This window comes from Thamnophis elegans, chromosome 15 (genome assembly GCF_009769535.1).
Source record: "Thamnophis elegans isolate rThaEle1 chromosome 15, rThaEle1.pri, whole genome shotgun sequence".
Lineage (NCBI taxonomy): Eukaryota > Metazoa > Chordata > Lepidosauria > Squamata > Colubridae > Thamnophis > Thamnophis elegans.
The window spans coordinates 53,406-313,960 of record NC_045555.1 but is presented as its reverse complement, the minus strand read 5'-3'; the positions used below and the strand labels follow the sequence as shown (position 1 = coordinate 313,960).

The following is a 260,555-nucleotide window of genomic DNA, read 5'->3' as shown; positions in this document are numbered from 1 at the left end:
TGGCTGCCCCGTGGGCTTTGGAGGAGTGGGGTGGGGTGGGGTTACAGTCTTCCTCGGGGTTTCCCAAGCCTGCACGCTCACCCAGTGGAACCTGTCTCTTTCCACACAAACCCCACTCACACGCTTCCCCCCCCCCCCCCGCACCTTCGTCCTGCCCAGATGCTGTGCCAAAATGAATCCCCAAACAAGGAGGCCCCCCAGGCGAAGGGGGAGAGGCAGCAGCCGAAAGAAGAAACGGGGGAGGAAATGGAGGACGCTCTCCAGAAAGTCCACAACGCCACCGGATGCTCAGTGAGGGTCTTTGTGCAGGAGGAATTTGGGGGGTTCTGTTTGCCACGACAACGCAGGAGCTTGAAATGTATTCAGGGGTCTCATTTCATTTCCCTTGTCAGGACGTTGATTTAATTGCCCAAGTCCTGGAGGCCGAAGGCTACAGCATTGAGTCCGCCATCTTTGCCGTTTTCCAGATGAAAGAGTTGGAAAAACTCCGTAAGTCCCGTCTTTCGCCTTCCTTCCTTCCTTCCTTCCTTCCTTCCTTCCTTCCTTCCTTCCTTCCTTCCTTCCTTCCTTCCTTCCAGCAGGGATAAGAATCGTAAATACAAAATTATAGAAAAATGTAATACAGGGAGTCCTGGACTTACAACCGTTAGTGACTCTTCAAAGTTACCACTAGGGGAAACTCTGTGGCAAAGACTTCTGCTTATTGCAAAGGATTCTCACGGGGAAGAGGCTCCGGTTACTTGCGTGAAGAGCTTGTGTCCATTTGTGGGTCGGTGCGCAGGGGTGTTTGCAGAGGGGCCTCGGGGAGAAGGAAGGCTTCGCAGCGTCTTCAGTCCACCTTCATTCGGGCGAAGGGGCTTCTTTAACCTTCTGGCCAGCCCTCCCTCCCTCCACAAAACCTCTCGCCAAACTTAACCCAAGAAGAGAGAAACCGAAAGGGGCATAAATTCACCCACAAGGACCGAAAGGGCACCGTCTGTGCCAACGCAGCTCTCTTTTTAGAGAAGTAGGAATTGCCCCAACCTGATGCTGAATCGTTTTCTCCGGGATTCCTGCTCAGAGGCAGTTTAGTGTCCGCACCAGATTCACGGCTTCATTGCCCCGGATTTTAGCAATAGCAATAGCAATAGTTAGACTTATATAGCGCTTCATAGGGCTTTCAGCCCTCTCTAAGCGGTTTACAGAGTCAGCATACCGCCCCCCAACAACAATCCGGGTCCTCATTTCACCCACCTCGGAAGGATGGAAGGCTGAGTCAACCTTGAGATTTGAACAGCTGAACTGCTGAACTGCAGTCAGCTGAAGTAGCCTGCAGTGCTGCATTTAACCACGGCGCCACCTCGGCTCTTTTGAGACTTGCAGATATTTTCTACAAATTGGATCGGCTGGGGGGTCTTCGGCCGTTTGCCAGGCTGCTCCCCACACGAAGGAGGGCCACTTTCCTGGGCTCGGCGTAGGGTAACAGAATGACGGAGTCAGAAGGGACCTCGCAGGTCATCTAGTCCAATCTCCCGCCCAAGCAGGAGATCTGTTTCTGGCCGCCCAGTCTCTCTCTCGAAAGCTCCCCGTGGCCAGGAGTCCCACGGCTGAGCACAGCCCTTCTCTTTGTAGGCGCAGAGGAAGACCAGGCCAACAGGCCGAACCCGCAGCCCAGGCCGGCCCCTTGGGACGCGAAGGGAAGCCGAGGCAGGACTCTGGGCCCCCAGGAAGTGGAAAACAATAATAACCCTCGTGGGAATCTGGTGGAAAGGAACCGCCCCACTCAGAAGGTACCTAAAGGCAGAGAACCGCAGCTTCCCCCTCCCGGCCCTGCTTGCTCTGGGTCACCCCCAGCCCCGGGGGTCGGATTCTGCCATCTCTCGCCCCTTCCTCCTGCTTCGTTCCCCTTCTCATTTCCCCCTCCGCAACCCTCCTGCTGAGGTCTGGCGTTTTCCCCCTTGGGTGGAAGAATCCCAGAGTCGGAAGGGACCTCCGGAGGTCTTCCAGTCCAACCCCTGATCAGCTCCCCTCCTGCCCTCCTCATCCCCGTCTTTGGGCCCCTCGGCAGCCTCTTGGCCTCCCCTCCTCCGTCAGCAGGAATCCGGAGGGCTGCTGTCTCCTTCATCCTTGGCTGCTTCTTATCCCCTTTGCATTGCATCCTGCTCTTCCGTCGGCCGTGACTGGGCCCCCTTGTGTCTTTTGAACACGGACCCTCAGGCCGCAGAGGGCGTCCTCTCTCTCTCTCAACCCACCAACCCGGTCAGAGGGACTCAGGGGCTTCCTGCCAGCCTTCTCCGAGGCGCCTTCCGCATGTCAGGGCAGCCACTCCCAACCACTCCAGACACCTGAACCCCTTTGGGGGGGGGGAGTCTTCTCCCCCCAAAGTCAGCTCTAGAAGGTCCCAGGCGGAGGCTTCCCTGGGTTGGCCCATGCCCGTCCCACCCACCCCTCTCCCCGTCTGCCAGGTCTCCCCCAAGCAGAAGAAGGAGCTTCAGCGGTTGGAGAAGAAGAAGCGCCAGGAGGACAGGCACCGGCAGAGAGTCCTGGCCGGCAAGGGCAGCCCCTCGGACAATAACACGGCCACCAGGAGGGACCCCCAGGCGCAGGTCACTCTGGTCAAGACCTTTGCCACCCTCAGCATCTGACTCGGCCGCGCTGGACGGCCTTCGCTTCTTCCAAAGAGACGGGGAAGCCCCAAGACACACAAACAACACCTCGGTGGGTGCCGATTGGGACAGGGTGGCCGGGGGCTTCTTTGCCCATTTGGGGGGTTCTTCCCCTGCTCAAACCCCCCCCTCACATTCCTGGCAGGCTCCTTTCTTCCATCATCATGGGAAGAATCGCTGGCCAAAAGTTTTGCTCTCGTTTTTTCTTTCATTGCCTTGGGGTTCAGCGCAAGAGGTTTAAGGGGGGCTGGTGAGGAGGGGGAGGGCAGATCTCCCTTGGTGAGTGGAGGGAGGGGGGGTCCGGCTTCACAAGGGGGAAGGCTGTCTTGGCAGGGCAATGCTGGGGCTTCCGAAAGCCATTCGGGGGTAGAAGACAACATTTGCAGGAGTTTCTCCCCCCCCCCCCCCCCCGAAATATCTGTTCCTCAGTTGGTTCAGGCGTCAGATGTTGGGGGGGCGAAAGAGCTCAGAGAGAGAGGCGGGAGGGGAGGGGCTTTTACATGCCCTGAACGCCCCCCCCCCTCCTCCAGTGGTCAGCTCTTCTGCAAAGCCCCCAAGATCTCGCCTTTCGGTTCAATTTGTAATTTTATCAATGTTGATGAAATAGCCGTTTTCCCTTAAAAAAAAACCCCGTTTTTCTCCAAAGACAGTTTCTGCGTTTCTTTCTCTCCTTCCAAAATAGGCACCTTTGTGTGTGGGGTGTGTGTGTGTGTGTGTTTCTATTGATAAGTGGGTCTCCTGCCTGCCATGCAAAATGCCTGGGAGTAGTTTGGGGAAGGGAGAAATTGGTGCTGCTGGGAGGCCAGAGCCAAAAAGAACCCCTGGATTCAAGTCAGTTGCTACGTTTATTGCCCAAGAAGACACAATTCAGAGACTCACAAAGAGAAGGCAGTGTGGGGACAGGGCGGTTGTGTGGGCGTCCTGGGCTCGGAAGGGCCGCCCTCAGCCCCCTTTCCTGGGGGCCCAGTGGTGGCTGAGGCCCTTGCAGGGCGGTGTGGGTCCTTGGCACAAGATGTTTGGGTAGGAGACGTATTCGTCCTGGAAGGCCGAGCGGCGGAAGCAGAGGGCGGCCGCTTTGTCACACTCGCAGGTTTGCTGCCGGCATTCGGTTTCCCCACCTGGGGAGAAGAAAGGGGAGAGGAGGAGAAGGGGGGGGGGTTGCCCGCTTTTCTGTCCCTCCAAAGCCGGGGGCCCATCTCTCCCGCCTGGGCCCCTCCCCGGATTTGGAGAGGCGGTTCTTAATTAGCACCCCTAATTGAGAGAGAGAGAGGCCTCATCGAAAAGAAATTAGGGGAGAAAATGTTCTACTGGTGGTCCTCGCTTAATGACTGATTGCTTAGTGACGGTTTGAAGCTACGCTGGAAAACCTCCTCCCCCCCCCAAAAAAAAGAGACTGACAACCCAGATTCAAGATCCCGATGCCTGCCCTCCCCCTGACATTTTGCCCCCACAGTGAAATGAATGGCAAATAGATTTAAGAAATACATTTTGGCTGCTCAGCAACTAATCTGCGTTTACGGCCCTTTGCCTCATTTTATGACTGTTATCTTTTTTTTTTTTTGCTCAAAATTGTTAATTTTCAGGCAAAAAAAACCCCAGCCCATTGTAGACAATGAATTCACTTAAGGACATTTGCTTAAAATTTAGTTGGTCACGACCCGTCGTAAGTCGAGAGCTGCCTAGACTGCTGTATGTGAAGGCGGTCCCTGTGCTGGCCCCCTTCGGCCCCCTTCAAAGCCCAGCATCCCCAGCCAGTGTGGCTTATAGCCCCCCCCCCCCCCCCCGTGCCCAGGTGGTCTGTGCTCCCACCCACCGCAGGTGACGGCCTCCTTCCTGGCGGAGTAGGAGTACTTCTGCACCTTGGGTTTGCAGCCGCGGAGCGACAGGGCCTGGTAGCAGCAGTCGTGAACGTGGCAACACCTGGGGGGCGAAAGACAGAACCAGCATTGTGCGGCCAAACCCCACAAGACAACAACGCCGGTGTGTCCCTTTCGGCCTGCCATTGGCCATTGGGCGCCTGCCCAGGTCAATATTTGCTCTGCAAACTCTTGAATTGTGAGGAGTTGCCTTGTGGTTTCCACAGGGGACCCTTTGTCCGAGGTCACTCCGGGACCCCCCGGCTCTTCCCCCCCCCCGTCCTTGGTTTTCATCTTCCCTTGGGGGGGATTCTTTCCCTGGGAAACCTTTTGACCGGCAGGAGCCCCAGATCAGACACGAAACCCTCCCCGCTCTTCTTCATCCGTGTCGCTCCCAAGTTCTCTCATTGAGGTATTTTGTTTTCATTGGGGTCCTTTGTCGTCATTCAGGCCACTGTTCCGTTACAGGCCGTCCTCAGCTTACGACCACAATAGCCCAAAATGTATGTCGCTAAGCGAGACAGTTATTAAGTGACCTCCCCCCCACACACACTGGTTAGGTGAATCACTGCAGTTGTGACGTTGGCAAACGCAGTTTTGAGCTGGGTCCACCTTCCCCATCGACTTTCCTTGCGAGAAGGTGGCAAAAGGCGACCTTTACGTGACTCCGGGGCACTGAGGCCGTCATAAATGTGAGTCATTGGCCAGCATCTGAATATTGATCCCATAACTTCCAACAGTCACCCAATGGACTGTCGTAAACCGAGGACTACTTGCAATCCACCTGATGGGGGAGAAATAGCCTGAGCTGTGTGGAGGGGCCGGCACGCTTTGGGTCTTCTGAGAAATGAGAAGTCAGGACCCCTCCTGGGTCTTCACCACCACCCCCCAAGCGCCCCCCCCCCTTACCAGTCAGTAGCGTCCACCGGCTGCCGGGAGCCCCCCCATCCGCAGTAGCAGCCGTAGCCGTTGTAGATGAGGGGGTGTCGTCCGGTCAGGTGTTCAATGATCCGTCCAAACTGGATCAAATTGGCACTGGCAAAGACCAGAACTGGAAGGGAGAGCGAGAGGGTAGCCGTCACCCCAGCCCCCCCCCCCTGGCCCTCGCTCTCCCACCCCACCCTGCCCCCCTCCTCCCCAGGCGATGCTTCTGCAATCAAAGGATTTGGCATTCTTTGTGCCATTCCGACACACACAGACACACACAGACACACACCAAGACTGAATAACAATCACAGAGCTGGAAGGGACCTCAGAGGTCTTCTAGTCTCACCCCCTTCTCAGGCAGGAGTCCCTTTACCCTTCCAGGCAAATGGCTGTCCAGTCTCCTCTTGAAGAGGAGATGGAGAATCCACGGCTTTCTTCCACCGATTGATTGTCCTTATTGTTCTCCAGAAATTCCTCCTCCGTTCTCAGCTGCTTCTTCTGCCTGCCTTTTGGGGAGCCCTTTGCTCTCTCTCCTCCCTCCTGGATAAATATTTCCCTCTCCGCCCCAGGAATCTCTTCTCTTTTACTCCAGAGGGTGAAACGGCACAGTGTGCTTCTCAGAAAATCGGGGGCTTTTTTGGCCCCACCCAAGGAGCCTGGGGTTCACAGAGGGGATATTTCCTCTCCCTCGGTCGGTTCTCACACTGGCAGGAACAAAACTCTGCACCTTTTGGGCCCCCTCGAGCCGCAGGAAGGGTCCTTGCTGGCCTCTGAACTTGGCTGTTTTCTTGCAGGTGTTTCATTACCAAACTAGCCAGCATTACTGATGATGTTACCTAGTTGGGTTATGAAACGTCTGCAAGGAAACCACGAAGCTCAGAGGGCACCCGGGACCCCTCATTTCAACCCTGAGCTAGAAACGTCCCTTTCTTGAGCTGTTAGGGCTCCTGTGGGTCTTGAGAACGCTGCTGCCTTTCCTGCCTCCTCCTCCTTGTCTTCCCCTCCCCTCCTCCCCTCCCCTCCCTCTCTCAGGCAAGGACTCACCACAGAGGAGAAGGACGGGGCTGCTGCCCCAGAGTGGACGGGCCATCCTGGAGACGGTCAGGTGTCCACGCCAGGCAGGAAGCTGTACAATCCTTGGGTTGGGAGGGGCCTCAGAGGTCTTCTAGTCCAGCCCCCTCCGGCTGGTTTAAGTCCACTTCCCGGAATCCCAGAGGAAGCCCAGCTGACGGACGCTTAAAGGGCCGTGGATGTGCAGTCCGCACCAGCTCAGGGTGGCTCTGGAGCGAATGCCAGGAGCCTCACGCCTCAACCCAGGGATGTTTTCTTTGCCGTGACAGCTGGAAAGGCTCAGCCTTCGTCAGAGCAACCCTGGCTCCTCCGTCAGCCTCAACTCAGAGGACGCAACTCGCCCAGCAGCCTCCAGGCAGAGTGTTTTCAGAGAGGGAGTGTGCGGAACTAGGATGGACAGCCAGGCCCATCTCCTCTCCTGGCCTTCGGTGGCTACAAGCCACGCAGGGCCTCCCAGTCACCCCGGAGAAGGAGGCTGACTCGCACTGGGAGAAGCGACACCCTTTTGTAACTCCCGGGTGGGGGGGATCCGATCTCTGGGGGGGGCTTCTGAGCGGGAGATCCATAGGAAGGAACCCCCCCCCCACAAGGGAGCTCAGCTGCTGTCCTGGATCCTGAAGTTGAACCGCCTCCTCCCCATGTGGTGCTTCAGGCATTAGGCATTACGCAAACCCTGGTTCGGAAGGACCACAAAGCCCATCTCTGCCACAAGCGGGAAAACCAACCCGATGGGAGCTGAAGCGTTTTAATGGTGCGGTCTGAGACCGTCATAACTCCAAATTGTCCCTAATCTGAATGATTGTAAGTCGAGGATGTCCCGTATTTAATTCTGCTAATTGCAATTTAGGCCTGATTTTTTTAAAAATCCAGATTTGGAGTAATCCAGATTCAATCCTTGTGGGTGTGGAACGTAACTTCCTGAATATCTTGCTTGTTGGTTTCCTTTCTGGTGTGTAAAAAACCAGCGTCTTCTTCTTCTTCGTCTCTTCTTCTTCTTCTGGACTTCAAAGCTCTCCGTTCCTCCAGTCGGTTCTTCTAAATCCTTTTATCAACTCTGGGAACCGTCTGTTTCCTTCCTCTGAATAGGTGTTAATCTGCCCATATTCTGCCAGAAATGGGGTGCCCAGAACCACATGAGTCTGCCCAGGTCCTCTGCCCTCTGCAGAGGACCCGGGAATAGGCCCCCCCCACCCACCCAGATGTCTGACACGCAACGTTCCTTCTCATCTGGCCCAGAGGTTCATGGGCAGCCACCGCATGCTCCAGAGAAGGCCTTCTGCTGGGGGATCTTCTCCCATCACCCATCCGTAGTTGCGCGTTGGCCCACGGACGGTGGAATAGCAATAGCAATAGCAGTAGACTTATATACCGCTTCATAGGGCTTTCAGCCCTCTCTAAGCGGTTTACAGAGAGTCAGCATATTGCCCCTAACAATCCGGGTCCTCATTTTACCCACCTCGGAAGGATGGAAGGCTGAGTCAACCCTGAGCCGGTGAGATTTGAACCGCTGAACTGCTGATCTAGCAGTAGCCTGCAGTGCTGCATTTAACCACTGCGCCACCTTGGCTCAAGGAAGGACCCCCTAAGACCTCCCAGGTCTCCATTGTGGACATGATCTTCCCTTCTTCTCGGCTGCCATCCCAGCTTCCTAACTCCTTGACCATCAAAAGTTTCCTCCACACGTTGAAGGGCTTGGATGGCGTCCCATGTCCAACCCACAAGGCAGCGGGGAGGGAGGTCGGAGGAAGCCCTCGAAGGAAGAACCGAGAAGATAAGGAGAAGTTTGCTCCCTCCTTATCCTCAAAGGATCTTTGGTGGCTTTTCAACCGCTGGCAAAACTCCAACCTGGTGGAACTGGGGAAACTGGTCCGTGGCTCCCAGTCTGACCCTGGGTGGAGCTGTAGGTGAAGTCATCCCACCAGGCCGTGAAGACGTTGGCAGCTGGAGGCGAATTCACCTGCTCTGACGGCCTCGTCATCTCCCCTCCCGCCTCTCCAGCCTCTCTCTCTGGGCATTCAGAGGCCGCATTATTTGTGTCCCGTAAGTGTGAAAAATGGCCCCCAGTCTCTCTCTCTCAGTGCCATTGCAACTTCTTCAAACGGTCACTAAATGCGTTGTTGAAAGCCTACCTGTATTTGGCTTCCAAGACAGGCAAAGTCAGCCATCAAACTCCCAGCCCTTCTCCCACCCGGAGGGAGCCAGGAGGGAGATCCCGGCGCTCACGTGGGGTTGAGCCCTGTGCCCCGGGAAGCTGTTTTAAGCAGCCCACGGAAAGCAAACACACAGCTCTTCTTCCCCACTGCCTTGGCAATGCCAGCTGTGCCAACAATCCCTTGTGAGGGTGTTTATTTTGGGCAACTCTAATTAAGCGTGGAATCCGCCTGGAACAAAAACACAAGGGGAGTGGGGGGGGGACACAAAATGCCAGGGACGTTTGTAAAAACCGCAATGTAAACAAAGGATTCCTCAGGGGAGGAAGAGGTCTGCTGACGCAGAGATCCACCCCGTGGCCCATTAGCCACTCCTGCCCTCCGGGCAGTGATGTGAAAAGAGATCCAGGCCGCCTCTACACCACTGATTTGTGTGTGTGTGTGTGTGTGTGTGTGTGTAAGCGGAAATGTGTCGCTGCACAAAGGGTTCCCATGAGGACTAGAATCTTAAATGGGTTTTTTTAAGCTGCTCTTGGGGGAGAGCCTCCCCAGAGCCTCTTGTTTCGGCCCCCAGGTTTTAGAACTTGATTCTGTATCCTGGCTTGGTGGAAGGAATCCTCTCTAATTCCTTTATTCAGAACCTTGAGGACTAGAATGTTAATTTGCTGAAGCTCCCAAACTGGCAACCAGGGGCTCAGAAAATCTCGATAGGGCAACAGGCCAGGCCGGTTTCCTCTCCTGCGTGTGCACTTTACACAAAGAAATGCGTAATAAGAGAGGCTGCAAAGCCGCCAACTGTTTTATTAGCCGGTGTTGCCTTCAGAAAAATAGGGCAAGGCGGCTACGGTGGGGTCGTTTGAGGGGGGGCTTCGTCCTGCCCTGCGGAGACGGCGCAGTTCTTGGGACCCTCCTTGCAATTGAAGTCCCCGTAAAACCGGAGTTTGTTGCTGTACGTGTCCAGGTTCTCTCGGAGGCAGATGGCCGCGTCCTTGTCGCACTCACAGATCTGCTTCTTGCACAAGGTGCCTCCTCCTGCAAGGAGAAGGAAGCCCCTGCTTCACCTGGCCTGGCCACCGGAGGGCAGCAGAGGTGCAGGGAATCCCTATTGCGAGCCCCCTATTCGCAGTGTTTCTCAACCTTGGCAACTTGAAGTCCTGTGGACTTCAACTCCCAGAATCCCCCAGCCAGCTATGCTGGCTGGGGGATTCTGGGAGTTGAAGTCCACAGGACTTCAAGTTGTCAAGGTTGAGAAACACTGCCCTAGTGGACAGGCTGGGTTTCGCACCCTGCGGCAGCTTAAGTCAAAGATGGCCCGAAGTTGAGGAAAGGATCTTGGGGTTCTGGCTGGGAAAACACTTGAACCCGGGGTCCGGGCAGCCCACTCACCGCAGTGGATGGTCCCCGTCTCTCGGCTGTATTGGTAGGGGTCCGTTTTGGTGTGGCAGTCGGTCAGATTCTCGTAACAGCAGTCGTGCATCAGGCAGCAGCTGGAGGGAGGGAGGGAGGGAGGGAGGGAGTTTGCCGAAAGAAAGCCCCCCTGTCCAGCAATGGGGGTGATGAGACCCCCGCACCCCAAGATTGGAAAACGTTCCTGGTTCCCTGCAGTTCTTCAGTTAGCAATGCAGTTGTGGGGCCCCTTGATTTGGCTGGTCCAGAGGTTGCAAAAGGGGATCGCGTGACACACACACACACACATGGTGTGACCGTCATATGAATCAGTTGCTGAACATCCGGATTTCTTTCGGCCTCCCCCCCCCCCTTGAAGGGAAGGCGGCTTCCCCTGCAGCCCAAGGGAGAGAAGGACTGTTTGGGGGGGGGGGGTGAGAAGTCATGGAGCCGGGGGGGGGGGGCTTACCGGTCAGTGGCGTCCCGTGGCCGGCCTTTGCCCCCCAGGCCACAGTAGCATCCGTAGAAGGTGTAGGAGGGGAAGGCGGTTTTCCCGGTCTCTTCCCTGATCATCCTCCATAATTCGATCAGGCTCCCCTCGGCTTTAAAAAGACAGAAAAGTCTCAGCCCCTCCCCCTCCGCTTCCCTCTCTCTAATGGCAGATGCGGCTGTTCCTCGCTTAATGACCGTGGCAAAAAAAACCAGATTGTAAGGTCAGGTGGGGTCCCATGATGCCTCGCTTAACGATGTTGGTCCTTAAAGTCAGCCTTTAACCCCCACTTGCCTCCTGCGAAGAAGGCAGAATTTACCTGCACATCCTCCTGTGTTCCCCCCACCCAACGTCTCGGCTTCACTCACCGCTGAGCAGCCACACAGCCACCGTCCACAAGACCTTCATCCCCCTGAATCCGGACCTGGAAGCAAGCAGACTGCATTAACGTCCTTCGTTTTGGTTTACGACTGCGACGCCTCAAATTATTCTGGCCAACATTTAAGGTTCGCAGGGCGTCCGGTTTATGGAGGGGGGGGCCTTGGGGCTCTTTCTGTTGCCCCCCTCCCCCAAAAAATCTGATGCCCCTCGAACATGAAATATCGGCCAGAATAATTTGGAGAAGTGGAAAAATGGACGGCAGAGATAAAGGGCTTAATTTTGGGATCATGGAATCCCTTTTTTCCCCCTTTTTTAATGGCTGTTAAGATGTATTAAAGCAGCCAGGTTCTAATGAACAGCTGTCTCCAGATGAACAGAAATAAACATTCTGTCTACAGCATTCTGTCTAAGGCTGGAAGGGACCTTGGAGGTCATCTAGTCCAACCCGCTGCCCAAGGCAGGAGGACTTACTCCATCCCAGTCCAACGGCTGGCCGCTCTTCCTTTGAAACCTAGTCATGGTATAAAAAAATCCTTTTTAGAAACTTTTTACTAGATTTGTTCTCGCTGGCGTGAAGTTTTGGCAGAGGAACTTCGTTCTGCGTCCGTCTTCCACGGATTTTCACTTGGGTTGAGGTTCCCAAGGAAGGGAGGGAGGCTGTGACCTCGAAGGGGGGATGGAAGGGACCCTCCTTGGGGGCTCTGAAATTCAAACCATGGGGAGTCCTCACCTTACGACCACAAAATTTCTGTTGCTGGGACACGTGATAAGCAAGGTTTATCTACGACGTTGCGACCTTTCTTGCCGCAGTGAATCATTGCCGTCGTTGAGTGAGTCACACGGTTACTTGAGGAGTCTAAAGATGGGTTACCAAAATGAAAACCCCTCGCAGTAGCCAAGGTGACTCGGTTTCCCCCAACAGGCCACGAAGGGCCCCTTCCCCATGGCCGAGAAGAACAAGACGCTCGAAATGCGGAAAAGCAAACTGATTTTGAGCCCAGCTCCACATCCGGTCGTCCCGTTGTCTTCTTTGCTCTCCTTCTGTTTTTAATCCAGATTGTCTCCTCTGCTCCCTGGAGTTTATCCTGCTCACTGTTTTAACCAAGAAGGATGTTTTCTCAGCCACACGGGGTGGACGGGTGCATTGCATTTAATAAACGGAACCTATAAAAAAATTCATTTCTGCTGCTGAGCAGCAACCAGAGGCTGGTTTTGTCCATCTGCTTTCAGGAGACCGGAGAGAATCCCAACAAGGGGGGAGCTGCAAAAGGGGGGGGGGGTGATTTGGCTGCCTGGACAAAGTTTCCTTTCTTCTAGGAACAGCTTATTTCGGATGGGAGTTACCGGAGCCAAATCTAACCAAGGCCGGCCGGGCTACTTGAAAAGTTTTAAGTAGTTTTTAAAAACTGGGTGCGACCAAACACTTGAAACCCATTAAAATGGGGAGGGTTGTTTTTTTTTAAAAAAGGTTTTTATTAGGTAAACATTAAAAACGTTGGAAATAATAGTCATTTCCATAGTTTTTTTTCTTTTTAATCTTACAGCAATAACCGTTTGTATCCGTCAGATAGGCGTGTGTGGTGAAAGTCAAATTACCAGCCCATTAATTCCTTCCATTATATAGTTCCTTTCAGTAGAAGAACAGATCCGATTCCTTCCTATCGTACAAAATACAAACCACATTTTCCAATTCTTAGCTTCTCCGTGTTTTCCTCTCCCGGCCCCCTTTTTCCCCCCCTCTCTCCTCCTGATGGTGCCCAAAGGCCGGGTTGGTTTCATGACCCTTCGGCTCTTTTGCTTCCAGAACTAAATCCCAGAATTCAGGTCCAGCCAGAGGAATCGCTGGCGCTTCTTCGCAACTCTTAGCCGTTGCCAAGAGAGCAGCAGCTGCAGTGATCCACTTAACAACCATGGCAAGGAAGGTGGTTAAAGGGGGCGAAAGACACTTGTCTCGCTTAGCAACGGGAACTTTGGACGCTGCAACAGTCGTAAGAACGCGCCAGTTGCCAAGCCTCCGAATTCTGATCGCGTGGCTGTGAGGGACGCTGCAACGTCCTACGTCCCTTCTTTTGGCTCTGCTGTAACCTTGAATGGTCACTGAACGAACGGCTGTAAGTCGAGGACTCCCTGTGAAAGGATAGCCAGGATCCCAAAGAGATGGGGGGGTTGGGGGGAAAGAGCAAAGGGGGGGAGATACTTACACCTGGCAGCCTTCGGGTCAGCGTTGGGCCCCCCGGAATACCCTCCTCCGCGTCTTCTCCCTCCAAACTCCCTCTGCCTCTCTGCCCCCTGCGGCTGGCAGGTTTTATGGGGAGGGGAGGGGTGGGCGGGAGGGAGGGAGGGGCGGGAGGGAGGGAGGGCACCTGCTTCCCCATTCCTTCAAGCTCTCATCTGGAGGGCCGTCTTCAGAGCCCTCTCCAGCCAACTTCCCTTCCTGTCTCAAGACAAGAAATCTGACCTTTCGTCCACTCGGGTGGCAAAAGCCACCGCCTGCCCCCCCACCCACCCACCCCCGGCATCTTTCATCACCCTCTTTCCTGTTACAGGTTTGGTCCCGGAAATGGGCAAGGAAGAGCGGGGGGGGGGGGGAGGATGGAAAGTGGTTTTGTTTTGCAAAGGGGCGTCTGTTTTGCAAGGCTCTCAGGAGCCAGGTTTCACGCAGGGGGTCTCTGGGGCAAAATGGCAGCCCCCCCCCCCCAGTGGCCCTACAGTGGGAAGCGTCTTTCTCCTACAGGGGGATGCCAGCCAGACCTTTGGGGCATCGTTCGGGGCTCTTCAAGAGGCACAAATGGAGTGGAGGTGGGGTCTCGAAGGTGAGATTAGGGTGGGCCTTTGCACCTCCCGAACAGGATCCGTTAAGGCCAGGCAGTTCTCTGTGGGGTCCACCCAAGCGTGGGGCATTTTCTTAATCTGGGCGTGCCAGAGGTTTGGGATAAGATGAGGTCCCAAGTGAAGTCCTGGGAGCTGAAGGCCTTACAGCAGAAACCGGTCAGTGTCTGCTCCTTCCCGGCCTCTGCGCTTTTATCACGGGGGTGGAAAGTTTTGGAAACCTTGGAAGGGAGTCTGGCCTCAGGTTCCCCCGTGAGAAGGAAACCCTGCAGTTTAATGCAGTGGTCCTCGACGTACGGCCAGAATTCAGCACCAAGGACCCCACAGTCCTCCTCCTCCTCTTTCTCCAACCTCCCTCCCTCCTAGCACTGATGATGTCACCTAGTTGGGTCGTGAAACGTCTGCAAGGACCCCACCAGCCTTCCTCTTGTGTAAGTCCAGACGGATCGGCCCATCGGATGCAAAAATGCCCTCCCAACCGCCACCCCTCCCCCCCAGGGGGGGTTGCCCTCTCAGTCCCAAACTTGGGGCCTTAAGTCTCCTTCCCTTTGCGTGTGACCGTTGTGTGTCTCGGGTGTGTCTGCCCGGAGCCCCCCCAGGAGAGAGAAGGAAGGACGAGAGAGTTTTAAGAGGGGCTTTTATTTCCTGTTTTCCGGTTCGACCCGCTTGGCAGCCTGCCAGGCCAGCCCCTCCGGGCCCTACAAGCAGGGGGCAGAGCGCCCAGTGCACAGGAAGTTCGGGTAGAAGGTGTATTTCTTCTGGTATGAGCCTTTGTTTTGCTTCAGGCACAGCGCCAATTCCCGGTCGCACCTGCAGGCCCCCACTTGGCACCGGTTGGCATCGCCTGCAAGGGAAGAGCCCCGTGAGGGAGGAAGAGGGGGAGGAGGGAGCCCCCTGGAGGAGGGTTTGTGCAAGGCCATGGGGCCTCCCTTCACAGCCCCCCTCAATCCCACCCCTTCGCTTCTGGGGTGCCACAGCCCCATGGGGAGTGAAAGGAAGGTGGGGGGGCTCGGACCAGAGGCTCAGCTGTCCCTTATCATTAGGTTACATTTATTGGAACCCCCCCCCCCATCTCCCCGTAGGCGGCTTTAGGGAGACACGAGAAGGGGTTTCGAACAAAGTGAAAGTCGGATAAAAGAGCAGAACCGTAAATTCATGATAGGTGGTCCTTGAATTGCGATGGTAATGGCCACGGTCGTAACTCATGATGGTCATTAATCAGGTCGCTCACCTGACCAGCCTGATTCTACAATCTTTCTTGCATGGTCAGTGAGGGAAGCCGGATTCATTTAACGGCCTGGTGATTCACTTAGCAACTGCAGTGATTCACTTAGCAACTGCAGTGATTCACTTAGCAACCATGGCAAAAAAATAGACTGTAAAATGAGCCAGAGAAATCCTGGTCCCCATTGTGGCCGTGGGATGGCAGTGCCCAGGGACAGAAGGGCTGCCTGCGTGTGTGTGAGAGTGTGTGTGAGAGTGTGTGTGTATGGCACAAAAGAGCTCCTGGAAGCTCCCAAGGCAACTCACCACACTGGATTTCCCCCCAGCGGAGGCTGTAGCTGTAGCGCGTGAAATGGGGGCAGCACCCCCCTTTCTCCAGCCTTTCGTAGCAGCAGTCGTGCCTCTGACAACACCTGGGGGAGCAGGGAAAGAAGGGGTCTCTCCTGGGAAGCCCCCTGCCCCCCCCTTTCCCACTTGGCCTCCGTGGCGTCTTTCAGAGGGGATTCTGGGATTCGGAGCCTCCAGCACATCTGGAGGCTCACCGGCTTCGCAGAGCAGGGGGGCATGGCGGTGGGTCACTTCCTTACCTGTCGGTGGCATCCTTGGGCGTCCCTCTGCCCCCCAGGCCGCAGTAGCACCCGTAAGAGGAATAATGCGGGACGGCCTTCTTGCCGGTCATGCGGGTGATCATGCTCTGAAGTTGCAGCAAACTTCCTTGGGCTGTGGGCAGCTCTGGAAGACAATGGAGGTTAGGATCCCAGGAAGTGAGTAGCAGCCGAGATTTGTGGGATTCTTGTGGTCTCGTGTGATGCAGGAACAAAGGGGGTCTCTAAATTTCTACATTTTAAGTCTTGTAGACTTCGACTCCCAGAATTCCTCAGTCAGCCACGCTGGAAGTTGAACCCCCCGCATCTTAAAGTGGAGAAATGTCCACCCTTCTGGCGGGTTCTGGGCTGAGCCACCCAATCAGCACACCGTGGAGTTGGAAGGGACCCTAAGGGTCATGTAGTCCACCCCTCTGGACGGTGCAGGAAAGGCCACGCAACCTTCCTTGAGAGGCAGCTGTTCCTCAGAAAGGTTGAGCCCACCACCTCCATGGGGAGAAGACCCTTTGGCCCTTACCAGAAGTCAACAGGAGCAGCAGCAGGAGGAAAGGTCCCATCTTCAGCTACAACGCTTGTAACTCTGAAAAAGGGTCACAAGTCACCTTTTTTTAGTGCCGTTGTAACTTTGGTTGTAAGTTGAGGGCTTACCTATACAGGTGAGGGGCGGCTTTTCTGCATCTGGGGGAAAAGGCTTTGTGTGAAGCGCAGCCATCCCAGGAGGACGGAGGATTAGATAACTCTTCTGCCTGGAGTTATTTGTAAAAATAATAAAGACAGCTTCCCCCCGCCCAACCCCCCCCCCCCCAAAAAAAATTAATCTAATCCACAGACTCCCACAAATTATCCCATAATAAACCTGAGGACCCTGGCTTCTCTTTTCCAGAAAGTGGGAGGCCAGAAGTGGAAAAAGAACTGTATTCTGCACATGAACAGAAACCATTTTGGGATTTACAATTTTGATTTTAATTTGTGACGGAGAAAGAGAATTGGAAGATTGCACTTCTGGGAAGCTGCTGTGGGGTGCAAGGCCTCCCTCCCTCCCTCCATCCCCCCACTCCCCACTTACAGTGCTGCATTTAACCACTGAGCCAAGGTGGCGCAGTGGATAAATGCAGCACTGCAGGCTACTGCTAGATCAGCAGTTCAGCGGTTCAAATCTCACCGGCTCAGGGTTGACTCAGCCTTCCATCCTTCCGAGGTGGGTAAAATGAGGACCCGGATTGTTGGGGGCAATATGCTGACTCTCTGTAAACCGCTTAGAGAGGGCTGAAAGGCCTATGAAGCGGTATATAAGTCTACTGCTATTGCTATTGCTATTACCTCTTCTGGCAGTGCAACAGAGAGGATTCTGAGCTGCAGAAGTCGAATGTGGCTCCTTCGGGGGTTTATAGAGGGCTCCTCCGGAGGAACCTCCCCCTCAGTTTCTCTGTGCTTGGAACACCCCCAACCCCCCAAAAACAGGAAGCCAGAAGAGGGTTTTTGACAATTTGGGAAGCCCCATTTCTCTGCATCAAAGTTCCCACGCAGATGGAGAAGCAAATGTTGATTTAGAAGAAATTGCTCAAGAGTTAAAAAAAAAAAAAGAAGAAACATTTGCTTGGGTCAGGGTTAGAGTGAGGATCCCAGGTGGTCAAGGCGGCTTCCCATTAGTCAGCTTGGCTCTGCTTCACAACGACCCTGAGAGGTAGGACAGCTTTTCCGGAGCAGCTGCGGGCAGGATGGGAAGTAACAGATTCAACTAAGAAAACGTTCCTGGCAGGGAGAACAATTAATCAGTGGATCGGCTTCCCTCTGGGGGTGGTGGGTGATCCATCACGGGAGGTTCTCACTTGCCTGGAATTGTCTGGGGTCTCCTGCTTGAACAGGGTTGGACTAGATGATCTCCAAGGTCCCTTCCAAATTTATTCTGAGGTCCAAACTCAAAATAAGGAGGAATTTCCCGACAAAGTAATTTATCAGTGGAACGACTTGCCACCAGAAGTTGTGGGTGCTCCATCCATGGAGGTTTTTGGGAAGGCTTCCATTTGTGTGAAATAGTATTGGCTCTCCTGCTAGAACAGGGGTCGGCAACCTTAAACACTCAGGGAGCCATTCGGACCCGTTTCCCACACAAAAGAAAACGCCGGGAGCCGCAAAACCTTTCCCGTGCCTGACTATTTCCTGAGCGGCCACAAAATTAGCATGTGGAGTTGAATTAAGAGTTCTGTTTTCTTCCGAAATTTTTCTTTTCTTGGATTTATCCATGGTTGACCCACCGAGGGTCAAAAAGCTGAATAAATTGTGCACTGGTGGGTGTCACACATTGGCTGTTGACCCTTGGATTAGAAGACCCCCCCCCCCCCAAGGTCCTTTCTGACTCTCTTCTTCTGTGTTCTGCTCTGTTCTCTCCATCCGAATCTCCCCTCCTGGAGGAGGAAACTCCCAGGAAGCCCCGTCAGAGAAATGTTGGCTGCCCAGGGCTTCTCCTGCCCTGATTTCCCCCACAGGTGTTCCAGAGTTCCTTGCATCACAGCCACTTCACCTTCCAGAACAAAACTGCAATGGTTCCATCCAGTGGCGGAGAGTCACCCAGCTTCGCTTTTGGAGAAGCCAATCTGTGGGGTTTCAGCTTTCCCAGGGGGTCCCCATGGAGCCCCCCGGAGCAGAGGAAAGAGCTGGGAGGTGACCAGCCGAGAGAGGCTCCCCGTCATACCTGGGACAAGGTATATAACCCAGCTGAGCCTCTGCAGGGCTAAACTTGCAAAATTCCACCTGTTTCACTTCTGCTCCCTGCCTCTCTTGGTGTGGGTTCCCCCTCCAGGCTCTTTCTGGAAGGTGGGGAGGGGGTAAGAAAAGGAGAAACCCCTTACGTGAAAGTCCCCTTCAATCGGCAGCTTCCTCCTGCTGGATTTTGCAGACTGCCGGGGTTTCAATTTAAATGTTTAAATGTTTAATACTAGCCCTTCCTGGTTTCCAAAATGATGGGTGTCTTTGAGAAAGAATTTTCTAAGTCCCCCCCCTTCCCCTGATTTGGGAAACGCAGCTCGGTTGCACTTCAGAAGCAAAATGAAAGGGACAAAAACAGTGGGGAAAATAGTATTTAAACAGACACCCACCCACCCACAAAAAGAGTAAGGAAGATGCTAGGAGACATGAAATTAACCAGGGAGGCTGAGGGGATAAAGATAATCTAATCTAGGAGGGATCCAATCTAAAATTAAGGAGAACTTTCCTGTTAATAAGAGCAATTAATCCGTGGAATGGCTTTCTTTCAGAAGGGGCTCCCATCCCTGGAGGTCTTCGAGAAGAGACTGGATAGCCATTTGTCCAGAATGGTAGATGGTCTCCTGCTTGAGCAGGGGGTTGGACTAGAAGACCTCCGAGGTCCCTTCCGACTCTGTTGTGACTTATTTGTAGGAATGATGAAGGCGTTGGTCTCTTTCTTCTCCTTCTTCAGGCCCTTCCAGAGATGCAGCTGTCTCACGTAGTCATGGTGCTGGGGGTGAGTGGTAAGTGCTGGTAGGTTCTGGGGTCTCCCACCCTCCTCTTCATCATGGACACACACACACACACACACACACACACACAGACTGAAAAGAGGAAGAGGGATCTGCTTTCCCTAAATGTCTAAGGCAGTTCTCAGTCAGGGTGGTCCCAAAAGTATTTTTTCAAGAAGCAGTTGAAGTTTCTTGGAAGAAATTCCACTTGCCTTTTCAAAAAACACCTGGGGGGGGGGGCTCTGCTTTCCCTTTCTTTTGTTCCCCAACTTTCTTCTCTTTCTGTTATTGTTTTTTCTCCTTCTCTTTTTTGGTTCGGGACTTTTGCTCACATTCAGCTCCACCAAGGACGGGCAAATTTCTCCTCTGCCTGCCTTCCCTTTCAAGGCAAAAGCAGAAGCATTTATGCTTTCGGTTTCGTTTGGAAAAGAAATGGGTGAGGTGAGGTCAGACTAACTGGCTGGGGAATTCCAGGAGTTGGAGTCCAGCGACCTCTTGAGGACTAGCCTCTTCCCTCTCGTTGCAGTGTTTGCCATCACCACCAGCAGCATCCTCAACTTCAAGCTAATGATCCAGCGGATCACGCAGAAGAATGCGCTCATCTACTTCAACGGCTACGGCTGCTACTGCGGGAAGGGCGGGCGAGGGAAGCCGAAGGACCCCACAGACACGTGAGTGCGGCCGCTTAAGATGGCGGCTCCCCCTCCCCACTGCCACCAACGCCCGCCCCACCCCCTGCCTCTTTTGAACCCGGCTCCCAGAGGCATGGCCTCCCTTCCTGAAGCACCCAGGCCCCCACCCGCGTGAACCCCTCTGGCTGTGGGACGAGGCGCGAAGGAGAGCAACAGCCTTCTGCAGAAATAGCTGGTCCTCGACTTATGACCAAATTGAGCCTAACATTTCCCTTGCCAAGTAAGACAGCTGTTAAGTGAGTCTTGCCCCCTTGCCAGAGCTGTTAAGTTGCGCAGTTGTTGTACACAAAATCATGCAATGCAATCGCTGCAGTTGTTGAGCTAGTGACACGGTTGTTAAGTGAGTCTAGCTTCCCCACCGAGGAAGGGAAAAGGGACACTGCAACCGTCATAAATGTGAGTCAGTTGCCGAGCGTCTGAATTTTGATCATGTGACAACGGGGATGAAAAAACGGTCACTTTTTTCAGTGCCGTTGTAACTAAACGAATGGTTGTAAGTCGAGAACTATTGGTACTCGGCTCTTTCTGGCCCAGGGAGCTCAGCTGGGCTGCCTGCTTTGATGGCTCTGGGTCTCGAAAGGACGGGCAGAAGAACCACGAAGAAGACACATTTCAGGCTGAAAAGATTCCCGTCCGATTCAGAGCCGGAAGGAAAAGGACTTTGAAATAGTTTCTGTGCAGGAAGGAAACTTTTTGTGTTGTGTCTTTTTTCCCTCCCTCTTCCCCCCTCCCCAAAATCTGACTTTTGCCTCCCTGTCCAGGTGTTGCTATAACCACGAATGCTGCTATGAACATTTGCATCACCAAGGTTGCCACCCCTACATCGACCACTACAGATACCTGATCATCAACAACAGTGTCCTGTGTAGTGAGTTTCTCCCAGGTTTTGTGGTATTCACAATTTTGCAGTGTGTGTGTGGGGGGAGAGAGAGGTTGGGAAGAGTCTGAGATGTCCCCCCACCCCCCCCTTGGCCTGATTTTCTCTTCTCCTCCGACCGGCAGAGCGCAAGGACACCTCCACGTGCGCCACCTCGGCCTGCGAGTGCGACAAACACGCCAGCTTGTGCTTCAAAAGGGAAGCGGCCACCTACAACCACAAACTGCGACATTATCCCGCTGTTATGTGCAAAGAGGTGACCCCCAAGTGTTTCCTCGGCCCCGAGTTTTGAGGGGGGGGGGCGCTCTGATGGCTGCCAGACGGACGGCATTCAGCGGGGCCAGGGTGCCCCCACCCGTTCCCTGAGCCTGGGCCTTTTGGGGGGCTTGCAGACAGAGACTTGTGTTCGGGTTCTCCCAAGCCTCAACCAAGGATCGGAAGCCTTTGCGTGTGCTGTAAGCATGTATAATAAATGTTTATTTTTTCCTTTTAAATCATTCATTTGACGTTTGGGGAAGGAGTCTCCTAAAATGATGAGCATAAGGGAAAACTCGGGCAGAAATTTAGAGGGTGGGAACAAATAGGATGGTGGATCCTGCTGAGTCCCGAAAAAGTGGTTGAATTCGAATTGAATCGTTTAAGAAGCTGCGAGTGAGCAAGGCAGGGGGGGGGGGCTCCTAAATTTAGACAGAGGAGGAGGATTCTGCACAATTCCTCAGGATTAAGCTCAGCTCCAAAGCCTGGAAGAGGTTTGCTCTTTTGCAGGATGTTTGTTTTTGTCTGACATGGAACCCTCAGGTCACCTGGTGGCCTCCCATCCTAATGCTATTGAATTCCTGCCCTTGGGACTTCCCTGCTCAGGGAACCTCCCCAAATCCAGCACCATCCTCCGGAGCTTCAGTTCCCATAGTCCCCTGCCCGAACGGCGTCAGCCGGGGATGGTGGGAATTGGGGTCCCCTACACCATGGAACATTAGGGACTTTTCTCAGGGACTTTGGTGCTCGATGGAGCTCTCTGCTGCTGTTGGAGGTCGTGGGTGCGAAACACACGTGTGGGGCTTCATTTTGCCCCCTCCCACTAGGATTTTAATTTGCATTAAAAAAGGGAGATTTAAGGGCGGGTAGAAGGTGCAAAATCCCGCAGGTGCAACTGTGGGCGAGAGCAAAAAGACAAGGATGATGCCTGCTTTGCAAGGTAGGCCGGGAAAGTTTGCAGTGCGAAGGAGGAGGAGGACAAAGTAGCTGGGGTGAAGCTCTTGCCGGTTAGCTCCAGGCCCCCATGTTCCCATTAAAAACCTTAGAAAAAACGAAAGCCACAACAGCATTGCAAGGTAGGCCAGACAGGCGGTAAAAAACGGGTTTAAAAGAAGCTTCTTTAAAGAAAGTCGCCTCTACACTTATCCTAAGTCTATGGGCCCGTGGAGACCATATCTGACCTCAGAGTTTCACTTCCGGGTTCTTCTAGCCCCTGTATTCACCTTCTCTATGGTAAAAGCCCTAGCGCGCGGCCTTTTGACGCCATCAAGCGACGCTCCGTCCCGGAAGTGACTTGGCGGAGCGCGCGGACGCAGGTAGTAGCCTTCCCCGCCGGTTGCTATGGAAATGGGGGGGGCCCTCCATTAGCGCGGCGTTGGGCCTCTTCTGGGCGCCCCGAAAGCGCCTGGCGGGCGGGGAGGTCGCGGGACCCCTTGGGCGTCCGCCCGCGGAACTCTCTGCCACAGGAGCGGGCCAGTTCCCTTCCGGACACCCCCCAAAAAACCCTTCCTCCTCCTCCTCCTCCTCCTCTTCTCCCCACAACAACAACCGCCCTGTGAGGGGACTGGGCCAAAGACACCCCCGGCTTGCGATAGTTGTGGGGTTGCTTGTGTGCTGTGATTGTACACCTACTGGCTAAGAAAGGTAAAAGAGGAGGGAATAGACAGGTGGTCCTCGACTTACAACCACAGTTGTTAAGCAAGGCAGTTGCTGAGTGAGTTTTGCCCCGTTTAACGACCTTTCTTGCCGCAGTTGTTCACTGAGTCACTGCAGTTTTTGGTTAGTTAAGTGAATCCATCTTCCTCATTGTATTTCCTCGTCAGAAGGTTGCAAAAGGGTGTGACATCCCCCCCCCCAAAAAGACACTGCAACCGTCGTAAATATGAGTCAGTTGCCAAGCATCTAAATTTTGATGAAGTCACCATGGTTATTAAGTGGGGAAACGGTCCTAAGTTTTTCAGTGGCGTCGTAACTTTCAACGGTCACTAAACGGGTGGTCGTAAGTATGTGGACTGAAGGAAAGCAGAATTGATGCTTCTCTCTTTTCCAGGGAAGCCGCCCTCGAGCGATAACCATGGACTCCGCCAGCCACCCTTCCACGGGGGAAATTATCCTCCTGGCCACCAGTTCGGCCGTTACCGCAATCCTCTATGCCGTTTACAGGCACAAGTCAAAAGTTGCAGACAGCCTGAAGGTGAGCAGCTGTTTGGATCCTGGCTTAAAGCGGCTTTTTGAGATCCCTGTGCTGGTTTTTGTAACATCTGCCTTGCTGGCTTGGTTCCAGCTTTTCAGAGCAGCTACAGGAACTGTTTAAAAAGAGATTTATTAGTAGGCTGACACTGTATATATTTGGGAATCTTCAAAATGCCGAGTACAAGGAGTCCATTTGGAGATTTTTAAATACCGGGAGAGAAACTCAGGAAAGGCACTCAGGAAAGCACAATCTATGCTGGCATTCGTTTGTATGTGTGATCATACAAGTGTTGGGTATAAAGGAAGCCCGCATCCACCACTCTGGATATTTTGTTCATACTCAGAATTTGTCTTGCCAAACACAGTGAGGTGGATGTTTCTAAGAAGGGGAGGAGGTTCGAGGTTCATGCGGTTCATTTTATTTATATGCCGCCCTATTCCCAGCGGGACTCAGGGCGGCGCACAAACCCAAGGAGTGGGGAGGGAAAAACACAAAAACTACAACAAAAAGTACAAGGGCATTTAAAACAACCAACAGCCACACGATTCGAGAGGGGAAGGGAACTCATCGACCCCAGGCCTGCCGACACAGCCAGGTTTTAACGGCTTTCCGGAAGGCCTGAGGTCCTCTCAATGGTGGGGATCTATTTTGACATGCCTGCTGATTATAATTTCACTAGCAGTTAGTTTCCTTCCGCTTTGCAATTTTCCAGAAAAGCATATTTGGGGAAGTTTGAAAACTTAAGCAATCTCTTTGCTGTAATTCAGAGGATGCTGTTGCGAAATCTGTTTCTCTCCTTCCTTCCCGCAGGGTGCTAAAAAGGTCACCTTGGACCAGGACTTAAAGAACCTATTAATGGAAGCTCCGGGGAAATGCGTCCCCTACGCGGTGATAGAAGGTATGTCCTCCCTGTGGGGAAATTGTGTAAGTGTAATTGTGTATTTCCACTGTCAGAGTAGGCTCCTAATCTGTACCATCTTCCATGAGGGACACCACTGTAAGCATTCACCAAACGGGCCTACAGGTGCTTGACCATCCAGGAGGTTGCTGGCCATTTGCCTTCCTGGGTACTCTCCTCCAGATGGGCAGGGGGGCTTCAACTTTTGATGACACACACACACACCCCCTTCAAAATCCCTGGAAGCTGCTCCACCCATTTGGAGAGCCTAACGACTGCTCTAAACAATTAGTCATCCATCCATCCACCCAACTCCTTGGTGGCTTCTGCACGGGGGGGGGGGGGGGGGGGGCTCCTTCCAGTCACTGACCACTGCCCGGTCTCTCCTGCCCCGATCAGGTGTGGTGCGCTCCGTCAAGGAAAGCCTCAACAGCCAGTTTGTGGACAGCTGCAAGGGGGTGGTCCAGAGGCTGACCCTTCAGGAGCACAAGATGGTGTGGAACCGGACCACTCACTTCTGGTAAGTCCACGCGTGCCTCATTTTGGAATTAGGAATTTGCTAATGGGCGGATGAGAACTACAACATCGGTGTGATTATTGTAGCCTGAAGTCTTGTAAGCCTACCACATGAAAACACCCAAGATTTTGAGAAAGGCGGTTGTTTTATTTCTGAGATAAAGTTTTGGGGGTTCACAGATGCCATTTCTAGGTGCTGTGGGAACGTTTCATGATTTCTCAGAGGTTAATTTATGGTCATAAGAACTATAAAAATATTCTTCATGTATATGGAAATGATCAAAATGTTCAGCTTCTTGCTTAAATTCCAAGTGCTTTGGCCTAACCTAGGCATTGAAATATCTCAGTGTTTCTCTTTTGAGCAGTTCCCTGTTACGAATTTAATTGACATTTCACTGTTTTTTCCATGTATTGGTGTTTGGGTGCACTGAATTATGGTTACCATTGTCATTATACTTTGCTTGTCTTACTGTAACTAATGAAATAGAACTCAGATCTCGGCCACACTAAATTCTGTCAGTGTTAAAAAGCTGCCTGGCTTTTGGGAGAAGCCACCTCGGCGTTTTCCCTCGCAGAGGGGAGTGTTTAGATCTGAAACTTAGGATCCAGGCTGGGAAAGAGTGCAGCTTCCTTGAGGCCGACTCAGGGCAGATCAGGGGGGGTCTGCCCCACTTTGCATGACGCCCCTACTCTAAGGAATCACTCCAGACGTTCAGAGAAGATGGGAGCAGCAAAGATTTACAGAGGCTTTTGACAAAGAGCCCGGCTTAAAGTCCCTCGGTTTCCCACTGCATGTGCCTAGTGGGATGCCATATAAAAGGAGAGGAGGGAGAGACTCTAACATTGTGCAACGATGGTATTTTTCATTCTGGATGAAATCTCCCCAGGAACAACTACGAAAAGATCATCCACCAGAGGACAAACACGGTCCCTTTCGACCTGGTGGCCCCGGGGGGCGAGGGGCCCCCCGACGTGGCCGTGAGGGTCCTGAAGCCCCTCAGTGCTGCGGAGCTGAGCCTGGAGACCGTCTACGAGAGATTCCACCCCTCGGTGCAGTCCTTGACTGACGCCATCGGCCACTACATCAGCGGGGAGCGGCCCAAGGGCATCAAGGAGACCGAAGAGATGCTGACCGTTGGGGCGGCCCTGACTGGGATCGGCGAGCTGGTCCTGGACAGCAGCACCATCAAGCTGCAGCCCCCCAAGCAGGGCCTGCGCTACTGCCTGAGCAGCCTGCGGTTCGAGACGCTGCTCGAGCGGCAGGAGTCGAGCGCCCGCTTCTGGAAGGTCCTGGCCACGCTCTGCGGTCTGGCCAGCTGCGCCCTCCTCATCTTCGTCCTGCACAAACAGTACCGGTGTCAGCGGGAGAAGCGGCGGCTGCGTCAGATGCTGGAGGGCATGGCCGCCGGAGGGGACGCCGCCAACACCTGCGTGGTCTGCCTGGGCAACAGCCGGGCCTGCGTCTTCCTCGACTGCGGGCACGTGTGCTCCTGCCTCAAGTGTTACGAGGCCCTGCCCAGGCCCCCCCACTGCCCCATCTGCAGGCAGCTGATCGCCCGGGTGGTGCCTCTGTACAACAGCTGAGGGGTGATGCCCCTCCCTCTCTCTCAGGCTTGGACATTGCTGTGTGGAACGGGGGGTTTCGTGGGTGGGGAGGGGGCTTAGTTGTAGCTCTTTGCGCAGATCGACAAAAGCTGAGCGATGTGGCTCTCACACTCAGTCCGGAATTGAACTGCTGGCTGCGGCTTTGGTAAAAATGCCAGAATCTCTTGGTGCGTGTGAATAAATTGTCTTCAGACGTTGCTTCTTTCTTGAACTCCTAGGATGGTGTTTCTGGAGCCGTGTGGAGTTCACACCTTTTCTCATTTGTTATCACTGTGTATCTGGCCCCAAACGTCATTTTTCAGTCCCATTTCCCGGCCTACTCAGGCCCCAGAATAAAACGGGGCCGCCCTGCCCTTGCCTCGGGGGCAACTTTGGCTATTTTGGCCTCCAGAGGATCCTCCGTGTGGGGGGAAAGAGACGGAGGGGGGGGAAAATTGGTATTTAAGGAAGAGAGAGCCATTGTTGCTGTCTTGGAAATTGCTGGATAGCCTAGCAAAGCCTGCATGGAGTTTCAAACCCAGAGTCTCTTTCGAACAGCCTACACAGCTAACCTGGACAGCCCAAACACGCAATCCCACGCTCAGAGGAGTGTGCAGACACAACGGGCATCCCCAGGAAAGAGAGAAAATAAATTTGGTTAAATGCCGTGAATGGTGCCTCCCGCCTGATCAGTATTTAGCCCCTTTGGCGCAGCTGGAAGCTCTTAATTTGGGGGCAGTTTCTGAGCGCTGAGATTCCCCGCTTTTTGGGGGACTCTGTTGATGGGAAGGCCTCTTCTCGCCTCTTCTGGAGACCACTAGGGGGCAGCCTCGTTCTTCTGGTCCCCTCTGCTGCCTTGGGGCGCCTGTCCCCCTTGGGGCAGCCCCCTTGGCCAAGCACAGCAGCCAGGAAGCGGCCCAGCTGGCTCAGATTCTCTGCCCCGCCTCCCCCACTGCATGGCTCCCGTGGCCCAGGAAGCAGAACTCCCTTGGTGCAGGCGGCCAGCGGCGGCCCCAGGGCCTCGGGCACATGAGAATCGGGGCTGCCCCCAGCTCAGAGACTAACTTCACGGAGACTTTGAATGGACATTAAAGTGAAATTTCCTTGCATCCAGCTGATCCGCAAGGATCCACACCCAAGGATCGGGGAGGTCTGGTTTAGTAAAAAGGAGGACCAGAGGGGACAAGATAGCAGATTTCCAGTACTTGAGGGAGGCCAACCTATTCCCCAAAGCCCCTGAAGGCAGGAGAAGAAGAAGCAGCAATGGGTGGAAACTAACCAAGGAGAGAAGCAACCTCCTGGCAGTGAGAACAGTTAGCCGGTGGAACAGCTGGCCACCAGAGGTTGTGGGTGCCGCGGCACTGGAGGCCTTGAAGGACTGGGGAGCTGTTTGTCAGGAGTGGCCGAGGGTCTCCTGCTCCAGCAGGGGTTGGACTAGAAGACCTCCAAGGTCCTGATTTCTCTTAAATCGCGTCAATCTTCCATAATCCCCATGGTCAGGTGATCAAAATTAGGACGCTTGGCATATGACTCATAGTTACGACGGTCGGAATGCCCCGGAGTCATGTGATCCCCTTTTGTGACCTTCTGACAAGCAGAGTCAAGGGGGTTCGCTTAACAACCGTGTGGCTCACTGAACAACCACAGCCATTCGCTTGACCGTCGAAAGGTGGTCGTGAAACGGGGGGGGGGAGGCGGGGGGGGGAGCTCACCCATCAGCTGCCTTGCTTAGGAGAGGGAATGGGGGGGGGGCTCCGTTGTGGTTGTAAGTCGAGGAGCTCCTGGGCTTCGTGGAAAGCCGGGCTCCGAGGGCAGGAGGGGCAGGGAAGGAGAAAGGCGCTTTGGGCAGACCACGCAGGAGCCTCTTCCCCCCTCCCTCTGCGCGTGTCTGTGTCAGTCAATCTGTCTGTGAGTTGTGTGTGTGTGTGTGTTGTGTGCTTGTGCACTTGCAGCCCAGCCCGCTTCCGGCGTCCATCCCACTTTTCTCCTTCCTTTCTTTCTTCCTTTCTTCCTTCCCCGACTCCGATGCGGGGAAGGAGCTGGGAGAGCGGCAGAAGGAGAGGCTGCCCCGCTCGCTGCTCCGCCCGGCCCACGCGTGGGAAGAGCCGCCGGTGGGAGCGGAGGGCGAGGGAGGCTCCCGCGGGGCGCCGCTGAGCCAGGAGCGCTGCTGCGCGGCTGCTGGGCTCGCTCCTTCTGCGGGCGGCGGCGGCGGCGGCATCGGCACCTGCGCTCCGCTCGGGCCGGGCAGCCGCGATGTCGGAGGTGCAGCTGAGCCCCCGCGGGGAAGCGGGCGAGGGGGCGCCGCTGGGCTTCGCCTGCCGCCTGCAGGACACCAGCAGCTTTGGGCCGGGGGGCGCCGGCAAGCGCGCCCCCAAACTGGCCCAGATCGGACGCAGCAAGTGCGGTAAGAGAGGCGGGGAGGGAGGGAGGGGGGAGGAGACGACCCCCCCCCACAACGGCCCCTCTGCAACTTCGCCAGCAGCGCTTGAGACTGCCCCCCTCCTCTCCGCCTGAACCCCCGGTGGGGGTCTTGGGGTGGGCTTCCCCCCTGGTGGGCTGCTCTGCTCACCCGCCCAACCCAGCCCGCGAGAGGCTGCAGAGAGCGCAAAGCCCATCATCCCCTCCTCCTCCTCCTCCTCCTGGCTGGTGATGAAGGCGGTTGGGGTCTGTGCTCAGGTCGAGTTTCGCTTTCCAGGTAGGACGCTGGGCTCCATTGGATCGGGTGGGTGGCAGCACCGTTATCCCCCCTCCCTTGGAGAAGGAGAGAAAAGGGTGGGTGCGGAGGAAGGTCGTGAAAAGGGGTGCTGCCCCATGGGGGCGCATGCATCACTACGCCCCCCCGCCCCCTCAAAAGGTGGGTGCTCACCCTAGGAGAGTTGCCCCTCCTAAGCCCTCTGGAGGAAGGGGTCCAGGGAAGCCCCCAGCCCAGGGAGGGCGCCAGCCCTTCTGCTCAGCTGGGCGGGGTCTGCTCCCCCATATTTGGCTGAGTCAGCAGAATCGTCCAGGTGGGGAGGGGGCTGGTCTCCTACCATCAAGGAGGGGCTCGTGCGGACAGTCTCCAAGGGCAGCCGGATGGATAGAAGTCAGGAGGGAGCAGATCGGTTCCACCCCTCCCAAGAGACGGACAGGAGCCATCACAAACTCTGGGGGAGGGGAGGGAGGGGCACAAGAACACAAGGGTGTTTGGGCTGCTCTTGGTCTCCCTCCATCCCCCGTTTGTATCTGTCTGGTGACGCCGGAGAGGAGCCGACTGGGAGGCTTCTGAGTCAACCCAACCTTGACCAGAAGGACCAAGGCTGACTGGAAAACAGTTGCAGCCTTTGAGACACAACAAAAGTGTGTGCACACTCCCAATTGTGTGTCTCTAGTCTCCTCTCCATGTACACACATCCTGCCTTTAATTAAGGGCTGCACAAACATCCTTTTTGTTGTGGTTTCAGAAAACCCTCCTGCTGCCACTGAGTCGGTCTTGTGATCCTGCTTGTTGTGTGTGTGTGTGTGTGTCTCTCTCTCTGTGTCATTTTTGTTGACTTTGAAAATGCCTGTTTAAGAATCTGAAGGGAATCTTATCAAATTCTTGACTGTGCTATAATCTGCTTCTCAAAATAGCAATCCAACTCACCTGGATTTGTACCCAAACCGATGTTTCCTGAGCAACAGGATAATGTTGTGTACCAGGTGTACCTGTGTGTGTGTGCAAACCTTGTGCAATGCATGCATGTGAAGAACCTCACCTCCTTCTGTGCTACAGAGAAAAAAGAGTGTTTGCCTTATAGAGAAAAAAACCCTTAAACTAGATTCCCACAACTCATTAGACCAGATTTTCCGGGGTGGGTATTTGTGTCTCCCGGTGAGGCAGGACCCAACCCCGTCTTCACAAGTTGTGTAAACCAACCTGTCTCTTTTCTTACTTGGCCTGATCAGTGACCCCTGGATGTAGGTTTAGGTTAGGTTTAGGTTTATTGGGATTTATATGCCGCCCTTTTCCCTGAGGGGACTCAGGGCGGCTTACAACCACAGGGGAGGGGGGTGCAAGGTCAGAAACAGAACAATATGTGCACAAAGAAAAAATAATAAAACACAACTTTCATTCAGCAATCAAACACTCGGGCGGGTAATTGGAAACCTATCCCCAGGCCTGTAGATACAGGTAGCCCTCGAATTACAACCAGACTTAAGCCCGGCGGTTGCAAAGCGAACAACAAAGAAATAAACAAAAAGGCAACAATTGAGGTGTTTATTCATCTTTCTTTCTCCTTTCCTCCCCCCCAACCCCCTGCTTCCAGTTGTCATTGAGGATGATCGAATTGATGATGTACTGAAAAACATTTCAGAAAAGCCACCACCGGGGGTCTAAATATATATATACATATATTTTCATGTCTCGCCCGGAGACACTGAGTTAAACAAATGAGGGGCGCAAAAATAATTCACCTTTCAGCACGAGAACGGGCAGAATCGTTCATTTTAAAAAAAATGAAGAAAGGAAGAACTTTTTTGGATGAAGGAGGCAGAGGGCGATGGTGGGTTTTGGATTTCTTCAGCGCCACGTTGGGATCCAACTGGAGACGCCTTTTAAGGAGCGGCCGGGAAGCTGAATTAAAGCCTTTTATTCCTGCACGCCCTCCAGAAAGTACAGTTTTCAAGTTGGACTTTTAAAAAGTCTTGCAAAAAGAGAAATAATTGGGGCGGTGGGCAGAGAGGGTCTCGGAGTTCTTGTTTACATGATGACACCTTGCAAAAAATATTCCGTCAGCTTGCACGTAACATGTTCTGTACTTTCTATTTTTAAATATATATATATTTATCTTTATTCTTGGATTTTGCAAAGGTAAAAGAGGGACAAAAGGATGGTTTGTAATCACACACACAAACACACAAACCAACACACACTGTATGTGATTCTGGTTACCTTTTGAAGTCTCTGGAATGTAAGGAACTTTTTAAAGAGAAAGTTTGAACCAGGAAGAAGGTTATCCTTTTTTCCCCAAAACTGGATTCTAATTCTAGTATTTGACATTTGGGGCAATGCTCAAGTCACTCAGGTGCAAATAGAGAAATGTAATTTTATATGGAAAATGGAAGACGCGTTTTTTAAAAAGTACTTGCGTGCATTTTTAAAATGTTCCCTAGCAAACGAAAGCTTGTGTCGAACCGGCCTTTGCTTTTTAAAAATACTTTGGTGTAAAGTTGATTCTCTTTGTTACTGTTCAATGAAACAAACAACTGAAAGGTGTGCATACACAAACCGTAATCCTGGAATAAGAGTGCCAAATATCTTCCAAAATGCAAAATATTTATTTCTCTGTTTCCTCTGTAAGAATTTTGTGTGTACTTGAAGTTGCTTTTTTTGTACTTAAGGAATTCTTGCCTCTCCATAAGGACTTTTTTTTACCGAACTGGTTGATCTGTGCATAAAGAATTTTCTCTTGATGCCGCCCTTGGCTTTGGTTCCCTTCTCTTTTGTACCGATTCAAGTCTGACCGTTTTAAAGACAATTGCATGACACACACACAGAGTGAGAAAGGGCTGCCTCGCCTGCAATCTGTTTACCCTTCTCTTTGGCTGCGTTTTGCAATGATGTTCTAAAAGGGTTCTTTGCGTCTTTTCCTACAAGCTTTGTGTATCCTGCACAAGAGTGTTTCTGCGATGGGATAATAAATTATTATGACTTAATCGGTGGCTTCTGATCGTGTTTCTTGTATACCCTGCCTCTGTTCGGCCTCACCTGGACAGCCAGGAGCTCTGCTAGCCCACTGCCCTTTTTTTTGCCGTCGATGTTAAGTGAACCACTGCAATTGTTAAGTGAACCATCCAGCCGTTAGTTCCAGGTGGGTGTTCTGACCTCGGCTTCCCCAAAAAGCAGGAGTCAGAGTCCTGGTCCCGAGAAAACCCCTTTGATTAAAGGAATGTGAGTTCCTCCCATTCCCATCCAGCCAAGGCCTGGCAAACCGTCTTTTAAAGGTGAATTTATGACCACAAACCTTATCTAGCTTGGAAAGCTGCCATGTAAATATTTCCCAAAGGAGGTGCTGTGCAAGGAAAGATTTGGCACAGAGTCTCTCAGATTCACGGACAGATCTTCACACTCCTGGAACAAATCTAATGACCAGACAAACAAACAAATTGTTTCCTGCAAAAGCCCCCTCCCCTTTCCCTCCCCTTTTATTTCCCCTGGAAGGGGCCAATCACCATCCCCCTGTGACTTTACTCCCAAGTCGACCCTGATTTCTCAGCTGTTCTTTTCTTCTGGCAGCTCTGCGCATGGGCACACTGGGAACAGGCTCCAGCTGTTCCTCTGCCTCACTGCTGTCTAGCTCCGAAGGCAGCTGATCACTGCCAGACGGCCTCGGCCCCCTCTCTGCCTCCGACACAGAGCCCTCATCATCAGAGCCTCCCCCAGCCTCCAGGACTGGCCCACCTTCCTCCCCAACCGCCTCACTGTCCGACTCTGCTGTCAACTCCGCTGGCTGCTGGCTGGCCACAACATTTAGTCCTCTCCTCAATTGTTTTCCATCCATTGTTTCCTTCTGGTGCTTTGGAAAACAGTTGACCCCCCCCCTCCCTCCTCTTCTCTGTGGCAGCCCCTCAAATACTGGAAGACTGCTATCATGCCCCCCCCCCCCACAGACACCCTTGTGCTTCTCTTCGGTTAGAAACTAATCAAGTACAGAAGCAACCTAGAAATAGAGAGAGAAATGTGCTAACAGTGAGGACAACGAATCAGTGGAACGGATTCCCTCCAGAAGTTGTGAATGTTTCGACACTGGAAGTTTTTAAGAAGAGATTGGACTGAAGTGGTGTAGGGTTTCCTGCCAGAGCAGAGGGTTGGACTAGAAGACCTCCAGGGTCCCTTCCAGCTCTTGTTATTATTCCGCTATTCTGCCTCCCAGCCAAGCATTCGGCATCCCAAGGAGGCTCGTCCTGAGGACGCCATCATTACTCATTCACGGCTTTTTCAGCCGCTCTGCTCGTAAGACACGGGTCACGGAGCTCCCGATGGCTGCCCTGCCTCCCCTCAACCCGCATCCTGACTCCTCCGGTGGCTTTTGGAAGGGCCTCGAGCTCATTTGCCCGGCCAAGCGCAGAGAAGCTTTCTATTATTCATACGGGGCTGAGAGGGGACAAAGGGCCTCTCAACGCCTCTCTTGCGGATGCCGGGCGGAGGCCGGAGGCGCCTCTGGCTTGTGAGCAGAGCATCGTGGTTCCACCAGGCAGTGGGGGACGAGGCGAAAGGCCAAGGAAAGGGTCCTGCTGGGAGAAGGCTGGGGTGGGTGGGTGGGTGGGTGGGCTTCCCCAAAGAAGAGGGAGGGCAACCTATTCCCCAAAGCCCCCGAAGGCAGTAGAAGAAGCAGCGGATGGAAACCGATCAAGGAGAAAATCAACCTGGGACTAAGGACCTGACAGTGAGGACAATAAGCCAGTGGGACCGTTTCCCTTCAGAAGCTGCAAGTGCCCCATCACTGGAGGCCTTTAACAAGAGAGTGGGCAGCCATTTGGCCGGAATGGTCTAGAGCAGTGTTTCTCAACCTTGTCAACTTGAAGATGTCTGGACTTCAACTCCCAGAATTCCCCAGCCAGCGAATGCTGGCTGGGGGATTCTGGGAGTTGAAGTCCAGACATCTTCAAGTTGACAAGGTTGAGAAACACTGCTCTAGAGCAGTGGTTCCAGGGGTGGGTTCCTGCCAGTTCTAAGCTCTTCTATAGAAGAGGTTCCATAAATCTACAATGCCGTTTAGAACCGGTTCCAGCTCCCTCCCCCCCCCGCCCGTCCGCACATCATCAAGATGAAGAGCGAGAGGAGGAATTCTGGGAGTTGAAGTCCACAAGTCTTAAAGCTCTCAAGTTTGAACACTCCTAGGGGTTTTTTTTCCCTAAAGGGTTAGGGGTGCGAGGGTCTTGTAATTTGACAGCTTTAAGACTTGAGTGCTTCAAATGCCAGAGTTTCTGAGCCAACATTTTGGTTGCTAAGGAAAAACGTTGTTAAGTGAGTTTCACCACATTTTACTAGTTGGCCACGCCCACCCAGTCACCTGACTGCCAAGCCACTCCCACCCAATCACATGGCTGGCAAGACACTCCCACAAAGCAGGCCACACCTACAGAAGAGGTTCTAAAAATTTTTGAAACCCACCACTGAGTGGTTCCCAGCCTTTTTTTTGGGCCCCAGCTAAGCATCTCTGAAACCCTGTGACTCATCACCCTCACTCTACTCACACGGAGGAAGCCTAAAAGGCCATTAACCTCCTCTCAACCAGGTCCAAATTGCCCCCATTAAAAATGAAATTGCCCCCATGTAGGGCATGGGCCCCATGGGGGACTCACTAGTCTGGAGTCTCCTGCTTGAGCAGGAGGGGGTTGGACTAGAAGACCTCCGGGGTCCCTTCCAACTCTGTTATTCTGTTTTCAGACCTTAAGGGCCTGAGTGTTGCCAGGAGAAAGTGGAGCCCTTTGGGGGGGGAGGGCCGGCCTTTGCCCACCCACCGCCTCCACAAAACGCTTGCCAAGGCCCTCCGGGGAGCCCGTCGCAAAGCCAGCTCCGTTGTGAAGTTGCCGCTTCTGCCTTCCGCATGGCCTCCTGCGCGGAAGGTCAGATGAGAGCTGGGACCTCCGTTCCTACGTGCAGAGAAGCCGGCGACGGAGACCGCGGGAGACGTCCCCACTGGGGAAAGAGAAAGGAAGAAGCTCCATTGTGGTCCTGGAGCCGGGCTGGATGCTCCATTGCCATAGCAACCGCATCCCCCTCCCCCCCGGGCTCGCCTGTTCTGATGGGCAGCTGCTAGGCAAAGATTGAATCCCGGGGCTGGAAGGGACCCCAGAGGTCTTCTAGTCCAACCCCCCTGCCCTCGCCGGGAGACTCCCTGCCACCCCAATCCCACGGTTGTCCGGTCCTTTCTACAAAACCTCCCGGGAGGCAGCAGAGACGTCCCTTGAAGACTACGCAGTCTGGTTTCTTCCACTTCCTTTTCACCCTAGCTTGGAGCAATTCGCAATTTAGGGCAGAAAAATCACGATTTCTTTCCTCTGTTGTCTCAGTTCTATCCCGGCCTGCTGCGTCACCCAGCAGCAAGAGACGGGGGTCTCCTCGGGGGGAAGAAGCCCCTAGAATGTGTCCCACGAGGCCAGTTGGTGGACCGAGAGCCTCCTCCGAGGCCTGGCAAGAGGCAACGCCATACGAATGCAGGATTTCAATTGTGAACGTCGGGATGGGTGTCAGCCTCCAGCCAATTTTTAAAAAAAATCCAGTTATTCATTAGGAGCAACAAGTCAGCCCTGTTCCCGAGTGAAGTCAACTCTCCCGCACGTGATTTGCGGTTCAGCTGTGACCCTGCTTTCCCCCCTCCTCCCCCCAGAGTGTCTCATTAATCACATTGTACTATGGCAGTGTTTCTCAACCTTGGCCACTTGAAGATGTCTGGACTTCAACTCCCAGAATTCCCCAGCCAGCATTCGCTGGCTGGGGAATTCTGGGAGTTGAAGTCCAGACATCTTCAAGTAGCCAAGGTTGAGAAACACTGCACTATGCATTCTGTGGGCGTGGCTCGGTGGGCGTGGCTCGGTGGGCATGGCAGGGGAAGGATGCTGCAAAATCTCCACTCCCACACCACCCCTGGGGCCAGCCGGAGGTGACATTTGCCGCTTCTCCAAACTACTCAAACTTTCCGCTACCGGTTCTCTGGATTTCAGCCCTGATCCAACGGTGTGGAAGATATGCACGGGATGTGCTTCTGAACAGCCCCGCCCCCTTCCTGCCCATGGCAACTCGAGAGCAGCCCACGATTGCTTTGCGAGTTGACAGTGAGATCTGGAATTCCTGGGCAGACCTTTGCCCGCCCTGAATGTCTTCCTGCCTTCCTCTCTGCTTGAGACACGGGCTGGGAGTGGAACAGAGGGAGCCGGTCCAGGATTGAAACCAGCACGACCCCCGGAGGCCGTTCCAGGGCCCAAAGGAGCCCTGTTGGGCGTGTGGCTTCTCCAGAGCCTGAGATGCGCAGCAAACTTTCCACGCAGCTCAACAACACCTGCCCCCCGAAACACAGAAATAACTTGGATTAACAGCACCAACTGCACTTGCAGGTTGTCATGGAAACAGGGGCATATCTGTTGTGGGAACGTGGGGAGAGGGGGGGGGAGAGAAAAACGGAAATTTAAGAAATTAGGTGGCATCGTTCCTTGGCCCAACGGTTCTGACCTCGGAGGCCGGGAGTTTCCAACTGTGGTGCATCCATGAGGGACCAATTCCAAAGGATCTGGGGGGTGGGATGGGCTGCAGGAAGCTTTGGGGAGATTCCCAAATAAAGAAGGTTCAAGGGTGATCCTCACCACCTTCTAGATTGGGTGTCAAAGGGGATCGGGATCCCTTCCGGTCCAATCCAACGTTTATTACGGCCACAGGCTAACATGCAACAGTCCGAAGGCCACTCCGAGGGGTCCTTATTTGGAGAGCCTCCCCGAAGTTCTGCCCCCGTCTCTTCTCCCTCTCTCTTGGCCAAGGTTTAACAACTTTACTCATCATCGATTGAGGGCTTATTGGGGTTTGCTTTGGGATTTTATCCCCGTAAGCCCAGAGTTGGGCAGCCCTATAAATTTCATAGATAGATAGATAGATAGATAGATAGATAGATAGATAGATAGATAGATAGATAGATAGATAGATAGATAGATAGATGATAGATAGATAAATATAAACTTTAAAAAGCCACTGCAAAAAAAGGATTTCTTTTTTAAACTGCCTTGAGTGTGTGTGCATATGGGGAGTATTTTACTGACCTGGGGCATTTATATTTCCTATTTATTGGCAAAACCTTCCAGGGAAAGCAATGGTGCTTACAATCTCATCCAAAGGAAAGAATTTTGTTTTGCTTAGTTTTGGCGAGGGGCAAACGGCCAGTTGCCCAGAATGGCACAGGGTCTCCTGCTTGGGCAGAGGGCTGGACTAGAAGACCTCCAAGGTCCCTTCCAGCTCTGTTATTCTGCCGATAGTGAGTTTTTCAGGTGAGCGAAATGTTTTCTCTGTGCACCTGTTCTGAGCTGCTGTTTCTAAGCTCTTGATTCTCTCTCTCTCTCTCTCTCTCTCTTTCTCTCTTTCTCTCTCTCTTTCTCTCCAATTAAAAGGCCTTTGGGGAGATCCAGCCTGTTGCTGTGTCCACTCTTAACCGTAGCTGCTTCTGCTCCAGTTTCAGCCAGTGTGCAACTCTTGAGAAGGCCACAGTAAGGACCAGGAAGTTACTCAGCTGAGTTAAAAACAGGTCAGTGCGTTGTCTTGCAAAGTGGGGTCTCTTAAGCATGTTCCTTGCACAGTTTGAGCTTCAACACGCAGGCACGCACACACACACACAAAACAAAGACAAACAGGTTAATTATTCACAACTGCTCTCTCGCTCTCTCTCTCTCTCCCCCCCCCAGCTGATTTCTCTCACTCGGATGAAGTGAAGCCTGAAATATATACATAAATATTCATATATTTTCATAAGCAATTCCCCTCGCCCCCCTCCTCTGTCCAAGTAGGACACATTAAATCAGGTCAGCATTTTACCGTAAAATAGTTATGAAACTGGTGTGTGTGTGGGGGGGATTGAGGGAGGGGAAGAGAGAGTGGGATTGTGTGCAAAATGTGTGGTTCCCCCCCCCCCCAGCAAACAGCCAAAGCTAAATCAAGATTGGTGCACATAAAGCTGTGATGTGCTTAAGCACAGTTCGCTTAATAAACCGCTATTGAATGGCTTCACACATTCCACCATAAGCCTTGGTTTGTTTGTTTAGCAAATGTTTGTTTATTACATTTATATGGCATTTATCTCGCTGCCAACATCATAAAAGCCATCCATCAGGGGCCTCTGGGGGGGGGGTGCATGGAATTTAAATAAAATAATATAAAATGTAAAAACCCTCCGTCTTAAAAATGCTGGGTTTGTTTAATCGCCCCAGCTGAGCGCAACATTTCCATTGCTGAGACAGTTAAGTGAGTTTTGCCCCATTTTACGACCTTTCTTGCCACAGTTGTTAAGTGAATCACTGCACTGATTAAGTTAGTGGCCCGGTCGCTAAGTGAATCCGGCTTCCCCTTTGACTTTGCTGTTCAGAAGGTCGCAAAAGGGGGAAATCACGCGACCCAGGGACACCGCGGCCGTCATAAATACGAGGCAGTTGCCAAGCGGCTGGATTTTTATCCCGTGACCAGGGGGCGGCTGCAGTGGTCGTAAGTGTGGAAAATGCCCCTAAGTCACATTTTAAAGTGCCGTTGTAACTTTGAGCGGTCGCTAAATGAACTGTTGTAAGTCGAGGACTACTTGTACATTCTAAATGCGTGATGGATCACGTAAAACGGGTCACCTACAGGAATGACCTGATTTTACAACCTCTTTTGCAGTGGCCGTTAAGCGAATCTTCGGAGTTGTTAAAATGCACACGTTACGGTTAAGGAGTGCTTGTAAGTTGAAAGTCCCTGGACCCACAATTGTTGGTGCTTGTGCTGCTGTGCAAAGGTTAATAACACAAGGCTCCACACAGACACACAAACACACATGCCGATCCTCTCCTTACTTCAAGCTTCGGTGTTTCTTCCTCCGCTTCGCTGCTGCTTTTCCAGCGCACGCCCCCTGGTGGCGCACTTGTCCCCCGCCCGTCCCACTCACCATCTGTAGCCTCGCTCTCGCGGCGGCTGCTTCTCCCCCAGACCCCCGTTGAACCCCCCCACCCCCGCCCGTATGCCTGCCCCCAAGCGACCCTCCAATTAAAATAAGGGCAGGCGTGATCTGATCGTCACGGGATTCGATTGCCAGGCGAAGCCCGTGAGTTGGCGTGCACAGAGGAGCGTTGCGCGTTAGATGGCTCGACGTTGGTCAGGAACGCCAATGTGCCCCTTTGGAAGTTTCCAGCTCTCATTGTTGGCAGAAAAAAAGGTTTCCTCTGGGAAGCAGCCGAGGCCTAAATTCTTCCCAGCCTTGTGGGGCTTCTGTCCCGCTGGCTTTGCAGATGGGGAAGAGAGGAGTTCTCCCCCTGTTCCTTCAACTCCTCCCTGCAAATCCCACCACCCCCTTCTACCACTGGTGATGTTCCCTAGCTGGGTCATGAAACGTCTGCAAGGAAGCCACCAAGCCCAGAGGGCACCAAGAACACTGGAGTCTTTTTCTTCCTCCTCCTCCTCCTCCTCCTCCTCCTCCCTTGTAGTTTTCCCAAACATTACATGTGTTTGCAAAAGATTTCCCATCCAGGCTGCGGTGGGATTAATGCTTTTTTTAACTACCGGTTCTGTGGGCGTGGCTCTGTGGGCGTGGCAAGGGAAGGTTACTGCAAAATCCCCAGCCGGTTCTCCAAACTACTCAAACTTTCCGCTGCAGGTTCTCCAGAGCCGCTCAGAACCGGCTGAATGCCACCTCTGCGTCCAGGGATTCACTGGAGGGAAAACATTTCCCTAAGAGAAGTTTTTATGCAGGCAAAATCCAGGGCCCTGGGCAGAACTCCCGGAGGTGGTTCCTTCCGAAAGGCCGCTGGGTTTTCCTTTTTTTTGCTTCTTCAGTTCTGACTGAATGGTGGGCAATGGAACCTGTTGCCTTTTGGGAAAAGCCCCTTTGGGACCATCTCTGGATGATGGAGCATCTCCACAAACATCCCCCACCCAGGTTGCTTGTGCATCCAAGGGGGGGGGGTGTCGGAGAGGGGGAGAGCAGTAAACTGCAGAGCATCATTGGCTCAGCGCAGAGCTGATCTCTTGTTGCCTGAGCAACGGAAAAGAAGCCCCCTCCCCAATTGGAAACCAAACTGGAGCCCAGCAGTGCCTCCCAGTGGCTTTGCCAGCAATGCAGAGAGAGAGAGGAGAGAGAGACAGAGAGAGGAAGGAAGGAAGGAGAGAGAAAGAGAGAGGAAGGAAGGAAAGAGAGAGAGAAAGGAAGGAAGGAAAGAGAGAAAGGAAGGAAAGAAAGAGAGAAGGAAGGAAGGAGAGAGGAGGGAAGGAAGGAAAGAAAGAAAGAGAGGGGAAGAGAGAGAGGAAGGAAGGAAGGAAGGAAGGAAAGAGAGAGAGAGAGAGGAGGGAGAGAGAGAGAATTTTCTTGGGACAGACAGACAAACAGACACTTTTCCAACCTCCGTTTATTAAGTCACTGAAGCAGCCACAGATGATAAAATGGTAACTTAAGAGACCAGCAAAGGAAAACCAGAAACTGGAGAAAATCACCACTGCCAACGTCCTTGGGTTTTCACATGGGATGGGGCTGGGGGCTGGGGGCTGTCTTTCCTTCACAGGATCTGCCCCCTTGAAGGCGAAATTGCAAGATCACGAGGGCTTCTCACACAGCAGGGCCAGGCAAAGCTTTGGAGGCAGCCGAGTGTTTTCTGCCTTCCGGGGCTCTGAATAATGAGGCCGGGGCCCCCAGCAGAGACCCCTGGGGGGAGGGAGGGGCCTCCAGGGAGCAATTAGCAACCCTCGGCTCACGGCAGGATCGTTGCGATGCAGAGGTGGGGGGGATTCGAACACACCGCCGGCAGCAAAGCATGTGGACGAGCAGCTGAGGGACACGGGGCCCTTTCGGGCAACTGGGCTGTGGGGAGGGGCTCCCGGTGGGGGTGGGGGAAATCCACACTGGGTGGGGAAGGCAGCCTGAGAGGGCGGGGCTGGAAGGCCCCGGAGACCGACTGCAGCCAATCCAATCCTCTTGTGTCCTGCCAAGACCCTCCCGGAGGACTGCCCCTCCCCCCAAGGCAAACTCTGCACGGCCCCCCCTGAGCTCCTAGGCCTCCCCCTTGCCCCTCCCTGGGACCTGGGGTGCCTCTTCCCCTCCGCGTCACCCAATGGGGCAGCTCCACAGACTCACCCCCAGGAAAGCCCTTGGGAGAAACGTTTTCCTGGAGCCCTGAAGCCCACCGATCGGCTGATCTCCCCCCTCCCCACAGAGGGAGCAAAGGGCAACTGCGAAACCCCCCCCCCCGGGGGGGAAGACAACGGCTGCCCAGAAGCCCAGGAGGGACGGCTGCCTCCAGAGCTGAACAAGGGGGCCTGGGGAAGAGCGGAGGGCGAGGGCGGCCATCACCCGCCTCCCCCAGGCAACCTGCCCCCCCTTCCCCAACCAGCGCCAGCCCCAGGCAGCCCAAGGCGGGAGCTGCAGTCCACCGTGGTCCAGAGACGTCCCTGGCATCAACCGGATGGCCGACAGCCCTGCTGATGTTGGATGGAGCTGGGGTGGGGCCCAGAGCGGCCTCCCTGCCTCTGCCCGCCCTCTCCCCCCCCAATTCCTAGACATCCTTCGGGTTGTAACACAGCAGGTTGAACTGGAGGTTTTCGTTCCAGTGCCGGAGAAGCACGAACAGCTGCTGAGCCGCCGTCTTGAGGGCCGGCAGGTTCCGCCCTTCCGGGATGTCCTGCTCTCCCAGCCATCGGCTGGCCTTGGCGGCCACCAGCTCCCACTCGATGAAGTAGGAGGCCGAGCTGTGCTCCAGCCACGCCAAGGCCACCGCCGTGGCCCACAGCATCCCCTCCGGCTCGGCTCGCTGCTGGAGCTCAACGTCGGCCAGCCACGCCTGGAGTTCGGAGGTCTCGGTCTCCGAGCCTCGGCCGCTGTCCGGCGGCGATGGGGCGTTCTCTGGGCTGGAGCAGCTCTGGATGGTGATGGAGGGCGGGGACAGGCGGCCCTCGGCCCCGGGGACCCGGGAGGAGGTTTCCGCTGCAGGAGGACGTCCACGCAGGGCGGCCTCGCCCTCCCCTTCAGCCGCGCTCTTGGCTTCTCCCGGAGCGTCCGCGTTCCTGGAGCTGCTGGAAGGACTGAGGCCCAGGCGGTGGCAGGCGAAGGGCGAGGACCACCTGAGCTTCTCCAGGGGGATGCGGATGGCCTCGGAGAAGGCCTTGTTCAAGAGGAAGGAGCCAGAGGCCAGCTGGAGGGACACCTGGGGAGAAAGGCGGAGGAGAGGGCCCCAGTGAGAGAGCTCCACCTCTTCAGATGTTGTGGGCTTCTCCAAAGCCCAGGGCAGAAGAAGCCGAGGTCCCTCAAGGGCCGCTCAACGCTGGTAGCCAGGTTTTCCTCAGCCAGCCCAGCTGGAAGGCCTCACAGCATCCGTCTCTCGCTCTGGTCCCCTCCCCACCTCCAGCAGGAACTCCGGGATCTTCTGACCTGCTCTTGGGACCTGCAGAAGCCCACCTGAGATTCGGAGAAGTGGCATGGATTCTCCTCTGGAGGGACTCACCTGACGGCCGAGGCCGGCCCCAAACAGCAGACGCTTGAAAGCAAATTAAGGTTGCTCAAGCCCCCCCCCCCCAACGGAGACCTGACTGAGAACCAGGTTTCTACAAACCAGGATGGAAGTTTGCCTAAAAACAGACAGCCCAGCATTGGGCATCGGACTCTGGATAAAACAGGGCAGTGAAATGGCAAGGCATTTTTGCCTGCATTGCTAAGGGCAGGGGTCTCCAAACTCCGCCCCTTTAAGACTGCTGGACTTCAACTCCCAGCATGGCCGGCTGAGGAATTCTGGGAGTTGAAGTCCACAAGTCTTAAAGGGGCCGAGTTTGGAGACCCCTGCCCTTAAGGTGTGAACTGCCGTATCCGATTTGAACCTGGTTTGTAGCTTGTTTTGGTTCAGATCCTGGTCCTGGGAATGCAACCGAAATACATTTCCTCCACCTTCCTGCTTAGATGGCGAGAGAGTTTGGAGGAAAGTAAAATCTTTCAACTTCCTCAAAACTTCTTTTTAACTTTTTTTTTAAACTTTTGTAATATGTGTTGTTGTTTTTAAACGTTGTACGCTGCCCTGAGTCCTTGGGAGAAGGGAGGCATATAAATCCAATAAACCAAAACTAAATTTTCCCAGGCAGCCCCAGTCGTCCCCCCCCCCCCCCCATCCAGCGTGCTCACCAGTGGCAGATAATCGACATTTTCATTCTCATTTTCCGAACTGAGCTCACTACTCTTGGCAGGGAACTTCCCCATGAAGCCTCGGGCAGCCTTAGTCAGGAGCCTGGCCTTGTTAAACGTCAGCCTGGAGGAAGGAGAAACCGAGGCAATCACACAACCTATCCCCCCGCCCCCCGGGTCTTTTTAAAAGGAAAACATTTCCCCTTCTAAGAAAACAAAAGTCAAAATTAGTTATTTGTTCTCACTGCTAGGAAATCCCACCCCCCCCACCCCCTGTGTTCTAGGTTGGGTCTTTTCTACATTAGTTTCCATCCATTGCTTGATCTGAGTTCCAATTGTGGCGATCACAGAACGTGCAAATTATTTTAAGTTTAAAATATTAATATTTAAAACATGGGGAATGTAACCTCCAGAAGATTCAGAGGGGGGGGGGATAATAAACCCTGTTTATTGCCGGGGAACCTAGTAACACTTAATGCCAAATTTTAAGAATTCCTGACGGATTTTCTTAAAAGTCTGCATATTTTCTTCTCTTCTCGTGTGAGTAAAACAGCCACTCCTCTTGGGGACAAAGAGCGAATTTTACCTGGCACTGAAGAAGTTTTCGATGGACTTTTGAGAGGAAGCGGGTGGGCTGCGTAGTAACCCTGTAAAGACAAGGGGATGTTAGCAATGGCCTACGGAATAAATTAGAGTAGGGGGGGGCTCCAAATTTGGCAACTTTTAAGACTTGTTGACCACCCCCATAGGAAACCGCTGCCGATGAAAGAGAAGGGCCCTGAGCTGGGCAGACCGAGGGAATAAATAATGCTTTCCCCCCCCCCCCCTCTCTCTCCTACCGTCTGGAAAACTCTGGCGATTCCCCCCGGCGGAAGGAAGGGAGGCAGGAGGAGACGGAATATTCTCTTCTGCGTCTGCAGTGGGAAGAAAGGGGATCAGGAGGACCCTGAAGCAGCCAATCCGTCGGCTCAGCCGTTGGGCGCGTTGGTGCACGGCATCCCTCGGGATGACATTGCTTAGCTGGGGAAGGGGCTGCACTCCTGACCTTTGGCCCCTGGAGCCAGTTTTACGTTCGGGGACCCTTTCTTCAAGCGCTTTGTTGCAGGAGGGAAATTAAAGAGGGGAAGCTCCACGGGTGGGGGGTGGGGGGGTTCCTGGCAGCCGAGTGGAGGAGGAGGGACTGCTGAGCCCCGGGTGGGCTCCTCTCTCGGGGTAAACAAAGAAACAGGGGCGTGGGTGAGTTTTCAAGGCAGGCGGCCTCCGTTTAAGGACGAGGGGAACTGCTTGCTAGGACCTCAAAGTTGTACAGGTAGTCCTTGACTTATGACCGCAGTCGAGCAGGATGGGAAAAGCGGCTCCAGGGAGAATCTTACCCGGGTGAGGCAACCCACTGCCTCCGCCACCGTGAATCCGACCCCAGCTAGCCGAGAGTCCCCGGTGCCACCGCCGGCCCTCGGCCTCTGAGCTCCGTTGGCTGGAGGGCTTCATCAGCAGACCTCAAGAAGAGAGGAGGGGGGAGGGGAGGGGGGTCCGTCTTAAAAGAGGACCTAACCCAAGGAAAATTTTGGAGCGGTGAACAAGGCCCAAGGAAAAAAAGGCCCGGGTCCTTGACTTACGACCAGGGTTTCCAAGCAGTTGCTAAGTGAGTCGCACCCGGCTTTACAACCTTTGATGGGGACCGTGCTGCCTGGGGAATTCTGGGAGTTGAGGTCTGCTCATCTTTAAGTGCCGGGATTGAGAAGCGCTGTCTGGGTTTTGGATGCCAGCGTCTTCCCGAGAGCTCTGAGCCTCACCTGTGTTGGGATATTTCAGGAGGCTTGGCAAATAGTTGTTGCTGCTGAGGTCGACCGGCACAAACGCCGTGAATTTGCTGATCACGTTGCAGGATTTGCTGGTGTGCACAGCGTTGGCCTGGTACCGCCGCCCGGACCCTGCAGACGGAGAGAGCAAAAGCCTCAGGTAAATTGCGTGTGAGCTGGGACTCAGCTGATCTCCGGACGTCTTTTCTCTCCCATCATTTGGGCTGCTCAAAAAGTTCTGCAAACCCCAGGTGGAAAATGCACGTCTTTTTAATCCTTTTCCTGCCCAATCACGGCCGGGGGACTTAGGACCCCAGACCCATTTACAGACGGGAGTTCCCTGCTTTGCATTAAACATCCAGGAGCAGCGTGGGATTCGCCTTGCGGATGTTCAAAGACCAATTTAGTCTTGTTCCAGTTCTGGATGAGAAAGAAATCCACATTTTTCTGGAGAAAACAACCTAACCTGTCAGAAAAATATATATAGATATTTAGGGCCATCCCAAGGCCTCCCTGAGAGAGAGAAAGGGGCGGCTGAGAAGCCAGTGGGAGAAGACCAGGGCTGCCCAAATACCGTGCTCGATCTCAAACTCCCTCTCGGCCAGCTGCTCAAAGTCCTGGACGATGGACTTGGCAGCCAGGTGGTGGAAAGTCTCATTCCAGATGTCTTCTTCCTCCTCCTCCTCCTCCTGCTGGCTCTTGTCTCCTCGGCTTTGGAAGAGGGGTCCGAGGTCGAAGGTTATCTCCCACTTGACCGGCTGCCCGTTCTGGAGCCCCTTCACCAGGGCCACGCAGAGCGACCTCCGAGACCCCCTCCAGCCACCACCGGCCGAGGAGCCTGGTTCCAAATCGGGAAGGTCCCAATCCGAGGTGGACTCTGTTTCAAAGTTGAAGGAAGGATGCTGGGCAGACTCTGCAAGAAACGCCAGAGAGATGATTCCCCCCGTGGTGGTGGGAATCCATGAGCCACGTGGGGCCGTCTGGGCAGGGGGTCCTTGCCCCACTCCGGAGAGCCTTACAAGAGGAAGCAAGGCATCCCCAGGTGGCTCCGGTCCTTCCTGGTCCACACCAACACCCCCCCCCCCCCAAATTCTCATACCTCTGCAAGGAATTTGGAAGGCAAATCTGCAGAATGAGAACTTGGAGAAAAACTGCAGAGTTGTTGCAGGCAACAGGAAGAGTAGCTCAATTTGTGGGACGCTGACTTTGCAAAGGCTTCCCTACCTCTGTGCGTGGGGTGGATGCCTCCACTCAGCCACCCACTCCCACAGCCACCCAACGCGGGTTCTACAAGCCAACCTCCAAAGGTGGGGGGGCCTCCCAGAGTCAGAGCAAGCCCCCCAGCCCCCCCGCAGCTTACCTGGCTCTCCGGGGCTCCGGCTGTCCAAATACGAAAGGGGGCTGGGGTCCTGGGACCCGGATCCTGCCCCTGCCCCCGTCCGCCTGGGGCCCCTGGGCAGCTGGCACAGGTCCTGGAGCAGAGATGGCCGCCGTGGGCCGGCTCCTCCTCGGGCCTTCCTGGGGGCTGCGGTGGGGCCGGCTGTGAGGGGCTGATCAGAGGGAGACACTCGAGGGAGGAGGAGGAGGAGACACACGTGTGACTCGGGATACGGCCACCCAAATCAGTACAAGCAGTCCTGTTTAGTGGCTGCTCAGAGTGACAAAGGAGTTACTGAAAAAAAGGTCGTTAAGTGAGCTTTGCCCCATTTCACGACCGTCCTTGCTACAATTGTTAAGTGAGCTCCTGTTCGGTCAGGAACCCGGTCATTAAGTGAATCTGGCCCTTCTCCGTGGACTTAGTTCGTCAGAAGGTCGCCAAAGGGGACACTCGGTGACCGTCATAAATGTGAGTCAGTTGCCAAACGCACGAACTTTGGTCGCGTAGCCATGGCGATGCTCCGACGTGGCCCTAAGTCGCTTTTTTTCAGTGCCGTGTCGTAACTTCGAACGGTCACTAAACGAATGGACATAATTTGACTCCCTGTATCCTCGACTTCCGACCATTTCTGGGAAGGAGTCCAGTTGGGTCGCAGGTAAGGGGCCAGAGCCCTCTCTTTCCCCTGTGGGGCTGCCTGGGACCCAGGAGGGCAGAGGGCTGGACTAGATGACCTCCAAGGCCCCTTCCTTGGATCGCTCGACAGAGCCGGCTCTGGCAGGAAGGCAACAGTGCTCCAGAGGCTCTCAGGCAGCTCCACCTTCCTTCAGGGTCTCCGGGGGGGATTTAATGAGGGGGTCGCCCTGAAGCCGAGGCGCGGAAGAAAGCCAGCATCGATCTAACCATCATCCCCTCGAAGCCCTTCAGTCTCCTGCCAATCAAGCCAGCATCGATCTGACCATCATCCCTGTCTGCTCTAAGGCCCCTTCACCGGCCCCGCTGGCCAATCCACCTTGGGTTGCTATGGAAACCTTTGCTCTCGCAGACCGGCCCCCCCCTCTCTGGAGCCAGCGGAGGCAGCTGGGTTGCCGGGGGGGGGGGAGGGGGGGGCTGCCACCTGCCTGCCAATCCTAGAGATGGCATCGATCCCCCTCACGCACATCCTTCCCTTGCAGGGGTCTCTTTTGCTGCCTTCTTTTGCCTCCTCCGGCAATTCCCTCAAAGGGGGGGGGGTTGCAATGGGCTGGGAGGGGCTGCTGGGTCTCCGCTGCTCTCTGGTCTCTACTAAATTCCCCCCCCCCCCCCCCGAGGCCGTTTTCCCATTTGGGAAAGACGGTGTGTGTGTGTGTGTGTGTGTGTGTGATTGTCCAATCAAAGACACACAAACACATATGACAGGCACAGGGTCTACACTCCCACCCTGGGAGGCTTCCTCCTGCAGAAGAATTGCCCCACGTAAAGATGAATGGAATGAGTTGAGTTGAGTTGGAAGGGACCTTGGAGGTCTTCTAGTCCCACCCCCTGCTCAGCCAGGAGACCCTCGAGCCTCCTGGGCAGACGCCTGGCCTGTCTCTCCTTCAACACCTCCACTGATGGAGAAGCCGCCACTTCTGCAGGCCAGCTTCATCGTTCTCCCCGCCGAGAAATTCCTCCTTGTTTTGAGTCTCGGAATGCCGAGTTGGAAGGGGCCTGGGAGATCTTCTAGTCCAGCCCCCGGCTGAGTTTGCCCTAAGCAGCCACCTCAAAGCATCCTCACCTGAATCTCCACCTGCCCAGGCTGGGCGTCTGGAGTGATCCGGCTGAGCTCCTGCAGGGGGACCTTCCGGAGAGGGTTTGAGCCCCGGATGGAGCTGGAGTCGCTGGCCGTGGGGAGCTTCTGCGAGGGCTCCCGGTGGGCAACCTGGCTGGAACTGTAGGCCCTTCGCTGGGAGGGGGTCGCGGGGCCAATGCCTGAGGAAACAACCAGCATCAAATAAGCTTTAGGCCCCAGGAGAGCCGTGCTGGGAAACTGGCTGGAAGGGCAGGAGGCCCAGCATGTAAAGATCACAAAAGTTGCGTTCCTGATGTTTATACCAACACGCTTCTCTTTTCCCTAAAAGTTGCACAAATGACCCACATTCTTATATCTTCCCACGGTCCAACCTTCTCCAGTTTACTCAAAAGGAAAAGGAAAATCTGCACAGCAAAGGAATAAATTGGTAAAAATGCGATCAGTGGCTGAATCCGTCCAAACCCACCTGAATCTACATCCGATTCGCTTCCCATCTCCCCACTGCTCCTCTCCGAAGGAAATCCGCTTTCGGGATCCTTGGTAATCTCCCAGTTCTCCGGCCCCCCTCCTCCTCCTCCTCCTCCTCCTTCTTCTTGGGAGTGGAAGAAAACGGAGCCTCCCGACTCTTGCGAATGTAGCATCCTGTACCGGCGTCTCTTGTCCTGGGGAAGAGAAGGTCGGGCTGGCCTGCATTCGTGGCTTCCAGGCCGGTGGCTCAGTGGCAGAGGGCCAGGTCTCTGCTTAACACTGAGCCGCTGGAAACCGGGTAGGACAACTCTTTCCCTTCTAGCTCTAGGGATGCTAGGGATAAACCCTGATGGTCTCCTCTGCCCAGGAGGAAACCCAGCGTTGACCTCTCCTCTCCTCCCAGAAGACCCCTGGTGGGTTTTTATTGGTCCGTGGTCTCATATCAAAGATCTTTGGGTTTTGGCTTCAATACAGGAAGTCCTTGACTTACAACTGTTCATTTACTGTCCAGAGTCACCACAAACGCTGGAAGAAGTGACACGAGTGTTCAGGGGGGCTTCTTCGTGCGTTGGGTGTCCAGGAACCGCGATGGAACTGAAGCTCCATCAGCCCCCAGATGACCGAGCACGGCCATCAGAGGGGCCAGCAGGGGCCAGTCGGATCGCGGCCACTCACCAGCCGGGGTTGGAGACGTAGAGGGACGTGTCACACACAATGCTGTAGGCCACCAGGCGGTCCCCTGGGAACAGGCAGCTGGCGTTGACTGGCGAAATCAGGACTTCTGTCGTTTCGGGAAAGACCCAGTCGACGGAGACGTCGCTCACCACCGGAGCCATGGCTGCCTTCAGAGACCGGATCATCTAAAGCCCGGAGGACGTTTCGGATCAGAACGGGGGTCACCCGGATCGCTTAAACGCCCCCCCCCCCAATCCCAGTAAACCCCAAACAAGACCCATCTCTTTTGACTGGTCTGCAGGGAGGCCACTCCATAAGGCCACGCCTGGAACCCTGCATCCAGTGTTGGTCTCAACTGTGGAAAAAAGACGTGGAGACTCTGGAAAGAGGGCAGAGAAGCAAGAGGACGAGGGGGGGGGCTGCTTGCAGGAGCTGCGGGCGTGAAAAGGAGATCCAGGAGCAACAGGACAGCAGCCTTCCAATATTTGAGGGGCTGCCACAAAGAAGAAGAAGAAGGGGGGGGTCCACCTGTTCTCCAAAGCCCCCGAAGGCAGAGAGGAATTTCCTGCCCCCAGAAATTGCAGGTGCTCCAACACTGGAGGGTTCTAAGAAGAGTCTGGACTGGCCCATCTGCCCAGGATGGCACAAGGCCTCCTGCTTGAGCCCCTCAGAGAGGGTCCACAATTTGGGAGTCCTCCTGGACCCACAGCTGACTCTAGAACACCATCTGTCGGCTGTGACCAGGGGGGCATTTGCCAGGTTCGCCTGGTGCACCAATTGCGGCCCTACCTGGACCGGGAGGTTCTAACAACAGTCACTCACGCCCTTGTGACCTCAAGACTGGACTACTGCAATGCGCTCTACATGGGGCAGCCCTTGAAGAGCATTCGGAGACTTCAGCTTGTCCAGAATGCAGCCGTGCGAGCGATTGTGGGTGCACCTCGGTTCACCCACGTCACACCTATCCTTCGCGAGCTGCACTGGCTGCCTATTGGACTCCGGACGCGTTTCAAGGTGCTAGTCGTCACTTTTAAAGCTCTACATGGTATTTGACCTGGGTACTTGAGAGACCGCCTCCTGCCAATCACCTCCCTACGACCAATTAGATCCCACAGATTAGGCCTCCTCCGGATACCATCAGCTAGCCAGTGTCGACTGTCGACCCCTGGCGGGAGGGCCTTCTCTGTGGCTGCTCCGGCCCTCTGGAACGATCTCCCCATGGAGATCCGGACCCTCACCACCATTCAGGATTTCCGCATAGCCATCAAGACCTGGCTGTTCCGGCAGGCCTGGGGCTGTTGAGTTCCCGGCCCCACTTGAATTGCTGCGTTTGTTGTATTTTTAATCTGTTTTTTGTATTCTGTTTGTCTTGTTCATTTTGTATCTCCCCCTTCCCATGTGTTTGTTCGCCGCCCTGAGTCCCCCCGGGAATAGGGCAGCATACAAGTTTAATAAATACTAAATACTAAAATCCTAGGGGGCTGGACTAGAAGACCTCCAAGGTCCCTCCCAACTCTGCTATTCTGTTGCATTACTTTTACTAGAAGGATACAAGCGCCAGAATCCCACAAGGCTGAGCGCATTCCCCCCTCCCCTCTTCTCTTCCTGGGAAGGTTTTACGCCTGAGACCCTGAGGACAATGAGACGCCTCTAGAGGTTTCAGACATCTGACGGGCTTTGTGGCAGGTCTCTGAACACGAACAGGGCTCTTCTGAAAAAGAGGCGGCTTTCGAACCCCCTCCTCCCTCCCTGCTTTTGTAGCTCTGAGCCCTTTCCCTCCTCCAGCTATAAATCCCCCCCTCCCTTCGCTAATGATGGCTCTGGCAAAACTCATAGAACACCCCCCCCCTGCGAACTGGCATTTTCTGACCTTCAACCACACCAAGAGGTCAATTGATCTCTCCATCTCTCTCTCTCCCTCCCTCTCTCCCTCTCTCCTCTCTCTCTCTCTTCTCTCTCCTCTCTCCCCCTCTCTCTCCCTCCCTCTCTCCTCTCTCTCTCTCCTCTCCCCCTCTCCCTCCTCTCTCTCTCCCTCCCTCTCTCCCTCCCTCTCTCTTCCTCTCTCCCTCTCTCTCCTCTCTCTCTCTCCTCTCCCCCTCTCTCCTTCCTCTCTCTCTCCCTCCCTCTCTCTCTCCCTCTCTCTCCCTCTCTCCTTCTCCCTCCCTCTTTCTCCCTCTCCTGATGCCAGTCTTTTATCTCACAGATTTGGCAGCTGAGAAAGAATCATATACCATTATTGGAGGTGGGGGTGGGGGGGGCTTTCATTCTCCCACCCCCTCCTTTTGCAGAAGGGGAGATGGATTTGTAGCAAGAGAGACTCTGGAAGAGCATCTTTCATAGTCCTCGGGGTGGTTAGGTTTTTATCGGACAAGCATTTCAGTTCTCACTGATTGATCAAAGTAATCTACTGCGGAGGAATCCCAGCCCCCCCCCCCCCGCTGGCTCCCTTCCCTCTCTTAGCCCAGGACGCTTTACGGGGTCCTTGTGGTGGGATGAGAAGGAGGGGGAAATCCTTTCCTTTCCTTTGTGAAACGGAGGAATAAAGAGAATTCAGTCTGCCTTCTGTTGCTTTGGAGGATCCGATCACCGCCTCTTCTCTGGGGCAGCCCCTCCAATGTGGGAAGGTCCCATCATGCCCGCCCTGGTCCTTCTCTCCATCAGGCTAACCCTCCTCCATTCCTGCAAGTCTTCTTCACCCGTTTTATGAAGCCCTCTAATCATCTCTTTCTTTCTTTCTTTCCTTCTTTCTTTCTTTCTTTCTTTCTCTCTTTCTTTCTTTCTTTCTCTTTACTTTCTCTCCCTCCCTTTCCTTTCCTTTCCTCTCTTATCCCCTCCTCCCCTCTGCTTCCCTTCCTCTTCCTCCTCCTCCTGGTCTTGTTTGATAGCAACTGCATCAGACTAACCTTCATCCTTGGGGTTAAAAGAGGAAGCTGTTCCTTTAAAAACGGGGTGGAAGGGGAATGGTCTTTTTAAAAAGGGACGGTGGGACTTTCCCCCCTGTGCGGCCCCAACTGCAGCAGCACCCACCTTCGGCTGCACCCGCTCCCCTTCGGCCAGGAATTCGGCGCTTCCTTTGGTTACGGCCGCCAGGCCCTTCAGCAGCCTCTGGCAGGCGTTCTTCCCCAGGCCGAAGGTGTAGCATCTGCAGCAGGAAGGGGAGAGGAGGAGGGGCAGGTGGGCAAGGAGGGGCAGGATTAAGGGGGGCCGGAGGGAGGGAAACTCTGGCTGGTTCCTCTGCAAACGTCACCCACAGATTCAACAGGAGGATCTTTGCTGGAAGAAACGAAGCTCGGCCAGAGGGCGACTTTCCCAAAGGCTCCAGGGCTCCGTTGCCTTTATGGGCCCTGAGGCCAACCCTCTTCCCTTCCCTCAGCCCCGTTTTCGGAAGCGCCCTCCTCCAGCACCTGTCTGAGCCCCTCCTGTGGCCCGGACTCCCCTGGCCTACCTGGTGGAGGAGGCGTGGCTGCGCAGGAGCTCCAGGGCTTTGCCGGTGTTGGCCCCCGCCCCGTCCGTCAGCAGGAAGAGCAGGCGGGGGTGGCCGCGGTGGATCGGCTGCCGGATGACCCACTTCAGGGGGGGCAGGACGTTGGTGCTGCCCATGTCCGCCCGGATCTTCCTGACGCTCTCGCAGGCCCCCGCCAGGTTCTCCTGCAGGAGAGGCAGAGAAGGGGCTCTGGGCACACGGCGGAAGGGGCCCCCGAGGGCGGAGGGAGGGAAGGAGACGACTGGGACAGAGGAAGGATGCAGGTGGCCTCAAATTACAACAGCTGGTCTAGCGACCCTTTGAAAGGCCCTGAGAAAAGGGGCTCCGGACCCTCTTCCTCCCGGTGACCCTTGCAGCATCCGACGGTCACAGGATCAACATTCAGAGGCTTGGCAGGTGGCTCATATTTATGACGGTTGCCATGTCACCCCATCCCCTTCTGCGACCTTCTGAAAAGCCCAGTCCACGAGGAAGCCAGATTCACTTAACAGCCATGTGACTCACTTAAGAACTGCAGTGACTGACTTAACGACTGTGGCAAGAAAGGTCATAAAATGGATCAAAACTCACTGAAGAGCTGTGTCCTGACCGAGGTGTCCCAAGAGCCTGAAGGAAACTCCTGGTCCTGACAAAAACCCCTTTTATTAATTCCCTGTGAATTCTGCTCCTTCACCTCCAGCAAAGTCTTTCCAGGGAGGATTTACAGTCACAGACCTCATCTGGCTTGGAGAGCTGCCAGGCTGAGATCTGCAGAACTTGGCCAGGAGCCTTGGAGAGAACCAATGAAGAGAACTAAAGGTCTCCTGCAAACTCCACTCCCCTTTCGCTCCTCTTTTATTCCTTCTGGAAGGTGCCATTTATTGCCCACCTGTGGCCTTCCTCCCAAGTCCACCCCTGTTCTTTAGCTCTTCCCTTTGTCTGGCCACTCTGCGCATGCACACACTGGGAACAGGCTCCAGCTGTTCTTCTGCCTCACTGATGTCTGACTCCGAAGGAAAGCTGACAGCTCCCCTGGTCGCTGGTGGGTCACAACAAACTCTCTTGCTACGGGCTTGATTGGGGTCATAAGCCAAGGACTTCCTGCATTTCAAAAAGGGAGCAGAGTCTTCCCCCAAATCAGCTGCCACGAAGGGGCCGAGGCTCTGGTGACCCCCCAAATCAACCCATTCTGAGGCCTTCCCACTGCGCTGAAGCCTCAGCTGACCCAGGAAACGCCCTGCCCATCCTCAGTTAACCAGCAGAGGCTAAAGCGGCCCTTGCATCAGCCCGGCTGCCGGAAGAGAGGACTGCGAAAATGCCTCCCTTTACCTCCGAGTAGGCCTGGCTGGCAGGGAAGACGGCCTTGAAGGTGGATCCGAAGCCAATGATGTTGAAGAGGCAGCCCGGCACGAGGCTCTTCAGGACGACCACCAGGGCCTCCTGCCAAGGCAAGAGAGAGGCATGGTCAGGGCTCCTCATGGCCGGTCCCAGGAGGGCCGAGAGGCGCCCAGCCCCAGCAGCAGGGAGTCCTCGGGGGAAGGGGAGAGAGAACGGGCTGTTCACGGGGGGGGGCACCGATGGCGTTCCCTAGTCTGCAAAAAACCCAGCCAGGCTCAGAGAGCCCCCAGCTCTCCTCCTCTCCACAAACCCCACCCTCTTCTCACACTGATGATGTTCCCTATTTGGGCCACGAAACGTCTGCAAGGAAGCCACCAAGCTCAGAGAGCACCCAGCCCCCACCCCCACCCCGGAGTCCTTTTCCTCCTCTCCCCCCCCCCCCTGCAGCCTTTGGCATCGGTGACTTTCAAAGCCGGATTAATGAATGGTGAGTCATCTCTTGATAAGCGCCGCAAGGTTTTGGCGCAGGCAGCTTCCGAGCTCCGGGAAGGCAGGCCCGGCAGGGAAGGGGCGCCACGCAACCTGCCCATTTCCCCCTGCCCATGCCATTGGGCGCTTTGCATTCCAGGCATGCCATGAAATCGTGTCGTTTCGAGGGTTTGTAGCTGCTGATTCTTTCTTTCTTTCTTTCCTATCCCCGTTGTGCAGACAGCACACCGCAAAGGTTGTGTGTGTGCCTGACGCTCCTTCTGGCTGCAGTGCCTGAAGATGGGTGGAATTCAGCTCATACAATTCCGCAGCCACGATCCCTTTCTCTCCAACGTCTCCACTCTGGGGAGCGGATGGCAGAGGGGGAAAAAACCACCGAGCCTGGCTGGGGAATTCTGGGAGTTGAAATCCACCCAGCATTGCTTCTAAAGCCTAAAGGGTGTTTCGTACCACACGTTGTGTTGCAGGAGGCTTTCTCACCCCACGAATTTAATAAAATGGGACCCAAACCCTGACTCCCCCCCCCCTCTCTCTCCCTCCAAGCCCTCCTCCACAGCACTCCCTTCCATCCAGCCCCCCCACCCCACCCCCGCGCAGCCTAAGCATCCCACCTTCACCCGGGCGATGTTGGTGCCAGCCATACTCCGGCTTCGGTCCACCAGGAATATGAATTCTCCATGGGTGATCCGGAGGTTCGGCTGCACCGTTTTCAGATCCGGGCAGAAGTTCAACATGATCACCGGGTGGTGAGGGATGTCCTTGTGAAGCCTCTTCCGGATAATTTCGGTCTGAAAGGACCAAGGAGGGGAAATTAAAAGGAACTTTTAAAACTCTTCTGGCCGCCCGCCCATCGGGGGGGGGGGGAATTCATGGAGGGAGAAATTCCCTGGGGCTGGTTGGAGGGAGGGAGAAAGACAGACGGACAGATGGACAGGAGAGACAAGAGAGCCGGAGGGCAGGAGGGGGGGAGGGGGGGCTGGGCAGAATCGGACGATTGCAAACAGGTGGGATGCAGAGAGGTTCCCAGGTTGAAGCAAAGTCCCAAAGGAGATTTTTTGGAAGAGGCAACTGGACTTTCTTGTTTATCTCTGAAGACATTTCGCTTCTCATCCAAGAAGCTTCTTCAGCTCCATAGACTTTCAGGCCTCATTGGGGGTGTAGCTCAAGGATCGTCTGTAAAGCTGGCTGCCCCCCCACTGATTGTCCGAGACACAGGTCTGAATGGATGGTCCCGCTTTAAGTAGGGGAGGAAGAGCTGTGGACTTCTGGAATCCCCCCTTAAAGGAACAGAAAGGGGGTCTTTCCCCCCCCCATGTCCCTCCTTTGCCAAAACCCCAGACCCCTCCCCGTGCCCACCTTTTTCTCGGGGCTGGGGTCCTTCTTGGTGCCTCTGATGAAATCGCTGCGCCCACTCAGGTGCTGCTCGTACTGGGCGGGGGCCATGTCCCCCTCCTCCATCAGGACATGGGGCATGTGGGGCTCTGGGGAACAAGGGGGGAGGGGAAACAATGGGACGGTCAAAGGAGGGAGGGGCCCACAGAACTCTCCGGAACTCTGCAGCTTTTGACCCACCGATTCCTTTCGAAGGCCAAAGCTCCGCCCCTTTTAAAACTTTGGCTCTGCTGTGGACATTGGTGCCATTTGCAACAAGCCCAACAATCACAAAACACACACACAGACACACACAGACACACACACACAGAGAGAGAGATCAAATGTAAACAGGGATTGGCAGGGACGGTTCTCAGAAAACAGAAAACCTGCTTATAACCTGGAATCCTAGGGTTGGAAGGGACCCCTGGAGGTCTTCTAGTCCAACCGAAGCGGAAGACCTAATAGTACCATCCGGTCAAAGGGCTGTCCGGTCTCTTCTTGAAAACCTCCAGCGATGGAAGTGTGCCCTGCTTCTCTTCTTCCCTCGTCCACCCGCCCATCCACGCACCCCCCACCCTGCGGGCGAAGGAGCCGAAGAGGCTTCCCACCTACCGCTTGGGTGGATCAGGACCTCCACCGGGCGGTCGAAGGTGTGCTTGTTGGCCAGGGTGATGGTGATGCTCCTGGCTGACCTGGCCGAAGGGTCGGCGTCCGCTCGGATCTCGTGGGTGGGGCTCTCCACTCCTGTTTTGGGAGGGGGGGCGTAGAGGAGGGGTCTCAGAGGTCATCTAGATCTGTGAGAAAATAGCTCAAGGCGGCCACCCAGCCTCCTCTTCAACCGGCTCATATTTATGACGGTCGCAATGTCCCGGGGCCACGCGATCACCTTTGCCACCTTCTGGCAAACAAAATCAATGGGGAAGCCAGATTCACTTAATGACGGTGTTCCTAACTTAACAGCTGCAGTGATTCACTTAACTCTAGCAAGAAAGGGCACAAAATGGGGCAAAACTCACTTAACGGCCGTCTCGCTTCGCCATGGAAATGTTGGACTCAGTTGTGGTCGTAAGTCAAGGTCCACCCATATATTTTTATTCCCTCGTTAAACGGCCGTGTCAAAAGGTCATTTTTGTGACCGAGAGGCAGCCTATAGGATTCCGACTCGATCTCGGGATGGATCCGTCTCCATTAAATGCGTTTAGCAAAACTGCGTCCCTCCGCGCGATGGAGGGCAGATCCGATTAGCATCTCCCTCCCGCCTCTAATGTGCAAATTAACGGCGGCCTCTCCTTTGCGCCCTCTGAAAACGTCCCCCGAGGATTGGCTGTAAATACCATATTGCCTCTCTTCGGGAGGCTTCGGCGGTGTTTTTAATTGTATTTATCCCTTTGATTCCTGTGGCTGCCTGGGCTCCCAGCCTGGCCCTGCCCTCATTTCCTCGCCGTTGTGACTCAGCAATGGGGGGCAGGCTGCCTCTTCACGTGTTTGGTCCCATGGCTCCCACAGATTCCCTTCGTTCTTCAATTGAGCTTATATTTACGGCTAGTCCTCGGCTTAGGGCCAAAACTGAGCCCCAAAATCCATGTTGCCGAGTGAGACATTTCTTAAGTGGGGTTTGCTCTGTGTTATGACCTTTTTGCTACAAACACCACAATTGTTAAAACAGTCGCATGGTTGTGAACCTGGCTTCCTCTCAAGAGGGAATCGCGTGACTCATAAATATGAGTCCATTGCCAGGCTTCCGAATTGTGATCATGTGACCGTGGGGTTGCTGCCCTGGTCGTTAAGTGTGGAAAATGGTCATTAAGTCCCTTTTTTCAGTGCCGTCATCACTAAGTGAAGTGTTGTAATTCACGGGCTCCTGTATGAGGTCTGGCCATTTCAGCACCTTGGAGAGCTCTCCAGAGCCTCCCGAGAGGACGGGGAGATCTTAACTTTGAGGGCAGTGGGTCATCTTCTGGGACACTAGTCGGCTGACCACAGGGTGGACAGGCTGCTGGACAAGAGGGGCCAGGGCTCCCGTCCACCAGGCATGGCTTAGCTCCAGTTGGCTTTTCCCTGGCCAACTGAGCAGCCCAGATAATGTGGCTTTAACCGGTACCAGAGATTCTGGGTGCCCAGAAGAGGCTTTTCCTGCCTCTTAGCTCCACCTTTGATATCCCGGCTGACCTGCCAATAAACACGGCCCTCGGATCTCCAGGGAGAAGCTGAAGTCGTACTCCGCAGGGTTGGTGGTCTCGGCTTCCAGGTGATGCGCCAGGCAGAATTTCCCTGCTTGTTCTGGAGAAAGCGTCCCCCCACTGCTGTGCCTCTCCCTGCTGGGGAGAAGACGGTTTGCCAGGATACATCTATACATGGCGGAGGAGGAGGAGGAGGAGGAGGAGGAGGAGGAGGAGGAGGAGGGAGGGAGGGAGGACTTTGGGGTCCCTGGTGCTCTCTGAGCTGGGTGGTTTCCTTGCAGACGTTTCATGACCCAACTAGGGAACATCATCAGTGCTAGCAAAGAGCGGGGACTTGTATATAAACAAAGAGCAAACCTCAGTAACCTCCTAGCACGGATAACATTCCCCAGTTGGGTCACGAAACGTCTGCAAGGAAGCCACCCAGCTCAGAGAGAGCCAAGGGCCCCAGAGTCAAAGGGAGCTTTTGAGCCGGGCATATAAACTTAGCTGAAACACGACGTTCAAAGCTGAACCCACCCATTTTCCAGCCCTTCCAAGGTGCCCTTCTTAAAAGGTCGGTTTCTTCATAACTTGACATTTTTTTTCCCTATTCTGCTGCTAAGCGCATTAAGAATGTTCCCCGTGTTGTTTTATTTCCACAAAGAAAAGCCCAGCGTTTGGGGTTTCCCCGTCCCGGGCCTTTTTTTTAATTTAACAGGCACTACTTTCCCCCCCCATCATGAAAGCCTCCCGCAAGAGGGTTTGGTGAACCGCTGCTTACCCAAGATTATTTCCCTGCTCAGGGCGTTATTAGGTTTTTCTAGGAAAAGGTCGACTGCAGTCTGGCTCAAGAAGGGAGGTTTTCCTTGGGTCTTTCCCTGCCTCAACCCAGGAGACTAAAATCGGGGAGGGTCTCGGCTCAAACTCCGGCGGAAGAGACTTACAAGGGGAGGTGGTGCCCAGAGAGGCTGCTGGTCAGGTGGGAGGCTTTCTGGGGCACTCTGGGGGTACAGACGGCTGGAAGGAGGACCCTGATGGCCCCCGTGGGGAGGGTCTGGAGCTCCGAGGACGTGCTGATGCAGATGGAGACGTCCACTTGAGGGGGAACGATGCCCACGCTGGCCACAAAGATGACCCTCTCCAGGTCTTCGTCCAGAACGACGTGGCCTACAGGAAAGGAAACTCAGGCGGCTGACCTCTGCTTAGCAGGCCTCGTCTACGTTTCATTGAAGGCTTCCGAGGAGGTGCCAGGACCTTCCTCTCTAAGGCAGACGTGTGGACTTCAACTCCCAGAATTCCCCAGCCAGCATGGAATTCTGGGAGTTGAAGTCCAGAAGTCTTGAAAGTGGCCGTGTTTGAAGGCCCCTGTTCTAAGGGAGCAGCTTTAGTGTCGCCCCCTCCTGGAGCCTTGAGTATCGGAGCCTGGATATTACCTGCGATGAGCCCTTTGCCCCCTCCCCTCCCCTCTCACCCTCCTCATCCGGGGGTCCCCCGTCGCTGAAGCCGCTCTCCTCGATCCTCGCCTTGTCTTTGATCTGCACCGTCACCACCCGCTCAGCGATCACGGCTTCGAAGCCCACGACGGTTGTGTATTCGTCCAGGGGGTAGATAAACATGCCTGGGGAGGGAAGGGGGGGTTTTTTTTCAGCAGGGGAAACCTCCCTGCGGCTGGAATGAAACCTCCCCGAGAGAGAGAGAGAAAACCCGCGGAAGAAACAGCCCCCCTCGGGACGATCCCTCGGCCCACCTGCTTTGGCAGCCCCAAACGTGAAATGTGGAAGCCCGAGGGGCGTCTCGGTTGGCACCCTCCAAAGACAGGCAGTCCTCGAGTTAGGACCACCCTTGAGGCTAGCATTTCCGTTGCTAAGCAAGGCGGGTGTTTTTGTGCCTGAATTATGAGCGTTTTTGACCTGATGAAGTAATGGAGGCCATGACTTTGCTTGTTGGAAGCCGGCTGGGGGGGACACGTGTGGCGATTACATGACCGTCGTAAGTACAAGTCAGTTGCCAAGCACCCGAATTCTGATCACGTGATTGTGAGGATGCTGCCACGGTTGAAAGTGTGAGGACCAGTCATAAGTCACTTTTTGAACTCCCCGTAACTCCTCGGGGGCCTGGGCTGCCCCTTCTCACCCCCTCGTAATTCAGGAACCGCACGGAAGGAAGGGACTCGGGGGGAGGCAGCCGTACTGACCTTCAAAAGGATGGTCCTCCGAGTTGCGGTAGGACAGGCAGGCGGTCATTCCGAAGGCGTAGCCACTGACGCAGGAGGTGACCTCCGAGGCAGCCAGAGGGAGGACGGTGCTGGTCGTCCGGTTGACCAAGCCCGGCATCCTGGCGGCCCTCTTAGGATCCCAGCAGAAAAGGACCAGGGCTCCGTCCCTCTCCTCTGAAATACAAAGATCCCGCCCGTCCGCCAGCCAGGCCACTGCAGGTGGACGTAGGAAAAGTCCCGGGTGGAAATTCAGAGGCCCTTTGGGTGATTCCCAGACCAAACAGCTGTCCAGCCCCCCCCCATGAATCTGCTCTGCGGTTCTCCCATTTTTTCCCAAGAGTTTGAAGATCCGTTTCGGAGATCTCCCGGGGGCCTTTTGACCAGTGAGCTGGGACTGGCTTCTCTAGGGATCGAACATCTGGCTATTGTGAATGTTTCCCCTCATCCTCCTTGAGGGCCTCGTGGCAGGAACCTCCCACTGTCTGTGGGGCCTTTTCTGATGCTGAAACTTTGCAACACAACTCTTGGGGGGGGCTGCAACAAGGGGGGGGCGACTGAGACAGACGCAGATGCTCCATGGACAGAAAGCAGAGCTGGGCTCTGGCCGTGGTGGGCTGGATTATTGCACCCCCTGCCTCAAATTCTCTGCCCCTGGCTGCCTTTACACTCCAGAGCACCAATAAACAGCCAAGGGGGAGGCGTGGAGATCCAGGCAGATCCCACAAGCGACCATCGGCCCTGTGGCCGCTCTAGACAGATGCGCCAAGGGATCCGTCCCACTCTCTGCATCTTCCATCTCCTTTTGGTGAGGACGAGTGATTCATTGCCCAACAGTCTCGCTTCCTCGCAGGGTAATAAATCAAGTCTTCCCAGGTGGAAGGAAGGGGGGGGGGGGTCGCAGACAGGCTCAGGTTCAGCAGGAAGGGAGGCAGAGAGAAAGGGAAGGGGTGGGGGGTGGGGGGCATTTGCACACATCCCCAGGGTGGGCCAAAGTGAACCCACCTCCAAGGGCTTTCTCACTTCCTTGGGTTCTAGGATCTCTGAATGGCCCCCTTACCAAATGCACTGAAGTTTCCTTCAAACCCTCTCTCTGGGGGTGACCCTCAGCACTGACCTCCATGTTTGGGGTAGAGAAACAGGTGAGGGTTGGGCTTCTTCCCTTTCCTTCCTTCCTTCCTTCCTTCCTTCCTTCCTTCCTTCCTTCCTTCCTTCCTTCCTTCCTTCCTTCCTTCCTTTTTGTCCCTGCCTGGGAAAGTGGACCAGTGGATCATTTAATTTGGAAGAGTTTAAGAAAACTGAAGCAATGGAGGGAGGAGCTAAATGGAGCTTCCCCTTTCAGGGACTGTCTACCACCAAAAGCTTAGATTGAATGAAGAGCAGTTCTCTCTCTCTCTCCCTCCCTCCCTCCCTCCCTCCCTCTCTCTCTCTCTCTCTCTCAAAACGAGGGGCTTTTCTGGGGAACGGCTTAGTACAGGTAGTCCTCGACTTACAACAGTTCATTTAATGACCGTTCAAAGTTACAACACCACTGCAAAAAAGTGACTGATGGCCAGTTTTCATACTTACGACCAGGGTTGCATCCCCACCGTCATATGATCATAATTCTTAGCAATTGACTCGTATTTATGACGGTCGCAGTGTCCCGGGGTCAGGTGATCCCCTTTTGCGACCGCCTGACCATCCACGGGGGAAGCCGGGTTCACGTCACAACCGTGTGACTAACTTAACAACGGCAGCGATTCGCTTAACAGCCGTGGCCAGAATGGCTGTGAAAGGGGCTGATTTAACAAAACCGATCTGGTGAATGTCTCACTTAGGAGCAGAACGTTTGGGCTCCGCTGGTCGTAAGTCGAGGACTACCTGCCTTCCAACCGAAGTGGCGTTTTGCAGAAGATGCCGTGGTGGTGTGCTAATTGTGCCTGGTGTGTCCGTGCGCTCTGCCTGGCAAAATAAGGACTAGGAATCCGCGATTCCCCTTCCGATGCGGAAGAAGAGGCAATCGTATTTATTTCTCAAGTGGATCCACCTTTACAGGCCATTCGACTGGCAATCGGAGGTGAGACATTGTGAGCCCACAAAGAGGATCAATTGTGACGTGTGGCTTTCCCTGGGATAAAGACGCATTGGCTCCCTTCTGCAAAGCTTTCCTGGGCTGCATAGAGCCCACCCCGAACAGAGGAGCCCCCCACAGGGGAGAGGAGGGGCCTTAGCAGGGACCCAATTCCGGCAGCAGAAGGCTGCTTTCCAAAGAGGCTCCTGAAGGAAGGGGGGAGGGGGGGACACCTGGCACGTCCAGGCCGGCCACCATCCTGCAGGGCCCCACCTGGCAGCAGAAGCCCCCCCCTCCACAAAGGGGTCAGGTGGGGGGGATAAAAGGGATCTTGAACAAGCCAGGGCAGGCAACAGGTTATACGATGCCGGTGAAAACGTGTGAAGGTAGGACCCCCACAACTGTGGGGGGCTTCGGGTGAAAACGGGACTCGGGTGCAAAAGACAAGGAGGAAGCTGCTCTCTTGGGGAGCGTAGACCCCCCCTCTTTTCCCCCCTACCCAAAGAGGAGTTCACGGGAGAAGAGGCGGCTGCTCCTAGGTTCAGCAGAAGGCCCCCCCCCCACTTCTTCTCTCTGGAGATGAGGAGGTGGGCGATCTTCAGGTCCCTCCCAGCCCCCTCCCCGTGCAGCCCTTGTCCCCCACCCCCGCCCTTCCCACGGGACAGCAGCCGTCCAAAGGACGAGGCATTCGGTCTCTTCGCTCCGTTGTTTGCAAACACCCTTTACACACGCAGAGCCACAGCTGCAGCTGTGGGGAAGGGGGGGGGATGTTGTGTCTGAAAGCAGCAGGAGACCTGGAGCTAAACAGGTTGGGGAGGGGGACGGAGGTGGCTCTTTCCCTTTCTATCTATCTCTCTTTCCTCCCTCTTTCTCCCCCCTCTTTTTTCTCTTTCTCCCTTTCTCTCTTTCTCTCCCTTTTAAATCAAGGCGGGGAGTCCCACGCAGGGTGGCATTTCCTTCCCCTCGCCCCCCCCCCCCATATTGTCCCAGGCTCAGCGCGGGGCGTCAGAAAAAAACCGGAGACTTTTGGGGGCCAGGAGAAAGTCCCCGCGCAGAGGCGGGACGGAAAAAGCTACCCGGGAGCGAAAGTCGCGACGGCTTTTCTTTTGGGGCGGGGGGCTGCTCCTACCTGGGCGGTCGGGGGTCCCGGGACGGCTGCCCGCGGGGAGCACGGCCGTCTCCGACGGTTCTCCCGAAGGCAGCGGGCGGAGGCAACAGGTGGGCCGGCGGGATCCGGCGTGGGGCTGGCCGGGGGGGGGGGGGGCTCCGTCTCCGCTTGCCTGCAGCGCCTCTTCCTTTCGAGCGAGCGGGAGAGCGCGGGGGCTCGGCTGGCCGTCGGAAAGGACAGGCGCGCACGCACACGCAGGCGGGCGGGCAGGCAGGACAGGCGGCGGGCGCAAAGCGGGTCGCAGCCGCGCGAGGAGGACTCCCCCGCACCCACCTCCGCCTGGCTCGGCCAGCGTCACCTGCCCGCCGCTCTCCTCCGTTTGGGGGCCAACAGACCCCTGCCTGCCCGTCCGCATTTGAGGGGAGCCAAGTCCCCCGTCCAAGTCCTCTCTAGTTTGGGTCCCTCCCTGCCTCCCTGGGGCGGCTGCCTGGCGGGGAGGCCTCCTGAGACAGGAAGGGTCAGCCTTGCGATTGAAGGACGACAAAGGAAAGACGGAGACGTTGGACAGGACACGGACGTCCTTGGCGCTCAGCCCGGCTCCTGCTCATTCAGGGAAATCACGCTTGGACATGACAGCAAAGTGGATTTGGGGGGGGGACCCAGCTCTCCAACTTTGGTGTCAGGCTCCTTCCCGTCACCTTCAAGGCTGGATCCCTGTTCCCATCATCCCCAACCCTGCTTACAATTTGCCACTGTGGTGGGAGAGGATGGAACCTGGGGTCTCCTCTCAGGGTGGGTGAACTGTTGAATTCTACCCTTGAACGAACATTCATTTAACAGAGTCTAAACTTTCCTTTAGTTCTTCCAGCAGTCTAGAAATGATGGGTTTTAGGACAAAAGTTTCAACTCTGTAAATCACAGTTTGGTTTCTGATTCTTTTTTCTTTGTAAGGGGCTTTTTCTCAACCTTGAGCACGATGGGTGGACTTCAATTCCCAGAATTCCCCAGCCAGCTGTTAGCTAGAAGAGACCCCGTTTGAGGCCTCCCTGGCTTCTCAGCTCAACTGAGGTCCTGACAGTAATTCCACCTTCAGTCCTTCTTCTGATAAGAGAGGAGCGCAAAGCTTAGCTCATCAATGACCGGGCATAATGAAGCATTCGCAGTTTGAGTGGTGGGAGGTAGGTACATAGCCCAGCTTAGCAAAAAAGCTGCTTAAACTACCATCGGCAGGGTCCCCGCATTGTCGGCTTAGCTGCAGTTTGCCAGAGAACTGTGGCTTTCTCCTTTTGACGGGAGAGCCTGCCCTCTGCGTTGACCGAAGCATAAACAACCTCATAAATCAGGCGGAGGGTGCTTGGGAGACAGTCACCCTCTTCGTTCTTTAAGTGGAAACATAATGAGGTTCTCATTATTATCCCGATCTATTTCTCCAGCCATCTGGCCGTCCTCCTCCAGGGCGAACGCCAGGGAAGGAAGACACCTCCGAGATTTAAATGCCAGGAAAGAAGGTTATCTGAAGTGTTTTTCAGCCTTGGCAACTTTAAGGATGGGTGGGCTCCCAACCCTTGGGGTGCTGAGCCCTGCCCAGAGTGAGGACCCTTGGGGGCCCCGGGTGTGCTCTGAGCTTGGCGGTTTCCTTGCAGACTTTTCAAGGCCCAACTTAGGTAACGTCATCAGTGCTAGCGATCACGTCACCTGGTTTGGGTAAGGAAACACCTGCAGGGAAACTGCCAAGCTCAGAGAGCACCTGGGACCCCTCAGGCCAGCCCTGAGCTGCAAATGTCCCTTCTCCTTTATGGGAACCTAGTCGGTTCAGTGTTGGAGCCCCCGGGGTTAGTTTTTCAGCGGCTGGGCTGGCCAACTCCCAGGGCCAAATCCTGATCAAGGGTATCCCATCCGCATGAGGCCCAGTGTGCCTAAATGTCTAAATTCAAGGGGTCTCAACGTTCGGCCAGAGGAATTGAGCAAGCACAGGGAAGGGTGTGAATGAAGACGGATCCAGATGGTGGTTAGAAACAAGCAAGCAGGTTTCCCGGCCATTGAGCCAGGATTGCACCCCGTTGAAGGTGCATCTCAGCAGGCACCCCGGTTCCCCTTCGCCCGCTCAGATTCGGCTTGCTGCAGCTGCTTCCCCGGCGCCTGTGCGTGGCTCAGCACCCACACCGACTCGGCTGCCCGTTGCCATGGCAAAGGCCGTGATGTCACCCCGGGAAATCAAGACGATGATGAGAAGGCAGGACCCCGAAGCTGACCCCGGCCCGAAGCGGTCAGCATGGGAGAAGAGTGGGCAGATGAGAGGGAAGGGGGGACGTGGCTGAGCCCTGGCGGAAGGGGCAGGGAGGCACAGCAGCCCTGCCATGCCACCCTTGCCAACAGCGTCATCCAGGCTGGAAGGGGGGGACAGAGGGGTTGTGACCAGGAGAAAAATGCCTTTTGCATGACGATGCCACGGAAGGGGGGAAACCCAGAGGATTGGCTGAGTACCCTCACCCAGCCGTGGGTCACCCAGTAGCCCATCACCTCATCCGTGCAAAAAGTTCTTTGAAGAAAAGACCTTTAGGGATTTTCCGGTTTGCGGTTCATATGTTCTGATGCAAATGTGTTGGTTTATTTATGTATTGATATGCTGCCCAGCTCGTTGCCTGTTGAGTGACCGGTAGTCCTTGACTTACAACCATTCGGTTCGTGACCATTAGAAGTTGCAACAGCACTGAAAAATGTGACTTACGACCATTTCAGCATCCCTGTGGCCACACAATCAAAATTTGGGTACTTGGCAACCGACTCATATTTATGACGGCCGTAGTCCCCTTCTGTGACCGTCTGACAGGCAAAGTCAAGGGGGAATCAGGATTCACTCCACAACCAGGTTGCTAACCGGACAGCTGCAGGGATTCACTTAACGTAGGAAGCAAGCAAGGTGGTAGAACGGGGCAAAACCAAAATGTCTCGCTTAGCGACAGAAATGTTGGCCTCAATTGCGACTGTAACTCGAGGACCACCCAAACTGCCAATAGTTGGCCACACAGGGGAATTCCAGCCTGCCCACCAGGGGTGAAATTCTGTGGGCGTGGCATGGCTTGATACTGCCAAATTCCCATTCCCTCCCCACTCGGGGGTCCAGCCAGGGGCGGCATTTGCAGGTTCTCCCACCTACTCAAAATGTTGGCCACGGGCTCTCCAGAACCTGCTGGATTTCAGCCCTGCTGCCCTTCCCACCCACCGCCGCCCCTGAGATGTCCGGAGTTCAAGTCTTCCCAGAGGGTGGCTTGCAAGAGGCAGCCCTGGTCAAGGGTGGGAGGGGGGGGGCTCTTTATGCGCCCCCATAACTGCAGAGCCGACATTGGGGGGGGGGGGAGATTCAGCCGCAGCCGGCAGGGGCTCTGGGTCTTCCTTGTAAAGGAGCCTTGCAGGCGGACGGAGGAGAAGACCCCCACCGACCCCCGACTGGCCATTGCAACGGCGGCCAGAGGAGCCCCGCCCGGGGAAAAATCGGAGGAGCCGCACGGAGAAGAGCATTAGAATTTGCGGGGACCGCGCATGCGCCCTCGCCCCGCCAGCGGAACGTTGGAAACGAAAGGGGAGGGGGAGGGAAAAAGGAGGCGGGGCGGGGCGGATCTAAAGGTTTCCGGAACGTCCGACGCGCCTTCACGGCGTCCCGCCCGGAACCCTTTCTGCGGTGCACGCGGAGCTCCCGCCCCTTCCCGCGGCGCCTGCGCAGAGCCGTCGGCCTCCCGGGGGCTGCAGCGTGAGGCCGAGCGGGCTCTCCGTTTCCGGGGAGAGGATGGCGACCGACTCGTGGGCGCTGGCGGTGGACGAGCAGGAGGCGGCCGCCGCGGCCTCGGTGAGGAAAGCCCAGCGGAAGGGCCGGGACACGCGTGTGTGCACGTGGGAACGGGTGGATGGCCGCTCAGACGGGCGCCCCCTCAGCAGGAAGCCCCTCCCCTCCCCCACCATCGCCCTGAAGCGCCCCCCCCCCGAGCCCCTCCCTCCCCCGGAAGCCCCTCCCTCCCCCGGAAGCCCCCAAGCGCAGCTGGGCCGCTGTGGGGGGGGGGTTGCGAGTGGGGGAGGGCCACCTGGCGCCACTGAGCGAGTTGGACACTAAGCGGCTTTTGCGGGGGGATTTTGAAGGGCGCCTATAAATTCTCCCTCTCTCTCTCCCTCCCTCTCCTGCTGCTGCTGCTGCTTGTGTGGAGTATATGCATGCAATACGCGCGGGTGTGTGTGTGTGTATTTGTATATATGTGTGTATTCTAGTATACATATTTGCTGATAAATAAATGGAGACTAATATAGTCTATACTAGTCTCCCTTCATTTATCAGCAAAAATGCAACATATATATATATACGTGTGTGTGTGTGTGTATATATATATATAATGTATACACACACACATACATACATACATGCATACACATACATACATATACTTATACGCACACACACTGTGCATGTATTCTACATATATTCTTCATAATATATGTGTAAATATAATTCTAATGCAAGGTTCAAGAATACGTTTTGACCCATAGAAGTTTGAGAATACATCCAAGTCACAATGAGCCAAAAATGAGACTTAAACTTGAGTAACAATAAGCGTTTAATCTTTGCTCAAAGTTTAAAGACAGGATGGTCTCAGTTGTTCCCAACAGACCCCAAGGATATGCAGGGAAGGCCTCCCCTTCAGAGAAGGTGGGGCTCCTTTTTATACTGTTAGAAATGTTACAAACATCTGCAAAATCCCCCAATGCTGGCCCTCTTTGATTTCTTTTTTATCCTCTATCCTCTGGACAGGATAGAGTATTTTAATTATCCCCTTCAGCTGCCTCCTTATCTCTCTCAATCGATCACTTAGCTTCTCTGGGAGGGCACAAGGTGTCAGCTTTACAGCTCCTTTCCGGGTTCATGGGTTCTATGCCCATAGATTTCAGGAGATGGATAAGAGTTCAAATGGCTCACACATTTTGACATTTGCCAGATATTTTACAGAGCCTAATAACAGCACCACAGGAAATCAGCTGCGGGAAACAAAAGGCGCTTATAGCATGCAAACATATACATTACAAATACAAGGCATAATAATATATGTGTGTTACAGAAAACAAATGTTTCTACTAAAACCAACAAGTTTGTATCCTTATTACTATTCCCCTTCATTAAGTATTTCTATGTATATAAGCCTAAACAGCAGAATGATAGATACACGCAATATAAACAGTTTCTGTGTGTTCTGTCTTTTGGACTTAAGGTGTGTTTTTCTCCCCTTGGTAATGGACCTCCATCAAGCTCACCTTCCATACTCTCCGCAGTTGGTATTAGTGCTTAAATGACCTTCGGAAGGTCATTTAAAAGAACTCTCCAGGCCATCGAGTGGCTTCCACCGCAGCTGAAGAGTTGGGGCTGTTTGTGCCTCGGATCAGGCAGTCCCAAAGGGCTGCCATGACCAGCAGAGCTGTGCCGCTGTCTCCTTTTCAAGAAAGGGAAGCTTTTAAAAGTGCTTCTCGACCGTGGCAGCTTGAAGATGGGTGGACTTCAACTCCCAGAATCCCCCCAGCCAGCCGGGCAACCTCCCAAGTGTGGCGAAAGAGCGACGGCTCATCCTTTCCTTTCAGGAGAATCGATGCGGGAAGGAAGCTGTAATTTCTCATGTGTCCTTTTCTCCCTTTCAGCTGAGCAGCTTACAACTGAAGGAGGACAACCTCAAGCCAGATGCCAACGGTGGGTGCAGCCATGGTTTCCCAGGGGGACCCGTTTCCCATAACTGTCACACACACACACACACACACACACACACACACGCCTCTGAGTCTTTTTCCTGCTCTTTGTTCTTGCCAGTTGCGCCCACATGCAAAGGCAGTTTCCTTCCTGCAGAATTACTTCCTCATTCCTAGGAGGCCAACCTGCTGGAATGGAGCCTTAGAGGCTCTCGTGGCGTCTCAGCACCAAGGAAAATATTCTAGGCTTAAGGTTGAGTCAATCAGAGCTTTGCTCAGCGGTAATAAATCTGCAAGCTTCACTGGAGGTCCTTGACTTACAACTGTTCATTTACTGACCGTTCAGAGTTACAACGGCACTAAAAAATGTGACTTAGGACTGTTTTTCACAGGACCCTTACAGCATTCTGGAGGCCACGTGCTCAAAATTCGGACACTTGACCACGGGCTCACATTTATGACGGCTGCGGTGTCCCAGGGTCACGTGATCCCCCTTTTGTGACTTTCCAACAAGCAGAGTCACTTCGTAATCGTGTTACTAGCTCAATAACTGCAGTGATTCACTTAAGAGAGGTCATAAAACGGAAGCAGAATTTCATTAACAGCCGTCTCGTTTAGCAACAGAAATTTTGGGCTCAGTTGTAGTCGTAAGTCGAGGACTACCTGTATAGGAATTGTGGCTCTGTCCGCAGTGGGGAGTTCTAACTGGGTGATTCGGCTGCTGGTGGTTTACTGGGCATGAAGGTAACACTGGACGGAGGAGTTAGAAGGGGGGGCTGTTATCTAGGCCGGAAGGTTGGGGGTTTCTCCAACGTGGCAACTTTAAGACGGATGGACTTCAACTCCCAGCTCTGCCGGCTGGGGAATTCTGGGAATTGAAGTCCATTCATCCTAAAGCTGCCAAGGTTGAGAAACCCCCCAACTTCCTACTCTGTGCAGGAGAAACTGCCAGGCCGTCCGCGAGAGGCGCTTCTCCCTTCTGGGGTCACAGAACAGAAAACAACCTTCTGGCCATCCGATCTTGATGTCGCTACAAAGGATGGTTTGTCTCAACAGGTGCCGTTGTCAAGACAAGCAGCAATGCTGAGAAGACGGAGGAGGAGGAAAAAGGTGCGTTCAAAGCCTGGCATTGGGGGGTGGGGGGGAACCCCAGGCCTTGGCCTAGCCTGCCTTTCCAAGAAGGGCTCTGTAGGGTGGGGTGGGGGGGCAGTTAAGACCCTCCTTTTCTTGGCAGAGCTGGGCAGATCGAGTGCCCAGCTCTGTAATGTCCGGAGGCAAAGCCAAGCCCACTCAGCGTTCTGTCTTCGGTGCCAGCTGTTTGCCGTCTGCTGGTTCTATCCTCAAGCGCTGGGACACCCGGTCTTCAACCAGAGACCCTCGGGGGGGGTGTGATGGGTTTGGCATGTGGGGCAGGGAGGGTGGAGAGGCCGTAGGTTTAGGAAGGGGAGCGCCAGCAACGGAGAACAGTCGCCTGCCTTGTGGGATCTTGGCGGTCTGCCAAAAATCTCCCAAATCTCCAGAGCCCCGAGGGCGCAGCTAACTCTGCCCACTGCCACCAGTTCGATCCTGGCCGGCTCAAGGTTGACTCAGCCATCCGTCCTTCCGAGGTCGGTAAAAGGAGGAGGCAGATTGTTGGTGGCGAGAGGCTGACATTTGTAAACCGCGGAGCCCTGTGAAGCGGCACAGAAGTCTCCGTTCTCCTCATGCTTCGCTCTCCCCCATTTGGCCGCAGAGGATCGGGCCGCCCAGTCCCTGCTGAACAAGCTCATCCGGAGCAATTTGGTGGACAACACGAACCAGGTGGAGGTGCTGCAGAGGGACCCCAACTCGCCCCTCTACTCGGTCAAGTCTTTCGAAGAGCTGCGCCTGTAAGTGCCGCCCGATTGTCCCTTGGGGAGCTGGTGGCCCCTAGTGGGGAGGGGCATCACTCAGAGTAGGGGGCATTGGTCCCCTGGGTGGGAGGGGCCAGGCCGGAGCTGCCTCAGTGTCTTGCAGGCGTCTTCTTGGGCTTCCCAGCTCCCAGGCCAGCACGGTCCCTCCCTCCCTCCCTCTGCCTGGGCTCTCGAGCAAGGGGAAATTCAGCACGGCCTCAGCCTGTGGTCAGTGCCGTTGTAACTTGGAACGATTGCTAAATGAAGGGTTGTAAGTCAAGGATCACCTGTGTAGAAATACAGCAACACAGTAATAGCAATTGCGACGTAAATTCACAGTAACAAGTAGGAAGAAATGGCAAGTTTTCCAAACTCCCCTTTGTCCTTAAAATCAACTCTTTGAGGCCCTGACCTCCTTCAGAAACCCTGCTGTATGTACACTGCTCCCCCCGCTTCTTCCCTCCCAGGAAGCCCCAGCTGCTCCAGGGGGTCTACGCCTTGGGGTTCAACAGGCCCTCCAAGATCCAGGAGAATGCCCTGCCTATGATGCTCGCGGAGCCGTAAGTTCCTGGCCCTTGTGGGATGGCTGGAGCCGGGGAGGCCGGAAGATGTGACGGGGCCCCCAAGACAGCAAAGGGGGGGGGGGTCCCCTAACAAACCTTTGTGGGAGGGGGGTGTCCACCGAGGGGGGCCGCTCAGGGCCCTCCCCTCCTGCTCACGGGGTCAACCTGCCTGCAGCCCACAGAACCTGATTGCCCAGTCCCAGTCCGGCACCGGGAAGACGGCAGCCTTCGTCCTGGCCATGCTCAGCCGGGTGGAGCCGGACCACAGATATCCCCAGGTAGCCACTGTGGCCTGATGATGGGCAGGGGCTGGAGCGGTGCGTGGTCAGAGGGTGGCTGAGGGGGATTTCGGCAGCCAGGGGTGGGCAGCCCTCGGCCTTCTTCCCTGGGGACTCTCTCCCCAACGCCGGTTCTGACCGGGCGGGGGATGTGCCAGTGGCCGAGCCTGGCACTGCTAAGGGGGAGCAGCGGGCAGGCTCTTTCTTCCATTCTCCTGGCTTCCTGTCCCCTCCTCCTCCAGTGCCTCTGCCTTTCCCCCACGTACGAGTTGGCCCTCCAGACCGGGAAGGTCATCGAGCAGATGGGCCGGTTCTACCCTGCGCTGAAGCTGGCCTACGCTGTCCGGGGCAACAAGCGTGAGTGCCCAGCCTGGTTCTCTCCCTTCCCTGGCATCTAGCAAGGCCAGAGCCCGGCCGGGTGACCTGCCACCCGTGGGGGTCCCTCCGGGGCGAGAGTCGGGTGGGGCCCGCAGGTCGGGTGGGCCGGGCTTTCCCAGTGGGGAGCTTCCCAAGGGGTCACTTTGGCCCCCTCCCCACCAACAGTGGAGCGTGGCCAGAAGATCGCCGAACAGATCGTCATCGGCACGCCGGGCACCGTCCTGGACTGGTGTTCGAAGCTCAAATTCATCGACCCCAAGAAGATCCGGGTGTTTGTCCTGGACGAGGCCGACGTCATGATCGCCACCCAGGGGCACCAGGACCAGAGCATCCGCATCCAGAGGTGAGGGCGCAAGGGGCTGCCCGTTAAGCGGGCACGGTTTTTGTGAAAAGGAGAAGGGCTTTTTCACTTTGAACTCTCCGTCCCCGTCCCTCCCCCATCTGCCTCCAGGATGCTTCCCCGGGATTGCCAGATGCTGCTCTTCTCGGCCACCTTCGAGGACTCGGTGTGGAAGTTTGCCCAGAAGGTGGTTCCCGACCCCAACATCATCAAGCTGAAGAGGGAGGAGGAGACGCTGGACACCATCAAGCAGTACTACGTCCTCTGCAGCAGCCGGGAGGAGAAGTTCCACGCCCTCTGCAACATCTACGGGGCCATCACCATCGCCCAGGCCATGATCTTCTGCCACGTGAGTGCCGGGCTGGGCGGCCCCCTCCCCTTCCCTCCAGCCCCGCCCCTTCCGCAGACCCCTCCCTCGCTGACCCTTCCCCTCCGCAGACCCGCAAGACGGCCGGGTGGCTGGCGGGGGAGCTGTCCAAAGAAGGCCACCAGGTGGCCCTCCTGAGCGGGGAGATGATGGTGGAGCAGCGGGCGGCCGTCATCGAGCGCTTCAGGGAGGGCAAGGAGAAGGTCCTGGTCACCACCAACGTCTGCGCTCGAGGTGAGTCCAGAAGGCCATCTAGCCCAACCCCCTGCTCCAGCAGACCAATGGCGCTCCAGTGTTGGTGCTCCCCTCGGAGGTTCCCCCCTTCCTTCCTGACGGTCGGAGGGACAGGCCCCGCCTCGTTCTGGACTTCGGCCCTGGACGGTTACAGGCAGTCCTTGCTTAAGGGAGATTTGTTTAGCGATCGTCCAGAGTTCCCTGAAAAAAGTAGCTTAGGACTGGTGCTGGCCGTTAACGCCCCTCCAGCGTCCTCGCGATTGGGATGGGGGTGCTTGGCCACTGTCCTGTAGTTACGACGCTTGCAGCGTCCCACGGTCATCTGGCTGCAATTTGCAACGTCAACGTCAATAGGGAACCTTGCCACGTTGTGGTTATCGCAAGGTCTTTGTGTGGGGAGCCCCCCCCCCCCGCCCGGAGCACTGTTGAGCATCAGTTTGACTCTATTAGATAAAGTTTTTTAGTTCCCCCGTTTGACACTAAGCTTCCTCTCTAGGCATAGACGTGGAGCAAGTCTCCGTGGTCATCAACTTCGACCTCCCGGTGGACAAAGACGGGAACCCGGACAACGAGACCTACCTGCACCGCATCGGCCGCACGGGGCGCTTCGGCAAGCGAGGCCTGGCCGTCAACATGGTGGACAGCAAGCACAGCATGAACATCCTCAGCCGCATCCAGGAGCATTTCAGTGAGTCCCTCCCCACAGCCGCCTCGGGCGGGCGGGGGGCTTTCGGGCTCAGCTTCGCCCTCCTGCCTTGGCGCCGAGTGCCCCGCAGCCTCTCTTTGGTGTAGGGCTGTGCTTGGCCTTCCGGTGGGGCCCAGGAAACCCTTTCTTAGACCCCCAAGCCCAGCTGGAGGACGTGGGCCGGTCCCTCTCTCCCCCACTCCAGCCAAGGAGGAGGCCGGGGATGAGGATTAATTCCCAGGCACCCCTTCCCAAAACACAACCCCCTCCCCCACCAAGTATTATGGCTCAGAGGTCTCCAAACTTGGCCCCTTTAAGACTTCAACTCCTGGAATTCCCCCAGCCAGCAGGAATCCTGGGAGTTGAAGTCCACGAGCCTTAAAATGTGGCCACGTTTGGAGTCCCCCCCCCCCCATCCCTGACACAATTCGGGGGCTTTTTAAGGGCCATCAGCAACTCCGGGCTCTCCGTCTGGACGTTTGTGAGTTTTCCTAACGTAAATGTCTTTTTTGGGCCACACATCCCTGGAGAACCAAACCGGCTCCCGGTTTCCCCAGATTTCGGAATCTTTTCTGACAAGGCTGCTTCCTTTTGCTTCCTTCTGTGCAGACAAGAAGATCCATAAATTGGATACAGATGATTTGGATGAGATTGAGAAAATTGCTAACTGAAGGGGTGGCCGAGGGGATTTGGGGTGCCCGCCTTCCGCCCCGTGGCTGCCCACCCGAAATGGACAGGCCATCCTGACAGGCAAATCTCCTCACCAGCCAAACGAGAATTGGGGCGTTCCCTCCCCCCCCCCACCGGAAATCACAGGAGTTACCTCATCCTCTCAAACCAACCATGAATGCGGCTGGACTTTTAAATTTCCAAATTAGCGCAAACTGGAGAACAGAAGACACGTTTCGCGAAGAAATGTTTACAGTAACTTTTTACTTTTTTTTCCCTTTTAGTTTAGCCTTAATGAGTGGGGGAACCTCTTCAATTATGAAAGTGATGCCAAAAAGAAAACAAACATAGCCAATAATTAGAAGGGATTTTAATGCCTGCTTTATGGAGAGAGACGGCACTAAGATTGAACAGACAAATATCTATAGCTTGTGACATTTTTTCTTTTACACGTCAGAGAGGAAATATCCCAGGGCTGGTTTCATGCTGGGTTATGCGTGAAGTGGGCAAAGATTTGCCATTTTTACTGGAGGAAAATCGCCCTGCTGCTCCTCCCGATATTTTTTTCCCCTCCTAGTTGATGGCCTTTTCATTTTTTATCCTTTTTCCCCTCCCCAAGAAACACTGGGGAGCTGCAATCCCAGGTGGGGAATCTGGAGACCTTGGCTGGCTGTTCAGGGGAAGGGAAGCCAAAGCCTTGGCAGGTGCCCAGGGCCCCACCTGTGGCAGGTAAAAGAGGAATTAAAAGGCCTTTGAACAGAGGGACAGCTCAGCAGGGGACGTCTTTGTGGGAGCTTCAGTGCTGAGCTGAATCTAAAGCCAGAGGAAGGGATGGGCAGGCAGGCAGGCAGGCAGGAGGAGGGGCTTTCAGCCTCACCTCCGGGCAGGTGTGTGTGTGTGTGTGTGTGTGTGTGGAAGAGCCCCCCCCCCCCCATTTCAATGGAGCCATGCTGAGAATTGCAGCTTTCTTCCCCTCCCCGTCCTCCTCCGTTGATGGGGCATCAGGCCAGTGATTTGCAGTGTGTGTGTGTGTGGTTGATTGCTACCAATTTGATTTGGCCCCAAATTGGGGTGTGGTTTTTTTGGGGTGGGTGGGGGGTGGGGAAGAGATCATGCCTACAATTGTAGTGACTCCAAATGGCAGGAAGGGGTGTCTGTGGCCGAGGAGGCTCAGCGGATGCAGCTTTTGCCTGCAGGGAGGTTTGGATCCGGTTGCTTTCTCTCTCTCTCTCTCTGGCACGGTGGAATGGAAAGTGTTTTTATTCATGCTTGGGGGGGGCTGTTGGGGGGGGGGGCAGAAGAGCTGCTGCTTGATAGGGGGACCCTTTTCTAAGCCGACTGAGGTTTCATCCCTGCGTCTTAAAGGGAGGCTGGGAGGGAGGTGGGGATTCTTGTCGTGCAGAATACGATGTACCTGCCCTGCCCGTCTTAGAAATGGACCTAAATTTTCAGGATGTTTGTGCACAGCCTCCTCTTCTCCTTCGGTTTCTGTCCAGGGCTTTAGGGGTCTGTGGGGTGGGGGGTGGGGGGGTGTCAAAGGAGGTTTAAAAAACCCTGGCTGTCCAGAGATTTAGTGCGCTGGGGCATACTTTATTTTTATTCCGCAGGAGACGTGTGGGCTGTAGGTGGGAGGGAGCCGCCCGCCCGCACTGGCCACACCAAGTGACCATGCCAGCCGGGCACACAGGGGCAGCGGGGGCTGCTGCGTTCCCATGTAACCTCTCCGTTAGAATAAAGACCGCACCAGATCCGACACCCGGCCTCGGCTGCCTTCCATGCAGTGGGTAGCAAGGGATCTTCTGGGGGCTGAAGGTGCCCTTCCCCTCCTCCTGCCACGCCTGGGGGGGGGATTTCTAAATCGAGGAGGGTCTCGCCTGGCCTTTTCAGGTGGGAGCTTGGCCCTCCTGAGAGACTCAGTTTGTTGTCATTTTAATTGAAATAGAAGGGAGACGGCTGAGGCAATAATAACAAGCATCCGATTTCAACTGCTTCTATCTCTGTTCTTCCTTCTATGCGGCCGCCATTGCTAAGGTCCTAACCAAAAGGTAGGATATTTCGTCCGTTTAGGGGGTTTCTCCTATCCGCAGGGGGATTTGCCTTATCACCCCAGCGCCTACAGAGTATCCCCTTTGATCTGCTGATCTCTTCGGGATCAACAGTGCTCCAGAAAAGAGCCCAAACAAAGGTTAGAGTTAGGGGTTACCCCCAACTCCCTTACCCCGCTCTTAGCCCAATGACGTCACCATCGGAAGCCCTTCAATTCGTTTTCTTTATCTCCCCCCCCCCAAAATCTTCCCATGCTTGCTCCACCGACTGGAAGGGGGACTGAAATGGGCATCAAAGCTGAAGCCCAAATATTTAGGGTTAAATTCACCTGCCAGTGTTTTTAAAGCGTGTATATATTCTTCCTCAGAATACCTTCCCTGGGGTTCCCTAACCGAGTGCAAAAAAAGGGCCATTATTTCCCCTTCCCTTAATCGGTCCACACATAACACCCCTTTTCCCGAGGAGATCCATGGGGGTAGTTTTCCCATTGCTCCAACCGGTCTGTGCCAGGGGGCAGAAGGCATAAAAACCAGCACCCAGTCATGTTGTGGGGATGTTCTCTGCCCCCCCCCCCCCCGGTCCTATGGTTGTTTCTACCACCTTCCCCCAACTAGGTGGCCTCCAGGTGACTACATTTCCCAGCTGCCCACTTGGACTGGGCAATGCACGACGCCAGGTTGCCTCGCCAGTCTCCTTCCCCCAAAAGCTGAAGCAGGCAGGCCAAGGCAGCCTGGCCCCTCCCCAGTACTGACCTTCCATGTTGGGTGTCCCACCCTCTCCGTGTCCCCTAGGGAGAGAAAGGAGGCCCTCGCCACAGCTGAATTGAGCCCCAGGGCCAGCTGGACGGCGGCTGGACAGCAGCGCAGCTCAAGGCTCCCAGGCCCTGGGAAATCCCCTGCCTGCCTGCCAGCGACCTTTGGCCTGTCGGGGCTAAGAAATCAACACTCGGAAGACGGACTGTTTTTGGCAAGCTCTCCACTCTTTTAGCATTTAGTCTCGTGGTGCAGAATACCGAGAGTTCAAACTCTACCTGCTGACAGAGAAGCTTTTTTCTTTAAAACCTTCAAATACAGTTAAGGAGAAAAAAAAATGGCATTTTTGATAACACCAACAGGCCACTCTTAATCAAAGCAAGTTGATTTCTTGGTTCAAAACGCAGCAGCAGCACAGCAGCCCTTTGGGAAAAGCCCTCCCCCCTCCCCAGGCAGAACGCAAGGCGGCAATGCGAAGCGCAGGCCCACTCCCACGACTGTCTTTGGCTGCCTGGGCACCCGAGCGGCCGAGGGCTCCGAACCTCTTGCCAGAAACAACACTGAATTTCAAATTTACACTGGAGAAGGAGCCCGTTCGGGGAGGGTCCTTCCAGACTTAATTTGTGCCATAATCTTGTAAAAGAAATTTGATTAAAAATGCAGAGAGAGACCTGGAGAAGGCTGAGCAAGGAGTCTTTATCTAGGGCCACCCCCTCACCAGAACGCAGCAGGAGCCTTGAGAGGGGAACATCAGGGGGGGGGGCGCTTCCCTCAGCCAAGGGCCCGTCTTCCCATCTTGTGCAAAAGCTTTCACTCTTCCCCCCCACCCCAAAAAAGGATCTCCTGCACCTTCCTTCAACCAAAGCTGCACAAGGGGGGTTTGGAGCACAGTCGTGGGAGCTCCTGCTGGCCCTGCACTGGTTGGGAACGGTTTCCTTGGCACCCTTCTAGATCCAAATCACGTTGAATCGGGAGGGAAGGCCCAGCAAGGGAGAAGGAAGGGAAGGTTGGCCTGAGGGACGGGGAAGAAGCCATAACGGCCCCCTGCCTACCTGGTGGAATGCAGATGGGGGGGGGGGAGAGATGGGCCCTCCCAGGGACAGAGGGCGCCTGAAAGCAAAGGCCCGGCCCTCCTCTTGGCTGAGCAGGGAGACCTGGGCGAGTGAGGGTCCCAGGAGGGGCAGAGCGGCTGGGCCCAAAGGAGCAGCGGAGGGAGGCTGGGAAGGGGCTGGGTTTCCTTCGGGGGGGGGGGGCTGCTCAGAGCTCCCCCTGCTGCTCGTCCAGCAGGATGCACAGCACGGATTTGTGGTGGATGGCGCAGTCCTGCAGAGACCGGCTGAGGTCCGAGAAGGTCCTGCGGGGCACTTCCACCGTCCCGATCCTGCAGCGCCGGTAGGTGGCCGTGTTCTTCTGCTCGGCCACGGCGACCACCGTCCCCAGGTTGTCTGTGGGCCGGAAGTAGCGTTCGAACCTCTCCCCCGAAGGCGAGCGGATGGCCAGCAGCAGCCGGGGCTCCTCGCGGGGCTCCTCCAGGTTGAGGGCCAGCGTGGGGGCAGAGCGTCCTTCCCTCTCTTTAGCCGGCGGAGGCCTCTCCAGGGGAGTGAAGGGGGGCTGGGGGTACTCCCCGCCTCCCCCCTTGTGTTCCAGCAGGAGAGGGGGGGGGGCCTTCGGCACCTCTTCCTCCTCGGAGGCGCCGGCTGGGAGCTGACCCGCCTGCTCGAACATCACTTCGGCGGTGCCCATCCTCCGTTCCCTCCTGCTGATGGACGGCAGCACCCGGTACTTGTTGAGGGAAGACGAGGTCCTGGTGGGCACTTGCTGGAGGAGGTCCGGCACTTCGGCCGGGAGCGCCTGGATGAGCTGGGAGGAGGCTGCCCTCCGGCTGCTGACCGCTTCCTCCCCGGGGGTGGCGACTGGCTGCGGGGATGATGGCACTTGGTAGGAGTAGGCCCCCAGGCTCTGGGAATAGCTCAGGCTGGACCGGGTGCGCCCCTTGGCGGACTTTGGCCGGGTGACATGCATAGCAACGCTGGGGAGTGGCGGCCAGCGGGGGGACTTTGCAATGCCGAAGGGGACCTTCCGTTCAGAGGGTGAGATGGTCAGGGGTGAGGCAGCTGCCATTGCTTTTCAGGAGGCCTGGGAAGGAAGGAAGGGAGGGAGGGAGGAAGGTTAAGAGGAGGGACAGGTCAGCCTCTCCAGCACAGCATTTGGCAGCTGACACTGCCGGGAATCAAACCGTGGTTTCCAAAAGCTGCTTCGGAGCCCACAGCAGCCACCCCTCCCCCTCCGGGCTTGGCACTTGCCTGAATTTTACCCTCCCGCCGGGTTTAAAAGCCCAGAACTACGGCTCCCCTCCGAGGCTCCCTCCTATCGGCCGCAAAGCCTCCCCTTGCCTAAGAGGGAGGAAGGCAGCCGGGAGGGCAGCCCACCTGCCGAAGATGCTCCATGGGTTCCGGGCGACTGGCGGCTCCAGGAAGGCCGTCAGTCCAGGAGGGTCTCCAGGCAGTTGCTGGTTCTGCAGCCTGGAAAAGGAGGAAGAGCGTTGACCTGGGGGGAGGGTTTTTGGGGAGGAGACGGGGGGGGTGTTTGGGGGGGATGGAGAGTCTTTGGGGGGTGTTTGGGGAAGGATCTGGGGGGGGGGGAGGTTGAGGGGTCTTTGGGGGGAAGCTTAGGGGTGTTGGGGGGAGGGCTTTTGGGGAGGAGGCCGGGGGTGTTTGGGGGGGATGGAGAGTCTTTGGGGGGTCTTTGGGGGGAGGGTCTTTGGGAGGGGATCAGGAAACGCCCACCAGGGGAAACGCCCCTCCCCAGGAGGTCAGAGAGCCGGCCACTCCTGCCTCCCCCAATTTCCTCTCCCAACAGTAGGCCAACCCAGGAGGGTGGGACCCCCCCTGTCCCCCCCCCGGCCCCCCCAGAGCCTGTCCAGTGACTCCAGGACCCATTGTTCCCAGCCTGGCGCGCCCATCACGACCCCCCCGGCCAGCCTATTTCCCCAACCGCCGTCCCCATCGCCCCCAGCTTTCCTCCTATGGTCTTGGCCGTCCGGGAAACCACCGTCCTCATCATCCCCAGCCCGGCGGCGCCGGCTGTGCCGGACTTTCAATGTCCGTCGTCACAGCCAGCTCGGTTCGATCGGGTGTCCGCGGTTCTCAGCCGTGGTTGGGGGGGACGGGGGTTATAGTCCGGCGGAGGGGGGGAGACGAGCCGCGGGGGAGGCCCGGTTCCCGCCTCCGCCTCACCTGGCCGCGGCTCCATCCAGCAGCCCTGCGCGCAGGAGGCCCGTTCTCGGTGGTAAACAGCGCCGCGTTCCCACGGCAACGGCCGCCGCCAGACGACTTCCGGTCTTGACCGGAACAAGATGCGAGGGAGAGAGAGAGCCTCCGCCTCGCCATAGAGGACAACCGGGTTTCGTTCCTGCGCGCATGCGGGAGCCTGGGCCGCTCTGGCCCTCGCCCTGAGGGAACTTGGAGGGCAGAGAGAAGAAAAGAGGCGGCGTCGGTCTACGAGACTAAATTGGGGGGGGGGGGGCGGAGTGGAAGTCCCCCCCCCGTGGAAAACACCCCCCCTCGCTTCCCAACAGCCCTGCTGGGTAGGCCAGGCTGGGGGGGGGGGAGGGCCTTTCCCGCCCAAGGTGCCCATTGGCCTCTATCTCAGCTTGAGTGGGAGGGGGGGTTACTTCATGAACTATAAATTATTATAAGTGTATCTATATATCTAGTTATATATTTATCTCTATATCTATCTAAATATATTATATATCTATCTAAATTATCTATATCTATCTATCTATCTATATCTATCTAAATCTATCTATCTATATATCTATATATCTAAATTATCTATCTAAATTATCTATGTATCTAAAATCTATCTAAATTATCTATCTATCTAAATTATCTATCTATATATCTATATATCTATCTATATATCTATATATCTAAATTATCTATCTATCTATATCTATTTAAATTATCTATCTAAATTATCTATCCATCTAAATTATCTATCTATCTATCTATCTATCTAAATTATCTATCTATCCATCCCCCTACCCGTCCATCTGTCTGTCCCTCCCACCTTTGTTATGAGGAGTAGCCCAAGGTGGCGAACAGCATCCAATCCTCCTCCCTCCCTCCTCTTTTCCCCACCACAACCATCAGGTTGTGGGAAGTGGGACCCTCCCCGCATCTCTTGCCCCACGGTGGTGTTTCAAGCACAGGGAGAGTTCGAGGGTCCCTCAGGGGTCTCCGCAGCTTCCTGGAGTGGAGAGGTTGGAGGGCTGAGCTCTTTGGGAGGAGGGGGAGAGGGAGGGGGGGCTGTGCACAAGGGCCCCCCACGTAGCTTAGAGACTCTAAGGGGAGGGAGGGAGAAGGCTTCCACTTTCCCTTCCAGGTCCAAAGCAAGGAAGAGTCGGCCCCTTCCCTTGCCTGGCCTTGGGGAGCCAGTCCCATTGGGGGACCCTGACTGACCCCTAGGGGCACCCGGACCCAGTAGTCCAAACCCAGCCCCCTCCACCTAATGCTGCAGGAGCGGGGGGGGGGGGTCTACTGGCTTCTACGCGGTGTTTGCATCCCTCCAAAGCCCTTTGGTGGACCTTCTGGAAAGGGGGCAAGCCCCAAACTGCAGAGTTATGTCCTCAGCAAGCTGTGAAAGGAAAGGCTTTTAGGTTTGCATGATGTAGTTACCCCAATAAAAGAGAGTGTTTGTGGCTCAGGGTTCAAATGAGGGAATCTCTGGGCTTGGTGGTTTTCTTGCAGACGTTTCATGATCCAACTAGGTGGTGACAGAGAGCAAACCCTTCCGGCACTGATGGTGTTATCTAATTGGGCAATGAAACATCTGGAAGAAAAGAACCAGGCTCAGGGAGCACCAAGGACCCCCACAGTCCTCTCCCCCCTCTCCCCCTCCTCTAGCACTGTCGATGTCACCTATTTTGGGTAACGAAACATCTGGAAGAAAAGAACCGAGCTCAGAGAGCACCAAGGACCCCCTGTAGCCCTCCTGGCCTCTCAGCATCTGGAAAGGCCAGCAGCACCCCCATCCAGTTAACCGGGGGGGGGGGGGCTTGTTTTAGTTGAAGCTTTGCTAACTGTGTTAGCTGGGCTGATTATGACCGTCTCCCGATTACTGCATTGGATCTGTCCAGAGGTTCTGCAGCGATCAAACCAATGTGGCACCAAGAGCTGCTCCAGAATCCACTGGCAACTTGGGAGGTTTTCTTTGGAGCTGGGGGGGGGGGGGGGAGGAACGGATAAAATTCATCCCCAAAAGACAAAACAGTCCCATAATGCAAGAAATGGCACTTTAGCACAATAGTAGCACCAAGATCGGCTCTTCCGTCCACATTTTGCCAGGGTGCCAGGAAGTATTTGGCAGCCCAGGGAGAGAAGAAGAACAGAACTGGCAGATGTGTAGAAGAAGTTGAACCGAAGAGGGAGGATGGGAGGAATGGAGTCACTTGAGCCATTGAGAGGAAGATTCCTACCCCCCCCCCCTCAACCTCCCTCCAAATAAACCCTTTGGGAAGAAAAAAATTTTTTTTTTCTTTTGGAAAAAAGGCCGCTTGGCTAAAATCCTTGCATTTCAAAGTCAGCGGAGGATGATGAACAGGAAGGGAGGCAAAATCTGATTTTTGGCAGAAGGCTGAGAGAACGGTGCAGCGCCAAGGAATCGGCTGGCCCGGTTTTAAAAAAAATTAAAATCAAAGTGAGCCGGTTGCCATGGCCACCCTCTCTCGCCTCTCTCCCCCCCACTCCACCTGCTTCATCTGTCAAGATTTTTCTAGAAATGAATTGCCATGGCAGTGGAGAGAAGATCTAAAAATAATGCCACCCTTTCATCTACCAAAGCATCTCTCTCTCTCTCCCTCTATGCACGTCTGACTTTATATAACAGCAGAATTAAAAGGACGATACGTGAGCACAGGCGGATATGTTTTCGTTGCATAGAAATATTCAGCCTGTCCTCCCAAGTTGCTAGTCCTGGCTGTGTGCTCCCCAAAGGCCCCGTGTCCTGGGAGTGGAAATCCACCCTCCACTTCCACCCCAGTGCCCCCCCCCCCAGGCCAGCTCCCATTTCTGCAAGCCCCAGGGAGGCAGATCTTAGTGGCATTTGAAGCAGGGGCTCCTTTGGGGCCAAGCCCCAGCCATCCCAAGCACAGAGCGGGGGGGGGGGGAGGCTTGAAATGTGAGTCTTACATCCCTCCCCCTCCCCCATTTCACTCTTTCCCAAGCCCCAGACTCATTTTCCTTCCCTGGCGCTGGGAATAAATGGGGCCCTGGCCCTGGCTTCTGCAATACCCTGGCTTCCCATTTAATTTTTTTAAGGTTACATCTTTACGCGAAGGAAAGGGAAGGCCGAGCCCGGGTGAGCAGGCAGTGACTGGCGGTGCCACTCTGTGGTTGGGCTCAGGCACGGTTGAGACGCTGTGATTTTTCTCAGAAGGGGGGCAGCCTTTGCGAGACACAGAAGCCGATTTCCGTCCTGCAAGCAAAGGCTCTGTCCTAATTAATCCCGGAAGCAAAACGAGGGACTTTTTCATCCTTCTCTTCCATCATCGTTAAATGCAACCCTTCCCCCCCCCTGGTCTCTTCCAGCACGGCTGGGGATGATGGGACTTTTATGCACCCCCAAACAGAGCAAAATAGAACAAATGAAGGGACCTTGGAGGTCCTCTAGTCCAGTGTTTCTCAACCTTAGCAACTTGAAGATGTCCGGACTTCAACTCCCAGAATTCCCCAGCCAGCGAATGCTGGCTGGGGAATTCTGGGAGTTGAAGTCCGGACATCTTCAAGTGGCCAAGGTTGAGAAACACTGCTCTAGTCCACCCCCACCCCCCACGTATGCATCTCTTTCTGGCCATTGTTTGGGGGTACTTTGATTTATTTCTGTTGTATCAGAAATTGTCACAGGTGGCCCAACAAGCTTTGGGTTCTTTTCCCGAGTTTCAATCGCCCCACGCAAGCCTGTGTTCGAATTCTACGCTTAAGGCTAAGATTCTTGACTCAACAAACTCAGATCCCCCTGAAATGGAACTTTCTCAAGAAAACCGTTTACCTTCACATGGGGAGTGGAGGCATCATCCCTCTATTTAACTGAAACTCGGGATGGGCAATTTTTCTGAGTGGGACTGTCCCATTTGGCCTTTCTGGGCTTCGGGAAACTTCCTCTACCTCACTCAGCTGATCACTTATTTGTTTTTTAAAATTTTAATTTTTTCAAATCCCATTTTTATTTTTTTATAAATAACTCACCACTTTCAGAATTCAGGGTTAAAGGCAAGCTGGTTTCCTCCCCAGTTTCTTTCATTTACCCTCTTTCCCCAAAAAATAAGCCCTCCCCGAAAATATTGCAACACAGCAGCAGCAGCAGCAGCCATGAGGTGACCACCCTCACTGCCTCCCACACCTCAAAAATAGTAAGACCTCCCCGAACATAAGGCCAAGCGCTTATTTCAGGGGCCAAAAGAAAATAAGACCCTGTCTTATTTTGGGGGGGAACGGTATAATTTGGTGCTATGTAGCAGAGGGGTCTCCGTGGCTGCCTGGGGAATTCTGGGAGTTGAGGTTCACACGTCTTCAAGTGGCCAAATTTGGAGACCCCTCTGCTATATAACTACCAATATTCTCCCAAAATTAACCAAAGCGACAGCTGACGTCTCAGGATAGCTGATTCTGGTGTTTAACTTCTCTTTTGTTGTTGTTGTTATTGTTGTTAAAAATAGGTAACAAGGTTCTGCCTGTCCCTGGCGTAGTGGAAAGAAGGAAAGATGTGGCGTTTTGACCTTCCTCCCAAAAGAACATCGGAAATCAAAGGTACTGAAAACTCTCATTGTTTTATATGCAAAATTCCTGCTAAAATCCAGGTTCTGGTCGCAGCAGGGAAAGAGCCTCTGGCAGCCTCAGAATTCCTTTCGGTCTTGAAAGAGGTTTGAGGAAGAAGAGCCCAGTTGTGTAACCAGCTGTGGGTCAAATGACAGCACCCCCAGCATTCTCCCCCGATTCAGTGCTCCTTAAAATGGGGGTTCGGGTTGTCTGAGGGTCCAGTCCTGCGTTTACACCCCCCCTCCCTCTCGCCCCATCCTTTGTCAGGGTCTGCAGTTAGGCAGCGCAACTGTGGCAAAACTATCTTGGTGATGCCAAGCCCAGGGGGGGGCTCCGTGCCAGGCTACAGCAGATCCAGGGAGACCCTTACCAAGCGAGGCAGCAACCTGCCCTGTGCTTTGGGCAGAAGGAAGGGGGCAGAAGGGCCTCGGCCAACGTCCTGGACCCCCCTATTGTCTGAAATGGATTCCTGCTTGAGCAGGGGTTGGACTAGAAGACCTCCAAGGTCCCTTCCAACTTTGTCATTCTGTTACACAGAATAATGGGTGGGGAAGCTGGCAGGAGAGCTTCTGTGCCAGGAGAGAACCAGCTGCCGACTGGCTCGTCCCTTGCCGCCTTTATCCCTGGTTTTCGTCAAGTGCCTACGTGGTTTTGAAAGCATGAGGACTAGGAACTTAGTCACACATTCAGTCATCCTGTGTCCCTCGCAGCTTCTTGTCCAAGGATGTGCCTACCCTTTGCTGCCCCAGGGAATGGATCCGTGCCAGGGGGGAATTGGCAGCACAGGCACAGCCAGACTTCCAGCCATAATTCAGTTTACAGGCTGAACACGCAGATGAGCTCTTGGTTGACCCCTTTTTTTCCTCCACTGAGAGAAGCAAATATTTTGCATCCAGAACCTTTGCCAAGCGAAACGCCCCCCGTCCTGTTCCAGCCCACCCTCTGTTCTGCCCCATACCTCTGGGAGACCAAGCCATGCCCGTTACTGACCTACAGAAATCAGTGGGGCCTGACCAGATCCATCGATTTGGGGGGGGGGGCTATTCCTGAGTTGGGAACCAATTTTCTTGGTTTGGGGGCAAGAGAGGAAGCCCCCTGCCGTCTCTATTTAACCCTCCTCCCCACCTGCACAATTTTGACCTCCAAACTGGTGGGAACCAAGATAAAAGAAATGCAAAATGTGGTTTCCGTACTAACCAACCTCTGCAGATACCCAGAGAGAGTTTATTTAAAGGCGTTTCTCCCTCCCTCCCCCCCCCCCACATTTTTTGTAGTTCAGCAAGTACAAACACCATCCTCTCTCCCTCCTCAAGGCCACCAAATATGCAAAAACTGCCCCCCTCCCCCCAATGTACCAAGAGTCCCATCCTGCTGAGCACCAGCTCACAGGGGCTTCCTTCTTCTGCCACTCTCCAAAATCCACAGAAAAGGACGCAAAGCTTTTGGTTGTTTCTCACCAAGCCAGAAAAAGCTGCGATAATGTGAGGCTGGACAGACGGTGGAACACAGTGGACAAGCATTGGGGGAGGAGGGTTGGGTCTCGATTGTCAAACTCTGGATCTGTTGCCAGGAGGGAACAGCATGGAAGCCCCCCCCCCCCCCAAACTGGTCTCTCCTGCCCAAATCTCCAGGAATTTAAAACTTTAAAAACTATGGCTTGGGCCCTCCTAGCGGGAGAGGCAAGGGAGCTGCCGGCTAGGTGTCCAGGAGGCCGCCTCCCCCACCGGCAGCGCACCTCGCAAGCTGCAGAACTGGAATTCCCGCACCAAAGTCTGAATCTCCGGCCGCTCCAGGCCCCTGGTCATCTTGGCGTCGGGAAGAAGGGGGCCGCAGGGGTGGCCGGCCGGGCTGGTCGGGCCGAGGCTGCCGATGGCACAGAGGACGGTGGTGCGGGTGGCCAGCCAGTCGTGGGTGGCCCGGGTGGGCGTGCAGAAGGCGGGCCGCTCGTTCTTCCTCTTCTCCTTCTCCCCTTCCTCCTCCTCCTCCTCCTCCTGGATGGAGCTGAGCCGGGGGGCGTTGCGGCCTCGCTCCGGGGGCGGCCGGTAGGGGCACTTGGCGTTGAGCAGCCGGCGGAGGGGCGCCAGCGGGACCACCGCCTCCCCCAGCAGCTGCCGCTGGAGCCGCCGCGAGTCGCTCCGCCGCTGCAGCCGCTTGAACTCGTTGAAGGCGGCGGCCGAGGTCTGGAAGAGGAGCCGGGCGGCCGCCTGCGCCTTCTCGGCCCGGGAGAGCAGCACGGCGTGGCAGCGCAGCGCCACCGCCTTGTTCTTCACCTGGTGCCGGTAGACCCAGGCCAGGACGCGCGGGTGGCGCCGGTCGGCCCCGCAGAAGGTGATGCGGTGCAGCAGGTAGGCGTGGCCGGGCCGGCGGCTTTCCTTGGCGGCGCTGGCCGGGCGCAGGTGGAGCCCCTGCGGGCCCAGGCTGAGCTGCATGCGGGCGCCGCGCTGGCCGGCCTGGCTGCGCGCCCAGAGCTTCTCCACCGCCGCCTCGGCGCAGCCCTCGCCCTTGGCCTGCAGGGTGGCCGCGTTGCCCAGGTAGCAGACGCGGAAGGTGGGCTCCTCGGCGTTCAGCTGCGCCGTCCGGCGCCGGCCGCGGAACAGCCCGCCCAGCGCCCCCGCCGCCCACAGCTCCGGCCACCAGCCCAGCAGCGAGGCCAGCAGCGAGGCGCAGCTCAGCCGCGGCGCCCAGCCCTTCCCCGGCCGCTTCCGCTCCTCCGGCCCCACCAGCACCCACTTGTCCCGCCGCCAGGGCAGCAGCGCCGCCGCCATGGCCGACCACCACCGGCGCCCCGGCCCCGGCTCAGCTGGGCTCCTCCGCCGCCGCGATCGCCCGAGCAGCAGCAGCAGCCGCGGCCGAAGGAGGAGAAGCGGCAGGCACGGCGATGATCCTGCTCCGCCTCCCAGCCCGCCCCGGGCGCGCGCCGGCCCTGCGCGGCTCCCCCTCCTTCGCCCCCCCCTCCGCCCCCGTGTCCGCGCGCACGAGGGGGGGGGTCCGGGTTGCGCAAAGGGGCCGCCGGGCAGCTCCGGAATGGGAGGGGGGGCGATGAAAGAGCCGGCGGCGGGTCGGGGGTCCCCTAAAAGCGTCCGCGGTCGCATCGCCTGGCGGCCTTTTCCATCCATAGAGCCCGGAAGACGGAGGGGCCAATCCCTCCCTTTTGATGGAGAGAGGCTGCTGAGGGAGCCCCCCCCCCCGCCCCGCTTCCCCTTCGGTTCTGATCGTCCTTGGCCTCTAAAGTGGCCCCGCCAGAATTTAATCTGGTGCCCCGTCTCGGCCTTAATCTGGAGATGGAAGCCTCGCTGGCCATTAGCTTCAAATTGCCCAGCCCCGTATCTACTCTGCTCCTGTCCTTTCATCTGGGCAGATGGGAAGACGAACTTTGGACCCCCAGAAAATAGGGGCCTTAGATGCCCACAAGCTTAGCAGCTGTATATGGCAACCCCTCCCCCCAACCTTTCCTTCTTACTTATTTTGTGGGTAGGTGGGTTACAACTCCCCCCCCCAAAACCAGCTAATTCTTCCAGGTGGATTTTAAAGCTGAAAATAGTGGTGGGCTGGTTCCCCCCCCCCTTTCAATTCTTTGTGAATTCAGTTAGAAAGGGGAAGATGGCATGAACTCCTTGGGGGGTGTCCAATGAAGATTTTCACTAAAAAAAGGAAGAGAGGGAGGGAAAGAAAGAAGGAGAAAGAAGGAAGGAAAGAGAAAGAAGGAAGGGAAGGAAAAAAAGAAAAAGAAGGAAGGAAAGAAAGGAAGGAAGAAAGAAGCAAGGAAAAACAAATTTGATATTTTCTCAAAAGCAAGAAAATGAAAGAGGCTGAATCTGACAGATTTGATATGTCTGTATGGATGGTTGCCATGACGTTGCTTCCTCCTCCTCCTCCTCCTCCTCCTCCTCCTCCTCCTCTTCCTCAGGAGGAAGGAGCTGGTGGCTTGTGTGGATCCTGGAAGCGGAAAAGGAGAGATCCAGGGAGGGGCGCATCTGGAGGATGAATGGATCTGTTTATCAGATTGGAGGATCTGAACGCACCCAAAGCCTCTGGGGGTGGGGGGAGCTGTGGGGGGGGGGGAAGTACAGACAGTGAGCAGCTCAGCAGAGGGGACCCTGACCACAAGCTCCCTTTGGGAGGCAAGGGTGGTCTGCCCCCATAACCAGGATAAGCAGGGGAGCATGGGGGGGGGGGGGTTTGCCCCAGAGGAAGACTCATCCCAGCCTTCCAGAGGAGATGTTTCCCATCTGAATCGTGCCTCATCTTTCCAAATTTCAGGTTCAGATTTTTCCCCCCTTTTTGGTAAATTGCGGCATAAGGGATTCTGGCGCCTGTCCATCCTTTGGAAACCCTCAAATGTGGTTCCTTTGAAGAGATCGATGCAAATAGCATGCAGTGGGCATAACATGGAGACATAAAGCAGAGGCTCTTTGTAATCCAGACCCATCTCTGGTGGGGTGTGTGGATCTTCTGGGGTTCTCAGGCGTGTGGAAATTGGGGGGCTTCAGGAATGGGGGAGGGAGGGAGGGGGTATTTAAGTCGTCAGTTCCCTGCAAGGGGGTGGGGCTATTGGGGGTCGCCTGCCTGGCTCCTTAAGGGGGCAGTGGGTGGGTGGGTGGGTGGCAGGAAGGGAGGGAGGTGCTGAAGGAACAGCTCCCCACAGTAGCTGTCCAGGCTGCTGGTGCTCCAATTCTCCTCCCTTTCGGCCAGAGCACAAATGACCTTTGAGGCTTCCTCCGCGTGAGCAGAGTTCCCTTTTTGAGTAAAGTAAGAATTATATGTTGGGGGGGAGGGGCGTCAGGATTTTAGAGATGCTTCATGGCCCAAAAAAGGCTGGGAACTCCAGGGCTAGAGCCAGCTTCTTCGAGGCCCTCGTTAGGGCGTCCCAGATATTTGGGACATGCAGCCCCTTATTTCTGATCCTCAGAGGGTCCCCTAAGGGCTGCACCCCACCCACGAGGAGAACAGGGAACAGCCAAAGCCTGGAACTATGATTGGGGGAGGCCGCTGCTTAATGAAATGAGGCTGACTCGACTTATGCTAAGCCCAGAGGAGGCTGCAGGGAAACCTCAGCATAGAGATTGGGCAGGTTTTTATCTGAAACGGTAAATGGGGTTTCCTGCCTGAAGCGGGGGGGGGGAGTTGGACTAGAAGACCTCCAGGGTCCCTTTTTAGCTCTGTCATTCTGTTATGTGGAGGCTGGTGATGGAAGGAGTGGGAGTTCAGCTTGGATTCTCTGCCTTTATCTTCATCTAACAGGAAGGCAATTTGGCTATGAGAGAAGGGGGGACTTCAGATTTTGGGGTGATGTTTGGGTGGCTGGGTTAGGTCACCTGTGGGGCTAACCATCTGACAGGCTCTCTCACTTCCGGAAATGTGTGTGAGTCCAGCCAGTTGTGGTTCACTTAGAAAGCCATTGCTCAACAAATGATGTTTCGGTGTGACGTTTTGATCAGCCCTCCCTTGTGTACATGCGCACATACACACACACACACCCGCAGCCCCCATCCCTTGCGTGGCAGGAGGATTCGGGCCTCTTGTGCCCCCAGATGAGCTGGGCTCCGTCTCTTAGCAACCCGGCTCTCCAGGCTGCCATCAATGAGTGGGTTTTCGTAATGCCTGCATCACCGTCACATGTGGATTGTGTTAAACGGAAGGCAGCCAGGCCCTCCTCCTCCCTTGGGGGCCGCGGAGCCTGAGACTCCCACCCTCCCGCTCTCTGCAGGAGGAGCCGGCTGCAAAAATCAAGAACAGCTCCTGGTCTGCGTCATTGCTGGCACCCCGAATAAAAAAGAAATGCAGGAAAACAGAGGGAGGGAAAGGGGAGGGAGGGAGGTCAGGAGGGAAGAAGGAATATGGAGGAGGGAGGGAAGGAAGGAAGGAAGGAAGGAAGTGGGGAGTGGAGGAAAGGGAAGGGAAACAAAAACACCTCTGGAGCTCAGAATACAGATTCAGAGCAGTGTGTGTGTGTGTCTGTGTGGCAAGCCTTTTCGTTCCAGCTTGACAAATGCCATCCCTGTTAGGTGTTCAGCTTCAAAAAAGCTGAGAGAAGCTTCCAGTAACATCAGGATTTATCCCTGTGGCACCTCCCCCCTCTCTCTCTCTCTCTCTCTCTCTCTCTCTCTTTGGCAGATGTGTTTTATTTTGGGGTCTGTACAGCTTCCGGTTGTGCTGAATACATACAACCTACAACAGTTTTCTTAAAGTTGTTGCCCGTCATTGCAGAACTGCGACTGAGAGGAGGCCGGGGGTCTAGGGGGTGGGGGGGCTCAGCCCCAGGTCTTCTCTGGGCTTCTTCAGAAGAGAACACGGAGAGGGCCGGGGAGGGGATGATGGGCACTTGGCAGGGGAGGGCAAACGGGATCTCTGGCAGGGAGCTTCCAGCCCCCCGTGGGCCAGTTTCCCCTTGAGAGTCACGGGACTGGAGCCCGAGAGATCCAAGGCAGAAGGAGAACACGGCCCTTCCTGCCCCCCCCTCATAGGGAAAAACCCACAGCCACTGCCAGGCTCTCCAGCCCTCCCCCCCCCAAAGGAGCGTGAGCGGCATCCCCCCCCCCCCCCGAAGGCAGCCCTTATTTCTGGAGAATGGTCTTGTAGATCCACTTCTGGAAGTTGGCCACGGCTGTGTAGACCCCAGGGTAGCCAGGGCTGGCGCAGCTGTGGCCCCAGGAAACGATGCCAAACACACGCCCGTCACACACCAGGGGACCCCCGGAGTCACCCTGGGGAGGAGGAGGGGAGAGAGGAGTCAGGAGATTCATCAACAACCCACAGACTCTCCAAGGAATCCTCCTCTCCCCCCCCTGAAAAAAGGGACAGTCCGGCCACTTTCTGGAACCAGGTTGGGGGCCACCACCACCCCCCCGCAAGATCTCCTGTACCTGGCAGGCGTCTTTTCCTCCCTGCCCAAATCCGGCACAGATCATGTTCTTGGTGATGTAGCCGGCGTACGAAGCGGAGCTGTTGCACTTGCAGGGGGAGACGAGGGGCAGCCGGACGCCGCGCAGGGTGTCCGATGCCCTGCCCCCGACAGGCGTGGTGTAGCCCCAGCCGGAGACCTGGCAGAAGCGGCCGGCCCGAACCTTTGCCCCTTGGCGAGGGACCGGCACGATGGAGATGAAGGGGCTGTAGGCCACCGGCCGGCTCAGCTGGTGGGGGAGAGCAGAGACCCTGAGTGGGGGGCTGGGGTCAGGGGGCAAGGAAGCGCCCCCACTTGTTCCCCCAAGGGGCCCTGCCAGCTTTGGGGGCACTGCAGGGTCTGCCAGGCTGAACTCCCATGAAACGCCCCCCCTCCTCCCCCCCAAGAATTCCCCACTGGAGCATCGGCTCCCTCTCTCCCCCCCCCCCAAATGGCTCTCCTCCCCCTGAGAGCCGAGCCCCCCAACCAAGGGGTTGGGCCCACCTTGATCAGCATGATGTCCGCGTTCTTCGAAGAGGCGCTGTATTCCGGATGGACCACCAGGCGGGCCGGCCGGAAGACCTGCTCGGTACCCTCCAAAGTGGACAATGAATATTCCCCGGCCACAATCAGCATCTGGTTCCCTCTGCAAGAAAGGCGGGTGGTCTGGGGCAGGGGGCCAGAGGAGGGCAGGGGCCGAGGGGAAGGGAGGAGGGGGCCGATAGCCACGCCAACTAGAGGCTTCTTTAAGACTTCATAGCCAGCCAAACTCGCTTAACAACTGTCTCACTGAGCAAGCAAAATGCTGGGCTGAATTGTGGTCGTAAGTCAAGGACCACCTGCACAAGGGCCGGGGGGCCTCCTCCTTACCCGCTCTTGCAGTGGGCAGCGGTCAAGACCCAGCGGCGGCTGACCAGCGCCCCCCCGCAGAAATGGAAGCCGCTCTTCCTCTTCAGAGACACCAAGTACTTGGAGGAGTGGGGGGCCATAACGTAGCCCCCGATGATGCGGGGGGAGTCCATCTCTCGGTCTGCGGGGAAGGGGAGACGGTCAGCAGTCCAGAACCGACCATCTCTAAGGGGACGCTGCTGGCCCCATCATTCCCAGCCCCAGAGCAGTTGACAAGCCCTCCCTAGTCCCTACGGCCCCCTCCCCAGTTAATGCCATTCCTTCAATGGGGATTATTCCCCTGATCCGGCCCATTTCTGGCGCTCTGGGGCTCCATTCGGCAGATTTGAATCTTGCGCACCAATTCACCATCTTCCATGAACAGAAATGCAATAAAAATTATTTTCTATCTACTCTGGAAGGAAGTTCAGCTGGCGGGTTTTGTTTTACAGGCAACGTCTACACGTTTTTATGTGCCGGGCAGTTTATTGTGGAAATCTTCCTGCTGTGATGTCTGCAACCGTCTCCTTTTCAGGTTGAAATGGGGAATGCGCTTTTACTTTTGGGCTGTTTTAAGGCACTGGTCACTTCTGCTGCTCTCTGGCCCTTTCCAAAAGGATGCTGTGGTGTGGTTGACCCCAATGGCAAACCCCCACATTAGCTGCATCTATACAAACCAGTTGGTGGCTGCATTAAATCCATGGGATTCACACAGAAGGTGTATTACATTAAACCTTTTCTTCTACTAAAGCCTTTCTATTTTTTTTTCTCTCTCTCTCTCTCCCTCCTTCCTTCCTTCCTTTTCTCTTTCTCTCCTCCCTTCCTTCTCTCGCCCCTCCCCACAGAGCAACCTTTTTTTTGGCTACTCCTGATATTTCTTGCCCAGGAGATACACGCGCATCCATTTATGCATCCAGAGCTGCTCCCCCCCAATGTTTCTAGCCCTTCTGACAACTTTGCAACCTGGAGCTGCCTGGGCCCTTTAATTGCCAGCCACCTTCCTCCCAGCACTTCCTGAGCTTCTTGACAGTCTCCTCACAAACAATTAAGCAATTGTCTGTAGTGTTACAGTCGTGCTCCCCAGCAGGATGTTGCTTTTATTATTAGTTTCCTCTTGATCTTTCCTAGGAGGGGGGGGGGGAAGGGAGGCTCCATTCTCAAGCTTCTTTCCTGGGTCTGGTGGTGAGTGGGAGGCCCAGAAGTTAACTAAAAGCCCCCCCCCCCCCCCCGAGGGCTATTTGTCATTAAACAATTCATCATTTATCTGTACGACATTAATGATCCCATTTTTATTAAAGCTGGGATTGAAGTAGGAACACATTTCTGAGCGAGTGCCATCTACGGAAGGATTTCGGGTAGCAAATGAAGATGGGAAGATTTTTCTTCTTCTTTTTCTCTCCCACCCAAGATTTACACGCCCCCCCCCCCCCCCAACTTCAAACAACTCAGCAGAAAGCCAGCATTAAATCTAAAGTGGGCTTCCCCATTGATTCCACTTGGCGGGAGTCCTGTCTGATGGGGGCCCAAGGGAAAACTGAAGGAAAATGGCCTTTTCCTTAATTTAGGTGGGCAGACGGCTTCCTTTTTCTTCGACAACATTTGTGGTCAAAATGAGGAAATGTTCCCCCTTTTTCGTAATTCACCATACAGACCAGTCCACTCCGTTGGCTGGAGTCTCCAGATGCCACTGGATTCATACCTGGCCATTCCTGTCCGCCTCCATCACTGGCAGAAGGGGGTCCCGTGTGGGGGTCCCGCACTGAATCCTGTTTGGCTGCCCCGGTTTCTGACCCACTCCATGGAGCTGCTGTAGGAAAAGGTACGGCTGAAGCCCCTGGTTGACCTACGGATGGATGGAATTCACCGTTTCCCTTGGTCCCTTCCACCTGGCACCGTCTCTCCGGAGCTCCCAAAAGGAAATCCAGAAGGAAGATTTGCAGATTTTTTTAATTCTTTGTATCTCCCCATGGAAAGAAAGAAGGAAGGAAGGAAGGAAGGAAGGAAGGAAGGAAGGAAGGAGGCATATTCTTAACACGTGATATAAACAGTCCTTTAAAAAGGTTTTTAAATACAGAGAGATAATAACCTCAGTAAAGACCACATTTAACCGCCTGGAATTACCCATTAAACTTCTGTTTATCTTGATGTACGAATATGGGGAAGATGGATCACAGCCTATTTTCTCCCCCTGGCTGTAGTTAAGGGGTGAATTTCCAATTGTTTAACAAGAGAAAAAAAGGACAGGTTAGAGGAGAGAAAGACTTGGACTAATCACCCAGTGATTACACCTCATTTATAAAATAAACCTAATTAGCTATACAAAAAAAAAGGGGGGGGGGAGAAATTCCTAAGCCCCAAAGGAAAAGCCCTTTCCTTTTGCCGGACCAAAGCAAGCCCCCCAAAAGGCCAAGAGGCTTCCTGGTGGGTGCCCTAGGAGGGTCTTGTGAAGGGGGAACAAGGGTGTAAGCCCCTCTGGGAGGAAGGACTCACCGCTCAAGGAGAAGAGGAGCGAAAGCAGAAGCCCTGGACGCATCCCACCTTCCTTCTGGAAGCATCTGCTGAAGGAGAGGGGGATGCCCAAACCGTCCCTCTCTTCTCCGTCCCGGCTCTTCTTTCCGTTGCCATAACGACCCCCATCCCAGGAGCCCCGTCAATGGTCCACTGTCCTCGAGGTCCTTCAGGGCACCAGCACCTGCCTGGCATCTTCCCCCTGGCCGTCTCAGCTTCCTTCCTGGGCTGTGCCCTCCACTCGGGCCAAGCTCAGGTTTCTCGGCAGGCTCGATGGCATCCCGGAGGCCCCGGCATCCCTGCTTGGCATGGAGAAGGGAGCATCTGCCGGCAGGCAGCAGAACCAATGGTGCACAGCCTGAAAAGGGATGGCCCCCTTGTCAAGACCAGACCTGCTCCGAGTTCGGAGAAAGCCTCCAACGGTCCTTTTTGCCCTGGAGATGAGAAGAAAGGCTCACGGTGGGACTTTCTGGACCACCCCCACCAAGGTGGTTCTCTGGCGGAGCCAACGGGCACGCATAACTCATAGGACTATTGATTGACATCTGCCATCTTAAATTGACGACTGGCGTCCTTCTTTGCTGGTAAGAGCTGGGCTTTTCAGCAGGAGCGGAAGGCAGCCTTCGCATCCTTCCCTCGGCTCTTTTTTCCATCCTACAACAAGGACCCTGCGAGGGAGGCCGGGGCTACTCAGGGCCTTTCCCCACACCGCCCCTCTGGCAACTGGGGGGAGGGGTTTGAAGTGGTCTGGGCCAACCGGAGGTCCCCGGGTTTAACCCCCACTTTAAAAGGTTCACTTGGAAGCCACCCTTCAGCTCTCATGACTGGCAGCAGCTTTGGAGTCCTCCCAGCAGGGGGTTGGGCTAGAAGACCTCCAGGGTCCCTTCCAAAGACTCTCTTCCTCTGCTCTGTGGAAAGCTGGAGGCAGGGAAGGACCCAGGGAAGCCCAGAATGAGGTGGGGCCTCCTCAGTTTCTGGATGGGCATGGGAGCCATTTGAAAGCAGCCCCCTCCCCAAAGGACCAGCGTCCCGCGTGGTGTTTCCGAAGTCTTTGGCCAGAGAAAGAGAAAAAGCCTGGAAACCCCCCCCCCCCACAGCAGCCGAGGTTCCTCTTTTGGTTTGATTTTGAAAGAGGCTCAGCGCCTGGAGACAATAAATCTTGGCTAAAGAAACACGCTCTGGGCTTGACCTCTCTTGGTTTAGGCCAAGGATCCCCAGAGCGGAAGGGAGGGAGGGAGGGAGGGAGGGAGGGAGGGAGGGGAGGGGAGCCCTCTGAAGGGGCCCTTGGGGTTTTGGGGCGGGATAAGGAAGGAGAGGGATCTGTTTCTGGCTTGCCTTCTTTTGCAGAGGACAACAATTGGGTCACAGCTAATCCCACTGGCCTTTCATGGGGGCAGAAAGCCAACTCCTCTCCCTCCAATCTCCTTTTTCTCTGAGTTGCTTTCATCTGCCCCCCCCCCATTGCCTCAGACCCCTCCGGCGCCCTCTGGTGGCCCCTCTGGTGGCCCCTGGGCATCCCGGAGCTCCTCTGTCACTTGTCACTCCCAGGACGGGCAAAACCAAGTCCCTGCTTGCTGACCGCAACATTTAAAACCAAGCCAGAAGTGCCGGCTAACTTCAGCAGCAGGTTGGAGCCGGTTTATCATGTGTTGATCAACAGAAACAGCCTTTTCCTCCTCCCCTCCCTGCTTTCTGACCCTCCTTAATTTGGGTCCCCCTGAATCCCACAGCCAGGGACCCCCCCAAAGCACCCAACAGGAGCCCCCGTGGGGTGGGTGAGAGGAGGGGAGAAGGGCCACCTTCCAGAGAGACCCACCCGATGCCTCTGCCCTGCTTCCCCCCTCCTCAGCCAGCGTTTGATGCCCCCCCACCCAGAAGAGCCCTGGGGGCCTCAAGACCAGTCAGGCAGAGACGACCTCCTCCAGGGTGGCTTCCAATCCCCTCAGTGGCTGCCCACCTGCCTTGCTCTTCTGTCCAGGGAGTTTCACAGGGAGGGCGCATTCTGCCTCTCCGCACACACACCCCATCTGTGTGTGTGTGTACCTGGAGCCTCTCTCCCGCGCAGGTAGTGCTTGACTGAAGGCCCCCCCTTCCCTCCCCCATCAGAATTCCTCCTGCTGAGGCAGGAGGCGCCTGGGAGGGCCCCCCCTCATTGTGCAGCCTTTTCCCTCCGTGGTTGTTAGGGGAACCTCTGGAGTCCTTAAGTGGACCTGGCTTCCCACATGAACGTGGCTTGTCACAAGGCCACAAGTGGCCACCACTCCCAAGCGCCTCCGAGGTTGGCAGCCCCTCCTCCTCCTGTTGCCCGGGGCATTTGTTGGCATGAAGCAAGGCGGGAGGGGAAGGAAGTCCCAGCCTCCTTGCTCAGAGGGGACGGCAGGCAGGCGGAGGGTGGACGGGGGGGGGGGGGAACCGCAGCCTCCTCTCAGAAGGGAGCAGCATCGGAGGCCACGGGGGGCACGGAAGAAGCTCTCGGCCCTGCAGCCAAGGAGAAGCCCCCCTCTCCCCCTCTCCTGGATCTCAGCCTGGGAAAGCAGGTGTGTGTGTTGTGGGGGTTGGGGGGTGGATAAAGGCTCCCCAAGGCCTTCAGAGCAGGAGGAGGGTTGAGGAAGGGTCTGGGTTCAATCCTCGGGGATTCAAATGAGGGTATTTCTTGCCCTGCTGGGCACGATGGGCTTGGGAACCCAGGCCTTTGGAAGCGCCACTCGCTTCGTTACTCCCGTCTGAAATCGGGGGAAGGAAAGGGGCTGAGATTCTCAGGTGTGACAGAATTGGGATATCTCACCGTTCTAGTCCTCAGTAAGGTCTGTGCCCGGGCCATTGGCCGCTGCCGGCTGGGAGAAGAGAACCATAGCAGAAGGCCGAAACTGTTGGTAGATGAAAGCAAAGTTGGAGAAGGGGAGCAGGGGAAGATAGAGGTCAGCATGGCCAAATGAAATTTTCCTTCGTTTTTGGCCAAGCATCTTCCGTGCAGGCCTTCCCCCCCCCGTCTCCCTTTCACTTTATGGGAAGTTTTACAGGGACATTTTTTCCTTGTAGGGAAGGAGAGAGTCGTGTCAGGAGCAGTTAAACAGTCACTCGTTCCAGTTCTGGAATCCCTTGAACATTAACTAGGAAAGAGGGGACGGGATCGCCCTTCAGCCTGACTCGGCCTGAGCCCGCGGGAAAGAGAGAGGTGAGCCGAATGGGGCCCCTCCGATGGCCCTCAGCCAGGCCAGCTGGGACTCTGGACTCCACCGCCCTGGGCCCCTTCTAGCCGGAGTCCCCTCAGCAAACCTGTCCTGCATAAACCCAGGAGAAATCGGGGGGGGGAGGGAGGGAGGGAGGGAGGGGTGTTTGGTTTTCCAATGGAGGGATACAGGGCGGCCTTCCAATTCCTGCAGGTCCAGCAAAGAGCGAATTCGGAATATCGAATGTAGAGAAATGCATTTCTATCCAGGGGTGGCAGAGAGCCAGGAAGAAGCCCTGAGGCAGAGAGAGGAGAATGGGGGGGGGTGTCTCCCCGTGTGGGGAGGGTTACCTGGAACGTTGCATTGGTGACTCTATCGGCTAACAGGCTAATCCCACCTTTCTTCAAAGGCTAATGAGGAAGCCTGGGGATGGCTACTTTTACATGTATTAACCGAGGGAAGAGCAAACGGCCCTGGGAATATTGCCGGCTCTTACAGCCTCCACCAGAACCTCCGAAGCAGAGCCGGGTTGGTCCTGCCCAGCCGGCCCTTCCCAGCAAGGAGGATGCGGTGCCCTTCCTCTCCTCCCCGGAAGTCGCCTGGGCAGAGAGATCAGGGCACCTGGGCGGGTGCAGTGTCTCTCTCTCTCCCTGCGCACTGCGGCCACGGCCGGCTACCCTCACCGGCTCCTCTTGGCCGGAGCTGCTTGGAAGCGGCAAAGACTGGTCCTTCCCCTCCCTCCCCTCCCTTTCCACGCCCCACTGCTTCGCTTCCCCCACCGGCCCCTTGCAGGGAATCCCTGGAGGGATTTGCCAGCTCAGCCCTCCCACCAGCTCTCCTTGGCATCCGGAGAAGGATGGCAGCTCTGGCACGGCTGCTGCTGGTCTTTCGCTACGGCTGAGTTGGCAAAGCCTGGCGGCTACCTGAGCCCCAGAAGCCGGGGGAGAAATCCCACCCTGCTTTTGTCGTCCTCCAGCAGCCAGAATTGAGGCTGGGGGCTGAGGAGGGCCGGGAGGCTGGCAGCAGGGGTGGGGAGTGGTGAGAAGGCGGCCAGGGACGATGCCCACCCACCGCCTTGGCGAGGCGAACGAGAGGTGACTTTCCTTCCAGTGAAGGGGGGCGCAGAGAGCGGGCGACCCTCCCTCCAGAAAGATTCCCAACCGAAGCTGGAAACCTTTGGGGGGGCACCGAAGGGCTCCTGTGCCGAAGCTCCCCGCTGACAGGCCAGGGGGGGCCCCTTTCCACAGGAGGCCCCGTCACCTCCGATGCTGCTGGGGCCCCGACGCTGGGAGAGGGAAATCTCACGCCCCCTTGTCTCCTTCCCTTCCCCCGGTGCCATCGAGGGTAGGGGGAGCTCCAGGCCATGGCGCAGGAGCAGCGGGGCAGCCCCAGGGACGGCCTCCATCCGGAGGGGCTTCAGCGCCTTTTGGCCGCCTGCCAAGAAGCCAAGAGGTTCGCCTACTGCCCCTACAGCAAGTACCCCGTGGGAGCAGCCCTCCTGACCGCCGAGGGGAAGATCTTCACAGGTGAGGAGGCCGAGAGCCCCATGGCCCGCCTTGTGGGGGTGGCAAGCAAAACAGGGGCAGCCCCCCCTCCCCCCGCAAAGCCTAGTGTTCACCGTCCTTTTGCCCTGAGGGCAGAGGCTGGGTGAGTCAGCTGCACCCGCCCTGCTCTTCATGCCCAAGATGCCACGGTGGCATCAGGGAAAGCTGCAGCAGGAGCTCTGGCTGGCAAGAGATGCTTAGCTGTGTCTGGAGGGCTCCAGGCCAAGCGTTGCTCTCCCTGGGGGGATCCTGGATTCCCCAGCCAGCATAGCTGCTGCCTGAGCCCAGGAGGACCCGGCTTAGCGACTGTTTCCGCAGCCTGTTCTAAAACGCCCTCGATGGCGCTTTCGCCCCTTCCAGGTTGCAACGTTGAGAACGCCTCTTTCCCGCTGGGCGTCTGTGCCGAGCGAACGGCCATCCAGAAGGCCGTGTCCGAAGGCCACACCAAATTCCAAGCCATGGCCATCAGTTGGTAGGTGGGCCGCGTCCTCCTCCTTCTTTTCCCGCTGAGCAGGGTGGAGTCCCAGGAAGGCCCGGAGCATCTCTTGGAGTGGGGGGGTGGGGGGCCTCAGAGGGTCCTGCAAACCCCAGTCATTTGGTTTGCTGCAGATTTGGTTCATTTTCCAAGCCAAAACCTGGGTTAGTTGAGCGAAGAGGGTAAAGGTGCCAAGGCAAGCCTGACCTTAACAGAGTTTTGGATGTCTTCCCTTCCAAGATTCAGCCAGATAATTTTATATTCCCTTCTTCTTTTAACAGCAACAGCCGAGAGTCCTACGCCCTTCCGTGTGGAGCCTGCAGGCAGGTCCTCCGAGAGGTAAAAACGCTTTAACCCGCCTTCCTCCTAAAAAAACAAAGAAACTGCTTTTTTTTTAACTGTTTTCCTTTCATCCAGAAGTGCTTTTTTATGTCCCTGTTAAGTCCCCCCCCCCTTGTGTCCTGTTCATCCCACCTGGCACCTCCTCTTGCAACCGTTGGCTTAGTTCGGCCTTTCCAGAGGGATCTGCTTGGCTTCTGCAGCAACTGAGAAATGCTGATCTTTGCTTAAACTGAGCAGGTTTTGGGGGTTTTATTTGCAAAGGGTAAAATTCTTCAAAGGTTTGTTAGGTTTACCGCTTTCAAACTATGGCCAAAAGGCTGCTGGCAAGTGCCCCCGGGGTCACGGAGTTTGCATTTTATTTCCAAATTTTTCTACCCTTCCCTCTTGAGCAACAGATGACCCATTTCTGAGCCAGCAGACGCTCAGAGGGGCGGGAATTCTCCTAAACGCGTCCCTCTGTCATCATCTCCCCAGTGTGTAACGTTGTGGTTGTGGGGTTTTGTGCAGAGGAGCCAGTGTTGCCAATGGGGGGGGGAAGGGAGGGGAGGGGGCCCTTTGGGGAAGCCCCTGCTCTTTCACCACTGGGACTTCCTCTCTAGGATTTGGGCTTGGGAAAGGCCACTAAAGCCCTTCGTAACCGAGCACAAACCACAGGCGGTCCTTGAGTTACAGGCATTTGTTTAGTGAACGTTCAAAGTCAGAACAGCAGCAGCGGAAAAAGCGAGTTTTTCACGCTTACGCCACCATTGCAGCATCCCCCTGGCCCTGGGGATCATATTTATGACGGTTGGAGCATCCGGGGGTCCGTGGGGTCCCTTTGTGGCAAGCGCTGGATGCCGGCGGGGAAGGCAGCTGCGTCACTCACTTAACGACTGTGGCAAGGAAGATCATAAAATGGGGCAAAACTCACTTAAAAGCTGTCCTGCTTAGCAATGGAAATTTTAACCTCAATCCTGGTCGTAAGTCGAGGACCGTCTTGAGATTCATGAGCCCTGTGGATTTCGTTTTCCCAGTTCGGCCAAGAGTGGGCGATCTACTTGACCCGGATGGACGGCACCTACATCCAGAAGACGCTGGAGGAGCTGCTGCCTTTGTCTTTCGGGCCGGAGCACCTGAGCTGCTAGGTGGGAAGGAGGACGGCAGGGCGGCTGCTCGGCTTCTCCCCACCTCCAAGGGCCCGAGATCCCCTGAACGCCTGGTGGGCCCCCCCAGCCTCCGGAGCCCACGGAGGCCTAAACCTCCCCTCAAAAGGGAGGCGGCTGCACCCTTTGGAGGCTGGCATTCCCAGCAGCTGCTCCCTGAGCAACCGGGATTGTTAGCGTCAGTTCGAAGGTCTCCAGAACTCTTTTAAAAATATATATATATACATTTTATTCATAAAAGTCCCTGCTTGGTTCTAGGCAGTTTTCCCAGAAAGGTCTGCCTGAATCTCAGGTGGGGGTGGGGGTGGGGGAGCTGCCTTGAGACAAAACCCTTGGCTCTTTTATTCTGCCCTGCAAGAGGAAGGGAGGGGCTGTACATTCGTAGCGAGGCAGAAGTTGCCACCTTACCTCTTAGAAAACCACTAGCCAGGATATTAGGAACCAGAATAGCTGGTTTATAAGAAAAAACCCACAAACCACACGGCTGGCACACTTTGCAAGATACCCGTGTCATGGGGTGAAAAACAATAACAAGCGTAAAGGTTTAGGGAGCTGAAATCCAAATAGCCAATCAATATTACCTGTTAGGAACGCTTTATTAAGGGGAAGGGCAGAGGGTTGAAGGCGACCATCCCTTGACTATGAAAACGGCTGTAAGGTTTTAATCTTGGCCCTGGGCTGCCTTTCCCAACCTGGGTCCCTGGTACCAAAATAAAAGCATAATTCTGCATCACACCCTGAGTCTGGGGACTTATTGGCTTTGACACCAAGCAAGACGCCAGTTTTGGGGACGTGTGTGTGTGCACACACAGCCTTCACCCCGCAGCAAACGAAGCACTCTTGGTGACAGGGAATGGGAAGTGTGTGTTTGTGTGTGATTTGCCCCGGGAGCAACACTTTCACAGCCTCTGCCACCCATGAGGCAGCCCCCGGGGGGGGGGGGGTCTCTTCCAATGATCAAATGCATCTCAACCTGAGGGTGGGGGGAGGTTTTTTTTCCAGTTATGAAAATACTTCTGAGTTGCTGGGCTGTTCCGACTGTCATGAGCATCAAAGAGGGGGAGGTTTTAAAAGGGGGCTCTCCGGACTTGGCCACTTTAAGCCTCACGGACTTCAACTCCCAGAATCCCCCAGCCAGCAGCAAAGGTGTTTGGAGACGCCCCTTTTAAAAGTTCCCATCAAACTTTTACCAGGTGACTTGGGGGATTCTGGGAGTTGAACTCCGCCCTTCCTAAACTCACCGAGGTTGAGAAAAACCGACTGACGCGGCCTTTCCAAACCCAAATCCGCCCCCCTGGAGAAACCGGGGACTCCCCCTCCCCCGAGGGCAAACGGCTGGACCGGCGCACACCCGAGGACTCCAACTCCCAGCGCCCCTCTGCGCCCACGCATGCGCAACGCGGTTCAGGCCTGCTTGGCCCCGCCCCCTTGCGTGCCTGCGGCCTAGTGTTGGCGATGGGGCTTCGGCGGGCGCTGGGCCTCGGGGCTCGGCTCGGCCGGGCCCTCCTGCGGGGCTGGCTCGGGGGGCCTCCTCCCCGCCCCGCCGCGCCCCCACCCGCCCCCTGCTTCTCCGCCGCCCCGCCTGCGCGGCCCCCGGGGCTGCTGCTCCTGCGCCTGGCCGCGGCCCGCCTGGGCCTCCGCAGCGTCCCTCTCGGGCGCCTCCCGCCGGCCCCGCGGCGCCTGGGTCTGGCCCTGGGTCTGGGGCTGGCGCTGCTGGAGCCCGCGGCGGCCGAGGAGAGGCGCGCGGCCGCAGCCTGCAGGGACATCCAGGTGCGGCCCCCTCGGCTGGGGCGACGGGGTTGCCTTGGCAACGGGCCAGCCCCTCCCCTGAAGGAGGGGGCGGGGCCAGCCCTGCGTCACGTGGGAAAGGGGGAAGCCCCCCCCCAGCCCCCCTCTTCTCTCCAGAGACCCCCCCTCTTTTCACCTGGAACCCCCCCCCCCCAATTCTCCTCCTAGGGAATATATTTCACTTGTGTTTTTCCAGCTGTTTCCACCCGATGGGCCCCCAGAGAGATGCAGGGCAGGAGGAGGGGAGGGGGCTGCACACCTCTGACAGCAACCCCCCCCCCCTCACTCCGTAGCCCTGGTGGTGTTCCCTAGTTGGGTCATGAAACGTCTGCAAGGAAACCGCCAAGCCCAGAGAGCACCAAGGAAACCCCCCCCCCCCCATAGACAGAGGCGGCTGAAAGGCCAAAGGTGGAGCAGGGGGTCTCGGCTGTAGCCTTGAGGGCCTCGGAGGGAGAAGGGAGCCAGGGCCAGCTGATGGGTCCACCCAGGATCCCCTGCTTCCCCACCCCCCTCTCCCGTCTGCCCAGAAGCCCTTGGGATGCTCAGAGGCCTCTGTGGTGGCTGCTCTTCTTTCCAGACCATCTTCCTCCCGAGGAACAAGCCCCCGAAGGACCCCCTGGGATTGTTAGCCCGGCGAGGCTTCAGCCTGGAGGACTATTTCATCGGCCAGTCGATCGGCAAAGGCTGCAGTGGGGCCGTCTATGAAGCGGCCGCTCCTGCCAAGCCCCCCGGGGACGGAGGCCGGGGGCCCAAGCGGAAGGAGGGCGCTGGGGGCGCCTCGGAGGCCCAGGGGGCGGCAGAGGCTGAGGGCTGGAAGGAAGGATTTCCGCTGGCTATCAAAATGATGTGGAATATTTCGGTAAAGAACCCGGTTTTGGTGACTTCCCTGGCTGTTGGTTTGAAAGGAACCCTCTGCCCTTAGGGAGTCAAGGGGCTGCAACGGCATCGGGCTGGAAACCAGGAGACGGGGGAGCGCTCGTCCGGCCTCAGCTCTGAAAGCCGGCTGGGTGACTTTGCCCAGGAGACGGGGAATTCTAGTCCTGCCTTAGGCACGAAAGCTACCTGGAGGACTTTGGGCCAATGCCTCTCCCTCGGCCAGCCCACCTCGCAGGGCTGTTGTTGGGGGGGGGGAATATAAATGATGTAAAAAATAAACATCTCTCTAACCGGGGTCTTGATTTGCTTCTGGGTTTTCCAGGCTGGTTCCACGAGCGAAGGCATCCTGACCACCATGTCTCAGGAACTGGTCCCAGCCAGCGGACGGGCCCTTTCCGGAGAGTTTGGGGCCGTTGCCAGACCCAGGTAGGACGTGGCCAATCCTGGTGGACTCAGCAGGTGGAGGGGAGTTTATGGGCAGCAGAGGGGACAGAAAAGAGACGGTGGTTCTGCAGTCCGACCGGAGAAGAAAGGGAGCATCTCTCGGCCACGGCCTGACTCTCGCCTCCCAACAGGGGAGGCCTCTGTGGGAAGAAGTGGCTGAAACCCCACCCCAACATCATCCAGGTGATCCGGGCCTTCACCTCCCAGGTGCCACTGCTGCCGGGCGCCACGGTGGACTATCCGGACGTCCTGCCTTCCTCCCTGAGCCCCTCCGGCATTGGGCACAGCCGCACCCTCTTCCTGGTGATGAAGAAGTAAGCGGACAGAGACCACCACCACCACCACTTGGGCAGGGAGAGGGGTGGCGGGTGGGGACGGGCTGAGCGGCTGGGGGGACGCGAGGGGAGCCTCCCCGCAGCCACCGGGGCCCAGGGCGAGGGGGGCCTGCAGCACGGGGGCCAATTAGGGCAGGTGGCCTTGTGGCCCCCTTTGAAAGGCAACGTTGGGACATCCAGGTGGGTTTTGCACCTGGAGGCTCCGGTGGGCTTCTTCCCTCGGGAGCCCCTGGGCGGAAAAGCAGGAAGGCAAAGGGGAAATAACGAGTTTCTCAGCAGGTAAATGAGGATCTTTGTCCTCAAGGATCAGCTCCACAGGCGGCCGGGGGGGGGGGGGGGGACGAAGGGTTGGGGAAGTTGCCAGCATGGAGTTCAGCATCCTGGACAGAGCCCAGGAAACGGCTCTCTCTGGGCTGGACATTGAAACAGGGCCCGGTTGCCTGATTTCTGAAGGGCCCCCACGTGCATTGGGGGGGGGGGCTTGTAGGGAGGCCTGCAGGGAGCTTTGGGCTGAAGCCTCCCCCCCCCCTTCAGAATCCCTGAGCTGAGCCCCTCAAAGAAGGTTTGGCCTCCTGGAGAAGCCCGAAGCGGGAGGTCCAAAGGGGGGGGGGGTGTCTCTCAGCCTTTGAAATGCCTTCCTGGGGGTCAGGAGCGAGATTGGCCCAGCGTTTCCTCCTCTGGGTCCCATTCGGGGGGGGGGGGGCTGATTTCCCAACGGGAATCCTGTCCGTCTGAGGCCGCCTTCCTCCCCCTTGCTCTGCCCAGCTACCCCTGCACCTTGCGTCAGTTCCTTTCCAAGGGGCGCCCGGACCCCTGCGTGGGGGCCCTGATGATCCTGCAGCTGCTGGAAGGGGTGGATCACCTCGTCCGGCAGGGAGTCGCTCACCGGGATCTCAAGTCAGACAACATCCTGGTGGAGTTCGACCCGGGTGCGTTGGGCTTTTGAGCCGATGGAGGTGGGATACCCCCCCGGGGGGAGGGGGCTTCTACTCCCTGTTTACCCCACGGAGGTTGGAGTGTGTCTCCCCCAGGGGCCCCTTGGGTTGGGTGGGAAGGAAGGGCATTCACTCAGCAGCCGCCCTCCCCCCTCTCGGCCCTCACAGCAGGCTGCCCAGGGCTGGTCATCACCGACTTTGGCTGCTGCTTGGCTGACCAGCGGCTGGGCCTGAAGCTGCCCTTCCCCAGCTGGTATGTGGATCGCGGGGGCAACACCTGCCTGATGGCGCCTGAGGTAACTGGGGGGGCAGAGAAGGCCGTCGCTTTAAGGAACGAAAAGGGAAACCAACGCCTGGGAGCAATTTTAGGGCCTGGGAAGGTGGAAGCTGCGTATTCCGTATTTCCACCCCAAGAGACGTTTGGATGGAGGCAGCCGAGGGCTGGATGAACTCCCTTCGTCCCAGAGGACCTGGGCTCCGTCTTCTGAGAGGCCTGAAGGGGGTTGGGGGGGGGGCTGCCTCCAGTCGCTCTCTCTTAGGGGCTCCCCCACCCACCACCTCCAGGGCAAATGCAGGCGGAGGCTGCTGTGCTTCAGCCCGGGGGGGGGGGGGGGCTCCGATCTGGGCCGCTTTGAGACCAGTGGACTTCAGCTCGGTGCCTTAGACGGCAGCCCAGGGGGAGGGAGAGGGAATTGGCCCCACTTCTCCCCTCTGGGGACGCTTCTGCCGTCCCCCTCAGCTCCTGGCCAGGAAGTCCCTTCAGGGAGCCTGCTGGGCTGGGGGCCTGCGCATCCCCCAAAGCCACAAGCCCCACAGAGGAGGGGCAGCCGGAGGCTCTGCCCTGCAGGCAGCCTGGGTCTGGGTCTGCATGGCTCTTCGCCCCCTGCCCAACAAGGGGGGCTGGGAAAGCAAGTGGCGATGCCGCCAATTAAAGTCACACACACACCCAGATCCCCTGGGTCTCTTTTTCCTGAGCCTCCCCCACTACTACTCCTCTCCCAGGTGGCCACGGCCGTGCCAGGCCCAGGCGTGGTGATCGACTACAGCAAGGCGGACGTCTGGGCCGTGGGGGCCCTGGCCTACGAGATCCTGGGGCCCGGGAACCCCTTCTACGGCCAGGGGGGCCCTGCCCTGGACAGCCGCAGCTACCGGGAGGAGGAGCTGCCCCCCTTGCCTGCCCCGGCAGCCCCGGAAGTGAAGGAGCTGGTGGGGAGGCTCCTGAGGCGGAACCCGGCCAAGGTGGGAAGGGCGCCTCTGTCGCGGGGGCATGGCGGGGGGCATGAGAGCCAGGAACCTGAATCCGGTTTTTAAAAGCCTCCTACGGTCCCTGGGGGGTGGGAGCTCCCCAGAGGGCTTCCCTGGGGCTGCCCCAGGTGGCCCCGAGATCCAGCCGGCCTGGGACTGACCTCTCCTCCGCTGCTTCCTTTCCAGAGGCCATCGGCCCGAGTGGCGGCCAACGTCCTCCACCTGAGCCTCTGGGGCGAAGCGGCTGTGGGCCGGCCGGGCCTCCCCCTCCCGCAGCTGGTGGCCTGGCTGCTCCGGCAGTCGGCCGCGGCTTTAATGACCGAGCGGCTGGGTGGCGGCCGAGGGGTGGTGTCCGGCTTGAAGAGGGGCTTCCTGGCCGGCCTGGACTACGAGGAGCTGTGCGAGGCGGCGGCCCTGCTCTGCTGCTGGAGGGGGGCGGCCTGTCCTGCCCCCCAGTAGAAGCGCCCCTCCCCGTGTGGGTGGAGGGGGGGGAGTGGCGTTTTCTGCCCAGGGTTTCATCCAGCTGGGAGGAGGCGGCTGGCAGTGGCCCCTTCGGAGGTCAACCGCAGCCTGGCTCCCCTCCTGGCCTCCCGCTTGGCCCAAGTAGCACCCGTGTTCCCGTGTGGTTTTGGGTTGCGTGTTATTTGAGCTCCTTTGCTTTCCTGTTTGAGCACCTAGGAAAAAGCCCAAAGGCCCAGAGCCCCCTCCCTCCCCTCCCTCGCCCAGGACCCCAAAGGGGAGGGTGGGGATAAACACCGGCTCACTTGTGGCTCTCGTGGGGCTGAAAAAAAGGCCGCCCTCCTTAGCGCCGTAGGTCTTTAGGGGAGGGGCTGCTTGTTGGGTCATGCAAATAAATCACCTTCACACTTGCAGAGTTGTGTGCCTGGTGCTTGGTGGGGGGAGGGTCTGCCAGTGATTGAAAGGCAGGTTTATTTTTATTTTGATTTATTTTGTTGGAAATCCATGAGAAATTCTTCCTCCCCTCTCTCTCCCTCCCTCCCTCCCTCCTTTTCCTCCCTTCCTTCCCTCCCTCCCTTTTTTTGGTGATGTGTCTAATGGTGAAGGCAGAAGGCCAAATGAGGGGATCAAGTTCCTAGCCCTGAATGTTTTCAGGTGGGCTGGCAGAGGGCCCTCAAGTGAGAAACGAAAGAGGCCACCTGAGATTTCTGTAACCAGGGGAGGGAACCCAGCACTCTTCTCCCCCCCCCCCCCCGTTGAAGAAAAGGGGCCCATTATGGAGGCTGCCAGGTGAGGGCTGTGCTGGGGGGCTGTGCCAGGGGGAGGGTCCCGAATTGCCCCCTTCTCTCTCTCTCAAAGCCTCTGACCCGTCCTGAGGGGTTGTTTTTGGGGAGGGGGCTCTCTCTTCTCCTGGGAAACTTCATTGGGCCTTTTCCTGCAAGGAAGAGCCAAGCCCCCCCCCCTTGTCAGGCAGGTCTCTTCTGTGGAGGGGGCACCCACCCTGGTGGGGGGGGGGAGAGCGCCTGGGTGCGCCTGGGGAGTGGCAGCGCCTTTTCCAGGCAGAGCAGAAGGGACGTTTGTTTGAACCAGCTCAAATCCACATTCGGTTCCTCTCCAGGCCCTGAATCTGCCTCGTCTTCTGCCCTCAGAGGGCCACTTTTTTGTGGGGGGGGGGAAGGGGGGGGGGACAAACCAGGGGCTGTTTCTGGGAGAGCTCCCTGCGGGTGAGGAAGTGACCCTGGGTGACCCTCTCAAATTAGACCTCGGAGGGCCATGAGCTCCGGATGCGTCGCTTCTCTTTAAACCGGTTCTTTAAACCGGCTTTTCAAAATGCCCGGTGGCCGAAGGAGGAGGAGGACTTGATGGGCATCCAAAGGGCCCCCTGGTTGGCCCCGTGCCAGGCCTGGGCGGCTATATTTCCCTGCCCGGTGGCTGGAAGGAGGCACGACTCCTGCCCTTTGGCTGCTGAGGGAGGGAGGGAGGGAGGGACCGGTTGGCACTTCTCCCAGGCAGCTGCCGAGGCTCTTATCAGCCGCACCGGCCGAGTGGCGACATGGCTGGTCTCTTGGCTGGCGGGGGCCAAGGCGTCCTCCGGGCCTGGCTCCTGGGCGTCCCACGCAGGGCACCAGCCGTGCGCTCCTTCTGCTGCAGCCAGGGCCCCCCGGCCCTCCCCCGGCCCATCGGCTGCAGCCCTCCCGGGGGTCCTTTCCTGCAGGGTCCCCTGGCCAGGAAGCTGCCCTGCCCTCGCCGGGCCTCAGGCTCTGCGCCCAGCCTGCCCCCCAGCGCTGAAGAGGTAGCCCGGCCGGTGGGCGTCCGCTCCATGTTCAAGCTGCCCATGCGGGATTCGGCCGAAGGGCTGGATGCGGCCTTTGTAGGCGTCCCTCTGGACATCGGCACCACCCACCGTCCCGGGGCCAGGTAAGGGGGCTGTTCCTGCGGGGGGAGGGGGGAGACCCATCCGGCAGTCCCAGGACTGGGGGGGGGGGGGGGGCCTTCCGGCAGGAAAAAACCTACATCAAATGGAAATGTGTTGGGCTGAGTTCAGCAGCCTCGCTTCTTCGATCGTTTTGCTGGCCCCCTTTCCTGTGGGTCAAGTGCCCCCCCCCGATCCCTGCTCAACCTCCCCCCCCCCCAGTGGTATATTAGACTAAGCAGCTGCTCAGGGCGCCAGGCCCAAAGGGGCCCCCACGGAGTTGAGGAAGGAGGAGAAAAACCATGGAGGTTCGTACAGGGGCACCAGGATTTCTCAATCCCCAAATGATCTCCGGCCAGGATGACCCCTGGGGCCATAGGCCGGCTGGCTCAGAGGGGCCCCGTGGAGGGAGGGCTGGCCCAGCACTGCTGTCTTGGCCACAGAGGTGGGTTCCATTTGGGGGATGGCCGAGGTTGCCCCCCCCTCTCTCTGACTTGAGCCCCTGAGTCCAGCCAGCTCCCCTCTGAGCCTCCCGCCCTGCCTTGTCCCAGGGGGCTCCATCCAGGCGCTTCGGAGGGGCAGCAGAATTGGCACCCCGGATCTCTCGGACTGGGGCAGAGGCCACCCCGGGGGGCCCACGGAGGCCCTTGCAAGTGTCCCACTATAACAGCCAGGAGGGGCATCTATAGGGCCGCCTTTCTCCCTGGGTCGTGGTGGGCAAAGCCCGGAGGCCCAGCAGCCTCCCCATCCTTCCTGCAAAGGCTGCTGGAGCAGGGGGGGCCGGAGGGCCTGATCCCCCCAAGGCCCAAAGCTCCTCTGCTCTTGAGCGCAGGTGGGCAGCCTGGCCCTGTTCCTGGGGTCCTTGGAGGCCGAGGGGGGGGGCGATTCTTGGCTTTTGGGGGGTCGCCAAGCAAGCCGCTCCCCCTCCAGGTTCGGCCCAAGCCACCTGCGGGCAGAGTCCATCTTGGTTCGCCATTACAACCCGTCCACGGGGGCCGCCCCCTACCACTCGCTCCAGGTGGCCGACCTGGGGGACGTCAACGTCAACCTCTTCGACCTGAAGGACAGCTGCAGGAGGATCCGGGAAGCCTTCCGGGGGATCGTGGCCGGGGGCTGCATCCCCCTCACGCTGGGTGAGCAGAGGGCTCCGTTCGTTCCCCCCTCCGTGCAGTGGTGGGCAGTTCCAGAGGTTCCTGCCCTGGGGAAAGGGGAGGGAGGGAGGGAGGGAAGGGGCTGCCGGTCACGGGCTCCATTCTTGGTTCTTGCAGGCGGAGACCACACCATCACCTACCCCATCCTGCAGGCCGTGGCAGAAAAGTGAGTCCGGAGCAGAACCGGGTGGGGTGGGGGGGAGGTCAGGGCTAGCAGCCAGAATCCCCCCCCCCGGGCCGTCTCCCTCGCTTGGCAGGTTCCCTGACCGGCCCTCCTGCTCCCCCCGCAGGCACGGCCCCGTGGCCCTCATCCACGTGGACGCCCACACCGACACCTCTGAGCAAGCGCTGGGGGAGCGCATCTACCACGGAAGCCCTTTCAGGCGCTCCGTGGAGGAGGGGCTGCTGGACTGCCAGAGGGTCTTTCAGATCGGGATCCGGGGCTCCTCCTTCTCTCCGGATCCCTATAGGTTTTCCTGGGATCAGGTGAGCCTTCCCCTGGGGGATCCCTTCCAGCTGACCCAGATTCCTGCAGCAGCAGAAGCTGGTGGAGGGGAGGGGGTGACCTATAGGGGAAGGGTCCCTGAAGGCAGCCCCCGTCCAGCTGCAAAGCTCCCTTTAAATTGACTGGGACTTTTGGGGAGCAGATGATCCCTGGGGCTGGGAGGAGCTCCCCTTTTTTAGCGGACACCCCCGTGCCCTCCCGGCCAATAGATGCCCCCCCCTCCCCCCCCTCCCCAGGGCTTCCGGGTGGTGCTGGCCGAGGACTGCTGGATGAAGTCGCTGGCCCCCCTGATGGCCGAGGTGAGGGAGCAAGTGGGCGACCGGCCCCTCTACATCAGCTTCGACATCGACGCGCTGGACCCGGCCTTCGCTCCCGGCACGGGGACCCCCGAGACGGCGGGTCTCACCCCGGCCCAGGTGAGCCGGACGCTCTAGTGTGGGTCCCCGCCCCAAGACCCCTCCCCTGTTGTCCCGAGCTGTGCGGGTGGCCTGCCCCCCTCCTCATTCCGGCTTCCCCGCAGGCCCTGGAGATCCTCCGAGGCTGCCAAGGACTGCGCATCGTAGGGGGGGACCTGGTGGAAGTGGCCCCCGTGTACGATCAGTCCGGTAAGGAGGCTGGGGGGGGAGGGTCCCGCTTCCCCTCCTCGGACGTCCAGAGCTGCCCCTCCCGAGCCCTGGCAGCCTTCCGGAGGGCCCTGCTGCTCCCACCCATTCCACAGAGCGGGAGGCTGAGGCTGGGCAGAGGAAACTTGGTTGTGGGAGGGGGAGGGCCGAGAGGTGCGCAGCCCCCCCCCCCCCAGATGAACGAAGCGCCTTCTGCTCTTTGCCCGACAGGCAACACGGGACTCCTTGGTGCCAACCTGCTCTTCGAAATGCTCTGCGCCCTCCCTGGGGTGAAGAGGGACCCCCACAAGGCCCCCTCCACGCCACGTGAATAGAAGGGAGGGGGCCCCCTCTCTCTGGACCCCCGGCTTTGCCATGTCTCCCTTCCTGTTTTTGGAACGGAAAGCAGCTAGTCCTCATGGCTGCAGGGGGGAGTGGCAGGAGAAGAGACTGAAGACTCATCCGGCAGCATCAGCAGAATCCCCCCCCACCTCACCCTCCCCACCTCTCACGAAGCATTGCGAGGAAGATTGGAACCCAGATCTCTGGAAGAGAACCAGCTGCCCCTTAGCAGAGCCCATCTGAGCACGCAGGGGCCAAGGAAGCTGAGCTGGGGCCCACTTTCCACCCACCAGCCCTCCCTCCCAGCCGCCCCCCCCCCACATCTTGGGGGAAGCAGCCCCCTCCATGAAGCCCCCCCCACCAGTGCAAAGCTTGCTTGGTGATGCCATTTCCCTGGAGAATCAGGCAGCCCCCTCCCCTCCCCCCGGGTGCCTCTGCTTCCGGTCTCATGGTGGGGCCCAGGGGAAACCCCCCCCCCACGCTCACCTCCCCCCCCCAAGTGAGGCTGCACCGTCTTGTGGCCAGACATTAAAATAAGTTTATTTCAGCTTCAAACTGATTTTGAGTCTTCAAGCCAAGCAACACCCCCCCCCCCCGTTGAAGGTGGGGCTTGTTCACAGGTACCCGGAAAGGGGGGAGGGGCAAGGGGGGGAGGAAAGAGGAGCAATAAATTATTACCTGACATCCCCCCTTCCCTCCCCCCCCCTATCAAAAGTGCAAAACTCATGGCCATCCCTCCAAGCGACTCCCCTGCCCGGATGGCAGCGTCTCTTTTGGGGGGGGGGGTCCTCCCCTTCAGCAGACGGGAGGCAACGCAGGGGGGGGGGCAACTGAAGGCTGCAGGCCACTTGGGGGGAGGGAGGGGGGAGGGGGCCCCCGCTACATCAGAGTCACATTCGCCATCGCTTGGCAAGGGAGATGCTTTGGCACCATCCGTCTGAGTGCCCAGGTCAGCCCTCTTGCCCACTAAAGGCCCCCCCTCCACCCCTCCCGTCCTAAAGGCACCTGTTCCCACCTGCTGCTTTCCACGCAAAGACCCCCCCCCTTAAATCAGTCCCTCCCTTCACGGGGGGGGGGGAATAGGGGACTCCCCCCCCCCCCAAAGCCAGCTCTGTGCCCGCTTCCCCTCCAGCCGGTCCCTTTGGGGCAGCCTAAGGCAGAGGATGGTGGCAGCTGGGAGGCCACAGACAAGGCATGCAAGGGTGCCCCCCCCTTTCCCTCAGTTTCCCCACCATAAAGGACCCCCCCCCCCGCAGCCGCTTGTGTGTGTGTGTGTGGGGGGGGATTGTGAAAGGCCCCCCTGCCTGGAGAAAGCACCTGAAGGAAGGGCGGAGCTCCCATCGGCTCCTCCCCCCACCCCACCCCCATCTGATCCAGGCAATCTATCTAGACACAGAGACGTCAACTCAAAGGACAGAGAGGAGCCCCCTCCCCAAGAGAGACACGGGCTCTGCCCCCTCCCCAGAAGGAAGGGGGGGCCAAGGAGGAAAGAGGCAGCTGCACAACATTGTAAACAAAAGCAACCGAAGGAAGGGGGGGCGGCTGGAGCCACGAGGAGCCTGGCGGACAAGAGAGACCCCCGAACCCCCCCTCTCCCTGGGCCACTGCCCAACTGGCACAAGATCCAGGACCCTCCAGCCTCTCCCCGTGGAGGGGGGGGGGCACAAAGGGGCAGAGCAGCCGGCTAATGGCTCTGGACTAGACGGCCATGGAGGAGGCGGAAGGAAGGAGGAGGAGAAGGGCCCCTGGGTCTCCTTGGGGGACCCGGCTGGGGTCATTCTGCAGCTCCCCCCCCCCCCGACTGGAGAGCGGGGTGGGGCTTGCAAGCACCCCCTTCCCACCCCCCAATTAGGTGGCCGGTCCTGTCATCCAATCAAGGGGAGCCCCCCCTGCCAGGGAAGAGCCGACCAGGCAGAAGCGGCTAGAGGGAGGGCAGAGGGGGGGGGGGGACAGGCCCGGGGCATGCAGGGGGAGGCCGGGCCTGGAGGAGCCACCAGTGGAGGGTCTGCAGAGACCACAAAGCCCATCTTCGGAGGAGCAGCAGCCGTAAGAATCCGTGGGCCAAGGGTCCGGACAGCAGCAGCGGCTCCTGCAGGCCCTCCGAAGGCTGGGGAAGGGGGAGGGGGAGGCAGAGGCAGACCCTCCCCCCAGGCTCCCCTGAGAGAGTCCGGGCTCTTTGGGGCCAGGTAGCCCCTTCCTTCCTGGTCAGGCGGCCCCGAGTGCAAGGAGGCGGTTTCTAACTCACCGGGCCTAGAAGAGGTCATCTAAACGCTACAGAGTCTATGGGGCCCCCCAGAGGCTCCGGGGGGTGGGTGGGGCCCTCCTTCCGAGTAACCCAGCCGCCTCTGGGCCGTCCTGGGGGGACTTTGATGGGGGTCTCAGTCCAGGGCCGGCCAGGAGGGGAGGTAGAATCTCTGCAGGGAGCCCTCCAGCAGCCGCTCCATCCAGAAGGACAGCCGCTGCAGCTTGCCCTTCACGCTCCGCGGGCCGCCCGAGGCAGAGGGCCTGCCCCACGCCTCCGCCGGGTCGGCCGCCTCGTCCTCGCAGTGTCCCTCCTCGGGCTGCGGCGGCCGGAAGAGGCAGAAGTACTTCTTGTGGCCGTTGAGGGCCAGGACGTAGCCGGCGTAGTCGCGCTCCAGGAAGTGCTTGTCGTACTGGTTGGGGATGGGGGCGGCGTCCTGCGCAAACTCCAGCACGTCCTCCAGCCACTCCCGGTGCTTCTCCAGGCACAGGAAGGAGAAGTGCAGGCAGCTGCTCCTGGGGGGGGGGGGGAGAGGAGAAGGGGGTCAGGGGAGGTCATCAAGAAGATCCGGCAAGCCCTCTGCCTGCCTGCCTGCCTGCCTGCCAGGGCCCGGAATGAGGCAGTGCCCCCTCCCCTGCCCGTCCTGTGGGGGCTCACCCGGTGAAGGTGAAGACCTCCTGGGCGAACCTCTGCAGCAGGGGGGTCTTGGTGGCGCTGGAGAGGACGAGGACCACGTTGATGTGGCCGGGCCTCAGGCGCACCAGGTTGCTGGTGTAGGTGATGTCCGTCAGCTCCGTCACTTTCACCGAGAACTTTTTGGGAATCCTGCAAGGAGACGCGGCGGGCGGTCATCACACCGGGGGGGGGGGGGAAATCAGAGGGGAAGGAGCCTCCACAGATGTTGGGGGAGGGGCAGCAGGGGGCCCCGACCCACAGACACACCTGTCCTCTTTGGGGAAGCTCATGTCGTTCCTCTCGCTGCTCTTGGCGGGAGGCTCCTCCTTTTTGGCGGGAGGCAAATCCCTCTCCTCACTCGAATCGCTGGAAGAGGAGAGAAAGCGGGGATCGTGGCGCAGGGGCTCCGGAATCCTCTGACAGCCCCCCCAACCTCCCTCCCCCCCCTAAAAATGGACCCAGGCGACTGGGGGGGGTCTCACCTGAAGGCCTGCACGATCACTGTCCCGAAGAGGATGAAGAGCGCGGAGAAGATGAGGGACAGCAAAGGCATCATCTCCCGCCTGGAGGAGAGAGACGGGCGCACGGATGAAAAAGAGCCCCACCCCCCCAGGGCCAGACAAGGTGGCTGGCATGATTTTAAGGGTGGGAGACCCGAGGGGCCTGTCTGGGTCACACGGGGGCTTCTACCTGTTGGGGGGGGTACCCCAGTCTACTGCTAAGTGAGTTCCCAGCCCCCAGATGGTGAGCGGGCGCAGGGGGGCCTGGGACTTTCCCTTTTCTTGGGACAGCAGGACTGAATTGGGGGGGGGGGGGGCTTTCTATTTTCTATCAAAATTCACCAACTGAGGGCAGCAGGGACTTATGGGCTTTGGAAGCCCAGATGACGTGGGGGGGGGCCCTCTGGAACACGCACCAGTTGCTGCGGAAGAGGCTCTCCCAGCAGTCCACGGCGTAGTCCACGGCCGAGTAGGCCCACCGGAGGAAGAAAATCTGCCACAGAGAGGAGCCACGGAGGGTCAACCGAGAGGGCTGGAGGACGGGCAGGGGGGCAGCCCCCAGAGGGGCCGGGTCAGTCCCTGGCGGCCGGACCATCAGCCAGACAGGCAGCCTAGCCCAGGGGCCTCCCCCACCCGAAATGAAAGCCCCTCAGCCTTTGGACTGGGGAGGATTCTCCAGGGGAGAGACCCACATTCCTCCCCCTGCTGACCCCTGGGGTGCCCCCCTTTGCCCCCGAGGGCTTACAGGCGCCAGCTCGTCCGTCAGGTCCGCCAGGACAGCTTGGGCAGAGAGGAAGGTGGCGTCCATCCTCAGCTGGTCCAGGAAGTCCAGCAGGGTGAAGGCGGCCTCCTCCGTGCCCGTCCAGGGCTCCTCCAGGGCCCTGTAGACCACCTGCCCACTGTTGGTACGTCTCTCCAGGATCAGCACCTGCGGAAGGGGAGTCCGAGGGGGGGGTCAGGGCACCCCCTCCAGTGGGCATCGGAGCTCCTGCCCCTCCGGCATCTCCAACGGGGAAGAGTAGCTCCAGGGCCCTCAAAGGCTTCCTTCAGGCTGGCTGGGAGGCCTCACGGATGTCTCCCAAGAATGGGGAGACCCACTGCCGCCCCCCCCAGCAATGCAGAGACGCCCCCCCACCTCAGACACACGCCCCTTCCCCAACGCCATGCAAGCGGGGGCCACCTGGGTGCTGCTTTTGCTCCCCCAGGGGGAGTGCAGAGGGGGGAAGGGACACTCACAGCCGACTTGGCCTGGAGCCAGGCGTCCCCCTGGAGCAGAGTGCGGACAAAGTCCGGCTGGTTGTCGCCGTAGATGTGGACGAAGCGCAGGGTCTCCTTGGTGTTGGCCACCGCGAAGGCCAGGAAGGCCTCGTAGCCCTCCGCGTACTTCTCCCCCTCGCCCGTGGCCAGCACCACGCAGTACCTGCACCGGCACAAGGGGAGGGAAGGGGGCAGCATCCCAGGGAAGCATGAGGACTGGCCCCTTGGCAGAAGACCACCCAGGCCCTGTCTGAGCCCCCCCACCCAGGACTCCGGGCTCTGCTGTGCCCGCCACCAAGGCTGATCCATAGTCGGTGGCCCTCCACGAGGGCCTGGACTCCAGAGCCCATCTGCCTGGGACCAGCCCTCTCGGGGGTGGGGGGCGTGGTCACCTGCTTGGCCACCGCTGGGGATGCTGGGAGTCCGAGTCCCCCTTCAGGGGCTGGATGGAGGGGGGGAGGGACACTCACTTGTGCTGCCGGTGGGACTTCTTCACGGGACACAACTCCTGGAAGAGCCGCTGGCTGGTCAGGCGGGAGGCCTGGAGGAATTTGTTCTGGGACAGGAAGTCGTCCATCAGCTGCTTCCTCATCTGGCGGGCCTGCGGGAGTGGGGAGGGGAGGGAGTCCTCCGCTTACAACTGCTCACTTAGCGACCACTCAAATTTACAACGTTGCTGAAGAAAGGGACCCAGAGGGTCCTTTTTTCACACTTACGGCCATCACGGAATCCCCCCGTGGTCAGAATCCGGACGCTTGGCAACCGACTCACATTTATGATGGTCGCCGTGTCCCAGAGTCTCACGATCCCCTTTTGGGACCTTCCGGCCGGCAGAGCCAGTGGGGGATTCCCTTCCCGTGTCCGTGTGACTAACTTAACAACTGCGATGATTCACTTAACAACCGTGGCAAGAGAGGACGGAGGACGGGGCAAAACTCACTCGGCCACTTCCTGGCTTCGCAACGGGAATGATGGGCGCAACCTTCTGAGAAGGGAAAGGCCAAGACTGACCCCCCCCCCCTTTGAAAGCCTCGCCTTCCCCCTGGGTTTTCTCCATCACTGCCTGCCCCACAGGGGGCCTCCTGCCCCGAGGCCTCTTTCTCCACCTTCTCTCCCCCACCACACAAATAACCAGAGGCTGCTGGTTTCCGAAACATCCGGACTTCCCCCCTTTGGAGAGAGGCCGGGGCCCCCGGAGGCCCCCAGGGAGAGGGGCCCCAAAGGGGCTGGGCCTGTGCTGGGGGTCCCGTGGGGCCCACCTGGATGACGTCGGCCGGCTTCTCGATCTGCTCCTTGAAGACCATCATGGTGGGCGTGTAGACGTTGATGTTGTATTGCCGGGAAAGCTGCTCGGTGCCCTGGAGCCCCACGTAGACGTAGCCGAAGGAGAGGTAGTCTCTGTACGCGAAGGCCGCCAGCTGGAAGGGGAGGGCAGTCAGGGCAGAGCCCCCCGGACACCCCCCACATGCCCCAGCCAGCGGAGGGGGGAGGATCAGCTGCTCAGGACCACCACCAATGAAGGCCCCCCCCCCATGCTCCCCCCCCACGACTTCTCCATGGCCCTTTGGTGGCTCAAGAAGAGACGCCCTCCTGAACTCGGCTGGGGACTGCCAGGCCTGGGAGGATGGGCTCCTCCTCCCCCCCCCGGCCCCAAAAGGGGCTCCCCCCCCAAAAGGGCCGGCGTTTGGGAGACCGACCTTGTAGAGGAGGGGCGTCAGGGGCAGGTGGTCGAAGAGCAGGATGTGCGGCTTGTTCTCCTTCTTCCCGTTGGACAGGAACCGGACGTAGTTCTTGTCTGTTATCTGCAGGGGGGAGGGGGAGGGGGCAGTCAGAACCCCCCACTGCCAGCTGAAAGGGGGCCACGGAGCCCTGGATACTGATGGGTGGGAGCGGGGGGGGGGCATTTTCCAAAGGTGTTTCTCAGCTCCCTTGGGTTTGACAAGGGGCCCTTGAGCCTCTGAGCAGGGAGGACCCTTGGCAGCCCCCCTCCCACCCCGTCCCCTCAGCCCCTTACTCCTCTCCCTCCCCCACCCCTCAGCAGAAAGCAAAGAGCAAACGTTTAAGCCAACGAGTTTTTCTTCACCACCACAGAGCCCCCTTGAAATACCGTTTTTCACTCTGGACCCCCCCAGACCTACTGTGACCCCCTAGATCCACTGTGAGTCGTCCCCCCCCCAGGGACCACAGGCTGAGAACCACCGGTCTTTGGGCCCCTCCCCGTCCATCGGGCTCCTTCCTGGGAACCGAGGGGGGGGGTCTGTGGAGAGGGGGGGTCCGAAAGCACCCGAGAGCCGCTGCCCACCTTCTCCACCAGCGCCCCAGGGAGCAGGCTCTCCACAAACTGCCGGAGGTTCTCCCGGACGACCGCGTTGTGGAAGAAGGTGACCTTCCCGTTGATCAGGCCCAGGATGGACGGGGTGCTGTGCGCTCCAAGGTGCTGGGCCAGGCGCCGTTCGTAGCCCGCATGGATGACACCGATCCCCACACCTGGCGGGGGGGGGAGGACAAAGCCCTCAATGGGGAAGCAGCACAGGGTCCCGGGAGAGCTCTAGGCCCCCCCTGCTCAGGAGGCCTCCCCCCCCAATCCCCCAGACCAGCCTTTTCGGAGGCCGAGGGGGATCTCCGTCCCCCAAAGCAACACCCGGCCTCTGACTCTCAGCTTCACCTGCTGCCCCTCCCCTCCCTCCGCCCCCAGGCTCACCCAGCGCCTCCAGCTCCTGCACCACCTCCTTCCAGACGGGCTCGATGTGGATGCAGCTGAAGCACCAGTCGGAGGTGACCTTGATGAGGTAAGGCTTCCGGAAGCTCTCGGGGACGACCTCGTTGACGTAGTGGGAGAAGTGGAGCAGGTACTTCTCGTCCAGGGAGTCCTGGTGGCGCTCGGAGTTGAAGGGGAAGTGGAAGAAGGACTCGTCGAAGTAGAAGCTCTCGTGGAAGGGATGTGCGTGGCGGTGCGACGCCTGCTGCTGCTGCTGCTGGTGCGGGAAGCCCTGGTTCTCGCCCACGTCGCCGTAACGGTCAAAATTCAACCGCTTCTCCTCGTTGGACAGGATCTGCGCGGGAAGAGCCGGTCTCTCGTCCCCCCTTTTCCTCCCGACCGGCCTTCCCCATCCCCCAGCCCCCTGCAGCTGTCCCTCTCGTGCTGCACATCTGCACCCACAGTGTGTGGCCTCCGTACCTCGTAGGCTTTGCTGATTTGTATAAACCTGTCTTCCGCTCCTGGGTCTTTGTTCTTGTCCGGATGCCTGGAAGGCCGAGGGAAGGAGGAAATCAGCCGCAGCACCTCAAGGACTGACAGCTTCACAGGGTTATGCACGGGGGGGGGGGGCGCGTGGGGGAGGGCTCTGCTTTAAATCTGGCCATCTTTAGTTGACTGTTATTTATAGTTAGGCAACTTTGAGCCCTCGTGGTGCAATGGTTAGAGTGTGGTATTGCAGGATGACTCTGCACACAGCCAGGAGTTCGATCCTGACCGGCTCCAGGTTGACTCAGTCTTCTGTCCTTCTGAGGTCGGTAAAGTGAGGAACCAGATTGGTGTTTTTTTTTGGGGGGGGGGGAATATGCAAGTACTGCTGACATTGTAAACCTCTTAGAGAGGGCTGTAAAAGTACCACAAAGCAGTATATGAGGCTAAGTGCTGTTGCTAATTTACTGCTGGTATATCATTTCAAGAGGAAGACACAGCTAGCAATCTAAAAATGTCTCTAGCAAAGCAAATGAACAATCAAAGAAACAACAAAAAAGAGCTACAGGAACTCATTGGCGTTTTAATGAGCCATTAAGCATCCGAAGGTGCTTTTAATGGCTCGCCTATTTTCCTGTGACTAGGAATTGGTCGGAGCAGAAGCACCGAAAACCCCAATTTGTCAGGCGAGTAGTTTGGCTACAAATCACTTTAATCCTCATCAGAATCGGGTTACTCTGAACTGGATCTACTAACCACTCCCGGGCGAGTTTCTTGTAGGCTTTTTTAATGTCCGCCTGGCTCGCAGTCCTGCTGACGCCCAGGATCCGATACGGGTCAAAATCGATGGCTGACAAGATCTGCAAGGCCAGGACGAGGAAGAGGACGAGCACCAGGGAGAGGCTGAGCCGTTTCATCTCCATCGCCTTTCCTGCAGGGAATCTGGCCGGGAGCCTTCCTGGGGACGAGGAGAGACGTCAGGGGCTGCAGTGGGACCCCCCCAGATCAAGCAGGCGCCCCGTCACAACCCGGGAAGGCAAACCGCATTTCTCTCCCTCTTGTTTATGTGGACAGGATTTAATTCCTGCCGCTGTCGCTCGAGTTCTTTCTAACAACCCCAAAGGAAGGCTGATATTTTGCAGCACAGCAGACGGTGCCATCCGGGGGAGCAGCGCCAGAGGGACGGGCAGGAGCTATTATTTAGAAAGAGGCTCCTGGACGGAAACGTTCAGCCCGGGTTCAGCTGGGGAAATTCGCCCTCGCAGCCCCTGGGGCCGTTTTGTAGGGAGGAGGCCAAAGAGACGAGGCGCTTTGACCCAGACGCCCAGCGGCCCTTCTGGCTTCCCTGGCTCAGCAGCAGCTGGAGGGGCCGGATGCCGGAGGAGGCCGAAGGAGGCTTCTCGGGCGTCTCACCCGCCAGGCCTGGGCCCCCCTGCTGCCCCCCCTGCCAACCCTTCCGAGGGCTCTGCTTGGAGGGTCTCCGTGCCGCCTTCCTTGCCCAGCTGGCAGGGGCATCGCGTCCTCCGCAGGCTGAGGCCTCCCGGGCCTTTCTTCTGCCTCCACCCAGGGAGGGTCTTCCGGGGCTGCTTCTGCTTCCAGGAGCCCCTTTTGGAGGAGGGGGGGGGGCGCTCAGGTTGCTTTGTGGCCTCCATCAGGTGGGGGGGGGGGCAACGAGGGACCCTCAACTCTCCTCCTCCCTCTTGGGGGGGGGGGTAGGATGCCCTGGGGGCCCTTGACGCGCACGCGCAGTTTGCCTCCCCCCCCCCCATCCATCGGCCCCTTCCCAGCAGGGCCCGATCCTGGGCGGCTCCTTCCACAGCCTGGCGCTGGGCGAGGGGCTACCGCTTCCCCCTCCTCCATTCCCCCCCCCCGGGCTAGGCGACAAGGCGATGTTGCGCCCCCCCCCCACCCGGGGGAAAGGAGGGGGGGGGCGAAGGGCGCCCGCAATACTCACCCCGGGCTCCTCCTGTCTGCCCGGTCCCCACTTCCGGCTCGGCGGCCTCGTCACCATAGAGACGGCGCAGGCGGCGCTGACTTCCGGCGTGGGGTCAGCCTCGCCTCCACGCAAGGACGCCGGGAGGGAGGGAGGGAGGGAGGACAGAGTGGCGCGCATGCGCAGCGGCGGCGCTTCCGCCTTCTCCTCGGCGGGCGGCCATGGAGGAGGCGGACCGGCGGCGCTTAAGTCGCTCCCGGGTGCAACTGGTGAGGAAGCTGCAGCTGGAGCCGCTCTGGGCGCCGCTGCTGCGCCGGGGCATCTTCACCGCCAACATGATCGAGGAGATCCAGGTACCGCGCGGCCCATCATGGCTGCTGTGGGGGGGCACCCCGTGCGGCCATCTAGTCGTGCCCCCAACCTACCCCCCCCCTCTTTCTCTGCGCCTGCGCAGTCGGCGGGCCCGCGGCCGGACCAGGCGAGGAAGCTGGTGGTCGACCTGGCCACGCGGGGCCGGAGGGCGCTGGCGGAGTTCGTGCTGTGCCTGCGGGAGAGCGGGCAGGAGGCGCTGGCGGAGCTGCTGAGCGATGGACGAAGCCCCGAGGGAGCCCCGGACCAGCCCCCAGGAGACCCCCGGGCCCATCCTCCCCGACCCACCCGGGAGGGCCCCTCCCACCAGCCCCGCCAGCCAGGTGAGTGGGACAGGTGGGCCCCGCCCCCCTCCCCCCCGCAGCCCCCCCCCAGCCCCTAACCCCCCCCCCCCAGCCCCACTGCCGGCTCTGGTTGTTTGCTGGGCAGCCTCCCCTTTGCAGGTAGTCCCGGTTCCATTGTCTCCACACAGCACAACACGCCACACACGCCACACACACACACACACACACACACACACACACGGGAGCCCTCAGCCTTTCTGGGCTCTGGGGAGGGAGGGGGGGGGGAGGAAGCGGAGCTTTTCCTGCCTCTGGGCCGGGGAGACGTCCAGAGTCCTGCTGGGCTGGGCTCAAAGAGCCTTTTCCTCTCTCCTCCCTCTCTCCCTCTCTCCGGCCCCCTAGGCCCCCTGGAGGAGACGCCCCAAAGGGATTCTGAGATGGTGAGTTTGCTCCCTCCCTCCTTCCCTCCCTCCCTCCGCAGCTTCTCCCAGGCAGGGGCTCAGTTCGGCCCTGGTGCCCACGTAGCCCACCCCTCCCAGCAGTGGGGGCTGCCAGTGGGGGGAAGTCAGCCAAAGGGATGGACAACTCCAGCGCTTGGCTTCTGTCCGGAGGGGCGTTGGGACGTTTGCTCCCTGGCCAAGGAGATTTTGGGTTTTCTCACAGGGCCAAAGTTCTGGATTTTCATTTTTTTACTTTTCTCGATCGTTGAAATCAGGAGTCTCTCCTGTTCCATCTCCCTCCTGGCTGCCTTGACTTTCCCGTATGAAAAACGGGAATTCCTCGTCTCCTCCTGAGACAACAGAAGTTCGGCTGCGTAAAATCTCGAGTTAAAAGTTTATCCGACATCTTCCGTGTTCCCTTCCGAGGCCTCCCTGGGCTCGAGGCCCCTTCACAATGGTGCCAGACTGGCGTCACTCCCTGATGTGTCCCTGACAGGTTTACTCCCTGAATTCTGAGCCCTGCGGCTACTGCCTCATCATCAACAACGTCCATTTTGGCAAAGGCACGGGCTTGAAACTTCGCCAGGGCTCCGACGTTGATCGCCAGAGGCTGGAGAAGAGGTTCCGGGCGCTGCATTTCGAGGTCTTGACCAAGGAAGACCTCACAGCTCAGGTGGGCATCTCACGCTGGGGCTTGGAGGGTCCCCGACCTTCCCCCAGCTGGAGAGAGTGGAAAAAGCTTTAAGGCTCGTTCCCCGAAATGTTGACCCAGCCCCTCAAGTGCAGAGCTTGCCTGAGAGCAACGCCCGTCCTTCGGCTGAACCTGCCCTCTCTGGGATCGCCCGCAGGGAATCGCTCAGGAGCTGCAGAGTCTGGCCGGGCGCAATCACAGCGGCCTGGACTGCTGCCTGGTAGTCATCCTCTCCCACGGCTGCGAGGTAGGTGGATGCCCAGAGCGGCTTCGTGCAGGGTGTGCTTTCCCCAGTGGGACCAGCAATGAAAGGCTGTGACTCTCCCGTCCGAGCGACCTGCCCCTTGAGAGCTTCCCTTCCCTGGGGCCGCTCCCGGGGGTCTCCGGGCCTCTTCCAGAGCTACCACATCCAGATTCCGGGCGCCATCTTTGGGACGGACGGGCAGCGCATTCCGGTGCAGAAGGTGGTCAGCTATTTCAACGGCTCCCACTGCCCGAGCCTGAGGGGGAAGCCGAAACTCTTCTTCATCCAGGCCTGCGGAGGAGGTGAGGGGGGGGAGGTTTCTCCCGCAGAGACGGAGGGGCCACAGGGCCCAGACCGTCCCCTGAGGAAACGAACCTCTTGGCCTCCCCAGAGGAAAAAGACCCAGGCTTCGAAGTGGAGACTGACGCACCGCCAGGCCAGCGTGGAGGGGAGGCCGTGGAGTCAGACGCCACCCCCACGCCGGGCCCGGGAGGAGACGGCGATGAGCTCGATGCCACGGCCAGTCTGCCCACGGACAGCGACATCTTGGTTTGCTATCCCACCTTCCCAGGTAAGGGGCAGAAGTCCCTCCTCCTCCTCCGCCCTTCGCCTTTCAGCCGTGATGAGGTCAGGCCTGTTGTGACATGTGGCGCTTGTGTCCCAAAGGCCACGTCTCCTGGCGTGACACCCAGAGCGGATCCTGGTTCATCGAGGCTCTGGATCAGGTCTTGGCCGAAAAGGCCCACCTGGAGGACCTGCCCAGCATGCTCACGAAGGTACCTTCGCCCCCCCTTTGCCAGCCCTCCAGGCAGTGGGACCCAGGAGACACAGCGGCTCCTTCGGCTTTTAGTCTCCCCCCACACCCCCGCCCCCAAACCTTCCTCATCCTCAAGCCATCAATTCCGGCCTTCTGGGTGGGGGGGCTAAAGCAGCCCCCCCCCCCCCGTGGCCTCTGCAGGAACCTCTTTCTCACCTCCCCCCCCCCCTCCTTCCAGGTGGGGAACATTGTGGCTGACAAAGTTGCGGGGCCTTACAAGCAGATGCCGGGTTACTTCAACTTTCTCCGGAAAAAGTTTTTCTTCAAAGCATGACAACATTTTGGCTGCTGCTTCCTCGTTCCTGGGACTTGAGACATATTTCTGCGGATGTATTGAGGGGTGGGGGGTGTTTGAGATGCTAAAGCCCCATTTCGCCACCTGGTACTAAGGATCTGGTGTCTTCCCAGTCCTGCGTTCGATGGGGAAGCCCCCAGCAACGGGCAGAGACCCCAGACTCCAAATGATCCCCCCTCCCCTATCGGCCAGCCTTTGTAGTCCCACGGGAACCTCCTCTTAATCTTTTGGCTTCCAGAGTCCTAAAGGAACAAATCGATGTGAATCAGTTTTCTACTGTTTACATTTCTGTTCTTTCTCTTTTTCAAGAAATCAAGATGATTACAATGTGAAGGAGCTCATATAAATCGTTTTTGAGCCACAAGCGTTAATATTATTTTTTAAAAAACCCTTTAAGGGATAAACACCAGCCCCGCTTCCTCTGGGGGGGTCTCTGGGGAGGGGGGGGGAGGCAGCCAGGAGAGAGACCCAGCGCCTTGCTGCAAACCCCCTTTTCCCAGGAAAGGGCTTCTCCATATCCACTGAATGAGTAAAAAAATCCCCCCCCCCATTTATTTCCTGCAGAAGGCAGCTAACGGAGACCAGAAAAGGGGGAAACAGACACCCCTTTTTCAGCCCGATTGGCTCAATTCCAAACAGCTGAGAATAAATTTATGCTCTGGAAAGAGGCTTCCCCCACTCCCCTTCCAGTCCCACCTGATCAGGGGCTCTTGCCCAAATCTGGGGCGAGATGGGAACTCAGGAGCCCCCCAGCCCAGAAGGAGCAGGAACTGGCAGGAGCCCCTTCGGCAGCAGTACCGAACCCAGCCACTGGGGGGAGCGGGGGAGCACCCAATGATAAAGCAAGGCTTACCCTGTTTTCTTTGGGACGTTAGTACCTCATTTAGCCACCAGGGGCAGCAGTCTGCTCATATGTGCCCCAAACTTCTACTTTATGGGCCCACTACTCAATTCAGCCACGGGGGGGGGGGGGGAGGAGGGAGGGAGAGAAGAACGACACCATCCACAGTTCTTCACTGAGTTACATTCTCCTCTTATGGCTTCCAATCTCAGTGGTCGTAAATTGAGGACTGGCTGTATTCCCAGACGTAACGGAGAGGAGTTTGAGGAAGTCCCAGGATTTGGGGGGGGGGGGGGAAGGGGCAGGAAAAGCCACAAACACCGGAGCCTTTTGCATAACAAAGCATTTATTATTCTGCTTCTTTCATCTCTGTTCACAAGGCGCCTCAGTTCTGCTTCATTTTCTGTGGGGGGAGAAGAACGCAGAGAGTTTGGGGAGGGGGAGTTTCCAGTCAGCCCCTTCTTCAAAGCCCACTGCAGTTGAGAAAGCCCCCCCCCCTCTCCTGGGAACCTGGGCCATCAGAGAGGGGCGCCTGCCGCAGCCCCCTCACCTGGGTGATCCAGGGGATGTAGGCGGAGACCCGGGCGAAGACGGTGGGCTGCTTGGCCACGTTGCACTTGGTGGAGCCGAAGCTGACGATGCCATGGACTTGCCACGTGTGGCCGATGCGGCAGTTCAGGGGCCCTCCGGAGTCGCTCTGCAGATAGAGAAGCCGAGGGAGGGAGGGACGGGGCGGCCCCTTCCCAGGCTGGCCTTTGGGCTGCTGCTGCCAATACTAAAGGCCCCCCCCCGCCCCCCAACTTGTGCCCTTGGCTGGGCGGGGGGGGGGTCCCCTCGCTGAAGGGGGCCCGGTGGGATTTCAGCCACAGTCCCCGGGGCAGAGGAGGTAGAGGCCGGCTGTCTTTCGGGGGCTGACTGGGAGATCCTGTTCTTGAAATGGGTCGGCTGGGGTTGCTGCTGTGCCAGCCTCCTCACCTGGGCTGCTGGGGGCCGTCTCGGGGCTGGGGGTCACGGGGGCTTCCTCTGCTGTCCCTGCACCCCCCCCAGGCCACCCATGGGCAGAGGGGGGCAACCTGATCCGAGGGGAGCTGGATGGACCCAGCCGGGATCCAGAGGCAGCCGGAGCTGCTGTGCTGAGGGCCCGGACAGAGAGTGGCGCCTGTGCGGCCTCTCTGGTCCCATCGTGCCCGGCCCTCCCCACGGCCGAGGGAGTAGCAGGAAAGGGCCAAGAGAGGAAGGTGAACCTGATCGATGGGGGCTTAGAGCTGCTTCCAGTCCTGCCTCATGGCGGAAAGCCAGCCTTTCTCCACCCCTGTGGTGCCCACAGCCTTTTTAAGGCCCCGGGGGAGAATGGGGGGGTCTGAAATATACCCCTGAGGGAAAATGGGTGACTTCAGGGTCGGGCAGAGGAATTTAACCAAATCCCTGGTCATTAGCCAAATGGTCATTAAGTGAGCCGGTGGTTCTCTCTGGGTGAGGTTTTGTTAAGAAACAGAAGTAAATTAACCTGGGCTGTTGTGGCTGATCATATCTAACCACGGTTCGGCCTTTGGGGGCCCCATCGGTCTCTGTGCTTAAGGGCCCCCCAGGCCGTGCAGGAGGAGCAAACTTACACTGCACCCCGAAATGACGCCGTCTCCCCCCGCGCAGACCATGCTGGCCTTCACCATGGAGCCCCACCAGTCCTTCTGGGTGCAGGTGGCGTGGTCCACCACGGGCAGGAAGCCCTGCTGGAGGGTGTCCGCGATGGGCCCGTTGGCTGTGAGGGAGGGAGGGAGTTAGGACCCCAGGATGGCTGCCTTTGGGGGGGGGGAAACAATGACTTACCCCAGAGACGGCCCCACCCGGTGACGTAGCAGGGGAAGCCCTGGGGCAGCAGGGAGTCCGGGGTGGGCAGACAGGAGGGCTGGATGGTGTCGCTGAACTCGACCGGCTCTGCCAGCTTCAACAGGGCGATGTCGTTGCTGCAAGAGGAACAGCGGCGTTGAGGGGGGGGGCAGGGATGACAGGTGTGGACCCTGGGAAGGAGAGGGTGAAGCCCACCATCTTATCTGGGCCTCCCCCTCCTCCCCCAGCCCTCCAGAGAGACTCACAGGATGTGCGCGTTGTCCCACTCCTCGTGGATGATGACCTTCTCCACCGCCACGGCCACCTCACCGGCCTCGGCCACTTTCAGGTTCTGCTTGCCCAGCCACACCCGGTAGGTCTGCGTGGGGCTGGGGGGGGGGAGAAAAGGGGGGAAATGAGGTTGGGTGAGGGAGGGTCTCTTCACCTTTGCCCCTCTTCATATTTGTCCTTCCTAAGTTTTGCCTTCTGGGGAGGGGGGGGTCTCCGGCCCCTTCCCTGCTTCTCCCCTTGGATGTCTCCAGAGTCGAGTCTCTTCCGCAGCAGAAAAAGCCTTTCTCTCCAAAGTCCCTTCGCTTGGCAGGGGGTCTCCCTTCCTCCTCCCCCCCCAGAAATCCCCCCCCTTCACGCTCTTGTCAGCCGCTGAGGAAACGTTGGCCGCCTCCTGGGTGGAGCTTCCTAGGTGCTTCCAGAGGTGCCTCAGGTGTGAAGAGTGACGCCTTGACTTGCCTGCAACCCAGCTTGGTTCATAAAGGGGGGGGGAGCCCTTCTCCAAACTCTCCCTCCCTTCCAGCCCCCCAGAGCAGGAACTGGCTTTACCTGAGGCAGTGAGCAGCCGTCAACACCCAGTTCGCGTCAAGGAGGGTCCCGCCACACGAGTGCAACCAGCCCCCGTTCACTTCCACTTGGAGGGAGACCTGAAATGGACCCCCCCCCCCCCAAGAGCTCACTTGCAGGACCCCGTTAGGCCCAACGGCTCCCTTCAAAGCCTCCAAAGTCCCACTTCCCTCCGGCCTGGATGTGGCTCTGCCTCTCAAACCGCTGATACCGCAGATGAGAACCCCCCCTTTATGGATCCCCCCCCCCTGAGCCTCACAAAGAGCTCCTGTCCCCCTTCCAGTGGCAAGGAATCCCACGGGCGTGAAGCCAGCCATGCTTCTGCCCTTCCAGACTGCGGCAAGCAAGCACTCCCAGACTCCCTTACCTGCCAGGGCCAGCTGTGGGGCCGGGCATCTTTGCCCCCAACCACACGGGAAATGTTGGGCACGTAGGTGGGACGGCCACAGCCGTAGGCTGAGAAAAGCACAGAGGAGGAGAGGGAAGGAAGGAAAGGAGGCCACTCAGCAATCGATGTCAATAACACAAGAGCCCTCTCGACGGCTTTCTTCTAAAGCTCTAAACAGGGGAAACCGAGGCACTTCCAAGGGGGAGAAATCACCTTTCCTTTTGAAGGTGCATCAGTGCAGGGAGGATGGACCAGCTTCTCTTTGCATCAAACAGCCAGAGAAACTGACTGGTGCCTGCACTGAGCAGCCCCAGGCAGAGCCGAGCCGTTCCCAGAGGGGGGCAGGGGGCAAGGCAGGGCTCCCCCCCCCACAGCCACTTACCCTGAGCCACGAGCAGGAGGGCACAGAGCAGCTTGAACATGATGGCAGCCACTGAAGTGGCCTCTGGGGAGCCTCGCCCGTATTTATAGCCGGCTGCAGCCGAGCATCCTTGGAGCCCCGACCAGGTGCCGTCGCCAGGCGCCCCTGACCTTGCCAGGTTATCTGTCGCTGGGCCGATAAAGGAGGGAGGCGGCCCCTTGGCAGAGGGCGTCAGCTGCATCGTCCCTCACTGGGCCAGGCTCTCCAAGGGCCCCAGGGCAGCCCACTGGCTCTGGCCGGAGGGGCAGGGGGCTCCCAGGTGTGGGAGCAGCAGCAGCTGGATCATCCAGGCTGGCACGGTTGTTGGAAACCTCCGTATTTCCCGTCCTTCCTCAGCTGCCGGCTGCCCTAACCCCTGGCGTATGTCTGGTATGAGGAAGTGGGGGGGGGAAGAGCCCCCCAGCCCCTGCTGTAAAACCCGGGACAGCTGCCAAAAGGCTGCTTGGGACCCTCAACCGGGACTCCTCCCATCTTGGCCCCCTTGCAGGTGTGGGGGGGTGGAGGGACTCCGTTTTCCAGGCAGGGGAAATTCCCCAGTTGGTCTGGGGCCATCAATTCCCCCCCCCCCAAAAAAGGGGCTGGGAGGCGCCAAGGGAGCCCAAGGGAGAGAAACCCCGTTCTGCCTCCTGTGACTCAGGGCTGCCCCCCATTCAGGCTCCGGTTGCCTCCCTGGCCCCAATTCTGAGCCATTCCGCCCATCTCTTCCTGGGCAGCCCCTCCTCCACTTCCCCCCCCAAGGGCTCCTCTTGAGTGTCTCCCCCTCCCCGGTTAATCCTCTGGGTGGGGGGGTCTCTCCTGTGGACGTGTCCCTCTCTGTCCATGCCAGGGCTGGAGGCCAAGGTTGAGGCCTGGCTTGGAGGCGGGAAGACAGACAGCGGGTGGCATTGGCTCTTTCTGCCGCAGCAGCCCACGGGGGGGGGGGGGGGGGGGGCTGAAGACCCCCGGCCCCCTCTGTGACTAGGGCCCTTTGGATGAGTGGGGGTCTCAGGTCTGGAGGGGAATCTGGCTGGTTTCTGCCCTGGCTCCAGCTTGCCAAGGTCCGCCCCCCCCCCTCGACAGACAAGACGTTGCCCCCCTGGGCTCTCCCCTGCCCGGGTGCCAATGCCCGGCTCCCCCAGGGAAAGAGGGCGGGGAGGCCCTCGGGGAAGCTCCTCCTCCTGCCAGTCATTACGCCTCCCACCCCGACATCTTGCTCGGAGGAAACCCCCCCCCATCTGTTTGGGGCCAAACTGGCTCAGGTAGCAGAAGCGACTGAAGTTCCCGGGGGTCCTCCTTCCCACTTCAGGGGGGCCTCGTCTTGCCAGGAAACGTGGGGCCGCCCTGGGGGCCCCCTGGAGCTCAGAATCGAGGAGGGAGGCAACCTCAGCCGTCATTTCTCCCAAATTATCACCTGGACAATCCCATCATCCTCACACACCTGAGCTGTGAAAGCAGGGGACGGGGGGGGGGGACTCGCAGGAGTTCGCTTAGTGACCATTAGTGAAAGAAGGGGCTTAGCATTTTTCACACGGCTGAGGCAGCCCCCCCCCCTTGTGGGCACATGATCCGAATTCGGACGCTTGGCGACTGACTCATACTTATGACACAATCCCCCTTTGCATCTTTCTGACCAGCAAAGTCAATGGGGGGAGCTGGGTTCACATCACAACCATTGTGACTAACTTAACGACGGCAGGGCTTCGCTTGACAAAAGTGGTGAGGAAGGTTGTAAAACTCTCTTAACGGAGGTCTCTGGGCAACATGTCTTTGGGGCACCAGTGGTCATAAATCGAGGACTCCCTGTGTCTGTTAGAGCTTGCCCCTTTCCTCCCCCCCCCCCCCCCCGTGGGCTGTGTGTCTTCCGTCTGCCTGAGAGAGGGGGGGGGGATTCCTTGAGGTCTAAAGAGGTGCAGGTGTGGTTGTGCTTCAGGCCAGGTAAAGAGAGACCCTCAGAGGGTCTGAAGAAGTCCCAGGGATTTGGAGGGGGGCACACACACACACACACACACACGCAGAGCCTTTTGGGATGATAAAAGCCTTTATTGAGCGTTTTCCAACGTGGGTTGGCCGGGGGGGGGCCGCAGCTGCCTCCTCAGTTCTGGCTCATTTTCTAGAGGGGGGAAAGGCGAAGGGATCCGAGTTCAGGGTGGGGAAGGAGGGAAAATCCCCTCTGCAGCTCAGCAGCTCCTCCGCCCCGCCTGAGGCGCTTCCAGCCTCAACCAGGCACGGTTCCCCCCTTGCAGGAGGAAGCCGCCCCACGTGGCTTCTTCCCATGGGGTGAGCCACCTGAGAGGCAGCCGCAGCCCAGAAGGCGGGGGAGATCTTCGGGCTCTGCACTCTGCACATGCTCCAGCCACAGAACCTCCAGTGGGCCGGAGCCTTTGACTGTGGAGGCTTCCTGACCTCGTGGCGAGATAATCAAACCGATTATCAGGAAGGACGTCCGTCCATCGCTCCAGAGAGTGGGGGCCTCGGAGTCCCTGGGGAAAGGATCCTGGGGGGGGGGCACGGGATGGGGTCCCTGCCAGCCCCCACTCACCTCGGCGATCCAGGAGTTGTAGTTGGAGACGCGGGTGAAGACGGTGGGCTTCTTGGCCGTGTTGCAGCCGAGGGCGGAGCCAAAGCTAACGATGCCATGGACTTGCCAGGAGTCGCCACTGCGGCAGTTCAGGGGACCCCCGGAGTCTCCCTGAGGGCAGAGGAGGGAGGGTGGGTGGGCGGGCGAGTGGCTTTGCCCTCGTCCTTTTAACCACCGATTGTGAGAAATCCCGGCTGCCTGCCAGTCCAGCCATGGAGCTCTGTGGGTTCATGCAGGACTAGAACCCAGGCCCTTGTGGCTGACCATGAGTTCAGTTCACCGTGGTTCGGCCTTTGGGGACCCCCATCGGTCTCTGTGCTTAAGGCCCCCCCAGGTCGTGCAGGAGAAGCAAACCTACATTGCACCCCGAAATGACGCCGTCTCCCCCTGCGCAGACCATGCTGGCCTTGACCATGGAGCCCCACCAGTCCTTCTGGGTGCAGGTGGCGTGGTCCACCACGGGCAGGAAGCCCTGCTGGAGGGTGTCCGCGATGGGCCCGTTGGCTGCGAGGGAGGCAGGGAGGCAGGGAGTTAGAATGGCTGCCTGTGGGGCTGCTCCTCCCTGCTTTGGGGGGGGGGGGAGCCACTGACTTACTCCAGAGACGGCCCCACCCGGTGACGTAGCAGGGGAAGCCCTGGGGCAGCAGGGAGTCCGGGGTGGGCAGGCAGGAGGGCTGGATGGTGTCGCTGAACTCCACCGGCTCCGCCAGCTTCAACAGGGCGATGTCGTTGCTGCAAGAGGAACAGCGGTGTTGAAGGGGGGGGGGAAGGTGGGCAAGCCCCCTCCCTGGTCATCCCTAACCCCAGCCCTCCCGAGAGAGAGAGAGAGACTCACATGATGAAGAGGGAGTTCCACTTCTCGTGCACAATGGCCTTCTCCACCGCCACGGCCACCTCCCCGGCCTCGGCCGCTTTCAGGTTCTGCTTGCCCAGCAGCACCCGGTAGGTCCGCGTGGAGCTGGGGGGGGGGGGTTGGGGGGGGGAGGCAAGAGTCCCTTGAGAAAGCTGGCTGGGGGGGGGCAGTCCCTCTCCTCCCCCCCCACAGAAAACACACTGGGGGTGGGGGTTTCTTCAGTGCCCTTCGGAAGACTCCCCAGGGGCCTTTGGGAGAGAAGAGACGGGGACTTCGCTCCCTTCACCCCGGGAGGAGGAAAGAAATTTCCCCCCAGATTCGGCCTCCTGGGGGGGGGACACGGGGGGTACCTGATGCAGTGAGCGGCCGTCAGCACCCAGTTGGCGTCAATGAGGGTCCCGCCGCAAGTGTGAGCCCAGACTCCTTTCTTGTCGTACTGGAGGGAGACCTGGAAGCAGAATACCAAACCCTCAAGCCCCCCCCCACTTCCCCCCCCCGCCTGGATTTTGCCCTGCGCCTTAACACCCCCCTCCCCGAGCCTCACGAAGATCTCCTCTCCCCCTTCCAGTGGCAAGGAGTCCCCCAGGGCAACGCCTGCAGGCAGCCAAGCTTCTGCCCTTCCAGACTGCGGCAAGCAAGCACGGCCCCCGAGGCCCCCTTACCTGCCAGGGCCAGCTGTGGGGCCAGACATCTTCGCCCCCAACCACACGGGAAATGTTGGGCACGTAGGTGGGACGGCCACAGCCGTAGGCTGAGAAAAGCACAGAGGAGGAGAGGGAAGGAAGGAAAGGAGGCCACTCAGCAATCGATGTCAATAACACAAGAGCCCTCTCGACGGCTTTCTTCTTCTAAAGTCTGCCCCCCCCCACACAGACAGACAAACAGGGGAAACGGAGGCACTTCCAAGGGGGAGGAGTCACCTTCCGACTCATCGGTGCAGGGAGGACGGAGCAGCTTCTCTTTGCTTTAAACAGCCAGAGACACTGACTGGTGCCTGCACTGAGCAGCTCCAGGCAGAGCCGAGCCGTTCCCAGAGGGGGGCAGGGGGCAAGGCAGGGCTCCCCCCCCCACAGCCACTTACCCTGAGCCACGAGCAGGAGGGCGCAGAGCAGCTTGAACATGATGGCAGCCACTGAAGTGGCCTCTGGGGAGCCGCGCCCGTATTTATAGCCGGCTGCAGCCGAGCATCCTTGGAGCCCCGACCAGGTGCCGTCGCCAGGCGCCCCTGACCTTGCCAGGTTATCTGTCGCTGGGCCGATAAAGGAGGGAGGCGGCCCCTTGGCAGAGGGCCCCGTCCTCGTCTGCTCACCAGGTGGGGGTCCAGGCGGCCTTTGGGGTGCCTGCGAGAGGCAGAGCAGCTCTTCCTGCGTCCCCCAAAATCACCCTTGGCCGTCAGAGGCCCCCTCCCACACCCCCATCGGGCACCTGGTGTGGCTGTGGGTGCCCAGAGAGGGCCCACATGGCCTTTGCCTGCAGCCCCTGGAACTGGGAGGCAGACGGGGGCCAGCAATGCCAGGTCCTCTGTGTGCGTGTGTGTGTGTGTGTGTCCCAAGGGCAGCTGCTGGCCTCTCTGGGTACGGCTGGAGGCCCTCTGGGGCTTGGTGGGGGCCCTCGGCCGTGGGAGAACCAGCAGCTGGCTCACCCAGCCTGGCACGGCCAGTGGAAACCTCCCGCCCCTCCTCACCTGCCCGCTTCCCACGGGGGAACCGGAGGCCTTTGGGAAAGGGAGTCAGGGAGGCCCCCCCAATGGCTGGTGGGATAAACCACAATCGGAGCCCCACTCCAGGCCCACAGCCACCGAGGTCCATGTCTTTGCAGGCCCCTGGGCTCTGCCAGTCTCCAACCACATAAATAGGATGGGGGGGTTGATTCAGGCCACCTCAGCAAGACCTGCCCTCCATCCTGGGGAGGCTAAGCGATGCCAGCTGGCCTTCTTGGGGGGGGGACGACCTGCTGCCTCCACTTGGTGTGGGGTCTGAATCCGACGGCCCGTCCCACCCTCCACCTCTGGAGCAGACTGGGGAGGTTGCTCAAGTCAGTCAGCCCAGCCGCAGGAAGGGCACAGAGGCATCACCCGCACTTCCTGATTGAATCCCCCCCCCCCCCCCGGCCACAAGAGAGAGAGAGAGAATCCGGATACCACAATCAGCTTATGAAATATAGTTTTGCTTTAATTATATTTGGGTAAAAAAAATAAAACCATACCAGTGAAATGGAGCAGCTTCTGGAGTCCCAGGGCAGGCCGAGCGCAAAGCCCTCAGGGGCCCCCCGGAGGTCCCTGAGCCCCCAAAGCACAAATTCAGCCCAGAAGCAAGCAAGCACGGGGGGGGGGAAGCAAAGCCAGGGGGCCCAGGGGGGCCTTGACTGTGGCTTGTTGAAGAAGCCAACGTCCGAGTGGCCCAGGCCTCCCACCCACTTCACGCTCCGGCTCAGAGGCTGCCCGCAAGGCCCCTTCCGGTGGGCTTTGGGGCTGCTGGTCTTTTGCCATCCACGCCTGAGCTCCCACAGCTGGCTAAGGGGCCCACCTAGGAAGGAGACCCCCTTGTGGGCAAGTAGCCCCCGTCTGGGGCAGTGGAAAAGGAGCTGCCCCAATGGGAATGTCTTCCTCGGCTGGGGGTTGGATTAGATGACCTCTAGGAGCCCATCGCCCTGGGGGATTTTGACACAGTCCCAGCCCTCCCAACCCCCCCGACCGGTGGAGCTCCCGTTGACTGCTTCAAACGGCTGCCCCCCACACCCAGGACTCCTCCTGCCCCAAATCTCCCCCCTTCTCCTGTTCCTGCCACCAGAACACTTCTACACAACAACACAACGCCAGAACTTGGGGCTCATTGTCTGGACATAAACACACACACACAGACACACACAGAAACAGACACACTATAAACAGACCCTGTCCTGCAGACGTGCCAGACTCCAGCTCCCATCGTCCCCTGCCTGCCAGAGAACGTTCTGCCGAGTCTCCGAAGCCAGGGTGGGAAGGAGACACCCCCCCCCAGCGCTCCCACCTGCCGGGCCCACCGCCTGGCCACTTGTCCGGAGCCCCCCCCGGCCCCTGTGGGGGCCCACTCTGGGGAAAGCAGAGCCCGAGCACATCTATACAGCCGAGGCCACACACACAAAGACGGCATTTCTGCACAAGCAGCAGGGGTGGGTGGGTGAGTGAGGAGACCCCCACCCCGCCTCTAACAGCAAGCCACATCCATGCATCGCCTCCCCAGGGGGGGGGAACGGGACGATTCACACATGGAGTCCGTAAACCTGAGACCGGGAGACACCGAGAAGCACGAGACCGACGGACGGAGACGGAAACGCCGCAAAGGGAACACCGAACGGCTGGCTGGAGGGGGGGGGGGTGCAGAGCAGGCCCAAGTGAGTCTGGGGGCTCCGAGGTCGGCCTTCTTCCCCCGGCGGTTCGCCCACCAACCACGCTGGGTCGCCAGGTGACCGGGACCGGCTCCCGCGCCTCCAGCCGTCACCTGACCCGCAAACAATGGCCGGGGGGGGGGCTTGTGGCGAGGGGGGGCGGAGGGGCGTGGAGGTGGGGGGGCCGGCGGGGGGTGGGGTGGGGGTGCCGGCTACTGCCTGAAGGTGGACTGCAGCTCCTTGAAGGCCTCCTTGCGCTGCTTCAGCTCCTCCGCCTGGCGCCGCTTCTCCTCCTGCTCCGCCTTGATCTCCTCCTCGAAGCGGCTGCCCACGTTCATCGCCTGCACCTGTGGGGAGGGGGGGGGGGCTGGGGTTATTTATGTTTAGCCCCCCCCCTTTCATTGTTCTTATCAATAACTCAAGGGAGGGATCCTCTGCCCCCCCCTTCCTCCTCTGCCCCACAACAACAACGTCCCCATGAGGCGGGCTGAGGAAGTGGGGCCCAAAGGCTCGACTGTGCAAGTGAACCTGCCCCCCCCCCAGCCTTTAGGTCGTCCCCTGGCCGGGGGTCCCCGAGGCTGCCCTTCTCCCTGCTTACTTTGGCCTCGAAGAAGCTCTTGGCCCCCTTGACCCCCTGGGTGGAGACGTCGATCTCGGAGAGGCAGGCCAGGGCATGGAGGCCGCTGTCCTCCTCCAGCTCCCCAGCAGCCGCTTTGCGGAAGATGAGAAGGAACTGGGGGGGGGGGAGAAAGGGTTGGAAACAGACCGGAGCCTCCGCCAGATCCTGCCCCGGCCCTTGTTTAAGGGGAGGCGGGGGGGAGAAGGGGAGGGCTCTGACCTCCCGAAAGCTGAGCTTGCTGTCCACGTCTTCGTCCACCTCCCTGATCATCTCCTTCAGGCCCAGGTGGGTCTGGGGAGCCCCCAGCTTCTCCATCATCTGCTTCAGCTCCATCAGGTCAATGAAGCCGTCTTTGCCCGCGTCGTACCTGGGGGGGTGGGGGATCCGGAGCAGAGAGGCCGTTAGCCCGCTCCCCCCCCATCCTGAACAGATTCCTCGCCCAGCTTATCCCCCAGGGAGACCCGGATCCTTCCCGCAGGGGCTCTGGACGGATCCACCGCGGAGGACGGCACAGTTTGGCCCCAGGGCCACCCTCCGGCCTGAGGCTGCCAGTTGCCCCCACACAGACACACACAGACAGACACAGACGGACACGCGTGCCCTGGAGAATGGCCTGATTCCGCCAAGAGCCTGGAGTCTCCAGCACGGGAGGCCTAAAACCACCGGAAGCCTCCAGCTTCCGGGGGCTCCCAACGTCTCCAAGGCTTTTGGGGGAACGTGGCCTTTGTGTGGGTTCCTTCCGCCCCACCACTGTTTCTGGGTAAAGGATGGGGGCTCCGTCCATCTCTGGGCTCACAGAGGGCAGGGAAAGGATGGCTGCTGGTTGTGGGGCTTTTTCTCTCCGAGAGCTGCCCGGGGGTCTCCCAGCTGGTTCAGGAGGCCGCAGCTGGCAGGAGATGTTCCTGCATGCTCCCCTCCTTCTGGCAGGGGGAATCCCCACAGCAGAATTCCCTTCAGGAAGGACAGTGCTGCGAGCGGAGACGGGGGTCCAGGTGGAGCAGAGGAGGGGGCCAGCATCTTGCTTCCTGCCTGCCCCAAAGGAAGAGGGAGGCCCACGGGGGCAGCCGAAAGGACTGGACAGAAGCAGCTGCCTGCTAGAGAGGAGGCAATCCCAGAGGCTCAGAGGGTTCCTTGCAGACGTCACGTGGGACAAAGTAGGTAACGCTGCCACTGGTGTTACGAAGGGTGCTACGAAACATCTGCAAGGAAGCCACCAAGCTCAGAGAGCACCAAGGAGAAGGAAGAGGAGGGAGGGAGGGGGAGAGAGGAGGCTTAAAGCTAGCCTTGAGGGGCCTGGGTCTCACACGGGGACCAGGGTTAGAGCTATAAGGGGCTTAGCCTAATAATCTACAGATTCTTGTAAGAGCTTAGTAACGTTGGCTGGGCTTCCCTTTGGCCCCTCCATCACCCACAGCCCTTCCAAAGCCTTTCCATTGAGTGCAGATCCAGGGGGGCAGGAACAGGGTCTGCAGGTGGGCCAGGAAGATGCCTACCAAGAGCCGGGGGGGAGGGGCTTCAGGGTCGCCAGGTGATCTGGGAGGGAGGGGGGTGGGGGTCTGCTAGCCAGCCGCAGCTCTGCTCTTGGGGGTCCTTTCAGGAGACGCGGTGGGACCAAGTCATTCCCGGAGCAAAGCCGGGGCTGCCCTGCGCCAGGAGTTGGCTAAGCAGCTTCTGTGCCAGCTTCCTGCTGGCTCCTTCCACCCCCAGCCCTCCCAGTGGCAGAGGAGTTGGGCTGAGTGGTGAAGGACCCTGCCTTCCTCCCAGTCATGCCCCCTGCCCCTCCCTCAGGCAGCCACTCCCAGGCTGCTAAGCAGGAACTGAGTCTTGCAGCAGCCTGGTTTGCAAGATTAACCCATGGAACTCCCTGCCACAAGGGAGCACCATCTTTCAAAGGCCTCTCTCAAACCCAGGACTCCCTGCAGAGAGAAGGAGGCAGGCAGGAGAGGAGCTGCCCACTTTCCTCCCTGCCCTCCTCACACACACACAGCCGAAACCGCAGAGGGAACAAGCACTGGAGGGGGGGGGGACTAAGCTGATACCCACAGGAATCGTCATCATCACCACCACCGATGAAGCCCAGTCTCCACAACATCTGTTCAAGTCCTGGGATGGGAGGCCACCAGGCGATTGGGGGCAGCAGCCTGTCGGTGATTTTGGCTGCTATTTTAGAATGTATTTCTTCTATTTCTACGACTGTTCAGGCTGCCCCCCCCTTTCTCTGCCCAACGAGTCAGAAACTGCAGCATCCCCTTCGTTCCCTGCCCCCCCCCCCACTCGGGGAGCTGATGCAACGCTTGATGAGTGTGAGACTCTGCACAACAAGGAGCCCGTCCCGAATGCAAGGCACGTCCACTCTGGCGGAAATGGAGAGGGTCAGTCCCAGCCCCTTCTGCCCCCAGCCCAGAAGGACCCTCCAGAGCGGAACCATCCCCAAAGTCCCAGTGTTCAGGAAGACTGTCCCTGGACAGGGAGGCTCTGCTAAGCCTCAGCCTCATTAGCCTAAATTTCTGGGCAAATCAGCCCCTAAAGCAAGAGCGACCGCCGGCACAAGCCCAACTCCGCGGCAGCCTTGGCTGAAACAGAGGCTGCTGCATTTCCACCTGGCGCAACCTGCCCTCCTCGGCCTGCCTGGCCGGCCCCACAAGCGGAGGGCGGGGAGCCGCGGAACCCCCGGAAGGGACTCGCACCAAAGCCCCTCCCGTCAGAGGCAGAGCCCAGGTGAGGTACCAGCCCCCCCCCCGCCCATTCCCCCAAACGATGCCCTGCCGAAACCTGCGGGGGGAAACCCGGGTTCTCTCTCTGGGGCCGCGCAAGGGGGACTTGGCCCTGGCAGACCCCCGCCCAGGCTCCGGACGGGGCACCTTGGCCTTCTCCGCTCCTTTAGACCCAAAGTCCCGTCGCCTCCGCCGAGGCGTCCTCTGCACGTGCCCAGAGGGCGCCTTCCCCGGGATGTCAGCCAGGAGGCCTCTGCCCCCTCCCCCCCTCTGGGTCGCTCCGCTTTTCAAGAACGTCCCCCCCCCCCCGTCGAGCAGAGCATCCCCCGGCCCGCTTTCCGGCAGGAGGAGAAGCGGGGGGGGATCTTCCTCTGCACCCCCCCCCCCAACTCACTGGCGGAAGAGCCGCTCCATGTCCTTGATCTGCCGGCGGGAGAACTCGCGGAACTCGCTGTAGGGGCTGAAGACGCGGTGGGCGCCGCCCGGGGAGAGCTGCCCTGGCTTGGGGGCTCGGGGGCCCGGCGACCCCTCCGCCTCGCCCCCTTCCTCCTCCTCCTCGGGGGCGCCCTCCACGCGCAGGCGGCGGCTCAGCTTGCCCGCCAGCTCCTCCGTGGCCATCCTGGCGGCGGCGGCAGCAGCGCGGGCAGCCGGCGCGCCTTGCCTCCCCTCCGCCGGCCAGCCCGGCTCCGCCCCGACGGACACGGGAAAGGGAGGGGGGATGGTCGGGCGGCGGCGGCCCTGAGGCGCAGAACCACAGCTCCCATCATCCCGCGCCCCGGCCGGGGCTGCTGGGAGTCGTAGTTCGCGCCCGCCCCCTCCCCAGGCTTGCGCGGACCGCGGCTCCGGCGCTCCCCCGCCCGTCCGCCCTGCTCGCAAGCGGCACCTGCGAGCCAAGTCCTCCGTCTGCCCTCATCCTGGCCCCGGAGAGGAGGCGAGCGCAGGCCCTGGAGATGCCCCCTCGCCCCCGTCCAAAGCCCCGCATAGACCCCACGGGCACCAATCCCGCTTCTCCCGGCAAGAGCCCCCAACCGCCCTCCCCCTCCCCCTCCAGGGGACCCCGCGGGTTGCCCTCGCCACAAAGGCTGCCATCGCCCCCCCCGAAGACCCCCAAGACTGCTGAGGCTGTTGTGCAAAGGGCCCGGTGGTGGGTGGCGGGAGTGTCTTTCACTGATGCCCAGGGAGCCCAGCCGAGGGGGCTCTCGGGAGGGAGAGGAGGAGGCTCCGTGGGGTGAGTGGAGGGCAGGGACCCCAAGTAACACCTGCCAGCCGCTGCTCACCTGGAGGGAAGGGCCAAAGGGGCTGAGAGCGCCCAAAGCAGATGAGGCAGAAGAACGGAAGCCTCTCGGAGCATCTCTGCCCCTCTGGGCCAACCTTTGGGGGTGGGGGATTGTGGTTCCCCCTTTGCGGGGGGGGGGGTGAGGGCCTGGGCTGCAGAGACCCTCTGGGCTGCAAGGAGAACCTCAGTGGAGCTCCAGAACCAACCCCTGCAGGAGGAGGAGGGGGGGAGAGGGAGGGGGGCACGGAGGGACCTGCTTTCCTGCCAGCCTCCATGTGTCCCATCACCTCACCAGAGCCACATGGCAGGCAGCACCTTCAACCAGAGCACAAGGAAAAGGGGTGTGCGTGTGTGTGTGTGAAAGGAAACCCTTGGGCAGAAATGCAAAACTGGCCCCCACCCATCTCTCTCCAGAGTCCGGGAGCCCCCCCACCCTCCTCTTCCTCTGGGGACCCCCGTGATGGTTTCTGCCTCCCCCCAGAGGGCTGAGTGGGGCTGGGGTGGATGGGGATGGGGGCTGCCGCCCTTGCCTCTGGGTACCTCCCAGGCGCTTGGGGACGGGGTCCTCTCTCTCACGATGCCCCCCTGCCTCCCCACCTCTGCTGGCATCCCAAGGGAAGGCCTGGGGGGGGGATTCGTAGAGGAGCACCTGCCCCTTGGCTGCCTTCATGGCAAATGGCTTTGACCTCGGCCCCCACGGTCCTGGGGGTGGGGAGAAAGATTGGAGCCCTGACCCACCCCAGGCCTGGCCTTGCCAGGGGCAGAAGTCTTGGGGAGGAAATAAGGCTTTGAGTAGCCGGAGGAGGGGGGGCAGGAGGGGGGGCTTCCCACAGACATCAGCGCCTGATTCCCCAGCAATCGCGTCAAGCTTAGATCTGCACCCACACAGATCCCGAGACAGATGGAGGCGACAGGCAGGACAGCCGTGACTGCAAAGCTTTCGGGGAAGAGTCAGAATCGGCCCCCCCGCCCTCCCCCTTCCCCTGCGTTGGGCCGGTAGCCGCGTCCACAGCCTTTCCACGGGGCCTTTCAGGAAAGAGAATCCCCTGGTCTGGGCTCTGGGGGAGAGCCCCAAACGGGCCCCTCCCTTTGGGCAGGGAGAGAGGGCAGAGCGGAACCAGCAGCCCTGCCCTCCATGGCACGGGGGGGGGGGGGGAGGGCAGGCAGGGAAGGCACCTCCCGTCCATCAATGGGGGCGGCATGGGGGGGGCAGTGGGAGAAAGGGGCAGAGATGCTCCTGGGGAAGATCAGCCTCCTGCCAGCCTAGAGCGGGTGAAGAGGGGGCAGGGCTATTTCGGGAGGGGAGGGGGCGAGAGCAGAGCCGGCTGCCGCTGCAGAGGATGCCCTGTCCTCGAATGACCCCCCCCCCCCCCGTGGATGCTGCAGAAGAAGCCTGCAGGGAGGCCAGGGAGAGAGGCTGGTGGGGCCATTTCCTCCTCCCAAGGGGGACCTGGGCTGTCCTGAAGGGCTTTCCATGCCAGGCAGGGGTCCGATGGCTCCTCCTGTGGGGGGAAAGGGGCCCAGAGGGCTATGATGGATCCATGGGGCTGCCCCAAAGGAGGAGGGGGTGGAGGGGGGTGAAGCCCCAGAAGGCAGGGGAGAAGCCACGGAGGAGGGAAACTCATCTGGGAGAGAAGCAGCTGCAGAACTGCAGAGCCGGTGGAGGAGGAAGGGGTTTGCCTCCAGGGGTGGGAAATGCTCCATCACTGGAGGGCTTCAAAGAGGGATTGGAGGGAGGTTTCTCCAGATGGGTTGGGGTCTCCTGCTTAAGCAGAGGGTTGGACTAGAAGGCCTCCCAGGGCCCTTCCAACCCTCTCACGCTTTTCATTGGCTGCTTGCCTTTTTTTGAAAAAAACATAACACTTTTTAAACTTTTAACCATTTCTTTGCAACCTCACATGTTTTGGAGGGGGGGGGGGAAACCTTATAAATACTTGAAATTATCCTCATCAGAGGCCAGAGTCAGAGAAATGCATTTGTGTAATTTTGCTAGGAGAAGCCTGAGGGGGGGGGTGTTAGAAGAGTCCCCCCCCCCCCTGCTTTGGGAGAGAGAGAAAAACCCCCCATGCCAGATGAAGGTAAACTTTCCTTCCTCTTTTGGAAGCTTTCTTTGTGCCCGGGAGCCCAGGTCCTTTGGGGAGCTCCTCATCCCACCCATGACGTGAGGAGTCCAGAAGAAGAAGAGGCCATCCGAGACCCAGAGCCGAACACACGAAGGAGTAAAGGGTGGCCACGTAGCCCCCACCCTGAGAGAGAGAGAGAGAGAGAGAGAGAGCAGGCTTTCTCTAAGCAGCCTGGGAAGGATTGGGGGGTGGGGGCAGTCCTGGCCATTGGGGCCGCCTGGAGCAACTCTGAGGCCTAAGGAGCCCTCGCCCTCCGAGACCCCAAAACGCCGCCCTCTCGAAGACCCCGTCTCCCAAGCGTCTCCCATGGAAAACGCCCTTTTCCCCTGGCTCAACTAGCATCCTCTGCACAGAGCATCCCCCGGCAGCCTTATGGGAACACAGCCTCCCCGTCTTCAAGCAGCGGATAGTAAGTAGACAGTTGTTCATTATAGGCAGCTACCCAGAGTGCAGGGTGAGAGAGGCCCACTGAGAGTTTCTCCAAAATTAAAACTCAAACTCAGGCATAAAAGTGGTGAAAACCCTGAGGAAACCCGAAGCTTCTTTACAATAAATCCACGCGGATTCTTCTTCCTGGCTCCTTTCCCTAATAGTTAAGGAGTAGTTTCACTATTTGGCCTAAACGGCCCCTGAGCACATCTGTTCGCTCTCAGTGAACCTGATAAACAAGCGGGGGGGGGGGGGGGGAGCCCCACTTCTCTTACCTTTGGAAGCCGGCTGCCCCACTCGGGAGGGGGGAAAGGGCTGACGTGCCCAGGCCAAGGAGGGCCCTTTTAGCTACGGATCCCTCGGAGACCCTCCTGTGCAGCCGTGGGGAAACCTCCTGGAAAGGGAAAGCTAAGGAAAGCAGTGCCTGGCCCAGATGTTTTCAGGCTGAAGGTAGAAGCGGGGACAGAGGAAGCGGGGGGGGGGGGGATCCATTCTGTGACAAATTCCGCAAAAGGGGCCCGTTTCCCTTTTCCACTCAAAAGAAAGATACTTGGGGGTGTGTGTGGGGGGGGGGTGTTGCCGTTTTGCCCTGGACGAACGCCTGGGGTCTTGAACGGAGGCCGCTGCTGCTCCCTCTTTCTCAGCCCCCGAGGGAGGCCCCCGCGGACGAGCCTCTCCGTGTGGGGAGTGCAGGGGCCACGAGGCCACGTGAGGGGTGAAATGCTGCCCCCCCTCTCCAGCCTCCTTCGGTGGGGGGCAGAGCAGCTCTGCCGTCAGGGCCGGCTTCCCAGGAAGGAGGCAGCGCTGAGGGCGAAGGTGCCAGGGAGGCCCTTCCGTCTCCTGGGGGAGCTTCCGCAGAGGCTCCTCCTCTGCCTCCTGAGGGCTGGCTGGGGGGCTGGAGACGCGGGAGAACTGGACGGCTGACCGGCCTTTTGGCCCAGACCAGGTTTGCCTTGGGCCGAGAGGCCTGAGGAGGGGGGGGGGGGCTGCTGTGGGCTCTGGCCAGCCTCCTTCCCAGCCTCAGGCCTTTCCGGAGGGACCGGAGGGGACGCTGGGAGGGGCTGCAGCAGCCAGAGCCCCCTCCTCCTCCTCCTCCCTTGCTTGGCCTGGGTTGCCCTCCAACCCGCACTGCCCTCTTCTTGGCAGCAGGCACAATCCCCCTGGATCCCCTCCTGCCGTCGGCTGCGCTGGCTGGGCCTGCTTTGCTTGGGAATCCACGTCTGAACCGAGCTGGGGAATCCTGGCGCTCCCAGATGCTTTCACCCCATTTTAGAAACGGAGGCAGCCTCTCCCCCACCCCCCACCCTCCTCCCAAGTGTCCAGGGGGGCCTTTAGGAAACCCTGGTTCATCCTGAGAAGCCAACCGTTGGCCTGGAAGTCCAGAAGTGTTCTAGGAGGAGCAAGGTCTCTGCTTCCAACCAGAAAAACCTCTCAGGGGTCTCTGTGAAATCCCATCACCCGCCCCCAACTGGCTATCGTGCCACCCCCATAGTCCCCATAAAACAGCCCCCCGAGCCCCACTTGCTCATGGTGAATTAGGGTCCCCCCCTCTCCCCCCTCCAGTGGCCATGAGCCCTCTCCCCCCCCAAAGACACCAGCCGAGACACTCGGGTAGCAGGGCAAGAGAGCCTTTTATCCTCCAGCCGTGGCACCTCTGGTGCCTTTCTCACATTCGAGGCCCGGTGTACCCGGGGTGGGGCTTGGGGGGTCCTGGATGCCCGTAGTTACAAAATAGATCCTCATTGTTTCTCCTATTTACAGTGGCGGCAGGAGCGTTCCTGCCCCGCAGGGCTCCAGAGAAGAGGCCGCCTAGGCCCAGCCGCCGCAAGGCACTCGGGGTCTGCCGGCCTCCCTCGTCCCCTCGGCTGCCTTCGGACTCTCGCAGGGCGGCTTCCTGGGGGTCTGCAAAAGGCAGGGAGGGGGGGGGGCGCCTGAGGAAAGGCAGGGCGGCCCGGGCATCCTGACCGCCACAACCGTTGGTTCCCCCGTCCTGCCTGAGGGTTGGAGGGGGCCATGCTGGCTACGGGGGTGTTGTCTCCCCAAGCCTGAGCCAGGGGGGGTCCTTATTTTTTTGGGGGGGGGGTGTTAATGCCGCCAGAGCTTTTGGAGGCAGCAGGGCAACCGCAGGGTTCCAGAAGCCGCTTCAGGCACCAACCGTCTCGCCTCCTTCGAGGGGGACGGGGGCTCTTCTCCTGCCTCCAATTGGGGAGGGGTTGCTGCCCACCCAGCCTCCCCACCTGGCATCTCAGACCCCGAGAGTCATCCCGCAATGGCTGCCAGCCTTCAGGTTTGATGCCCACCTCGCCCCCTCTGCCCAGCCCTTCCCGGGGAGGGGGGGGAGACGGACACGTGGCCCCAGTCGGGTGGCACACAGGCCTGGTTTATTGTCGCTTCCGCCGGTCCCGGGTGGCCCCCGCTACCTTGGGCCTCTTGAGGGCCTTGTTCAGCCTCTTCTCCTTGCTCAGCTGCAGCCGCATCCTCTCCAGCGCCTCCTTCAGCAGCGCCTTCTCCTCCGCGTCCCGGTGCACCTGGTCGGACAGCCTGGCCACCTCCGACTGGCAGGCCTGCAGGCTGTGCCTCTTGCCCCTGCGTGCAGCCAGAGGGAGGGGCTGAGCTCCCCCCCAGAGAAACCTGCCCCCCACCCGCCTTCCCCCAAGCCCCGGGGCCCCTCCCGGCTGAGCATCCCGCCTCCTCCTCCCCCCCCCCGCTCCTCCTTCCAGGGCCGGTACCTGAAGGGCCCGGAGCCCCCCTGCTCCTGCTCCTCCTCCTCGTACTCCTTCAGCAGGGACTCCTTCCTCTCCAGGCGGCTCTTCAGCTTCCCGATCCTGTCCAGCAGCAGCTCCAGGTCCTTGTGGCGCAGCAGGCCCAGCTTCTGCCGCTCGGCCTGGGGCAGGTGCTTGAGCGTCCGCAAGCCCATCAGCTGCTCCACGTCCATCAGGCTGGAGAGGCCCCGCACGAGGCTGAGGTACTGGGGGAGGGAGGAGGGGAGGGAGGAGGGGTGAGTCCCCAGAAGGGCCTGCCTGGCGCACGGAGCCTGCGAGGCCCGCAGACGCTGGGGGGGCCCACACCGGCAGCCCCCCCCCCCGCTTTCTTCCTTACCAGGTTCTCGCTGAGGTCCAGCGCCTCCGCCATCTCCAGCCTGGCATTCCTCTCAGTGGCCTCGTTGGGGTCGAAGCTGGAGGGCCCGGCTGGAGGCTCCGAGGGAGGAAAGAGAGCGAGAGCTGCTGAAGCACGGCCCACGGGCACTCCCGCCTGCAGCCCTGCCCGTCTGGTGAAGGAGCCCAGCCCCAGGACGCCCCCCCCGGGCGCTCAGATTACCTGGTGGGCACCCATGGCCACCGTCAGCACCGCCACCGGGTCCTTCTCCCTCGCCTGCTCTGGCTTCTCTGCCGGCCCTCTCTGCACGACCAGGAGTGGCTCCGAGCTTCTGGCCTCTGCAGGAGGGAAGAGGTGGCCACGGTGGAGGCGAGGAAGGCTGTGGCTGAAGGGGAGAGCCGGGCCGAGGCCTTCCCGCCATCTTCCTCACGGTCCCACCGCCGTGTCCGAATGGGAGGGCCCTTCGGGGCTCAGGGCTGGCGTTGGCCGAGCTCTCCAACTCTGAGCCTTTGGGAAAGACCGGTCCGTTCAGACCGGAAGAACCCAAGGAAGGGCCAAGCGGGACCCTGGAGGCCAAGCAGCCAGGGGTCTCCACTGAGGGAGAGGGGGGCCTGCACCCTTGTATTGCTCTGAAAGCACTCGGAATGAGGATGGAGCCCCCCTCCCCAAAAGTAGACTCCGTACTGCAGTAGCCGAGGTGAGCGGGGAGAAAAGTCACTGAAAAGTCGGTTTTCCCCACGTGGCCCCTTGGAGACTCAGCCGGCTGAGGAATTCTGGGAGTTGAAGTCCTCAAGTGGGGCCTAAGGGCAGCTCCTGCCTGCCTGTTTCCTAGCGCGCCATCCTGGGCAGCCCCCCACCCAAAAGAAAGCCTCGGCTGCATCTCAGCACCAGCCAAGCCCCCGACTCACCCTTCTCCAGTTTCCGGAGCTTCTTGCGCAGTTCGGCCAGGGTTTCCTTCTGCCGATGGATGACCTCCTCGTGGCGGGAGCCTTTGCACCGGGCCCCCAGGTCGGCCAGGGACAAGAGGGGGGGCTCCTGGAAGCACAGAGACACCCCCACCGACCCTCAGCACGCCCTGCTCGAGCCAGGAGGCACAAGGTGGGGGGGGGGGGAGTGGGCGCTCCTTCGGGCAAGCTGGCTGCAGGGCTCCTGCAGCTCCCCCAGGCCACCAGAGGCTCCCCGGCCAGAGGGCCCGTTGGATGCTTCCTGGGGCTGAGAAAGGGCCTCTGTGAGAAGCCCCTCCCCCAACCACCTTGTGAAGGGAGAAGAGGGGTGCCTGGGGGGGGGGGAGGTAGAGCAGCCACATGTTGCTCTCTTCCCTCCCACAAGCTGCCTTGGGGGCCCCTCCTTAGCCATTAGAGCCACAATCAGCCAGGAGAAAACTTGAGGCTGGCATAAAGGCGAGAGGGAAACATTGGCTGGGCAGGGAGAACCCCTGTCAGCCCCTCCCCCCCCCACTTGCCTTGGCAGCCGGGTGGGGCTGGTCCTGCAGGGCCCCCGCAGTCTGCACGCCCTTGTGCTGCAGAAGCCTGGCCCTCTGGGCGGCCTTCGCCTCCTCCAGCAGCTCCTTCGCCTTCTCCCGGGCCCTCCTGCGGCAGAGGAGGCAGCGGTGACGGAGGGAAGCGCAGGAGACCCTCCCGGAGGCCCCTCCCCCTGCCCCTCCCCGTTTTGCTCAGGCGACCGCGGGGAAGCTGCAGCGGCCCTAAGGGCGGAGGTCCCCCTTTTTCCAGTCAAAGGGCCGCTAAACGAACCGTTGTTAAGTGGAGGACTGCCAGTGTAGGAGAGAAGCCGCCTGCAGCCCCAAAGCCTCGGAGGCAGTGGGGGGGGGGGGGGGCGCGGGACAGGGTGGCTAGGATCTCTGGGAGGCCCCTCACTTCAGCTCCTGGGTGGTGGCTTGGAGGTGGTTCTCCCTCTGGCCCAGCATCCTGGAGGACTCCGACAGCTTCTCCCGCAGGAGGCCGAGTTCTCGGGCCTGGCTCTGCACGAGGCCCCTCTTCTCCTCCAGCTCCGCCTTCTGCTTCTCACTCAGCTCCCCTGGGGAGAGGGAATGGGGGGGGGAGTGGGGGGGGGGCTCCCTTAGTCCCCGGACCCTGGCCCCACACCTCCTGGGCTCTGAGGCAGCCTGAGGGTGGCCCCCGGGGTCCCATCGGCCGGCTTTTCTCCCTGGGCTCTTCTGGACTTGGATTTCCAGCCCCCCCCCCCAAAAAGACGGTGGGGAGGGCAAACCCTTTTGGGGCGAGAGAGAGGAATTTCTCTACTTGGAGTCTGGACTCTCTGCTGGACGCTGTATGAGATGGGAAGCCTTGATCTGGGGGCTGAGTCTGGTTTTGTTCTCAAGAGAGACGGCTTGGAAAGCCGAGAGACCCAAAGGGGAAGTTTTGAGGTTTTATCCTCCTTTTTGTGCTCTGCTGCTCTGGGAAAAGCCAGAGGCCACCAGGGGTCTTTCTCTCTCCCTCTCTCTCTCTCTCTCTTTCCGCCCTTCCCTCGCCTTTCTAACTCTCCCGTTCTCTCTGTTTTTGCCTCGTCATAAACTTTAATAAAAACTCGAGCACAAGAAGGCAGCGGCTGGGCGGGAGACGTTAAGAATCTGTGTCCCAAGCTACACGCGTGTCACAAACCGATCACGTCGGACATCGTGGCTCTGGCCTGGCAAAGCTCCTTCTTGAGCTCCGCGATGACCGCCTGGTTGGCCTGGATCTCCTGCTTGGCATCCGCCAGCTCCTCCCTGAAGGGCCCCCCCGGGGGGGGGAGAACAAAGGCGGGAGAGGGGAGGGAGAAGGGCAGGCTCCGTTTTAGTGGCGGGGTTGGGGAGGCCCAGGCGCCCTCCGTTAAGTGAAGCCTCCCCCACCTCCTCCCTCCCGAGGTCGAGCGGGTTGGGAACCCCCGGAGGTCCTTTCCCCACTTCGGCTGCCCAAAGTGAGAGCAGGCCTGGAGCAGAAACACCCCGGGGGGGGGGTCTGGATACCCCTCCCCCCCATGGAAATCCTTTCCCCGGTTTCCTCCCCTTCCGGCTCTGCTGTGCGACCAGCAAACAAGGAAGGGAGCGAAGGCCTGACTTACTTCAGGAACGCGTGGAAGCCGTCCATGGGGCAGAGCCCCAGTGGGGAAGGCAAGGGGGGCTTGCAAGGCTCCTTCTGCGTTTCTGGAGGGAGGGAAAAAAGAAGTTGCGGAAGGATGCAGGAAACGTTTCCGAGAAAAGCCACTTCGAGTTTAGCAGTAGCAGTTAGACTTATATACCGCTTCATAGGGCTTTCAGCCCTCTCTAAGCGGTTTACAGAGTCAGCATAATTGCCCCAACAATCCGGGTCCTCATTTCACCCACCTCGGAAGGATGGAAGGCTGAGTCAACCTTGAGCCGGTGAGATTAGAACCGCTGAACTGCAGATAACAGTCAGCTGAAGTGGCCTGCAGTACTGCACCCTAACCACTGCGCCACCTCGGCTTTTCCCATCGGGACGAGCTCAAAGCTCTGGGGAGGGTCTTCCTTTAAGCCCCGGCTGTTAACTTGAGTCAGCCCGAGAGAAGCCCCTTCCCAAACATTCATGAGTCCCAAATTCCCTGGAGGGCTCTTTCTTTCAGAGAGGCCAACTCTGAGCCAGGGCGGCTGGGGAGAGGTGGGTGCGAGGGGGGCTCAGCCCCTGGAGCATGGGCAGTGCAAGGGGAGGGGTGGCTAGAGAGTCCCAGGGAGGCTTCCTCAGAACAGAGGACTGAGGCCAAAATGAACTGAGCAACTTTGGGGAAAAGGGGGGACTGCGCAGGAGTCCCTTCAAAAACAGCGCAGGCTTTCTGTTTGTGGCCCCCCTTGGAAGCTCCGAGGGGAACCTCCACGCCTCCCCAGTCAGGTTCAAGACCAGCCTGGAGCGAAGCAACCGCCATGCAAGCTGTGAAAGGCAGATGTGGGGTTTCAAAAGCCCCTTCCTGCCCCTCCTAGGCCAAGGGCTTCACCTCCTGGAGGCTTTGGCTCCCCTCATTCCCCTTGGGGTTTCGGTGCAAAACAGCCCGAGGGAAAAGGGAAAACAAGGGAGACCCCCCACCCTCTTGCCAAGGGGGCACCGGGGTGGCCTGGGGAGCCTCCGCACGGACTGACCTCTCGGCCGGGGCCCACGTTCCTCCTCCGGCGGCTGGGCGGCAGCGCTGGGCAGCCTCTTCTCCAGCTGCACGATGGTCCTGGCGTGCTGCTTGACCTGCTCCTGGTACTCCGAGATCTCCCGCTGGTGCTTCTGCCTCAGCGACTCGGCCTCGGCCTCCAGGCCCTGCAGCCGCCTCTCCCAGGCCGAGAGCTTCTCTTCCGCCGTGGCCTGGCCAAGGGAAGAGGCAGGGGGGCACCACTGGGCGGGGCCTGCCCTCCCCCCAACGCTGCCCCGAAAGAGCCCGGGCTCCCCCCAGTTACCTTCCCCCTCTTGGCATCTTCCAGAGAGCCCAGGCTCTCTTTCACCCGGGCGTCCAGCGTCCTCTCCAGGGCCCTCTGCCCTTCCATCGCCTGCAAGGCAGGGAGGGGAAAGGAAGGTGGGTGGGGAAGGGCCAGGCGGCCAGCCAGGGTCTGAAAAACGGCCGCAGGACGTCCAGCACAGGCAGCCGGCTTCCCCCCCCCACTCCCCCTGCAACAAGGGGAAGGCAATGCAGGCCGTCCTCAACCTACAACAGTTGGTCGGACGTTGAACTCACACGGTTGAAGTAAGAACAGGGACTGTTCAAAGTCACAAGGACACCGGGAAAAGTGCTTTTTTCCACAGTCACAACCGTTGCATGGCGGTGTTATTAATTTAACAACTGCAGTGATCCACTTAACAAACGTGGCAAGAAAGGTCGTAAAATGGGACAAAGCCCACTTGACCAATTTCTCGCTTAGCCACATGAAGTCTGGGCTCAATCGTGGTCCTAAGTGGAGGACCACCTGTGTTCTTCCCTACCAGTGCTGCCCTGGATAGCCTCTATTTACACCCCACACACACACACCCCGTGTGGGTCACTTCTGGCCCTGGGTGGGAAGGCCCAGGAAGGTCTCACACACACACACACACACACACACACACACACTCAGGGCCTGCAGAAGGGCCCCCACTGCCCATCCTGCTTGCACGGGATGCCCATTTCTTCCGGCTGCTCTGGAGCACAAACCAGGCTCAGAGGCTGCCCCCCCCCCCGAGGAGCTTCCTCCTCCTCCTCCTCTGCCTCTGTGCCGCCCTCCTTCCAGCGATGGGAGGGGCACAAATGCCCTGGCACCCACCTGGGAGAGTTCCTTCACTTCTGCTTCCAAGAGGCGGCCCCTTTTCCTCTCCTCCTCCAGGGCTTCTTTCAGCTCGGCTGCTTCCAGGGCGGCCCTCCTGGCCAAGGCCTGGGGGCAAAGGGAGCCTCTCCTGTGGGTCTGCCTCAGAAGCCCCCCCACCCCTGTCCTAACAGGGGGACCCCCCCTCCCTTTCAGCTCACCTCCCTCTGCTGTTTCCCTTCCTCCTGGATCTCCCTCTCCCTGGCCTGGGACTCCCCCTCCAGCTGCTCCTTCAGCTCCTTCAGCTTCTCCCGCAGGGTGGCGTGCTGGGACTCCTCCGCCCTCCGCAGCTGACCCTGCAGGGGGAAAGCCGCACCCTCAGAGGGGCTGAAGGACCAGCCACACAGCGGCAGCTGCCCTGCTCCCAAGGGCCTGGCTCGTACCTGCAAGGCCTGGAGCTGCCCCGTCACGCCGTGGTGCTGGTCCAGCAGCTGCTTCATGTAGGCGGCCATTCCTGGCAGGAGGGAGGGCAGCGCTGAGGCCTGGCGTCCAGGTATGGGGGGCGGGGGGTGGGGTGGAGTCCTGAGACCAGGCCTGTGTGAAGTTCGGTTCCTACAAGGCCTGGGCGAGCAGGGCCCGTGCTGCCCACCCTTCCTGCTTCCTCCCCTTGGAGGCCCAGCTCCAACCCAGCCTGCCTGCTGCTTGGGTTTCTGGGAGGGGGGGGGGGTCCTTCATGCTTAGCCCTGCCTGCCCCCCACAAAGGGACTCCTCCCTGGCCAACTCTGGGGGCCCTGGCCCTCCACATCCCCCCTTGCCTTCTTCTGCGGCCCGGGTGGCCTTTCGGCCGGAAGGGAGGGGGGGACGGACCTGCGTCGCCAGGCGGGGCATCAATGCCCATGTTCCAGAGCAGAGACTCCAGTGCTTCCACCCAGCCCAGGACGCTGTAGAAGATGCGGGCCAGGGAGACTTGGATTCCTGCCGCCAGGGGAGCCAGAGGGGGAAGGCTCTGCAGCTGGCTGATGGCCCCCTTTAGGCTCTTGGCCGAGAAAGAGGTCTTCAGGAACTCCTGGGGCAGGGAAAGAGGGAGGGGGAGGGGGTGGAGACCCTCTGAATGGGCACGGCAGGGGCATCGGGAACTTCCCCCCCCCCCCCAGGCCAAGGGACGGTTTCCACGCTGCAGCCAGCGAGGGCCACCCCTGCCCCAGAGGGAGGAGGCTCAAATCCTGAGAGTCCCGTTTGTCCCACGGGCAGCTGGGCAAAATAAAGTCCCCCCCCAGCTCTTTAGGGCAGGGACTGGGGGGGAGACCTGGAATCCGTCGAGCGAGTTCTTCAGCAGGGTCAGGTTGGAGGAGAGCTTCTCCATCTCCAGGCCCCTCGTCTGCACTTCCTTCTGCAGCCCTGCCTCCCTCTGCTCGGACCCCCGCTGGCTCTCCTGCATCTGGTGGAGCCCCTCAACAATCTGGTGGGGGAGGGGGTGCAGAAGGGGGGGGGGGTGGAGAAAGTTGGAGGGGCCTCTGATCTTCCTGATGGGCAGGGTTGGGTTCTGCTAAACAGGGACCTGGCGCCCCCCTTCCCCCCCCCCCATCCAAGGCGAGGCTGTTACCTGCTCATCAGTCAGAGGCTTCCTGGGAGGGTCGGGAAAGAGGGCCTTCAGCACCTGGTCCCGGAAACGCTGCGCCTGGGAGCACCAGAGTTAAATGGCAGGAGGAAGATGCCCCCCCCTTCACCCCCAGCCCTGCTTGCAGGGTCAGCCTGGCTGGGGGCGTCGTTCCCCCCCCCACACACACACCTCAGGTCAGCCCAGAGCAAGATGAAGGCCCGAGTGGGGAGGGGGAATCCCCCAAATTCGAGGCAGGCAGCCGGGCGAGGGGACCCCCGTGGGTGGGGGAGGGACGGGAGGGGCCCCTGGCGTACCTGAGCCTCCGCCTGTTCCATCTCCGAGCGCAGGAGACGCTCCCGGCGGCCCAACTCCTGCACCTGCTGGGCCCGCCTCTCCGCCTCCTGCTTCAGCTCCCCTTCGGCCTGAGAGAAGGTGGGGGGGGGGAAGCAGGAAGAGTGAGGCCGTGCAGGGCAGGGGCTCCTCCCTTCCCAGGGCCCGAGCCCCTCTCCCTCCTCACTTTGGTGGTTTCGGCCAGCCTCCGGCTCAGGGCCTCCTGCTCTGCGCAGTGTCTCTTCGCCTCCTCCTTGGCCTGGCCGGCCTGCAGCTCCAGCTCTGCGATCCGCTGCAATGGCACAGGAGGGTATGTGGGTGTCAGGGGCCAGGGACCCCGCTCGCTTTGGCAACCGAGGGGCCCGGTTAGTGCGTAAGGAGGGTAGGGGGAGCCTTCCTAGGCGAGGCAAAATTAGGAGGTTACAGCAGCCCAAAGTCAGCGGTTTCCACCTTTGCACCAATAAAGGTAAATAAAGGTAACGGAGGTTAGTTGTGGTTGAGATGCCTGCTCTTCCCGTGATCAAGGCCAGGGGGCCCAGGACAAGAAGAGGAAGACTCAGCGTGCGAGGAGGGGGGAGCCCCCCCCAGGGCAGGGGCCCTTCTAAGCCGAGGAAGGAGCCTGGGAGAAACAGCCGGAAGTCTGAGTGAGCCCAGCTACCCTTGGCCGAAGAAAAGGAACCAGGAAGCGGCATGGACTAGGTGGAAGGGTGGGGTGGAAGGGTCTCCTCTAAAGGGAGGGGCTTCGGAAGAGCTGCGCCAGGCGCAGGTGAAAAGACGGGAGGGCTGACTCACACTCTGACGGGCACTTAGGTCTCTGTCCCTGAGTTCCCGCTTGGCCTCCGCTTTAACTCTAGAGCACTGCAAAGGACAGCAAGGGAGGGGGGGAGGGAGGGGGGGAGAGGCGGTCAGCCGGCAGAGGGGGAGGCCTGGCGCAGGATATGGAAGACCCCAACAGGAAACCCAGGGAGGAGGCTTTCTCCCACCCCTCCCCCAATCCTCCCAATCACGCTGGCACTTTCAGCCGCCTCTGGACATCTCCGGACCAAGGCAGGAGGGGCGGGAAGGGGGCCAGTGACTGACCGAGCCAGAAGCATTAGGGAACCCCCAGCCCCATGCCTTGAAGACCTGCAGGGTTATGGGGGGGGGGGTCTTATTGCAAGGGCCCCTTTCCAAAGTCTACTAGATGGCCAGCCTTTGCTCCTTCCGGCTTCCTCTCTAACAGACACACAGACACACACACACCGTCCTTTTCGTTCCCCAAAGCTTCCAGAATTGGTTTGGTGCCCCTGTGGGATGCTAAGCCCTCGCTTTCAAGAGGAGAGGTTCTCCCCTTTGACCTGTAAAAGACTCCTTCCACAGGAGACAAAAAGGCTCCAGCCAAGAGGCTCCTTTACCTGCCCAGGTGTGAAAGGGGCGGAGCTGTGGCTTTCCTTTTTCCAGGAAGGGGCCCTTGAACAGCCCCGTGGATCAAGCTAGCAGGTCCCCAGTCGGTTTTCTAGCTCTGCGTACACAATCGGTGCAATTGGGCCCCTCCCATGGCAAACAGTAGCAAAGGCAACTGATAATGGCCGACACACCCGTTCTAAAAAAATGTGGAGCATAGGAGCATTTCCCTGGCCGGTTCCCCGAGGGCTCCGGGGGTCCCAGCCTGCAGTCCCAGCCATCCGCAACGGCATCTCCAGAGCCAGGAAAACAGTTTGTGCCCTCAAAAGACACCTCGGAAGATTCAGGCAAATGTGGTCTTTAGGAATAATTTTGGATCATTAAATAAATGCCACGGAACCCCGATTCAAACAGAACCGAAGGCGGCATAAATCAATTCATAACGTTACGAACGCCTAGTTTTCTACAAATAAAGTTTATCTCCAAACTTTCAGATTATTATTAATTTGCTAATCCGAGGCTGAAGTTAAAATTAGTTGTTTCCCTAGTAAAGATTTAGTTATCTCCATATCCTTACTAAATTGGCTTCCTACAAATCGCTTGGCCCGTTTTATGAGGCCTCCGTCTCTGGCCTGCATTTTTGTCCTGGAGGCTGGGCAGGGAAACAATGCCTTCCAGAACTTCAACAGCTGGAAAAGGAACTTGCCGGTGGCACTTAAAATTTTACTTCTTGGAAAAGAAGAAACTGCAGGCAAATCCGGTGAAGAAAGAGGGAGAACTAGGAGGCAGGAAGGGAAGGCCTCAGCAGGGCAAGAGGACAGACCCCCTGCCCCCAAAGGCAGACTGGACCTGCCTGCAGCACCTGACTGGCCCCCAAGGGCCCCTGGGCGAGGGGGGGGGGCGCCTGCAGAGAAGGGGAGCCGTTCCAGAAGGGGACCCAACCATCAGCCGTCACATTCCCATTCTCAGCACAGGGGGGGGGGGGGTGTGTGAAACCCGCAGGGCCGACAGAGTCCACGCCAGGGAGGGAGGGAGGCACTGGAGGAGGGAGAGGGCTGACCTGGGCGGAGACATAGGCCAGCTGGCTGTCCTTCTCCCGGCTCTCCTGCCGCAGCTTCTCCATCTCCGTCTTCAGCTGCTGGAGGCGCTGCTCCTTCGAGACGGCCTCCTTCTGCAAACTGGTCACCAGCCCTGCAGGGGGCAGCAAAGGGGACCATCAGCTCAGCTGCCTCCAGCTGTGGGGAGTTGAGGGGTGGGTTGGGGGGGGGTTAGCTCTGGAGGAGGAAGCGGAGTGTGTGTGTGTGTGTGAAGGAAATGGGTTGTCAAAGACAGCGGGAAGGAGAAAGGCGGCCTCTGTCAGGGATCTCTTTCTTTCACTGGTTTCCATTCTGAGGAGGAATCCTCTGGGAAGCCAGGATGCTCTTATTCGGGGGGTGGGGTGGGGGGGGGCTCTTTCCTTCTTCCCTTCAGTCACCTCCCAGGCGGCCAGCAGAGGTTTCCTTGGCCAGGCTCTGCAGAGGTGATTCGCCATTGCCTCCTTCCTGGGGCCGAGAGGGAGGGACTGGCCCAAGGCCCCCCAGGTGGCTTTGTGGATAGGGCGGGACTAGAGCTCACCGCCTCCCGATGTCTGACCCCCCTCGTTCCCCACTGCTTCTCCCTCCCCTGCTTTAGCCCAGCACTGATCTGGGACGGTAAGCCTTCATCACGCGCGGGGGGGGAGGGGGGGGCCTCAAAGTTTAGGCCACATCACTGTCCCCTGACATCCCCACTGTGGGACCCACCACGTGCCCACAGCGGAAGGAGCAGATCCCCTCTGCGAAGGAGTGCAACATCCAAGAGGCCCTCTGGGTCCTTTCATTCTGGCCCCCTTCCTGATGCCTGCTCTCTCCCCATGGCCTTCCACTCTGCGAGGGGGACGGCTGCCTCCATGCCAGGAAGGGAGGTTTTCCTCCTGTTGCTCGCTGGCTGCGGCCCAGAGGAGGGAGCGGAAGGGAGCGGGCACCTGTGGTGAGCGCATAGCTCTTCTTCAGGGCTTCGTTCTCCTGCTTCCAGTGGGCGATTTGCAGGTCGCGGTCCGAGAGGGAGTGGTACAAGACTTCGCTGGTGTTTCTCTGCAGGCCGGTCACCTGGGAAGGAGGACACGGGAGCAGGAAGAGGGAGGTCAGCGGCTCCCGTCCCTTGGAAGGAGGCACTTGCATTGCCCGCACGCCACCAAGGCACGTTTCGCACGCGGATGTGCAAAGAAGACACACGCGCACACGCAGAGTAGCGCCAGCCCACCTGCTCCTTCAGCCTCCTGATCTCTTCGGCCTTGGCTTCGGACTCTTTGTCCAGGCTGGCCAGCTTCTGATGGAACTCGGTGTCCTTCTTGGCCAGGGTTGCCACCACCTTCTCGTTCATGGCCGAAATCTCACGCTGGAGCTCCGCGATCAGCGTGTCCTTGTGGCTGCACTCGCTTTCAAAGGCGGACAAGCGGTTGATCTCCTCCCCCAGTTTCAAAATGGTCTCTTCCTGCACAAGGAACCACGTGAGTCAACCGGCAAGAGAGGAAAAGGGCCGCTTGGAAGGTTCTTCCCTCTCCTCCCATGGGAACTTTCCGGCTAAACCCCTCTGCCCATCTAACAGCGGTCAAGGCTGCTCTTCCCTTATGGCAGCGGGAGCCTGAGGGGAAGAAACGCCTGTGCGGCACCAATGTCTGCGGGGGCCCTGAGAGATCATCCAGCCTGATCGCTCCATCTTTGGTGCGGAGAGCCTTCCCCAAAGGCCCGGCCTGAGCAGGGAGGAAAGGCTGTTCCTGGCCACACACACACACACCCCCGGAAGGTTCTGCCCAGGCCCCTTTTTGCTGAGCCCCTGCTCTTCCTCCTCCCTCGCCTGCTCTCCTCCCTCCTGAAGGACGTATGCTGCTTTCCCCTCCCACTGACGCTCTTCCTTGCGGTGGGTCCCCACAAACAGCTTTGCGAAGCCGTCCCTTTCTCGCTCTCTGACCTCAAGTTCTTGCCTGGGCTAAAACTTCCCTTTTCAAGCCCATCAATCTTTTCTGTGGTCTGGATTCCTGGGCAAGATTTTTATTTTCTTTTAATGGAAATATTTGAGGCTGATGGGTCTCCAACGGCTTCCCACAACTCAGCTCTGATGCTGAGAGTTGGGGCCTTGCCTGGGGTGGGGCTTCCGGGCTCTCTGGCAGTCCTGGCCCTGGGGAAGGGCGTAGAAGGGCCTCCCTCACCTTCTCTTTGAGCAGCACATCCCCCGGGTGGCTGCTGGCGAGAGGGCCAGGGAGGGCTCCGTTGCCTGGAAGAGAACAGAAGTGGGCAGCCCATTGATAGAGTCACAGGGCCTCTCTCCCCACCCCCTCCTCTCCCCACACTCATCGTGAACAACTGGAGGGAAGGGAAGCTCCAAACTCCAGGCCGGTGACCGCTTTCTGGACAGGCTGCCCTGCTCAGTCCCACCATACCTGTGAGGGTGGCTGGAGACCAGCTGGAAAGCTCGGGAGAGAAGGCAGAGGAAGAGACGGTCCTGCCCCAGGCGCTTCCAGGAGGCCTTTTTCGGAGGGGGGGACGTGGTGAGGCCCCGCTTGCTGAATAGGGCCAGCTGGGGCTGGCGGGTGAGGACTGCTGAGTGGGCAGCCACGGAAACTGAGGAGCAGCAGCTGCCGAAGGAGGGGAGGCTGCCTCTGTAACTACCTGGATTTGGCCCGGCCAGGCAATGCGCCGATTCACTGGAGGATAAGGCACCTGCTAGACGACACGGGAAGAATCTTGTCTGCTGCCAGAGCCTTTCCCCCCGGGGGGGGGGGGGGGGGGGGAGACACCGTGAACCTCAGCTGGCTCACCTCTTGCTCTGTGGGGATTTGAGCCGATTACATACAACGCCCACAACCCCCCTCCAAGGGAGATGGTCAGTTAAAAAGTATGGAATATAACGAATAGATGGCCTTCATCCCATTGGACGAGTGGGGAGGTCACGGGGGGGAGGTGACCCCATGGGGAGGGGAGGGCAGTGGCTATCATAGCAGGGCAAGAGTGCCGAGGCTGCCAATGGGGCCCAGGGACCTTATCCACGCAAGGGCCCCCAGGTGTGATTGACCCCCTCCTCTCTGCCTTCACAAACCCTGGACCACAAGAGGCCAGAGGCCAACGGTTGGAAGAAGCCTGGGAGCACCGAAGGAACATTTCAAGGGCAGAAGCAGGGCCTTCTTCCACCCAACTGGGCTCAGGAACAGGGACTTCAGCTCCCATAAGCCCCGGAAATCGCCATGCCAGCCGTGGTGTGCATGATCGTGATCCCTTGCGTGGGCCAAGCAGTTTCCTTTTGGCGGAAACTTCGGCACCTTCTTTACCTGTGGCAGGTGGTCCAGCACCAGCTCGAAGGTGGGCCCAGCGGAGCCAAAGCGCAGGAGGTCTCCCTGGCCCACCTTCACGGCCACGTTCTGGATCTGGCAGTCGTTCACAAAGGAGCCACTGCCGGTGTTGAAGTCCCGAAGAACGAAGCTGTGCTCGGCGTCGCTGAATTCGAGGGCGGCGTGATGGTCTTCCAGCCCTGGAGACTGAAGTGGGGAGGGGGCCTTTTAATCTAACTGCATCCGAAGCGCAAACGAAAGGCAAGACCACCCCGAGGAAGGCGGGGAACTTTTTCCCTTTCATCACTAAGAAGATTTGGGCTGCTTCTCACACACATCCAAGTCAGCGGATGCCACATTCCGATGCCCGAAACCAAAAATCTGACTGGTTTAAAATCTCCCTTCCACCACGAGGCAGCAGAGAGGCAAAATTTAGTATACCAGCACTGGCTTTGGAAGGGGTGGGGGAGGGGGCTCTGGATGGTTTGGCAGATTTGACGTCTGTCGTTGGCTTCCACTTTCTTAGGCGGGTTGGAGAACTCACTGGAGCCAGCAGGCGCCTGCAAAGGGACCTTGGACCAAGACTGGGCTTCTACGTTCAGAGCCCTTCCCTTGCTCAACACGAAGCATCTCCTTGGAGATTAGACGTTTGAACAGATTCGAGGGAGGGGGAGAGATGGGATGGGAGGGGGCGGCAGGAAGCCTCCGTGACCCCACCCAAGGGACGAAGGCCCCCCAGGGAACCTTTCCGCTGTCGCCTTTACCTTAAGAACGATGTCTGACTCATCATGCCTTCCTATCGTCGTTATCTTTGGCCTGAGGGCCAAGATGCCATCCGAGCTCCTTAGGAAGGCCTTCATGCTCTCTGCCGGACGGGCAGACGGGGTGAGAAAGCACAGGGGGGGGGGTGTTGGAGAGACGACGCAAGTGTGAGGAAACTGCACAAGAGGTTGCGGGGCTGCCAACAGCCAAGCAGGCAGCTCCTCTGACGGGGCCTCTCAAAGGAGGAACCAGGAGGGGCCCTTCTCACTCCTTCTGCGCCCCACAGCTTCACTTACCTGGGGAAAGGCCCATCAGGCCCCCTCGTCGCCCCCCCTTCCCCCAGGGGTCTTTGGCCCCCTCTGCAATTCTCGGGCTGGGAGGGAGGGAGGCCCTGCCAGCGTTACCCGGGGGGGGGGGACGACAGAGGGCCGGGGCCCCTTGGCTGCAAAAGGGGCGAAAAAGGGGGCGGTGGCTTGGGGGGGGGGGCGGTTTCCCTGAAACAACCAACTTTTTATTCCTAGCCTTTAAATCGGTTCTTCAGGGGCTTCAGCGCCCCCCCCCCCAAACCCTCCGCGCTGACCGGGGAGTCTCAGCCCTTGGGGGGTGGGGGGGGGTTGGGGGGGGGCTCCAGGATGCCATATGGGGCCACATGGAAATATTGGGGGGGGGGGCCGAAATCCCCCCCACCGCAGTTGCCCCAGTGCGGGGGGAGGGGGCTTCTTGGGGGACCCAGAGGCGGAGCTCGCCCATCCCTGCGCCCCGAGTGACCCGGCTCTGCCCCCTTCCCTCCTTGGGGCGTCCAGAGCCGCTTTCAAAAGCAGCCCTCCCCTCCCGCCCCCCCCCCCATCCCGGGTGTGCGGCCGAGGGCGCTCTGCACACGCTCAGAGGCACGAGGCGAAACTCACCGGGGGCTCCTCGAGCGAAGCCGGCGCGGCCCCGCTGAGGCGCCGACCCGACTCCCGCCAAGCGGAGCCGTGGCCATGGCAACCGGACCCTAGGCCACGCCCTTCCGCCGGAACGAGCGTCTCCGCGGCAACTGGTTTCGGGCGGCGCCGTTCCCATGGAAACCGAGGGGACCCGCATGGCACACGCGCAAATGCCGCGCCTATAGGGAAGCGGACTCCGACTCCCAGAATTCCCCCAGCCGCCAGGCCTCCGCCGTGAACGCTGGGAGTCGGAGTCCGTCCGTTTTAAAGGGCTCGGATTAAGAAACCCTGCGTGAAACTGCATAAGGCGGGTTTCCACGGTCTGCCACCCACGCTTTTCCCAGCGATGATGCCCTGTTTCCCAGCAGTCCCAGCTCTGCCCTGGGGCCCCCTTTGCCCAGGGATGACTCCCCCCCACCAGGGTCTTGGGCCCCATCCTTTCCCCAGTGGGGGGCGATGGATTTCACCCCCCCAAGCAGCGTGACCCTTTCGGGGAGGCCCCCTTGGAACACAGCCAGCAATCCCAGGGGGGGTGCAAACCCCAGAACCCCCCACGCCAGTGAACAAAAGGTATAAGCAGCCTCCTGGATAAAAGCCCGTTTATTCTCATTTTAAAAGGGGTCCCCCCCACACTTTCCAGTTAAAAAAAAAAGGTTTCACCCTTTTGGAAAAAAGAAGTTTTGCATTTCCAGTTCAGCCACTGCAAACCCCCCCCCCCCCCCGAGGGAGCGGCAGGAGAGGCCCAGAGAGAGCCCACTCCCCAAAGGAAGGCCTCTCTGGGGCCTGCAGCAGATCCCAGTGGGCTTCAGCAGTTCTCTTTGGCCTTCGCGATGTTTGGTTTCAAGGCACCAGAGCTTGCTTCCTGCCCCTGGAAATCCCCGCTTGGTGGGAAAGGGGGCCGGATCTGAAACTCGCGTGGCTGGAAAAATTTAAGGACTAGCCTGGCAGGCAAGCTGGAGTGCTAGTTTGGAGGGGTGTGCATTATTACCAGAGATATATAAAAATGACATAATTTAGAAAAAACACACACACACACAGAGACACTATAACCCCAAGAGTTCGTATTGCTAAGACGGCATCAAAACCTCCCCCCGCCTTGAGCCGGGTTTCCAGAGGGGATCTGGCAGCCTTCCCAAACTGTCCATCCACGCAGGTCGGAGGAAAGAGACGGAGGAAGGGTCTGAGTCTGATGGGGGGGGGGGGGTTGGGAGTCCCTTGGAGGGGGGAAAAGGGGGGCGTTTCCTAAATCCCGGGTGGGCCAGGAAGGCTCACGAGGACGAAGGCCGTCTGAAAGGCTGTGTCATCGAATCTTCTCCTGACCCCGTTGTCCAGTTGGGCAAGCAAGTCCAGCTGAGCCATGGGGGGGGGGGTTCTGAGGAGGGGGTCTTCTGGCTTGCACACAACCCCCACCCCTCTTGGTTCTGAAGAAGCCTCTCCGGGGCTTCCTGCCCCTTAGGGGTCCCTCGGGAGCGTTTTCAGGGCTCCCCCTCCTGGGGATCTGGCAGCTTAGGAGGAGCCTCGTCGTACTGGGGAGGGGGAGTGAGCGGCTCGATGGTGACCCGGGCGGGAGGGGTGCCGCCGCCCAGCTGGAGGCTCTTCAGGTGCAGCTTCTCCGACTTGATCCGGCGCACTTTCAGCGGCTTCAGGCGTTTGCTGAGGCGGGAGCTCTGCCGGGCGGGCGGGCGCTGCCCCCCGGGGGCCTCCCCCGTTGCTGTCCCTGCTGCCGTGGGGCTGGGCCTGGTGGGGAGGCTCTCATCCAGCCCCGTCAGGGACTCGTAGGAAGGGAGGGAGATGCTGATGCGGGCGCCACCCTCGGCCTCCAGCCGGGGCTGCTGCGGGTAGAGGCCGTTGACCACCTCCTCATAGCTGGGCACGTAGTACCGGGAGAGGCTCTCGTTGTCCTCTTCTTGGCTGCAGGCGGGTGGGAACGTTGGGAGAGGTGAGTGCTCCTCCCTCCCTTTCACACCTCCCCTCCTCCCCCCCCCCTTAAAATGCCCTGGAAATGCCTGGAAGAAGGGTTGGGCAACAGACCAGCAGTCAGTGGGGAGACTGTTGCCCTCCAATGCCCCTTGCTACTTGGGGGGGAGGGGGCGGCTTTCTCCCCCCCTCCCAGCAAAGAGCAGGCAGCCAAGGGGAAACCATTCGCTTGCCTGCACCCGGCTGCCCTGGCCTCCCTCATCCCCTCCAGGCAGTAAAAGCAGGACATGCCCCCACGTGGATGGAGGCCTAATGCGGGTTTCTTCCCTTGGGCCTGGCGCAGGATGGGAGGACGGCCGGAGGAGCCTGCGAGGCCTTGAAACCATGGCGATGCGGGGGGAATTCTCTGCCTGCACCCTCAGAGGTTAGGGGGAGGCTTGCTGGCTGGGTCACTGAGATTCGGGCCAGAGGCCGGGGCCTGGTGTGTCTCCTGCTCTTTGGCTGCAACCCCCGGGACCCCTCACCCCCAGCGGCCTCTGGAGAAAGCGCCTCAGGTGGAGGGAGTGTGGCCCAGCCAGAAGGCCAGCACAGCTTTCTGAAGGAACCCGCCAGTACCTTCCACGCCAGTCAGAGCGGAGGCTCGGCTGAGCCCCATCCTGCATTGATCTGGGTCCCAGAGCTGGCCGGGGTCCCTGGGAGGAGGGAGGCTGCTACACGCCGGACGCTAAGCTTCGGCCACTCACAGAGAGGAAATGCTGCCTTTGTCGGGGTCTTTGGTGGCCAAAGGGGATTCAGCTTCACGGCGCCCTGCTTGTGGCCGAGACCGTGACGTGGACATGCCGGGGGTTGGGGTTCAAAAGAGACTCCGCGATGCAGACGGGCGGTGACTCTTTCCAGGTGACTCTGGGTGGGGAAGGGGCCCTCCCTGCTCACCTGTCCTCCGGGGGAGGCCGCTCGACCGAGGGCTGCGGACGTATCCGGACGTCGTCGTCCTCGTGGTGCCTGGGCTTCCTTCTGTCCCGGATGGTCAAGCAGATGGAGAAGAGGAGCAGCAGGACGCCGGCCCCCACCAGCACGTAGGCCACCGAGAAGGTCTTGTTCCTGTGCAGCGGCCCCTTGCTGACCTCGGTCTCGTTATGGTGGCCGCCGGCCGGGTGAGGCTTGGCGCTGAGGCCGAAGCCCGGGACCAAGTTCCAGACGGCCATGATGACTCCGAGGACCAGCATCCCCAGCCCAATGGCTGTCAGGGCGTAGTGGGAGCCACTGCTGGACCTGGACTGGGCCATCCTCAGCGTCTCTCAGGGGGGCTCAGTGGCTCCCTTCCTCCTCCTCCTCCGCTGACGAAGGCCCCAGGCTGGGCTTGCTCACGAGGCCCAAGTGGGAAAAGGGGATCTGGAGAAAGACAAGGGATCGGAGATGAAGAGTATTCCTGGCAAGGCAGCAGGTGCAGAAGGAGGGGGGACGTTAAAATCTGGCCTGTTGTCTTTCCAACATTTGGGGAAATTAAAATTATCGGAGCCATTTCTGCTCAGAAGCGCCCCCCCCCCCCCCAAAACCTCTTTGGAATGAAAAGAAAAAAATCCCTCCGATTTTCCTGGGAATCATCGCAACCCCCAACAACTCTGCCCCTGGGAAGCTTCCTTCCTTTTTGCAGGTTTATTCCATTCGTGCCTTAAGAAGCGGCACCAGCTGGATGTCTGGAAAAAGACAGGGGGGGGTTCCTGCTTAGCAGCTGGACAGGAGACCACTGTGAAATCCCACACCGGGGGGGGGGGGGCGGAACAGCCTGGAAACAGGCAAACTATGTGTCTCTGTGTGTGCCTGAAGTCCCAAGTACTCCAACTGCTGCACCACCTTTTTCCCAGTCTCTGCCTCTGGGCATCTTCTAGCGTTATGGTTCCCTTCGCTGTGGAGAATGGGAGCGGCAGTCCAACACAGCTGGAGAAGGATGGCTTGGGGTAACCTGAGGACAGCTACAGCTTTGAAAACTGTTGGAGTGAACTACCAGGACTAACTTTCCCAACCGATTTAATATGATTTTTAAATTGCTTTTAAAATAACAGAAAAAGGGGAAAAAAACTTAACAAAACCTAAACACACACACACACACACACACACAGACGCACACACACACTGGCTCCGGTTCCATGGGAAAAGCCTCTTGCAAGGGTTCAGTTGAACCACCAGATATTGCTTCGCAAACTCTGTTTTGGATGACTTCTGCTGTGGAATAGCTGCCTTCCAGAAATGAAGCCAAGACTAAAATGGAACCCCAGACACAATTTTAACAAATCCTAATTAGACAAAGAACCACACGCGCTAGGAAAGGTTTAGCATGCACTAAAAAGTTTTGTTTTTTTTAAATCAGAATAATCGCCCGACGGAAGCCCAGAACAGGAGCGAAAGCAAAGACCAGAGTTGCCCAAAGGACTGAATGTCGTCCTCCTCCTCCTTTTCCGTGGCAGGAACCACCAAAGAGTGTTTCCTCATTTAAAGTTAATCATTGTTAGCACCAGCCGCTTTCTCTTTCCAAATGGATGCCCCGGAGTTCCTGCAAATGCTCCCAGCTGGGCAGCTGGAGAAACGGGGAGAGATTCTAGGCTAGGGAAAACAAAAGCTTTCTGGCTGCATCCAGAGAGTCCTCGGGGGCGTATCAGTTTGCCTTTCTCTCAGGGCCTGGTGGTCTCCCACCCAGCCTGCTTTCCAGGTCAGCCAGGGGAGGCTGCTGCTGCTGCTGCTGCTGCCCCTGGTGGGCAAAAGCCACCCCCCCCCACCTCTCCACCTCAGCTAGGATTCTGGCAGTGGCACCATCCAAGCACAGGCTCCCTGCCCAGCTGGCATTCTCTGGGGGCTTCTGAGGTTGAACAAGGCCCAGCTGGGATCAGGCAGCGTGGCTCCCACTGAGCCAGAAGCGGGTTCCCCCCGCCTCCCTCATCTCAGTCCCCCCCTCCAAGAACCATTACGCAGCACAGAGGTCTCACCAGCCCCCCAAAGCTGAAGCTCCCAGCTTTCCCTCTGCGCCGTTTCTTGGAGACGCAGCCTGCAGCCTTGCCCACTGGATGAGAAGCCCCGGAGGGAGAGCTGCCTCTGCCAAGAGGGGCTTTCTGGGGAGGCACGGCCCCGGGTGCCACCTGGCACAACGGGAGTGACCGGGAACGGCCAGCCTCACAGCCACACCTTCGACACTATCAAAATTCAAAGGTGGGGTAGGCAACAGGATAACGGCAAATCCCGTGGGATTTGCAAGAAGTGCAGAGAGGAAAAGGTGGCACTGCCAAAGGAGGATGCCGAAAGGCATTGGCACAAAACAGATGGCACTGGCTGCTGTCAGGTGGTTGCCAGGGATTGTTTTAATGAAGGGGACCGAAAAGGAAGGGTGTCCTTTTTCTGCCTCTCTCGGATCGCGTTTCCTTCGCCCAGGAATAAAACAAAACGTTGCCTCTCTGCTTGCAAAGTGCCCGAAGCCGCACTGAAGACTTTGGATTCCCGTCAATTATACAATTAGCGTGTGGAAGGAAAATGAGGGCGTGGGGAGAAGGAAACGAAAGCCGGGCCTTCCAAACGCAGAATCAGCAGCAGAAAGAAAAAAGGAGGAGGGGGGAAAAGGTGAGCAGAGAAGGGTTGGAAGAGAGGATGTGAAACTGCACATCCATGTATGGCCTCCACTTGCCAATCTGGCCTGACTGACACCCCCCCCCCCTCCTAAAGTCCCTGTAAACATCAGTTGCAGGTTTTCAGCATTTTGAGGCAGAAAATGCAGGGAAACTGACCCTCCCCCTCAAAATAGTTTAATATAATTTGAACACCTAGCAGATTTAAAATTGAGATGATCACTTCAGAGAAAGGACGCAAACATAATTCGACAAGAGCGGCCTCTCTTCCCTGGAGAACTGCAATGGTGGAGCAGGTATTTGCACACTCAGCCTTGGTGCTCCGTCTGTGGAGGGACTGTTGGCATTTACTTCTTCCACCCAAGGGTGTGTACCTGCAAAGAAGGGCCCGATGCAATCCCCGTACTTGAGAACTAAAATCCTTTAAACTCAACACCAGATTTGCCGTTTAGCACCAGCTGAACTTCACCGACACCATTTGTGGGCGGGCAAAAGCCCCCTGCTCCACGTTGTTAGTTCTTGTCTTACAAACCGGACCGAAAAGGGGCTTCTGCAAAAGTCGCCCTGTGCTCAGGAATGGCCCAGTGGCCAAGATGCCCACAAGGGACACGAGAGCAACCGTGCGCCCGTCTTGCCCAGAAAGGTCCGATGGGGCAGGACATCCTGATCAGGCCCCTGCCGAAGCCGAGAACCAGCCAGACCACAATGAGGAATGGACAAAAGAGGAAATGACAAATCTTTGCCAAGTTGTATCCAAACAGACTTACTCCGAGATGTTGCAACAAAGGAACCTCAGTCTGACAAATTGTTTACCTGACTAATACTTAGCTAGCTAGCTAACTAACCTACTGCCCAATTCCCTCTGTTGGGAATTATGTGCAATGAAGGAAAAAGGATGAGCTGTGGGGAAATCCTGTTTTTCCTGGTCCCTCTTCTCTCCCCATCCGTCTCCAGCCTGTTTGCAGCCCAGGCTCTCCGAGGCTCCAGAGCGATGGAAGCAGGATCTGTCCGGGAAGGCTTAAGAGCACAATGGATGCTCAGGCTGAGGCCATTTGGGGAACAAAGCCTGGGAAATTGAAGGCGGCAGCTACAGCTCCTGCAGGCCAAACCTTCCCATGGACTCTGAATCGCCTTTTCCCTTTCGGATCTTGGACTGTGCAAGGCCTACCATGAAATCGGCTCACAGTTACTTGGAGGAGAAATTCCCCAGGTCTCTTTGCTAGAGAGAAAATTATTTCGCCAGAATATGAGCTGAAACGTTCTCCCGGCCCCTTCAGATGCGTCCGGCTTCCCTTGCTAACGTTTCGTTCTGACGCAGAAGGAACTGTTTTCTGTGAGCATAAACTGTTCCCTGCCAAGGTTGTTCCAGGGGGCAAAGAATGTGTGGACACAGATATTATCTCGGTCTGCAAGATAAGCCACAATTATGTATTCCAAAGCTGTTTGCCCAAACGCTGCTGTCCCAGGGCCGAAGGGGGACTTTTTCAACACCCGCCCGTTATAAAAAAGAGTTAAAAAAAAAGATAGTCACAGAAGGAAAAAATAAAACAGGAAAACAGAAAAGGTAGGAAAATCAATATCAAATTATTTTCCTTGGCTTTATCATTTTGAAGAGAGAGTCTAGCATGGATAGACAATACCAGCCCTTTCCATTTCTCTGTGGTTCCCTTGTTTTGTTTTTAAAGCTTGCAAAGACCAGGCTGCAGGCTCTCCTGGAGAAAATCCATCCAGGAGGCCAGTAGAAGCACAAAAAGGACTCGATAGCACGTAATCAATCAATCGTTCACCTATTTTGAGTCCATCTAGTGAAATCAATAGGATGCCTTACGCTGATTTTGATGGAGTGCAAGCTGAACCAGGCAGGAGCCATTAAACCTCCCCGTCTCCTCTGCGTTTCTTCTCTGCTTGAAATCCAGAGCCTGCCTTGTAACCACAAGTCCTACAATTCCTCAGTGTTTACAGGAACACACACACACAGAGCTTTCACAATCCTGGGCTTTGCAGTCCCAGCCTGTAAGTAAGGAGTCTGCCTGCCTCCACTTTTCCAAAAGGCCACCAGTCACTGAACCGCAGCCTCTCATCACCTGGGTTTTCTGGGCAAGCTCACCTTATCCTGACAATACCGTAATACCCTGTCATTATCATAATTATTATTTTGTAAACACTGCATCCCTATCAAAGCTGCCACACAGCGCTCATTAACTCTCCCTGCTGCTGCCCAGAAATTAAAATGAGAAAGGGGGTAGAATTATCCAGGGTTGTTGGAATTCATTCTCACTTATTGGGGAAGGGGAAAGGAGAGATATTAAAAGAAGGGGAGGAAAGCCAGAGTGCTGCAGAGAGATCAGCCATGCGAGATAATTGAGGCCACCGTGCATATTGCTTAAAATACGTAATTGTAGATAATTAGAATTTAACACCCGGCGAAATGGCCAAATCCACTAATCTACAAATGTGGAGGCCCCAAGGTAGAAAGCCAGAGAAACATCACTTTCTTCTGGTTTACATGTACTTAACCATGGGGGTTTATTCCCTAAACCACAGGCAAGGACGTCAAGGGCGAAATCCATGCAGGTGACTCCTAAAAGGCCCCAAGGCTTCATGCTTTGAGTTTAAGGCACTTGTAGCAAACCACCTGCCATCCATTCAACAGACGGAGCTTCAACAGGTTGTTTCTTAGATCGCCACTTAAACCGGAACTGCCAGGTCAGGTGACTCTTTTTTGCTCAAAGTCCGAGTTATTCCCCTCCGGGGCCCAGGGAGAAAGGCTTCCCTGCACCCAACACGCAGCAAGGCTTACTTGCTCGAGTCAGCTCCCTTTTGCAGTTGGAGGACAGGTTCAGTGAAACAGCAATGGAAAAAATAAATTGGGACTATTTTTCACACTTACGGCCACCGTAGCATCCCCCTGGTCTTCCCTGATCAAACTATGACAGTCATTGTGTGGCTGGGCCATGTGATCCGCTTGTGCGACCTTCTGACAAGGCAACGGGGAGCCAGATTTACTTAACAACCGTGTGACTAACAACTGCAATGATTCACTTAACAACGGTGGCAAGACAGGAGGTGAAAAAGCTCACTTTAAAATGTCTCGCTTAACAACATACATTTTAGGCTCCTCTGTGGTGGGAGGCCTCCCTGGACAGGCCAGGCTCCCCACCTCTTCTGCTTCTAAACGCCCAGCGGAGCTCAGCTTCCCTCGGCGGGGTGTGTGGAAGGGAGCGGCTGACGATCCGGCACCCACCTTCCCTTCCCAGGCCGCCCACGGAGCTCATCCCAGGCGAAACGCGGCTGGCGGGGAGGGATCCCCGGGGTGGCGGAGGAGGCGGCCCTGGGAGGCTCCCCGACTTCCCTTTTTCTTCTCTTCGGGCTTCCTTCCCGTTCGAGCTGCAGCAGCTGCCACAACGTCACGCTTCCCTGGCTTCCTGGCGGAAGGAGAGCCTGGAGCCGCCGCCGCCGCCGCCGCTGCTGCACTCGGGTTAAAGTCTAACCTGGCGAGCGGGAGAGGCAAACCGGTTGGTCCGCTCCAGGCGCCCTCCGCCCTTCAAAGGCAAGCGCCGCCCGGGCAGCTCCGCCCGGCCTTCCCGGGGGCGATCCGCAGGGGCTTCCCCAGGCCGCTCGGGGCCCGCTCGCCCCACAACCCGCCGGCCCTCCGCCGACCCCGCCCGGAGGAAGCCGCGGCTGAGGAGGGGGAAAGAGGGAAGCCCCTCCGCGGGGGCAAAGCGACTCCCCCAAACTGGCCCGGGGGGGGAGAGGAGGAATCGGGCCCCGCAGGCGCCCCCTCCCCGCCCAGACCTCCCGGGTGGGGGGGGGAGAGATCGTGCGGGACGCCCCGGACGGCGGCCAGAGCCTGCCTGGAGGGAGCGGGGCGAGGCCATATCCACCCCGAGGGCCTCCCCCGCCCGCCGGACCCAGGGGCCCCTGGCCGCCTCCCCCGAGAAGGGCCCGGGACGGCCGAGGTCCCGCGTTCCCCGCGCGGCGTCTGCCTGGCCGAGGCGGGAGAGGCGCCTCACCTGGCTGGCCAGCTGCGTGGTGGGGTCGGGCCGAGGGGAGGCCGGGCCGCCGGCTGGCTCACCTCCGCGCTGCGCTCTCCTCCGGCGGCGCATGGCTTCGCCTCTCCCGCCGCTGCCTGACCCCGACTCCGGCTGCGCCGCCGCCCCCGGCCCTCCCCGCGCCCGCTGGGCCGCTCCTCCAGGCCCCGCCCCGCCCGAGGCTTCCCGGCAGGCAGGAGGGAGCGAGCCTCCCCGGACAGGAGGGCTCTACCTGCGAGCGCTGGCTGGGGAAGGGGCGGCGGAGGCTCCGTCCCGGCCCTGCGGGAGAAGAGGGCGGCGGGAGGGGCCCCTCGCTCAGCCCCCTCCCTCCCTCCCCCTCGGGGGGCGCCTTTCCCGCCCGAGCTCCCCGCTCAGCTCCCGAGGCCCCGGAGTGGGGGGGAGGCTCCCGAGGCCCCAAAGGCGCCGCTTCCCCCGAGGCCGGCCGGCTGTGGAAGAGCGGGCGATGGCCCGGCAGACGCCCCTCTTGGCCGCCCCAAGGCAGGCGAGGCGCGGACCTCCGCCCCGCCAAAGCCCCTCGCCGTGGCCGCCCCGTGCCGAGGCTCGGAAGGCGCGGCTGCCCGAAGGACCGAAGCTGGGCGGAGGGGGGGTCGCTTTTCGGGCCGCCGGTCCCGGCTCCTCAGGCCAAGCCCGCCCGGGGCCTTGGAGCCTTTGGGGGCCGGAGGGCTCCGTGCAGCGGCTGCCTTCCTACCGCTGCTCCTGGCATGTGCGGAGATCCCTGCGGCAGTTGCGCCCGAAAGCCTCGCTCCGAATCCCCTCCGTTATTTCTGGAGCCAGAGACCCCTCCCCACTTGGGCGAAGCAGGGACCCCGGGGTGGCTCCTCGGCCCCCAAGGCCGCCGGGGGGGCTTCAGCCGGGGCCTTCAAGTCCTTGAAACATCCCCCCCCGCACACACACGCACGCACACACGCGCTGCTGAGAGTGTGGAAGTTGCTGGATTTCGGGGGTCGCCTGGAGGCGGCCTTCATTCGCAAAGAAACCGCCTGATTTCCGTGCCGTTTCTGTGTCCGATGAGAGACAAACGTTTCTTTTCTCAAAGACCCTCTGTTAAGCTCAGAGTCCTGGAGTCCCCACGAAGTCCCACCTACCTGCCGATGGGAAGGGCCAGTGGCTGTGCGGCATGGCAGGCTGTGGCTGAAGCCCTCCGGGGGCCACGGGAGCCCCAGGGCCCTTCAGCTGCTTTCTTCCCCCGGACGCTCAGCTGGGCCTCTCCCAACTGAACTGAAACGCAAGCTCAGGCACGCACACAACACACACACACAACACACACACTCTGTAGAAAACCCAAACAACAGAGCCGTTTTGGTTCTCTCGTCCCCTCATTCTCCTCCTCCTCTTTGGGGGCCTGGAAGAAACTCAGTGGGACGGAGGGCGTCCTCCCTCAGCCCCTTTGGAGCAGGGGCTGCTGCTTTCCTCGCCTCTTCTTCTACACCTCCTTTTGAGGCGGAGATCTCCTCCTTACGCCTCGCTGGCCTCCTTCTCCTCTTTTTCTGCCTTCATCTTTTCCCACGCTCCTTTTGCAAGAACTTGCTCTCCTCTTTGGCTCCTTTTCCCATCAACTGTTGGCCAAGGGCTGCCTCTTCACGGTCTGTGGCCCTGAAAACTCAGAGCTTGCAGTACAAAGTTCATCTAGTCTGACCCCCCCCACTCCATTTTCTTTTGAGGAAGTTACCGGAGACCCCGATTCTAGGTCCTGAGCTCAGACGCAGCACTGGCTTCAGCTGCCTTCTGGGGCATTTATTTACGCCTTCCCTTACTCAGCATGTTTGTATGGCTGCCAATTCCACAGACCTGGCCATAGTACTTATGACCTCTTACTGAACTTCCAACAGAACTGCCTGAGGGGGGGGGGGGGAATGTCTGACTCGGATTTGAACTTTCCACCATCACCTCCCCCTCCCCCCATGCGGTCTTGTAGCGTTGTGTGCTGGGCAGCTGGACCACAATTACAGCTATTTGCACTCTCCTGCGGTTAAGTGACCCCACTGGCATCTTCCTTCCGGTTTCAGTAAGACCAATCCATAGTGCCATCTCACGCCCTTGCTTAACTGTGGCATTTCCTTTCCGACTGCCACAAGTTACGTCCGTGATGGTCATATCTGGAAGGCAACCTGTATCCATAAAGGGAGGAGTGTAGAACAATCACTACCTAAAACCGCCAATTAATTTAAAAAACTTTCAAAAGCAAAACTAAACCAGAGGGAGGTGTGTCGATAATGACAGAGGCCCCTGCACGTGGCTGACCACAACCCGGTCTCCAGGCTCCTGGAAGGCTGGGGAGGGCAGGGGCGCCCCAGGGTGAAGCTCTGGGCTGGCCTTCCATCGGTCTGGGGAGGAAAGGGCTGCGGCCGGCCTTTCTCACAAGCCGCGTGGATCCAGGCAGGCAGTCTGCTCCTGGTTCCTCGCTTGCAGTAACTCCCATCGACCGGGGATCCCTTGGCTACAGGCTGGCATGGGGCTCCGGCACAGCTATTAAGCCGGCAAACGGGAGCCCCATCTCCCCAACTGGAGCCATCTGCTCCCCCCCCACCATCATTTCTAGCTTCCAGCAGGCAGTTTTTAGGGCAGCCTAAAAGGGAAGCAGCTCAGGCAGCGTCTGCTGGAGGGACCGGCCTCATTTGGGTGCCCCCCCACCCAAATGGCGATGGGGCTTCAGCCCAGCTTTCCCTAACATTGTGCCAAATCTGCTTCCTATTTTCCTCCCCTGCAAAAAAGATTTCTATTGAAAGAAAAAATGCCCAGCAATTTAAGGTGCTTCTTACATATTTTTCCCCTGGCTTCTCAGAATTTCTGAGCTAGGAATAGAAGCAATACATTATTATTTTCACCCTTTGTTGCCCAGCACTAAAGGTGGAGTACATAATGCCTATCTTCCCCTTGAGAACAACTCTGCGAGGAGGACCGGGCTGGGAGGGGGGGAGGGAGGGGGGGAGGGAGGGGGGGAGGGAGGGGGGGAGGGAGGGGGGGAGGGAGGGAGGGGCCCCAGACCCTCAACCTTTCCTTGCAGTTTTTCCGGCCTGCTCTTTGGCCCAATACTTCTTCGAACCACTAGAGGTCGCCACGAGATTCTCCCAATGTCTATGCAGATCCCAAAGGTGTTTTTTTCAAAAGGAAACTAAACTTCAGTTTTTCCTTGAAGGCGTTTTGCTACTCATTCAAGAAGCCTCTTCAGGTCTAAAGAACTGAACCAAACTGAAGAAGCTTCTTGGATGAGAAGCAAAACGTCTTCAGCGAAAAACGGACCGGTTGCCTTTTGAAAAAGCATCTTGGGGACTAGAACCTCCAAGTTGAAGTTCAACCATCTTCAACTTTTCATGCTAAAAAGACCCTCTGGAAATGGGGCTGGCGAAGAGGAAAAATAGGCATCATGGAACACTGACAGAGCCTCAATTGTGTGTGTGGGGGGGGTTCCGGGACTGTCGGATCTGCACAGAATCTGCCCTCTGAGAAGCCCAGGAGGCAGATGGGGTTGGGGGTCCCAGCCGCTGTGGTTGAGATTGCTGCTTCTGTGCAGAAGCCCCTCTTGAGCGAGACCCCCACCCCATCTGAGCACTCTGCACTCCCCTGCAGGGGTAGGTAGGCAACTCTCCCCAAACTCCCCTCTGCTCCCACCGAAGGCCAGAGTGGCATCCCTGCCCCCCCTCCCCCCCCGGGTCCCCCCACAAACAGGAAGATCCATTTCCTTCCTGCCTTTAGCCGGTGGGTCCTTCTTGGCTCCCCCATTTGAGCAAACAGCAAAGGCATACTTTAAAATAAGCTTTATTTAGTTGTGTATTCTTTTTTTTTAATATTTTTATATTTGCATCCATGCCTTGAAGGAATTGTTTCTCCCCTGACACACGAGTGGAGAGGCGGGGAGGAAGGAGACAAAAGTTAAATCTAATGTTACCCATAAATTTGTAAGCTATTTGTTTTAAAATGGTAGTTCTTTTAAATAAATCACCTTCTTAGTTTTGTTTCCTTTATTTTAAAATAATTATTTTCTAGTTTACCAAAAGAAGGAAGAAGGAAAGAAAGAAGGAAAGAAAGAAAGATGGAAAACTGAAGAGAGAATGACTTAGAAATGCATTCCTGGAGCTTTAGATGCCTCCAATTTTATTTCCAATTAAAAGGGAGGGGAGGGGAGGGGGGAGGGAGTGGCCCAGCCCTTTGGTGCAAGTGCTCCTTGGGTGAAATCCTGCCCACCCGCTTTAAAGGGTTCAGGTCTCCTTGGGGGATGCTCAACCTTGCCCTTTCAGGTGGTGCAACCCACCTGGGCCAGGCCTTCCTCTCACCTAAGGTTGCCAATCATCCGATTTACCCGGCCCACACGGGACCCCCTCCTCCTTTCCCAAACAGCCTGCCCAGAGGGAGGGAGGGAGGGAGGGAGGGAGGGCTACCAGATCCTCAAAGGAAGCCTTCAAGGGCCAGGAAAGCACAGCTAAGGGCCTGGCTTCCAAAAACGGTGCAGAAAAGGGGGGGGGAGGGGAAGCATGGCCAAAAGAAAAAAAAGGGGGGGGGCTAAAATTGGCCCCTGCTGGTTTGCTTATTTAACAAGAAGCCAGAATGGCTGAAGTGCCACTGAAGAGCCAGGGAAGGGGAGGCATGATGGAAAGAGCAGAGTGCAAAGTCCTTTTCAAGGAGGGAGGGAGGGAGGGTGTGTGTCTGTGTGTGTGTTGCTTCCTGCTCTAATTTCAAGGGAAAAACCACCACCAGGAGATCCCAAGGCCTTTCCCTGAAAACGGCTCCGGACAGCAGAACCCAGGCGGCTGAGGGTCGTGGCCACCTGCTCAGCTCGAAGGCACCACCAAGGCAGGGATCAGCCTCACCCCACCACTCTCGCCATGGGATCCGGGTTCAAGAGGCCTTTGCCCCCATTTCCTCCGGTTTGAACTCCTCCTCGGCTCAAACAAGGAGAGGAGAAGAGCCACCTGGCAGCCCCTCCACAATCCAGCCTCCGACTCCCCACCCGATGTGGGCCGACCTGTTCGGGGCCCTTTCCCAGTCCGGGAACGCTGCTTTGTGAGTGGAGCCCAGCCAAGGTCTGGATTGGGGCGCCTGGGGACTCAGGAGCAGCAGGGAGGCCCCAGGCCCCGATCCTTCCGCCTGGGGAGACTCCAAATTGCAGGACCCCCCGTGTATTGGCCCGTGATTGGCCCTCAAGCAGCTTTGGGCTCCTGGCGACCACCAAGGGTCCCCCGTGTTAACTCTCTCCGAAGACCCCCTCCTGGCCTGCCTTCCTTCTTTGCCTTCCTCGGGGCCAGGGACCCCCCCCCCCCGCAAGCTCTGATCCCCAAGGAGAACGCCAGTCCTTGCATCGCCTGGGGGGGGGGGGCAAAGTTTGGTCTCCTCAAGGAACCTGAAAACAGCTCACACACACACCGGAGGCTGGGACGGGAGAGAGCCAGGATGGATGCTTGTGCCAGGTTGGGCGGGGGGGGGGGGGAGAGCTGCCCCCCAACCAGCATCCCTGCTGGGCAGCCCGAGCCCCTCCAGCCCACCAGTCCTGTTTCTGCCAGCAGCAAACTCGGGGAGCCTCTGGGCCCTCCGACCTGCAGTGGCAGCCCCAGGGCAGGCCAGCAGGAAGCCTGGCGGGAGAAGCTGCCTTTCCTGGGCGACCTGAGGGATGGGAGGGGGCAAGGGGGTTGCCAGGGGAGCTGCGGGAGAGAGGCCACCGGCCTGGGATGGGCACCAAGGTGGCCCTCCCGTGCGCCAGAAGGCAGGCCTCCCATCACTCAGGTGCCCATCGGCTGCCAATTCGGTCGATGCTTCTCTCCAGAATGAGGGGGTCCCATCTCCCCCATGGAGGAGAGCAAATGGGCTTCACTGTGGACTGACCAGGCTGGACCTTCGACCTTTGACCCCCCCCTTCCATCTTTGCCTGTGACACAGGCTGGCTCTGAAGCCCAGCTTGCAAGAAACAGCAAAGCTCCTCTGTGTCTGTGCGTGTGCGTGTGCGTGTGTGCGTGTTCGGAGCTGCGACCTGCCCTCCGTACTGGGACTTTTGAGTCGTGGGCAGGAGTGGAGGCTCTCGCAGGCACCAGCAGACCCGTGGCAGCTGGGCTCTCCTTAGCCTGGGCCAAGGGGTGGGTTGATGGCTGGTGGTCTCAGGCCAGGTTAGAGGTGAGAGACGGAGGGCAGCCAAGGCCAGGGGGTCCCGAAACCCCCTACTTTGCCCAGGCCAGTGCCTGCCTCCCTGCCAGGGCTGGCGTTTGGAGTTTGCCAAAGCTCCGCTGGGTCCCCATGGCAGCATTGCCAGCTCCCTCCGTCTCTGGAAGGGGGGGGGGTTTGCTTAGCAAATCCGGAGGCACCTTTTTCTCAGGGTGGGGGGGGAGGGAGATGGGGGGGGAACCGATGAAATGGGATATTTTGTTCTCTTGAGCCCCCCCCCGGATTCCCTCTGTGGAGCCCCCCATGTGCACAACAGAGCAAAAATAAAAAAAGCACCCCAAACTAAAAAATAAAAGACCCCCCACCCAATCACAAAATCCCCACCCGATGTGGAAAAATATAAATTCCAATATTTATGCAATAATTTAGTTAGAATACATCTTCTGTATTGTGCAAATAAATTAAAATTAAACAATGGGGAAGAGAGGAAAATGAAAAAAAAAGGATGGAGGAATGAAGATGAGTTAAAAACAAAGGAGAAAGAGAGAGAGAGAGGGAGACAGAGAGAAAAAGAGAGAAAGAGAGACCAGGAAGAGAGGCAGCCACAGCAGCCACCCCACATTTTGGCCTGAGGGGTCCAGCCACTTTCCAAGGACAAAGGTTGGTGGCCACCCTGGGCGGGGGGGGGGGGGAGGTTGTGGGTGTTTGCACAGCCTGGGAGAGTTGTGTCCTTGCACACCGTTGATCCCTTCTTCCCTTTCCACGCACCTGCCTGAAAAGCCTGCTCCACTTTCACATTCTTCCTGCAAGGAGCTGGGCGAGTCAAGCCGGTTTTTCCGTCCCTTCCGGGGGGAGGGACAGGGGGGGGCTTTAAACCAGCTCAGTCCCTCCTGCTCCACCAAGCCCTCCGTGTTTGTTTCTGAAGTTTTTAGTTTTGAAGTTTTAATAACATTTGTATGCCGCCCAATCCCGTGGGACTCCGGGCGGCTAACAATACAGTAAATCAAAAAAAGAAGAAGAGGAAAGAAAATAGATTAAAAAAACACATCATGCACTCCATTCTACGTGGGGCTGGACCATATTTTGGGGTTTTAATGGCTTTACGGAAGGCCGGCAGAGTGGGAAGGGTCCGGATCTCTGCGGGAAGATCGTTCCACAGGGCCGGAGCAGCTACAGAGAAAGACCTCCCTCGGGTAGTCGCCAACCGGCATTGCCCGGTCGACGGTACCCTAAGGAGGCCCAACCTGTGCCATCTTATAGGTCGTTGGGAGGTGTGTGGCAGGAGGCGGTCCCGTAGGTAGCCAGGTCCCAACCTGTGAACCTGTGAACCTGCTGGTCTCCCATCCACAGGTGGGATTTTTGCCCCTTCCCCATCCAAAAAGGCCATGGAGGCTTCCCTGGGGCGTTTTCGGGACGGGAAGCTGCCACGGCTGCTCCGAAGGAGGTGCAGAGCCCCCCCCCCCCCACAAGCTGTGAATGGATGCAGGAGGAGCAACTCCCCCCCCCACGGAGGCTTCCCTCCCCCTCTGAGAAAAAGCCCTGGGTTTGCCAGGAGCCTAAGGATTAGAAAATACATTCAGACTTCAAAGGACCCTCTGATCACTCTCTACACACACACACACACACACACACACAAACACACAGACAGACAGAGGGAATTTGGCACTGAGACATTTAGGAGGCCCTGCAAAGCAGCCAGGCCCAAATGGGAACATCTTGCCCCCCCCCCCCCCCGACACAGACATGTCTGTTCAGGCTCTGTGTTGACCCCAGGAGCTTCACTACTAAGAGGACAGCAGAGTTGGAAGGGACCTTGGAGGTCATCTAGTCCAACCCCTCCTGGTCAAGCAGGAGACGCTCAGCCATTTCAGACAAAGGACTGCCCAATCTCTCCTTAAAAGCCTCCCACTGGTTCTTTGTTCTCACGGTCAGGAAATCTCTCCTGAGCTCCAGGTGGCTTCTTCCCCAGGAGTGTGCCAGAGCTGCACCTGGACTGGCACAAGGGGGCAGTTTGCATGGCACAGAGAGCCCAGAAGTGACTGCCAAGAGCCCAACCGGCTCTGCCCTCCGGCCACGGAGGGAGCCCCAAGAGCTGAAAGAGGGAAAGGATGTCTGAATGATGGAGAAGAGAAGCCAGGGAGGGGGAGGAAAGCGGGCAGGTATTCAGAAGGAGTTTTTTTTGCGGGGGGGGGGAATGAAAGGCAGACCCCGAGGACCCAGGCAGCCCCACGGATGCCCCAAGGCCCCCCTCAGCAGGGAGAAGGAAGAAGCGGGAAGGACACAGCTCTCCCTAGGCGGCGGGTGCAAATCACGGTTGGGGGCCCTTCCCTCTTGGGCTCTGCCAAGGGGGCACCGGAGGTGAGAGAGCCGGACGGAGGGGCCCCAGAGCCACGGGGGGGGGGGGCTAGTGCCCTCCAGATGCTCGCTGGGCAAAGGGGTCTTTTCTGAACCGGAGCTGGCGTGGAATTTGGGAGGCTGCCAAAGGCGCCCCCTCCCATCCCCCAATTGAGGGCAATGTGTCCACAGCTGCCCCCCCCAAAAAGAATAGAGAGGTTCCTGGGGAACGGGGGAGGGGAGGTGCAGGGGGGGAGGGGATATTTACAAAGCACAAAGTGCACCTTGGTGGTGGCGGCTATTTACAAATGCGCATCAGTCCTTCAAGTTTTTCAAGTTTTGTAGAAAGGAAAGTGGGGAGGGGGACAAGAAAGGGCAGAGAATAGAAAGCAAAGGCTGTTGGGGGGAGGAGGAGGAGGAGGAGGAGGAGGAGGAAGAACAAAATCAACCAGACCCCCCCCAGGAGGACCAGGGGGGGGCTACACAACACGGGCAGCATCGCTCAACAGACGACAGTTAAGGGCTTCGTACACGGGAGTGTGGGGAGGGGGGGCTATGTACAGGGGGGGGGTCACAGGAGGGCCACGCGGGAGCAGCCGGGTTCGGGGCCTTGGCGCAACTGGAGGCTCACCCCCCCGACACGCACTCACACGCGCACCGGGAGCGGGAGGGGGGGGCGGCCCGTCACCAGTCTGCGTCTTCCTCTATGTAGTAGTCGGGGGCCGCCCCGTCGAAGACCCCGGGGTCCAGGGACTTGCGCTGCTTCCCTCGGGCGAAGACCCGCGAGATGGAGCCGAAGCCCATCTTCTCCTTCTTCTTCTTGCGCTTCTGGTCCTCCAGGTCCTCTAGAGACTGTGCCGGGGGGGGGGGAGGAGAGTGGACGGTTCACTCACGCGCCCCTCCCCCCTGCCCCCCTCCCTCCGGTCCCCTGCTGGGTTTCAGCCACCCAGAGCAGCCCCCCTCCGCCCCCCCCAGGACCTACCTGGACAATTGGGTTGTGCAGATTTTTCTGTACCGGTCCAGGACTATCTCCCTGCCAGGAAGGAGTGGCACACGTCAGGTGGCATTTTGGTGCGACATATGGCAACACACACACGCGCACACACACACACGGGAGTCCTTGCATGCAGACCACGCGCAGCCCCAGGAGAGCGGCTCCCGCCTGCGCACGCTCGGGTCCCCGTCCCCCTACGGACGGCTGGACTTTGGGGAAGAGGCGGATGAGGGGGGACCAGGACCTCCATGCCCTCCTCGCCTTAGGACCGGTCGCCGCAAAAGAGGCTGTAAAATCTGGTTGGTCACATGACGATCTGCTTTACAGCCAACTTAGGACTTGGCTCCGTTACGGCCTTAAGCCGAGGACTCCCGGGACAGTTGGCAGCCCTCCCTTTCCCTTTGATCTCAGCTCCTCCCTCTCTCTGGGCACCTCCAGGGAGGGAGATACCACAGAAGCCACGAAGTGTCTCTTCTCTTCCGTGGCAAACCAGCGAGAGGCGCAGTGCCTCTCCACCTGTGGGGGCTGGCAAGGGGGGGGTTGGGCTCCACCGTCCCTGGCACACCGTTCAGCCAGGAACCGAGGGAATTTCCCCTCTCCTTTGTGGAGTCAGAATCCCACCGAGGCTCCTGGGAGACCCAGGATGGGCTGCACAGCTGAGAGGGCAGCGGTCAGTCCTCCAGCAGAGAGGCGGCCTCCCCCAGCCCCTCCCCTGGGCTCTTTGGCCTGGAGGACTACCTGGGCATGACCTGCTCGCCGATAGGGGCCGACGTTCCCACCCACCACTGGGCAGGAGGGCTTCGCATGCCCCCTCAGACGGACTAAGACAGTCACCGCGAACCTTTCCAGTGCTCAAACGCAGCCATGCGCGGGCATCACAGCACCCAAATACCAGCGGTTGGCGCATGCATGCATGCCTGCTTTTGGGGCATTTTGGGGCAGTTTTCAGGTTGTTTTTTGGGCCATTTTCAGGCCATTTTTCGGTCTGGTAGCCTGAAAAAGGCTTGGAAAAAGTCCCCCAAACGGCCCGGTTTTTGGCTGTTTTCCGTCCGTTTCCCGGTGCCTGCAAAGACCATCTGGCCGGGGCACATGCCCACAGAGAGGGCTCTACGTGCCACAGGTTCTCCACCACGGGACTAAGAGAAAAGCCCCCCCCCCCCCCCCCGCAGGCTCACTGGAAGCCCCGTCCGCTCAGCCGAAAGGAAGGTTGGCAGACGCCCCTCTCCTGCTGCCTGGCCTGAAGTGAGGGAGAGGGAGATTTGGGCTCCTCCTTTTAGCTCTGTGTCCCTTTAAAGCAGCCACCTCCCACCCACCCCCAGCCCTCCAAGGGCAGCGGAGAGCCTCCCCCCCCAGGGCTGGAGAGAAAAGAGTGAGGAACAGCCAATGACCTGCAGACGCGTCTTACATTGCAGAGGGAATGTGTTCTGTGCCGAGGAGAGTTGATGTCGCTCGGCGTGGAGGACCGGTCCCCTTCGGCCGCCGAAGCGTCGGAGATGATGGAAGGCTGCCGGGAGTGGCACGGGCTGACTCGGACCCCTGGAAGGCAAGGGAGGAAAGGGGGAGGGGAGGGAGGGGGAACGTGAGAGGACGCAGGCGGCCTGGCTTGTGGCTGGCCAAGGACCGGAATTCCCACGGGGGGGGGGGGATTTATTCTGGTTCTTTCCTTATAAAAAGAAGGGACTTTCCTTGGCATGTTATGGACTGCGTAACTTCCGGAACTTTTCTGAAAACGTCTCTTTGCCTTCAATAAGCCGGTTGGGAAAAGGGAGCCTTCCTCCTCCTCCTCCTCCTCCTCACGGGGGGGGGGAGGGGCTGGCTGGGGCTGGGGCTTCAGCAGGACAGGGGGCTCCAATTTCCTGCACCCAAACGGCCCCTCGGTCTGCAGGGTACGGTCTACAGCTAGTCCCACTTAACAACCGCCCTGCTTAGCAACTCTTCCGAGGGTGGTGAAAATGGACAAGTAGCGCGGGTGGCTATGAAGGCTCCCAGGCGGCCCCAATCACAAGGTGTAACGGCGCGATGCCTCGCTTAGCGATGGAGCCGCCGGTCCCACCTGTGGCTAAGCGAGGGCTGTCTCTACTTGTGGGTGACGCCTGGGAGCAGCGGCTCTTCCTCCCCGGGCACGGAGGCCGAAGGGGGCAGCCGCTGGCCCCTTCCTCTGTCCGGCTGGAGAGCCCTGGCTACCGTCCCCTCCCTCCTCTCACCTGTTTTGGGACTGGCCCGGCGTGGGGCGGCCTCTCACCTTGCCGGTCCACCGTGTGCTGGGGGTGGCCGTGGTAGAGCGTCTGCTGGCTCTGCCGGATGGCGGCCGTGAGGGGCAGGTCGGCCTGCATCACCCACTCCTGGTTCCCGTTCAGCACCGTCTCGCCAGGCATGGCCAGCGAGTGCCGCTTGGGGACGTCCTTGGTCAGGGTGGCTAAGGATTGCTTGGCCTGCGCGGGAGGAGAGGGCAGCAGGACAGCCTCACTGCCTGGCACAGCCCCAGGGTTGCAGGGACCCCCCCCCCCCCGCCCAGAACAGGCCTGCAGCCCACCAGCCTCTCCCAAGGCGGCTCTGGCAAATCCATGTCACTTTAACCTGGTTGGTTTAATCCCAGTTTGGCTCATCCCCCCTCCCCTCCCCCCACGGCCGGCACCCTCGGAGTCCTAGAGAAAAGCCCTGGGGGGGGGGGGTTTGGAAGCAGAGCCCTGGGGCTCCCGAGAGGAAGGGCTGGACTAAATGGCCTCAAGGAGCCCTTCCAAGAACCCCTGCGGGTGGGGGCCACCTCCAGAGAGGCTCAGCAGGGGAAGGGGCCTGGGGGGGGCAGGGAAGCTCACCATGGCCAGCTCGGCCTCCAGCTCCTTCATGCGGTTGTCCTTCAGGTCCAGCTGCGAGCGGAGGGCGCTGGCGTGGTCGGTGGCCTCCTTGGCCTGCCGCCTCAGCTCCCACTTCTCCCGCTCCAGCAGGTCTTTCTCTTTGGCCAGGGCCTTCACTGCGTCCTCACTCTCCTTGGGGGGGGGCAAGGAGGGGGGAGGCTTAGGACATTTGAATGCACCACTGGGGGTGGGGGGGCTCAAACACTGAGCGCTTCTCCGTGGGCCTTGGGGTGCCCCTCTGAGGCACAGTGCAGGACTCTCCCCAGAGAGCTTCCCATCAGGCAGACCCCCCCCCCTCAACCAACGCCCCACTTTAGCCCCTCCTCCATCCCAGGGATATGGGGGGGGGGCTGAGAGAGGCCCCCATGAGGCGCAGGGGTGGGATTTTATGGGGAGACCCCATAAGGCTCTGGGTGGCAGAGCAGCTCCAGCCCCCCCTCCTGCCCCCCCTCCCCTGGCCCCCCCTGACCTTCCGGTGCTGCTCGTAGTTGCGGATAAAGTCCCTCAGCTGCTCCTCGCGGCTCTCCAGGGTGCTGTAGAGCTGCTGCATCTGGCTGGCCAGGTCGCTCTTCTCCCCCTTCAGGCGCTTCCGGTCGGCCTTCATGGCTGCAAAAAACCACCCAGAGACCTCCAGGCACCAGAGAGCAACACGCGGGCTCAGCTGCACCCACGAGGGTCTCTCCCACCCACCCACCCACCCACCCCCCCGGGCACCCTTTCCTCCTCTCCACCGGGGGCTCCACTACCACCAGGCGACCCAGCGCAAGGCTTGGAGAAGGCTCAGCACGCAGGACGGGCCCCGGCTGGGGCTGCCAGGGGGGCAGGCGGTGGAAGGTAGGGGGGAAGGGGGAGGGGCCTAAGCGGGAAGGGGGCAGGCCGTGCCCAGCAGGGGCTCCTCGCGGGGGCTGACCCTTTCTGGAGGGAGTGTCTGGTGGGTGCATGAAGGGCCCTGGGCTCCACACCGTGGCCCCTAGACAGTCGGGGAGGCAGACGGAGCCCTGGATTCCTCCGCCCGGAGCCAGGCCTCGCATGCCCCATCCTGCCCCCAGGGCTGCTGCCCATCCACACCTCCCTGGCTTCCCTTCCAGGAGCCCCCACATGCCTGGGAGATGTGGGCACCGCCCAGCCCCTCGACCGACCCCCTCCGAGCTGTGTGGGCATTCACCAGTGGCTTCACGCCAGCATCCAAGAAGACTCTGCCTCTCTGGCCGCTTCCCAAGGAGACCCCCCTGCCCTCCGTCCGCAGGGCCTTGGGTCAGCCTGGGAGGGGGATGAGGGGGTGACCAAGCAGGGACAGAGCTTTAGCTTCAGTGCCCCCCACATCTCCATGGGGAGGGGCCTTTCCTGCTTATCTTCCCTGCAGAGACTGCTTTATGAGGAAGGGCAGCCAAGGGGGGGGAGGAGGAGGACGGGGGGGGGCATTTGGGAGAAGCCTGGGGCAAAGCTTGGGGGCAAAGGAGGGAGGGGCCTCCTGTCAATCCACCGCCTGGAAGGAGTTGGGCTCCCAAGGGGAGGGGGGATGTGGTTGCCATGGAAATGGGAGGAGGGAGCCAAGCACCACGGCCTCAGTGAAGGGGATGGGGAGGAACCAGCTTGGCTGGCCTGGGGGGGGGGCACAGGGGGGGCAGCATTTCATCCCTGGGGGTGGGGGGAGAGGAATGTGCTCCAGCCATCGTGGGGGGGTGGGGAGCCTTCGCTTTCTTTTTCCTTTTCTTTCCCAGGAGAAAAACTTCCCAAAGGCCCTGAGCAAAATCTCCTTTGCATGCAGGTCCCAGACTCTGCCCCAGACCCCCCCCCATTCCCCCCCCTGGGCCATTGGCAAAGCATCAGAGGGCGCCTGTGCCAACCCTCCCCCCCTTCCGCTCTGCAAAGAAGGCACATCGGCCGATGCCAACACCCAAGGAGAAACAGGGGGAGGGGCTGGGGGGAGGGGGCTTGCATCAGGGAGTCCCAAGAGGGGGGGGAATGGGGCAGCTTCAGCAAGGAAACTTCCCCCCCCCCACCCAAAGCTAATGGCTTAATACTTTTAGCTCTGGGCTTCTAAAATCTGAAGGATGAAAAAGGGGAGCCGAACTCTTACAAGTGGGGCTGCGAGGAGCCCCCCCCCAAAGGCTGTGAAATGCCCCCCCCCCCAAAGCAGGTAAAACAGAAAAGCCTTTGAGGGCATTTAGGATTTCTTCCCAATTCTTGGGGGACCAAGGGGGCCCAGGCCCACTCCTAATGGAAACATTCGCCCCAAGAACTTCCCACCCCAGCAGGACAATATGTGTGTGTGTGGGGGGGGGGGAGTGGCAACGCTGGAGGCCTGTAACTGCTTTTCTGGACCGAGAGAGGGGCTTCCTTAGTTTAACTGATGGGGGCCTTTGACAGCTGGAAGTGATGGGCAGCCTTTATGGGGGGGGGAGTTTTCAGAATACCTTAATCTAAACAAAGTACTAATTACAGGAATTGAGGGGGGGTCTTCTCCCTCAGTTGGAAGAAGCACAACTGCTTCTCATGTTTCATTCGGGGGGGGGGAGGAAGCCCCCTCCCCCAGCAGGGATTTTCCTCTTGGATTAGAACAGCAAGGAAACGAAGAGCAAAACACCACACAGCCCCCCCCCCCCCTGGGAGAGTCCACAGAGGGTCTCTGCTTGGTCTCAACTCCATCGGTCCCAGGCAGGGATTGACCAAGGGCCTCATAGGGACTTTTGCCTAAATTCCCCCTTTAAGCCCCCTGAGTGGGTGTGGGGAGGGGGGCCCATTGGCCTCAAGCGGCCCCCGAGTCCTCTGGGATTGAGCGGCCTATAAATCTAATAAATTGAATTGAATTTAAATTGAAATCTGACTTTCCCAAAGGCTTCCTCCTCTTACAGTCCTCGCCTTACAGCCACTTGTTTAGTGACCGTTTGAAGTTAGAGGGGAGGGGTACCTGGGGTCAGAAGGTGGGTAGCTGTCTGATAGCCGCAGTATGCTGGGGTGGGAGGGGGGCTAGGGGCCCCGGGCTGCCCTTTCGGCCCCCTTCTTCCCTGAGCCCACCTGAATGGCACTGGGGCAACCCCCCCCCCCCGCTGGCTCCCCTGAAGGCTCCCAGGGGGGGGTGGGGTTGGCCGATCCCGGCTGTCCCCGGGGGGGCTCTGAGGGGCCTGGGAAGGGTCTCTTACCCTGCAGGGCTTCCTTGGCCCTGGCCAGCTCCTGCTCCTTCTGGGCCAGCTGGACCTTGAGCTCGGTGGCCGGGAGGATCTCGGAGGCCTTGTCCCCCCCGTGCGTCTCCTCCAGGTCCTTGGTCAGCATGTCCTTCATTTGGCGCAGCAAGTGGATCTCCTCCTGCAGCTGGCTGACCTCTTCCCGCAGGAGGACTGGCGGGGGGAGAGAATGGGGGCCAGTGGTGAGAGCGGGCCTCCCCCTCCCTTTCCTCCTCCTCCCCTCCCCTCCATCCCCCAGGCAGACCCAAGGGGAGGAAGACCGGCTGCCCCCTTCCTTCACTGGGAAGCCCCCTGGCACGTTGGGGGCCTCCATTGGTCCCCATCTGCCAAGCGACCCTGAGGGCACATGAATGGACTTCAACCCCCAGAATCCCCTTGGCCCCTTGGGCTGGATTTTGTAAGAGGGATTCAAAAACGGAACAGCCTCCTCACTCTGGAGCCCCCTTTGCTCCCTGAGCTGAGAGGGGTGGGCACCAGCCTCCCTTACACCCCATAGCCATTGTACACCACCACGGGCCCATTGAGGGCGACTTGGTTTTGCACAACACTAGTCCATATTGTTTACGAGTCTCTCTCTCTCTCTTTCTCTCTGTGTATAAAACAGGTGTCAAATAAAGTACCACTTATCCGAATGTCACAGCAAATTCATTTGATGACAACTTCCAGATTTTATTTAAATGGCATTTTTTTTAAAAAAAACTCTCTCCCTCAGCCTGCCCAGAGTCCCAATTGGTGACTTAAATAACGGACTTTTTTCCCTGCTTCTGTTACTCTCTGTGGACTAGAAACCCCCAATGGCCAATTCTTCCAAAACTCTCTTCTGCATTAACTATCCAGAGAGAGAGACACACACAGACGGGCAAAGACCCCGCAAAGTCCTGGCTCCACATCTTTCTCACGGATGGCGTCTTGGGGGGAAATGGCTTCCTGCCCCCCCCCTGAAAAGATGCCCAGGCTGGGGAGAACGAGACGCCCCTCAGCTAGAAGGGACTTTGAAGGGGGCTTAGAGGCTGCGGGGGACGGGAGAAGCCTGGCTCTAGAATCAGAACCTCCCCTGCCCCCCCCCCCAGGTGAAAGCCCCCCCCCTCTGCCTGGGGGCTGGCAGCGCAGCAGGAAGCCAGGGCTTGGCAGAAACTTCAGAAACTTCCTGCCAGGAGATCTGCCATCACCGGCTGCTTTAGCTACCCGCCACCATCATCTACCAAAAACCCGGCAAGAGGATCCGACCCAGAGCCCCTTCTTTGGGGGCAAGCCCCACCGCACTCAAGGGGGCCACTCTCAGGCTCAGCAGGCAGCTGCCTCCTCCACCCCGGGCCCTCGGAACGGCTGGGAGCCCAGCGACCTCCTGTCTTCCCCAGCCTGCCTGCAGCTGGGCACCGGGGCTTGTGGGGACATGCCTGTGCTTTTAATCCCTGCTCTCTGGTACCCAGCAGCCATGCCACCCGGGTTGAAAACCAGCCCAAGTCTCATCTGCCCCCCCCCCGAACGCTGGGGGATTGGGCGCTGCCCCCCCCCCCCGTTGCCCAGCTGCCACCCACCCCCCCCCCCCGTGCCATCTCCTGGCCCTTCCTCTTCAGGGGGAGAGAGGAAGGTTTGGTCCCAGGAGACACAGAGGATCAGGCAGTTGGAGAGGCTGCCTTGGCCCAGCTGGGGTGGGGAGAGGCAATCCTGGGACCCCCTTCTCCACACCCCCACTTGGGCCCCCCCTCCTCCCCCGGATCTTTCCCTGGAAGCAGGAAGAGCCGCCCTCGTCTTCCCTTTTCAAACCCTTGGAGGTTTTTCCTCCACAAAAAAGAAAGTCACTCTGGATTCCTCCCCTCTCCCCCCTCCCCAAATCCAGGGACTGAATCCGCCAGTGGAATTTCCTTGGCCTGAGCAGGACAGGAAGGGGGGGGGAGCTTGCGTGCCTCTCCTGGCTGATCTCCCATCAACAACAGCGCCAAGAAACAATAAACTCCCCCTCGCATTTTTGAGATGCTTCCCTGATGAAGAACGCCTGGGTCCCCCCTTGCCCCCCCCCCCGATGGGGAACATCTGAGATCTGGGCAGGGGAGGGTTCAGGAGGGCTTTCCAAGGAGGGCAGGCCGCTCTAGGTGCGTGGAGTGGGGGCTTCAGCAAGGCACCAGGGAAGAGATCGGCTCCCCAGGGACCCCCGTGATGCTCCCCCAAGGCCCAGACTCTCCCCTGGAAGCCCATCCCTGGCCGAGTGCCAGATCAGAGGGAGGGGGCGCTGTCCCACATTTTCCCACGCTGCCTGGGATGCAGGAGAATTCCCAAGCAGGGGGAGGCTTCTTCCTCCCTTCTCCCCCCCTGCCCCCCAGGAAAGGCAGGCAGGCGTGGGGTGGAGGGCAGGATCCGGTGGAGGAAGCGTGGCCTGTGGGAGGGACCTCCGAGGGGGTGCCCCATGGCAGCCTCCCTTCCCAGCCGTCCAGATGACCTTCTCCTGCAGAGGCCCCCCCCCCCATTTCCCTGCACTTTGGGGCCTTGTGGACTGCTGCGGGTCCTGGGTTCAAGGCTGCCCAGAGCCTGCTCTCCCTCAGCCTAGTGCTCAAGCCCCCTCTGGCCCCCTGGCAGAAGCCGGACCCAGGCTGGGAGACCCCTCCCGAGGGGGCCAGGCAGATGGAGATGGACCCACGGGCATCCAGGGCCACCAGGGGTCTCCTCTGGGGGTGGGCAGAGGGCCGGCTGTACCCTCAGCCCAGAGCAGCCTCCGCCCGACGGAGATCCTGCAGGGGCCTCTGTGCCCAGAGAGGGGGGTCAGGCCAGCGCAGGGAGCCAAAAGCCGCTGGGTGGAGGCCAAGGGAGGAGTGGCTGAGAGAGACCGAGGCAGGGCCATGCTCGGAGGAGGTCGGAGCCCGGAGGAGAAGAAGCCCAGGTTGCCCTCCCAGGCATCCCTCTGTGGGGTCAGGAGGACCAGCCGCCTTTGCCCAGGTTCCACCCGTGTAAGCCCCGTTTCTGTGGGTTTCCTGGAGCTCTGGCCGCCCTCTCAGCCTCTCACGGCCCCAGAGCCCCTGAAGTCCAGGGAGGAAGGCCGGGTCTCTGGAGAGCCAAACAACCGGCCGTCCCTTCGGCCCCCTTCCCCGCTCTTGGGGGGCTTCCTAGGAGCCCCCTTTGCTCTTCGGTCCATCCAAGGGTCAGGACTTTCATGCCCGTCTCTCGAAGGCCACGCCTGCTTCGTGCATGGAGGGAGCAACAGACCCACATCGGACGGCTGCCCAGGACGTGGTGGGGCATCCGGGGAGCCCTTCCTGGGGAGGGGAGGGAAACCAAGCCGGTCGGCTGGCCAGGGAAGCCAAGGAGGGAGCCGAGGAGGCTTTTCCTCTCCCCAGGAGGGCGGAGGGTTTGTGGGTCACCCTGGAGACCGTTCAGGGAAGTAGCTGCGGGCACCTGCCTGGGCCGGTCCCCTGCCTTCTCTGCTAAGAGGCTCGGCCGCCGCCAGGCAAGGCCAACTTCTTCCCCTGCCTCTGGGCTCCTGTGGTGGACGGAAGGGCCCCCCCCCCCTCAGCAGCAGGGATGTCTCTCCCGTCCCCATTGGGGGTGCAAGCCGAACACAGGAAGGAGTGGGGGGGGCCTCAATTCCGGCATTCCCATTCGGCAACAATGAATCCGCTTTTCATGGCACCCACTTCAAAAGTCCAGCTCCCGTTTGTCCAGACCCCACATTTAGCCCCTGGGCCCCCCGAGAACCTAACTCCCCCACCCTATGTATTTCCCAGGGGAACACCCCCCCCCCCATTTCTCCCCACAAGGGAAAAGGAAACCACTCCGGGTGAAGCACACAAGGCCCTGCCCCCCCCCCCCGGTCTTTGGCCAGGCAATCCGCATCGGCTCCACTGGGGAGTGGGCTGGGTTCCAGGGGAGCCAGTTGGCCTCCCTGAGTGGGGGAAGCCCCCCGTCTGGGGTCCTGGGCCAAGCCAGCCCATTGCCCCGGGTGGAAGGTCCAAAGAGAGCAGGGCGGCCTGCGTGCCTGGGACGGTTATCTGGGCGTGGCACAAAGAGACACGAAGGCCGGCCAGGTGCAAAGGCCGAATAACGCAACCTCCCCCAGCGACACGGGGGAAGCAGGTAGGCGCCCTGCCCCCAAAGTCCCCAGCGGAGCTCGGACAGGCTGGCCAGCCGGCCAAAGGGGCACCCACCACCCGGCTCCTGACCCGACGAGGCCGGCTCTTGGGTGGGGCAGGTGGCCGGGGTGGCCGGAACCCTGGCTCTGGGGGGCAGAGGGCCTTTGGGGAGGAGGCCAATGGAGGCTCCCGGAGGGGCTGACATTCCCCTACTTGGACGCAGCTGCAATCTTCCCTGGAGCCGATTCCCGGGAATTTTAAGTGCCATCAAGACGCCACCAAAGTTTTCACCCCTTCCGACTCCAGCAAATGACGATGGATTCTGGGTTTCATGGGTTTAACCGCCCGGAGGAGTCCCTGCCGCTCTGAGGAGCTTCCCTGGTTGGGTCAGGACGACAGCCCAGCTGGGAGGGCGCCCAGGACAGCCCAGCTCAGCCGGGACCAGCAGAGATTCCCCTCTGCCGTTAATACATCAGCCCAGGACCCGAGTGCGAAAGCCGCCTGGCCAAGCCACTCCCCCCTCCCCCCTCCCCTCGGCTTCAGAAGGTGCTTGCGAGTGTAAAGGCCGGGAGGGACTGAAGGTCAAGAGTGGACTGGCAGCTTCCAGACCGTTCCCAGCCCCTCCTGAAGGTGGGTGGGTGGGGGGAGTAGACCAAGATAAGCCCTCAGGTCAAAAGGGAGGCTGGCAGCAGGTGCCTTCCCAGGCCAGGAAGAGAGCCCACCCACCCAGGGAAGGCAGGGGGGGCACCCAGCGACTGAACCCCAGACCGCAACCCCCCCCGCCCCCAGCCCCTAACTGCACAGCAACACCTAAGCAATGCAGCTCCTGGCCCTCCCCTCCAGGCCCCCTTCCCACCAGGGAGTGATAACTCGGGGGGGGGGGGAATACGGGCCTTTTCCCAGGGGGGCCTGGAGAAACCCTCGCTTGAGGGGCCTTCCTATTCCCCCCCCCCATTCCGCGCCTCCAATTCCAGAAAGGCTTTTTTGCTTCCCTGAGTCGCCCTTGGGCCAAAGTCCAGCCTTTCCCCATTAAACTATAACTTTCCTGGAGGTGGGGGGGGGGGGGTGCAAGCGGGGGGGGGGGATATGATTGCAGGGTTTTTTAAGAGACAGAGGCCTTCCAGAAGAGAAGGAACCCCTCCCCCAGTGTAGAACAGCCCCCCCTCTCTCTCGTGTTGTGTGTGTGTGTGTGTGTGTGTGTGTGTGTGTGCGTGTGTGCTTCTCACAAAGGAAAGGAATAATGGTTTGCAAGCAGAGGAGGCTGGTTTCCAATGAGAACTGGACCAGTTTCCTCACACAAAGCAAACAAGCGCTCTTTGTCTCCCCTCCTCAGAGGCAGCGGCTCTTCCGGCCTCCTTCTAAGCACCTAGTCCTCATGGACCCCTTGGCAGAGGCCGTGGGTGGCCGTGTGCCATGCAGGGAGCCTGGGCTGGAGGACGTGGGGCAGCCTGGATCCTCCCTGCTTCTTTGGCTTCTGCTTAGGAAGGCCTCACGGGTCTTTTACTACTGGAGTAACTTATCCTCAGGCATTTCTGCAGCCCCCCTTGGTGGGCAGGGAGACCCACAGCTTCCGCCCCATTTCTCCGGGAGAAGAGCAGAGGGCCTCCAAGCAATTTCTCCGGTTCCCCTGGAAAGGCACGGGCCAGGGCGGCCTCAAGTGGCAGAGAGTTCCCCGGGCAGCACGAATGGGCCTCCCGAAAGAGACGCCCAATTCTGTGGAACAAACCCTACAGCCACCTGGGGCCCGTTGGGGGCCTCCTGGGGGCCACGTCCCAGGTTGGGTCCTGGCGTAAGGCAGCAGACTTGGCAGCCTGCAGCCCAAAGATTCAGCTAGGGCCCTCCGTGCCAAAGCTCCCGCGCAAAAGCCCTGCCGGCTACACCAGACTCCTGCCGCCTCCGCAAAGGATCTGCCAGAGGGGCCCCTGCCCTGCCGACCGGCACAGGAGGCAGCCCAGGCCTTGCGAAGGCTGCCCAGCCTCCGGAGGGCACTCCTGGCCTTCCTCCGCCCTGAGGCCAAGGGAGGCCAGTGGGGGAGCCGCCTCGGGGTGGGGGTGGGGGCTTCTGTCCCATGCAGAGTCCCTGGCCGGCCACCCAGGGGGCTCCGGGCGAAAGCAAAGGAGGCAGCCGAGGGTTGATCTGCCTCTCCCGGACATCAAAGGCAGGCACCCTCCCACCAACCCATCAGGCTTGGCCCTCACCGCAGGAGCCCTGCCGCAAACCACACCTCCCCCTCGGCTACTGATTTGGAAACTCCTCCTTGGAAACGCCCACCAGGTGCCCAGAAGACCCCCCCCCCACCTGCCCCACAGCTCTCCAGGGGGGGGGCTTCCCTGGCCCTCCGAGGCCTGAGAGACAGGGTCCACGGGGAAGGGTCCAGGGCCAGCTCCCCCTCCCCCAGGACCTGCTGCCCCTCCCTCCCTCCCTCCCTCCCCAAGGCTCCCCCACCCCTCTTTCCCTACCCTAAGCCCCCTCTGGCTGCCAGCAGAGCCCCAGCAAGAGCCCACCAGGCACGGGGAGAACCAGAGGCTGAGGCAGCCCAGAGAGCAGTCCAGCCCCCCGGCCCCCCACCTACCCGGCCTGCTCTCCTCACTCTCCGATTTCATGCTGGGGGGGGGCAGGGGGGCTGCTCTGACGGCCCGGTCGGTCCTTCCCCGCCTGCCTGCCGCGGTGGCTGTTGCTCTCCCCTCTCTTCCGCCCGACTCCTCCCCGAGACAGCCAGCCGGAAGGAAGGGAGGGAGGGAGGGAGGACCGGTTGTGCTACCTGGAGCCCCGGCCTGCCTGTGCTCAACAGGTGTTGCTGCCGCCGCTCGGCCGGTGCCAGCCGGAAGCTCCCCTCCCTGCCCCTGCCCGGCTGGGCCACGGGGCCGGCAGATTCCGCCCGATCTGCTCTCCTCTCCCCGAGGGAGGCTGGGGGGCACCGGGAGGTCTGCCCCCTTCCCTTTGGCTTTCTTTGGGGGGAGCTGTCTCACTCCAGAAGGGCCAGAGGAAGGGGGAGGGTCTCGCTCTGATCCGAAGGGCCACTTGGGTCCTTCTCAGGCTGCAGGGGGGGAGGGGGAAAAGCCCCCTCTGGCCTGGCCCCAAATCCCTCCGTCTGAGAGAGAGGCTGGAGGGGGGTTGGGGGGGGAGGTTGGGTTCCCGGATAACTGCGCTGAGAGGCAAGGATCGTCCCAGTTGGGCTACAACATCCTAATCGGTCCTTTCACTAACCCCATGAGGACTAGGGCCTTGCTCTCTGTGCAGACAGGTGGCAAGGCTCTGCTTTGCCAACCGAAGTTTCTGGGTGTGACTCCAGGTGGACCAGGGATGGCACCAGCCCTCTGGGCAAGGAAAGCAACGCTCGGATGGAGCCCTGCTTAGCCCTTGAGAGGGGCACCTCGCACTTATGACTGCTGCAGCCCCCACCCCCACCCCCTTCGGGAGTGGCGTGGATGTACCTTCCCAGACCAGACAAGCTGCAGTGGGGGCTGCTTAACGACCGCCTGGTTCATTTAACAACTCAACTGCAATGTTCCACTTAACAACCGGGGCGAAAAAGGTTGTAAAATCAGGCACATGACTCACTTAACAACTGCCTGGGCTTAGCAACAGAAATTCTGGGCCCGCTTGCAGCCATAAGCCAAAGGTGCCCTGCCCTGCTTGGCTCTCTGTGTGCCAAGCGTCTCCGGCTGAGCTGGGCAGGAAGAGGCAAAGGGGCAGGTGGGAGCCGCTCCCCCCACCCCCACTGCAGGTTGCAGACCCTGCCCCAAAACCTCCCCCTGAGCTCCTCCCCCTTTTCCTTCCCTTTGGCAGGGAGCCACCTGGCCGGATGGGGGGGGGACCCTCTACAGGCAGAGAAGAAAGCAGGGACTCTGCAGAGCCAGAAAAGTTTTAGGCTGTGGGCTCCTCCCGCCCCTTGCAGGCAAAGGGAGGATCATGGCAGGGCTGTGGCGTGGGAAAGCCCCCCCCCCCATTGAGCCTTGCTGCAAAGCCCCCCCCATGTGGAGGAGGAGCCCCCAGGGTCTCTCTCTCTCTCTCTCTCTCTCTCTCTCTCTCTCTCTCTCTCTCTCTCTCTCAAACACGCCTGAAAAACCTTCCTCTTTTTTAAAGCAGCTTTTGACTGGTGGAAAAAGCCCTAAGTGGGGAGGGGGAGAGGGGGGGAATTCCAGCCTGGAAGAGCCCAGTTGAGGGAGTCAGAGGCACGAGGGGCAAGAAGGGGGAGCCGCAGGGCCCGTCCGGGGCTCCGTGAGGAAATCCCTTTCATGCCTGGCTCTTCAGTTGGAAACTGCTTAGGCAGAGACACGGAGGGGCTGAAGGAGGCCGAAAGGCTCCCTCCTTCCGCTGAGGGTCTCTTATTTTTCTTCCTCTGAAACAAACCCGGATTCTCCTGGCTGTTCCTAACATCCAATCTATCTGTTGGCCTAACCCCCACTCCTCTCTCTTCCCACCCGCCGTCTCCTGCTGGAGCAGAGGGCTGGACTAGACGGCCTCAGAGGCCCCTTCCCACTCTGTTCGGTCTGTCTGGAGTTCATCCACTGTTTCCCTTCCCTCCGTGCTGTTTCCCTGCTGATGTTTCTCTCTGTGTGTGTCACACCTTCTGCAGTCTGGTGGGTGGCAGTGAGGAAACGTCTCTGGTGCTAAACCACTAAAACCTGGATTATTTCCTCCCCTCCCCGGGGTCCCAGTGAGCCCTTCTCTCGCTCAGCGTAATTCAGGCGCTTTGCTGGGCAGTTTTGAGGCTGCTGGGTGGTCCTCGCCTTCTTTCTACCATCCTCACTGGAGGCGTCCAAGATTTGGTTCCAGAGGCCCCTTTTCCCATTGATCCGGACTATCCGAGTCCTCCGCTTGAATCAGGCCCACTTTCCCAGCTGATTTGGACCATCAAATCAGATCAAACTCCCGTTTAATTCTCTGGCTATTTTTGCAGTTTCCTCAGAGATACCCTCTCCCCACTTGGGAGGAAGGGGCTCCTTCAGGGGGAGGGGCTGCTGCTGTCTGCAGGGGCGTCGGTACCAACTGGTGGGGAGGGGAGGGGGGCTCTGCAAGGGGTGGGATCCTTCAGAAGCTCCCAGAGGCTGGTGGGAAGAGGGTCCTCCGTGGGCCCGTTTTGTCCTGGGGCCAGAGAGGAACATTATCCTGCACTGGGCTCCCTCAGCATCCTGTTCTCGTCCCTTTCGCACCATGGGGAGATTTCATTCCTGACTCAACGGCCTCCTGCTTTTCTGGGGGTCGCCTAGCAAAGGTGGGGGGGCGCAGCAAGAAAACGTAAACAAACCAGAGGTCAAGGAAGATGAAAATAGGGGGTGGGGGGGAGGTCAGGGCTGGGCTGCTGAGGCCAATTCCCTCTTCTGCACTGAATTCTACTTTCCTGGCTGGTTTTCAAGAAGAAACCACAGTCTTAAATTTAACGCAAGGACATTTCTACACAAGCATCAGGAAAACAACAACAACAACAGGACCACACAACAACACAACCTCCCGCAGCTACAGGTAAAGCTTCCCAGGGGAAGTGGGGTTACTCAGGGGGCATATAAGCCCCTTTTCAGCAGCCACACCGCAGACTTGCTGCTTTCTCCCAGGGCTCCGTCTTTGTGTATGTGGGTCTGTGTGTGTGTGTGGTTGTGGCTTCTCGGCCTAGCCCACAGCTGGTCTCATCAGAGCCAGCCGCCTCCACACCGGCACCTGGGCCATTCACGCTTTCAATTCCCCCCCCCCCCCCAAGGGCTCCCTACCCGCTCTGGAACATCTCTGACAAGGACATGACTCTCGTGGGAGGGGAGGTGGAGGATGGGACCACGCACTCTTTTGCCCAGAAACAACTGGTGGGGGGGGGGGTTATACTTGCACCCCCATCTGGAGCAAAAAGGCCAGGAGGGCCAGGCTCCACCCGATGACTCCACCTCCCCCGGGGGTGACAGTCCCTCCATTGACCAACGGTCCCAGAATCCACCTTGATCGGGGGACACTTGGGGGTGGAGAGAGATGCCACCCAATGCTTGTATTATGACCGTTTCCATTTTGATCAGCCATGCACGTCGCAATGGTCGTAACCTGTTTGTTGTTCTGAGCCACCAACACTCCAAGATGTGACAATAGACAAACATAGAAACAAGCCCCGTTTGCCATCAAAGAAGCAGAAACTCTCTACACGCTTCATATAATTAAAGGGAAAACATGCATCGCCGGGTGGAACAATGAATGTACAATAAGTACCACTCTTTGGCGGTGTCTCGTAGCCTGCGAGGTTAACCCAAGGTGGAGCGATGGCTAATTAAAGGACGAGGGGGCAGGGAAGGTGCTGGTCTGGGGAAGCCACAGGCCTGACAGGTGACCCCAGGGCCACTCCTGGGGTCCCCCTTGGCCCAGCCAACCTCACAGGAAGAAACAGAAGGAAGGACTCCAGGGCTCACCACTGCAGCTCCAGAAGGACAGGAGCCACAGGGACCAGACAAACAGATCACCACATTTACATCCTGTGGAGGAGGAGAAGATACGTCGTTTCTGGCAACAGGAAGGAAGGAAGGAAGGAAGGAAGGAAGGAAGGAAGGAAGGAAGGAAACCTAGCTTCCAAAGGTGCTTTTTCAAAAGGCAACTGAACTGTGCTTTTTTTTCTCTTGAAGGCGTTTCGCTTCTCATCTTAGAAGCATCTTCAGTTCTGCCTCAGCCATGACTTGGAAGATCCTCCATAGACATAAATCTGGCGTCCATTTACTGGACCCCTGAAGAAGAGTCGTAATATGCCTATTTTGGAGCAGATGGCTTCATCTCCGAGGGCAAATCCTTGCCCACAAGCCAGGAGGGGTCGTTATTATGATTGCCAAATCCCAACGAAGGGGCCAAAGGAGCTCTGGGTCAGGGGAGGGCTGCTTCAGCACCATGGAGAGCTGCCCGCCTGTCCTGGCTCCCACCGGGGCCAAAGGTCAGCTGAGACCCGGCACTCCAGAGGTGGCTGCACTACAGCTCCCAGCAGCCCCAGCCAGCGACTCGTGGTAAAAGACACTGCAGATGTGTTCAGCCATACCTGGTGGGCCACACAGGGACCGAAAAGGCAACATGGCGTTCACCCGGCTCCCTGCTCATTTCCCCAAAGACCACCCTCTGCCTCCAAGGAAGCCCCTTAAATCCTCTTCGCCCTCCAAAGCAGCCTCGCTGTGACCAAACTGGAGGGGAGCCGATGGGGAAAGGCGCAGGAGACATTTTGTGCAAGGGTCTCCCAAAACCCCCGGCGAAGGATTGGGTCTTGGGAATCAGGGGGCCGTAGGTGTTTTGCAAGGCTGCCCTGGGCTTGTTCATCGGACAAGAGAGCAGCCAAGGCCGAGTTCTTGCAGAGCTCCAGGCGCTCAGCTGGCGATGGAAGGAAATGGGCCCAGAATTTTGCACCTCTTTGTTCACCTCGTTGAAAAATCCTCTGGGCTCCCTGAATGAAAGCGGAGAGGTTTCGCTCATTCCTTTGACGTTCTCCGATGTCAGATGCAGCTGCAGGAACAATCCTTCATTCAAACACTGGCCTCCTTTTCTTAAAAGTGGGGATTTTTCAGGTCAAGTTCCTTTCAAGCTCCCTCAACACAGAGACGGATTTCAGCCTCTCATAAAGGGTTCCTGTCTTCCCTCCGAAGGGGCGGAAAGCCACACGGCTGAGGAGCATCCAGCACGCAACGTCAATCACAGCCCCGGGAAGCTTCACGGCTGATTTATGGCCTTGCGTTTCAGGAGGATTTGCTGGACAGGCCTTGCGGAGAAAACCAATTTCCCAAACTCTTCCACCGAGGGAAACGCCAGTCCTGGCACTGCTCTGAAGCTGGGGGGGAGGGGGGTGGGGGTCCTCTCCCATCTTGCTGGAGGGGGCCACAGGGCCAAAGAAAGCAGAGCCAGAATTGCCACTGAGCAGCGGGAGAAACTGTGCCCAGAGAAGATGCAAAGCTCCTTTTTTCACTTTTTAAAATCACAAAGTGGCAAAATGACCTAAAGAGCGAAAAGGCAGAAATGAACCCGAGAAAGCTCCAGATGTGTCCCTCAGAAACAGCTGGAGGAGGGAATCAGACCTCGGGGCCCCACTTATGAAGTCCTGGTCGAAGGACGTGGGGCCATGATGGAGGGATATTCTGCCCCCTGCTTCCATCTCCCCAAATTTCTCTTCCGGGGGGGGGGGGGGTAGAAATGATCAGTCATCCACAATAGCAATAGCAATAGCAGTAGACTTATATACCGCTTCATAGGGCTTTCAGCCCTCTCTAAGCGGTTTACAGAAAGTCAGCATATTGCCCCCAACAATCCGGGTCCTCATTTTACCCACCTCGGAAGGATGGAAGGCTGAGTCAACCCTGAGCCGGTGAGATTTGAACCGCTGAACTGCTGATCTAGCAGTAGCCTGCAGTGCTGCATTTAACCACTGCACCACCTTGGCTCCTTGGCTCTCTCCACAAGAGAACCCAACCCGGAGGAATTGGCCATTAATGGGATTTTTAAATGTTTTCCTATATTTTATAGATCAGCATAACTTTGCCAAAAGGGGGGAGAGGGGGAGGCGTCCTGGTGGTGAAATCCCAAGGTTGGGAGAAGAGAGCTGGGGGATCTCCTGGTCCAGCCCTCTGCCCAGGGCAAGATTCCTTCCATCCTTCTGGACAAATGAGGGAACCGCTTGGGAGCCTCCAGGGAGAGGACTGAGGAAGAAGGCGTAGTAGCTGAGGAGGAAGAGGGAGTAGAAAGAGAAAGGAGGAGGAGAGTTTGTCATTGTTCCCAGCAGGGGGCAGCACACAGCAGGTGACCTTGAAAAGGGAAGCCAGGTCAGACCTGATTAGCAGGGGGTGGGGGGTGGGGGTGGGGGGGAAGAGGCTACCAGGGAAGGGGAGGGGCTCAGCTCACCCTGGGCGTTAAAGGACCTTCTTCCACTCAGATGGCGAAGATGGCAAAGCGCCTCTGCTGCACTCTTGCTGGCAGGGAGGCAGCCAAGAAGGCCCTCGCCTCCTTCCGGGAAATCCAAGGATGTGGGGCTTGGAAATGGAGTCGGGGGATGGGGGGGAGAAGCTGCTTCTTGCACTGTGGCTGGAGTTGAGCCCAGCTTGAGAAGTTCTCGACCAGGCGTCCCCGGGGTGCGAGAGATGGCTGGAGGGGCCAAAAACCTCCTCTCCAGATTTAACCTCTCTTGCTTTAGCGCTGGGAAACTGGCGCAGGGCGAATTCTGACCGCTCAGCCGCAGATCAAGAGCCCCAGTGAACCTCGGGTGGACTCGGCTGCTTCCCTGGGGGAGGGAAGAGGCAGGAATAAGGTTGTATCAGGAAATCTCTTTTGACACCCAGGAGCAGGAAAAATTAATCAGAGGGCTAATTCTCCGTGAGGCTTAATCAAGGCAACCAATCCGGCACCCCCTTCCTGCCTCGACTGCTAATTTAATCCCCACGCGTGTTTCCTTCATTAAAACTACGGCCGGCGTCAAAGGGGAGACGACTGTTTTGATTAATCCAGTTTGCTGGGTTTCAATCACTGCGTGAAACCCCCCCACCCCAATAAAAATGGGGATCCGGGACTGAAGCCAACAGATGCTCCCGGATAAAGACAGGGGTGTCCTTTTAGGATCTGGGTGCTACACTTCCCATCGGTCAGGCAAGGAGGATGGGCTACGAAGTCCCCAGCCAGTCCAACCGGGGGAACTTCGCCCTCCCAGGGCAGCTGGAGAGACGCCTGGCAGAAGTCCTGCCTGCCTGGGCCTTCCGGTTTCTGGGTGAACGCTGAGAGGGTATTGTGGGGGGGGGTCAGGAAGGGCGATGGAGCTTTAAAAAGGGCAGGAGGGAAGAGAAAGGGACCCCTCTCCCTTCTGTGGGAGCAAGGAAGGGAAGGGAAGGGAAGGAAGGAAGGAAGGAAGGAAGGGCCTCTCGCCCACTCCCACCCAGCCTGGCCTCTGGGAACACTGAGCAAGGAGACAGCCATCCTAGGAGACACTTCTTGACAGAACAATTAACCAGGAGGAAAGGCTCCCCTCCAGAAGTGGTGGGTGCTCCATCCTTGTCTGTCTGGACAGAGACTGGACAGCCATTTCTCTGGAAAGGGGCAGGGTCTCCGGCTTCAGCAGGGGGCTGGACTAGAAGACCTCCAAGGTCCCTTCCAACTCTGTGATTCTGCCACTGAAACCAGCGCCTATTTCCACCTCTGGTGGTTGCCAAAAAGGGCAAAATGCAACTTTGCCTTGGGGCTTGAAGGCCTCCTGGAGCTGGGCAAGAAGTTGCCTCTCGCCCAGTTTGGTCCTCAGGGGGGGACACGTTCTCTCCCCCAGTTGTTCCGAGCTCCCTGGGCTTCCTCCTGTCGTGCTTAGAAAGCATCCGGGCACAGCTTAGTGGCCGGTGGGGCTTTTCAGACGAAGACTTCGGCTGGATTGGCCTTCCGGGCAAAATGTTCTCTCTGCAGGGGCCTTTGGGGGCTGGTGGGGATGGCCAGGTTTTGCTCCTGAAATGGGGAAAAAAGAGGAGGAGGAGGAGGAGGCAGGAGCCCCGGCCACGCTTCCCAGCTGAGCCCGGATCTGAAGGCACTCAAGCCAGCTCAGCTGCAGAGAGGGAAGGCTTCCTCCCTCACCGGCTCCTGTGTGGTCCAGGGGGCGACTGCTGAGTGAGGCCCCCAGCCGCAGCCCCAGACCCATTCGCACCAGGGGCCTTTTGGGGCCACGGAGAAAGAGGGATGAAAAGCAACTGAGCAGAGCTGAAAGGGAGGCCAAGAGTGATGGCAGCCCAGGCGCCAGGATAGGAAGTAGGGAGACGGGGAGTTCCAGTGCCGCCTTTGCCATGAAAGCCGCCCGGCTGACCTTGGGACAGTCACACATTCTCTCTGCCCAGCCCACCTCGCGGGGCTGTTGTGAGAAGAGGAGGAGGAGGAGGAAGGAATATTGCTTTTGTTCCCTGCCAGACGCACCCAGGACGAGCAAACGCCTGCAAGCCGTGGAGTTATTATCCTGCCCACGATGAAGTCAGGCCTCAAAGGAAGAGCATGCACACACCCCCACGGGGGACACACACACACACACACACACACACACTCTATGCCGGTTCAAAACAGTGCCCAGAGCTGTTGGGGGTGGGGCGGCCTATACATCAATAAAAAGAAGGTGGAGGGATTTCCTGGTCCCACTGGCCTAGGAACCAGATGTCTTCAAAAAAAGACCCTTCCCCCAAAGCCCCACTTATTTCGCCCCCTGGGACTTTTGCCCCGGGAGCCCCAGGCAGAGAGAGAAATGGGGCCCATAAAAGTCTTTAATTGCTCCCTCCCCCACCGCCCCAATCCTTGGCTGTTCTCCGGTGTGGGTGGGGGCACTGCCAGAGGTGGTTTATCAGGGCTAAAGACAGGATCCTCCTGGGGGCCGTTCAGGCGACAAGGACTGCCAGGGAAATGGGCAAGAAATTAATTTATCCGACAGCAGCACCGCTCTCACCCCCCTCCCCATTAATAAGTAAAAAGAGGAGGGGAGAAGCGAGGGGGGAGAACAAAGCCTTGGTCCAGCCACAGCCAGGATGCTTGGATCTAGCGGGGGGGGGGGGGGTTTGCAAAGGGCTCATTATCTGCCATTTGGGGGGGGGCAGTGGACAAACACAGCTTATTAGGAAGCCCCCAGAGGCTAAATCATGCAGAGGAGGAAGACAGAGTTTCTGGGGAAATGACAGCCACATTTGCGGGTGATGCAGAGTCAGGGCGACCACGGGGCCACCTTCAGAGCAGCCGGCCGGAGGCAGCCAGGAGGGGGCGGGGAGGCCCCATTCCAGGGGGAGCTGAGCCCCATCCCTAGGCTGCCCCTAAAGAGCCCGCCCTCCACCCTGGCAGGGAGCGCTGGGGGGTCCCAGAATCAGCCAACGCGGCCTGAGGAGGGCCCGGGGAAACGGCGCTGGCCGGTCACAGGTCTCACAAGCGCTCGTCCTTCCTTCCCCTCCTCACCTTGCCTGGCTTGCTGGCAGGGACCCAAATCTAGGCTGACGGCCGCCGGGCGGGGCCTGCTCAGTGGGCACAAAGAGCCCTCAGGGGCCGAGAAGCCCCGGGGCCTCCCAGAGGAAGAACCTTCGTGGGGGAGAAGTCGTTCTCCGCAGTTGTAGAAGCAGGTGCAGGAATGGAAGGAGGTGAAAACTTCTCTGCACGGATAAACTCAAAGCCGTCAGGTGCACCTGGTGCACCACAAACCTCCCCGCAAGGCATTTCGCCAGTGGAAAGAAGGGGAAACCGGAACCAGCGCATTGCAGGGTCCCCGTTTCCCATCCTGCAACTATAAAATGGGGAGCCAGATGCCGGCTGCCCCCCCGAGTGGGAGTAGAATTGGAGAAGCGGATTATTTGGGGAGGAAAAGGTGAAGGCCAAGCAACGAAGAGGCGGAGGGGGGTGAGAAGGGAAGGCCAGGAGGGACCAGAGCTGCCCCACGGATACCATCCACTCTGCCAAAGTCACTGATTCCCGGCTGACTTTGGGCGGCACACAGAATTTAAGAAAACAATCATCTGCTCAAACCCCGGAAACAGCCAAGAAACTTTGAGAAACTTTTGAGAAAGACGGCAGGTGGGGGAGAGGGCTGTGGATGTGCAGGGGGTGCTGTTCCAGAGGGCAGGCCCCAAGCCTCAAATGGCACCCAGGAGCCAGGCTGGGTCCCAGCTGGGGCAGACACCCCCTCCCCAAAGGGCTTGGTCTGACACGCTTCGGACCCGCTTACAAAATTACAGAATAAGATAATTGGAAGGGGAGGCCCTGGAGGTCGTCTAGTCTGACCCCACCGCCTCTCAAGCAGGAGACCCTCTACCATTCTGGAGAAACAGCCGTCCAATCTCTTCTGGAAGGCCTCCAGTGACGGAGCACCCACAACCTCTGGTGGCAAGTTGTTCCACTGACTAACTGTTCTTGAACAATCTGAACAATTTTGTCCCTTTGAATGTACACTAATCGGCATGCATCAAAAGGAGATTTCATTGCATGCAGCGCTCACAAGGGTCTCCGCCCCTACTTGTTCTGGCAACTGTCGGCTGAAGCATCCATGCAGCTTTCAAGGTCAGAGACCCTCCCCCCCCCAATGCCCCCTGCGATTCCTCCTCCAGCACAGCCAGGGATGAGCCACTGCAGGAACAATAGTCTTCGTCCCCTGGTGGGGGGGGGGGTCCTTCCCTTTTCACCTGCTGCTCCTGGGTGGCCCCACCCACTTTCCCTCCACAACCCCCTTAAAAGCTGCGTCTGGGGGGGGGGCACGTGGCAGCTGAAGGGACCGTCCCTGGGTGGGAGCATCGCCGGCCAGCTCTGGGCATGGGAGGTGAAGTGCTGCAGGGGGCAGGAAAGAGACCCAGTTCAGCTGCCGCTCCAGAGGGGGACCCCACCCTCCCACCCACCCAAATTCAGTTCTGGCCCCGCAGAGCTGCTGCTGGTCAGAACTGGGAACAGGCAAATGGACTCTCTTGGATGACCTGCCTCATTTTGGGGCTGCTTGGAGGAAGCCACTCATGAGGACTAGAGCCTTCCTTGCCTTTCAAGGAGGGCCAGAGCTTCGTGGCTTGACGGTAAGAACGGACTGCCAGTGTGGCAATTCACGGCAGCTCTCCCTTTGCCAGAATAAGGCTCGACAGAGGCCCCTCCAATTCCTGACCGTGGACGGGGCGAAGGGCTCCAGGGTGCCAGGCCTGACCCAGGAGCTCAAGGGGGCAAGAGGAAGGGGCCGCTTTCTGCACCGAGCAAGTAGGGACAGACAGCCAAGGCCTTTGCGGATCAGCCCGGCAAGGCTAAGGACTCAAGCAGAGCCCCAAAGCATCGGAGGTGACTGGCCCTGGGCGGGGGGGGGGGGAGGCTGCCCATCACCCACAGCCAGAGCAACAACTCCGCCCCCGCCCTTCCCCCCCCCCCCGGAGGCTCTTAGGAGGCTCAGCCAACCTTGCTCCAATTCATCCCTGCCTCTCTCTGTGCTCCCCCTGGCCCCGCTCCCTGCTGGCGGCTTCCACCGGCTCTGAGGGCAGCCAGACCCCAACCCACGAGAGAGGCTGGGATGGCAGAATTCACCCGGATGGAAAAGCAGCAGAAATTCACTGCAGTGGAAGGACTGAGGAGGCGTGTGGGGGGGGGGGGTGCAAGGTCAGGAAAGGGTCGCCCTCTGACCCCCCTGGAGCACACCGACGATGGGGAGATTGATGGGGGAGGGAAGGGGGCACCTGGAGAGCCGAGGGCACAAGGCCACGAAGCCTCAGGGTAAGCGTGTGCCACACTTACGCCACGAGGGGCGGCTTCCCTTGAAGGCCCGGCTGGGATACCCGGAAGAGGGCAGGGATTTCCTGCTGAGCTCTGAAAGGGAAGGCAGAGGAGGAGGAGATTTCTCCCTGGGAACCAGGAGGAGGAAGGAAGGCCCGGCTGGGAAACATCTGTCAGGAAAAGCATCTGGAAGAGGCCCCCGGGGAGAAGCAGGGGCCGAGCCCTCCCCCCCCCCCCCGGCCCAGGATTAGAGATTAGGCGGTTTCACTGGGGACACCCCGGGGGCTCCTCTCGGCAGCGGAGGGAGAGGGAGGGAGAGGAGTTGTGGCGGCCCTGAGCAGCAGCCCACGCCCGTCCTCCATGCCAAGGCTGAGCGCCCGGCCTCGTGCTTGAAGTGAGGCTCTCCACGGAGGAGGAGGCTGAGCAGGGGAGGCCTGTGCCCGGCCCTCGCCCATCGCCCTGCTGCCCAAGCAAAGGTGGGAAGGAGGCCCAGGGGAGCCAGACAAGGCTGCACAGGCTGCAGGGCACACCTGGGTCGCGGCTGCAGGTGCAAAAGATGCCGAGGGCCCTGCTGGCTGCCTGGATTCTTAGGGAGAATCGCTCCCAGGGACTTGTTTTTCTAATTCAGGCCGCAAAATGCAGCATGCCTGAATCTAGCGGAGGTGCCAGGGAGAAGAAGGCAGGGGGGGAGACCAGAGGCAAAGAGAGCTCAAAAGGCCCCTCCCCCCAGGAATGCCTCCGTTGGCTCTCGGGGAGAGGACGGGCGCAGAAGCCCCCCTCACCCATCGATCCAGAAGACAGGGGCACATTTTCTCCCAGAGCGCCAAACGTGGGCACCGTGCAGCTGGTATTTACTGCCACTCTGCTGAACCACGAGGCCCTTCCATAATTACCCTGGTTGAGCCTTCTTCAGCGCACTAACTGGTACCAGGGGAGGAGCGGCAGGGGTGGCACTGAAGGCAGCACGGACGGCCAGAGAAATGGAGGCCGGAGGGCCCTGGACATCCCCAGCAGGACAGCAAACTGGGTGCCCTGCACCCCTGGGAGGGGGGGGGGAGGAGAAGGGTTCTGTGTGGGTCCCAGGCATTGAAACCTGCCACCTCCAGGGGCCCCTCTGGGGCAGGGTCAGGTGGGCCCTGGTTGGGGCAGCCCCTCTCTCGGAGGGAGGGCCGGAGTGGCCGTGGGCCCCTGGGGGGAAACCTGACTCGAGGCTTCCAGCTTTCCTTTTGCTGCCCTCCGCCTGTTCCTGAGCTGCCCACAGCTGCTCTGCAGTCGGACAGCCTGGCAAACGTGGCCAAGAAGCAAGGGAATAAACGAATAAACGTCTAGAAAGGAACTCTGCAATCTGTTCAGAGGACTCAGACTTTGTGGGGGGGGGGAGCTAAAAGTAAAAGCAGGCGGCCTCGGGGCTCCTCGGGCTCCTCTCATCGCGCAACAGGCCGGAGTGTGGGGTTCCCCCACAGAGACACAGAATGGGACCTTCAGAGGGGAGGACCCTCCTCCTTCCGGCTCTTGGGCCCGGAGAAGGCTGCAGGCACCACCACCACAGCAAAGACCTCCGGAGAATGTGAAGAGTCATCAGAAAGGAGAAATAAAAAATGTAAGCTGTGGGCCTTTTCACACAAGGCAAGCCGAGCTGACAACACCTGGCAAACCGGGGCCTCCTGTTCTCAACCTGCGGGGCGGGAGCCCTTTGGGGGTCGAACGGCCCTTTCACAGGGGTCGCCTAAGACCATCGGAAAACACGTATTTCAGAAAAAATACGGGAAGCATAAAACAATTTTATGGTTGGGGGGGGGGGTCACCACAACATGAGGAGCTGCATCCAAGGGTGATGGGCGTTGGGAAGGTTGAGACCCTTCACTGGTCCAAGTGTGTTTCTCCATCCCAGCCGGAGGCTGCCTAACCTCAGCCAGACGAGGTTAGAGACAGACGAGGCTGCCGTCCAGGCATGCCCAAAGGCGGCTGGGCAGGGCACAGAGGGAGCCTGGGTCACCACCACCAGCCCTCTAAGGCCCCTGCAACCGCTGGCCAGAGCCGCTGCGGCTGCGACAGGAAGCCCTCCGTGGCCGCTGTGGGTCAGCCACGTCCTCAGGCCGGAACGGGGGTGGCTCAGCTCCCGGCTTTTGGCCACGGATCCAGGACGTCCACCTCCTCCTTGCAGGTTTCTATGAGCCGCTGGACACCTCCTTCCCTCACGGGCTGCTTGAGCCTGGCTGGGAAAACCACAGGGAGCTGCCCCGAAAGGCCCCCTTGCCAGCCCCCCATGCCCTGGCACTTGTGGCCGCCCCGGCAGGAGACTCGGTTCCTGGGCAACAAGAGGTGGGCCAGAAAGGGGAGGGGGGCTTCCTTGACTCCACAGCCAAACATCTGGACGGTTTTGGACCTCAGGTCTCCCAACCGCTCTGGCTGCTCCTCCTCCTCCTCCTCCTCCTTGGACTGAACAGGCGATCGGGGGCAGGGGGGGAGACAGGAATCTCACCCCCTCTGCCCACCCCACAGCCTAGCCCCAGCTTCCTTATAGGGGAGCCACTTCCCCATCTGCCATTCACAGCCCCTGCCCGAAGAAAATGGACCCCCCCCCACAAAAAGGAACCCTCTGTTGCTGAGCAGGATATTCACTAGAATCCCCCCATCATCGTTATTCTTCAGGATGAGAAGCCCCCTCCTCAGGTGGCGGTGGAGGATTATTATTTTTATGAGAAAAAGAGGAGAGTAGATCCAGGTCAGCCCAAAGGAATGATGTTCTTTATTTCTTTTTTTTCATAATCATGTTGGTGATTTTAGTCCGGCCTCCTCACAGGAAATCAATCACCGGGTGGTGTCTTTTCCTCACGCCCTTCCCTTTTAGTGGGCCATCTCCTCAGAAGTCCCAAACGCTTCCTTCCCTCGGAGCCCTTCCTCTCAGAGAGGGGGGGGGGAGGGAGAGAGAACACACAAAGACACACACACACACACCCGTTTAATTGCAGGCTGGCGTGCCAGGTTCCTATTTCACTTGAAAAAAGGGGTTCAAAGAGGAGCAGTTTTAGATTGGAACAAAAAATGCTCTTGGCTTTTTTCACGTTTTGATGCCCAGATGTGTGCTTCCCTGGGAACAGGACCCTGCCGGGTGGGTTTTCAAGGCAACAGGAAATGCAGGCTGGCCTCTAAATTGAGCCAATGGCAGCAACTATGAGCCCGAGTGGGGGCTCTGTCCTAGGAGAAGAGCCCTGTATCAATGCACCACCTGCTGCCCTCCAAAACACCTCAGGAAGACCACAGATCCCATCGTCCCCCAGTGAGCAGCTGCTCTCCGCCCTGATTCCCACTGGGGCAAAAGAGGAGAATTTGCAGGATCAACCCCAACCAGTCTCCCTCCCTGCCCCCACAGACGCCTGAACTTCCCCTCCCCATATTTGCAACTGCTTCCAATTTAATCAGGGCCTGCAGATTTAATTAACGGGCTGTGTTCACCCCTTCAGAGCACCTTGTTAGCGAGTGGTTGCGCCAGAGTGCCAGGCTCTCTCAGCGACACGAGATGCCAATGCCAAGGTGCCCCCCTCCCCCTCCAAAAAAGCCAACGGTGGCCACGTTTTCTCCTGGGGCAGCTACCTCAAAGCAGCCCCCACAGGAAGAGTGGCCGTAAGAGAGGAAGGGCAGCTGACACGAGAACACAAACAGCACGGGAACCACATTGGGCCCACTGGAATGAATTCCCCCGTTCTTCTCCTTCCCACTTTTGACTTCTCTGCAGAGGGCGAGGGGGGCTGAGGGACTCTTCTGGGCTGCTAAAGGCCGCAACCCAGCCGGGAGCAGAGGCTTTGCACCCACGTGGGCCTGTGAGGAGGGCAGGGCCTCTCTTCAAAGCAGCCGCATCTTTCTTCAGGCCCGGCTCCTGGCACTCCCCAGCCCCCTCCAGACCGTCTCAGCCTTAGGCACCCAGGGGGAAAGGAAGGCGAAGCAGTGGGGACTCAAAGGCAATTGCCCACTCCAGCTGTGCCGGATCGGGGTGGGGGGGGTGGGGGAGGAGGAGTGGGTCGAGGGCAGCCACTTGGGGCTGGCACAGGTGCACCTCTCAGGCCAGGAGTGGTCAAGAGCTCAGCTGTGCCACCCGCAATTGGCCTTGAAAGAGCCTCTGTGCAGCTCCCAGAGACCCCCGACCGATGGTGCCCAGCTGCAGTCTAATGCCCAGATTGGCCCAAAGACAAAGAGCCCCCAGACTCAAATTCTATTGGGGGGGGAAACCCTTTTCTTACACACGGCAGGGGCTTCCATGCAGGGCCTGGCAGAAGCCCTGGTGTCCAGGCTACGTCCACTCCTCACAAATCAAAGGGCAGCTTGACCGGAAATCAGATGACCTCAGGCTGCCTGTGCCAGCTGCCAACCAGGGAAGCCGGGCTCACCAAGGAAGGGCCGGAAGGTGCAGAGGGCAGCCCCCACCACGGAAGGAGTGTCCCTGGGCCCCAGGAAGGGGGGGGGGGCAGGAGACCCCTGCCCCCTGCCAGCCCCCAACCCTTTCTCCCTCCTTCTCTTCCCAGGCAGGAGGCTTCCTCCCCATAACTGGGGCTGGGACGGAGGGAGACGCTTCTGAGCGGGCAGAGAGCAGCTTCCCTTCAGATAGCCAGCGGAAGGGAAGGGTGGAAGTCCGGGCGGATGGGCCGAGTGGCAGGATATTCTTCTGTCATTCTGGAGAGCCCTGCCCCCACAATGCCCTTCTCCCTGGAAAGGGGCTGGCAGGATCACCCTTCTCTGTTTTCCTCACACCGAATGGAAACGTGCAGGAAAGAAGCAGAGTTGGGAGAGCAGGATAATGGAGCCTTTCCTTCCTTGCAGGGCTGGGGCTTCTAGAGTCTCCTCCTCGTGGCCAGCTCTGGCCCCCAAACGTCACAGCAGGGACTTGAAGAGCCACCAATTGGCAACTAAGATTTGGCGATACGATTCCCGAGGGCCCCCCAACCCCTTTCCAGGCTCAACCTTCAACCAGGGGTCTCTGCTTGGTGGGGGTGAGAGGGTGCATACGATGCCCTTCCCGACTCTCTTGGCCCTTTAAAGAAGCAGTGGGGAAAGAGGAGCCCCCCCCCCCTTGGGAGGCAGCCTGTCCACTTTTGAACAGGCAAGAAAAGACCAGAGGGCATCATCAGAGGGCATCGGGACTAACATGCCGGACCTCCCCTCCCACCAACCGTGCCCCACAGGCTCAGTGGAGGGACTGGAGCCCCTGAAGGCCACGCCTGGCCTGCCCCACCACCCACCCTCCAACACATCCCCACTGCAGTTTAATGGGTGCTGATGGGCCCTGGCACCGAGCAGACCTTGGAAAGGGCCGGGGGGGGGGGGATGCCAGACTGCAGGGCACCCGGACCCTCCTAACCCCTCCAGCCGCAGCAGAGGGCCCCTTCTCCTGAGGCTGCTCCGGCTGATTTCTGAGGGGGCTGGGGGCGGATGCCCACCTTGTGCCAGGGGCCTCAGCCACTTAGCTCCACGACCATTTCCTGGCTTTGCTTGGGGGGTGGGGGCAGCGATCCCCCTCCCACACACATTTCTTGCAACTGCTGCGGCTGCCGCATGTTCCACGAGAAGCCCCAGCCGAGACGCCTTCGGGGCTCCATCTGCCAAGTCCTCCCCTCCGCCCTCCCCCCCCCGAAAATCCCAGGAAGAGGCGATTTCCTAGGCAGATCCAGACTTGTTACTAGAAAGAGGAAGAGAAAGAGGGGCAGAGCCTTCCCTTCGCTTCCAAGCGGGATAGACACCCAATTCAGGCCCTCCCGGGTCTTGGGCGGGGAGGGGCCTCCCGTCGCCTCCCAACCGCTTCCCCAGCGGCTCCTCTGGACGTCGCTCACTTGCCCCCCACGGGCACTTTGGGGGGGGGGCAGAAGCCAGATGTTGCTGCCGCCGCCACCGAGGACCTGAGCCCCATGACGTCATCGCTCCAACCCTCCTCTGCACAATCCCCGCCCCCCGGGGGGGCTCTTGGCTCTCCCTCCGAAGAGCCCCCCCAGCTCTGAAGGCCCCTCCGACGCCGCCCGCCCCGAGCCCCGGCCGCTCAGCCGGCCCAGCCCAGCTCCAGGAGCGGCACCGGCGGGCTCTCTCCCACCAACCAACCCTCTCGGCCAAGGGCCAGGTCCGCGGGAAGGAGGAGGGAGGCAGGCAGCCCTTCCCCGGCTCCGCCCGGGAGACAGGCCGAGCAGCGAACCCGCGGCCGGCCGGAAAATCGCCCGGCCGAGCCGGCCGCGAGCGGAACTCCCACCCGGTTGCAGGTCGGCCCGCGAGCGGCTGGTCCCGCGCAGCTCCCCTCGAGAGCGCGGCGCAGAGACGGGCGCCCGCTGGGCAGGCGCAGAGCAGCCCCCGTGCCCGCCCGCCTCCCCCCGTCGCCTCTGGAGGGCCGAGCGGGGCGCTTACCTTGCAGGCTGGGCTGCGCGGGGTCCGGGCCGGCTCCGGCCATCTCGGCGGCGCAGGGGGGCCCGTCGGCGCTGAGCTCGGCCAGTCTGCGGCTGGCGGCGCCCAGCTCGGCTCGCAGGGCGCTGACCTCCTGCCCGGCCGCCTGGAGCGCTCCGTCGATGCGCAGCGCCAGCTGCTGGTTCCCCTCCATCATGCCGGCGATCTTGGCCTGCGGGGGGGACAAGGCGGCAGGCTCAGCCTCTGCAGCAGCCGCCGCATGGCGCGCCCGGCCCCGCCGTCTCCGCCCGACGTTCCCGGGGCAGCGACGCCCGCCCGCCCGCCGGCTGGGGCTGCTCCCGAGGCCGGCGGCGCGGCTGGCAGAAGCGCGGCCGGGGCGGGAGGCGGCGGGAGAGGGAGCGAGCGGGAGGAAGAGGGGGGGGGCACCGCAAGCTCCGCCCCCGGCTCCGCCCCGCCGCCCGGGCCCCCCGCCCCTTCTCCGGCCTGGCCAGAGCAGCCGCCGCCGCCGCCGCCGCCGCTCCCCGCGCCCGGGCTCTCTGCGCGGCTCCACCTCAGCGGCCAGGCGCGGCGAGCGGCCGCCGGAGGACTCCGCGGGGAGGGCGGCCGGCGGAGCAGCGGCCGCTCTGGGTCGGGTGGGCGCCCGGAACAGACGCGCGGCGTTCCCAGAGCCGCGGAGGGGAGCGAGAGCGCGGCTGGCCAGTTCGGACTCGGAGCTCCTCGGCTTCTCCGGAGGCCGGTCGGGAGCGGCCATTCCCGGCGATGGCGCAGCAGAGACCCCGCCCACCCCGTTTGCCCCGAGCGAAGCCCCCGCGGCCCCGCCACGCCGCTGGCAGCCCCGGGAATTCGCGGACTGCCTGTTCGGGCAGGGCCTCCCTGAGCCCATCGCGCCGGTGCGCCTCGGTTGGCTGAGTTCCCACAACACGCTAAAGCCAGCCCTCCGTTGCCAGAATCCCCGAAGAGAACCGGCCGTGATTGAGTCAAAGGGGGGGTCCGATTCCCCTGCTGAGCCTCCCCCGGGGTGGTTGGGTTCCCACAGCACAAGGGTTGGGTCTGCCCGCTGGGGTCCTGAAATTAAGACACTGGAGACCCCACCCCAGGGTCTCTGGCTGCAGAGGCGGGGCAGGACGCGTCTACCGCGACCCCAGTTGTGAGCTGAATTTCCACGGCTAAGGAAGGTGGCGGTGAAGGGAGCCAGGCCCGATTTTAGGACCTTTTTCCCATAGTTGTTAAGTGAATCACACAATCACTGACTGAACCCCCAGGCTTTGCTTGCGGGAAGCTGTCTGGGAAGGCCACAAATGGTGATCATGTGACCCAGAACCTGCCCACCCAGACCCCTGGAATTCCTCCCCTTGGAGCAGAACCCATTCAGAAGGGGATCCTTCAGAAGAGGCTGCCCTGAACTCCCGAGGAGGTTGCTCCGAGGGCAGATAAGATGAGAGTGAAATGCAGCAACACGGACACCACTCGGACAAGGACTTCGCTGCCATAAAAATGCAAACAGGCCACAAACCACAATTCCTCCCCTTTTGAGGCTTGGTTCACGCATCACACGCAGTCACAGCAACATTCGAGGGTTGCAAGCGGGTTCAGTTCACTGAATGACGGTTTCCGAGCGTTGCACAAATTGGTCCAGACCTAAGTTAAGGAATGCCACCACAACCAGCCCCTGGGACACCTGTGCCTCCCTCTCTGGCTCAGCACAAGAGGCGCCTCGGCCCCCTCCACTGACCCACCCCCCCAGGCCGCGTGACGAAAACCTGCCTTTGAACTCCAATCCTCTGAACCCCAATATCGTTCATCATTCATGTCATAAATGCTTGGCGTTTGTAGCGGCCAGCTAGTGTTGGGCAAGTCAACGGTTGGCAGCCAAATAGCCACGCCAGGTAGCTGGCAGCGGGGTCCCTGGCCGGCAGAGGGAGAGCCATCCCTGGCCCTGGAAGGGGCCCGGCCTCAAGGAGGAGCTGCTGCTGCAAAGAGCCCTCCCAGCCTTTTGGGGGGTCTTTCTGTACGGGTAGAACCCCCTTCCCCCGCTTAGGAGGCCTCCCACGGAAATTCGCTACCAGCCAGCACCAGGTGAGGCCCCTTCAATGTAACCCTGACCTGCATTTTCTGAGACCCTCCAGCACGGTCCCACGATCTCAGCCACAGTTGGGATAAACCTGGCTTGGTTCAAGCTGGGACGATCAGTTACGCCCGAGAAAGCGTTTCTCTGCATCTGGGTTCACACGGTGACCCTGAGCTCCAGTCAGGGAAGCATTCACACAACAGGCTGAACCCTCTCACAAGAGACCTGCTGGCTGCATTTGGATAACGTGCAGAGGCTGGGGGCTTGTGTAAGTGACGATCCCTTGTGCCAATGCAGCCTTGCACCAACACCAAAGGTTCTGCAAGGAAAGCCTTGCACCTGCCATGTGCCCGAACGAACCACCTGTCGCAGCCGATGGAAATGGCCAACATCACACAATTGACCATAACACAATTGGCCCCCAACCTTTGGGGCACCAGGTTCGATGGGAGGAGGCTTTTCCATGGACGGGAGGGGCCGTGGCTTCACATGCTGCCTGCATTCTGCTGATGGGGCTGCGCTTGTGTGTGCAGCCTGGTTCCTAGAATAAGCCGTGGCCCAGTGCCAATCCACGGACGAGGGAATGGGGACCCTGAGCTACAAAGAGGGCTGCGTTTTCTCTCAGCCTTCCAGCATGTTGGGTGCTGTGATCCCTCCCGCCCCTTTGCTCACTGGCTGGAGGTGCCCCTAGCCTGCCCCCCCCCCCCGGCCCCGAGTGCGTAGAACCCCTGCAAGGGTGCCTCCAACGGCAGCCCTTAATGGGATACAAGAGTGAAAATTATGGAATGCACAGGGGAGTAATCACATCAACCTCCTAATTCCTTTTTAATTAAGCTTACATTGAGATTAAATGAAAATACATCAAGTTCAGGTTTCGTCCAGGCCCATTGAAGGATACCAAGGACGGGCGAGACAAGGTGGGCGTGACTGGCACGAGGCCGGATGGGCTTTTCTCCCAACCTGCGCATTTCCCCCTCCGTGGGCACCAGGCAGAAGGTGCGTTTAGATGTGTTTTATCACTCAACCAACTGCTTAAAATGCCAATGCTAAATCAGGTGGGCATTCCTGGCAGGCAGTTGGCAGGGGGCTGCCCTCTCCCCACAGCTGGTAGACGGACAGGGAAGCCACCTTGTGCGCTGAAGCCCCAGAGATGCCAGCCCTGCCCTCCTGCCCAAGAGTTTGGCACCCGGTTTGCTCCCATAGTGCTGCTTGGCTCACTTATGCTTGAATGTAGCGGGAAAAGTGTGGCAAGGGGGGGGGTGAGGTCTGCTGCACCCCAGTCAGAGGAGGAGGCCCCCACCCAGCCCACCCCAACCCACAAGGACCCCCAGCCTCTCACAGCAGCCTTCAGCCAAGGCGGGTCCCACCTGATGCCCCACCTGCAGCCAGGCTCCAGCATTTGGCCAGATGAGGCTCGCTTGGGGCGCCCCCCCCCCTTCTGCTGCTCCTTTCTGGCCAGCATCTCATGGCCAAGACTTGGGGGAGCCAATGACCAGCCCCCCCCCCCACTAAACTCTGCCTGGATCACCTGCAGGTCCCCTTCAGGTGGTCCTCCGGAGGAGATGGAGCCCCAGGCGCATCCGGGTGTCTGTTAGCCCCTCCTCTCCTGCCCAAGGTGCTGCCCCTCCCCCTCCCCCTCCCCCTCCTCTGTGGTGACTCAGAGCTTCACTGTCTTCCTGCTGAGCGGGGGCAGAAGAGATACCTGCGGTTACCCTGACAACGGCCATCTTCCCATCTCTTGAGGAGCACTAGAAAGGGGGACCATCTCCCCCCTCCCATGCAGGAGCGGTCCCTGTCCTGCCAGGACTCCTGCCCCACAACTGGGGAGAAGGGGCTTCCGCTGCTCCCTTCAGTGGCCCTGGGAGTCGGGCCCTGGGCTTTCGCACCCCACCACAGTGCAATTGACTTCCAGAGGGGGACCCCCTTCTTCCCACCCCTCCGCCCTCTCATCTCTAAATCAAGGCAAGACCCCCCCCCCCGTCTCTTTCCTGAAAGCCTGGCAAAGCAAATTCTCCTTCCTTGATCAGGGGATCAGGGCAGGGGGGTGGGAAATGCTGTTTATCCAGCAGGGGGGAGGGGGCTCCCTGGCTCCTTTGCCTGACTGGCTTTGTTTCTGCACTGCAACCCTGCTCTGAGCAGAGGGCCAAGGACTCCTCCTCCTCCTCCTCCTCCTCCTCGGAGCAGAGTTAATGGATTCCCCCCTCCCTTCTGGGAGCCTCCCCTCCCCTCCCAATGCTAACAATGCTCCCCTTGGGGGGGGGGGAGGGTTCTATGCATGCAAAACATTTGCTGGGGATCCAGTGGCAGCGGCCCAGGGCAGCTTCTGCTGGCAGGCAGCTCAACCGCCACGCTGGCCGGAGGGAGGGAGGGAGGGGGGAAAGGGGGGTGCTGGGCTCCCTTCCCCTGACCTTCAATCCAGCTGGAATGCTTTTAGGAGCCCACCCCCCCCCCCCGCTTGGCCAGAGCCCCCCCCGTCTCCTAATGACATGAAGGATGGACTGCCGCTGTGCAGTATTTCTGGGGCTGGCCTGGCAGGCTATCCTAAAACAGCAAGAACTCCTTCCAAAATACAGGCTGGATGTTTGTCCGTTGGGCCCTTGACCAGGCCCGGCCCCTTAAGACAAAGCCACTGCCCCATTCCCATGGCTGAGATGGCCAGGAGCGACAACCCCCTTCCCCCCATGAAGCTAACGGAAGAAGCTAAGAGGAGGCCGAACCGGGGAGCCCAGCGCCCAGCTCCATTCTGGTCCATCAGCTCCCCTTGCCAAGAGGGCTTCCCCCACCCCCAGGGCCCCTGGACAGGGCTGTGACCCCAAAACTCCTCCTGGCTCCTGTCCTGCCTCCCCCACGCCTGGCCTGCTCTCCCCACCCCTCTGCGGGTGCAATCCAACAAGCCCTGTGTGGGGTTCAGCCATCCGGTGGCACCTGCAGCTGACCTTCCACATGAGCCAACCTCCCCTCTGTCTGCAGCTCCTGCCCCCCCCCCCCACCCACCACATCCCAGGCCAGCTTGGGAGCTATTCTGTGCACGCGCGCGCGCACACACACACACACACACACACAGAGCCTAAAAGGCCCAACAGCCTCCCCGGATGCTGCAGCAGAGCTAGCAAAGCCCCCCCCCACCCCGTCCTCTGCTCTCTGGCGTTTCCATAGAAATAAATGTTTGTTTCCATCTGTTTCTGCTGGAGCTGGCCCCCACTTTGCCAAACAGCTGCCGGCTGCCTCCCAGCAGCCTCAGGCAGCCTGCAGAGGGGCCCAAGGCCCCAGAAGGGCCAGATTCTGGTTCCCACTGGCCCGAGGGGTGGGTGGGGCGCAGGAAATGGGGCTGCAGCCATTGGGGGGGGGGGGCATTCGGCCTGATGGCAGGAGGCATCGGGGCCACTTCCTGGGCTCGGACCCGGGGAAGGAAGGCGGGCCTCTTCCATTATTTATCAAGATAGCAAAGCTGGAAAAAGAGGCCCCTCCCTCTGAAAAGCCCTCCCCCCCTGAAGACCTGACCAAACTGATGGGAGGGAGGGAGGGAGGGGGGCAATTCAAGCCTTCCCCCCCCCCCCGGGCAGTGCAGTGGGAGACTTTCAGGGCACACAGAGGCCTTGGCAAAAGAGGCCCCCTTTCAGCCTTGAGCATCCGCAGGGCTCACCAGAAGGCCGGAGAAGAAGGAAGTGCCCACCCCCATGTTCCTACCAGCCTGGCCAAGATGCCCCCGGGAACCCAGCCCAGCTTCAAGTTGCCTGGCATGTGCCCAGAGCCCTCCACCCGAGACCCCATCTTGCTCCTCCTTTGCAAGCCACCTCCCTCCCCTTTCACATTGGGGTCCGATTCCCGGAGGCAGACAGCTCATTGGGGGGGGGGGGCTTTCTCTCCCTCCCTGAAGAAATTTTGGCTGCAGCCCACGGTTCTCCCACGAAAACATCGCCAAGGTTGCCACAGGAAGCGCTGTGCTCCCATGTGGCGTTCTTCACACAACACACACACACCGCTGGGGGCCCCCCTGTCCCTTATGGTGGGGCGAGCAGCGGGTGGATGTCTATGGTGCCTCGGGGCAAAATGATGTGGGGAAGAAAAGGGGGAATTTGTCTGTAAGAGTTTTCACTGCTGTCAACGAGGCCCCGTCTTCAGCCAGCCCATAATACCGCTGGCTCACCCAGGAGACACGCTTCCCTCCGAGAGTGGGACTGTGGGGTGGTATCCTGCCTGGTTACCCTCAAGGCGGGGAGCTCAGAACTCAGACTGAGGGTCCGATGATGCCCACCCACTGCCCGGATCGGCTGCCTCAGATCTTGCAGAGGGGGGGGGCATTGGAAGGAGACCCACAAGCGGCTCTATCCTCCAGAGTGCCCTGGGGCATGTGGGGCCGCAGCACCTCTCCAGGGCGGAGGGAGGTGGTCTTTCCAGCAGCCCCCTCCCCAACATCTTGGGGACCGAACCTGGGCACTGCTGAGGGGGTCTGTGCTGCACCGTGGGGGCCTCTGAAACAAGCCCCCCCCCCAAGTCCCCCGTGGGTCTGCCTGACTGGATTAACACATGGCATTGATCATCATTCACGGTCTGATTTTACCTACTCTGCTCAAACCTGAACCTTGCTCCTCCTAGTCCACCCCCCAAGCGGGGAGCCCTTTGGACCCAATTTCCTGGTGCCTGCCTGCCTGCCTGCCTGACGGGCGCTGGTGGCTGAGTGATCTGGAAGCCGCCCCAGGTGGAACCGTGGCCTGAAAGTCTGCCCCTCCCTCTTGCTTCATCCTGCAAACCGGGCAGGTTTTTGGGGGGGGGGGCGGGGAGGGGCAAACCTTCATTGTGTTGTGTTTCTGCGCAGAGTTTTGCCAACAAGGAGATGGATCCGTGCAAGGGGGGGGGGGGATGGGGAGAAACAGAAGTGGGATCTGATCTCAGACTCTTCATGGCCAGTTTTTGTTTTTCTCACAGACCAAAGGTGGAGTGAGATTGTGGGGGGGGGGGGGGGGAAGTGCTGTACCAGAACGGGAAGAAACACAAAAAGGTTGGAAAAAGAGCAAGACTGTTTCCATGGTGGAATCATGGTGGCCTTCAGCACCTGTGAAACATGAACGTAGGAACACTGGAAGCCGGGAAGGAGCCAAACGCCTGGAATAGCCGTAGGGCCTCACGGACGGAGGGGCCAAGGGGGAGATTTCGATCATGCAGATGAACAGATCAAAGGGTCCCCCCCCCCCCCCCCGGTGACGTCCGCCTTTTCTCCCCCTTCAATTCTGACAGGCAAGAAAAAAAAAATCCGCTAAGGGTACCAAGGAGCCCAGCTGGTTCCCTTCTGCCCTCCCTCCTCCTACCGGCACCTTTATAATTAAAAGCCTCAAAAACAGAGAACAAAACCGTTTTTGTTCCTGGTCTCCAGCAACAGAGAAGCAGCAGCAAAAAGGATATAAACCACGATGCAAATAAACTTAAGCCCCACCGCAGGTTTTGCAGCCTGCTTGCTTAGAATAAAACTCTTTTAATCAATTTATTTATTGATGGGATTAAATGGGGACTTATTTATTGGGATTAAATTAATCAGGATTAAAACAGGCTCTTGAGCCCCCAATGATTTAGACCACGTGGATTGCAAATATTTGTATGTCTCTGTAATGCAAATGTGATACTTTGTGCCAGGATATGATCACTAATAGGTCGCATTTGCTTAATAAAGCCCCCACCCTCACCAAAGAGCTGGCATGCGTCTCTGGCCTTCTGCCCGAGGGGCTTCGGTGGGCAAACTCCCCCTTTCGATTCTGGAGTCCTGGCTTGCCTGGACCTCCAGCCTGAGAGGGCTTCGCGGAAGACCCGATTGGGATTCAGACGATAGAATAAGACGGAGACCCCCGGTTAACGAATAGCAGGGGCACCCAGCACAGGGGGGGTGTGGGGGCACCCCGAGATCTGAGGAGGACCAGGCATTGGCACTCTCTCACACCCAGAGGTGCCCCAGGCTGGTAACCAGGAGAGCCCCCAAATCCCGACTGCACTGAGCCGCAAGGGCAAAAGAGAAGACCGGCCGATTGCACCTGCCGCTGCCCCCTCCTTTCCGGAGCCCTTTCCCATCCGCAGCTTCCTCCAGGGCGGAAGGTCTGCGGGTGGAGGAGAGCGAACTCTGGGCCAAGAGGGAGATCTTAAGAGCTGCGCACACATTTACCCAATGACTTCCCTGAGGCGTTCTGTGTCTGTTTTTCTTCACCTAAAATGTTTTCCCTGCTATTGTCTGGACGGCCAGCCAGACACGGCCTGGAAGAGACACAAGGAAATAGAGGGAGGGGAGGGAGGGGGAAGAATGAAGGACTCTGCAGAGACGGCCTTCCGTGGGAACCAACAGATTCGGTGCCAGTTCAGTATTTATCCCAGGGGGAGCGCAGTAAATTGAGGACTGCGGCAGGAAATTTGCTTAACTGCAAAAAGAAAAAAAGACTAATTATTTCCAAAGCAAAGGGCCACAACGTGCATGTCAAGCAGGCAGTGAGTTCCCTGCTTCCTTCTGGGTGGTGTGGAACCTGCACCCCTCTCAGCCCAAGATTGGGGTCTCAGTCCTGGACCCAGAAAAAGCAAAGCAGGCGGATGCTCCCCTGATGGACTAGCCCCCCCCCCCCCAGGGGGGGAATCATCCCCTGCCTCCTCTTTTCCTGCCCCCACCCTCAATTCTGGCAGACGCACACACCAATCTCTGCCATATTCTCTCTCATCAGCTGGCTGGGAGAAAGACTGGTGGTAGTTTCAGTACCGTTTTACAAAGCCTTAGAAAGGCCACAATCGGGATGTTTCACTCCGTCCTCTAGAAAGAGTGCAGAGAAGAGCAACTAAGACGTGATTAGGGGGCTGGGGGCTGAAACGTATGAAGAAAAGTTGCAGAAACTGGGGGTGTCTATAGTCTAACGGAAAGGAGGACTATGGGAACATGATAGCCGTCTCCCAGTATTTGAAGGGCTCCTGCAAAGATGTGGGGGGGGGTCAGTTTTCCAAAGCCCCTGAAGGCAGGACAAGAAACAATGGTTGGAAACTAACCAAGGCGAGAAGTGACCTGGAACTAAGCTAAGCCGTGAGAGCAGTTAACCACTGGAACTGCTGGCCTTCGGGAGTTGTGGGCTTTGAGACTGGACAAGCGTTTTTCCAGGGTGGCATAAGATCTCTTGCTTGAGCAGGAGGGGTTGACTAGAGGACCTCCAAGATCCCTTCCAACTCTGTTATCCTACGTTCTTGTAGGAAAACTGGAGGAAATGTCAGCATTCATCCGGAAGCATTCCTATCATCATCATCATCATCATCATCATCATCATCGTCATGGCTTGTCACAGTCACCCAGATGTTCAGACTGGATTTGGCATTTTTGTCTACCTGGTATCCAAGACCCTGGGATGGGTAGATGCAGATAGGCGACAGATATCATCGCAGGATGATGATGATGATGATGATTTGTTAAATTTATCTGCCGCCTATCTCATGGCTCTTCCTATACTCTCTGCCAGGGCCTGGATGCTGGCACAACCCCGACTAAGGGCATGTTCAGCAGCAAGAAAGACTTGGCAGAAGCGGGGAGAAGCGGAGGACCCAGAAAGCTCCGACTCCCACTTTCAAACCAGAGGATATTTTTGCTCCCAAGAATGGTCCAGAAACAGGGCAGAGAAGTCGGCTGACCAGCCTGGGGAGACTTCCTCACAAATGGCACAAGACAAAGAAATATTTGTCTCCCGTCAGGAATGACATCCAATAAATAATCAGGGAGGGAGGGGGGAAGCTGGGGAGGGAGAAGCGCCCTGTGAAAATAACTGAAGAGCTTCAAGGGTAATCAGTGTTAGGAAAGGGGCAGGAGAGACCCATAAACCCGCCAGATAAAAGCTCTCTGTTTGGAGGCCAGCGAAGGGAAGGAAAACTCAAGGCAGAGATAAGCAGGAAGACTGCAGTTTCAAAACCACACACAGAGAGAGACAGAGAGGCACAGAGACAGAGGCACAGAGACAGAGAGGCACAGAGACAGAGAGGCACAGAGACAGAGAGGCACAGAGACAGAGGCACAGAGACAGAGGCACAGAGACAGAGAGGCACAGAGACAGAGAGGCACAGAGACAGAGAGGCACAGAGACAGAGGCACAGAGACAGAGAGGCACAGAGACAGAGGCACAGAGACAGAGGCACAGAGACAGAGGCACAGAGACAGAGAGGCACAGAGACAGAGGCACAGAGACAGAGAGGCACAGAGACAGAGGCACAGAGACAGAGGCACAGAGACAGAGAGGCACAGAGACAGAGGCACAGAGACAGAGGCACAGAGACAGAGAGGCACAGAGACAGAGAGGCACAGAGACAGAGGCACAGAGACAGAGAGGCACAGAGACAGAGGCACAGAGACAGAGGCACAGAGACAGAGAGGCACAGAGACAGAGGCACAGAGACAGAGGCACAGAGACAGAGAGGCACAGAGACAGAGGCACAGAGACAGAGAGGCACAGAGACAGAGGCACAGAGACAGAGAGGCACAGAGACAGAGGCACAGAGACAGAGAGGCACAGAGACAGAGGCACAGAGACAGAGGCACAGAGACAGAGAGGCACAGAGACAGAGGCACAGAGACAGAGGCACAGAGACAGAGGCACAGAGACAGAGAGGCACAGAGACAGAGGCACAGAGACAGAGAGGCACAGAGACAGAGGCACAGAGACAGAGGCACAGAGACAGAGAGGCACAGAGACAGAGGCACAGAGACAGAGGCACAGAGACAGAGAGGCACAGAGACAGAGGCACAGAGACAGAGGCACAGAGACAGAGAGGCACAGAGACAGAGAGGCACAGAGACAGAGGCACAGAGACAGAGGCACAGAGACAGAGAGGCACAGAGACAGAGAGGCACAGAGACAGAGGGGCCAGCTGGGTGGGCAGCCAAGCACCAGAAGGACCAGGGAGAGGACAGGGGCCATTTCGCAGCCCCTGCTCCAAGGGCCGGTGGTTGGGCAGCAGGGATGCCGGTCTCTGCTGGGCTGCCTGGATCTTGAGCAGCCAAGGCTTGGCCTTCTGGTGATGGACTCTGCGGCCACAACCGCTGCAGCCCAGGCTCAGCCGGCTGGTGACTGCACACCCGTCCCTGAGTGAGACAGACGGAGCATTTTCTGAGCCCCCCTTGAAGGCAGGACCTGGGCGAGCAGGCGCTTCCCTTTGGCCTCTGCCAAGGTGCCACAGAAGCCGAAATGGAAAGCATGGGATGGTCCTCCACTTGCCAGCAAGCCTAGGCAGGGAAGAAGCCCCAGAGGGAGAAGGGCCCCCAAAGCGTTGCTCTGAAGGAGGCATTTCTGCTGCCCCATCGCTGCAACCCCCAGGTGGGACACTTGACTGGGCCATAATGCATTGCTCCTTTGCTGAACGGGCTGGGTGGCAGCGTTGGGTGACGGTACGCTATTCAACAGGGCGAGTCCTCCTCCTCCTCACGACAACCAGCCGTTATGGCTCCACCTGAGGGGGCCAGGCTGCTCAGGGCTCCCATGGGGTTTTGGGCAGCCCTACAATGCGCAGGAGCCTCTTACTAAACAGTCCCCTTGAATGCAACACAGGGATGGCTGTGTGTTTGGTTGCATATTTTTGGACGTGTGTGTGTGTGAGAGAGAGAGAGAGAGAGCGCACCTAAGTAGAAACACTGCACAACCGAGTCAGCCGCTGTCCTTCCACACACGCTCCTTCTGCTCCCACGCGGCTTGCTCCAGCCAAAGCTGCTTGCTCTGAGGTGAACCAACCCGCGGTAACACCTTCCCTGCTGTCCCAGGGCCACAGCAACATGGAGAGTCAAGTCAAAGCTCTTCACCAACTCTCGGCCTTCTTAGCTGGGCAGCCGACATGGAGGCTCCTCCCAAGGAGCACCGAAGGGGGAAAAGGGAAGCTGCCTCTTCAGGAAGCTCCTTCTGGAGCCCAATGCCAGGGACCTGCTCAGGCCTGGGGGGGACGAAGGAGGGGCAGCTCTGAGGGGCAATTCGGCCACCGGCCTCTGAGCTTCCCCTGCTGGTTCCAGGACCATGGAGAGCAGGCCCAGAGGATCTCTCGGAGCCCTTCATGGCTTCTGACAAGGAATCAGAGATCCACCCTCGGGGCAGGTGGCAACATGGGATCCGGTGCTGGGAGGTCCTCGCTAGAGGTTTGGGTGTCCTCCCTCCTTGACCCTCGTCCGCAAGTGTACCAAGAAACGGCTAAAGGTCTGCTAAGAGGAGAAACCAGAAGCCTTCTCCAGCCTCCCTGCCTCTTTTCTCAGGCCTCTGCTAAACAGTTCTCTCCCCCCTTTTCTTTCTCTCTTTTACTGATCTGCCATATCGGAAACCCAGCCTGAAGAGGATGAATTTGCATTTCAAATCATTATTTGTTGTTATGACAACACAGGATAGATCACACACACACACACACACACACACACACACACACACACACACTTCCTCTTTCTGGGCTTTTGAACAAATCAATCAGTCAATCATCATCATCATCATCATCATCATCCACCTTATGATGTTCAAGTAAAATTTTAAGCTCTGACCTTGCCCAGAGATCGCCTTTCTCCCCCCCCCCCCTGCTCCGAGTGTGGGAAGCAGGGGAAAGGAAACCAAAGGAGGGAGACACACACGGGTGGGCAGGGGGCTTGAGGTGGGAAATGCGGCTGTCCCAGGAAGAAAAAGCCGGAGCCCCCCTCCCCTCTTGCCGGAGAAGGACAGGCTCCTTTCTGGGGAGCCCAACCACAGCAAAGGCCTCTCTTCCTGAAGGGAGGGAGGGAGGGAGGCAGGGGCTGTGGGCCCTGGGGGCAGGTGGGTTCTCACTCTGCCCCCCCCCCCGTAAAGCCCTGGTCTCTTGTGGATTGAGTAAGGGCCGAGCCTCCTTCCGTCCGCAGCCCCAATGATGGCTCCAGCTCCACTTCTCCAGAAGCTCTGGCAGAGACTTGCAAGGAATGGAGAAGGAGCAAGACACCCAAAGGCTTCTTCCATGAGGCTAGTTCTCAGTGAGGCCTGAAGAACAGCTGCCTCCCTGACCCAGTAGCAGGGTGGCTGCCCATCCGCTTACCCTTAGCCTCTAGGTCAAAGGAATGGGTGCCACGCTGGCACAGACAATCCGAGCTCCTGCTTACCAGGCACCTGGCTTTTTCAGGTGAAAGAAAGCAGAACTGGAGGGCACTGAGGCCTCAACGTGTAATCCCAGCTCCCCTGCTTCCATCTCACCCTGGGCACTTTTATTTGAACTACTGCCATCTGGCAGACGGCACAGGATAATAAAAACAAGGACAAAGAGGCTGGAAAAGAGCTTCTATCCCAGGGCAGAAACCATATTGAATTCTACAGTGTAGGGCAATATTGGGTTTTCAATTCCCATTATATGGAATGCAAAGGATGCGTGTTTGTGTTTTTATTTTTATAATTGCAGTGTGCACTGAAGACGGCATTTAATTTTGTGGTACCATGTGCAATGACAATAAACTAACCTAACCTAAACTTGCTATGGATGCCTCTCCTCCCTCTGGAAATGCTCCCCATCCTAGGAGCATTCTCCAAAGAGCTGGGGAAACGGTGCCACTCTGCTCGGCAGGAAGGAGGGCAGGTGCTGGAGAAAGACTGGCAGGGCCTGGGCCGAAGCTCCCCCCACCTGTAGTAACTATTGGGGCGACTCTCCCTCCCACCTCGTGCTGTGGCTGTCCACACATTGTATGTGGCTGTTTGTGTGTGCGGGGGGGGGGGAGATAAGAGACAGTCGGAGTTCATGTGTCTATTTGGTGTTCCAATTTTTTGACAAGGCAAGCCCAGTTATGCAAATATATCTTCCTAATGTATAGTGTTAACACATTTATGTACATGACTTTTATAAATATTTGCATTGCTGTGCAGATATTTTTCACACACACACACAGACACAAAAACACACAATATACTGTACACACACATTGTACATGTGTAATTTCCAGAATGTTCTACTAGCTGAAGTTGGGCCTTTTAAACTCATCTCTGGAGATTTGATTGAAATTTCAGCTTCTGTTCCAATTTCTTTTGCATTAAACTAAATGATTAAAAACACAGAAGTATCTTTCGGCACAATATTAGCCTAATCATCTTCCATGAATCTACGCAGGAAGCCGCCCTGCCCTCAAGGCATCCGAGCCCCGGATTCCCCTCCAGGGCAGCCGCAGAAAGAGCCAATGGGAAGGGAAGGCCGTTCTGCTCCGTGCACCCCATGAAAGCTGTGGGGCAGTGCAGCTTGGCCGGCCGGGCTTTCACCGCAAGCACCTCCCCCCAGAATTCACAGGTAAACCGCCCCCTTTGATGGCGCAATTTGCTTTGCTTCCTTCGTTAGAAAGAAACCGAAGAGTCAGAAAGTCTCAGTGAAACTAAACACACCGCTATCCCCTATTGAGCCTTTCCTATCTGACAAATTACAGGAGTTGATACTCCCTCTTTTTTTCCATTAAGGTGGCAAATGTCTCTGACAAATTAATCAAGGTAATCGCTCTCCAAATACCGTGATTTATTCTAGTGGCCTTAATTAGATCTTGATGGCCAACTGTGAAAATTAGGGCCTGTAATTCACAAGTTGTGGCAAGGCGCTGATGTTTATTAACCTCGTGGCTTCAAACCCAGAACATTTCCGGTTTTCAAGCACCTTCAGAAAAATCTGCCCATGATAACAAATTCCCAATTATATTTCCAGATGAAAACTAGCCAGGCGTAGAACAAGCCAAAGGGACGATTGCTATGCAGGTGGGGCCCACCTTGAAAAGGTCCCCAAATCCCAGAAGAGAAATATTTGGAAACATCTCAGCCGGCACAGAGGGATACGGAGGGGGGAGGGGAGGGGGGGTGTTCCTTTCAGCTGAGGAAGAGGGAAGGGGAGGAGACCTCCACCCCAGGAAATTGCCCCCCTCCTGCCCTCAGGTACCACCTGGCCAGGAAGGTGAACAGGAAATGCACCTCACTGGTGCTGGCAGGTGAGAACACGGCCCTTCCCCTCTGAAGCTAACGGTTAGTGCTCGTAACACCCCATGCGCGTTAGCCAAGAGCGCAGGTGGCTCTTCTCCTCCTTCCCAGAAACAGACAGGCGAACCAGAGCTGAGCAAAACTTCAACCTGGGCCAAAGTTAACAGCAACGATCAGAGGGTTTCCGTGGGGTCAACCTTGCTTCCCACACCAGCATTCCCAGCCAGGGACCCAGCTCGGCTGCCTGTGCACAGAAGGGCCTGCAACCTGTACTTGCTGCACCGCCAACGTGTCCCGGCTCAGGACATGCAACGGATGCCAGTGAAGCCTCCAGAGCAGGGCAGGCTCCCCTGGTCCCACCGGAGCACCTGCTAAAACCAAGGGAGGGGAAGAAGAGCTGGCTGCCTTCAGCCATGAGGGGCTGGCTGGGGGGGCTGGAGCTCCATGGGAACACCTGTGCCGTGCGTGCGTGTGTGTGTGTGTGTGTGTGTGTGTGTGTTCTGGAGAGCTGCTGGCCCAACTCCTCCTGCCATTTAGGCTTTTCCTGGGCTTGGGGTAGGAGGGGATGGGGGGCTTTTCTGGCCCTCCAGAGGAGCAGAGGCAGCGTCTCCGGCAGAATTCATACGCCCAGGTGTGTCTCTGCTGCAAGCGGGACTCTCGGCCGGCTTCCCCAGGGGAGACCCACAGGCACCTAGGGGAGATGCCCACGGAGGGCAGAGGCCACAGAACATCTGGAGTCCCCCCTGTCAGGATTTCCCAAACGCAAGGAAAGGGGCCCCGGGCTGTGCTCCTTCAGGCTAGGCCACCGGGGGAGGCTTCAGCTCAGCCCTGGGTGAACCCAGCCAGCCCGGTTTCAAAGCCATGGTTTAGCGTGTTGCGAGAAGCGAGCCGAGCTGCACTTGGCAGGGCGAGTGGATCCCCCTCAGGAGGCCCGCTGGCTGGTCGTCCTGGGGAGGAGGGAGGGGGCTTACCTGGGCGTCCATCAGCAGCTGGGTCATGAGGGACATGGACCTCCTGAGGGTGCCGCTCTCGGCGGGCAGGAAGGCCTGCAGGGAGCCGTCGTCCTCCTCCAGCGCCTGGGCCTTGTGGACGATGAAGTCGGAGATCTGGTCGTTCAAGGTGCGGAGCGACTGGACGGCTGAGGAGAAGGAGGGCAGGACACGGGGCTCACCTCCAGGTAGCGGCAGCTGGGAGAGGCCACCTCCCACCAGGGAGGCAGAGAACCGGGGAGGAAAGGCGGCAGAGCCCTCCGTCCCACAACCCGAGAGAAGCAGCGGCGGCAGCTGCAGGAACGGGGCAGCGGGGCGGGAGCCAAAGGGTGGCCATGCCCCTCTCCGTCGCTGAACCCCGCTTGGCAAAGCTAGCCGGGATGCGAGGGGCCCCCGCCCGCCCACTCAGTTCCCTCCCCAAACCCACCAACGCCTTCAGGCCAGGCCCAGCCCGAGCAGCGGCTGAAGGTGCCTTCCTTGCGGGAGGGAAGAGCAGCCGAGGTCTTCCGAAGGGCCGGGGAAAGGGCTCCCCTCAGATGCCCTCGCCCAGAAGGCCTCCACCCCCGGCCTCTCCCACAGCGTCACAGGGGACTTTGGTGGGGGAGGGCGTCCGAAGGGCCAGGCACGGCTCCCGGCGGAGGGTTCGGTCAGGCCGGCCCGCTTCATGCCTGGCCGAGCGCGGTCCCCCCGGACAACCCCCGCAGACGGTGCTTTCCTTTGGACGGGAGCCAGGCTGACTCGGCTCGGGCTGCCCTCAGGCGCACCACGCTGACCCCCCCAGCCAAGGCCAAGAGGGAAGCGGGCAGGCGGCTCCCTCAGCCTTTTCCCGCCCGGCCTCTGGCTTCCCACCAGGAGGGAGTGGGGAAGGGGCTCTAGCCAGAAAGCCGCCCCAAAGCCACCCAAGATCGCGGGATTCTCCCGCCGGAGCTGGCCGAGAGCGCGTGGCTTTCTGGAGGGGGGCGTCTCGGGTGGGGGGGACGGGACGCCTGTTGAGTTTGGTGACCTTGCAAGATCCTGCGGGAGCCTCCACCCACCCACCCACCCCGCTCTGGCCCAGCGATCTTGAGGGAGGGAAAGGCCGTTGGGCGTCGGGGAGGGGCTAGCCAATGTCCAGGGAGACTCTGGGCAGCCCTTGAGGGAGGCAGTGCTCCATGTGGGGCCACAAAGGGCCCAGAGCTGCTCCTGAGGGAGAATTTCCCATGAATGCTTTCTGGCATCTTCTGGAAGACCTGGGGGGAATGTGGATCTGCAGGAGGGTCCGCCATGAAGGCCTTGAGCCCAAGACCCCCAGAATGGCACTGGCGGAGGCTGGCTTCTCTTGCTGCCTCCTCGCCCCCCGCTCCCCTGATGGGCTGGGAAGGGAAGGAGCCTCCTTGGCCCAAAGGCAGGAGGGAGAGTCTGCAGGGGCCTAGCAACCAGACAAAGCCACCCACTTGTCCCCTCCGGCTGCATCTCCTGCCCAGGGCGTAAGGGCATAAGGCACCCTCTCCAATGCTGACCCACAAGGGAAGGGGGCAGGAGAGCTGCACGGTCCTTGCGGGGGAATGGGAGTCAAGGAGTCAGAAGCTGAGGCTCCATAAAGGTCCCCCACACCTCCCAGCCACCCACCTCAGGAAATGGGAGATTAACCGCCATGGGGATATTGGGTCTTCTCCCCCCCCCCCCACAAGAGGCAGTGTGTGTGTGTGTGGGGGGGTGTTTGTGTGTGTATCAGAAGGTCCAATGGTCCAAGGGGAAGAGCAGGGAAGCCGGGTGACAGCTTCAGAGCTCAGCTTTCATCCTTCTGAGGAGTCCTTTCAGGGAGAACTTTCCTCCTCACAAGAGGAAGGAGCCCTTGGCGAAGGATCTTGCCGCGTCCCCTGTGCATGGCGCTCAGCCTTCCTGGAGCTTGGACCCCTGGAGCAAAGGGCCAACTTTAAAAAAGCTGCCTTGCTGTAGCCTGAGAGCCTCCAGCAGAGAAGGAGGGAATTTCAGGCTGCCACCTGAATTCAGAGAAAACCCTGGCAGGCGGGCCGATTCGTCCTTCAAGCCAGAAACGCTTCTCCTCTTTAAGGTCAGAAGCGACGGGGGCTTCTTCCAAGCAGACTCTGTCTCCCTCTCCTGGTGCTCCCTGGCCCTCACGGGCCCCACTGGGGAGAAAACCCCCTTCCAGACCTTATCGAAATCCAGGAGATCATCTCGCACAAGAGCCGGACGTGGCTCTGATCGGCCCCGTTGGTCAGTTCCTGAAGGGGGCACCTGGAGTCTCTTGGGAAAGTTGTTTGACCCACGGCAAGCCTCTGCTTTTCCCTCAGGAGGGTCTTTTCCCTCTGGCCCTGTCTGCTTCTTTTGACTGCAAGGACACCCAGTCCTTTTATTCCACCTTCTAAATATATCCTACCCAAAGCTCCCTGCAAGATGGCAGAGCAGGAGGCCTCGATCCTTACGGGCAAAGGCCAAAGAATTCTCGGCTGCAGCGGCTGGGAAGTTACAGAGAGCCCAGCTCCCCTGGGCCTGTTCGGCAGGGATAGACTCAAAGCTGCCAAGCTGGGAGGCTTGGGGGGCCTCCTGCCGAAACATTCACCTGTCACAGGAACAGGAAGGAAGGCAGAGGACTTTCCCCAAAGCTTCTCTTAGCAGAAGAAACCCTCCTTCATCTCGGAATCTATGCTGGTTAAAAACAATTTCATTGTCAAGTACCTTTCTTTGCTGATTGGATGTGTGTCGTGACTTTGCCCAAAGATAAAACTGTTTTAAAACAAAGCAGGGGGGAAGTGAGATTTTTGTCTAAAGTCCTGAAATAAATCTGCTAGTTCTGTTTTTTGTTTTTTTCAAATAACGGCAGAGGGTCCCGGAAAGCCCTTTTTCTGCCACCGTCCGTATCTTCTGCCTGAAGGACCAGGGGCAGCAAAGGGCCCTTCCGACCACTGCAACCCCTCTGAGCCAACCGGCTTCCCCTTCCAGGCCAGCAACCCTGCCTGGCGCAGTGGCTGAACTGCACGAAGACAGCAACCAGCTCCAAACGGGCCGGTTCTGAGTTGGCACACACCAGGTAGGCGGGCAGCTTTCTCTCCCACCAACTCACGGTCGCCCTCCTGAAAATAAAATGTCCGAAAGAAGCCGGATCCCCTGAGCCCCCCCCCTCAGGGACTCTTTTGCTGCAGCTGGCAAGAGGGAGGGGGGCCCTTGCTGGGCCTTCTCCTGGGGGAGTCTCCCTCTTTGCTCTCCCTGGATTCTCCCGGAGAAAGAGCTTCCTCTGCGGGCTGAGTGGCTGCATGGGCAGCCGAGGAGGAAGGGGCCAAAGCCTGCCGAGGAAAGCTGTGGTGGGCACCAGCCTGGCAGGGGGAATGGCCTGCAGGGACAGGCATGGAGCCCCCTGCCCTCGGGTCGCTCTTATCAACCCCACCAAAGCAGCACCAGAAGCATCCAGCATCGCTTTCCATGTTCAGGAAATGGCCCCTCCAGACAACAGCTGCCTTGCGTCAATTCCTCCCCAGTGGCTGGGGGGGGGGGGACTCCCTTTCGGGCCCACAGGGCCAGCCGCCCGCTTAGCGAGGCAACACGTGGCCGTCTCCGCCTGAGCCAATCCGGCTGCTCTGGAGGGGCTGCATTTGAACAGGAGCTGCGAACTAATAGAAGGCAGGCGAGCGTTTGCCTCTGTCGGGGCCAAAGCGCAGAGGGGCTTCCCGGCCAGATGTGGCGGCTGGCCTCCCCTTTCCCTTCATTCCTCCTCAGCCAAGACGCATCGGCAGCAGGGCTCCCCACTAGGATGATGCCACAGAAATTGAGACAAGACTACTACTAACCTCCACCCCCCCCTTTAATTCATCCCGTTTTTTCTGGCTCTGCCTCCCTTGAGGACTGGAGCCCTGCAGCGTGCAACTGAAAGGCTGACCGCACGGGACTGCCCGTTGCCTCTCCCAGATTGCCCTGGAAAGGTGGGCCCAGCTTAGTCCAGTAGCACCCCAGCACCTGCCGGGACGCCCAGGAAACTCTCCCCATTATCCCCTCAGAGCAACTAGGAGAAGGTGAGCAGGGAGGGACTTGAACCAGCAACGTGCCCGGTCCAGATCCTCTGCATTTCCCTTCAGCCCACACGCCCAGCAGAATGGGAGGGGTGGTCCGTAACGTCCTTCCCACCTGGAAGCACCGAACCCAGAACTCTCCCGGCTGGTTCAGGGCCCTCCCAGCGAGGGCAGCGGAGGAGCTGGGACAACGGCTACATCGGCCGCCTCCACTCCTTCCGGCTCAGGTGCCCCGTCCCCAATAACGCCACCCGGCTTCCTTAAGCAAAGCCCACTTCCGAGGAGCCGCACGGGTGAAGCCTCGCTTCTTCCCTCCAATGACAGCCCCGACTTTGAAGGAGCCTCCGTGGGAAAGGCTGCACAAGGAGGCAGGCGCACAGGAGCATCTGTGGACGGGGCTCTTCTCCTGCCGGTGCATTTGGGGAGGATGTTTGGATTGGCCCACCTCTGCCTCTCATCCCCCAGCGTTCCCTCCCTCTGCCTCCCCGGCTGCCAAACCTGGGGCCTATGGACAGCCGATTCCCCCTCCAGGGGCTTGCAGCAGAGGCCTGTCATCCTCCCCCCTCCATTCACCCCCCCCCTCTTACCTGCCTCCAGAAGTTGACACTGATGGCCGAACACCTGCGAGAAGGTGACCGGACTGGTGGTGTCCACAGATGAGGCCTCCATAGCAGCTTCCGCAGGTCTCCTGCCCCCTCTAGTGAAGCAAACGGGCAGGAAATCAACCTTCTGTGGCCAAACTCCCTCCCCCCCCCCCAATAAACCTTCAAGCCTCTCCAGTCCCCGGGCTCAATTTCAGGAGCTCCTGGACGACCGAATGCTTTCTTTTCCTGCCTGGGGAAATCAGGCGATTCCCCCAGAGTTGAGAGATCAACTCTCCTTTTGGTGAGGGAGCCTGGCAGGACACGTCCCTCCTCCTAGGCTTTGGCAAACCTCCCGGAGCCAGAGCAACCCCCCCCCCCCCCACGGGTCCAGACAGCAACATCCGTGCCTTGTTAAGAATCCGGCCAGCACCCCCCTTGGTTGGGCTCCCAGGAACCGGTCTTAGGACTCCTCGCTGAAACCGTACAATGCTCAGGATGGTGGTGGTGGGTGGCACTTTGGGATGGAGTCCGATACAAGGAGGGGGGGGGGCTCTTCCTCCCCCCCCCCAGGCCCCTGCTTACCTAATGCATCTCTCTGGTCCTCTCGGTCCTGCAGCTGAGCCCCTCGCCCGGCACCAGCATCTCCTCCAGCCGCCTGCCCTCCCTCCCTGGGCTGAGAGCGGGAAGGGGGAGGAGCCAAGGAGCGTCACTGCTGACGTCGCCCTCCTGCAGTCTCTCCTCCCAGGCCGCTCATGCGAAACAGGGGAGGGGGAGGGGGAGGGAGGCCCCCGGCCCCATAGATCCCCATCATGCCCTGTCAATCCCAAGGCAGAGACCGGTCCCTCCTGCCTGTATTGGCCTTCCGTAACCAGCCCCCCCCCCCCTTAAGCTGGAGCCGGGAGAGAGCAGGGAAGGTGTAGGGATAATTAGCTGGTTTGTGGAGAGGAGTCCAGCTTGGAGCTCAGCATCTGGGATGCCAAAGACAAGGGAGTTGACCCCCCCCCTCCGCACAACTCACCAGCAGCCTTCAGGAGCCTCCCCTGGAATCTGCCCCCCCCCCCCCAAAGACTCCTCTGAGAGGACGGAGCACTTCAGTCCCTGCAGGGAGCCAGTGATTCTAGCCCTCCCCGGGGTCCCCCCTTTCCTTGCCTCTGACTGCCTCCTGGGAGGGGAGGGAGGGCTGGGAAACCACCGTTCCCCCCCCCCCATACAGGCACCCAGAGGCTTTTCTGTGGATTCCCAGATCCTCTAGCAGACTGAATCCCCCTGCGCCTTTTTCCAAGCCCCCACGTTCCCTTTGGGATCAGCGCAAGGCCAAGGCCCCCGTGAGGCTCCCCAGGTCAGCTCTGCTGCCTCCCAGGCCAAACTGGCCCTCTCCGACTCCCCCCCCCCCGACTCAGTTTCTGCCATCTTTCACTGGGGTGGGTGGGGGGAAGAGCCTCAGCTGTCTGTCTGCAATGGGGGGCCAGCTCATCCTTCCCACCAAAGAAACCTCCAGCACCACACACACACACACACACACTCCTGGTAGTGTTTTGCTGGCGCCCCCAGATGCCCCCACCAGCAGCAGCAGCCCTGGACGGAGGGCACGGAGGGCGCAGAGGGCGATGGGGGGTCTGTTTCCCTGCTGAATGTGAGGGGCTGCATGGACCCCCCTCCTTTTAAGTGGGCAAGGGCCAGCCCCGGCCCCCTTTCCGCAGGGCTGGCCGAACAGTCACACGGTGCCAAGGGGACATTCGGAAGCAACGACAAAGTGGGTTTTGTATGGCAAATTGGAAATTTTAATGTTTTTCATAGAATAGCCTTTGCGTCCCTCTCCAAGGAGAAGGAGGGGAGGGGGGGGGCGAAACGAAGAACTACAGGAGAGCCATCCTGGGACCAAAGGCCCCCACCCCCCCTCTCTCTCTTCTCCCCCACATAAACAAATGAATGTAAATCACATATATAATACAACCGAAGTGTCAAAAGCAATTTAAATAATTTTAAATATTTTATTTCCCCCCCCGCCCCGCTTTCCAAACTTGCTACGAATGCTTTGTACAACTGTTGGGGGTGGTGGGTGTCCCCCGTGGACCGGAAGAAGAGACGCAACCGAAAGACAGAAGGGAATGATAGCGAGAGGTGGTTCAAGTGGCAGGAAGTCGCCAAACCAGTATCAGAACTTCAGATTTTAAGAGGTAGATCGCTTTCCATTTTTACGTCAAGGACAAAGAACTTTCAGAAGTGGGGGGGTGGGGTGGGGGGGAGCAAACTCAAAGGAAGCAACTGCTCTTCACCCAAAGGGAAAGAAACGCAGGCAAGGGTGGGGGGGGAAACCGCCTCTCCAGAAATAATAATAATAATAATAATAAAGGGGGGGGGGAAGAGATTCAGTTCTGCTTTACAAGGAGGGGAAAGGAAGGGGCTCTTGCCCACTCTGCTGCCATCCCCCCTCCCCCAGATGGACGGCCTCTCCTGGGGGCTGCACCGTCTTCTGCGGGGAGCTGGTCATCCACCACCAAACCCCAAAGTCTCTCATCCAGCCCAAGGGAATCTGGACAGGGAAACGCTTCGCCCACCAGCGTCCCTCCTGCTCCCCCCCCCCCGCCCAAGGAGCGAAAAGCAGCGGCCGGGAGCAGAGCCAGCAGGGAAGAGGCGGTGGGGAGGCTGAGGAGACGGGAGGCCCCGGTGGTCCTTTCCTACCAGCCGGCCTGACACCGAGGCCTTCGCCCACCCGTTTTGGGTGTCATGCGAACCCTTTGCCATCCCTGATACGCTCGCCCCAGGGCCTTCGGACGGGCGTTGCTCCCAGCACGTTTGGCACAAGCCCCCCCCCCTTCCCGGTCTGAGTCTTTCATCGGCTTCCCTCCTTAGTGCGCCAGGTGAAAGCCCAAGTGAGAAGTCCAAAGGTGGCGTTTGCTCCCCAGGAATGTGACCTCGGAGTCCTTTGCAAAAACCCAGGCAGGGCTGCCAGGGCAGGAGAGGGGCAGCCGCCTTCCGAGGGAGGGTCTTGTCCCTGCGGCTAAGAATCGCCCGGCTTAGCTGGGGGGTGGGGGTGGGGCGCAGCCGAAGCCGGCAACTGCCCGCTGCATCCTTGGCTCTGCCTGGTGGGAGGGTGGAGCCTCCGCTGTCCGCCTCCTCCGCCTCCTGCTGCTGCTGTGCCGGACGTCAGGCGGGCCGAGCCCCTGAACGGGAAAATCTCCTGCAGACGCTTGGAGGGTTGGGCTGCGGGGGTCCCCTCAGGGGAGGCTCCTGCGGGGGAGGAAGCAGAGGCCGTGAGGCGGGAGAAGGGGGGGAGGAAGGGGAGACAAACTTTCTTCCACCCGCCTCCCCCCACTGCTGGACGGTTGGATGGTGCCCTCCTTGGATCAGGAGAGCCACGGGCGCCTCGAACCAGGCCTGGTGTTTTCAAGAACGGGAACCCACGCGAGGCGGGCAGCTCCGGGTCTGGGAAAGAAGCCTGATAAGGCTGCCATTTGCCATGGCTGTGTCGGCCGATGCGAGAAGGCGAGGCTTCGGGCACAACAGGACGCAGGAAGGCCAGGGGGAAAGGAGCAGCCGCGGGCGACGTCTGAGAAAGGACCAGGGTGGTGGCACAATGCTTGCCGTGGCCTCTGTCGCACACAATGCTTGGCCAGGTCTGCAGCCGAGCCCATCGCGGGACTCAGGCCCCGGCTCAACGTCACTGTGAACCAATCCACTCCAAGGCAGGCTGGGCTAAGCCCCCACCAACTAGGGGAACCCTGGCTGGGCTGTGTGCGAGAGATACTCGTCCAGGGAGTGGGGTATGCCTCAAGGGCCTGACTGGCCAGAGACTGGCCCCTCCCTGGCTGCGGGGCTATCCGCCTCCCAGTCCCTATGGGCTGGAGCAGGACCGGGGGGGGGGGGGGGCTTGGTCCTCCCCTCCTCCCCCCGTCAAGGGAAGGACCCCCATCTTGCCCTCCGGAGGAGCACCTGGCCTACCTGGAGCCCCGCAGAAGAGCTCACCTGGAGTCCTTCAGCTCCGCCCGGGCGCTGCTCTCCTCCCTTCCGGCCTCTGTGGCCTCCACCGAGCTGGCCTGCTGCTGCTGCAGGCTCCGGGTGACGGGGCCTCCCACCCTCTCCCGTGACTTGGCACTGAACCGGTCGGCGGCCTTCCTCTGGCCGGCCAGGGCTGCCTTGCCCCGCTGGATGCGGATGTGCAGCTTGCGTGAGGCCTTGCCCACCAATCCAGGTGGGCCCCCCCCACTCTTGGCGGCCGCCTTGCTGCGCTTCCCCTCTGGCGGGGCCGCCTTGCCCACTCTCACCGGGCCCACGCTTCTGGAGGCGGGCGGGGGAGGGGGGCCCTTTTTGGGGAACTTGACGCCCTGCTTCAGTTTGAAAGAGGCCGAGGGCAGCTGGGCGGCCGTGGGCCCTGAGGTGCGGGCACGAGTCTTGCCCAGCTGAGTGGCAGAGCCCTGCATTTTGATCTCGGCGTCGGCCGTTCGTCGCCGAGGGTTGACAGCGCTCTTGCCGCTGCCAGGAGAAGACCCCCCCGCCTTCTTCTTGGCCTCCTTCTTCTTCTTCTTCTTGGAGGAGGAGGAGGAGGAAGGGGGCTTCTTGGGGCAGCTGTAGGAGGCGTGCTTGTTCAGGCTGCCGATGTAGGTGAACTCCCGGCTGCAGTACGGGCAGACGTGGGCGCTGGGCTCCGCGCTGCCAGTCCTGAGCTCTGCCCGCTGCTGCTGCTGCTGCTGCTGGGACCTCTTCTTCTGCAGGATGGCCTTCTGCACCAGCTGCCGCTTCTTCTTCAGGGCGCTCAGCTTCAGCTTGTTGGAGGCCGCCCGGCTGGCCTCCACGCCGAACTCCAGCTTCTTCGGCTGGCCTACACGGCGGAAGGCGTTGCCGGCTGGGCCGGGCAGAACCACCCCGTTTTTAGGGCGGACAGCCTGCTTCAGGGGCACGGGGTTCTTTTTTGGCGTGTACCGCTTCTTGTCGCTGGCAGAGGCGCACGCCAAGATGTGCTTGTGCAGCTCGGGCATGTTGTCCACGCTCTTCCCGCACTTGGTGCAGCGGATGGCGGTGGAGAAGGTCTGGGGGATGTTGTGGGTGGTGAAGTTGGTGGCCGTGGCCCCAATGCCGTTGGGGTTCCGGTGGTGGTACTGGAACGGGGGTGGCTTGAAGCTGGGGTAGTGCTGGTTGAGGCCCATGCGGACGTCAGGGTCCTTCTGCTTGACCCCGGAGGCCATGATTTTGATGGTGGTGTAGAGCTCTTCGGAGGAGTCGTTCAGCTCCTCCTCCTCCTCCTCCTTGGAGGGCTGCAGCAGGGGGGCCGCGCTGGGCAGGCTCTGCATCTGCTCCGCGCTGGCTTTGCTGGGGTCGGTGAAGTTCTGCAGGCGCAGAGTCCCGCTCTCAAACTGCTGGTGGCCGCATTCTTTGTCGGGGTGCAGGTCTCGCTGGTGCTGCTGCAGGTTGCACAGAAAAGCAAATTCCTTCTTGCAGACGGAGCAGGCGAAGATGCTGCCCACCCCGTGGAGCAGAAACCGGTGCTCCGACAAGGCCGCCTTCTCCCTGAAGAGCTGGACGCAGAACTCGCACTTGAGGGGCCACTCCGTGGCGTGAACGGACAGGTGCCGGGTGAGGTCCTTGATGGCGAGGAAGGGGGCCTGGCAGACGTTGCACACAAAGCTCTTGCTGAAGGTTTCCTGGAGGGCCTCTGCCGCACTGGACGGGTGGGGGTCCTCCCTCGGCCTCTGACCCTCGGCCTCTCCCTCTTCTTGCTTGAAAGTCACCAGGGGGGCTGAATTCTCCAGCTGGTCGCCAGGAGAGAAGATGGAAGAGGCCACTGAGAGGGGAGGCGGGGAAGGGGAGGAGGACGGTGATGCAGAAGAGGAAGAGAAAGAGGAGGAGGGGGAGGAGGAAGAGGAGGGGGAGGACGAAGAGAGAGTGGGGGGCCCGGGTGAAGCGCAGCCGAGAGGCTCTACAGAATGAAGAGGGGAGGCCGAGACAGTGGGGGAAAGTATGGGCAATGGGGAGTGAGCCGTGGCATTGGACAGGGGAGAGGGGCAGGAGCTCGGGGGGTTACTGCTGCCGGGGTCTTCCGGGAGGGGCGAAGGGATAGTGGGAAGGAGAGGAGGGGGAGGCGTGGGGGCCTGGAGCATGGGAGGACAGGGAGGATGGGAGGGAGAGGCCGATGGGGCCGGGGAAGTCGAGGGGGGCGGCAAAGACACCTCAGTGGTGGTGGGGCCACAGCAGCCCAACTCTGCTCCTGGGGCTGAGGGAGCCGGGCCCTGCTGAGGCTCTGGGGCTTCGACTACTTTGCAGGCATTCGGCCTTGGGCTCGTGCCTGGGGAGAGGGGGGTTTCAGGCCCCAGGCCCGTCCCGTTGTATTCGTTGAGCAGGACCTTCTGCAACATGGAGGTGGTGGGCTTCTTCTTGACGGCGCCCCCTGCTGGCGGAGCCGCCTCCTTGCCCTCTCCATCGCCGCACGGCTTCTTGTGCACGCTGAGATCGAGCACGGACTCCCAGGGCGCCTGGGCCCGGTTCTTCCCGCTCGACCGCTGCTTCACGCTGCTGGAGAGGTCCAAGGGCTGCTGGTTGCAGACGTTGCCAAAGGGGGGGCTTGGCGCCCACTCCCTGGAGGCCTTGTATTCCTCTGGATTCGGCGCCTCCCTCTCCTCCCTCCCGGACAGGCTCCACGCGGGGGAGTTGCTCCGTCTCTCCAGCTTGGGAGGCTTCGCACTCAGGGCCACCTCGGTCCAAGTGGCCTTGCCCTCACCAGCTTTCCCAGGCTCCCGAAGGCCCGGACTGTGCTGCGGGGAGCTGGTACGCCGCTTGAACCTGCTGGAGCTGGCCGGGAGGAGAGGGGAGGAGGCCGCGGGGAGCCCCAGCTTTGGGATCTCCCCCACCGGCAACGGGGGAGAGGGGGCCACCTTACTGTTCTCCTGCGTCTGAAGGAGCTGCTTCAGCTTGGAGGATAAATAGAGGCTTTTCTCTCTGGGGAAGGGCAGGCTCTCCACGGTCGAGATGGTGAGGGGAATGGTCAAAGAACACAGCGAGGTGATGGGCTCCGGATCCGTTTCCGTCTTCACCTTGGCCAGCAGCGGGGGGCTCGCTGTTCTCCTCTTTTTGGCCTCGGGGGTCCCGCCCACAGGGGACTCCTTCGACTCCTCCACCAGATGCACCGGCACCGCCTTGATGTTGGGGGAGATCTCCACCGTCACGGGATTCAGCAGGCAGTTGATGCCGAAGACCTCAGTGGCGCCAGGCTCCATCTCAATCACCTCGCAGTTGCTGGTGCTGCTATTGGACGGGATCTTGCCGTCGATGTAGTAGTTGAGATTCTCCGAGATGTTGCTGGAGACGTCCATGACGTCGTCAGCCTCTCCCTCCTCCTCCTCCTCCTCCTCCTCCAGGTCTGTGCTGGCCAGGTATGTGCTGGGGGCGTGCTGGGCCGGGCCCACAGAAGCCTGGGGCTCCTCCGGTTTTCTCCTGACCCCTTTGGGGATGAGGTGCCGCTCGTGGACCCTCCGCTGGTGCCTACGCATGTTGGTGTGGGTGCCGAAAACCTTCCTGCAGTACTGGCACGGGTGCGATTCCTTGGGCTCCTTGCTCTCCTCCAAAGGCGGTGTTTTGGAAGCGGCTCCCTCGGCCTCCGGGGCAGGGCCCTCCTGCCTGGCCTTGGCTTCATTCGGGACACCCCCTTCGGCAACCAGGGTGCTGGCCCCGGGCAGCTGGGCAGAGGCCAAGGGCGAGAGCAGCTTCCGTTTGGGCCCGGCCTCATGGCGCCGTTCATGACGCCGACGGTTGATCTGCGTGCCGAAGGCCTTGCCACAGTAGCGGCACTTGAAGGCGTGGCTGATGGCTGAAATGTGGATATGTACGTGGCGCTCCAGGCCCTGCTTGGTGGTGAACTTCCTTTCGCAGTGTTGGCAGGGAAACATGGGCGCCCCCCCCTGGGTGCTGGGCTCCCCTCTGGCCTTGGGATATTTCCCTGAGGGCTTCTTCTTGGGGGAGCTTTCGGGGGAGTCCTCGGAGAGGCTGCTCTGCTCCTCCACAGATTCCACCAGCCGGTCCCCACATCCCGATCCCGATTCCACGTCTGGATGGTCTTTCGACAAGCTCTCCTCGTCCTCCTCTTCCTCCTCCTGAGGCTCTTCCTCGTCTTCTTCCTCTCCCGCTTCCTCCAGGGGCTCCTGCTCTTCTTCCTCGTCCCGCTCCTCCCGCCGCTCCGGATCCTCTTCCAAAACCTTTGATCCACACAGGAGGGCTTCCGGCTGGTCCTCATGCGTGGTGGGCAACTCGGAGGCTGCACTGGAGATGAGCAGGCTGGGGAGCACGTCCTGATTCACCATCTCCTGGATGATGGCGGCCTGGTCAAGGGGCAACACCACGGAAACCGTTGGGGCTTCATCCTCCGGCTTCTGGCCTGAGAAATGGAGGAACACAGAGTTATCCTCAGCTCAGATGGGCGGCCAAGAGATCTTACAAATGAATAAAATAGATAAAATGAAGGCAGCATCCGCGAACATTTCCGTCCGGGGGGGGGGGATTTGCTTTGGCAAGCCACGAATATCGTATTTTTTGGACTGGAAGACACACTCCCCCGCCCCCCCCCAAAGTGGGTGGAAATGTCTGTGCGTTTTATAGAGTAAATGTTGCTGAAGACCTGCCCACCTGCCAGCCCCTTCGGCCTCCCAGCAGTTTGCCTCCTTGCGCCAAACAGCAAACAGCCGTCGCCCATTGCTACTGTGTGCCCCTTTCTCGGCCTCTGCACATCCCGTTTTTGGCCTGTTCCAGGTAGTGGGTATAGGCGGCCAAAAATGGCACGCGTGGAGGAGGAAAGCGGGGCGCACAGAGGCAGCAATAGGTGGCAGCGGCACTGGGCGACAGCGATCCCCACAGCCTGGAATTGCTAATAGGCAGTATTCCGGGAGGCAGATCCAACCGCCAATCAGCTGCTCAAGCTAAATCAGGTTGTGCTGAAGCTGACCAGGCTGTTTGCTGTTTGGAGGCAAATTGCTGGGAGGCAGAGGTAGATTTTCCCCTCCAAAGGCTAGGTGCATCTTATAGTCTGAGAAATACGGTACTTTACGTGCAACGCATTGCCCCTTTAAAGCAAAACTCTCACCCAATAAAATTATTACAAAAATACACTTCTAGGTCCAATTCCCATAAGAGCCTGCTCCCCCCACCCATGCAGCACCCAATGGCCCTGACCTCCCCCCTCCCCTCTTCTAAGCGGGTCCTGTTTCCTCCGCAGAGGGGCTCCTCCTTCTAGGGCCAAGCCCCCTCTGGGCTGCTTGGGGTGCACTGCCTTTCCTTTCACACTTCAAAGAACGGGGTGCTTTGCAGACCTCAAGATGACGACCCGGCCCGGTGCTTAGCGGTTCCTCAACCCCACCCATCTCACCTCCCCACCCCCCCAAGGGTCCCTTAAGGAGGGAAGCAGGAGAGAGACGCCCCCCTTCCTTACCTTCCTTGGTCTCCCTCATGTCGAAAGGGCTGAGACCCTCCAGGGGAGGCTTCTGCTTCCTGTCCCTGGCTTTCTTCCCTCTGTTCTTAGCCTCCTGGGCCTTTTTCTTTGCTAGCAAGGAAAGGAAGAACTTGGCGTTTAAATGTAGCACTTCTTTCTAGGCGCCCCCCCCCCCCTTTCCTCCATGTTCGGTTAAGCCAGGAGGATGCCGATGCCGGGCCAGGGGGCGGCTGGCAGGAGCACAGGAGACGCCTCTCAAGGCTCTGCCGGAGCTTCTTCAGCACTTTCCCTCTGGGAGCCCCGTGGACGGGAGCCCCCGCATCTCCCAAACCCCCCCCCCCCCGGGGGGGGCCCCTGTTGCCCTCCTTCCAAGCTCTTTCCAGAGCCACCCCCCACTCCACAGCAGCCGCCCAGCTGGTGAACAAAGCACCAGGAAGGCTTTCTGGGGGTCCCTGGGGCCCCTCCGACTGAACCATCCCCACTTGGGCTCCGCTCTGCCGGGGGCCCAGAGGCCATGCTGAGGGACCACACTGAGCCCATCTGGGGTTGAGTGTGAGGCGCGCAGGCTCAATCTTCCCCAGAGTTCCTAGAGCTCCCCGGGCCCTGCGAGGGAGGACACCCCCCTCCCCGGCCCTTCAAGCAGCCGTCCTGGCATTCAGCGCGGGTGACCTTAAGGCAGGTTTAACCCACACCGCCTCGATTCGGCCAGCAGCTGCTCTGCTTACTAAAAACAGCCAGAATGACAACTTGAGAGCAACTGTAACTTTAGAGCCATTCCATCAGAGTCCAAGGAGCAGGCGGACTCTCCCTCTCTCTCACACACACACACACAACCCTCTCTGGCCGTGCTGCACAAATTGCATAGATGGGATCACAAAGATGCAACCAGAAGCATCTCCTCCTCAGAAGAAGAAGAAGAAAGATGGGATTGCTCTATCAAGCGTGGTTCCTGCCTGCTCCAAAACTGCCCAAGGTAGAAAGAGACACACACACACACACACACCCCGGTCACAAGGGTCACCCCCCCCACACTCTCTGGCTGGGTCAGGTGAAGCTCCACCGGCTTGGATCTCCTGCTCTCCCCCAGAGCAGCCCCTCGGACGCCTCCCAGAAGCAGGAGGGGGGGGGGCTTGGGGTTGCCCGCTTCTCCCTTCCCCTTCAAGTGGGGCTCAGCAATGCACAGCCATCGGCCAAGGAGAAGCCTCGGTCCAGAGCTGTCCAGAGAGCTTTCCTCCCGTTCTCCTGGGCTTTTAAAACATTGGGAGAACAAAGTGGGGGAAAGGATGGGACGATTGAAAAGAAGGCCTCTCATCTGAAAAACTCCACGAGCAATTAAAAAAAAAAAAACACGTGAAAGAATGATCCATCAGTAAACGACTCCTTGATTCTCCTCCATTTTATTTCCTAATTTCTGGGAAATTTCCACATCCTTATTCGGAACCTTTGACTTCAGACTGAAAAGATATGGAAGAGGAGCAGATCAGGGGGCGGTTTTTCTTTTCACTTCTGCCATTCTGGGATTCCAGAGCACTTTTTTTTTTAAAAAAAAATGGGATGATTTCAAAAGAAGAAATTTCTGAGAAGAGCTAAAGGGAGCCACCAGCCCCCCTGTCTTCCCTCCTGGGTTACGCTGCCCAAGAGAGTCCAAACCCCACATGAAAAAGTGAGCGAGAGGCAGGGCTTCCCTCCGCTTGAGCCCGATCCAGCGTGGTCATCTCAAAAATCTCCCGGCAGCCTGGCCTGGGTTTCAATTCACCCACCGAGGTTGGGGGGAGGAGGAGGGGGGACTGAGGGATCTCTTCACGGGACGGGTCAGCCCAATCCTGCCGACTTTTCCCAGCTGAGCAGCGTCTGTTCTCCTCCTCTCTTTCTCCTCCAAAGGACCTTGAAAACCGCCTTAGGAAGAAGGGTGGGCCATTGCTGAGGAAATCCCCCCTGCTTATCTGAAGGCCCAAGGCAGCCTCTCCAGATCCAGCAGGCAGGGGGAAAGGCTGCAGGGGGCCTGGCACAGGCTTAGGCAGGGCGATACCCGTGTGCTGGGCCCCTTGTCAGAACAGGCGGTGAGTGGCCAGCAACGCTGAGGTTTCAGCCCCGGCACAAAACAAAGTTGGAAAATGAAGGAGAACCAGAAGGCTGACTTCTCCGTTTCTCTGCTCTCAGGATTTTAGAAAAGCTCTTACAAAAACAGCACCCAAGGCACTTTCATTCTTCTGGCCTTCCCTGACTTTTTTTTAAAAATAATAATCATCAAACACCATGTCCTCAATATTACCCCCCCTTTTTCCCCCCACTTTGCACTCCCCCCTTAAAGGCTTGCGGTGGCTGCCTCTGGGACAGGCCAGCCTGGCGGCCCCACCGAAGCAGCTGGGGAGAAAGGCAGAAGTGACTTTCTTGGGCCCTGAGAGAGCAGCTCCACCGAGATCACGGGATGGGAGGCTGATGATTCACTGCCCCATTTCAACACCCTCCTGAAATGGGATCCTCGCCACCCAACCTGTGCAAATCCGGCCCTTGGAGTTTGCTGGGCGCTTAAATCTCATTTGCACCCTGAATCTGGGATGCTTAGCAGGGCCCGAGGGAAGGAGGGGAGGGGGGAGGGAGGCCCTTTTGCTCCTGGGGAAAAATGTCAGCCCAGCTTCCCAAAAGCACCCGAAACCCTCTTTCCCCGTGGGGGGGGGGCGTCAAAAGAGCCCCTTCCTTCTGGGCCCCCCTCCTCCTTGTTTCAAGGGTGCCAGGGGTGAAGGGATGGGGGTCCAGGGAGGGGCCGATGGGGCTGGGAAACCAGTGGGAGGGGATGGAGCCCGGCTGGGAAGGCAAACCCAGAGGCAGCCGGCTGGAAAGCTGGCTGAACAAGGAAGCGGCATCGCCTGAGCGACCGGAGCCATTCTTGATCTCGCAAGCAGCAACAGGCAGACAGAAGACGGAGGCACACACACACACACACACACACACACACACACACAATCATTCTGCCGTCTTTTCCTGCTGGCTGACAGGGAGGGAGGGAGGGAGGGAGGGAGGCGGAGAGGGAGGGCTAGCCAGCCGGCCCACCCACCCAGGCAGTGGAGGAGGGCAGCCAGTGGGGGGAGGGGGGGTGAGAGGAGGAGGGCCTTACCTTTCTTGGCCTTGGGGGAGTTCCTCTTGCTGCGGTGGTGGCTGGCCCTCTCTTCCTCCAGGGCAGCAGCTATCTCCGGGTTCTCCTCCCCATTGTACCAGACCAGGAGCTCATCCCCGGGCTCAATTGGCTGCCGGGAGGGAAGAGACAAAAGCGGGACACCAATCACACCGGAGGTTGTTTGCCAGCCGCCCACCCACCACCGGCCGGCCCCCTTAGAGCCGGGGGGGGGGGGAGGCAGGGGGAGGCAGGGGGAGGAAGCAGGCGGGCGGGGGCCGGGAGGACCAGGCACAGCTGCTGCCCTTGCCGCTCTCTGGGCCGCTGGGAAGAGGCTGCCTGCCGAGGAGGGCCTGGCCGGCCAAACAGGAAGGACTCTTTAACCCTGCGGGACTCGGCTTCGTCACAGGCAGGCAGGCAGGCAGGCAAGCGGGCGGGCCTTGCTGCACCAGCGTCAGAGAGGGAGGCCGAGCCAGGCGGGAGGGCTGCACCCAGCCCCTCTGCTGGAAGGAGGACCGCAGCACAAGGCTGCCACTCGCACACCCAGGAAGCCCAAACGTTTCCTGGCTGAATCATCCCAGCAGCAGCAGAAGGAAGAGGAAGAGGAGGAGGAGGAGGGAGGGAGCCTGGGGCTTCTTCTTCCCTTCGCCTGCCCAGCCCAAGGAAGGGGCTGAACTCCTCCCCTGGCAGCCAGGGATGCTGGGCCTGTCCACTCAGCCCCACCAACGGCCCTTGGCCCACCTTCCAACCAACCACCATGGCTTGAGCCCAGCCGGCAGAGGCTCCAGGGGCAACCCCAAGGACAAGCGCTCCCCCTTCCCCAGTGGAGGAACGGCGGCAGGGAAGCCCCTCCCAGGCTCAGAGGCCCTCCTGCCAGTCAGAGCAGGGTCTCTTCTAGCCCCAGCCACAACAAGGCTTGCAGGACCCTCTTAAGGCAAGGCCACCCCCCCCCCCACACACACACCCCGCCTCTCCCCAAGAGGAGACCTGAGCCACAAGTCTCCTCCCAGCAGGTCTCAGAGCCTTCTCTGTGGCTCCCAGAAGTCAGGCTCTGGGACAGAGCTCCCCTTCCGACTGTCTGTCTGGAAGGAAGAGAAGGCGATGGAAGAATCGTGGCTGCCACTCAAGGGCCATTTTTCACCCCAAAGCCTCCACTTTAGTTTCTTTAGTTTTCAAGATGGCCTTAAACCTGCCCATTAAATGTTTGGGAACTTTCCCAGAGCTTGTAACTAACTAGAGAGGTTTTTTTTTACTTGCAAGGCCTAAACAGTCTTGAAACCACACAAAGACGCAGACGTCGCTCTCAACAAGCTTTCCAAAGGAAATATTGATACCAAAGTCACATTTCCCACAAGTCTGATTATCAGCATCCCAACCAAACCTCCTTGTTGGGGACTCTGCATTTGCATGAAGAAATGACATATTTAGAAGACACGACATTGGGGGCACCTGGAGTCACTGAGGGAGGGAGGGAGGGAGGCAGCATCGACCCTCCTGCAAACTGACCCTTATTAAAAGAAGCTGAAGGTCGTCAGGAGGGGAACAAGAGGCCGGACGGTGGCTACGTAGCAGGGGAACCATGAAGCAGACCCCAGACCCTGTGGCCCCACCGGACTCCCCCTGAAAACCACCCTCCACTCTTCTCCCCACGGGGGAAGGAGGGCAGAGGGCAATTCCACCCAGGCTCTGACTTTAGAAGCCACAGGAGAAACGGCAGAACCTGCCCCAGAACTAAAGACGGAGGCACAAAAATGGCACCAAGGGAGTCAACGGTGGAGGGAATGGAAAGCCCTCCTTTTAAAAAGTCCCAGGTAGTCCTTGCTTACCAATTGTCTCATTCAGTGACCATTCAAAGTTATGTCAGAGTCAAAAAAATTAGAGCCAATGAAACTGGATCTCTCAGCCATGGGGTGGCCATCGCTGTCAGAAGAGGCGGCTGTCCTCAGCCTGACTGGTTGAATCCCCTCCCGCCTCCCAGCAGAGCAGAGGGGTTGGAGAGGAAGGGATGACAAAGGAGGAAGCAGGTGACTTCATGGGGAAGAGAGTGGCCGGCCGGCCTAGCATCTTCATGGCTTTTGATGGCCATTCCTCACTGGGCGCCTGCTTAGGCTCATCCCTTCCTCTCCAGGCAAGGTGGGTTAAACCTCCGTCCCTCCCTTGTTAACTATCCCAGGCCAAGTAGCCTTCCGAGGGAGGGAGGGAGGGAGGGAGGGAGGGAGGGGGAAGGGTTAGGAGGCCAGAAAAAGGTGTGAAACTGATGGTCACCTTGTCAGTTTCAAACCTGCTCCCCAGAGTGGAGGGGAGGGAACCAAGGCTTAGCCACGGAGTTGCTGCTAAACGGGGCTGCCAGGCTAAGCCGAAGGCCAGAGAAAAGCCTCTGCAAAGGAAGGTTCCCCCCCCGCCCCCCTAGCCGTGTTGCGACACCTGCAGCAGCAGCCTCTGCCTGGACGCCTGGTGACACCGGAGGCTCTTCCAAAAGGCTGCCATTCTGGGAATCCTGTTCAGGAAAAATCCCTGGCCTTTTTTTGACCCATCCCTCTGGAAAGACACACTGAGTTTTGAAGCAGAACCGGGTTCCCCAGAGCCGAGAGCAGAGAAAGAACCGGTGGCCAAGGGGCCCTTATCCTGCTTCTATCCAAGTTGGGGAAATGAAAGGCGCTGCTCCCCGACAGGGAACCCCTTCCCCCCTCCCTCCCTCCCTCCCGAGGCTGAGGCTGCTGCTGCTGGGAAGGAATATCCTCGGCTGAAGGTACACAAGGGGCACCTTAAAAGCCTGGCAACCCTAGATTCTAAGGGGGAAAACGGGAGCCTGGAAAGTTTTGCACCGTGTTGACCCATTAAAATCCTTTCCAAGAGCCAAAGACATCAAATGCACTTTTAAGGAAAGGTCCCATTCTTTCTGGTGACAACATTCCTGGCTGAGGGCTCCTGCTAGGGAAGAAGGCGGAGAAAGACTGGATCCCACCCTCCTTCAATGGAGCCAGCCCCCTTTCTCACAAGGAATTCAAGACCAGGTAATTTATCACAGAGGGAGGGAGGGAGGGAGGGAGGGAGGGAGGGAACCGCTACCTTTAATGTTTTGTAGTAAATGGTCCGATTGATTTCTAAGGGGAAAAGATTCTGCTCCTTTCCTGAACGCGCCCAGTTCACATAACGCAACCAGTTCCCCTTCGCAGGGTCCGTGGCGTCCACACACATCCACCCCAAGTTTGGGTAGTAGACCTGCAAGTGTTGCAGAGGGGGGGAGAGGGGAAAAAGGGATGGTCAGAGCCTCAGCCTGAGGATTCCCCCCCCGCAATTCCTTCCCCAGGTTCCCTCCTTACTCCCCCGGAGACCCTCCCCCTTCGGGAATGGAGGGGCCGCTTTACCTCCCACATGTACACATTGCTTTTGACTTGGGACCTTTTCTTCTTGTCGCCAACGAAGGGGCCAAACTTCCTGCCTCTGAAAATGGGCTTTGTGGCCCAGACACCTGAAGACCAAAGAGAGAGAAAAGAGTGGTGAGCCTCCCCACGGCCTTGGCCGGCTGCCGTGGTGAAGGGTCCGAGACCCCCGAGCGCTGTGAGGCCTTTCCTCCCTGCCAAAGTCCAGAGCAAGAGAGCAGGCCCCGTCCATGGCCTCCAGCCCACCCTCTGCAGCTCTGTGGGCACGTGGAAGGAGGGAGGAAAATGCCACAAGGCACAACAACTTTGGCCAAAGGGATACAGTCACAGAATGGGCCACAGGGACGAGTGGTCACTGTGGGTCAGAGACCCCCCACGAAGGGCTTCGATTGTGACAGAAACCCCCAACCCCAGGGCTTTCTTGGGGTGGCTGCTGGTCTCCCTGGACATGGCCTTCCCAGGCTGTTCTTCCACTGTTCCACCCCCACCCCACCCCACCCCGGTCTGCCTGAGGTTTGCACCCACCTTCATAAAAGATTGGGCATCCCTTGGTTGCTCTGAGGCAACATCCTCCCGCCAAGGCCCATCAGGCGGACGGGGCTCATGGGTGAAAACTATGTGGATTAAGCCCATTAAGCACAGGCTGAGAATCATCCGTGAGCTCTTAAGGCGTTGCCCAGTCATCTCCCAGGAACAACTGCACCCACTGCCAGCTTTTGAAGCTGGTGCATATCCCGGGGGCCGGACCCTGCTGGGCACCCCGCTGCTTGCAGAAAGAAGCCCCCACTCCTCCCCCTGCTCGAGGCGCTGGTTCTTGGCTCACCCACCAAGCCGGGCCTTGTCCACAGTGGACGGGAGGAGCCTCACTTCCTCCGGGAGCCCTTGGAGGATGTGCTGGGGGACATCGGCCAAAGTCTCAACTGTTCCTGAAGGTCCGGTTGGGTTCTGGAAAGGGAACCGGGACAGAGAAGAAAAGAAGTGGGCCCAGGTGAGCACAGGAGGCAGGAGGCCCCCCCCATGCTGCAGTCGGCCCAGAGCCTCAGCCTCTCCCTCGGGAATCCCTCGAATCCCCCGCAACCCAACCCTGCTGGCTCCGGGCTCCCAAACAGAAAGGACCCCTTCCTCTCCACACGCTCCTCCAGCAGGAGGGGACAGGCACCCCCCTTCCCCCCGAAGTGGGGCTGTTGCAAAGAGGCCGTTACTCTGACGAGGCCCATGTTGGTCCCACGTCTGTGGCCGGGCAGCCGTGTAAGTGGTGGGAAAGAAGAGCAATAGGGGCCTCCGGGTCCTATGGCTGCCCCATCTCTCCTTGAAGGCCTTCAGTGGTGGGAGCCCCCGCAGCTTCTTCCCCCGTTCCACTGATTAACTGTCCTGACTGTCAGGAGTTCTGGGTCTCTCTTGGACGACGATCTTCCTGCCGTTGCTCCTTGTCCTGCCCTCCCTCAGGGGCTCTGGAGGTCGAGCAGGGCTACCTTCTCCTGCCTCTCTTCCTCCAACATCACCTTCCAAACACAAACTCCTTGCCAGCGTCCTAAGGAAGGTCAGCAGGGAGAAAAGGTGGGGACGGAGCCAAGCGGGTCCTCCTGACAGCTGCCCTGCTGGCACGCAGCCTCCTTCCTCCCTCCCTCCCCCAACTTTGGCTCCCAAAGCCACCTGCCGTTCAGGCTCCACACATTCTCCAGGACACCTGAAAGGCCGCAAGCGTTCAATGCCTTCGGATCGAACTCTCCAGGCACGCAGTCTCTAAACAAACTGCACCACCCCTTCAACACCAAAGCAAAATTCCAGGACTGCATTTAAAAACTACTATGAAGTTTACAATGAATGGAAAGCAACCAATCTGCACCGGGGGGTGGGGGTGGGGGTGGCGGCACCCTCGTACTGGACCCCACCTTCTGCTCAGCCGCGACCCAATCGCGCCTTCTGACTCAAATCAGTGTCAGGTAACAAGTGGTCCGTCCTGAGCCTGAGCCAGGGACTGTGGGAAGGACCTTTCTGAGGTGGGGGAGGCCTGCAGTCCCTCACTTCCAGAGAAAGAGGATGGTGGAGGTTGCCAGCTGAAGGGAACACCTGCCTTCCTAGCAGAAGAGCCTCACAGTACGTAAAGAGGAAGATGGGCCGAGATGGGCGTGTTTCGGAGCAGCCGGGGCCACGAGGATCGGCTGCCGGGTCCCCTGCAGAAATACTGGCACCTTGCAGAGGCCGGATGGTTTTGGGAGAATCCAGCCCTTCCGTTTCCATTGTAATTTAATCCGGGGCTCTGAGGGCGCCATTTGGAACTGTCAGGGATGCTACTTTCCCTATTCTCGTCCCAGGCAATTACACGGAAGCATCTTCAGGCGAGTGAAATGCTTTAAATTAATCTAATCAATCAACAACTAAGAATCTTGGAGCCTACTTGTTAATTAAGCTGTTTCCCCAGGCTCATCCAAGAAAGCTGTGGCATAAGAAATTAACGAGCCTCCTTCGAATAAGCCAGGATAACAGCAGAGCTGAATTGCGAGTCAGCACTTGAAAGCAAAGGAAGAAGGAAAGATCGGGCATTCTTTCAGAAGAAGCAGGAGGTTACTGTATACAGACCTGGCATTACAAGTTGTCAACAAAGGGCACTGAAAAAGGAGAAGAGAAGAACACAATGTAGTTGATGCTAAACAACACAACTTATTTACTTTCTAACTCCAGCGGAACGAACATGCACGGAGACCGAAGCTGGGTGTGAATGCAAAGGCAGTTCGGCCTCCTCCCGGACGCCAAGGGGTCTCTATGTGCGGTCAGGGCATTCCTGAGCTGCAGAGAAAGGTCTCTGGGACGGGCTGAAGAGCGGAGACTGGCACAGGGGGCAGAGAGGCGACACCAAGAGAGACGCAGCACAGGCCCCGGGCACGAAGGAGAAAAACGGCAAGGAAGAAGGCGAGAGCGTGGAGGAAGTTGCCAAGAGGGGCCAAGAAGGGCTCCGATGCCTGGGGGTAGTGTGGAAACTGGAGAGCCTTGGGGCACACCAGCCTCGGGGACCCTTCGCAGTTCAAGCCAGCCCCAAGTCACAGCGTGGCCCCCTCAGAGAGCTCATGCAATTACCCAGCAGCAGGCCAAGCAAAGGGGAATCTCGCTGGCTTCTCAACCACCACCGGGGGTCTCAGGCGCTCCTGGTGGTTTTCTTTCACAACTGGCCAAACCTGAAGAACTCTGAGCAGCCACACTTGCTCCTGGGACCAACCTTTCCAAGCAGGGACAGGAGAGCTTTTCTTTCAAGGTGGAGAAGAAGCACACCGCCCTCGGGGGGAGTGGGGGGTGTCACCTGGGGCCGGCCACTTGCGAGGAGGTGCACAGAGGCCTGACAAGCAGCTTCCACTGCTCCTTTGCGGGTGGCCTCTGAGGGGAGGCCGAAGGCGGTCTGAAGTTTTACAGGGTCAAGGAAACGGATGATCCTGTGTAGTTGCTGGTGGAGGCGGCTTCTTCCCTGCAGCATCCCACAGTTCTCCCCCCACCAGGGACAAGCCTCCGACCTCCACCACAGAGGCCAAGCAAAAGCACCAGTTCGGGGACCCTGCTGTCATGTCATTGCTCACCCCTGGAAGTGTCGGCCAATGGCACGTAATCCGGCCATCTTGAATTATTCCAGGGGAAGATTTCTCCCACAAGCAGTTCAAGTAATCCCAAGGGTCCCCAAGACCTGTACAAATGTCACCTGGGAGACCAACACTGCCCAAAATCCCCCCAAAGTCCCCATTCTCTCCACTCCCAAACCGCAGTTTCAATCAATGCACCAGTGAACCCATGTGGGAGGGCAGGAAACACCCCCCCCCCAGCAGTTCAGAAAAGGACAAGGGGGAGAGGGGGGAACCAGATCAGCTGATAGCACAATATACACAAGTTTCCTTTTGAAAAAGAGGGAATGTCATAGAACAGCAGCCTTTCCTTTGGTCCCCCAGACACTTGCTGGGGAGGGAGGGGAGGGGTCCACAGACCAGGATTTCCACCACAAGCAGCCTCACAGCTCATCAGTCCTGGCAAAGGCAGCCACACAAGAGGCAGGCAATCGGGAGACTTAATCAAGGTTGCATTCCTGGGCCGAGTGGCCGGAGGTGGCTTCCTCCGGTGGGAATGGGCGGCTTCCCCAGAAAGAGGGGAAGGGGCTGGATCCTCCTCTCCATCTCCTCCAAGAACCTGTGGCTAAAAAACTGTTTTCACTCCAGAATGGTGTCTGCGCTGAGGCTCACACAGACCTGTTTTTGAAGCATGTGCCTTTGACCTCACGGGGCTGACATTGCAGAAGAGGGGAGTGAGCTGCAGGGCATGCAGGCCGTTCTTATCTCTCCACCATAAAAGAAGCTTCCGTGGTCCTTGGAAAAGGGCCCATTGGAAGGCACTGGATGCAGATTAGTACCGGTCTACATACAACCCAGTGAAAATCAGTAGAAATAATTTTGAGAGTCTTACATTTTAACTCACCTGATTCATTCTGGAATCCTGACGTGCTCCGAGAAGTGAAATAGGAAGCAGCTCTTGTGATTACACAAAACCTGGAACAGAAAACAGATACCGGTCATACCTTAAGCCTCATAATTAGAAGTAATTTTAGCAAGTCATTGTGAAAGCCCCTCACAGCTCCGTTATTTGATATGCACCTCATTCATTTTTCCACCAGGACCATTTGCTTTGAAGGGATGCGACACGGGATGATGATTATGACAGAGCATGATGCACTCTGTAGAGTCTGAGACACAGTCTCTCTTTCTCTCCCTCCCTCCCTCTGCTCTTATTCAGGGTCTGCCCTGCACTAGAGGCACCTGCTGCCTTAGGCCCATCGGCCACCTTCACCACCGCTTGTCCTACCCACCACACGCCCGCCTTGCAAGGGAGGCCTTGAGGAGCTCGCCCATGTCCTGAAGCCGGGGTGGTGGTGGGGGGAGACTGGTTCCCCAGCCACCAAGCGCCGCCCAAGGCAGAGTAGGGCAGCCGGTGGGAGTTATTTGTTCAGCAATTCCACCCCCCAACTCCCAACACACACACACACACACACACACGCAGAGCCTCCCTCCCTCCCTCCCTCCCAGAGGTCGAGAGGCGCCCGGGATGCTCTGGGAGGGGGGGGGGGCTGGAGGCAGGGCAGCGACCCCGCGGCTGGAGCCCCACCCCCACCCCGGCCAGCCTCCTCCAGGGGCTCTCCTTTCCCTGCCTCCCGCCGGAGCCCTCCCTGCCACGGGGCCTCTCCCCCTCTTGGGGGCCCTGGGTGCGAAGGCGATAAGGTCCACAGCCCCCCCCCTCCCCTCCCCCCTCAGGCCTGGGCGGGGCGAAAGGCCGAGAGCTTCTCTCTTTCTCTCAGCGCCCCCCCCGCGGGCCCCGGAGGGAGCAGCTGAGCCTCCCCCCCCCCCGGGCAGAGCCCCTCCTCTCCCACAGAGACCCCCCCCCCGGGGCGCCCCTCCAGGCCGGCGGTGGAAGGGGGCGGTGCGGGGTCCTCACCTGCGCGGTTCTCCCGGCAACGGCCGGCCCCCGCGGTCGCCATCTTGGCCGCCGCGGCCCGGAAGTGACGTCGACGCCGGGGACAGGGTAAGCCCCGCCCTCCTTTCCCGCCTCACGAAGGCCCCGCCTAAATGGAGGCCGCCGGTGAGTCCCCTCCCCCCATGCCCCGTCCCTCGCCCCCCCGCCTCATCCCTCTCGCCCCCCCCTCGCCCCCCCTCCTTTCTCCCCCCCCCTCACAGGACCCCTGTCATCTCCCCCCTCCCCTCCCCCCTCCTTTTAATTTTATTTCATTTCACTAGAAAGAGCCCCCTCCCCTCCCCCCCCCCCTGTGTCGCCTGGGTCAGCATTAAAATTGTGGTTTCCTCTATTCTGGGCTTCCTACCTGAAGCGCCTATAATTCTCTCTTTTATTTATTTATTTTATTAAATATATTTATATGCCGCCCAATCCCGAAGGACTCTCTTTCCCTCCTCTCCTTTGATTCCTCCCCCCCCCACAACGGTCCCCACAGGTGAGCCCTTCCTCCTCAGTGGGCCCTTCTTCCCCCCTCCCTCCCCTCCCTCTCATTTGCATGGGGGCCTTTGATCAGTTTCCACCCCTTTGTGCGGGGCAGGATGGGTTCCTGTTTCTTTATTTCCATCTGCCCTTCTTCCCTTCTTATAGGAAAAGGAAGCCTGGGAACAGACTCACTCTCCCCTCCTCCTCCTCCTCCCCTCCACCACAACAGCCCTGCCAGGCGGGCTCAGAGAGCCCAGAGGCCCCCCAGCCGACTCTCAGGCGGGGGACCCTGCCTATTTGCCCCCTCAATGTACATCTCCTGCCCCTTCTTCCGTTTCCCACCCGAGGCGGCCGAGAAGATCTGGGCTTCCCCTTGTCTCCTTCTCCTTGGTTTCTCTTGGGGGAGGGAGGGTCAGCCAGGGCCCCACAGGGGCTTCCTTGGTTGGGGGAAACCCCGCCCCCCCCCCCTGGTCTTCGTCCAGCATCCTGATCGCTAGGGTGCCCCGGGTCCCAAGGGTGTCGTGGTGGTCCCGAGAGGAGCCGTCGGTGGGTCACTATTCGTCTGTCGCCCGTCTCGGTGTGGCCAGTTGAAGTTCCACAGATTTTCAGCAAGAGAAAGAAATTGCTGAGTTAGGCCAGTCGGCTTCCCAAAGCTGCTTCTTCCATTTGGCAAATTGGGATTTCTAATCCAGCCTCGTACATCCTGCATCCCCACCAACTAGGATGTTGTTCTGCGATGTGTGATATTTGGGAGTAATTGAGAGGAGAGGAGCACAGATCGGACCCAAACTGGGCCGGGATGGAAGGAGGCCCTAGAAGGAAGGGTCCGCCCTCCAGTTGCTGGCAGCTGGGTCCTCGGGGGAGCGGGGAGGGGTCCGTCTCCCTCCGAGACGATGGAATAAAGAGTGAGGGGACCAAAGTGGGGAAAAACATACCACAGAGCCTTTCAAGAATATGTTTTTGAACAGAGTGGGAGATAACAGGAAACATTTCTCCCTGTAATTTGAATCAAAGCCCAGACCGTAGTTCCAGCAGGGCTGCCAGATGGTGACACCCTGTTCCTATTTCCCATTCCCGTGTGCTGCTGCGTTACGTCCAGGCCCCATCTTTCGGCGGGAGCCCCAGTCCTCCCCGTTCTCCCCCCCCCTTTATTGTCTGCCCTTCCTTCCTGGCAGAACCAACCCGGCTGCCTCTGCCAAAGGCGCTTAACCTGCAGGACCTCATCCGTTTTCCTGGCATGACTGGAAAGAGGGGTTCACACGCAGCAGCCGCAGCCTTGTTAAATCCCCCGGGGCTCACTCAGATTCACCCTAACTGATCCTCGGGCATGGCACAGGGGGGACGGCTGCCCACTGGAGGTTCACTCGCATGCCTCAAAGACGAACCGGCTTATCCAGGGATGACAGTCCCTTCCGCTGGATGCCTGGAATCGGCTTCTTTGCCTTTCCCAGGGATATTTCTCGGGGCGAGGAGGCCAGATGGGCGCCCGTGGGAAGCCAAAGGATCGGGACAGCGGGGCGGGGGGTGTCCCTTGGGCGTCCTGCCTGGACCTCTGTCCCTCAAGAAATGCTGCCAGTGGAACTGGATTTAAGGAGAGACTGAGGCAAGGCAGCTGAGCGGAAGAAAAGCCGTGAGAACCTTTGAACGGGGAAAACTTTTCTGTGAATTTTTCTAACCCCCTCAGTTGCTTGTAAGACACTGTCCCGAGTGGACAAGGCCATTTGCCAGGCTTCCCACCTCTTCCGTTGCCTCAGGTGCTTTTTCCGCCTCCCTTCCTCAGCCCCAAAGCAGCTGGAGGGGGGGGGGCTGCCGGGGGTGGGGGGGGGGCTGAGCCCCACCAGGAGGGAAGCGGGAAAGGGGCCGCTGAGGCAGGAGCTGTGGAGGGGATGGGAAGGCGGCAGTCCTCTTCATCCCACCTTCAGCAAACGATCCCACCTCTGTGTAATTCCTAAAGAAGAAGACAACGCTGCCCTTCTACAATTTTGCTACAGGTTTTATTTTTAAAAAACACAATTCCAAATTTGAGCCTTTTGGGGGGGGAGGGGTTATCATAAGAGGTGCCCCCCCCCACCTTCCCCCAGGTGTTCCATACAGTTGGCTGTTTTGGCTTTAGGTGGGAGGGGAAATAAGCCCACCCAACCGTTCCCCCTCCGCCCCACCAGCCGCTGATGCTGGGAGGGAGGCGGTTGGGGCGGTGTTGCCTTTCCCAGCCTTGCTGGACGCTCGCTTCCTTAGTTACGGGGGAGAAAAGTGCCCAGGCAAGGCAAGTGGAAGGTTGCACACAGCAATTCTCCTTTTCGTCTCCCCAGTGACTCGGAGTCTGCTGTCACACACAGAAATTGCTTAAAACGCTCCTTAGGAAAATAGCACCTGGTGTTTGGGACCCAGTTATACCCCCAGGGTTTCCGGAAACTGAATTCGGAAGGGTGTGGCATCCCAGAGCAGGAGGGGCACCAGGAGTGCCCGGAGGCCACCGTCTGCCCCTTGGACAGGCAGGTTGCAATCTGGCTAAATCCATTTGAGGTTTATGCCGGTTGCCACCCGCCGGCTGGCTCATTGCATGGCAACAGCCGCCGCTCGGCCTGACCGGGGGGGGGGGGGCTCCTCTTGGAGCACTTCTACCAAGTGGGAGGAGCCAAGGATGCACCCAGCGCCAATTCGGGGCCTGCAGGACTATCCCCCTTTCTACATGGGGAAAGTCAGAAGCGTTGGAGGCAGAGCGGACGGCTGCACACCGCAGGGAAGGACTTTGCTATTTTCCCCTCCCCCCCGGTCCCCCCCCCCCGAGGTCTTCCAAACGGCCCTGCCCTCTTCTCATTAAGGGTGGGGAAGGTGCTTGGATTGGCCCAGGGCTCCCCAGCCGAAGGGAGACAGGGAAGAGTCCCTGTCGGTGCCTCCCCCCCCCCCACCCCAGGTTTTTTGCCATCTCCAATGCTGGATAAGCAGAATGGCTGCTTCTCGCTTTATGGCAGCCGTAACACCTGGCGCTTGCTAGCTCGCTGCCCAGCCATTGAGGAGGAAGTGGCCTCTTTGGGCAAGAAAGAGAGGCAGCCTGGAGTGGGGGGGGGTGTCTTTTGGGGGTTGCAATTCTCAAAGGGCGGGGTATCCAGGCGGCCGAAGGGCCTCCCAGGTGGGTAGGAGAGGCCCTCCCACCTCTTGCCCAAAGGGCAGCACCCGGGTGGAAGAACCGAGAGGGGAAGAGGGCGCCTGGGGGCCCATCTGGCTCTAGGAGCCCTGCAGTGGCTCCCTGGAGCATTCTCTGGAAACAGGGTCACAAAGATAAAACAGCTGGGCTTTCTTCTTCTTCTGTTGTTGTTGTTAAAAAGGCTTCCCCCCCTTTTCCTTGGGGACGATGCAAAGTCCTCGCTTGTGAGGAAGCCCTGTGGGGTCTCTATATCAGCTAATCAGCCTCCAGCCCCTCTTCCCATGGACCAGCGTCCGGGGCTGAGGCCAGGGGCTTCACAAAGCAAAGGTTTCCCGTCCTCAGGGAGGTTCAGGGCCTGGAAAGAAAAAGAAAAAAAGGGGGGGGGGCTTTGAGGGGTTCAGGATTGCCTATGTGGCCCTTTGTCCTTTCCTTCCTCTTTTTCCTGCGACATCCCTGTGGGGTAGGCCTGGCTGGAAGGAAGGACCGGCCCAAAGTCTGCTCTGAATTTGAAGCCACAATTAAAACCAACCTTTTAAAGGCCGGCTGTTTTTTTCTTTTCTTTCTAGTCTTCAGCTCCTGCCTTTGAGTCTCATGGGGGCCGGATTCCAGTACAAACTTGGCAAACAGTTTTCTGCCGTTCCAGCAGGCGGCCTTTTTCTGGCCGTGGGGGGGTGGTGGTGGTGGAATTCCCAAATCTTGGCTTATAAAACTAATTGCTGCTTGTTTCCCTCCCAGGTGGCTGAGGGAGCTGAGAAGGAAGAAGAGCCAAGGAATGGGGGGGGGGGAGAAGAGGGTCTTCCGTCCCATGGAGATGTTTTATGTTGAAATCTGCAGAGCTGCTTCTCGGACAACACTGCCCCCCCCCCCTGAGTTTGGCAGAGCTGAGCCAGAGGACCCCCGGCCACCCCAGTCCCCTCCTGGCCCAGCACTTACGAGTACCTGCCGGACATTTTCTTTGCGAGGATGATCACGATCCCTGTGGCCACTCCAATAGCTGCAACGGTGCCAAGAATGATGCCAACCAGGGTGACCGTTTCCAGGTGGTCTGAGGGGGAAAGCAGAGAAGGTGGCTACTCTGCAGGCCGAGGCCGGCTCTGCTCGGAAAGAAGGGGCGTGGGTGGAATACGACCCCCCACACACACGCGGAGGAGAGGGCACATCGTCTCCCTCCCAGGTGCCCTCTGGCCATGGCCCACAGCAGCTCTCCTCATCTGAAGCCCGCCAGGTGGAGGGATAGGGGACAATGGCAGTTGGAATTTGGCCGTGGCCGCCTAAGACTCAGGGCATCTTCCAATGGCGGAAGGGCATCCTTGAGGAATGGCTGGGAAGGTCATCATCCGGGGGCCCCCTGGGTCTTCCACTCGGCATCCGGACTCATCCGTCAGACCCAGAGAAAAGGAAGAACCGAGCCGCCCTGAGACTCTCTCTCCACTCGTCCCCATCGCCTGGCAGGTTACCAGGTAGGCTTCTTCTGCTCCTCTTTCTGCGGCTGCTTCTGAAAGGTTCCTGGGGGAATGCTTATGCGGGGGGGGGGGGGTTCTGAAGAAAAAGGGGCCTTTCTGTAGGGGTGGCCCCCCCTAGGGGGGGCTATCAAGGCAAGCAGGAGCTGCGTGGCCTGGCCTGGGGGGCTCCGTCCTGCTGGCTCCTGTGGGGTGACCTGCTTAAGAGCTTCATGCAGTGAACGCTCAGAGGGGGAGCCCTCCGCGCCTGCTCTTGGGCCTGGCAAAGGTTGGGATCCAGGCTTCTGCGGCCTGAAAGGTCAGGCCTCTCCTTTGAACTCAGCAGACCCCCCCTCCACCGTCTCCTTCCATGGTTGCCTCCTCCTCCCCCCGCCCCCCACGTTTGTCTGTGCCTGCCTGTGTTCTGACCTCGGCTTCCCCAAAAAGCACCAAGCAGATTCCTGGTCCTGACAAAACCCCTTTGATTAAAGGATTCTCTCATTCAGCCAAGGCCTGGCACACAGACTTTCAAAGGAATATTTAGGACCACGGACCTTATCTAGCTTTTGAAAGCTGCCATGAAAATATTTTCCAAATGCCGTGCAAGGAAAGACTCAGCAGAGGGCGGGGGTGGAATTCAACAGGATCTGGAGAACCGGTAGCAGAAATTTTGAACCAACAAATACCATCTCTGAAACGGGCGGACGAACGAATTGTTTCCTGCAAAAGCCCCCTCCCCTTTCCCTCCCCTTTTATTTCCCCTGGAAGGGGCCAATCACCATCCCCCTGTGACTTTACTCCCAAGTCGACCCTGATTTCTCAGCTGTTCTTTTCTTCTGGCAGCTCTGCGCATGGGCACACTGGGAACAGGCTCCAGCTGTTCCTCTGCCTCACTGCTGTCTAGCTCCGAAGGCAGCTGATCACTGCCAGACGGCCTCGGCCCCGTCTCTGCCTCCGACACAGAGCCCTCCTCAGAGCCTTCCCCAGCCTCCAGGACTGGCCCACCTTCCTCCCCAACCGCCTCACTGTCCGACTCTGCTCCCAGCTCTGCCGGCCACTGCTGGCAGGCTGCAACGCTGAGTTCCCCAGTGTGAGGCAGGGGCTGGCGAGGGGGGCTTCTGGGTAGTGGCTGCTAGACCTTGAAATATGTTGCCTCCACTCTCTTCACATCCCTTAAGAGCCCGAAAGCCATTCAGCCAGGGCCTTTCCAGAGAGAGGGAGATCTGGGGGAGGGGAAGGGGAGGGGAAGGGTTTTGGCTCTCCTGCTAGATGGACACACCAAAGGGAGGGAGGCATAAATGGGTAGGAAGCCAACGGAAACGACAGACACATTCGGAGCCCAGTCGGGCTGAGTCTGGGTTTGTTCCCACAGTAGCTCCTTAAATCCTCCCAAGGTGAATTTCTCACAACAGCGCTGTGTGTATCCTGGGACGGATGACTAAATCCCCCTGAAGTCCCAAGGCTTTGGGCAACCTTTTCCCCTGTCAATTTCATCAATGTGTGTGTGTGTGTGGGGGGGGAGATTTTCACCTGTTTTTATTTTTAAATGAAGAAAATAAAGTTACTGATATTCTAGATATCACACTTATTCTCCCTTGGAAATGGGAGTTTGGAGAAACTGCCTTCCTTGTTGGCTCCAAATGCCAGTTGACCCTCCTGCCTTTAACACTAGGACTATCCTTTCCTTCTGAACCCCCCCTCCCCTCCCCCCTCCTCCTTTTTGCCCTGGAGAAAAACTCCTGGATGACCGGAGCCTCTTTTCTGCTTTTGACTGCAACTCGAGGGCAATAAAATGTTACACGTTTATCTCTCTTGTGTGAATAGTGCTATGTGATGCCTTCTGAGCTCGCACAACAGCCGGCTTCATGGAAGGAGGCCTGTCAAGCAGGCAATTGCAAATACCAGGTTATTAGTTAGCTAAGGTTCATGAAGTTACTATCCTATTGCTATCTTCTATCTTCCTCAAAGGCAAGAAGTCCTTTGGGAAACCACCAGTGGCGGCAGAGTCCCTACTTAGAAACCCCTCAACGGGACCTGTAGGTTTAGCCCTTCGGGTAAGAGCTGTGCCCCTTCAGGGGAGGGTCCTGAGGTGTCCAAAGAGGGTCCTCTTCAGACTGCCCATCTTGGGGGGGGGGGGGGGGGCTTTGCCTGACCTCTAAAAGAAAACCAACTGTGCCTGGAAAAATCCAGTCGACTTTTTACTAAGGTCCGCACCCTTTCCTCTTGGCTAGGATCTTTTAAAGAATGCAAAAATACAACTTTAATCAATTTAAATAAATAGCCAAAGCTTTTCTCAATTGCCTCTCAAATTCAAACCCAGAGAATCCATCCTAAAGTAACTCAGGGTGCTTCTTTATGAAGTTGGACGGGAGAGGTTGCTTTGACTTCCATGGGGCACTGCCCTAATCTGTGGGCTGCCCCCTCTTTAATCAGGGGCCGCCTTGCTGGCTCATGGCCTTCAAGGAGGGCCGAGGAGGAGGAGGAGGAGGCAGCTGCTTTGTCAGGGAAGCAGAGGCTGCTGGTTTTCTGTTACCCGAGGGGAACAGCGCTGGTTAGGGTGGCCCCAGGTTCACCTGAGGATTTTGGTAATCCAAGAAAGCAGCTGCATCATCTCTCAGCGCAT

At 58.7% G+C, this 260,555-nt stretch overlaps 22 protein-coding genes, 1 long non-coding RNA gene and 1 other non-coding gene across 41 annotated transcripts in view; 9 read left to right on the top strand and 15 right to left on the bottom strand.

Moving 5' to 3' along the window:
* Nucleotides 1-3,290, top strand: part of OTUD3 (OTU deubiquitinase 3) — a 5,389-nt gene extending 2,099 nt beyond the window's left edge. Inside the window, exons 5-8 of the mRNA XM_032232354.1 lie at nucleotides 160-291; nucleotides 393-489; nucleotides 1,612-1,769; nucleotides 2,445-3,290. Coding sequence (XP_032088245.1) covers nucleotides 160-291; nucleotides 393-489; nucleotides 1,612-1,769; nucleotides 2,445-2,624 — 567 coding nt within the window. The 3' untranslated portion in view covers nucleotides 2,625-3,290. The remainder of the gene's footprint in view (nucleotides 1-159; nucleotides 292-392; nucleotides 490-1,611; nucleotides 1,770-2,444) is intronic.
* A 183-nt stretch (nucleotides 3,291-3,473) lies between these two features.
* On the bottom strand, nucleotides 3,474-7,019 carry LOC116518744 (group IIE secretory phospholipase A2-like). The gene is made up of 4 exons (XM_032232261.1): nucleotides 6,473-7,019; nucleotides 5,411-5,552; nucleotides 4,459-4,565; nucleotides 3,474-3,763 (listed from the first exon to the last, which is right to left on the bottom strand). Exons 1-4 carry the CDS (start codon nucleotides 6,516-6,518, stop codon nucleotides 3,588-3,590), a joined length of 471 nt encoding a protein of 156 aa, XP_032088152.1. The 5' UTR covers nucleotides 6,519-7,019; the 3' UTR covers nucleotides 3,474-3,587.
* Nucleotides 7,020-9,444: 2,425 nt separating this feature from the next.
* On the bottom strand, nucleotides 9,445-16,599 carry LOC116518649. Its single transcript, XM_032232165.1, has 9 exons — nucleotides 16,082-16,599; nucleotides 15,547-15,691; nucleotides 15,266-15,372; nucleotides 14,436-14,579; nucleotides 11,642-11,762; nucleotides 10,894-10,949; nucleotides 10,505-10,637; nucleotides 10,036-10,136; nucleotides 9,445-9,681 (listed from the first exon to the last, which is right to left on the bottom strand). The coding sequence occupies exons 1-9, from the start codon at nucleotides 16,119-16,121 to the stop codon at nucleotides 9,491-9,493; spliced, it is 1,038 nt and encodes a 345-aa protein (XP_032088056.1). The 5' UTR covers nucleotides 16,122-16,599; the 3' UTR covers nucleotides 9,445-9,490.
* A 2,434-nt stretch (nucleotides 16,600-19,033) lies between these two features.
* LOC116518648 (basic phospholipase A2-like) lies at nucleotides 19,034-20,901 on the top strand. The gene is made up of 4 exons (XM_032232163.1): nucleotides 19,034-19,052; nucleotides 19,567-19,711; nucleotides 20,494-20,600; nucleotides 20,735-20,901. The coding sequence occupies exons 1-4, from the start codon at nucleotides 19,034-19,036 to the stop codon at nucleotides 20,899-20,901; spliced, it is 438 nt and encodes a 145-aa protein (XP_032088054.1).
* A 1,219-nt stretch (nucleotides 20,902-22,120) lies between these two features.
* MUL1 (mitochondrial E3 ubiquitin protein ligase 1) lies at nucleotides 22,121-26,288 on the top strand. The gene is made up of 5 exons (XM_032232062.1): nucleotides 22,121-22,180; nucleotides 22,915-23,058; nucleotides 23,869-23,956; nucleotides 24,356-24,476; nucleotides 25,360-26,288. The coding sequence occupies exons 2-5, from the start codon at nucleotides 22,939-22,941 to the stop codon at nucleotides 26,054-26,056; spliced, it is 1,026 nt and encodes a 341-aa protein (XP_032087953.1). The 5' UTR covers nucleotides 22,121-22,180; nucleotides 22,915-22,938; the 3' UTR covers nucleotides 26,057-26,288.
* Nucleotides 26,289-41,267: 14,979 nt separating this feature from the next.
* On the bottom strand, nucleotides 41,268-60,144 carry VWA5B1 (von Willebrand factor A domain containing 5B1). The gene is given in 20 exon segments (XM_032232162.1): nucleotides 41,268-41,932; nucleotides 42,898-43,021; nucleotides 43,484-43,544; nucleotides 43,737-44,011; nucleotides 44,564-44,828; nucleotides 45,271-45,609; nucleotides 46,057-46,168; nucleotides 47,828-48,021; nucleotides 48,309-48,504; nucleotides 48,982-49,170; nucleotides 52,013-52,127; nucleotides 52,431-52,633; nucleotides 53,778-53,888; nucleotides 54,887-55,063; nucleotides 55,632-55,756; nucleotides 56,262-56,393; nucleotides 57,819-57,967; nucleotides 58,756-58,978; nucleotides 59,283-59,429; nucleotides 60,006-60,144. Coding segments are annotated over 20 exon segments (3,924 nt in total). The 3' UTR covers nucleotides 41,268-41,284.
* A 6,724-nt stretch (nucleotides 60,145-66,868) lies between these two features.
* LOC116518306 (ATP-dependent RNA helicase DDX19B) lies at nucleotides 66,869-74,709 on the top strand. Its single transcript, XM_032231625.1, has 12 exons — nucleotides 66,869-67,028; nucleotides 68,855-68,903; nucleotides 69,956-70,009; nucleotides 70,632-70,767; nucleotides 71,238-71,330; nucleotides 71,509-71,611; nucleotides 71,854-71,968; nucleotides 72,155-72,332; nucleotides 72,441-72,678; nucleotides 72,768-72,930; nucleotides 73,427-73,618; nucleotides 74,225-74,709. Exons 1-12 carry the CDS (start codon nucleotides 66,969-66,971, stop codon nucleotides 74,284-74,286), a joined length of 1,443 nt encoding a protein of 480 aa, XP_032087516.1. The 5' UTR covers nucleotides 66,869-66,968; the 3' UTR covers nucleotides 74,287-74,709.
* Nucleotides 70,117-70,257, top strand: LOC116518837. The gene has a single exon (XR_004256590.1). It is a non-coding gene; the product is annotated as a small nucleolar RNA SNORA57 (small nucleolar RNA).
* A 168-nt stretch (nucleotides 74,710-74,877) lies between the features above and the next one.
* UBXN10 (UBX domain protein 10) lies at nucleotides 74,878-80,423 on the bottom strand. The gene is made up of 3 exons (XM_032231631.1): nucleotides 80,319-80,423; nucleotides 79,512-79,604; nucleotides 74,878-79,218 (listed from the first exon to the last, which is right to left on the bottom strand). Exon 3 carries the CDS (start codon nucleotides 79,201-79,203, stop codon nucleotides 78,340-78,342), a length of 864 nt encoding a protein of 287 aa, XP_032087522.1. The 5' UTR covers nucleotides 79,204-79,218; nucleotides 79,512-79,604; nucleotides 80,319-80,423; the 3' UTR covers nucleotides 74,878-78,339.
* Nucleotides 80,424-80,500: 77 nt separating this feature from the next.
* Nucleotides 80,501-102,586, top strand: CDA (cytidine deaminase). Of its 4 annotated transcripts, none has more exons than XM_032231635.1 (7): nucleotides 80,501-80,668; nucleotides 84,803-84,893; nucleotides 98,218-98,353; nucleotides 99,697-99,874; nucleotides 100,253-100,364; nucleotides 100,649-100,706; nucleotides 101,723-102,586. In XM_032231635.1, exons 4-7 carry the CDS (start codon nucleotides 99,712-99,714, stop codon nucleotides 101,831-101,833), a joined length of 444 nt encoding a protein of 147 aa, XP_032087526.1. In that variant the 5' UTR covers nucleotides 80,501-80,668; nucleotides 84,803-84,893; nucleotides 98,218-98,353; nucleotides 99,697-99,711; the 3' UTR covers nucleotides 101,834-102,586. The 4 variants fall into 4 exon arrangements, with proteins under 4 accessions (XP_032087526.1, XP_032087524.1, XP_032087523.1 ...); XM_032231633.1 differs by lacking the exons at nucleotides 80,501-80,668; nucleotides 84,803-84,893 and adding exons at nucleotides 97,257-97,715; nucleotides 97,979-98,096; XM_032231632.1 differs by lacking the exons at nucleotides 80,501-80,668; nucleotides 84,803-84,893 and adding exons at nucleotides 97,257-97,715; nucleotides 97,972-98,096.
* On the bottom strand, nucleotides 86,090-87,815 carry FAM43B (family with sequence similarity 43 member B). Its single transcript, XM_032231629.1, has one exon. The coding sequence runs from the start codon at nucleotides 87,665-87,667 to the stop codon at nucleotides 86,570-86,572; it is 1,098 nt and encodes a 365-aa protein (XP_032087520.1). The 5' UTR covers nucleotides 87,668-87,815; the 3' UTR covers nucleotides 86,090-86,569.
* On the bottom strand, nucleotides 91,444-99,589 carry LOC116518310 (trypsin-like). Its single transcript, XM_032231630.1, has 7 exons — nucleotides 98,699-99,589; nucleotides 95,161-95,612; nucleotides 94,370-94,477; nucleotides 92,653-92,812; nucleotides 92,287-92,428; nucleotides 91,766-92,032; nucleotides 91,444-91,606 (listed from the first exon to the last, which is right to left on the bottom strand). The coding sequence occupies exons 2-7, from the start codon at nucleotides 95,201-95,203 to the stop codon at nucleotides 91,457-91,459; spliced, it is 870 nt and encodes a 289-aa protein (XP_032087521.1). The 5' UTR covers nucleotides 95,204-95,612; nucleotides 98,699-99,589; the 3' UTR covers nucleotides 91,444-91,456.
* A 705-nt stretch (nucleotides 102,587-103,291) lies between the features above and the next one.
* Nucleotides 103,292-108,346, top strand: PINK1 (PTEN induced kinase 1). Of its 2 annotated transcripts, none has more exons than XM_032231624.1 (8): nucleotides 103,292-103,621; nucleotides 104,217-104,498; nucleotides 104,838-104,941; nucleotides 105,091-105,273; nucleotides 106,060-106,223; nucleotides 106,401-106,525; nucleotides 107,232-107,468; nucleotides 107,661-108,346. In XM_032231624.1, exons 1-8 carry the CDS (start codon nucleotides 103,307-103,309, stop codon nucleotides 107,931-107,933), a joined length of 1,683 nt encoding a protein of 560 aa, XP_032087515.1. In that variant the 5' UTR covers nucleotides 103,292-103,306; the 3' UTR covers nucleotides 107,934-108,346. The 2 variants fall into 2 exon arrangements, with proteins under 2 accessions (XP_032087515.1, XP_032087514.1); XM_032231623.1 differs by having other exon boundaries at nucleotides 106,398-106,525.
* Nucleotides 108,347-109,400: 1,054 nt separating this feature from the next.
* Nucleotides 109,401-112,992, top strand: AGMAT (agmatinase). Its single transcript, XM_032231628.1, has 7 exons — nucleotides 109,401-109,850; nucleotides 110,776-110,978; nucleotides 111,114-111,162; nucleotides 111,287-111,482; nucleotides 111,738-111,917; nucleotides 112,022-112,106; nucleotides 112,335-112,992. The coding sequence occupies exons 1-7, from the start codon at nucleotides 109,486-109,488 to the stop codon at nucleotides 112,436-112,438; spliced, it is 1,182 nt and encodes a 393-aa protein (XP_032087519.1). The 5' UTR covers nucleotides 109,401-109,485; the 3' UTR covers nucleotides 112,439-112,992.
* Nucleotides 112,961-122,355, bottom strand: DNAJC16 (DnaJ heat shock protein family (Hsp40) member C16). Of its 2 annotated transcripts, none has more exons than XM_032231621.1 (15): nucleotides 122,258-122,355; nucleotides 121,060-121,261; nucleotides 120,298-120,364; nucleotides 119,821-120,172; nucleotides 119,422-119,606; nucleotides 118,817-118,921; nucleotides 118,379-118,537; nucleotides 117,590-117,720; nucleotides 117,099-117,282; nucleotides 116,608-116,790; nucleotides 116,279-116,355; nucleotides 115,845-115,925; nucleotides 115,630-115,728; nucleotides 115,345-115,512; nucleotides 112,961-115,202 (listed from the first exon to the last, which is right to left on the bottom strand). In XM_032231621.1, the coding sequence occupies exons 2-15, from the start codon at nucleotides 121,224-121,226 to the stop codon at nucleotides 114,824-114,826; spliced, it is 2,337 nt and encodes a 778-aa protein (XP_032087512.1). In that variant the 5' UTR covers nucleotides 121,227-121,261; nucleotides 122,258-122,355; the 3' UTR covers nucleotides 112,961-114,823. The 2 variants fall into 2 exon arrangements, with proteins under 2 accessions (XP_032087512.1, XP_032087513.1); XM_032231622.1 differs by having other exon boundaries at nucleotides 121,060-121,257; nucleotides 122,258-122,344.
* A 59-nt stretch (nucleotides 122,356-122,414) lies between these two features.
* On the top strand, nucleotides 122,415-125,737 carry CASP9 (caspase 9). Its single transcript, XM_032231626.1, has 9 exons — nucleotides 122,415-122,589; nucleotides 122,691-122,928; nucleotides 123,289-123,326; nucleotides 123,823-123,999; nucleotides 124,175-124,264; nucleotides 124,416-124,563; nucleotides 124,653-124,832; nucleotides 124,928-125,037; nucleotides 125,257-125,737. Exons 1-9 carry the CDS (start codon nucleotides 122,458-122,460, stop codon nucleotides 125,350-125,352), a joined length of 1,209 nt encoding a protein of 402 aa, XP_032087517.1. The 5' UTR covers nucleotides 122,415-122,457; the 3' UTR covers nucleotides 125,353-125,737.
* On the bottom strand, nucleotides 125,689-135,603 carry LOC116518646 (transmembrane protease serine 9-like). The gene is made up of 13 exons (XM_032232161.1): nucleotides 135,532-135,603; nucleotides 133,778-133,963; nucleotides 133,466-133,563; nucleotides 133,098-133,220; nucleotides 132,858-132,994; nucleotides 132,621-132,766; nucleotides 132,088-132,373; nucleotides 129,264-129,352; nucleotides 128,308-128,420; nucleotides 128,042-128,178; nucleotides 127,828-127,973; nucleotides 126,765-126,911; nucleotides 125,689-126,617 (listed from the first exon to the last, which is right to left on the bottom strand). Exons 1-13 carry the CDS (start codon nucleotides 135,601-135,603, stop codon nucleotides 126,600-126,602), a joined length of 1,698 nt encoding a protein of 565 aa, XP_032088052.1. The 3' UTR covers nucleotides 125,689-126,599.
* LOC116518315 lies at nucleotides 128,904-129,853 on the bottom strand. The gene is made up of 3 exons (XR_004256543.1): nucleotides 129,667-129,853; nucleotides 129,264-129,352; nucleotides 128,904-128,976 (listed from the first exon to the last, which is right to left on the bottom strand). It is a non-coding gene; the product is annotated as an uncharacterized LOC116518315 (long non-coding RNA).
* Nucleotides 134,215-144,276, bottom strand: EFHD2 (EF-hand domain family member D2). 2 transcript variants are annotated; one of them, XM_032231637.1, is made up of 5 exons: nucleotides 144,193-144,276; nucleotides 143,918-144,036; nucleotides 137,320-137,467; nucleotides 137,080-137,214; nucleotides 134,215-136,828 (listed from the first exon to the last, which is right to left on the bottom strand). In XM_032231637.1, the coding sequence occupies exons 3-5, from the start codon at nucleotides 137,431-137,433 to the stop codon at nucleotides 136,694-136,696; spliced, it is 384 nt and encodes a 127-aa protein (XP_032087528.1). In that variant the 5' UTR covers nucleotides 137,434-137,467; nucleotides 143,918-144,036; nucleotides 144,193-144,276; the 3' UTR covers nucleotides 134,215-136,693. The 2 variants fall into 2 exon arrangements, with proteins under 2 accessions (XP_032087528.1, XP_032087529.1); XM_032231638.1 differs by lacking the exons at nucleotides 143,918-144,036; nucleotides 144,193-144,276 and adding an exon at nucleotides 140,209-140,801.
* A 978-nt stretch (nucleotides 144,277-145,254) lies between these two features.
* Nucleotides 145,255-161,370, bottom strand: FHAD1 (forkhead associated phosphopeptide binding domain 1). The gene is made up of 28 exons (XM_032232335.1): nucleotides 161,267-161,370; nucleotides 160,364-160,464; nucleotides 159,600-159,806; nucleotides 158,715-158,994; nucleotides 158,484-158,548; nucleotides 157,538-157,768; nucleotides 157,260-157,383; nucleotides 156,318-156,448; nucleotides 154,062-154,166; nucleotides 153,859-153,966; nucleotides 153,548-153,622; nucleotides 153,251-153,403; nucleotides 152,812-153,010; nucleotides 152,388-152,458; nucleotides 152,166-152,300; nucleotides 151,966-152,073; nucleotides 151,129-151,218; nucleotides 150,826-151,036; nucleotides 149,799-149,880; nucleotides 149,357-149,463; nucleotides 148,613-148,772; nucleotides 148,201-148,327; nucleotides 147,647-147,773; nucleotides 146,961-147,076; nucleotides 146,742-146,837; nucleotides 146,372-146,610; nucleotides 146,063-146,228; nucleotides 145,255-145,544 (listed from the first exon to the last, which is right to left on the bottom strand). The coding sequence occupies exons 2-28, from the start codon at nucleotides 160,457-160,459 to the stop codon at nucleotides 145,452-145,454; spliced, it is 3,702 nt and encodes a 1,233-aa protein (XP_032088226.1). The 5' UTR covers nucleotides 160,460-160,464; nucleotides 161,267-161,370; the 3' UTR covers nucleotides 145,255-145,451.
* Nucleotides 161,371-161,871: 501 nt separating this feature from the next.
* Nucleotides 161,872-172,040, bottom strand: TMEM51 (transmembrane protein 51). Of its 7 annotated transcripts, none has more exons than XM_032232016.1 (4): nucleotides 170,829-170,982; nucleotides 169,923-170,306; nucleotides 164,138-164,596; nucleotides 161,872-163,198 (listed from the first exon to the last, which is right to left on the bottom strand). In XM_032232016.1, exons 3-4 carry the CDS (start codon nucleotides 164,488-164,490, stop codon nucleotides 162,763-162,765), a joined length of 789 nt encoding a protein of 262 aa, XP_032087907.1. In that variant the 5' UTR covers nucleotides 164,491-164,596; nucleotides 169,923-170,306; nucleotides 170,829-170,982; the 3' UTR covers nucleotides 161,872-162,762. The 7 variants fall into 7 exon arrangements, with proteins under 7 accessions (XP_032087907.1, XP_032087908.1, XP_032087910.1 ...); XM_032232017.1 differs by having other exon boundaries at nucleotides 170,060-170,306; XM_032232019.1 differs by having other exon boundaries at nucleotides 170,891-170,978.
* A 6,784-nt stretch (nucleotides 172,041-178,824) lies between these two features.
* Nucleotides 178,825-211,308, bottom strand: LOC116518464 (kazrin-like). Of its 4 annotated transcripts, none has more exons than XM_032231884.1 (8): nucleotides 210,922-211,308; nucleotides 186,281-186,475; nucleotides 183,607-183,743; nucleotides 183,099-183,269; nucleotides 182,525-182,714; nucleotides 181,688-181,818; nucleotides 180,271-180,321; nucleotides 178,825-180,140 (listed from the first exon to the last, which is right to left on the bottom strand). In XM_032231884.1, the coding sequence occupies exons 1-8, from the start codon at nucleotides 211,112-211,114 to the stop codon at nucleotides 179,973-179,975; spliced, it is 1,236 nt and encodes a 411-aa protein (XP_032087775.1). In that variant the 5' UTR covers nucleotides 211,115-211,308; the 3' UTR covers nucleotides 178,825-179,972. The 4 variants fall into 4 exon arrangements, with proteins under 4 accessions (XP_032087775.1, XP_032087778.1, XP_032087776.1 ...); XM_032231887.1 differs by lacking the exon at nucleotides 210,922-211,308 and adding an exon at nucleotides 192,956-193,131; XM_032231885.1 differs by lacking the exon at nucleotides 210,922-211,308 and adding an exon at nucleotides 190,597-191,129.
* A 7,175-nt stretch (nucleotides 211,309-218,483) lies between these two features.
* LOC116518292 (putative uncharacterized protein C1orf196) lies at nucleotides 218,484-232,498 on the bottom strand. Its single transcript, XM_032231597.1, has 4 exons — nucleotides 232,069-232,498; nucleotides 231,490-231,599; nucleotides 226,881-227,047; nucleotides 218,484-219,384 (listed from the first exon to the last, which is right to left on the bottom strand). Exons 2-4 carry the CDS (start codon nucleotides 231,569-231,571, stop codon nucleotides 219,325-219,327), a joined length of 309 nt encoding a protein of 102 aa, XP_032087488.1. The 5' UTR covers nucleotides 231,572-231,599; nucleotides 232,069-232,498; the 3' UTR covers nucleotides 218,484-219,324.
* A 965-nt stretch (nucleotides 232,499-233,463) lies between these two features.
* Nucleotides 233,464-252,925, bottom strand: PRDM2 (PR/SET domain 2). Of its 3 annotated transcripts, none has more exons than XM_032231541.1 (10): nucleotides 252,851-252,925; nucleotides 251,828-251,910; nucleotides 249,971-249,999; nucleotides 248,214-248,335; nucleotides 247,376-247,479; nucleotides 247,077-247,229; nucleotides 244,011-244,140; nucleotides 240,896-241,006; nucleotides 235,453-239,848; nucleotides 233,464-234,717 (listed from the first exon to the last, which is right to left on the bottom strand). In XM_032231541.1, the coding sequence occupies exons 5-10, from the start codon at nucleotides 247,382-247,384 to the stop codon at nucleotides 234,705-234,707; spliced, it is 4,812 nt and encodes a 1,603-aa protein (XP_032087432.1). In that variant the 5' UTR covers nucleotides 247,385-247,479; nucleotides 248,214-248,335; nucleotides 249,971-249,999; nucleotides 251,828-251,910; nucleotides 252,851-252,925; the 3' UTR covers nucleotides 233,464-234,704. The 3 variants fall into 3 exon arrangements, with proteins under 3 accessions (XP_032087432.1, XP_032087431.1, XP_032087430.1); XM_032231540.1 differs by having other exon boundaries at nucleotides 251,840-251,910; XM_032231539.1 differs by lacking the exon at nucleotides 249,971-249,999 and having other exon boundaries at nucleotides 248,218-248,335; nucleotides 251,840-251,910.
* Nucleotides 252,926-260,555: the final 7,630 nt, after the last annotated feature.

What these genes read in the sequence shown, in the direction of transcription:
- DNAJC16 (XM_032231621.1), bottom strand. Translation starts at nt 121,226, where the DNA reads ATGGAGATGAAACGGCTCAGCCTCTCCCTGGTGCTCGTCCTCTTCCTC. An exon ending in AGCCGGCCGACGTCATCCAG is followed by an intron (nt 117,721 to 118,378) that starts GTGGGCCCCACG and finishes CCACTCCCGCAG; the next exon opens with GCCCGCCAGATGAGGAAGCA. An exon ending in TGACGGACGAGCTGGCGCCT is followed by an intron (nt 116,356 to 116,607) that starts GTAAGCCCTCGG and finishes TCTCTGTGGCAG; the next exon opens with ATTTTCTTCCTCCGGTGGGC.
- CDA (XM_032231635.1), top strand. Translation starts at nt 99,712, where the DNA reads ATGGCGCAGGAGCAGCGGGGCAGCCCCAGGGACGGCCTCCATCCGGAG. An exon ending in CGAGGGGAAGATCTTCACAG is followed by an intron (nt 99,875 to 100,252) that starts GTGAGGAGGCCG and finishes CGCCCCTTCCAG; the next exon opens with GTTGCAACGTTGAGAACGCC. An exon ending in GCAGGCAGGTCCTCCGAGAG is followed by an intron (nt 100,707 to 101,722) that starts GTAAAAACGCTT and finishes TCGTTTTCCCAG; the next exon opens with TTCGGCCAAGAGTGGGCGAT.
- TMEM51 (XM_032232022.1), bottom strand. Translation starts at nt 164,490, where the DNA reads ATGGCCCAGTCCAGGTCCAGCAGTGGCTCCCACTACGCCCTGACAGCC. An exon ending in CGGCCTCCCCCGGAGGACAG is followed by an intron (nt 163,199 to 164,137) that starts GTGAGCAGGGAG and finishes ACCCGCCTGCAG; the next exon opens with CCAAGAAGAGGACAACGAGA.
- LOC116518306 (XM_032231625.1), top strand. Translation starts at nt 66,969, where the DNA reads ATGGCGACCGACTCGTGGGCGCTGGCGGTGGACGAGCAGGAGGCGGCC. An exon ending in TCTTTCGAAGAGCTGCGCCT is followed by an intron (nt 70,768 to 71,237) that starts GTAAGTGCCGCC and finishes CTTCCCTCCCAG; the next exon opens with GAAGCCCCAGCTGCTCCAGG. An exon ending in CAGAGCATCCGCATCCAGAG is followed by an intron (nt 72,333 to 72,440) that starts GTGAGGGCGCAA and finishes ATCTGCCTCCAG; the next exon opens with GATGCTTCCCCGGGATTGCC.
- PRDM2 (XM_032231539.1), bottom strand. An exon ending in CTCCCCCAAGGCCAAGAAAG is followed by an intron (nt 241,007 to 244,010) that starts GTAAGGCCCTCC and finishes TTTCCTTGCTAG; the next exon opens with CAAAGAAAAAGGCCCAGGAG. An exon ending in CATGAGGGAGACCAAGGAAG is followed by an intron (nt 239,849 to 240,895) that starts GTAAGGAAGGGG and finishes TCCATTTCTCAG; the next exon opens with GCCAGAAGCCGGAGGATGAA.
- UBXN10 (XM_032231631.1), bottom strand. Translation starts at nt 79,203, where the DNA reads ATGGCAGCTGCCTCACCCCTGACCATCTCACCCTCTGAACGGAAGGTC.
- LOC116518292 (XM_032231597.1), bottom strand. Translation starts at nt 231,571, where the DNA reads ATGGAGGCCTCATCTGTGGACACCACCAGTCCGGTCACCTTCTCGCAG. An exon ending in GTGTCAACTTCTGGAGGCAG is followed by an intron (nt 227,048 to 231,489) that starts GTAAGAGGGGGG and finishes CCTTCTCCTCAG; the next exon opens with CCGTCCAGTCGCTCCGCACC. An exon ending in AGCTGCTGATGGACGCCCAG is followed by an intron (nt 219,385 to 226,880) that starts GTAAGCCCCCTC and finishes TTCTTTTTGCAG; the next exon opens with TTAAGCAAATTTCCTGCCGC.
- FHAD1 (XM_032232335.1), bottom strand. Translation starts at nt 160,459, where the DNA reads ATGAAGGCCTTCCTAAGGAGCTCGGATGGCATCTTGGCCCTCAGGCCA. An exon ending in TGCTGGACCACCTGCCACAG is followed by an intron (nt 158,995 to 159,599) that starts GTAAAGAAGGTG and finishes GTCGTCTAGCAG; the next exon opens with GTGCCTTATCCTCCAGTGAA. An exon ending in AGCCCCACCCGGCTGCCAAG is followed by an intron (nt 147,774 to 148,200) that starts GCAAGTGGGGGG and finishes CTGTGCTTCCAG; the next exon opens with GAGCCCCCCCTCTTGTCCCT.
- PINK1 (XM_032231623.1), top strand. Translation starts at nt 103,307, where the DNA reads ATGGGGCTTCGGCGGGCGCTGGGCCTCGGGGCTCGGCTCGGCCGGGCC. An exon ending in GGGGCCGTTGCCAGACCCAG is followed by an intron (nt 104,942 to 105,090) that starts GTAGGACGTGGC and finishes GCCTCCCAACAG; the next exon opens with GGGAGGCCTCTGTGGGAAGA. An exon ending in TGAGGCGGAACCCGGCCAAG is followed by an intron (nt 107,469 to 107,660) that starts GTGGGAAGGGCG and finishes CTTCCTTTCCAG; the next exon opens with AGGCCATCGGCCCGAGTGGC.
- MUL1 (XM_032232062.1), top strand. Translation starts at nt 22,939, where the DNA reads ATGGACTCCGCCAGCCACCCTTCCACGGGGGAAATTATCCTCCTGGCC. An exon ending in AAGTTGCAGACAGCCTGAAG is followed by an intron (nt 23,059 to 23,868) that starts GTGAGCAGCTGT and finishes TCCTTCCCGCAG; the next exon opens with GGTGCTAAAAAGGTCACCTT. An exon ending in CCCCTACGCGGTGATAGAAG is followed by an intron (nt 23,957 to 24,355) that starts GTATGTCCTCCC and finishes TGCCCCGATCAG; the next exon opens with GTGTGGTGCGCTCCGTCAAG.
- AGMAT (XM_032231628.1), top strand. Translation starts at nt 109,486, where the DNA reads ATGGCTGGTCTCTTGGCTGGCGGGGGCCAAGGCGTCCTCCGGGCCTGG. An exon ending in ACCCACCGTCCCGGGGCCAG is followed by an intron (nt 109,851 to 110,775) that starts GTAAGGGGGCTG and finishes CTCCCCCTCCAG; the next exon opens with GTTCGGCCCAAGCCACCTGC. An exon ending in CGGGTCTCACCCCGGCCCAG is followed by an intron (nt 111,918 to 112,021) that starts GTGAGCCGGACG and finishes GCTTCCCCGCAG; the next exon opens with GCCCTGGAGATCCTCCGAGG.
- EFHD2 (XM_032231638.1), bottom strand. Translation starts at nt 140,432, where the DNA reads ATGGCCACGGAGGAGCTGGCGGGCAAGCTGAGCCGCCGCCTGCGCGTG. An exon ending in ATGGAGCGGCTCTTCCGCCA is followed by an intron (nt 137,468 to 140,208) that starts GTGAGTTGGGGG and finishes CCACCCCCCCAG; the next exon opens with GTACGACGCGGGCAAAGACG. An exon ending in AGAGCTTCTTCGAGGCCAAA is followed by an intron (nt 136,829 to 137,079) that starts GTAAGCAGGGAG and finishes CCCTCCCCACAG; the next exon opens with GTGCAGGCGATGAACGTGGG.
- LOC116518649 (XM_032232165.1), bottom strand. Translation starts at nt 16,121, where the DNA reads ATGGGACCTTTCCTCCTGCTGCTGCTCCTGTTGACTTCTG. An exon ending in GCTGCTCCTGTTGACTTCTG is followed by an intron (nt 15,692 to 16,081) that starts GTAAGGGCCAAA and finishes ATTGTCTTCCAG; the next exon opens with AGCTGCCCACAGCCCAAGGA. An exon ending in CCCAAGGATGCCACCGACAG is followed by an intron (nt 15,373 to 15,546) that starts GTAAGGAAGTGA and finishes CTGCTCCCCCAG; the next exon opens with GTGTTGTCAGAGGCACGACT.
- LOC116518744 (XM_032232261.1), bottom strand. Translation starts at nt 6,518, where the DNA reads ATGGCCCGTCCACTCTGGGGCAGCAGCCCCGTCCTTCTCCTCTGTG. An exon ending in CCCCGTCCTTCTCCTCTGTG is followed by an intron (nt 5,553 to 6,472) that starts GTGAGTCCTTGC and finishes TCTCCCTTCCAG; the next exon opens with TTCTGGTCTTTGCCAGTGCC. An exon ending in GAAGGAGGCCGTCACCTGCG is followed by an intron (nt 3,764 to 4,458) that starts GTGGGTGGGAGC and finishes TCTTCTCCCCAG; the next exon opens with GTGGGGAAACCGAATGCCGG.
- LOC116518310 (XM_032231630.1), bottom strand. Translation starts at nt 95,203, where the DNA reads ATGCGTCCAGGGCTTCTGCTTTCGCTCCTCTTCTCCTTGAGCG. An exon ending in AGGCGGACAGGAATGGCCAG is followed by an intron (nt 92,813 to 94,369) that starts GTATGAATCCAG and finishes CCTTCCCCGCAG; the next exon opens with ACCGAGAGATGGACTCCCCC. An exon ending in GAGGAAAAGACGCCTGCCAG is followed by an intron (nt 91,607 to 91,765) that starts GTACAGGAGATC and finishes CCTCCTCCCCAG; the next exon opens with GGTGACTCCGGGGGTCCCCT.
- FAM43B (XM_032231629.1), bottom strand. Translation starts at nt 87,667, where the DNA reads ATGGCGGCGGCGCTGCTGCCCTGGCGGCGGGACAAGTGGGTGCTGGTG.
- LOC116518646 (XM_032232161.1), bottom strand. Translation starts at nt 135,603, where the DNA reads ATGGCAAAAGACCAGCAGCCCCAAAGCCCACCGGAAGGGGCCTTGCGG. An exon ending in CCCACAGCTGGCCCTGGCAG is followed by an intron (nt 133,564 to 133,777) that starts GTAAGGGGGCCT and finishes TTCTGCTTCCAG; the next exon opens with GTCTCCCTCCAGTACGACAA. An exon ending in ACGGCCGCTCACTGCATCAG is followed by an intron (nt 133,221 to 133,465) that starts GTACCCCCCGTG and finishes CCCCCCCCCCAG; the next exon opens with CTCCACGCGGACCTACCGGG.
- LOC116518648 (XM_032232163.1), top strand. An exon ending in CCGAAGGACCCCACAGACAC is followed by an intron (nt 19,712 to 20,493) that starts GTGAGTGCGGCC and finishes CTCCCTGTCCAG; the next exon opens with GTGTTGCTATAACCACGAAT. An exon ending in CAACAACAGTGTCCTGTGTA is followed by an intron (nt 20,601 to 20,734) that starts GTGAGTTTCTCC and finishes TCCGACCGGCAG; the next exon opens with AGCGCAAGGACACCTCCACG.
- CASP9 (XM_032231626.1), top strand. Translation starts at nt 122,458, where the DNA reads ATGGAGGAGGCGGACCGGCGGCGCTTAAGTCGCTCCCGGGTGCAACTG. An exon ending in CCACCAGCCCCGCCAGCCAG is followed by an intron (nt 122,929 to 123,288) that starts GTGAGTGGGACA and finishes CCGGCCCCCTAG; the next exon opens with GCCCCCTGGAGGAGACGCCC. An exon ending in CCCAAAGGGATTCTGAGATG is followed by an intron (nt 123,327 to 123,822) that starts GTGAGTTTGCTC and finishes TGTCCCTGACAG; the next exon opens with GTTTACTCCCTGAATTCTGA.
- LOC116518464 (XM_032231884.1), bottom strand. Translation starts at nt 211,114, where the DNA reads ATGATGGAGGGGAACCAGCAGCTGGCGCTGCGCATCGACGGAGCGCTC. An exon ending in ACTACGAGCAGCACCGGAAG is followed by an intron (nt 183,270 to 183,606) that starts GTCAGGGGGGGC and finishes CCCCCCCCCAAG; the next exon opens with GAGAGTGAGGACGCAGTGAA. An exon ending in GAACACATTCCCTCTGCAAT is followed by an intron (nt 180,322 to 181,687) that starts GTAAGACGCGTC and finishes CCTTCCTGGCAG; the next exon opens with GGAGATAGTCCTGGACCGGT.